This window comes from Anomaloglossus baeobatrachus, chromosome 6 (assembly GCF_048569485.1).
Source record: "Anomaloglossus baeobatrachus isolate aAnoBae1 chromosome 6, aAnoBae1.hap1, whole genome shotgun sequence".
NCBI lineage: Eukaryota > Metazoa > Chordata > Amphibia > Anura > Aromobatidae > Anomaloglossus > Anomaloglossus baeobatrachus.
In genome coordinates this window covers 331,994,311-332,282,668 of record NC_134358.1, presented here as the reverse complement: position 1 = coordinate 332,282,668, position 288,358 = coordinate 331,994,311, and the positions used below count along the sequence as shown (strand labels likewise).

The 288,358-nt window shown below is 47.5% G+C and overlaps 1 protein-coding gene across 1 annotated transcript; it reads right to left on the bottom strand.

Moving 5' to 3' along the window:
- Positions 1–101,154: 101,154 nt before the first annotated feature.
- SDHA (succinate dehydrogenase complex flavoprotein subunit A) lies at positions 101,155–232,007 on the bottom strand. The gene is made up of 15 exons (XM_075314948.1): positions 231,902–232,007; positions 223,013–223,102; positions 221,769–221,930; positions 216,679–216,822; positions 182,684–182,848; positions 181,596–181,744; positions 165,518–165,642; positions 156,419–156,587; positions 147,783–147,978; positions 146,737–146,908; positions 146,358–146,476; positions 134,333–134,444; positions 132,011–132,141; positions 127,377–127,487; positions 101,155–103,442 (listed from the first exon to the last, which is right to left on the bottom strand). The coding sequence occupies exons 1-15, from the start codon at positions 231,968–231,970 to the stop codon at positions 103,356–103,358; spliced, it is 2,001 nt and encodes a 666-aa protein (XP_075171063.1). The 5' UTR covers positions 231,971–232,007; the 3' UTR covers positions 101,155–103,355.
- Positions 232,008–288,358: the final 56,351 nt, after the last annotated feature.

Genomic DNA, 288,358 nt, shown 5'->3' with positions numbered 1-288,358 from the left:
AAATAATAATCATTACATGTCAGGAGGCTAAGTTATATGCAGACTAGGCATAAATGTTTCCGCCCATAAAGACAATCTCAATTTGTATCTCAAAAAGTTCTTTTCTTTCAATGCAAAACTATACTCATATGAATTATGTGATGATATCCATTCAATAATCTCTATTATGGAAGGTGCCTCTACCTGTCTCCATTTTGAAGCAATAAGATGTTTTACCACGTGTAGAATATGGCAAATTATGAGTCTGCATGGGTCTTTAAACTCTTCTATACCAATTAACAATAGTGCCAGTTGGGGGGAGAGAATAAAACTCTGTGATGTAACGTTATGTATTAGATCACATACATCTTCCCACATCTTTTTTAAAGCTGGACAACTCCATAAAAATATGCAAAATTGACCCATTTTCTCCACACTCTCTCCAGCACAAAGGAGAGTTAGATACGGACATTTTGTGTAGCTTTTGAGGAGTAAAATACCAGCGTGAAAGCACCTTAAAGTAAGTTTCTTGCAACGTGGCGCAGGAAGTGTTGGATAACGTTAAATTTAATGATTTTTGCCACTGTTCCAATTGAAAAGTCTGACCAAAATCTTTCTCCCAGTTCAGAATATTTGAACTTTTATCAAATTGGAGGTCTTCATTAATAATGGCATAAATGTTGCTAGTTTTCCAATATAACTTATTTTGTGGGTTAAATAAAATATCCAACAAATCTACTGGTAGTGAAAAGGTTAACTTTTTGTTTTTATTTAAGTACTGGTTAAGGAGTGTCTAATTTGCCAGTTCATTTAAAGGGAGATTAAATTTATGACAAATTGTCTGGAAAGGTAATAAGCTGTATATATTATACTTCCTCCATGTTGTTAAGTCTGAAGCACTATGTTTGTAGATAGAATACAGCTCACTTTATTAACTATCTTTACATTTGGTAGTGGACACATGGTTATTCTCCCCTCTTTAGGAGTCCCCTAAACAATCATTTTTGTAACATGATTATGTTTTTAAACGTAATTTTGTTTGTGAATGTTTTATAACCAATAAAATATTTATACATTTTGAATATAGTACTCCTTCTGTGTGTATTTCTCTGCACACATTCTTTAAGTCATTGAGTATGGTGGCTGCATGGAGTGGCCTCCACGCTCACCTGACCTGACCCCACTGGACTTCTTTCTGTGAGGTCACATCAAACAGCAGGTGTATGCGACCCCGCCACCAACATTGCAGGACCTACGACGACGTATCACAGATGCCTGTGCAAACGTGTCACCTACCATATTGCACAACGTGCAGCAAGATACAGTATGCTGTCCAGAGTACAGATGTGCATTGCAGCTGACGGTGGCTATTTTGAGCATCAAAGTTAAATGAGCGCCATATGCGTGAACAGCATTCAATTGTCTGGGGGGTCATGAGTTTCATATCATAGCATTTCTGTATGCAAGGTGAGTGCACCCTGACAATCCGGTGTATGAGGTACAACCTGAAGGAGAACAGACAGGTCCTTGCTGAGTCCTACATCGCAATATGCGCTGCCCCTGCGTGTCCGAAACAGATCAACTCCGGCCTCAGAGCACACCAAAAGCACCAACACCGCTGACTGGAAAGGCCATGGGCGATGAGAAGGGTAGTGGACGTCTCTTGTTGAACCTCCCAAGGTGACGCACCCACTCCCAACACCGGAGGATGGAGGAACCCAGGTTGAGCACCAACCCAAAGCCCTCGAACTGCTGTGGCCTCCTACTGAACCACCCCTGGAGGGACTTTGGAGGACCGACCGAGCGGGCCAATTCTGGAGTCACCCTTCAAGATGCATCCAAGACGAGTTAATCTGACAACAATTGATGCAACATGTGCAGAACTGCAAACAGATGATGTCCGCCATGGGACAGGAAGATTTTAACGAGTCCAGGAAGATTCCCCTTGTCAGAGAACTGGCGAATCCAAAGTGGTGGGGAATGTAGGAAAGTGCACTGTATTGGAGAGACCTGGAAGACTTAGTATACTGTGCAATTCAGTGACCGTAATCTATAGAGACCGGAAATGTAGGGTCTGGAGATTATGGACGGAGGCCCTGACATTTCTAAACTATTTCCCACAAGAATTAATGTGTTTATCTCTTGCCTCTGATAGTCTGTTATATAAGCTACTGTGTTGTCTTTCTAGTGCAGGGGTGGGGAACCTTTTTTGTGCCAGGGGCCATTTGGAAATTTCTACCAACCTTCAGGGGCCGCACAAAACTATCAAACTTGAAAATTGCCCTGCTATATTTGGTCAATTAACTCACTATGGCAGCTGGAGCTTCTACTCTTTGGTGCAGCTGTAATATTAGGCGATATTGATCTTGCTGCTTTTCACAACTGCTTTTCCAGGTATGAGTTGGCTGGGACTGCTGTATATACATCACAGGAGGGGATGGAGGCATATATATAACAGGGGAGGGTTGGGAAGAATATAGATCAATGCGGAGGCTTGGGGGCATAGACATGACTACGGAGGCTGGGAGCATAGACATCAAAAGAGATGCTGAGTGCAAATACATCACTTGGGAGTAGTATGCATCACTAGAAAAACTGCGGGACATAGACATGGTTGTGGGCATAGACATCACTGGGGTACATACATCACTGGGGGGTACATACATTACTGGGGGTATATACATCATTGATGGGGAGCACAGACATAGCTGGGGAGGCATAAACATTGCTGGGGAGGGCTGGGAGGAATATATATCACTAGGGAAGCAGCGGGGCATAGACATCACTGGGCGGCACAGACATCACTGGGGTGCACAGACATACAGTTAGGTCCAGAAATATTTGGACAGTGACACAATTTTCGCGAGTTGGGCTCTGCATGCCACCACATTGGATTTGAAATGAAACCTCTCCAACAGAATTCAAGTGCAGATTAAAACATTTAATTTGAAGGTTTGAACAAAAATATCTGATAGAAATTGTAGGAATTGTACACATTTCTTTACAAACACTCCCCATTTTAGGAGGTCAAAAGTAATTGGACAAATAAACCAAACCCAAACAAAATATTTTTATTTTCAATATTTTGTTGCGAATCCTTTGGAGGCAATCACTGCCTTAAGTCTGGAACCCATGGACATCACCAAACGCTGGGTTTCCTCCTTCTTAATGCTTTGCCAGGCCTTTACAGCCGCAGCCTTCAGGTCTTGCTTGTTTGTGGGTCTTTCCGTCTTAAGTCTGGATTTGAGCAAGTGAAATGCATGCTCAATTGGGTTAAGATCTGGTGATTGACTTGGCCATTGCAAAATGTTCCACTTTTTTGCACTCATGAACTCCTGGGTAGCTTTGGCTGTATGCTTGGGGTCATTGTCCATCTGTACTATGAAGCGCCGTCCGATCAACTTTGCGGCATTTGGCTGAATCTGGGCTGAAAGTATATCCCGGTACACTTCAGAATTCATCCGGCTACTCTTGTCTGCTGTTATGTCATCAATAAACACAAGTGACCCAGTGCCATTGAAAGCCATGCATGCCCATGCCATCACGTTGCCTCCACCATGTTTTACAGAGGATGTGGTGTGCCTTGGATCATGTGCCGTTCCCTTTCTTCTCCAAACTTTTTTCTTCCCATCATTCTGGTACAGGTTGATCTTTGTCTCATCTGTCCATAGAATACTTTTCCAGAACTGAGCTGGCTTCATGAGGTGTTTTTTCAGCAAATTTAACTCTGGCCTGTCTATTTTTGGAATTGATGAATGGTTTGCATCTAGATATGAACCCTTTGTATTTACTTTCATGGAGTCTTCTCTTTACTGTTGACTTAGAAACAGATACACCTACTTCACTGAGAGTGTTCTGGACTTCAGTTGATGTTGTGAACGGGTTCTTCTTCACCAAAGAAAGTATGCGGCGATCATCCACCACTGTTGTCATCCGTGGACTTCCAGGCCTTTTTGAGTTCCCAAGCTCACCAGTCAATTCCTTTTTTCTCAGAATGTACCCGACTATTGATTTTGCTACTCCAAGCATGTCTGCTATCTCTCTGATGGATTTTTTCTTTTTTTTCAGCCTCAGGATGTTCTGCTTCACCTCAATTGAGAGTTCCTTAGACCGCATGTTGTCTGGTCACAGCAACAGCTTCCAAATGCAAAACCACACACCTGTAATCAACCCCAGACCTTTTAACTACTTCATTGATTACAGGTTAACGGGGGAGACACCTTCAGAGTTAATTGCAGCCCTTAGAGTCCCTTGTCCAATTACTTTTGGTCCCTTGAAAAAGAGGAGGCTATGCATTACAGAGCTATGATTCCTAAACCCTTTCTCCGATTTGGATGTGAAAACTCTCACATTGCAGCTGGGAGTGTGCACTTTCAGCCCATATTATATATATAATTGTATTTCTGAACATGTTTTTGTAAACAGCTAAAATAACAAAACTTGTGTCACTGTCCAAATATTTCTGGACCTAACTGTAGCTGTGAGGCACAAACATTGCTTGGAGTAAATACATAGCTGGGGGCACAAACAATGCTGGGGGATGCCGGAGGGCCACAGACAGCCCTAGGGGCACAGAGAATGATGGGAGAGGCTGGGGCAAAGAGAACCATGGGAGAAGCTGAGGGCATAGATGGTGCTGGGGGAAGCTGGGGGCACAGAGAGCACTGGGTGCACAGAAAGCACTGGGGGAAGCTGGGGGGCAAAGAGAGCGCTGGGGACACAAACAGACCTGGGGGAGGCTGGGGACACAGGCAGACCTGGGGAAGGCTGGGGACACAGGCAGACCTGGGGAAGGCTGGGGACACAGGCAGACCTGGGGAAGGCTGGGGACACAGGCAGACCTGGGGGTGGCTGGGGACACAGGCAGACCTGGGGGAGGCTGGGGACACAGGCAGACCTGAGGGAGGCTGTAGTCACATGCAGACCTGGGGGAGGCTGCAAGCACAGGCAGACCTGGGGGAGGCAGTATGCACAGGCAGACCTGGGGAAGACTGCACACACAGGCAGACCTGGGTGAGGCTGCTTGCACAGGAAGACTTGGGGGAGGCTGCAGGCACAGGCAGACCTGTGGGAGGCTGCAGGCATAGGCAGACCTGTGGGAGGCTGCAGGCACAGGCAGACCTGTGGGAGGCTGCAGACACAGGCAGACCTGGGGGAGGCTGGGGACACAGGCAGACCCGAGGGAGGCTGTAGTCACATGCAGACCTGGGGGAGGCTGCAAGCACAGGCAGACCTGGGGGAGGCAGTATGCACAGGCAGACCTGGGGAAGGCTGCACACACAGGCAGACCTGGGTGAGGCTGCACGCACAGGAAGACTTGGGGGAGGCTGCAGGCACAGGCAGACCTGTGGGAGGCTGCAGGCACAGGCAGACCTGTGGGAGGCTGCAGGCACAGGCAGACCTGTGGGAGGCTGCAAACACAGGCAGACCTGTGGGAGGCTGCAGACACAGGCAGACCTAGGGGAGGCTGCAGGCACAGGCAGACCTAGGGGAGGCTGCAAGCACAGGCAGACCTAGGGGAGGCTGGGATCACAAAGAGTGCTGCCGCCGGGCACAGAGAGAGCGCTGGTGCCGGGCACAGAGAGAGCACTGCCACCGGGCACAGAAAGTGCACTGCCACCGGGCACAGAGAGCCGCTGCCGCCGGCCACAATATGACCTGGGGAATGATGGTGCAGTTGCTCCTCTTCTGTTGGATTGGAGCGCACCTCGCGCCTATGCCCCCTACAAAGTATGTCCTCATGCTAGCCAGTGTCAGCGTGGAGACGTAGTCCTTCAGGTATAGGATTCGCAGCGTCCAGCATTGAACGCGCTGTGCGGGGATTTAAAGGGCCAGCAGCCATCAAGATGCGGCGGCCGCCCCAGCACTGTGGTCTCCGGGAATCGGCCAGGGGGCTGCAGAAAAAGTTATTGTAGACCGCATACGGCCCTCGGGCCGGAGGTTCCCCACTCCTGTTCTAGTGTAACCAGAAATTGAACTGCTTTTCCTTGTGATAACCTTCCCTTGCCTTCTGTTTCCCTGTCAGTAAATTAATAAATTGACTTACCACTGTTCCTCTTTCTGTGTGCTGCATTTTGACCCTGCTCTTACATGTGTATAATCCCTCCTTAGAATTCTAGATAGTCCTGGCAATGAGTGAATAGGCTGTACAAGGGAAAGAGTCTGAATTTCTATAAAATTGACACAAAATGTAGTAAGAAGCCTTCTTCTCCATATCTTGCTGCGTGTATTTCCATCCATCCTTGGAATTCTTGCTATTCCTTTCACTGACTGCAAGGTTGAACTAGAGTACGCGTTTGAATCTTTTTAGAATGGACACAAAATGCAGTCACAGGCCTCCTCGCCTTCTTTGTATAATCATTCCTTGGAAGTCTACATAATCCTTGCAATGAGTGCACAAGCTGAAACAGGTTAGGAGTCTGAATCTTTTTAGAATTGACAGAAAAGGTAGTCACAGGTAGAGATGAGCGAATTTGAAGTTTGGTGTTCATACCGAAACCAGACGTTACAAAAAAAACATCGTTTTGGTTTGGAGTTTGGGTGCTTATCTTATGCTGACCACTTGAGCGAGCATCGCTGCGCTCGGGTACGCTCAATGCTCAGCCCAGTGCAAGCTGCTTGCAGTGTTTGAATGGCTTCAATTGGGGGTAAGAACAGAGTTATTGGATGTAGTGTGCACCAAACAAAAAAAAGGAAAAACCGTATCCAGCCTCCCCCGAAAATGTTCTGTTTAATGTTGGCTGCATATGTGCAGAGACCCGAGTTGCCCAATTAGTGACTTCCATTATGGATAAGACCAAGTCTGGATCCCAAAATCTAAAATCCAGCTGAACTGAACATCCAGGGGTCAGCTCATCTCTAGTCACAGGCCCTTCTCTCTTGCTGTGTATATTACAATCTGTCTTTGGAATTCTAGCTAGGCCTTGCACTAAGTGTATAGCCTATGCCTGTTTGGAGTCAGAATCTTTGTAATATTATACCAGAATTGAATCTGAGTCTCTCCTCTTCATCTCTTGCTGGCTATATTCCAGTTCCTCCCTCTACTTTTTGGCAGCCCTTATGCGGGCGTCACACGATGCGATCTATAGTGCGATCGCATGTGCGATCGTACCTGCCCCCGTCGTTTGTGCGTCATGGGCAAATTGCTGCCCATGTCGCACAAAGTCGTTTAACTCCCGTCACATGTGTTTACGTGCTGAGCAACGTCGCTGTGGGCGGCGAACATCCACTTCCTGAAGGGGGTGGGACGTTCGGTGTCACAGCAACGTCACGCAGTGGCCGGCCAATAGAAGCGGAGGGGCGGAGATGAGCGTGACGTAAACATCCCGCCCACCTTCTTCCTTCAGCATTGCCGTCGGCCGCAGGTAAGCTGCAGTATATCGTTCCCGGGGTGTCACACGGAGCGATGTGTGCTACCCCAGGTACAATGAACAACCGGTGCAAAGTAAAATAAACAATTTTTTAAAAATAAATGACAAATACACGAATACACTGTCCTCAGTGACACAAATACACTATCCTCTACTGCAGTCATAGGCGATGGGAAATACGATGAACGATGGCCTGGCCATTAAGGCTATCTTCACATGTTGCATTTTTGCTGCGTTTGTTTGGCAGCATTTTAACAATAATGAGTTTCATGCAAATTAAAAACTGATTTTACAATCCCAGCAAAAGCCATGACAATTCATAAAGCTAATGCACACAATTGTTTATTTTTCCTGACTGAAATGGAAAACTAGAATAGATCCACACATATAGGAGCAAAAACAAGGATAACATTAAAATAGATTTTATTGAAAATTATTAAAATCATTAAAAAAGAGAGAATGTACAGAAAGCGCGTATGGGAGTCCGTGCATCATACAGGGCAAACATAGATCAAACTACATACATAGGATAATTATAACCTGATACAAAAAAGTCAGTTAGGTGTAAAATATATTACATATACCAGTGTAATAAATACATAAATACACTGTTTAAATAGTAAAAAAAACAGTGCAAATATAAAAGGATAGAAAAAGCACCAGAGACTGTATACAATCCAAAAAAATAAATAATAATATATTAAGTGAATACAAATGTATAAAGGATGTATATACACCAAAGTGACTAGTGCTTTTGTAAAAAATACGCTGTGTAAATATCAATACCAATACTATGTAAATAATTATTTCAACCTGTATTCTATATTATGTCCACCCGATGGCACCAAAGTATAACAAATCAAGCATCAATGCCACAGTTCCTTATTGTACTTTGGTGCCATCTGGTGGATATTATATAGAATACAGGTTCAAATAATTATTTACATAATATTGTTATTGATATTTACACAGGGTATTTTTTTACAAAAGCACTAGTCACTTTGGTGTATATACATCCTTCATACACTTGTATTCACATAATGTATTATTATTTATTTTTTTTGGATGGTATACAGTCTCTGGTGCTTTTTCTATCCTTTTATTTTTGAACTGGATATTTTACTATTTAAACAGTGTATTTATGAATTTATTGCACTGGTATATGTAATATATTTTACACCTAACTGACTTTTTTGTATTAGGCTATAATAATTATCCTATGTATGTAGTTTGATCTATGTTTGCCCTGTATGATGCACGGTTCCCCATACGCGGTTTCTGTATATTCTCTTTTTTAATGAGTTTAATATTTTTCAATAAAATCTATTTTAATGTTATCCTTGTTTTTGCTCCTATATATGTGTGGATCTATTCTAATCTAGCATTGGTGTTAGTGTTGAGCTTGGGGAGCTTTGAGGTATAGGGAGGAATTTCTTTTCCCCTATATAAAGTGTGTCCACCCATATCCTGTCCACGACAAGTAACTCGAGAACGGCGGCAGCTATAGGCATAGACGTGGTGTCTAGGTATAGTAAAGTAACCATGCGCTACGCAATGAAACCACCTATTGCGCCACCTGTTGGAAAATAACGGAGTTAGCATTTTTATCTCGAAAACGGAACGAGATAGAGAAAAAAAGTGAATTATTAAGGTGTAGGGCATCATCAATTCAATGCGAATGGACAGCTTGCATACAGAAATGCTATGATTAGAACGTGTAAAACTCACAAGGCTGCGGACGTGAAGCGATACCTCATGGAGACCTTCCTACAAGTCATTGAGTATACAAAAATCCACAGATTTAAGACAGGGGAAGATATTTAACAAAATCATGTCTATTTATCAGTTATTTCCTCTCTATATAGTGGATAAAGTAATGTAGAATAAACTCCATTAGTACAATGACTTAAAGAATGCGTGCAGAGAAATACACACACAAGGAATACTATATTCAAAATGTATAAATATTTTATTGGTTACAAAAAATTCACAAACAAAATTACGTTTAAAAACATCATCATGTTACAAAAATGATTGTTTAGGGGACTCCTAAAGGGGAGAATAATGATGTGTCCAGTACAAAATTTAAAGATAGTTAATAAAGTGAGCCGTCTTCTATGTACAAATATAGTGCTTCAATGTGAATATTCATATGTGACTATGTCCAGCCTAAGGCCTCTTTCAGACGTACGTGCCTCCGGTACGTGTTTGGCAGTTTTCTCAAGTACCGGAGACACGTACACACGTGGACCTATGTATTCCTAATATTTTGGACACACGTAAGTATGAATGGGGTGAGGAGAGCCAGAGCCCATGGGTGGCCCCAATCATCTTGGTTAGGAAATAGGAAGGGAAGTTGCGGCTCTGTGTGGATTACAGACGACTGAATGCGGGCACTGTCCGTACCGGAACTCCTATCCCTTACCGAGAATAGAATAATCCCTATTGGCCTTAAGGAAGGCAAAATACTTCTCTTCTCTAGACCTGGCAAGTGGGTACTGGCAGGTTCCCATGGTTGAAAAAGACCGGATGAAGACCACCTTTATCCACCCATGGGGTTGTTCGAGTTTAACAGGATGCTGTATGGACTGTCCAATGCCTCAGGGACATTTCAGCACCTGATGTAGAGGTGTCTGGGTAACCTGAACTTCAAGTCAACTTTGAAATACATGGACAATACTATATTTATTCTTCCACCTTCGAGGAACATCTTAACCGGCTGAGTCAGGTGTTGGAGTGACTGCAGAGGCATGAGCTGAAGGTCAAACCCAGAAAATTCCATCTGTTCCAAAGAGAAATTGAATACCTCGAGCACACTGTGTCCAGCGTGGGGGTGTACCCAACTTCAGAAAAGGTCGATGCAGTGCAAAAATGGCTGACTCCCACGACATTGAGAGAACTTCGGGCTTTCCTGGGCCTATCCAGGTGCTACAGAGGGTTTGTTAAGGACTTTACCAATATCGTGGCACCCCTGCATGCGCTTTGCAATTGACAGTGGGGAATACCAAAAATCAGCCTCTCCAGTTGGGCCCTGAACAAAATGAACCCTTCTGAACCCTGAAAATGGCACTAACTAATGCCCCCATCCTGGCCTATGCAGACCTCACCCAGCCCTTCGTTTTGTACGCTGACAGCAGTCTCTATGGGCTGGGAGCTAGCTCAAGTTCAGGAGGGATGAGAGAGAGTCGTAGCGTATGCCAGTCGTTCCCTGCTTGACTCGGAGAAAAATCCCGACAACTATAGCTCATTCAAACTCGAGCTGCTGGCCCTGGAATGGACGATGACTGAAAAGTTTGCCGGATACCTGTCCGAAGGAGACGTTCAAGGGCGCACTAACAACAGCCCCCTCACTCACCTAGAGGATGCAAAACTGGGTGCCTTGGAACAACGCTGGGTTGCCAGAATGTCCAGGTTTTGGTATAAAATCTCCTTCCAGTTAAAAGCCGAAAACACACATGCTGATGCGTTGTCACGAATGACCCTGGCGCAACCAGCATGGGTTATTGATGAAGAGCTGAAGTGATATGAGACACCCAATGTTAAGTGCTTTGCAGCAATGCTGGTGAAGGCCCAAGAAGCTGGGGAAGAATCTCGGCCTACCCAAGTCTTGGGACGCCATAGGGTAGGAGTGGGTGTGTTGACAGCAGGCTGACCCCAAGCTGGCCAAGATACGTACCTGGGTGACTCTTAATCAATGACCCCATCGGGAGGAAAGAGAGAGCCTTTCAGTCATTGCTCTGCAACCCCTTGGTCAGTGGGAGCGTCTTGCTATGAAGAATGGGCTACTCTACTGGTGGATCCAGTTGCAGAGGTAGTTTGGGACCACCTGGCAAGTGACGATCCTGGAAGAAATAGTGTCGTGCCTGGCTAAAGAAGCTCATAAAAGGAGGGCACACTTTGGAGTGGAGAAGACTTTCCAGTGGCTGTAACGGCTGGTATATTGGCCTCAGTCACATCGAGCAGTTGAGCACATTTGCAGGACATGTTGACAATGTGAATTGACCAAGTCCCTTGAACAACGGACCCCTACACAGGTGTTGGTAACATTTGAACCCCTGGAGATACTAATGGTCGACTACCTGATGATTGGTCAATCCCTCAGCAGTTATGAATACTGTTTGGTGATGATGGACCACTTCACAAAGTTTGCGGTTGTGACACCCATGAGGGATCAGACGGCCAAGTCTGCAGCCCGGGCCATCTGCCAGGACTTCATCCGCGTGTATCAGTGCCCAGAGAGAATCCACAATTATCAAGGAGAGTGTTTTCAGGGAAAGGTGATGGAAGAACTGCATCAGCTGTACAACATCGAGAAGTCTTGCACCACTCCCTATCACCCCCAAGGTAATGGGACCTGCGAACGCTTCAATAGAACACTGCTGCAAATGTTACAAACGCTGGAAGAGTATCAGAAAGGGAAATGGACCGAGTTTCTTTCAGAACTACTGTGGGTGCACTATAATCGGGTGCACGCCACCAACGGGTATTCTCTGTATACCCTCATGCTCGGCCGTGAGGGCCGCGAGATCACCCAGATGGAACTCGGTCCAGAGGAAAATTAGCTCTGGTCGGACACATCCATGTGTTACGGGAGCATCGACATCATCTCCGGGTCCTCCAGCAGCTTGTCGAACAGAGATTCCGGGAGCTGAACCATCCTGACATGACACCGGTCCAAGAGGCACCCTTACACCTGAGGGATCGAGTGTTAGTGCGAGCCAAACGGCCACAGAGTAAACTGGACTATCGCTGGGAAGCTGTGCCCTACTGTGTGGTGAAGAGAGTGCACCCTGACAATCCGGTGTATGAGGTACAACTTGAAGGAGAAGAGACAGGCCCTAGCTGAGTCCTACATCGGAATATGCGCTACCCCTGCGTGTCCGAAACAGAGCAACCCCGGCCTCAGAGCACACCAAAAGCGCGAACACCAGTGACTGAAAAGGCCATGGGTGATGAAGAAGGATGGTGGACGTCTCTTGTTGAATCTCCCGAGGTGACACACCCACTCCCAACACAGGAGGATGGAGGAACCCAGGCTAAGCACCAACCCAAAGCCCTCGAACTGCTGAGGCTTCCTACTGAACCACCCCTGGAGGGACTTTGGAGGACTGAACGGGCCAGTGCTGGTGTCCCCCTTTTAAGATACACCCAAGACAAATTCATCTGGCAACAGTTGATGCAAAATGTGCAGAACTGCAAACAGATGATGTCCGCCATGGCACTGTGCCTCGAGAACTACCGACTCAGAGTCCAGGAAGATTCCCCTTGTCAGAGAACTGGCGAATCCAAAGTGGTGGGGAATGTAGGAAAGTGCACTGTATTGGAGAGTTTATAGCAACACATGGTCCACATGTTCTCACCAAAAAGTCATGGAGGATAGCATCCTATACAGCAGTTACTTCACTTGTATCCAATCAAGAATACCATTGATGCAAAACATCCATAAAAATATTTTTATTTATTAGCAATATATAAAACCTAACACTTGGCATAGGGCAAACAAGAAATGCAAAATTGCACCCTCCATCCTATTGGGGAGGGGCGGGTGAGGAAGCAATAAGCCTACAGTAAATATTACCAGGCAATTGCACAATTGTCATACAGTATTGTAAATAATCCTAGGGGGGCATTAACTCTCGTATAACAGGCTCACATAGAAAATATCCATAGTCAAGATGACTACATGAGGAGCACTATATAAATACCCCTCATTGGTCGTGGTGTCCGGCAACGCACCATTCAAACCATAAAAATGTGTGTAAAGAGTAGTCCATGCGCCGCAGGACATCACCACCAACCGTAGTAGGTACCTAGTCTATTTACAGCCACTTAGCTTCAGCACTACAGGGATAGTGTGTAGTTCCAGATCTTAGATATTTGGATGTCATAGACACCTATTTAACACAGTGTATATTTATGGCACACTAATTGTCGCCCACCTGCAGCGGTCGCCCCAGGGACACCACTCCACCTTCGGGGACGCCACAGGGTCTTCACCTTGGGTATATCTGGCTACAGGTATGTCAGGTTTATTTACATGGGAGTCGTGACGCCACTCACGGTTTGCAGTCAGGGTTATGGTTGACCGCCACTGCAGGTTTAACGAGCGCCTGGGGCTGATGGAGTCTGCAGTCTGGTGGTGTGGCCTCCCGTGAGTGAGGCTGGCACCAGGGGCTTGGGTGTGTAGAACAACAGGTCCCAGAATAACTCAGTCTCAGTCCGGAAAGTCTTTCAACTTGTTTTACTCACTGTTAGATGTTTTGTGAGGTACCCGGACGATGCTGAGATTAAACAAGGTGAAACCAAGAACTCCTTCAGGCCGATCTGAGGGTAACCATTAACTCACCTTCCTAGCACTTCTTGTTTCAGATAAACTCTGACTTGAAGTACTGTGGGGTCTATCCAGAGAAGTCGCTACTGCCTTTTCTCCCCTTTTTGGGCCGTTTGTCGGCAGCGTGGACCAGGTGAGATGGCTTCTGGCTCTGTCTCCTTATGGATCCCCCTGTTGCTGCTGAGGCTCGGACTCTAGTTCGTTGGTGAGGTACCTCCAGTCCCCTCACCGGCAGGTTTAGCAGCTCAATAAATGGACGTCTGCTCTAGGGACCTGTTCCCTGTGCGTGCCTAGTCACCAGCAGTCCCTGTACTCGACTTTCTTCTCCTCAGGTGTCTTTCTGACTGACCCTCTGGTAACTGTTCTCCCCCGCTAACAGCTACTACACGTGCAGGGTCTCACTTGGGTGTCCGTGTGCCTGCGTCTCCCAGCAACTGCAACACTCCACCCCCAGACTGGCTCACTCCTCCTACTTTCCTTACAGTCTCTGCAGCTTAGCTTCCAGCCTCTCCACTACACCACTTGATAAGAATTGAAAGCTAGCCTCTTAGAGGCTACCCAACTGTTACGAGGGGGACCCAGGGAAGCGTGCCAAGATGGGAAATGGACAGCTTCCGCCGGTCAAGGTCCACTGTGCGGTGTAAGGGACCGCTGCTATGGTTAGGAAAGAGTGAGCGGGTTGCTACTAGTGATCGTCTTGAATGTCACAGACGCTCTATGTACACCCATCTGCCCTAACCCATGAGGGTTGTATGGCTCGGGGCTCCTCGTTCGGTGTACTTGTTGCATGGGGACACACAGAGGTGCCTATGCACGTGTGCCAGCGGGAGTCACAGGAATATGGCACGAGGGTAGCACAGAGGTGCCCACGCACGTGTGCTTCACTAATAGGTGAGTCCGACAGAGACTCTAGGAGCTCACCTGGGACAGGAACACAGCCTGCTAAACAGAATACTGCCAGAGCAGCAAGGCAGGGGCAAGACCTGCAAACCAGGTGCTGCCTAAGCAGCAAGGGCAAAACCCACAAAAAACAATGACGTCTGTACAGTGGCGTGGCAGCACGCTGCCAGACATCCAAACATAGGACGGTTGCGTGCCGCCATGAAGGCCGGGGGAGCTTTTAAGGAGGCGTAGTTCCACCCAAGGGCGGGCGCGAGACGGACATGACGCAATCCGGATTCGTGACGTCCTGGCCCGGCCAGTCAGGATTCAGCACATCACCAGCCTCGTCATCGGGCCGTGTGATATCAGTGAGCGAATCAGAAGACGTCACGTGGGGCACATGCTCATCTTCCTGCCTCTGGGTCATAAAGGCGGGATTCTCGGTTTCACAATGTGCAGAGATAAGGGAAGTCCTGCTGCTTCCTTGAGCATCCATCCTTTGCACACTGCACTACCTCTCAGACCCTCTGTGATGCCGAGCAGGAGAGCACGTGGCAGGCAAGGGATGGGAGACTGCTTCATTCCTTGCAAAGGGAGAACCACTAGGTATCACCCTTCTGCTGTGTCTGTGAGCAGGCATCTCCTGCAGACCGCGCAGTCTCCTAGAACTTCGGCGCTGCTGAACAGAACGGCTTGTGGCAGACAAGGAATGGGAGACTACCTCATTCCTTGCAACCGGAGGGCCACGAGGTGTAACACCCAATGGTCCCATCTAATGGTGTTGGAGACCTGGTTGCTATGTGTCTGTGTCTGTGTCTACACACCTCATTCTGGCCTTTGGAGTCACCTGGAAGCACTGTCCCAGCATGGGTGCAGTGCTCAGTGGTGCCTGACCAGGTCAAGGGTGCCACATTCCCCCTTGGTTATCAACAGCACGTCCTCGGGCTGCAAAGACAAGAAAAGGATTACATGCACACTTTTCCCACACAGGGGGGGATATTTACATTTAAACATACCAGGTACCATTCCACCACCACCCACAAGTCCTGGACCCACCCACAACCTCCAGGAGGCAGGTCACTGGTCCCTTTGGTGACCAGGTGTGGGCCATCTGTATCCCAGATCTTTCCTCCAATCTTCCTCTCCTGAGGAGGGTGGTGTAGGGTAGGCCCCATAAACAGGCATACCAGCCTCCTTGGTGTTGGAGAGCAGGCCCCATAAACAGGCATGCTCCATGGGGTTGGAGAGCAGGCCCCATAAACAGGCGTGCTCTCTTGGTCTTGGAGAGCAGGCCCCATAAACAGGCATGCTCTCTGGTGGTGCAGAACCATGCCCCATAAACAGGCACACTCTGAGGGTTGGTACCACTGAGGTAACTTTTTACAATGCGAGAGTTTGTGGCTATAGCCAGTTCATAGCCTGTGGTCCATATTTAAAGTGCAAGTAACCTGGTGCTAAATAAAATAAATACTCAAACAGTTCGCGCAAAAGTCCTTGCGGGCACATTCTTAAACGTTACTAAACTTTCAGGAAACAGTTTTAAACTATACTTGTTAGACACTTTAAACTAAAATGTACTTTCTCTATACCGTATTGGGGGCTGACCAAAGTTGCTGCGGATTGACCTACGCAATACTATGCTGTCATCTGTCTGAGGTTGTGTCCTCTCACTCGGTGTATGTGTCTCAATGTGAATGATGGGTGTACTAGGTGCTGATATCTGTGCACTGTCTTCTGATTCAGCTTCACTTGGCTCTTCTAAGTTCTGAACAGGTTCTTCTTGTCCTCTAACTTCTTCTCTGGGTTGAGGGAAGGTGATCACTGGAATTACAACAGCTCCATTGTATTGAGGCCAACTTGCAGGGAAATATCCAAGCACAGTGTGGATCATCTTCTCTCTTTGTTCTTCGACTGGCGAAGAGTTGGGGACTTCCTCAGGCATTCTTAGCTGTTCAGGGCATCTCTGAAGGTGGTCTCTGGAAACCACAGCTGTCGTCTTTCCTCCATCTTTGCTAATGAGCCATGTCTTCTCACGACTAGGTGTTGACGGTAACACGGTGTAGGGTTCTGCTTCCCAGTGGTTGTCGAGTTTGTGATTTCTTTTCTTTCTCTTGAGGACCACTTCTCCAGGTATCAAAGGAGCAGCAGGTGCATTTTGATTGTAGGCTTTTTCTTGTCTCTCCCGCTGCTGGGTCAAGCTTCGCTCCACACACTCTTGTACTCTCTTGTACTGGGCCTGGCGGGTGGAATCTTAATCAGAACCTTGTAGAGGTTCTTCGGGGTTCTCAATCCCCATTTCCAGATCCACTGGCAGTCTTCCAGGTCTGGCCCTCATCAGATATGCCGGTGTGCAGTTCGTGGAACTCACGGGGACGTTGTTATACATGTCCACCAGGTTAGGCAGCTTCTCTGGCCACTGGCATCTTTCTTCCAGTGGTAGAGTTTTCAGGAGGTCGAGAACAATGTGATTCATCTTCTCGCACATGCCATTGGTCTGAGGATGGTAAGGTGTGGTACGGATCTTCTTGCAGCCATAAAGGTTACAAAACTCCTTGAACACCTCAGCTTCAAAGGCTGGGCCTTGGTCAGTGAGCAATTGGTCTGGATAACTATGTGGTCTACATAAATGGGCTTGGAAAGCTCTGGCTGCAGTCTGGCCTGTCAAGTCCTTGACTGGTACTACCACTAGGAACCTGGAGTTACTGGTCAACCATGGTAAGAGCATAGTTGTAGCCTTGTCTGCTGGGCGCCAACTTTACATGGTCCAGGGCCAATAATTCCAAGGGTTGTTTGGTTTGGATCGGCTTTAGCGGTGCTCTCTGACTGTGATGGTCTTTTCTTCTTAGATTGTAGGGGCCGCAGTCTCTACACCACTTCTCCAGGGCAGCTCTCATGCCCACCCAGTAGAATCTTTCTTTAAGTAGTGCCTCCAGTTTCTTCCAACCAAAGTGGCCTGCGCCATTGTAATAGGCTTCCAGCACCATCCGAGCATCCTTCTGTGGCACAACCACCTGCCACACCTTCTCATGCGTCTTTGGGTCAATGATGCTCCTGTAGAGTTTGTCTTGGTGGATAAATAATCGACCCCTCTCTCTCCATAGGTGCTCTGCCTCAGGCGGGGCTTCCGAATCAAGGCTGGTGCCAGGTTGAGTGATCAGCTTCTTCACCAAGCCAACCACTGGATCATTCTCCTGAGTATCCTTCCAGTTGTAGTGAGGTAGCGGATTCAGGATCACTTCTTGGTGGCTGGTGTGTGACTGCTGACATTGGTTGGCTCCATGGTGATGGAACGCTGGCAGCTCAATCTCTTCAAGGTCATCTACATCTTCAGCCTCGTCTGCTAAGTGAGGTATCCTTGACAGAGCATCTGCATTGCCATTCTTGCGGCCGGCTCGATACTTGACAGTAAAATCATAACTTGCTAGTCGGGCTACCCAACGTTGCTCCATGGCACTCAATTTAGCAGTATCCAAGTGGGTCAGGGGGTTGTTGTCCATGAAGATGGTGAATTTGGTGGCTGCCAGGTAGTGCTTGAATCACTCTGTGATAGCCCAGACCATAGCCAGGAACTCTAACTTAAATGAGCTATAATTGTCTGGGTCTCTTTCAGTAGGCCGGCGCTTCCTGCTGGCGTAAGCGATCAAACATTTCTTGCATTTCTGTACCTGTGAAAGCACTGCTCCCAACCCCACATTACTGGCATCTGTATACAGCACAAATGGTAGACTGTAATCAGGGTAGGCTAGAATCTCTTTACCCGTCAGGGCCCCTTTCATTTGTCTGAAGGAGTGTTCTTCTGCTTCTCCCCAGTGAAACGGTGGGCTGTAGATCTTTCCCTTCTTTGCTTGACCTACCACGAGCTCTTGCAAAGGCGCCGCCATCTTCGTATAGTCCTTGATGAACCTCCTGTAGTAGCCTACCAGGCCAAGGAACTGACGTACCTCTCGGACGTTGGTGGGTGTGGGCCATTTCTGGATGACAGTGACCTTCTCTGGGTCCGGTGCTACTCCTTCCGCACTGACCACATGACCTAGGTACTGGACCTTTGGCTTTAGTAAATGGAACTTGGATGGCTTCAGCTTCATCCCATATCGGGATAGTGCTTCAAAGACTTCAGCCAGGTGTTTCACGTGGTCCTCATAGGTCTTGGAGTACACGATGACGTCATCCAGGTAGAGCAAGATGGTCTCAAAGTTGAGGTGCCCCAGGCAGCACTCCATCAACCTCTGGAAGGTCCCGGGGGCATTGCCGAGTCCAAATGGCATGCTGTTGAACTCACAGAGGCCCATGGGGGTGGTAAAGGCTGTCTTTTCTCAATCTTCTTCTGCTACAGATACTTGCCAGTAGCCACTAGTGAGATCTAGGGTAGAAAAATAGTTAGAGGCCTTTAGGGCAGCGAGGGATTCCTCTATCCGTGGCAAAGGGTAGGCATCCTTGTGTGTTATCTGATTTATCCATCTATAGTCCACACACATCCTTATTGTGCCATCCTTCTTTTTCACCAGGACCATCGGAGCCGCCCAACGGCTGCAACTGTCCCTAATGACTCCTGCCTATTTCATGTCCTTCAGCATGTCCTTTGTGCGCTTGTAATGGGCTGGTGGTATAGGCCTATGTCTTTCCTTAATGGGAGGATGACTGCCTGTGGGTATGTGATGTTGCACCCCTTTGATCCTACCAAAGACTAGTGGGTTCTTACTAAAAACCTGCTCGTATTCCTGTATGACCCGGTGAACGCCTTGTTTCTGGTAGGTGGGGATAGAGTCAGTTCCCACATTGAGTTTTTGGCACCAGTCCTCTAAACTGTTTTTGGGAGGTCTCGTCCTCTGCGAAGTAAGCATGCGTCAGGGGACCTATAGGTTGTATAGCATTGTTTGGACAAGTAAACAGTTTGGCAATGGTAGTGTATCTTGGTAATCTAGCTTCCTCCTCCCCACAGTTCAGCACTCGTACGGGCACCCTCCCCTTGTGTACGTCAGCTACCCCTCTTGCTGTCAGGATTGTGGTCCAGTGTTCTGAATGAGTGGGATCTACTACAGACTGGTAATCCAGTCCTCTGAGACCTACCGCTGCCCTGCACCACAATATCATCTCGCTCCGTGGGGGTATCACAATGGGGTTAGCATCTATCACTCGTACATTACCAATTTCATCGCCAATCTGGTTTACCTGTTGCTTCCTCAGGATGACTCGGATCTCTTTTTGCAGGGCTCTCCGGTGTCCGCCCTCAACACCTTCAGCAATCTGGTGAAGCAACAACAACACTTCCCCTAGGCAATTTTCTATGACATTTGTGCCTAAAATAATTTGTGGGTTCCTTTCCCTTGCATCATTATCTACAACAATCAGTCCTTGTCCCTTCATTTCCTGCCTTCCCACCTTTATGGTTACCTCTTTGACCCCAACCTGGTCTATAGGTTGTCCATTAGCTGCATAGATGGTAAGGTCAGGGTCCGGTCGTCGGAGATCCTCGTCCCACCAAAACCTGCGATAAAGGACATACGGGATTGTCGTTACCTGGGAGCCGGTGTCCAATAATGCTAAGGTTGGGATCCCGTCCAGGGTGATGGACAGGACCGGTCGTCCACCCACATACTGATCATGGCAGTCAGCTGGGCCGGGTGTTCCTATTCCTGGGGACTGGCCCTTGGCCCCAAGTTTGGCCTGTTTAAAGGACAGACCCTTGCATAGTGGCCTGCTTCCTGGCAATGGCGGCAGATGGGTTGTCCAGACAATTTATAGCAATCGCTGCTCCTCCCTCGGGATGAGGGACCTCTTCGCCCTCGCATCCAGGGGACGTCCTTTGAGCTGTCAGCTAGCAGGATCCTATGAGGGGTTTTGGATTCTGGTGGAAGTTGCATCGCTTTCAAGATCCGGGCGACGTCCTTGCTGAGCTGTTGCACCTGGGAGGACAGGGTCTCTGTGACTCCAGCCGAGGTGATGAGTCCTTTTGCAGCTACCAAGGCTTGCGAGGAGGATTCTGCTCTGACAGTCGGGGTGCTGGTAGACCATGCTGGTTGGATGGGGTCCGTGTGAATGGGGGGTTGAAGTGCTTTCACGGCCCTGTCTTTCAGAATGGCAAAGTCCACATCACTGTGTTCCAGGGACCACAGCCTCATCTGTTTTCTATCCCCAGAGGAGTGCAGGCCCTGCAAGAACTATTCTGTCATCATCCTGTTTCCCTCCTGATCACTGACAGGGTCCACGAGCTTGAGAGCCTGCAGTGCGGCTTGCATCCTGAGGGCATAGTCTCTTATGCTATCTTGGGGCTTCTGGTGGAAGTTATAGAAGCCCATTCTCAGCTCTGCCTCTGTGCGGTTTTCAAAGGCAGCTTTCGATTTGGCAAAAATGGTTTCTAGAGAGCCCCGGTCATTACTGGTCCAGGCCTCAGCCTTTAATTCTGCTGCTCCAGTCAGTTGCCTCAGCACTACTGCGACCCTCTGCTTACCGGTCATTGCGTACATGTGCAGCAGGGTGCTGATCTTCTTTTTAAATGCAGTCAGGGTGTCTGCTTTGCCAGCGTATTGGGGCAGCCAGGTCGCCCCTGGGACGTACGGTAAGGAGATCGGCATAATCGGGGAGATTTTGGCCAGCGCAGCTGCGACCGCCGCATCGGAACAAGGCGCTGCTTCGTTCACCGCGTTGGGGCCAGGCATCGCTTGGGCTGTGTCACCCTGGCTGGGGGCATTAGTACTCATGGCGTCCATCTTCCCTCCGAGTTCCTTTTTCAGGTCACCTCCTCCTCTCGCGGGGTCAGAACGTTCCGGGGATTCTGGGACAACCACACCTCTTCGTGGGCGGTTACCTCTCTTTTGTGTGGTCTGCAGCTTCTTAAATCGCGTGCTTTTAACAGCAACAAAATGGCGGCAATTGCACAATTGTCATACAGTATTGTAAATAATCCTAGGGGGGCATTAACTCTCGTATAACAGGCTCACATAGAAAATATCCATAGTCAAGATGACTACATGAGGAGCACTCATCAGTTACAATGTCCAATCAATACGTCAGTCAATTGACACACAGGGTTAATCAAAAAATGGTTAACATATATAAATACCCCTCATTGGTCGTGGTGTCCGGCAACGCACCATTCAAACCATAAAAATGTATGTAAAGAGTAGTCCATGCGCCGCAGGACATCACCACCAACTGTAGTAGGTACGTAGTCTATTTACAGCCACTTAGCTTCAGCACTACAGGGATAGTGTGTAGTTCCAGATCTTATATATTTGGATGTCATAGACACCCATTTAACACAGTGTATATTTATGGCACACTAATGTGTCGCCCACCAGCAGCGGTCACCTCAGGTACACCACTCCACCTTCGGGGACGCCACAGGGTCTTCACCTTGGGTATATCTGGCTACAGGTATGTCAGGTTTATTTACATGGGAGTCGTGACGCCACTTACGGTTTGCGGTTAGGGTTATGGGTGACCGCCACTGCAGGTTTAACAAGCATCTAGGGCTGATTGAGTCTGCAGTCTGGTGGTGTGGCCTCCCATGAGTGAGGCTGGCCCCAGGGGCTCGGGTGTGTAGAACATCAGGTCCCAGAATAACTCAGTCTAAAGGGGGCTTTACACGCTACGACATCGCTAATGCGAACTTGTTGGGGTCACGGAATTGGTGACGCACGTCTGGCCGCATTAGCGATGCCGTTGCGTGTGACACCGATGAGCGATTTTGCATCGTTGCAAAAACGTGCAAAATCGCTCATCGGTGACATGGGGGTCCATTCTCAAAAATCGTTACTGCAGCAGTAACGAGGTTGTTCCTCGTTCCTGCGACAGCACACATTGCTCAGTGTGACACCGCAGGAACGAGGAAGCTCTCCTTACCTGCCTCCCGGCCGCTATGCGGAAGGAAGGAGGTGGGCGGGATGTTACGTCCCACTCAGATCCGCCCCTCCGCTGCTATTGGGAGGCCGCTCAGTGATGTCGCTGTGACGCCGCACGGACCGCCCCATTAGAAAGGAGGTGGTTCGCCGGTCACAGCGACGTCGCCGGGCAGGTATGTGTGATGGGTCTGGGCGATGTTGTGCGGCACGGGCAGCGATTTGCCCGTGTCGCGCAACAGATGGGGGCGGGTACCCACACTAGTGATATCGGGACTGATATCGCAGTGTGTAAAGCCCGCTTTAGTCCGGAAAGTCTTTCAACTTGTTTTACTCACTGTTAGATGTTTTGTGAGGTACCCGGGTGATGCTGAGATTAAACCAGGTGAAACCAGGAACTCCTTCAGGTCGATCTGAGGGTAACCATTAACTCGCCTTCCTAGCACTTCTTGTTTCAGATAACCCCTGACTTGAAGTACCGTGGGGTCTATCCAGGGAAGTCGCTACTGCCTTTTCTCCCCTTTTTGGCCCATTTGCCGGCAGCGTGGACCAGGTGAGATGGCTTCTGGCTCTGTCTCCTTATGGGTCCTCCTGTTGCTGCCCGGACCTCGGACTCTCGTTCATTGGTGAGGTACCTCTAGTCCCCACACCGGCAGGTTTAGCAGCTCAATAAATGGACGTCTGCTCTAGGAACCTGTTCCCTGTGCGTGCCTAGTCACCAGCAGTCCCCGTACTCGACTGCTTCTCCTCAGGTGTCTTTCTGACTGACCCTCTGGTAACTGTTCTCCCCCGCTAACAGCTACTACACGTGCAGGGTCTCACTTGGGTATCGATGTGCCTGCGTCTCCCAGCATCTGCCACACTCCACCCCCAGACTGGCTCACTCCTCCTACTTTCCTTACAGCTTCTGCAGCTTAGCTTCCAGCCTCTCCACTACACCCCTTGATAAGAATTGAAAGCTAGCCTCTTCCAGATGCTACCCAAGGGTCCCATCTAATGGTGTTAGAGACCTGGTTGCTATGTGTCTGATGTGTCTGTGTCTACACACCTCATGCTGGCCTTTGGAGTCACCTGGAAGCACTGTCCCAGCATGGGTGCAGTACTCAGTGGTGCCTGACCCGGTCAGGGGTGTCACACTAACATTAGACACGCTCCATGCATCCATGTTGCAGAGAAGCATAACATTCCCATGTGTATAATGTGACCATTCATTAATTTAGGTCCTGTATCTAGTACATATGGACCTCTCATGGTCCGCAGCCTGATATAATCAAGCTGACATACAGAAAAAGGGGGGAATATGGCCTCTCTACTACATACATGGATACAGATAATCAGCCTAAAGGGTACTTTACACGCTGCAATATCGGTACTGATATCACTAGTGCGCGTATCCGCCCCTGTCGGTTGTGCATCACGGGCAAATCGCTGCCCGTGGCGCACAACGTCGCTAACACCCATCACACATACTTACCTGCCTAGCGACGTCGCTGTTGCCGGCGAATTGCTTCCTTTCTAAGGGGGCGGTTTGTTCGACGTCACAGCGATGTCACTATGCGGCTGCCCATCTCTTTCCTTCCTCATTACCGGCGGCCGCAGGTGCGATGTTGTTCCTCATTCCTGCGGTGTTACACATAGCGATGTGTGCTGCCGCAGGAATGACAAACAACATCGCTACTGACCAGACAACAATAAATGGTAAGTGAACGACCTCTCACAGACAAAGGATTTTTGTCTCTTTTGCGATCGTTTAAGGTCGCTCATAGGTGTCACACGCTGCAATGTCGCTAACGACGCCGGATATATCGTTAGCAATGTCACAGCGTGTAAATGGTGCTTTTTGTGCGCTTAGCAAAAGATTTTTTTGTGATAATACACACAGCAAGTGACAGCGTATAAGCACAATCTGAGTGCAAACCTAGTTGAAGGCTACCACATATATAAGTGCAGATAGTAAACCAGAAAATAGGCACAGCAATTTTGTTATAGTACACAGAGCAAATAGCAGCGTATGAATACAATCTGAGTACAGACCTGGTTAGCGGCTAATGCTTCTCACACCCCACCGCGCCTCAACGCGTTTCACCTGGGCTTCATCAGGAGGCAGGTATGTTTGGGGCAGTCACGATGACCTTTTATATGTGTGTGTAATTATCCAAATCATGCAACATGTTCATGCTCATAATGGCGCAGGTGCTTCCATGAAATGAGGAAGTGTATAAAAAAGACCTCATTCCTGTTCCAGCAACGCGATGCCACAGCCACCGCGCATGCGCGAGCCCCCGCACCGCTGGCCGTACTGGAGAATGTGGAATCCTCATTCGGAATGCAGCCACGCACTGCATGTGTAGCAGCAGGTATTTACTAGAGTTGAGCGCGGTTCGCGGTTCGAGGTTCTCCAGTTCGCGGCTCGAGTGATTTTGGGGGCTGTTCTAGATCGAACTAGAACTCGAGCTTTTTGCTAAAGCTCGATAGTTCTAGATACGTTCGAGAACGGTTCTAGCAGAAAAAAGCAGGGCTTTTTATAGCTACAATGTGCAGGAGCCATCGCTGGCAGCCTGCCAGAAGCTGGTAACCAAGATAAACATCGAGTATCCAAGCAAAGCGCTTTGGTTAGTAACCCGATGTTTATCCTAGTTACGTGCAGAAAGCCCACACTTCCCCGCTCAGCTCACTCCGCCCCCTCCTGCCCGCGGCATGTACACACACACTCACACACACACACACTAACACACACGTCCCCAGCCATGCAGTCCACGACACTGACGTCCTCCTGGCACTCTGCACATATGGTCCCGCTCGGCTTACCTGCGGTGATGAAGTCCCAACCTCAGCGCTGTCACTGTCCTCCATGGCCTCCGCTTGTCACATCACCTTCTCTTGCTTCCAACCCGAGACTGACTAGCGGTGACGTCACGGGCTTCTCGCGATACTTGGCTGTGAAGGCAGCGGTCATTGAACTCAGTGACAGGTGCTGTCAGCAGTGCAGGAGATCAGTGCAGGTAATGTACCTCGCTGACACCAACACTTGTCATCCCCCTGCAGTGACCTGGGCTGACCCATTGATGTTAGCTCTGGTCACTGCACTGCTCTCCCAGCCAATGGGGAACATCCTGCTTTTCATTGACTGGGACAGTGTGGATCGTCATGGCAACCCCTTGGATTACACCAGACCTGGATTTGTTTTTCTTTCTAATAAATTGGTTAAAAAGGGAATGTATTGGGGAGTGTTTTTTCAAATAAAAATGTGTTTGTCGTATATTTTTTTTTATTACTGACTGGGTTGGTGATGTCGGGTATCTGATAGACGCCTGACCTCACCAACCCCAGGGCTTGATGCCAGGTGACATTACACATCTGGTATTAACCCCATATATTACCCCGTTTGCCACCACACCAGGGCACGGGATGAGCTGGGGCGAAGCACCAGGATTGGCGCATCTAATGGATGCGCCACTTCTGGGGCGGCTGTGGCCTGCTATTTTTAGGCTGGGGAGAGTCCAATAACGATGGACCTCCCTAGTCTGAGAATATCAGACCCCAGCTGTCTGCTTTACCTTGGCTGGTGATCCAATTTTGGGGGGACCCCTACGTGGTTTTTTTTTTAATTATTTATTTAATTTAAAATAACAGCGTGGGGTGCCCTCAGTTTTGGATTACCAGCCAAGGTGAGGCTGCCAGCTGTGGTCTGCAGGCTGCAGCCGTCTGCTTTACCAAAGCTGGCTACAAAAATAGGGGGAACCCTACGTCATTTTTTTTTTTTCATTTTTTTGGCTAAATACAAAGCCACATGAAAGGCCCCAAAAGGTGCAAAATTACAAAATGCAGGAGAGTGGGACATTATGTGTCTTTCTGCCATTATAATGACAGAAAAGACTGTTATGAAGTGTACACGCACAGGAAAATCACCAGAGCGCTCTACGCTGTGAAAAGCAGTAGAAAATGGCACTGGAGTGAACATGTGACCGCCTCATGTAGGTTTCAGCTAAGGATCCTGGGTAAATTTATGTATTTTCCCTCCTTCAGTTTTTTTGCAGTACACAAAAAAAACGGAAGGCACACGGATGACAAACAGATGACATACGGACCGTCTACGGAACGGAAACGGATGCCACACGGATGCACCCGTGAAAAAAAACGGACTGTTTTTTGCAGACCACAAAAATGGATCGGTCGTGTGAATGTAGCCTTATTCTGATCTGCCGTTTATAAACAGCAGGCAGAAATAAGTGAATAACGCCCCCCAGCGTCAAAAAATCTCCGGGGTTTCAGGGCTAGCTGAGACCCTGGAGATCATGATTCAGGACGGTTTTTCCGGTCCCCGCTCACGTGATAACAGGTATACACCGTATACCGATGATCACGTTACAGTAAATGACAGCGCCGGTAAAAAATTATTTATCTCCCATCTGGCATGAACAAACATGATCAATCTCCTCCCCGGTCCCCTCCGGTCCCCCGGTGTCGCCAAAGTGCCCCCCCTGATGCCCTCCCAGAAATCCAAGATGGCCACGCGCACAGCAGCGCACCGGCCGCATTCACCCTACTCCTCTGATTTCTGTCGCATGTGCCATGACACATGCGACAGAAAACTCCTCCCCAGGCCCTGCCAGGTCACCCCCTATTACCCCACCGGTGTTCCCCGGTGTCCCACGGTACCTGTGCAGCGTTGATCCCCCCACGACCCTCTCCTTCACAATAGACGCTGCCGCATGCACAGAGCGGCTGTCAGCTCAGCTACCTGTGTTCAGACACAGTGAGTGGTGGTTATGCATCTGTAAGCTAAATGGGCGGCACGGTGGCTCAGTGGTTAGCACTGCAGTCTTGCAGCGCTGAGGTCCTGGGTTCAATTCTCACCAAGGGCACCATCTGCAAGGAGTTTGTATGTTATCCCCGTGTTTGTGTGGGTTTCCTCCGGGTACTCCGGTTTCCTCCCACACTCCAAAGACATACAGCACTATGGAATTAATAACGCTATATAAATGAATAAATTATTATTATTACTGCAATGCCCTGCTCATGAGGTAAGGAACCTAATTGATCAGGAGAGCTATATACTACATTTCCAAATGGAGGGATTTGCTTTTATAGTTTCCCTGCTGAACGACTACCAAACATGAGAGTCCGTTATACGCCACAAGAAAACACATCTAAATAGCGAGCTCTGTTGTTAAGTATTCATTCAGCTGGATAACTGGACTTAAAGGGGTATTCCATCTCCAAGATCCTATCCCCAATATATAGTAGGTGGAATAGCAATAATATCAGCAAATACCAATATTTGGAAATGTAGAATAGTTCTCCTGATTAGGCATGCCCTTACCTCATGAGCAGGGCATTGCAGCTTTGGTAGCAACTATTACGACATGGACTCTGCTGCTGTGGACCCGGGGAGAGTGAGTGCAGATTCATTGCACCCACACTCCTCACATGAAGGGTCTGCACTCCTAGAAAATGGTGGATACGTTCCCTGAGTGTCTCCCCCCATATTCTAGATGGTCCAGAGTCGTCGTGGGACCCCTTTATTTTTTTTCTTACAATAAAATGGTGAAAGAGGAAATGTTTTGGGGACTGTTTTTTCAAATAAATTTCTTTTGTCGATTTTTTTTTTTGTTAGTACTGACAGTTTATGATGTTGGGTATCTAATAGACGCCATGACATCACAAACTGCTGGGCTTGATCTCAGGTGACTTTACAGCTAGTATCAACCCGATTTATTACCCCGTTTGCCACTGCACCAGGGCACGGGATGAGCTGGGGTGAAGCGCCAGGATTGGCGCATCTAGTGGATGCGCCACGTCTGGGGTGCCTGCGGCCTGCTATTTTTAGGCTGTGAAGGCCCAATAACTATGGACCTTCCCACCCTGAGAATACCAGACCACAGCTGTCCGCTTTACCTTGGCTGGTTATCCAATTTGGGGGGGGACCCTACTTTTTTTGTGTAATTATTAATAATATTTATAAAATAATTATAAAAAAAGAGCCTGGGGGGACCTCCACATTGGCTCCCCAACCACGGTAAAGCTGCCAGCTGTGGTTTTCAGGCTACAGCCATCTGCTTTACCCTAGCTGGCTATCAAAACTGGGGGGACCCAACGTCATTTTTTTTTGTAACTATTTTTTAAATAGAAAAAATTAATGGGCTTCCCTGTATTTTGATTGCCAACCAAGGTAACGGCAGGCAGATGGGGGTGGCAACCCATAGCTGTCTGCTTTATCTGCGCTGAGAATCAAAAATACCGCGGAGCGATACGTCATTTTTTTTAAAGATTTATTTTTACAGCACTGTGATGTCCAGCAATCAAAATACAGGGAAGCCCATTTTGTTTTTAGTTATTTAAATAAATAATTAAAAAAAATATATATGGGCTCCCGCTGCATTTTTTGTATTGCTAGCTAAGGGTAATCCAAGCAGCTACTGGCTGCTAACCCCCACTGCTTGATGTTACCTTCACTGGCAATGGAAAATCCAGGGAAGCATTTTTTATTTTTTTTGCCAAAAAACTACAAAAAAAGGACGTGAGCTTCGCCATATTTTTGTATGCTAGCCAGGTATAGCAGGCAGGTGCTGGAAGAGTTGGATACAGCGCCAGAAGATGGCGCTTATATGAAAGTGCCATTTTCTGAGGCGGCTGCAGACTGCAATTCGCAGCAGTGGGGCCCAGAAAGCTCAGGCCAACCTGTGCTGCGGATTCCAATCCCCAGCTGCCTAGTTGTACCTGGCTGGACACAAAAATGGGGCGAAGCCTACGTCATTTGTTTTCTAATTATTTCATGAAATTCATGAAATAATAAAAAAAGGGCTTCCCTTTATTTTTGGTTCCCAGCCGGGTACAAATAGGCAACTGGGGGTTGGGGGCAGCCGTACCTGCCTGCTGTACCTGGCTAGCATACAAAAATATGGCGAAGCCCACATAATTTTTTCAGGGGGCAAAAAACTTCTGCATACAGTCCTGGATGGAGTATGCTGAGCCTTGTAGTTCTGCAGCTGCTGTCTGTCTGTATGGAGAAGAGCAGGCAGCAGCTGCAGAACTACAAGGCTCAGCATACTCCATCCAGGACTGTATGCAGAAGTTTTTTGCCCACAAAAAAAAATGACGTGGGCTTCGCCATATTTTTGTATGCTAGCCAGGAACAGCAGGCAGCCACGGGCTGCCTCCAACCCCCAGTTGCCTATTTGTACCCGGCTGGGAACCAAAAATATAGGGAAGCCCGTTTTTTTTAATTATTTCACTTATTTCATGAAATAATTAAAAAACAAAAGACGTGGGCTTCGCCCCATTTTTGTGTCCAGCCGGGTACAACTAGGCAGCTGGGGATTGGAATCCACAGCACAGGTTAGCCCGAGGTTTCTGGGCGCCTCTGCTGCGAATTGCATTCCGCAGCCGCCCCAGAAAATGGCGCTCTCATAGAAGCGCCATCATCTGGCGCTGTATCCAACTCTTCCAACAGCCCTGGAGCTGGGTGGCTTGTTGGGTAATCATGAGTTAATACTGGCTTTGTTTTACTAGCCAGTATTAAGCCAGAGATTCTTAATGTCAGGCACATTTGACCCGGCCATTAAGAATCTCCAATAAAGGGTTAAAAAAAAGACACCACACAGAGAAAAAATACTTTAATAGAAATAAATACACAGACACACTTAGAGACTCCATCTTTATTACCCCCTGTCAGCCCTCCACGATCCATGGTCTTCTGTCTTTCTCGTTCAACAAATGCAGCTGTGCTCCATCACTGCTGCATGAGGGAAGACGCTGCTTCCCGTGCAGCCTTCACTCGGTGAAGGCTGCACGGGAAGCAGCATGCAGCCTTCACTCCGTGAGAGATCAGTGCTGCTGGCTGCTGGCAGTGACAGACGCGTTACCATAGCAACAGGGCTCCGATCATGTGATTCCCGGAGCCGCGGTTAGCAGTGACGTCACCGCTAACTGCGTTGCTATGGCAACGGTGATCTCCGTTAATGACCGGCTGTGTCAGCCGGTCCCTAACGGAACGGGGAGTCGACCGTGTGCTAGAGCATGTCGCCGGTACACGGCGATACACAAATGTGCACCGTGTACCGGAGAGTGCAATCACAGGTCCTACATGACGCGTCATAGTCATGTGACGAGTCTGTAGCCAATGAGATAATAGCCACGTGACTGGTCACATGGCTATTTTGACGTCACGATAGGTCCTGCATCACTGCTGGCAGTGCTGGTCACCGGGAGGATTCAGCGATCATCGGATGGAATAGCGGCAGGAGACAGAGTGCAGGAGGGATCGTGGGGACCGGTAAGTGTTATGGCAATGTTTATTAACTGTATGTGTACATTTATAATGCGTTTTTATGTGTTTGTGATTGCCTCCCATTATATCCTATTGGTTCGAGTTCGGTTCGTCGAACGTTCACCGAATGTCAGGTTTCCGGGTTTTCCAGTTCTCTTTTGAAAGAGCTTGCCCTCAGTTAACATGGAGTTTAATGTTCTGTTGCCCTACTTCCTGTCCAGCTGCTTAAAAGGCCGCCTCTAAGCCTAGTCCAGTGCCTGAGTATACTGCTTGCTGTGTGCTCCTGCTTTGCTGCTTCTACTTCCTGATTGCCTTTGGATCCTTCTGAAAGACTACCGACCGACTCTGGACCATACCCGGTTTCTTCAAGCTGTGCCCGGACTCCGTCTGCCGTCTTCGGTCAGCACTTCTGCCCGGTTCCTTCCGTTTCATAACCACTCTGGACTATCATCCCGTACGGACACTTCTGGACTTTACCGTTTGCCCCTGGTGTCCCGGCTGCTGCGCATTTAGGCCTTCCGGGGTGAGTGCCGGACAGTCCCTGTATAGGGGTTCGCTCTGGTGGTCTCCCTGGGGGAGTCCGGTGCGTGGCCCCGGGAATTCCCTCCGCTCCGTTTCGGGAATGTATTTCGTGTGTTTGTTCTGCTGTGTTTGTTCTGCTGTGTTTGTTCTGCTGTGTTTGTTCTGTTGTGTATCTACCGTGGTTACATATTATAAACATCTTGTACCAAGAACTCGTCTCTGGTTGTCATTGCCCTAACGCTATCGAAATCCTCAGAACGTACAATAGTATTACATTATACTCAGGCCAAGAGAGGATTTCGCTGGGGCAATGACTGAGACACGAGTAGATCAGCTCTTTTCCATGATTAACTCCTTACAGCAGGAGATGGAAGCGGTACAAACTAAACTTAGAGATGTGGAGGCACAGCTGGGCCATGATCACCAGGTACTGGGTCCGGCTATTCAGGATTTGCAAGTCAGAGTGGAGGCTCAGGAAGCCGTCCCCACTACATCCGTATCAGCTGCCGGTATGCCTAGGTTACCCCCTAGTATACTATTTTTTGATGTACATGCTGATTATTACCGTTCTGACCGGTCCAAAGTGTTATGTATAATCATGTTACTAACCTCACGAGCACTGGCTTGGGCTAATCCTATGATAGAGAATCGGGACATCCGTTTAAATCACCTGGATGACTTTCTGACCGCAATGGCGCAGATGTTTGATGATCCGAATCGCCGTGCTACCGCTGAATCGGCTCTCCTTTCCTTATGTCAGGGAAAGCGTTCTGTTGTTGAATACGCCACTGAGTTCAAGAGGTTAGTGGTAGACACCGATTGGGGAAACAATGCATTATTGTCTGTTTTCAGAAAAGGTTTGTCCGGTACCATCAAGGACGAGTTAGCTCGTTCCGAGTCTCCAGGGGATTTTGAACTGTTTCTCCAGCACTGTGTGCGTATTGATACCCGCTTGACGGAACGGAGACAGGAAAAATGGGCAGCTGTAAACCGTGTAAATAACTTTGCGTTTCCTTCCAGAGAACCCGCTCTCAGGACGCCACGGGAGGCAGAGGACGTTCCTATGCAAGTGGACTCTCTGCAAAAGCGAGAGACCAACGAATGTCGTGAACACCGGCTCCGTGAGCGTTTGTGTTTCTATTGCGGTCAATCGGACCATTTCTTGATCGACTGCCCGAAACGTCCAAATCGCCCAAATAAGGTATTGGCAGCCATGGCAGAGTGTGACAACACGGATGCAGAGTCCGATATCTCTGAGGCAAGTGGACACTTGGATGCGGTATTTCCCTTGACTGTAATGTCAACCTCACCGAAGGACTCAGAAGGGAAACATACCCATTGCTCGCTCCCCATTCAGATCCGATGGGAGGGACAGCTAATACCTACCTCTGCAATGATAGACTCTGGGGCAGGGGGAAATTTCATGGACTCTTCTTTTGCCAGGAAACACGGTATCCGGACTCAGCAAAGATCCTCACCGGTTACCATGGAAACGGTAGACGGATCTCCGTTAATCTCTGGACCAGTTGATCGGGAAACAGTACCGCTAGAATGCGTGATGAAGCCAGGTCAGCAGGAGACCCTTGTTTTCAAGGTAATTTCTTCTCCTCATTTTCCGATTATTTTAGGTATTCCGTGGCTACGGTCTACAAATCCAGTTATCGATTGGGAGACTAAGGAAATATCCTTCCCACCGCAGAGTGGTCCGACCATTAGTCCAACTGTTCCGGTTCCAGTAACACCGAATGCGGAGGGCACTGTACAGGTACCTGTTTTACCCCCGGTTTATAAAGACTTTGCTGATATATGCGACAAAAGAAAAGCCGATCGGCTTCCCCCGCATAGACCGTATGATTGCCCCATAGACTTACTCCCAGGGGCGGAGATCCCGTTTGGTCATGTCTACCCGTTGGCGGCACCTGAGCTAGAAGCACTCAAAGAGTACATTGATGAAAGTCTAGCCAAGGGATTTATTCGCCCGTCTACCTCACCGGCAGGGGCACCCATCTTTTTCGTGAAAAAGAAAGAGGGGACTCTGAGACCCTGTATTGACTACCGGGAACTGAATAAAATAACCATCCGGAACCGGTATCCGTTACCGTTGATTCCTGAGCTATTGGAGAGGGTCCAACAAGCAAAAATATTCACCAAATTGGATCTCCGTGGGGCATATAATCTACTTCGCATACGTCCCGGAGACGAGTGGAAGACCGCGTTCCGATGTCGGTATGGACATTTTGAGTACCTAGTGATGCCTTTTGGACTTTGTAACGCTCCCGCGGCTTTCCAACATCTAGTTAATGATATTTTTAGGGATATCATGGACCAATTCATGGTGATTTATCTGGACGATATCCTAATCTTTTCTGATTCCCTACAGGAACACCAGGAGCACGTCAAGACCGTACTTACCCGGCTGAGGGAAAACCACCTGTACATCAAACTGGAGAAATGCGAATTCCATTCCTCACAAATACAATTCTTAGGTTATGTCATCTCTCCTCAGGGACTGAACATGGAATCTGGCAAGATACAAGCAATTCTAGACTGGCCGGAACCGGGAAACATCAAAGAGGTACAACGCTTTGTCGGTTTTGCCAACTTTTACCGACGCTTTATCCGTAATTTTTCAGAGATCGTTCGTCCCATCACTCTGTTAACCAAGAAAGGACAGAAGTTTGTGTGGTCCGCCCAGGCCCAGGAAGCATTCCATCGTCTCAAGGTTTGTTTTACCTCAGCGCCAATATTGGTACATCCGAATCCCGCACTTCCCTTTATCGTGGAAGTCGACGCTTCCGACTACGCCTTAGGGGCCATCCTTTCTCAAAGGACTGGGGACAAGAGTCTCTTGCATCCGTGTGCTTTCTTTTCCCGCCGGTTGTCCCCTGCAGAAAGGAACTACGACATTGCGGACAAGGAATTGTTAGCGATTATTTCAGCTTTCAAGGAATGGAGACACCACTTACAGGGAGCCACGCAGCAAGTGATAGTACTCACAGATCACCGTAATCTGGAATTTCTTAAATCTGCCAGGTGTCTGTCTCCACGACAAGCCCGTTGGAGTTTGTTCCTTAACCAGTTCAATTTTATCGTCACATACCGTCCAGGTTCACGTAATGGGAAAGCCGATGCCTTGTCCCGAATCCATGCCGTGGACTCCGTGCCTGGAACCCCGTCTCAGACCGTGTTATCGGATGCCAATTTCGTTGGAGTAATCCAGGACCAGGACTTGTGGAAGGACATCAAGCTGGCCTATGATGGTGACGTATTTCTTGCTGCCCCCCCGAATGATGTAACTCTTGTTCTTCGGAATGGTGTGTGGTTGAGAGAACGACGCATTTATGTCCCGGAGGCCGTAAGACTTCGGGTTCTCAAGTTGGTCCATGACTCCGTGTTGGCTGGTCATAGGGGGGTACAGAAGACGCAGGAATTTCTGAGCCGTTTTTTCTGGTGGCCTACCTGTTTAAAGGATGTAAAGGACTATGTCCACTCATGTGTGGTTTGTGCCCGGTGCAAGGTCCCTCGTGTGGCTCCTACGGGACTCCTCCAACCGTTACCCGTGCCATCTCGCCCTTGGGGGTCTATCTCAATGGATTTTATTGTGGAGTTGCCAGTCTCAGGCGGTCACAATACCATTTTGGTGGTGGTGGATCGGTTGACTAAAGCTGCTCACTTCATTCCGTGTACCGGTCTTCCCTCAGCCGCAGAGACAGTGGATTTGGTTATCCAGAACGTATTCCGATTGCATGGGGTACCAGACGAGATCATCTCTGACCGGGACGTGCAGTTCACGTCTAGGTTCTGGAAGGGGTTTTGTACGGCACTCCAGATTGATGTCTGTTTGTCTTCTGCATACCATCCTCAGACGAATGGGCAAACCGAACGGACTAATCAAACCCTGGAACAATACCTTCGATGTTATGTCAGCCATCTGCAGGACGATTGGTTGAAGATGCTTCCGTTGGCGGAGTTCTCGTATAACAACACTCAGAGCAGCTCCACTAAGGTAACGCCCTTTTTTGCTAACTTGGGTTACCATCCGACTATTGTGCCTAGGTCACCGGTTGCGGTTTCGGTGCCTGCGGTGGAGGACAGATTGACAGAGCTACGACATAATCTGGAGGTTCTACAGGACACTGTGGCTACGGCTCAGGAGCGGTACAAGAGGTCGGCAGACACTCACCGGAAACCGGCACCCTTGTATAAGGTAGGAGACTCTGTATGGTTATCCACCAAAAACCTGAGATTGGGTGTCCCTTCGCAGAAGCTGGGACAAAAATTCATCGGTCCATTTAAGATCACCGGGATCGTGAGCCCTGTGGCCTGTCGGCTGCGGTTACCGCACCATCTGAAGGTACATCCGGTCTTTCATGTTTCTCTCCTCAAACCCGTTTCTCCTAATACGTTTCATGGTCGTGTCGTGCCTCCTCCTCCGCCTGTGATGGTCGACGGCGAGGAGCAGTTCGTGGTTGAGGACATTATTGACTCCCGGCTCCATCGTCGTCGGCTTCAGTATCTGGTACGTTGGCAGGGGTACGCCCCCGAGGACGATTCCTGGGAACCGGTGGGTAACATTCGGGCACCCCGGAAGATTGCTCAGTTTCATCGCCGGTACCCGGATAAGCCAGGCCCTGATCCGTCCTGAGGCCGTTTCTGGGGGGGGAGTAATGTCAGGTTTCCGGGTTTTCCAGTTCTCTTTTGAAAGAGCTTGCCCTCAGTTAACATGGAGTTTAATGTTCTGTTGCCCTACTTCCTGTCCAGCTGCTTAAAAGGCCGCCTCTAAGCCTAGTCCAGTGCCTGAGTATACTGCTTGCTGTGTGCTCCTGCTTTGCTGCTTCTACTTCCTGATTGCCTTTGGATCCTTCTGAAAGACTACCGACCGACTCTGGACCATACCCGGTTTCTTCAAGCTGTGCCCGGACTCCGTCTGCCGTCTTCGGTCAGCACTTCTGCCCGGTTCCTTCCGTTTCATAACCACTCTGGACTATCATCCCGTACGGACACTTCTGGACTTTACCGTTTGCCCCTGGTGTCCCGGCTGCTGCGCATTTAGGCCTTCCGGGGTGAGTGCCGGACAGTCCCTGTATAGGGGTTCGCTCTGGTGGTCTCCCTGGGGGAGTCCGGTGCGTGGCCCCGGGAATTCCCTCCGCTCCGTTTCGGGAAGGTATTTCGTGTGTTTGTTCTGCTGTGTTTGTTCTGCTGTGTTTGTTCTGCTGTGTTTGTTCTGCTGTGTTTGTTCTGCTGTGTTTGTTCTGCTGTGTTTGTTCTGCTGTGTTTGTTCTGCTGTGTATCTACCGTGGTTACATATTATAAACATCTTGTACCAAGAACTCGTCTCTGGTTGTCATTGCCCTAACGCTATCGAAATCCTCAGAACGTACAATAGTATTACACCGAACTGAACTCAAACGAGACCTCCGTTCGACGAACCGAACTCGAGCCGAACCTCGGCTGGTTCGCTCATCTCTAATATTTACTCTTATCCGAAACCAGTCTAATTATTATGAGTGGGCTAAATGGACACTCCAAGTTCCCCAAATGGGGTATCTAGGCCTAGACTATAAGTTACATCTCAGTACATTATTTAGACCGGATGGGGAATGAGATTGAATAAGCCGCCATGCAGGTCTATACCCAAACATTTTTATATATTTATATGCATCATAGATCACATGGGTCATATGAAAAAACAAAAAACAAAGAGAAGAAAACAAGTCAAAAAACAAAATAAAATTCAAAAAAACCATCACAATATATTTGATCTCTCCTTCTTCTTGTTTAGCAAAGCTCATTATTCTTTCCAATCCTCATATATCTGGAGGAGTAGCCAATATTTCCCACTTCAATAGTTGATTGACACCAAGCATAATTCTTCATAAGCCGATATCAGTGGACCGGAAATAAATTTTATGATATCACCTCAGAAAAGAGAATTTGGACATAAGTTAATTTATCACACCTAAGCATAAGTTACCCAGCTGTTAAAATATGCCATACCACATTAAAATCAACACCTAAAATTTATTCAGAACGTCTCCGGACAATATTTAAATCATATTTACAAGAAAGCACTTAACCCAAAGCTTTCGTTCAGACAAGCTGGGGATACAGTACCGAGGCGATAGATCCATTTGCTCTCTAATTGAGCAAGGATCTTCCCAGCATCCCCACCTCGTGAGTCAATCTTGATTTGATCAATTTCTCTCACCATTAGATGTCGGGAATCTGAATTGTAACATTCCCTAAAGTGACGGGGGATAGTTTTTAATTTCTCATCAGGGGAAGCTTCTTTTGAATTTTTTATGTCCCTAACATGCTCACCCACCCAAGTTTTTAATTCTTGGGTAGTCATGCCTATATAATATAGGCCACAGGGACACGAAGCCTGATAAATTACCGCCTTCGACATACAATTTAAGTATAGTAGATGTAAAGAATCCGGCACACTAAATAAAGTGATTTCCAAAGATGATATTTCGTTTGAATATATTTTATTGTTCTTGTGAGGATATCAAAAAAATCGTATGTGTACAAGTCCAACGTTTCGACCAAAACTTATGGTCTGTTTCAAGGACTGTGAGACAAAAACAATATGTCAAAGAAGGCAATCACATAAGGTAAAATAAAAACATACAGTTACATTAGGCACTATTTAAAATTTGTAGAAAGAAAAATAAAAATAAAATGACCCAATGGGGAAAGGAAAAACAGGGATTACAATAAGATTCTCCACAAGAACTCGCAATTTTTGTGAAGATAAATACAATATTTCATTACAATAGTACTCATACATCATATTCTCAATGAAAAGAAAAACAAAAGAAAGATAACAGAGGAAGATACTGAATAACACAAACCTCAAAGGGTTATGGTATGATGCCTATCACATGGGATATTCACTCGCATGGATTTTATATGTATCACTCTTATAGCCTAAGACCAAAAGAGGGATAAGTCAGTAATCGCATGAGTATAGTTAAATGTACAGACGGAGATGAAGTCATGTGAGTCATCAAAGGACAATATTACTATAGGGGATAAGTGTAATTACCTTAATACCCTCACATAGATGGTAGGATGACTAACGTCCTCTTATTAGATTAGATTTGCTTAAGAAGCTGTGTAACCAATGACATGGATGTTAGGCATAGGATATACGTATTTATAAGCAACATGGGTAATAAACTGAATGTTGTCATATGAAATTCAGAAATGTACGTACATGGTCGTCTAACCATCCAAGACGGGAGAAAGCAATGTTCCTCACGTCTTTTAATATGTGCAAAAAATGCAATCGTGAGCAAAAACAGCAACTAGATTGGATTAAATCCATAGGTTAACACCCCTGTAGCTCATGATCTAGAACGTGTATAAAGAGAAATTACAAAGTAAGTAGCTGTCATATTACCAAGAAACACATCAATATGATAAAGATGTCTGCATGAATAGCAGGGATAAAAGAGTTGACATGATCACCTGTAAATGGCTTGTCTATATGGCACCTAATGGAGCCTGAGAAAGGTTCAATATGGTAGGTACAGTAAGGCACCTAAATATAGATAAAATACGTTGTTATGACATGAACTAGTCAATATATCAAAAATCGGAGGTGGTATGGTGCTTACCCACAGTGTGAAATAAATGGGAAAAGTCCTGGGTATGAAGGTGGGGCCTGTTATACAAGACAATAAAGTTTGGGTTTAGTGTATAAAAATACACGTGAGGCTAAGAAGGCCTGGTCAGAGTCATACCTTGTGTCTGTCCTGGTGAACGCCGTGCCTAGAAGTGCCTGGAGGTGGCCGGTGACCTGCCGCGTGTGGGTTATATGGGCTAAAATTAATGAAGCCGCCTGTGTGTTACCTGTGCATTTCCTGTTAGGAGCAGGAGTGAGGCTTGGAGCGCATGACGCGCAGGCGCCTCCCGGGGTATCCGGAGGGCGCATGCGCGGGAGGCAGGACCAAGCGTCACAGTGGGGAAAGGTGTGTGCCCCGTGGAGCGCATACCGCGCACGCGCCGCCCGCGTCGGGCCGCGCATGCGCAGCAGGCACCCCACATGGCGTGTGCGATGGGAAGCATGAAAATAGAGCGGAGGATGAGTGCATCATGCGCAGGCCCAGCCCACTTGACACGTGGTGACTCTTTCACCCACCCCCTTTCTGTAAAGATCTTCCCCATCCATGATTTTTTCACATGCGACTCATCCTTCGTGGTATATCTGATTAAGTGCCCTTGCGGTCTCAGATATGTTGGAGAGACCACCCAGCATGTCCGAGACCGCATCAGCAAACACAAATCGACTATTCGTTGTAAACAAACCCTACTCCCTGTTCCTTACCACTTTGTCACGCACCACCATTCTGTAGCACAGCTCCGATATCAAATCATAGAGCATGTACCCCCCTTAAGACGTGGGGGCAATAGGATATAAAGGCTTAAACAAATAGAATCATATTGGATACATACCTTACAGACCCTTGAACCCAGGGGTCTGAATAGGGAATACGAGACCTTTCATTGATATACAATTCATTTTTCATCCATGTTATATCGCGGTTTACTGCTGTCCTCATTTAACCTGTTCCATTTTACAGATATATGACTTCATCCTTTAAACAGATGCTTCTCATGATCAGTAAATATTCTATCATCTGAATTTCTTATGTTATGTAAAGCTGATATATTGCCAAATGCATATCATGAACATAAGAGCAATATTACGTTTTTTCTAATTTTGTTTTCTCCTTCCCTCTTCCTCTAGGCCCATCCTACCTGATTTCACTTCTTCACGCTATGAATCACAAGCACCTGGGCATCCCTGTTCCTGATGTCTCACTAGCTGGCTGCACAAGCTCTTATAATGTTTCTTTATAAAGTTCCTTATGCATGTATTGATGGTTTACTTTTGTGCATGCGCTGCCAAGTATTTGGCGACGCATGCATGAGACTTATTCCATCCACCCTTCTACTTCTCTCCCACTTTACACCACACTATATTATACACGCCGCGGTTGAGCTGCCTTCTGCGCACGCACTGCCTGACCACCGGGCTGGGCCTGCGCATGATGCACTCATCCTCCGCTCTATTTTCATGCTTCCCATCGCACACGCCATGTGGGGTGCCTGCTGCGCATGCGCGGCCCGACGCGGGCGGCGCGTGCGCGGTATGCGCTCCACGGGGCACACACCTTTCCCCACTGTGACGCTTGGTCCTGCCTCCCGCGCATGCGCCCTCCGGATACCCCGGGAGGCGCCTGCGTGTCATGCGCTCCAAGCCTCACTCCTGCTCCTAACAGGAAATGCACAGGTAACACACAGGCGGCTTCATTAATTTTAGCCCATATAACCCACACGCGGCAGGTCACCGGCCACCTCCAGGCACTCCTAGGCACGGCGTTCACCAGGACAGACACAAGGTATGACTTTGACCAGGCCTTCTTAGCCTCACGTGTATTTTTATACACTAAACCCAAACTTTATTGTCTTGTATAACAGGCCCCACCTTCATACCCAGGACTTTTCCCATTTATTTCACACTGTGGGTAAGCACCATACCACCTCCGATTTTTGATATATTGACTAGTTCATGTCATAACAACGTATTTTATCTATATTTAGGTGCCTTACTGTACCTACCATATTGAACCTTTCTCAGGCTCCATTAGGTGCCATATAGACAAGCCATTTACAGGTGATCATGTCAACTCTTTTATCCCTGCTATTCATGCAGACATCTTTATCATATTGATGTGTTTCTTGGTAATATGACAGCTACTTACTTTGTAATCTCTCTTTATACACGTTCTAGATCATGAGCTACAGGGGTGTTAACCTATGGATTTAATCCAATCTAGTTGCTGTTTTTGCTCACGATTGCATTTTTTGCACATATTAAAAGACGTGAGGAACATTGCTTTCTCCCGTCTTGGATGGTTAGACGACCATGTACGTACATTTCTGAATTTCATATGACAACATTCAGTTTATTACCCATGTTGCTTATAAATACGTATATCCTATGCCTAACATCCATGTCATTGGTTACACAGCTTCTTAAGCAAATCTAATCTAATAAGAGGACGTTAGTCATCCTACCATCTATGTGAGGGTATTAAGGTAATTACACTTATCCCCTATAGTAATATTGTCCTTTGATGACTCACATGACTTCATCTCCGTCGGTACATTTAACTATACTCATGCGATTACTGACTTATCCCTCTTTTGGTCTTAGGCTATAAGAGTGATACATATAAAATCCATGCGAGTGAATATCCCATGTGATATGCATCATACCATAACCCTTTGAGGTTTGTGTTATTCAGCAACTTCCTCTGTTATCTTTCTTTTGTTTTTCTTTTCATTGAGAATATGATGTATGAGTACTATTGTAATGAAATATTGTATTTATCTTCACAAAAATTGCGAGTTCTTGTGGAGAATCTTATTGTAATCCCTGTTTTTCCTTTCCCCATTGGGTCATTTATTTATTTTTATTTTTATTTTTCTTTCTACAAATTTTAAATAGTGCCTAATGTAACTGTATGTTTTTATTTTACCTTATATGATTGCCTTCTTTGACATATTGTTTTTGTCTCACAGTCCTTGAAACAGACCATAAGTTTTGGTCGAAACGTTGGACTTGTACACATACGATTTTTTTGATATCCTCACAAGAACAATAAAATATATTCAAACGAAATATCATCTTTGGAAATCACTTTATTTAGTGTGCCGGATTCTTTACATCTACTGGACTTATTTTTTCCGAGCACCTTAAGCTTCTTTTTCTTAGTGAGCCAGGCATCTCTATTATATTATACAATTTAAGTATATCCTGATGTCATATTCCCTGTCACCAAAAGCAATTTTAAATGTTTTGGCCATTTGCACGTTGGCACAGGCTTTACATAGCCCACATGGGTAGAAGCCAATTACCCCTGTCTTGTTCTGATTCCCCATGGGAGGTCCATAGTGACTTCGCACTAGATGATCTTTAATATTTCTCGCCCTACGTGCTGTCATTAATGGGTACTGTGATATATTCTTACTTAAGATGGGATCTGTTGTTAGTATATTCCAGTGCTTCTTTAAAATCTCATTAATGTCTCTCCACCGATTATTATAGGTTGTTATCAATATAACCTTGCCTTTCTGCTGTTTCTTAACTTGGGGGTAATTAGAGTAGAGGAGAGATTCCCTAGTACATTTTCTTGCCCTATCAAGACCCCTTTTAATTTTTCTCTTACTATATCCCCTATGAATCAACCTCTGCGCCAGTTCTTCAGCCTGTGCAGAGAATGCCTCATCGGAGGAACAGATCCTTCAGGCCTGAAGGAATTGCGCAATGGGAATACTACCAATAGTTGCAGGGAGATGGGATGATTGCGCATATAGCAGGGCATTAGTAGCTGTAGATTTCCTGAAAATGTCCGTGGTAAGTCTCCCCTCATCGCTTGCTATAATTTTTATATCCAGAAAATCAATTTCACGGCCTACCCTGTAAGTCAAAAAGACATTAATGGAGTTGTTGTTCAGTCTATCGATAAACCCTGCTAACTCACTGGGGGTACCATCCCATAGGAACCAGATGTTGTAAAAAATATCTCATCCAGTTATTCACCTTATTTATGTCGACATCTGGTTCCGTGAGAAAGATCTCCCTTTCCCATGCTCCTAAAAATAAATTAGCATAGGCGGGGGCGCAAGCCGCCCCATGGCGGTCCCCTGTGTGGATAAAGGTGGCCCCCTTAAATGTAAAGACATTATGAGTTAACACAAACTCCAATAATATTAACAGCAACTCAACCAGTTTTTTATCCAAATTGCTAGTATTAAGGAAGTATGACGTTGCCCTGAGTCCATCATGGTGACCTATCGACGTGTAGAGACTCTCTACGTTGGTTGTCACCATCATGGTACCTGGGTCAAGTATAACACCATCCAGTCTTTTCAATGCCTCAGTGGTATCATTTATGTAAGACAGGAGGGAGGCTGCCAGGGGCTTTAGATAGAATTCAAGCATCTGGCATACCCCCTCGCAAAGGCCACCCATACCTGACACTATTGGCCGACCTGGTGGATTAAGATTATTTTTATGCAGCTTTGGTGTCAGGCATAGAGTTGGCATCTTTGGGTTTTTACTAACCAGGCAGTCGAGCAGTTTCTTAGGGATAATGCCCTTCTGAAAGGCATCATCCAAAATTCCAACTAATTCGGCCTGAAATGCCGCTAGTGGATCGACATACAGTTTTTTATAGCATGTTTTATTACCCAGCTGCCTGTTAGCCTCCCTCTCATACATCTGGTTGGGCCAAATTACGAGATTACCGCCTTTGTCGGCCGGTTTAAATTGGACATCTGTCCATCCTCTCATCTCATCAAGGGCCCGTTTTTCCTGCCAGCTGAGGTTGGAGAATCTGTTAGGTTTAAGGTTGAGCTGCTCAATATCTTTACTCACCATCTTAACAAAAATATCTAAAGCAGGGCAGAAATTCAATGATGGAAATTTCTTTGATTTAGAATATAAATGGGTGGGGAACTTACTCATGGTTGCACCAGCAGCTTCCTCAGATAAAGTTTCTAAAGCATCAAATGCTTTTTCCTCCCTTTCCATCTCTGTTGGTCCCCCTATGGAAGATTGAGCAAACATCCGTTTAAAGTGCAGCTTATGAGCAACAAGATGTACATCTTTAATTGCTGTGAACGTATCAAGCTGCATAGTGGGGGCAAAGGATAATCTTTTACTGAGCAGTTGGACCTGAGTTTTTGACAACACATGGTGGGACAGGTTTATTACCTTAAACTGGTCAGTTCTTTCATTTGTAGCTTGGTTGTTATAAATTCCAGTTTTCCTTCGTCCACCAGATCTTGTGTGTATCACACTCGTTGATGGTACTTTCTCCGACTGGTATTGTTCACTATTAGTGGTAACTGATGATATAGAACCTGATTTAGGTCTTGTTCTCTTAGTCTGGGCTGGTCTAAACTGCCACCTAAATACCTTTTTGTTTACATGGTCAGAGATGTCTCTCTGATACTTCTTCGCTTTAGTGGTGCTGATCTCCTTTTCCCACTTTTGGGTATCTTTTTCCATCATAAAATCTTTTCCTCCAGAAATGTATTGAGTGTATCCGCAGAGAATTCTTTACGTAAACTATTCTCAAGATCTATTATCTCAGTATCTAATACCAGCAGTGATGCCTTATTTTATCAATAATTCACAGGTCTGCAAAATTTTTTTTTTCCAGAGCTGTTTTGGTTATTCCACGTCATCTTTATGTTTTTGAGTGCGCTGAATCCGAAAATGACATCCGTTTTGTCATAGAACATCACGTTTTCTTACAATTTAAGTAACTATGTTAAATAAGACAATACCTCAAAATAAATGAAAATAGACTCATAAAATTTATTTTTTATTACAAATGTTTCATGAAAATCATTTTTTTAACTGCAATGAGCTCACTAACACACACTAAAATCGATTCTTCTTCCCTTTGAGGCTTCTCTTGGTAGATTTACGCTTGTGAGTAGCACTGTAATGTCTCTCTGAAGCGTCCAACAGTAGTCATTATTGTAATGCTCCTTCTTCCCTGGTATCTTCTTTCCATCTCTTTAATGTCCTTGTGGAATCGTTCACCTTGCTCTCCACTCACATCTCCCAAATTTTCAGGAAAGTTGTCAAGGTGGGAATGGAGGAAATGCACTTTCAAACTCATCAGGCAACCTAAAGCTTGAAATGCTTTCAGCATTCGTCCGACGATTTGTTTGTAGTCAGGGTCTTTGTTATTGCCTAAAAATGTCTCTACGACCTCTTTAAATGCAATCCACCCATCTTTTTGAGGATGCATCATGGTATTGATAAACTCTTGATCAGCTATAAGCCTTTTAATGTCTGGTCCGATGAACACACCTTCCTTCAATTTTGCCTCCGAGAGGGCTGGAAACTTGGCGACCAAGTATTTGAAGCATTCTCCATCTTTTGGAAGTGATTTTACGAATTTCTTCATCAATCCCAATTTGATGTGGAGAGGTGGTAGAAGAACTTTATGGGGAGGAACCAAAGTTTCTCGGAGGACATTTTTTTCACCAGCTGTGAGCACCCTCGGCTGCCAATTCTTCTTGGTCCAATGATTTTGTCGGTCTCGACTGTCCCATAGACACAGAAAACAAGAGTATTTGGTATACCCAGCTTGTTGCCCGAGCAGCATGCACAAGACTTTCAAATCCCCACATACTTGCCAACCGTGGTCTTCATATTTAAGTTTACGAAGAACCAATTCCAAGTTCTCGTAGGTTTCCTTGAGGTGTACGGAATGAACTACAGGGATGGAAGCATAAAAACCGCCGTTGTGGAGTAAAACTGCTTTGAGACTTCTTTTTGAAGAATCTATAAAAAGACGCCATTGCGCTGAATCATATTGAATTTTGAATTGACCCATCAAACCTTTGACATCGATGCAATAAATCAACTTATCTTCCTTGGCAAAGTAAGGAACAAACTCGTCTTCACGATGTCTGAACAATGAAAAAGACACTCCTGGCAACAATAAATTCTTGCTTTTGAGCCTTGAGTCAAGTAACTCAGCAGCAACTTTGGGAAGATTTAAGTCTCTTACCAAATCATTCATCTCTAGAGATCTCGATGCCATGACATTGCAACTGGAGCCTTGCTCATTTTGGGCTTCAAATCTTGAAAAATGGCCAGAGCTCTCCACTTACGCCTTGGAGATCTTGTCGTGTCCAGCTGCCAGCGTTGTCTCTGAATGTGTCTTCAGTGCTGCTGGGTGTGTGCTGACAGATAAGCGCACGCGTCTGTCCAGTGACAATGTGGACAGACTAACGTTCATCAAAATGAACAAGTCATGGATCCACAAGGAATTTACTACCCCTGTGTCATCCTGGGGAGAGTAAATGCTTGTGTATTTTGAATTTGCTTGATGCAAATCTACCTGTGAAGTGTACAACTGTGGCACAAGTGCTGCCACTGAAGGGGTGGGTGTCTGTGTGGCCCAATTTTTGGAAAAAAGGGAGACTCCGCTTGGAGTAACCCTTGCTTGCCGTGTTTCTAAAAATGATCCAAGATGAACAGATCAGGGATCAGGAAAGACTTTGCTACCCACCCCAGTGTCATCCTGGGGACGGTTAAGGATGGCGTATTTTTGAATGTGCTTGATGCAAATCTACCTGTGAAGTGTATGACTGGGGCACAAGTGTTGCCACTGAAGGGGTGTCTGTGTGGCCCAATTTTTGGAAAAAAGGGAGACTCCGCTTTGAGTCACCTTGCGGTGTTTTACATCATTTTAGAAGGGCATGCCATGCCTATATCTGTGTCTCCTCCTCTTTTTCATTGTCCAGCTCTTTTGTTTTTGCATGAGTATATGTCCTTGTCACTTTCCCATGTGTTTGTGTTGTGTTGTGAGTTGTTTGTCACCTTTTGGACACCTTTGAGGGTGTTTTCTAGGTGTTTTTATGTGTTTGTGATTGCGTACCATTGTTTCCTATGCGGTTCGAGTGGTTCGCCGAACTGGTTCGCCGAACCGAACACGAACCATACCTCGGCTCGGCGAACCGAACTCCAGCCGAACCACGACCGGTTCGCTCATCTCTACTCATTATACATTTTAACTATTGTACTTTTATAATAGTCTTTATTCAACATACATGTTCGTGTGCATATACACCTATAATATACAAATATATTTAAAACCTATATCTATTCCAAGATTTTCATATGTATGTTACCTTTTGAAAAAAAATTCTCTTTATTTCTGCATGTCCTTTACATTATTGTTTTTTCTCTTTCTATGCACTGGCTCCTTCACCTTGCACTGGCACTTTTTCTTATCTTCTCTCATGTGATATATTTCTTATATCTTCTACAGGAGGTTTTTCTAAGTCCATCCGTGTTCTAATTTGCACATTCATTTATTCATGTTATTTAGTGACGTTTGCAGTTCCTTTTTTGCCCATTTCTTAGTTTATCTCCTGATCACGTGATTTCATACATGACTAGTAATGGGCGAATCCGGACTGTAAGGCCCAAGACACACGGCATGAAAACCGGAGCAAGTGGAATGCGATAAAACATCGCATTCCACTCGGACCAATATTACTCTATGTGTAAGCATCATTGAGCGATTATTTTCTCAGCCCTAATCGGACCGAGAAAACAGTCACAGCATGTTGCGGGTGCAATGCGAGACTCTTTCTCTCTCACCCATTCAAGGCGTGAGAAACATCACACTGCACTCACATTACACTGGTGTAATGCAAGTGCAGAGCGAGAATGGCAATAGCCGGCAACGGAGGAGATAGGGAGATAAATCCCTTGCACTCCTCCTCAGCGCCGGCCCTCCCCTCCGCAGCGCTGGCCTGCTCCTCCTCAGCGCTGGCCCGCCCTTCCTCAGCACTGGCCTGCCCCTCCTCAGCGCTGGCCGCCCCTCCTCAGTGACGGTCCGCACCCCGCAGCTGTGGTCTGATTGCAAGTCAGTCGCAATGACACTCGCATGACACTCATCTCCCGCTGTGCTGCCAGTTTGAGCCGAGTGTCCCCAGTAGTCCCCGTGTGGCCACGGCGTAAAAGTTCAAAAGTACCCGAGCACCGACCCAGGGCCTGGAATTCTCAGGGAACTCTGGGTAATGATCCGGGTCCGGCAACTCATGTAACATGACTTTACTTCCAAGATTCAAATTTTTAGAATGCATATATGGACTGTTTAGAATGGTTGCATCATTATTGGGCTTATATACAGTTGAAACCAAAGGTTCACATACACTGTCTAAAAATACATATATACATGTTTTTCTCATTATCTGACATGAAATCAGAATAAACCTTTCCCGTTTTAAGTCGATTAGGAACCAAAATTATTTATATTTGCCAAATGCCAGAATAAGGAGAGAGAGAGAGAGAATGTTTAAAGGGGTGGTTCACCCATTTTTTTTATTTTCTCTATGAGCTCTACTTACCATTATAGGAGTTTTCTCCATTGGCTTGTATTTCCAGTTCTGGCACTGAGCGGCGCTATCCTGCACGCTCAGTGCCGGTCACATGACCCCCTGGAGCTGTGGCCGCTAGTATCCTCTTACGTCCCGTCAATTCCGGGCTCTCAAACAAGACTGGTACGTCACAGGATGCTGGCGCCACTCACACTGATTGACTGGGCTGTGGGCGGTGACTACCGCACGTCACAGCCCAGCATCGAGGGGAGGATCAGCTTTAGTGTGGAGCGGTGAAGGCAGAGCGTGCCACTTACCATAGGTCAGCTGTGGGAAGTATGGGCTCCAGTGTGGAGGGGTGAAGGCAGAGCGCGCCGCTTACCATCACTTAGCTGTGGGAGGTATGGGCTTCAGTGTGCAGTACAGGGGGGGTTTCTTCAGCTGAAAACCCCCCTGTCACGTAAGTATGTGATCACACTATCCACCCACTGTGCTCAGCTGTCAGGAGAGCCTGCGGTGTCGGCAGTGTGATCATGTACTCCCAACAGCAGCACAAGTGACCGGACGCTGCATGGGACCAATCTGCTCCACTCTGTCACCTGCACAACAAGTCCCAGAGTGGAGACAGTAAGTGACATGCTCTGCTCTGACACATAGTGTGCTATATGTCACTAACTTGCTCCACTCTGGGACTTGTTGTGCAGGTGACACAGGAAGGAGGGGAGGGAACAGTTTTGGTGGAGATCGGAGGGGAGGGAACAGTTTGGGTGGAGCTCAGAGTGGGTGTGAGATAGATTGCTAGTTACTGCAAAGGATTATGGAAGTTGTAGTAACTGAACCCAGGAAGTCAAGAGAGCGATTAACTCCATCAGAACTGGAGCCAGAAATGAGGATGTGCAGCTAGAGCATGATAAAAGGAAATATTGCTAAAATAATATGATAGATGTGTGTAGAGGCACATATTAGCAAGATTTATGACAAAAAAAAAATCAGTTTTGGTAACTGGACAACTTCTTTAAGGCATTTTTATTACTTTCTGCAAAGTCAAATACATACACTAAAGCGGGCTTTACACGCTACGATATCGTTAATGAATTATCGTTGGGGTCACGTTGTTTGTGACGCACATCCGGCGTCATTAACGATATCGTAGAGTGTAACAGTTATGTGCGACCTGAAATGATCGCAAAAGCGGCAAAAATCGTTTGCTGCAGAGAGGTCGTCCTAAAACAAAAAATCGTTTACCTCTCATTAGTGATGTTGTTCCTCATTCCTGCGGCAGCACACATCGCTATGTGTGACACCGCAGGAGCGAGGAACATCTCCTTACCTGCCTCCACCATCAATGTGGAAGGAAGGAGGTGGGCGGGATGTTTACGTTCCGCTCATCTCAGCCCCTCCGCTTCTATTGGACGGCTGCCGTGTGACGTCGCTGTGACGCCGCACGAACCGCCCCCTTAGAAAGGAGGCGGATCGCCGGCCAGAGCGACGTCGCCGGACAGGTAAGTCGATGTGACGGGGGTAAGTGAGGTGGTGCGCGACGGGCAGCGATTTGCCCGTGTCGCACAACCAACGGGGGCGGGTGCAATCGCTAGCGAGATCGCAGCGTGTAAAGCCCGCTTAAGAGTACTATGCCTTTAAACAATATGGGACAGCCCATATGATGGTGTCATGTCTTTGAAAATTTCTGATAGGTTTATTGACAACATCTGAGTTAATGAGAGACACACCTGTGGATATATTTTAATGCACACCTGAAATACACTGCTTCTTTGTATAGCATCATGGGAAAGTCAAAAGAAATCAGCCAAGACCTCAGGAAGAGAATTGTGGACTTACACAAGTCTGGTTTTACTGCTGGTTTTTACTGCTACATCAGCATTTTCCTGATGAAGGAGGGGTAAAATACTTTGGATTATGATATCCACCTCTTCAAGTTGTCATAAATGTTTTTACATGTATGTCTTGCTTGTGTCATTATTGTAAATAAACTTAAATTATTTTACATTATGGGTATGTATGATTTTTTTCCCTTACATCTTTTTCCTTTTCTCATAACTGGAAGTAAGGCACTGAGCTGCAGACATCATGATGTGACAACAGAGTCTCAAAAAGTCAAGGCTTCAATTTAACCCACTAACAACCGGTGCGTCCTAAGCCATATAGGTGTAATCACCTGCGGCTGCTGCGGGCAGCTGGTGGTGATTCCTGCACATGTCTGTTGATTTGTACAGCAGACATGTGTGCCTGTTAACCCCTTCAATCCCCACGGAAGTAAATGTTCACTCACCCGCTGCCATCGGAAGTCACATGACATGATCACTGTGAGCCAATGGTTGCCTTGGTAGCACAGGGTCATGTGATAACTCCTGTAGCTCATATGTCAGGGTATGACTGGCTCACAGGTCAATATAAATTTGCTCTGAAGCAAAAAGTGGCAAGATAGAGAATAGAATAAGCTTTGGGACTCACACAAGAATAAATAAAAAATAAAGAAAAAAAAGGGGGGGAGTCTTTTATAATGCTTTATTGCGGTGTTCCAAAAGAAATCAATTTTCACATGTCGTACACTTTTTCGATGCTTTGGCTTTACATTTCAGCTTTTATCAAGAAATATATGTCAGAAAGAGGTCTAGAAGAGGGAAGCAAAAGCAACCATAAATAGTAGCACACATGATAACAGCCTTTGTGCTTAGAACCATGAAAAATTCTATTGATCCAAGAAAAATCAAATGCAAGGTGCTGGATATATGCCGAAACGTGACAGACGTTATGCTGTGTCTCACTTTACCTGAGTTCACTTTTTGTGTATAGAAAAAAGAATATCTGCTAGGGTAATCAGAGAAGTCCTTCTGTGTTCTTAAGGCCACGTCTCACTAAGCAACATCGCTAGCAACATTGCTGCTGAGGCACAACTTTTGTGACGCAACAGCGATGTTGATAGCGATGTTGCTGTATGTGACATCCAGCAACAACCTGGCCCCTGCTGTGAGGTTGCTGGTTGTTGCTGAATGTCCTGGACCATTTTTTAGTTGTTGCTCTCCCGCTGTGAAGCACACATCGCTGTGTGTGACAGCGAGAGAGCAACAACTGAATGTGCAGTGAGCAGGGAGCCGGCTTCTGCGGACGCTGGTAACCAATGTAAATATTGGGTAACCAAGAAGCCCTTTCCTCGGTTACCCGATATTTACCTTCGTTACCAGCGTCCGCCGCTCTCACGCTGTCAGTGCCGGCTCCCTGCTCCCTGCACACATAGCCAGACTACACATCGGGTAATTAACCCGATATGTACTCTGGCAAGGAGTGCAGGGAGCCAGCGCTAAGCGGTGTGCGCTGGTAACCAAGGTAAATATCGGGTTGGTTACCCGATATTTACCTTAGTTACCAAGCGCAGCATCGCTTCCACGCGTTGCTTCTGGCTGGGGGCTGGTCACTGGTTGCTGGTGAGAGCTGCCTGTTTGACAGCTCACCAGCAACCCGTGTAGCGACGCTCCAGCGATCCCTGCCAGGTCAGGTTGCTGGTGGGATCGCTGGAGCGTCGCTTAATGTGACGGTACCTTTAGACTGGTAGCGTAATGAACAGAGTATAGAAGATAGTGCTCGCAGGATAGGAATCTGCCTTGCGTATATTGTGATGCCTGGCTTTCTTTGCAAAGGTCATGGAATTGCAAGCCATAACCTCTTTTAAATATAAAGTGCCCGGCTGGAACCTCCACCCCCTCCCCAGGGGGTAGGTGGAGGCCGGCATGACGTGGCTAGGGGGGATAGGGTGAAGGAGAAGAGGGGTGGGGGTCTAGGGACCGTTAGGGCAAGACTGCGGGAAAAGAAGCCATTGCTGCGGCTGCAGCTGAAGTGGTTGTCACACAAAACGGACAATCCTTTATATATAAAAAAAAAACTGTCCTTCCACCTACCATGGACGGTCTCATGGAGGAGCTGCGGGGGGCGGCCCGGCGCCATCCCTTCAGCTGGTTGGAGGAGCAGCTGCGGGCGGTGCTGGCCGGTGGCGTGGTGTCGGGTTCGTCTGCCCCAGCTAGGCCGCAGGCGCGGCCCGCTCGTTGCGGTCTGCGGTCGGGGGGGGCTCCGGGGCCGGCCGCGGAGGTCTCTCCTGTGACTAGGGGGCGGCCATGCCGCAGGTCCAGGCCTCCGGAGCGTCTCTCTCCCGCAGTTGCAGCCGGGGCGGTCCGGTGCAGTGCCTGCGGGGCCTCAGTGGCAACGGGGAAGCCCCGTTAGGGACCCTCCGGCGGTGGGGGAGGTGTCCAGCCTTGGGAGCCCCCTCCGCACCGGGAGGAATTCAAGGCCGCGGCTGAGGTCGGCGGTAGTTAGTAGGCCTCGGCCCGTTAGGGGGGAGGGGCCTACTGCTACCTGGCGTCAGGAGGACCTGGAGGATGCGGCGGGCCGCGCTGGCGATGTTCCTGTCGGGCGGCCTGGCTGGACGGCACAGGAAGCACAGGACGGACAGCGGGATCACTGGCAGGAGGTCGGCAGGCCAGGGCAGGACGGCTCTGGGTCTCAGCGGCAGCCTGGTTGTCGGGATCCAGGAGCGGCGGTGCGTGGACCACCTGGATGGGGTTCGGGTCCGACCGATCCGAGGCTACCATCGCCGATCGGACCAGTGGAGGACTTCAGGCAGGAGAGGGTCACGGCGCCAGTGACGGCTGGACGGCAGGATTCTGGATTGACGGCTGGCGGGATCACAGCTCCTGCGCAGCTTGGTGAGTACAGTTCTGTGTTTTGTTTGTCTCCTTTGGCTAATGATGTTTCAAGTAGTGTGGTGGGTCCGGCTGGGGTTGGGATGGCTCAGGGGCAGGCGGCTCCGCCGGGGTCAGTGGGGGTTGGGGAGGTTTTGTCAGACGTCAGGCAGTTGTTGGCGCGACTGGAGGGGAGCGGGAGTGTCGGAGGTTGTGCTTCAGCGTGGGTGGGATCGGGGGTCCCGAGTGTGGGGGTGGCGGCGGCGAGTACGGCAGGGGTACGACGGGGGTCCGAGCCAGTGTCGGTTTCCGTGCAGACGGAAAAAGACAAGGACAGGATTCATTTGGATGATAAGGCGAAGGGGGAGGTTTACGTGAGTTTTGAGGGGCCGCTGGGCTCGCATTTAAAGAAGGAAGTTAGGGAGAAAATTTGGAGGGATGATTATGTTGAAATCTTCTCTTTGTTACCGTTAGAGAAATTTAATTTGGACAAGCCTAAGAAAGACGACAACAAAAAAGAGGATGAGGAGAAGCGCCGGTGGCGGTTGATCCCTCAGACGTTTACAAACTGGCTGCAAGCGTTTGCAATTTTAGCCAGTGTAATAGGGGAAAAGGCGCCGGACAACTGTTCGCACCTTTTCTGCTATTTGGATTCTATAGGGGAAGCTTATAGGGTGTATGGGGGGCAGGCCTGGTTGCGGTATGACGAACAGTTTCGTCAGCGGAAAGCCATTCGGCCATCCATAAGATGGGACCAGAAGGATATTGGGCTCTGGTTGTGGGTCATGGCACCGACTCGGTATGGGCAATCCTTTCCAGGGGCGGCCGGGGCTTCTGGCCAGGCTGGGGGGCGGTATGGCCAGCAGGCCGGCGAGGGAGCTGGAGGTCAGTCGGGATCGCAAAAATCAAGGCTTTGCTGGCTCTTCAATGAGGGCCAGTGCAAGTTTGGGGAGCAGTGTAAGTTTAAACACCACTGCTCACACTGTAGTGGCACCAATCGTGGAGCGTCGAGGTGTTTCCGACATAGCAGGGTCAGAGGGGGGCCTGGTAATTCAAAAGGGGGAGACTCAAGTGAAGCTTCGAGAGATGCTCCCTTACCTAAATAGGTTTCCAAGGAGGGAGGAGGCAGAGTTGCTAGCGAGAGGTTTTCAATTCGGTTTTTGCATTCCTTCGGGAGCGGGTCCGGGCAGGGGCATTTTAAGAATTTACAGTCGGCAAGCCAGCATCCGGAGGTGGTTCGGGATAAGTTGGTAAAGGAGGTGTCATTAGGGCGTATGGCGGGGCCGTTTCGGTCCCCGCCTTTTCCGGATCTGTTGGTTTCACCGTTGGGGGTGGTGCCGAAGAAGGAGGCGAATAAGTTTCGGCTTATTCACCACTTATCTTACCCGAGGGGGGGGGGGGATCGGTGAATGATGGTATAGATCCTGAGTTATGCTCGGTGGTGTATACGTCGTTTGACGAAGCAGCGGACTGGGTGCGGCGGTGTGGACGGGGGGCCCTGATGGCTAAGACGGATATTGAATCCGCATTTCGGTTGTTGCCGGTTCATCCGGACAGTGTACGCTTGCTCGGCTGTTTTTGGGAAGGGAATTATTTTGTTGATAGATGCCTGCCCATGGGATGCTCGTTGTCCTGTTCATTGTTTGAGGCGTTTAGTTCCTTTTTGGAGTGGGTGGTTAGGGATGTTTCGGGTTTGCAGTCTGTTATTCACTATTTAGACGATTTTTTTCTGTGTTGGTCCAGGGAATTCGGGGGTTTGCCAGAGTTTGCTTGTGACGATCGAGTGGGTAGCTCAGCGTTTTGGAGTCCCTTTGGCGCCGGAGAAGACAGAGGGTCCGGGGACATGTATTTCTTTTCTTGGGATTGTTATTGACTCGGACGAGTGGGAGTTTCGGTTACCGATGGACAAGGTGGTCGTTCTCAGGGAGGAGGTAGCGAGGGCGATGAGGGTCAAAAAAGTTTCCGTGAGGGAGGTGCAATCGTTGCTGGGCAAACTCAATTTTGCGTGTCGAGTGATGCCGATGGGGCGGATTTTTTCACGGTGGCTTGCGATGGCCACTGTGGGGGTGCTAGTGCCTCACCATTTCGTGTGTCTGTCAGCCGATGTTAAGGCGGATTTGGAGGTTTGGAGACGATTTTTGGCGGACTACAACGGGCGGTCCCTGTTTATGGAGCCTCTAGTGGGTAATTCGGAGCTGGATCTATTTACCGATGCATCTGGGGGTCAGGGCTTCGGGGCTTATTTTGGAGGGGAGTGGTGTGCGGAGCGATGGCCGGAGGTTTGGCGGTCGGCGGGGCTGGTGAAGAATTTGCGATTAGCGATTAACAATATCTCGGCCAATTCCCCTCCGGTGATTAAAGTTTTGCGGAGATTAGTGCTGGCCTGTTTGTCCATCAATGCTTGTGTATCTGCGTCGCATGTGCCGGGGGTGTTGAATTCTATTGCTGATGCTCTCTCTCGTTTCCAGTGGGATCGCTTCAGGGAATTGGTGCCGGGGGCGATGGCCGTGGGATTGCAGTGCCCTCCCGAACTATGGAGGGTGGTATGAGGGCCGTTGGACATTTGATCAAAGGATCGTTGGCAGAGGTGACTGTAGGTGAGATGTAGGTGGAGGCCGGCATGACGTGGCTAGGGGGGATAGGGTGAAGGAGAAGAGGGGTGGGGGTCTAGGGACCGTTAGGGCAAGACAGCGGGAAAAGAAGCCATTGCTGCGGCTGCAGCTGAAGTGGTTGTCCTGCCCACCCTCCCCTGTTTTGTTTTGTTTTATTTTGTTTTGTTTGTTTTGGGTCATAGTGGCAGAGGTGGTGGGGGTGGGGTCCTCGAAGTTGGTGAAAATTGGATTGGGGGGTCCCAATGGAGGTGGAACCCCCCGTTAATTACTGGTTTGGGGAGTGGTCTGGTGATCATGGGGGAACATCGGCTTGGTGGGGTCGGTTCCCGTGCTTGGTGGTTTAACCCTTCCCCCTCATATTTGTTTGGTGCTGCTGAGTTGGTGGTTGCGGCTGGGAGTAATGGGGTTTAGGGGGAAGGTAGGATCAGAGTATTGGGTGATCACCAGATTGTTTGAGCTTCGAGGACCACAACCCCCTGTTTTATAAATGTTATTATAAGTTATGTTTAAATAAAAGGCTGCTGTGGCCATTTCATCCAACTATGTGTCTGTGGTCATTTCAATAAGGGGTTAAGCTATTGGGGGCGGGGGTATAGTAGCAGTATAAGGGGTCACCAGGACTCCACTATGCCAATGTCATGAGATATATTGTAATCTCCTTGTGAAAGGGAAAATGCCCAGGGGATAGAGATAAGTTTGTTTAGGCCTTTGGGAGAAGCAAGGTCCTGTCCTGCGGTGGTGGGAGACTTTTTCTAATTCTTTTATTTCTTCTTGTTTGGGTTGCCGAAGCTTATTCTATTCTCCTGTAGCTCACATGACTCGCTTCCTGTTTCCGAGTGCTGTCTGTTACAAGAGACGATAATTTCTGGTGATCTCAGCTGTGTAGCTGTGATCAACAGAAATGAATGAGAGATCAGACTGCTGATCCTTATAGTCCCCTAAGGGGAATAGTAAAATAAAAAAAAGTAAAAAAAAAAAAAAAAAGTTTTAAAAAATTGTAATAAATAAAAAAAAACCTAAAAGTGTAAATAACCCCCTTTCACTCCATTGAAAATTTAAAGGGTTAAAAAATGTAAAAATATACACACAATTGGTATCACTGCCTTCAGAAATGCCTGATCAAAATATAAAAACAATTAATCTGATTGGTAAACGACATAACGGCAAAAAACAAAAGCCAATATTAAGTTAATTGGTCACCATAAATTTTGCGCAAAATGCAATAACAGGCGATCAAAACTTTGCATCTGCGCAAAAATGTTACCATTACAAACATCAGCTCAAGACGCAAAAAATATGCTGTCAGTGAGTCATAGATCCCAAAAAATGTGAAAGCTACGGATTGTGGAAAATGGCACAAAAAATGTGCTATTTTTTGGGGACAAACTTCTAATTTTTTTTAAACCCTTAGATGAAAGTAAATGTATACATGTTTGACGTCTACGAACTCGTACCGACGTGAGACATCACATTGATACATAAGTTTTACAATATAGTGAACACAGTGAATATCCCCAAATTAATCATGCAATTGCACTTTTGTTTGCATTTTTTCAGCACTTGGAAATTTTTTGTACATTTTCCAATACACTATATGATAAATGTTATGGTTTCATTTAAAAGTACAACTTCTCATCCAAAAAAACAAGCCTTTATATGGCAAAAGTGACAGAAAAATAAAAAAGTTACAGCTCTCGGAAGAAGGGGAGCAAAAAACAAAAACGAAAAACGGAAAATCCACCAGGGGTGAAGGTGTTAAGCCTGCTTTACACGGTACCATCTATCGTGCAATTTCACGCTCGATCGGACCCGCCCCGTCGTTTGTGCGTCACGGGCAATTAGTTGGCCATGGCGCACAAAGTCGTTTAACCCCCGTCACACGCACTTACCAGCTGAGCGACGTCGCTGTGGGCGGCGAACATCCTCTTCTTGAAGGGGGAGGGATGTTCGGCGTTACAGCGACGTCACACAGCGGCCTGCCAATAGAAGCAGAGGGGCGGAGATGAGCGGGACGTAAACATCCCGCCCACCTCCTTCCTTCCGCATAGCCAGTGGGTGCCGCGGGACGGAGGTGAGCTGCTGTTCATCGTTCCCGGGGTGTTACACGGAGCGGCGTGTGCTACCCCGGGAACGATGAGCAACCGGCGCCATTTTAATTAAATGAGATTATGAAACCGAGCGACAAGTACACGACTCACGATTTGTGAGCGATACTGCGTCGCTCGGAGGTGTCACACAGACCGATGTCGCAAACGATGCCGGATGTGCGTCACAAAAACCGTGACCTCGACGATCTATCGCACGATAGATCGTCTCGTGTAAAGCACCCTTTAATCTTCACCGTATCTGCAGTTAGAGCAGTCTTCCCAAACTGTATAATTCCAGAACCACAAGTAAAGAAAAACTGCAAAAGTCATAGATCCCTACTGAGAAATATTATATTAGATGTGATGAATTCAAAATGCAACATTGTGGAACACACAGGAAAATCTATAGCTCAAGTCTTCATTCTCCAGATAACTAAGAAACAATGAATGTGGAAATAATGATGAATGACATATCCAATAATTGCACACTGTCCCAGAAATTTTTTCACTCGAAATATATTGCACATACTCATCGTATTTGATAAACTGCAATTTATCCAAAATGTCCCAATTTAATACACTGACAAAACATCTCTCAAAGTGCTAGAAAGAAATATTGAATGCAAAACCAATGCTGCTAATCAGTGACTAGAGTTCGATGGGCCCCAGTGCAAAATTTGGGCCCCCATACACTGACATGGCATCCCAGGCATGGGATAATTACACCGACACTCAGCTCTTTCTCTCAGCACCCAGGTTTCCCATACTCTGAAATCTCTCTTTCTATCAGCATCCAGCTTTCCTATGTTCTGATACCCATCTTGTCTTTGGCACCCTGCTTTCCCATGCATTGCTGTGCATCTTTCCCTCACCACGCAACTGTCCCATGCTCTGCTATATGTCTTTACCTCATCACCCAGCTCTCCCATACTCTGCTATACATCCTTACCTCAGCACCCAGCTTCCCCTTGATATCAGAGCATGGAAAAGCTGGGTGCTGAGGGAAAGAGCCTTGTTCACCCAGCTTTCCCATCCCATACTTGAATCTTTGCCCCCCCATCCTTGTATATATATATGTCACCATTCTAATACATATGATCCCCATCACACTGCACAATGTAACAATTATACTTACCTTCTCTCTGCTGCCCCAGTGTGTAATGTTCTCTTCTGATACAGTTTTTACACATGCATTCATATACCCCTACAGAGGCTGTATACTGTATGTACACTATTACAGGCATAGTATACTGTGCACAATATTACATTTACTGTATTACACACTTATATACAATACAAGCTATCTATATATATACAGTTAGGCCCAGAAATATTTGGACAGTGACACAATTTTCGCGAGTTGGGCTCTGCATGCCACCACATTGGATTTGAAATGAAACCTCTACAACAGAATTCAAGTGCAGATTGTAACGTTTAATTTGAAGGTTTGAACAAAAATATCTGATAGAAATTGTAGGAATTGTACACATTTCTTTACAAACACTCCACATTTTAGGAGGTCAAAAGTAATTGGACAAATAAACCAAACCCAAACAAAATATTTTTATTTTCAATATTTTGTTGCGAATCCTTTGGAGGCAATCACTGCCTTAAGTCTGGAACCCATGGACATCACCAAACGCTTGGTTTCCTCCTTCTTAATGCTTTGCCAGGCCTTTACAGCCGCAGCCTTCAGGTCTTGCTTGTTTGTGGGTCTTTCCGTCTTAAGTCTGGATTTGAGCAAGTGAAATGCATGCTCAATTGGGTTAAAATCTGGTGATTGACTTGGCCATTGCAGAATGTTCCACTTTTTTGCACTCATGAACTCCTGGGTAGCTTTGGCTGTATGCTTGGGGTCATTGTCCATCTGTACTATGAAGCGCCGTCCGATCAACTTTGCGGCATTTGGCTGAATCTGGGCTGAAAGTATATCCCGGTACACTTCAGAATTCATCCGGCTACTCTTGTCTGCTGTTATGTCATCAATAAACACAAGTGACCCAGTGCCATTGAAAGCCATGCATGCCCATGCCATCACGTTGCCTCCACCATGTTTTACACAGGATGTGGTGTGCCTTGGATCATGTGCCGTTCCCTTTCTTCTCCAAACTTTTTTCTTCCCATCATTCTGTTACAGGTTGATCTTGGTCTCATCTGTCCATAGAATACTTTTCCAGAACTGAGCTGGCTTCATGAGGTGTTTTTCAGCAAATTTAACTCTGGCCTGTCTATTTTTGGAATTGATGAATGGTTTGCATCTAGATGTGAACCCTTTGTATTTACTTTCATGGAGTCTTCTCTTTACTGTTGACTTAGAGACAGATACACCTACTTCACTGAGAGTGTTCTGGACTTCAGTTGATGTTGTGAATGGGTTCTTCTTCACCAAAGAAAGTATGTGGCGATCATCCACCACTGTTGTCATCCGTGGACGCCCAGGCCTTTTTGAGTTCCCAAGCTCCCCAGTCAATTCCTTTTTTCTCAGAATGTACCCGACTGTGGATTTTTCTACTCCAAGCATGTCTGCTATCTCTCTGATGGATTTTTTCTTTTTTTTCAGCCTCAGGATGTTCTGCTTCACCTCAATTGAGAGTTCCTTAGATCGCATGTTGTCTGGTCACAGCAACAGCTTCCAAATGCAAAACCACACACCTGTAATCAACCCCAGACCTTTTAACTACTTCATTGATTACAGGTTAACGAGGGAGACGCCTTCAGAGTTAATTGCAGCCCTTAGAGTCCCTTGTCCAATTACTTTTGGTCCCTTGAAAAAGAGGAGGCTATGCATTACAGAGCTATGATTCCTAAACCCTTTCTCCGATTTGGATGTGAAAACTCTCATATTGCAGCTGGGAGTGTGCACTTTCAGCCCATATTATATATATAATTGTATTTCTGAACATGTTTTTGTAAACAGCTAAAATAACAAAACTTGTGTCACTGTCCAAATATTTCTGGACCTAACTGTAATTGCCTTATTCTGTCTGTCTGTCTGTCTGTCTTGCTCCAAAATTGTGTCCTTACGGTGACAAACAGCGGATTGGCCGCTGGGCTCGCCATGCCCACCCCCCCCCACACGGATTGGCAGCTCGCCTCGGCTCCTCCCCCTGCACGGATTGGCCGCTCGCCTCGCCTCGGCTCCGGCCCCCCGCACGGATTGGCCATGTCCTTACGGTGACAAACAGCGGATTGGCCGCTGGGCTCGCCATGGCCCCGCCCCCCCACATGGATTGGCCGCTCGCCTCACCTCGGCTCCTCCCCCCGCACGGATTGGCCGCTCGCCTCGCCTCGGTTCCGACCCCCGCACAGATTGGCCATGTCCTTACGGTGACAAACAGCAGATTGGCCGCTGGGCTCGCCATGGCCCCGCCCCCCCGCACGGATTGGCCACTCGGCCTCACGGATTGGCCGCTCGCCTCGGCTCCTCCACCCGCACGGATTGGCCGCTCGCCTCAGCTCCGCCCCCCCGCACAGATTGGCCGCTCGCCCAGGCTCCGCCCCCCACACGGAATGGCCTCTCACCCCGAGGTGAGCGCATCAAGGTCCTGCAGCGGCGGAACACACACACACGCACACACATAAGAACAGACACACACACACACACATCAGATCACACTCACTCTCACACACATCTCACACACACCTCACACACACATTAGATCGCATCCACATACTCACAACATCCCGTGATATCGCTTGCTTCTCGGCGGCGATACTGTGCAGTGACCTTCCAGGACCTGCCGGAGGATCACATGGCCGGAAGCATGTGGTATCTCCGGATGTTGTGATTGTGTGAGCGTGTATGTGCGATATCGTCAGTGTGTGTGCGTGTATGCGATCGGATGTGTGTGAGTGTGTTCTGATGTGTGAGTGTGTGTGTGCGTGTATGCGATCGGATGTGTGTGAGTGTGTTCTGAAGTGTGAGTGTATGCGATCGGATCTGTGAGTGTCGGCAGAGGAGCACGGCGTGCAGCACAGCTGCTGGGACTGCAGTGGGAGAAGTGGGGCGTGTGTGTGAGTGTATGCGATCAGATGTGTGCGTGTATACTGTCTGATGTGTGACTGTGGAGCACGATGGGGGGTGCACAGCATGGGGGATGGAGCACGATGGGGAGTGCGCAGCATGGGGGATGGAGCACGATGGGGAGTGCGCAACATGGGGGATGGAGCACGATGGGGAGTGCGCAGTATGGGGGATGGAGCACGATGGGGGGTGCGCAGCATGGGGGATGGAGCACGATGGGGGGTGCACACCTGCCCCCAAAACACACACTAACAGCGCCACACACGCACTGCACAACACACCACACACACACTGGGAACCACAAACACCGCCCTACACAGACACCACGGCACACACAAATATACGCATATACCGCACAACACACACACTGCACAAAACATACCTCTCCCCAAAACACACACACACACCCCACACCCACACAAACCGCGCAACACACACACACAACGCTACAGACACACAGCGCTCCACAAACAACGCAACACACAAACACCGCTCTCACCCCCCGCCACACCCAGACAACACCCAGAACATGTACAGCGCCCTACACAAACACTTGGTAACTACACACAACAACATCTATATATATATATATATATATATATATATATATATAACAAAAATCATACACTAACTACACAATACGTAAATTCTAGAATACCCGATGCGTAGAATCGGGCCACCTTCTAGTTATATATATAATATGCTAACTTCTATACGCTATATACTACCTACGGTGACCAGAAAAATGCCCACAGGAAAATTGCCCACAGGAAAAATGCCCACATGAATATTGCCCATAGGAAAAATGCCCACAGGAAAATTGCCCACACGGAAAATTGCCCACATGGAAATTTGCCCACACGGAAATTTGCCCACATAGAAAGTTGCCCACACGGAAAATTGCCCACACGGAAAATTGCCCACATGGAAAATTGCCCACACAGAAAATTGCCAATTGCAGCATCAGAAAGTTTCAGATCTATGATATTTGAGGTGCAAGGTGAGGATGTTCACATGATATGTGAAAAATGTCCACAGAAAATTGCCAACAGACATGAATGCACATGTGAGAACATGTGTGAGGAGGGGGGGGGGGCAGGTCCAAATTTCACACTGGGGCCCAATGGACTCTAGTTACACCACTGCAAAAACATATCATACATTCCCAGCACGAACACAAGGTGGTATAAGCGACAAAGTCTCACCTCTCTGCTGTGCCTTTGGGGCTTTCAGGACCAGCTATGGCTACTTTCACAATTGCGTTGTTTGGCATCCGTCACAATGCGTTGTGTGACGCATGTGACGGATGCGTTGTAAATAGTGTGATAATAAAGGCAACAGATTCCTGTGAAATAACACGTTGCGTTAGTTTTCTTTAGTCGAGAGAGAGCCCCCATCATCACCGCACACACACAGGCACTACCGCCCCCATCATCACCGCACACATGCAGGCACTACCACCCCCATCATCACCGCACACACCCCGGCACTACCCCCCCATCATCACCGACTCCAGTGTGTCTGTAATAGTGAGTACAACAGTTTCCATGGGCCGCGCATCGCATCGCACCAACAAGCCAGCACGCATGCCCCCTCCTCAGCACCCTCGGGCCCCCAGGACCATCACCCCCTACCCACGAAGGGGTCAACACCAAGCTGCGCAACACCATCCCCGGGAGCCTAGTCAACGGCAGCGGTGGTGTCCATCCATTCACCACAACCCGTGGGTGGCGTCACGAACTTAACCCCCAAAAACAACCGCGGCCTCGGCCGTGGACCTCCCCACCGAACACCACCCCTCACATAGCGTCAGCATCCCTTCAGAGTGACGTGACCCCCGGGTCCGGGAGGAGCTCGAGCCACCCACCGATGAGCCCGGATCCGAGCGTCTCGGCAGCCGGCCAAGCCCCGGGGCGGTACATATGCTCAGTAGAATGTGATGGAATCCATCAGCGGATTCCGCTGCTTAGCGCATAGCGGCGGAATCCGCCACCATAGACGATCATTAGACACTGCCAAGGTGAGTTGTTTTAACGACACCAAAAACGCTACATGCTGCGTTCCCTCCTCCCGGTGCTCAGTCAAAATAACGACTCGGTGTCGGCCAGCGGATGAAACGCAGACACTGCGTCACAGTGCGTTGTCAATATAAGTCTATGGAGAATAGCTCAGTCCGTTAACGGACTGCGCTATTTTCCATAATGGCGGATTGCGATGAACGCAAGTGTGAAAGTACCCTATCTCTGCCAGCAGCACCCTGCTTTTGGTGGGCTCCCCTGAGATGATAATGTATTAGATGTGACCTGCAGTCACATGTAACTCAACAGATAATACAGTGATACTTTTGTGAGTACAGATAGTAGTGATTGCTCCTCTTGATCACACTGCTGCTGGTTCTGCATGTGCTGCTGTTTTGGGCTGGTGGAAGGAGTAAGGCAGAATCAGTGAGATTAGAGCAGACTGTATCTATCTATTGCTGATAATGACAGACTGCTACAAACCACAGATCTCCAGCATTTTTGCAGTTTTGCACTAGGTCAACTGTAAATCACAAGTTGATGACCTATTATGTGAACATCCTCACCTTGCACCTCAAATATCATAGATCTGAAACTTTGTAATGCTGCAATTGGCGATTTTCTGTGTGGGCAATTTTCCATGTGGGCAATTTTCCGTGTGGGCAATTTTCAGTGTGGGCAATTTTCAGTGTGGGCAATTTTCCGTGTGGGCAATTTTCCATGTGGGCAATTTTCCGTGTGGGCAATTTTCCTGTGGGCATTTTTCCTGTGGGCAATTTTCCTGTGGGCATTTTTCCTGTGGGCATTTTTCCTGTGGGCATTTTTCAGGGAACCACTACCTACATACACACTCATACACACGATATACTACCCACATACACACTGATATACACCATAGACTTCCCCACACAAACTGATATACATCATATACTGCCAACATATACACTTATATATACTATATACTGCCCACATACACACTGACATACACTATATACTACCCACATACACAGTGATATACACCATATACTACCTACATACACACTGATATACACTATATACTGCCCACATACACACTGATATACACCATATACTGCCCACATACACACTGATATACACCATATACTGCCCACATACACACTGATATATATTATATACTGCATACACATTATTACATGTACTTACCTATGCTGAAGTCAGTTTCCAAGAGCAGCGGGGCCTTCACATCCCTGCCCCATCATAGGGCAGCAGCCATGACCACTGAAGTCTCTGGTCTTCAGGAAATGGATGACACAGCACAGAGCAGTTCTGAGAGCTGAGCTGCCATGTACTCATTCCTCTCCCTCTGCTCTCAGTCCCAACTGCTTCTAGTGACAGGATGGAGGGAGAGGAAGGGGCTGCACTGACCGTTAGGTTTCCTGCAGCTCACGGTGGCAGCAGTACCACACTCCACACACAGTAGAAGATTGCGACGCTGCAAGGCCAGAGAGCCCAAGGTCACAGGCAGGAAGAGACTGGAGAGGGCGACAGCCATGCACTGCCTGGCCACTTGTATTACAACTCGTACAGGAACAGCAAAGCTCCTCTCTCACTGAGTGGAGCCGGCTGCTTCCCTGCAAGGTGGAGCAAGCCCTTAATCTGCCGGGCCCGATCGCAATCACGACCTCTGCGACCTTGGTTGTTACGCCCCTGCTGCTAATACACTAAGCACTAAGCTGTCCCTTCTTAGAATGTACAGTGCCTTGCGAAAGTATTCAGCCCCCTTGAATTTTTCAACCTTTTCCCACATTTCAGGTTTAAAAATTAAAAATTTTAAATAAAAATTTAAAAATTTTAATGTTATGGTGAAGAATCAACAAGTGGGACACAATTGTGCAGTTGAATGAAATGTATTGCTTATTTTAAACTTTTGTAAAAAAGAAAAAAACTGAAAATTGGGGCGTGCCCCTTTACTTTCAGTGCAGCAAACTCACTCCAGAAGTTCATTGAGAATCTCTGAATGATCCAATGTTGTATTAAATGACTGATGATGGCAAATATAATCCACCTGTGTGTAATCTAGTCTCCGTATAAATGCACCTGCTCTGTGATAGTCTCAGTGTTTTGTTTAAAACGCAGATAGCATCATGGAGACCAAGGAACACAACAGGCAGGTCTGTGATACTGTTGTGGAGAAGTTTAAAGCCGGATTTGGTTACAAAAAGACTTCACAGACAGGAAAAGCCTCAAATTTGCTTAAAATAATAAACTTTATTGATATATATTAAAATTCAATAGACACCCAGTAACTTTAAACACACAAGGGAATAAGTGAGGGAGGAGGAGCTAAATGTATATATGGGATACCTATAGCGCCCTATGGGATCTGGCTCCTACCTACCAACGGAGGGTGTGACGCCGTAACTGTTTTGGGCGCCCCTGTTCCACGTCGGCTTTCCCTCACTGAGCCCTAAACTAGTGAATTAAAATAGTTACACTAAAGATGGCCAAACAGTGATATAGGACTATGCTTTATATGGGTTAATCAGAAATAGATACCAAATTGATATCATCCAATCATGAGAGTCCACACCCATATACAAGAAATAGTAATATGTTGGGTCCAGAGGGAGGTGATCACCCAGTTTAAACCATCCAGTGTAACCCATGAATTATCATTCAGACAAATGTGATCATAATCCATATCACGGCCATCATCCATGGAAAACCCAAAAATAGGTTTGCCAAAAGAGCAGTGCACAGTTCAAGACCAATTGTACACATATAGATAGCGCAGTGCCTATAGGCAAACACAAAATCAAATACGGCCAAAAAACTATATAGAGATATGTATAAAGTAGATATCACTATGTGAATACACAGTGAATATGGAGGCCGACAAACATGGATAAACAAATCCCAAATGTCTGCCAAACTGACAGTGCACAGTCTGAATCAAAACAATGTACTATAAATAGTGCAGTGCCTATAGGCAGTCATAAGAGAAGATAATGGAGCCAAGATAAACATGGTGTATAGACACCCAGGGAAAAAATGATTAAGATTAATTACTTCCCTTAGCATAAACGCTCTGCAATGCCTCGACGCGTTTCCCCTTTGAGGATGTCAGGATCATCAGGAGGCTGAAAGATCACAAATATCCAAGGTGTATGGAGGAGTGATCCATGGCTGTGTGCCTCAGTGAGGGAAAGCCGACGTGGAACGGGGGCGCCCAAAACAGTTACAGCGTCACACCCTCCGTTGGTAGGTAGGAGCCAGATCCCATAGGGCGCTATAGGGATCCCATATATACATTTAGCTCCTCCTCCCTCAGTTATTCCCTTGTGTGTTTAAAGTCACTGGGTGTCTATTGAATTTTAATATATATCAATAAAGTTTATTATTTTAAGCAAATTTGAGGCTTTTCCTGTCTGTCTAATCATACTCAAATTGACATACTGCATACGTTTTTTTACAAAAAGACTTCCAAAACTTTAAACATCCCAAGGAGCACTGTGCAAGCGATCATATTGAAATGGAGGAGTATCATACCACTGCAAATCTACAAAGACCCGGCCGTCCCTCAAAAATTTAATCTCAAACATTGAGAAGACTGATCAGAGATGGAGCCAAGAGGCCCATGATCACTCTGGATGAACTGCAGAGATCTACAGCTGAGGTGGGGAGAGTCTGTCAATAGGACAACAATAAGTTGTACACTGCACAAATCTGGCCTTTATGGAAGAGTGGCAAGAAGAAAGCCATTTCTCAAAGATATCCATAAAAAGTGTCATTTAAAGTTTGCCACAAGCCACCTGGGAGAAACACAAAACATGTGGAAGAAGGTGCTCTGGTCAGATGAAACCAAAAATCGAACTTTTTAGGCACAATGAAAAACGATATGTTTGGCGTAAAAGCAACATAACTCATCACCTTGAACACACCATCCCCATTGTCAAACATGGTGGTGGCAGCATCATGGTTTGGGCCTGCTTTTCTTCAGCAGGGACAGGGAAGATGGTTAAAATTGATGGGAAAATGGATGGAGCCAAATACAGGACCATTCTTGAAGAAAACCTGTTGGAGTCTGCAAAAGACCTGAGACTGGGACGGAGATTTGTCTTTCAACAAGTCAATGATCCAAAAAATAAAGCAAAATTTACAATGGCATGGTTCACAAATAAACGTATCCAGGTGTTTGAATGGCCAAGTCAAAGTCCAGACCTGAATCCAATCGAGAATCTGTGTAAAGAGCTGAAAACTGCTGTTCACAAACGCTCTCCATCCAACCTCACTCAGCTCGAGCTGTTTGCAAAGAAAGAATGGGCAAGAATTTCAGTCTCTCGATCTGCAAAACTGATAGAGACATACTGTGATGGTGGAATATTGTGGATTGTATACCATTTTGTGTGGGTTAATGTTTGGGCATGGTTCACTGTCTTATTTGTACTGCTTCTGTATACATTGTCCCATTTGCAGGTTTAATTCCTCCCCTGCCAGCCTTTTGTTCCTAAGTCGGGAGAGGGGGGGTGAGATTCACCTAAACTCTCTGCTTACCTGAAGAATTAGTCAGTCTGTTGTGATCTTGAAGAAAGAAGATTGATCCTCTGGGAAGGAATAGCTGAGGCTGCGGCCAGCATGCCAGAGAGACTGTGAGAAAACACCATTTGCCTGGAAAAGGACTGCTGGAGGATTGTGACTGATCCCTGGGACATTTATGCCCTTACTTGATAATTTTTACCATTACTGGACAATTTTATCCTCTGTTGTGGGGATTATGTTATGGACCATTTGCTCTCTCGCTCTGTTGATATGGGAGTAGAACCCCCTGACAACTGGTGGCAGCAGCGGGATCAGCAAAGTACAGCCTAATGGAGATCCACCAACAGAGTAAGTACAGAAACTGGACTGCATCCAGTCTAAAGGAGAGAGCCGAAGATCTGGGCCTGAGCTACCAGGGACTGAGTAAAGAAGCCTTAATTGATCTACTTGTAGGTGAGAGCCAGTCCACCTCCTCCCAGATGTCTGACGGACAAACACTGGGGACGGGGATCCCTGCCCCAAAAAGCCAGTGGGTGTTGTGGTTCGAAGAAGAAATGGCAGATCTTGGCCCCGGTGTATCTCAGGAGTATAAGGAGCAGGCTGCTCGCCAAGCACAGAGGAGACAAGAAGCAATGGAGCCCGACAGAGGGAGTAATGTGAGTTGGAGTGTAAACCCAGAGATCCAGGAGCCTGTGCAGATCACCCGGGGGGACTTCAAGCCATTTGATGAGGCTTCCGGAGATATGGAAGGGTTCTTCAAGAACTTTGAGCAGCAGTGTGTCATGATGGAGGTTCCCCATTCTGGCTGGGTGCGTTTGTTAGTGGGACTCCTGAACGGAAGCCTGGCGGAGGTTTATCGCACCATTGCCTCACAGCAGAACCGGGATTACAACATTGTAAAGTGGACTATCCTGGATTACCATGCCATCACCCCAGACTCACATAGGGCACAGTTCCAAGATCTCGCATGCACCACGGGGGCATCGTTTAGGATGTATGCTCATAAGATGTCCCAGGCATGTCGGAGATGGCTGGAAGCGGAAAACGCCTTCACTGTGGAAGACGTTTTACAGGTATTTCTCACAGAACAATTTCTTTCCAAGTGTCCCTCAGAAATACGGGAATGGGTCAGAGAGCGTACGCCGTGCACCTTGGATGGAGCTGCAGCCCTGGCTGATGAGGCCTTTACTATCCGACCGCAATAGAGGGAGCTTCTGGACAATAAGACACAGCCTGCTCCTGCTCTCCGGCCCTCTCCAGTTATATCAGCCCATCCAACCAGCCACAGGCCGATGATAACCACTGCTCACAATCCTGGGCCCCAAGAGTTCCAACCACGCCCTGGGGAGATCACAGAGAGGAGATGTTATGGGTGCGGACAACCTGGGCACCTGCAATCCAGTTGTCCCACAAGGACTCTGAGGGAGCCCCATGCACCTCCATCTCGTCCAGTACATTTTGTGCATTCCATCCTGCCTGAGGAAGAGTTACCACCACCTCCACCGGAGTGTACTGCTGACTCCTGCACCATAGATGGCCCTGTTGGAGTGTATGCACTTCGGCCTTTATCACCAGGTTCTCCTACTGCCTTCTCCAGAATGCACATTAGAAGGAGTATGACGCAGAGGAGTTGTTATCGATGTGGGCAGCCTGGGCATTTGCAAAATACTTGCCCTGTTGGTCAATTGAGGAATGACTTAGCACCAAATTGACCTGTTGGTTCTCTATAGCTGAATACAAGGTTGGAAGAGTTCTCACCCCCTTCAAGTTGACTTGCCTAATGACTCAGACACTCATGGTCGGCCACTAGGGGTTTATCGGGTGCAAGCCACAGCCCCGAGTTCCTCTCACTATCAAAGTAAGCACTTAGAGGAGGTTGTGCTGGATGGACAGAGAGTCATTGGATTTTGTGACTCTGGGGCATTTCTCACAATAGCTAATCCCCGAGTGGTTCGGCCAGAGGCGATACATCATGGACCAGGGATTGTTATTGAACTGGCTGGAGGACAAAGGAGGAATATCCAAAAGGCAACTGTAGATCTGGACTTTGGCTTTGGGGTCAAGCAATGAGTGGTTGGGGTGATGAGCGACCTGCCTGCAGATATTCTCCTTGGAAATGATGTGGGAGATCTACAATGTCGATTTGTGGGTGCAAAAAACACAGTTTGAGTGAAGAAGGACACAAAGGGAAGCTTGTTCTTCCAACCCTACTGCTGTACAAGGGACTATCTACAGCTTCTTCATCCAATACAAGCGTGGCAGTCAACACCAGAACGCTGATGGACTGTCCCGGCAAGACGAACCATAGACTATCCACAGCTGAGCAACATGGACTTAAGTGAGATGTCCAGAGGTCTGTGTAGACCTCATGGCATACTCACTTATTCAGAAGGAGGGAGAGGTTGTGATGGTGGATGTTAAAAAATATACTCTTAAATATATTTTTCGTCAAATACGTAAAGGCCGCATGAAAGAAAGAACTTCCAAAGATGTGAAAAATAAATGTATTTTATCTATTTAAAAATGGTTGCCAGGGTTCAGTTACAGAAAGGAAAAAATAATATACTTTGATAGCTTATGTAAAAAAGAGTTCATTTAGTCCATACTGAACAATGGGAAGTCTTTACCCATCTCTCTTTGGCTCCTGAACGGCAATGCAGGGGATGTCTTCTCTTAGTGTGTCTTCATCTTTGCAGCCTCGAGTCTTCTCACAGCAGGCAGTGTGAAGGAGCCCCCAGTAGCCCCCTCCATCGTGTATTATATACCAGCTGCTCAGCCCATATAGGGTGTTCTAGTGGAACATAGTTGAATATAGTTCCATATTACGTAACCTTCTGGAAGCCTCGGGAAGCTTCTGGAAGGATTTATATATATCCTTCCATGCTCAGCATATATATATATTCAATATGGATATTTTAATACTTATTCCTTATAAAAACTTAATTAATAAATTATGCCCTCCAACATAAACAGAACTGTGAATTTATATGTCTTACTATAACATATTTGATAACTAGATGTATTAATTTTAAGGTTTTTACAATTCCCCCTTGAAGCGGGTAGAATAACCCCGAAATTAATTAATACATCATTAAAACAACAAATCTTCTTTCCTTATTTGGCGATAATGGATTAGTATCAATAATAATGATGAATAATAATTAATTTGCATTATTCATGTTGTAAGTTCAATAATATAATATTGTGGATTCCTGTTATGACAGGCTGTGACTGATCAATCATATAAAAATGTATATAACTATACTTCGCTAGACCTAAAAAGAAATGCAAAAACCAAATCCGGTCACCATATGATGTCCTCTGAGCTGATGTCTTCTTATCTCCGATGTAATCCGGCATAAACACAGTCTCTTAGAAATAAATCCTTTGATAAAAATGAATGGTTACCAATTCATACAGTCCCATATTGTGTTTATCATTGTTAGATCACAGTCCATAAACTTTATTTTTTATTGCAAAGTCCATAGCCAATGTTGATAAACCACAGTTCATGAGTGTAGAAGAAGAATAGCAAAAAGTCTTTGATGTCTGTGCAGTGTGATTTACACTAGTCACCTTTCATGCTGCCTGTTGTCAAATAACCCAGGAACAGATGTTAAGACGTTCTTGGTCAGCACGACAGGGGTTAACTTTAACACGTCCTTGCTCTTCTTAGTAACTTTAGGGAGGTCTTAATGCTCAGACCATGTGTCATTGTCCATCCTGGAATCATAGGACTATTATGTTTCTGAAGTGCAAACGCGGTAAGTGTATTTGGTATGTTTCACAGTCTTATTTGAGACGTTACCTTTTGGACCTTTTTGCAGAATCCCTTTTAACTTTAGGATAATTATAAAGTCTTTTTATCTTCTATAATCTTGATTGAAGACTGATTCATTCCCTAATCTAAATACCAAATATGGCAATAACTATCACTAATAAATGTCACAGCGTACCATAACTCTAATACTATAATACCATGTCATTATTATTATCGTAGAAGTATTGATATAATTGATACTCAGAATGATAAAATACTGCATAATGGTATAGACAATAGTATTCTCTTGTAATGACCTTTTTTATCATTGGTGTATTACCCTTCCAAACCCATAGGTGGCAATGTGTTGAATGTAACCAAAATATAATATAAAATATGAAACAATATAATGTGTACCTATAACATGTATCATATTATAAATATGAAAGGCAACAATGTGGCTTATTAGTTAGATCATTTGTAAAATTATAAACCAAAGCAAATAACCTTTTGAAAAAGACTGGATGATATAATCAAAACACAATAATACCCATTATAAATTATTATTGATTAAAAATATAATATATATTATTTGTAAATATAGGAAGGTAAACCTAGATGTACCTTAATCTTCCATCTTTATTACTCTAATTTAATTTATTTGATTTGTCTATTATTTATTAAATAACCTACTATAAAGAAATGTGTAACTATAAGTAATATTTCATCCATATTAATATAAAAATAATGTATTACTAGGAAATAATTGTATATATTGATGAAAAAAGTATCTTTTCTTCCAAAAAATGGAACTTTTCCCTTTTAATATGATTCATATTTAATAAAGTAATATTCTTATATTAGATATTACTGAACTAAATATTGAAGTGTTTTCTCAATTGAGATATTTAAAATCTGAAGAAAAAATAAAAATTGTAGAATTAAGATTAAAAATGTGAATATTAAAATAATAATTAATATAAAAAATAGGAATAAAAAGAAAAATGAAAATCGGAATAAAAATAAAACTTGAAATAAAAATAAGGCCTTCTATGTATATAACACCTATGTCTTTAATAATACATAACCTTAATGTTACCAGATAACCTTAATATTACCAGTATCTTATAAAATTACCAAACCTATCAATAACCAATAAAAATAATTAAGTCATGTAACCTTGCAAATAATACACTTCTCTTAGTATATAAATGCATTATGATATACTTCAAATATATTTTTTATATTCCCAATTCTTCCTTTGTACTTGAAATATTAATTATTAAAGTATCCTGTAAACACATATATTTATCAAATATAAATGTGTGTGATTGAGACCAAACCTCTCCCTTTCAATATCATGAAATATGATATTATAAAAATTAATATGTTTAGATTAAATTAAATTAAAATTTGTGTTGTATATCTTCAAGACCATATTATAAATATCACTTCCATATTTGAAAAGAAAAAATGATTACCAATCTGTGTATCAATAAAAGAAGTGACTAACACAAAAGATATAAGAAAATCAAAACGTTATAACCTTATTCTAGAATGTAACTCTTCAGAATAAACCCTTAATAATAAAAAAAACTAATATCTCTATACTAAAGACATATGTCTAAGAATTAAAATATATATCTTGTATAAATTCCTTCATTATTTATACTTATGTACTATAACTTATTTATTCTATATAGTATACATACATATCTTATAACTTCTAAGTTAAAACAAAAATTCCCCCTTTTTTTTTTCCTCTCTCTCTGGATCCAAATACTTTGACTTTAGCAGCTGCTCAAACAATCAATCATTCATTGACACATCTATGCACACAAGACTGCCATGGTCTTTAACATACACTTCTACATAGAAACTGACAAACACATATCCCTTTTTTTTTTCCAATATTCTATGCGCATTTCAAAAATTATGTTACTAATTTGAAGTACTTCTTGAAAAATACAAATTCCAATGTATTACATACTGTACATTTGACCATAGAAATATTTGATATTAGCTTTAGTAATTCAAGTCACATGCTCTAGTACGTGCAAGGAACACCATTCCAAAACAGCAAGCAGTTTTACTACATTCCAAAGCTCAGATTACATTTCTAATAACTCTAAAGAAGATGTATGTGTATTCATAAAAGAAACATTAAAATAATAGTTCTCTGGCAATTGGTACCTGAGAAAATAATTATTATTATTATTCGTGCTTTCGCGATTAATCTTACCCAATAAAATATATGTTACCTGATTGAGGACAAGAACATATGTATAAATAAAAAGTTAATACTTCATCAATCTGCTTTACTGATAAATTCTGAGGGAAATAAAAGAATAAAATTATTATCATATTCATGATAAAAATGAAACACTTTGAGTCTGTTACTTTCTCTTATTGTTTTATTTTAAATATTATTATTCATATACAGAGATCAAATTATTAATTTATAACATTAACTATCATTTGACTAAATGAAAATATGACCTTGATTTACTATCACTACCTTTAATATATATATATATATATATATATACATATATATATATATATATTCACTGTATATGAAAAATTATGATTATCAAACAGCAAAATTAATTTATCCAGAAATCCCCTTTTATCCAGCTAAAAACCAAACCTCAATTTTTGCAAGATTCGGTTTATTACAGTAATTTCCAGAAAATTGGAATTGAAATTATTTTGTAACTCAATTTTCGTCCTTAAACGAGAAAAAATATCTTTCTCTGAAAAACCACCCAGCTGTCGCTGGCTATCAAATTCTCTGGACGACCTTTTTTCTTTCACTAGTGACCAGGGGAGAGAATCTACACAAGACACCTGTTTCTGTCTTTCAGGGCTTTTAAAAATCGCTTGTCTGAGATAATCGGTATCAGATTTTGTGACAATTTTCTCTTTCATTGAAGGTGACAAGGAAAGAGGGGGGGTGTATGACTTATAATTCACATGAAGGTTCCTGCGAATTTCATACATCTTGTCACAAAAATATTTGGATCTGGGAGACACTGTTGGTTTTTCACGGAAACTCTCCCTTTTTTGTGTTGGTTTTTCAGAATTAATTAATTTCTGTTTTGATTGACTTTGGCGATTTCTAACAAAATCGATAAATGTCGTACATTCGAATAGGGACTTTTTATTTAATGCCACCGCACAGGCGGCATTGTCAAGGAAATTAAATTTCTTGATGAATAAACGTATCATTCCATCCAATCCGACATTTGGAATAACCGCCCTATACAAACGTTCAAAAACGGACATAAATGAGAACGTACTCTCATTTTGTTCAATTTGTAATTCCTTCAACATCTCATAGTTTGGATCAGATTCATTCCTTGTACAGAATATGAGATTTTTCAGCCTTATGATATCGTTATCATTTGAACAATCAAATGTCTCATTGTCAGAAAACTTTTTCAAAGCCAATTGTCTAAAGAAATGCTGAGGTAACCACATACGGAATAACTGATTCGTCTCACTATTGGTTAAACTTAACTTCTCGATGGAACTTTCAAATATCTCTGAATTTCTGCAAACATGTATTTTAGGATTATATGCGGGAATTAATTTGCATATGTCCAATAAATTTTTTCTAAGTGTAATCCCTAACTTAGCCTGTTCTATTTTTAGAAACTGATCGTCGCCATTTTCTCTCTCCACTTGTCCTTCTCTGACAGCTTTCTGCCTGTGTCCCATTCTGGCTCCTCCCCCTTCTGGCTTCTCTACGTCATTTCCTGCTTCTTTCCCAGTATGCTGAAAATGACCTTGATTACGTAGCACATGTCTACCGCCATTATCAAAATTCTGATTTGAATTACAGTCTAAATCATCTGACTGATCATTTACAACATTACAGTCAGAATTCACAATATCACTGACTGACACTCCAGGTTCTAAGCAGTCTTTGGATTTCTCTATCACTGACTCTCCTGACAATTCAGGTTGTCTATTTCCACCATTTTTACACTTTTCTACGATTAACTTGTGAAAATCATAGACTAAATGACAGACATTCCTGATTTTCTGTTTCTCTCTATTAAAAGACCTTGCACATTCTACACGTGAATTCTCAAGTTCACACTCCTCATAAAAGCGTAACCAAAGCTCCTCTACATTAGAAATATCTGAATAAGTGAACTGAAGTTTACTTTGCTTAACATATGAAGAGATAAAATCCATTTTCTTACCTGAAATGATCAGATGATCTGATGGATGATCCTGTAAGACTTGATTCACCTTGTTCAGCACGTCCAATACTTCTTATGGACTGACTTTATCTTTCTTGCTCAAAAATACGTCAAAAGTTAACTTCTGTAACTTTGTAAAGACTTTAAAGTTCATTAAAAAAACATTCATGCAATCTTGACTTATACGTATTTCCTAGGTTCTGCGTGATTTTTTATAAATTGTCGATTCCTGATCCTTTGCAGGAGATACTGGACTTCGACCCCCCTTATGCAAAGTGAAGGAACAACAAAAACGTAAAAATTTACGAATGGGTGGCTCACCAAAATGTTAAAAAATATACTCTTAAATATATTTTTCGTCAAATACGTAAAGGCCGCATGAAAGAAAGAACTTCCAAAGATGTGAAAAATAAATGTATTTTATCTATTTAAAAATGGTTGCCAGGGTTCAGTTACAGAAAGGAAAAAATAATATACTTTGATAGCTTATGTAAAAAAGAGTTCATTTAGTCCATACTGAACAATGGGAAGTCTTTACCCATCTCTCTTTGGCTCCTGAACGGCAATGCAGGGGATGTCTTCTCTTAGTGTGTCTTCATCTTTGCAGCCTCGAGTCTTCTCACAGCAGGCAGTGTGAAGGAGCCCCCAGTAGCCCCCTCCATCGTGTATTATATACCAGCTGCTCAGCCCATATAGGGTGTTCTAGTGGAACATAGTTGAATATAGTTCCATATTACGTAACCTATATATATATACACACATACTGTATATGTATATATATATATATATATATATATATATATATATATGTGTGTGACACCCTTGACTATTCAGGTCGTCACAGGGTTTTGCACAATCTGCCCTTCCCGTGCAGGACTCAAACCCCCATGGTTCTGGGAACTAGAGTTGAGCGCGGTTCGTGGTTCTCCAGTTTGCGGTTCGAGTGATTTTGGGGGCTGTTCTAGATCGAACTAGAACTCGAGCTTTTTGCTAAAGCTCGATAGTTATAGTTACGTTCGAGAACGGTTCTAGCAGCAAAAAGCCAAGCTAATTACTAGCTGGCTTTCCGCTGTAATAGTGTAAGTCACTCTGTGACTCACACTATTATGAAATTTCAGTGTATAGTGTGCGGGAACAGCGCCTTCAGATCACTGCTGCTGGGATAATGGAGATCGCCATTTTTTTTTTTCTTGTCTTCCTTCCCTAAGCGCGTGTGTGTAGTGGGGCGGGCCAGCATGTCAGCCAATCCCAGACACATACACAGCTAAGTGGACTTTTAGCCAGAGAAGCAACGGCATGTGTGATAGGATGTCCATGTCACATGTCCCTGCATTATTAAAACGGGTATCTGCCCATCAGGACGCCATTATCTGCCTTCTGCGTCTGGGTGTCAGTCACCACTGGCGTAGCTCCTGTCTCCGATACTGCTGTGTACGCTCTACACACAGCGCTATACAGAATAGGGATAGAAACAGATTTTAACAGCTACAGATAAGAGCGTCTGTGTAGCTAAGGTCAGGGACTTCCTCGCTGCATTTCCCCATTAGGAGGGATATAAAGTGAGGCTTCCTTTCCTCTACACAGACCCACAACCCTGCCACTGCACCCTCCTGCCCTTTGCACACTCCAGCTCACTGTTACTAAGCCATTATACTAGCAAACACTTAGTGGCATCTTAAAAGTGCACCACTGCATTGCACACTCAAACTTATTGTTACTAAGCCATTATACTAGCAAACACTAAGGAAACTTAGTGGCATCCTAAAAGTGGCTGTTAGACTTCCATTAGTGTCCCACTAGTGCAAATCTATTTGCAGCACCTCTGCATTGCACACTCAAGCTCATTGTTACTAAGCCATTATACTAGCAAACACTGAGGAAACTTAGTGGCATCCTAAAAGTGGCTGTTGGACTTCATTATTGTCCCACTGGTGCAAAGCTATTTGCGGCACCAGTGCATTGAACACTCAAACTCATTGTTACTAAGCCATTATACTAGCAAACACTGAGGAAACTTATTGGCATCCTAAAAGTGGCTGTTGGACTTTCATTAGTGTCCCACTAGTGCAAATCTATTTGCAGCACCTCTGCATTGCACACTGAAACTCTATTTGCAGCTGACTCGCCCACCCCAGGCCTATGGGACACCTGGTGCCGAGCCGGACTAGTCCGGGGGGGGTTGTCAGTGGTGGCTGGGCCCGACTCCGTACCCTGGTGGGGTCAATTAATATGGCTGGTGGCTTGGGGGTGATTATAGTTTATATTCGTGACGCCACATGTGGTTTGCGGCTATTAAGCCGCCGCTGCTGTATGGGGCCTCCGGGGCTGATGTAATGGCAGCTTGGATGGTCCTGCTCCCCACAGGTGGAGCGGTGCCCCGGGGCAACTGATGGTGCTTGTAAGTGTCAATGTAGTGCCGGCGGAATAACTGAGGCAACTCCAGAGGGTGCAATTTCAAAGTGTTTCCTCACAGTTCCTGGTAGGTGCACACTGGTGCCTCTGGACTGCTGAGACCCACTGTCAGGGACCTCCGCCGATCCTGGGTAGATCTGGGGGCAAAAGCCGGAACACCCCTCTATTGTGTCTCTTTCTCGGTCGTCTTCTAAGCCTCGCCTTTTATGGATGGACCTGGCTTGGCCTCCACTACAGCCTCCGGGCCGGGGGCTAGCCTAGTTGGTATTCTACCCCCTTTCCAGAGGTTCTGCTGTGGGCTGTAGCCCTGGGCGCGTGAAGCTGCCCCGGGCCTCGGTTTTTTGCCTTTGGATCTGACTTCGCGTCCTCCAGCTTCTAGGGACTGTCCCCTGTATGCGACCTGATCCCTCCACCTGTTGACTTCGTGGAACAGGCCACCAGCCTGAAAGCTGTCTGTGGCCCTGGAATCCCTTCTGTTCTACTTGGTGTCACCTGGACCTACTGGGTCCCAGGATCTTAACCAGGAAGCGTCACTTTCTTCTTCTTGCTCCTGACTGACTAGAGCTCTTTCCTACTGTCTCACCTTCTCCTCTGCCTCCCGCAGACCTCCTCAAACTCCTTCCTTCTCTCTCTTCTCTCTACTCAAATCTGACCTTCCTTACTACTCTGCTCTCGGGTGTCTCCTCCCACCCCCCAGTTGCTAAGCTACCACCCTATGGGAGCAGGGATGGGTCTTACGGCGCCTCCCAGCATGCAGCATGGGAGGGTTGTTGCCACTGTCCTTGTTCCCTGTGTGTACCTAACAATGGTGTAGTGCAAATTTGCCTGTGGACCGGCGTTCACCCCTTTCCTTACCCAGGATGGGACATCACACCGCTGGATGGGGTGCAATATTCCTGTGGTGACGGAACCTCAGGGGCGCCACACTCCCCCACAGCGAATCCCAGCACGTCCTCAGGCTGAAAAACAACAAGAAATGTGGAAGAAATTGCAAAAGACATTTTTGTATGCATATAAAACTTTAAAACTTTTAAACTTTTCTTCCCTTTATGGGAGGCACATATTCTTGAATGTTGCATAAAATAAAACAATAAAACTTTAAAGTCTTTGGTACCTTCCCACCAGAATTCTGGTAGGGGGCACAACAGGTGCAACTTTATACATTTTGACTACAACAAGTCCAGTAGCCTGGTAGTCTGTTTAACTTTTAAACTTAGGGGGTTTGAAAAATGTACCAGCCACTAAGTCCAGTGGCCTAGTTAGAACATGACATTTAAATAAACACATATGACAGGGGACCACATTCCAGTCTAGTGGCCCGGTACACAAACAAGGGGGGACATTTTCAAAAAGAACAAAGGGGCAGAATATTCAGGATGGGTGACATCTTCAAAAAGAACAAGGGCAGCACAAAAGGGAAAATCTTCAGAAATGACGAGGGGCAGACAGGGTCTATTTACAGTTCAGTTTCTTCTTTACTTTTCTATTTGCGGGGGTAGATGCGGGGATCCCATTCCGGCATTGCTCCAGGCAACAGATAGGCTGAGGAGATCATAGTTTGGGTCTCCTGGGTGTTGGTGGCTAGCCTGCTGCAGGGTGCTGCGGCCTGGGGTTGAACAGGACCGCTTGCTGGTGTGGTGCTGCTGACGGAGGCGGTACTGCACGCTGGCATTGTCCGGCGCCACTCTGGCTCTTCTGGGGCTGCCTCCTCCCGCAAAATATGGACACTCATGGCGTACCAGCCACGGCTCCCCATCAGGCTTGTGTATTCCACCAGGTCGCCAGGCTTGACGACGCGCCCTGGGTGGCCTCTGGTCAGGTGTTCTTCAATATCGCGGTGGGCAGCAAACACGTCTTTGCCCAGGCCGGGCTCTCGGATAAAGCCCCAGCCTCCTTCCTGTCTGAAATCAATGATCTGGCCCCTTCTGACTGGGCCCTGGGGTCCTTTGCGGGCCTGCCGGATTTTTGCTTTTGAGGCCAGGTTGGACGCCTCCACGGCCCTCCGCTTCTCCTCCCAGAGCTCCCGTTCCCACTGCAATTGCTCCAGCTGGCGGGCGCAGGCGATCTCAGTTGCAAGAGGGGTCGCGGCAGGGCGCAGGGGACGGACCAGTCCAAGGTCGCGGACCGGAGCGGCATCCCAGTTCACCCCAGGTGAGCGTGCATCTAGCAGGTCGGTAGGAGGGCTTGGTAAGGGGCCCACTAGGCTATCTGGGCCCGCGGTGCTCAGGGCGTCTTCGCTCCCAGCGTCTGCTGCACTCTCTCCGGCCACGGAGCTATCGGCGGGGGTCTCCTGCAAGCCTGCAGGAGAGCTCAGTGGTGTCACTTCGTAGCACCAGGGACTTGGGCAGGCAGGGGCAACATGCGGCTTACCCAGGTCAAGTACCGCGGCCTGTTCTCGGTGGCCCACGACTTCTGCTGCCGCCTGGTTCTGCTCGGCACTCGCCCTCCGCTCTGCATCCTCCACCCGCCGTCCCACTTCAGCCTGCAGGGCGCTCAACCTCCGGGTGAGGAGCTCGACTTCCTCTCTCAGGAAATTTAGTCCAGGTTCCAGCCTCTGGGTCGCCGGGGCGTCTGGCTGCAGCTTCTCCGCCATGCTGCTTGCCGGGGGACCGTTCACTGCTGGACTGCTCGGGTGCTCGACCACGCCACTCGGCTGCACCCTTTCCCCTTTTGCAGGCGGGCCCGGGGGCTGCACCAGCGCTTGGCGCCAGACTGGCACCCAGCCCATCACAGCCGTCACCGCTCCGCTCACGATCCAGTACATCTTCTTGGCCTGCTGGTCTGGCATTTAGACTTGTTCTGCCAGCCGGCCAGCTTTTCTAGGCGCCATTTCTCTCTCCTCTGCTCTGCATAGCGGGCACTGATTCGTGCTCTTTCTGGTAAGACCCAGGGGGTGGGGCTTCTTTTTGCGCCCTTTCTTCAGGCACGCCCCCCTTCTTCCCGCGCTTTGCAAGCTGTAATGGCGGCGGTTCTCACAGTAAAACAGTCTGTTAAGCACAATTCACATATACAGTTCTTTCCAAAGGCGCACAGTACCCGGTGGGTTCCGGGCACGGTATTCTGTTCGTGACGCCAAAGTTGACTCGCCCACCCAAGGCTATGGGACACCTGGTGCCGAGCCGGACTAGTCCGGGGGGGTTGTCAGTGGTGGCTGGGCCCGACTCCGTACCCTGGTGGGGTCAATTAATATGGCTAGTGGCTTGGGGGTGATTATAGTTTATATTCGTGACGCCACCTGTGGTTTGCGACTATTAAGCCGTCGCTGCTGTATGGGGCCTCCGAGGCTGATGTAATGGCAGCTTGGATGGTCCTGCTCCCCACAGGTGGAGCGGTGCCCCGGGGCAACTGATGGTGCTTCTAAGTGTCAATGTAGTGCCGGCAGAATAACTGAGGCAACTCCAGAGGGTGCAATTTCAAGGTGTTTACTCACAGTTCCTGGTAGGTGCACACTGGTGCCTCTGGACTGCTGAGACCCACTGTCAGGGACCTCCATCGATCCTGGGTAGATCTGGGGGCAAAAGCCGGTACACCCCTCTATTGTGTCTCTTTCTCGGTCGTCTTCTAAGCCTCGCCTTTTATGGATGGACCTGGCTTGGCCTCCACTACAGCCTCCGGGCCGGGGGCTAGCCTAGTTGGTATTCTACCCCCTTTCCAGAGGTTCTGCTGTGGGCTGTAGCCCTGGGCGCGTACAGCTACCCTGGGCCTCGGTTTTTTGCCTTTGGATCTAACTTCGCGTCCTATACCTTCTAGGGACCGTCCCCTGTATGCGGCCTGATCCCTCCACCTGTTGACTTCGTGGAACAGGCCACCAGCCTGAAAGCTGTCTGTGGCCCTGGAATCCCTTCTGTTCTACTTGGTGTCAACTGGACCTACTGGGTCCCAGGATCTTCACCAGGAAGCGTCGCTTTCTTCTTCTTGCTCCTGACTAACTAGTGCTTTTTCCTACTGTCTCTCCTTCTCCTCTGCCTCCCGCAGACCTCCTCACACTCCTTCCTTCTCTCTCTTCTCTCTACTCAATTCTGACCTTTCTTACTACTCTGCTCTCGGGTGGCTCCTCCCACCCCCCAGTTGCTAAGCTACCACCCTATGGGAGCCTGGATGGGTCTTACGGCCCCTCCCAGCATGCGGCATGGGAGGGTTGCTGCCACTGTCCCTGGTCCCTGTGTGTACCTAACAATGGTGTAGTGCAAATTTGCCTGTGGACCGGCGTTCACCCCTTTCCTTACCCAGGATGGGACATCACACCGCTGGATGGGGTGCAATGTTCCTGTGGCGACGGAAGCCTCAGGGGCGCCACACAGCACCTCTGCATTGCACACTCAAGCTCATTGTTACTAAGCCATTATACTAGCAAACACTGAGTAAACTTAGTGGCATCCTAAAAGTGGCTGTTGGACTTCCATTCGTGTCCCACTAGTGCAAATCTATTTGCAGCACCTCTGCATTGCACACTGAAACTCATCGTTACTAAGCCATTCTAATAGCAAACTATGCTGCCAGTTTAAGGGCCGTAGTTTCATTGTCAGGGATAGTTATTGTTGTTTATTCTGCTGTTAATAAAGCTAGATCACCGCTGCAATCTACACCACCTCTCAATTTTTACTACCACATTTTAAGTGCACAATCTTGTCGCAATCAAAATGAGTGGCAAAATGACATATGCTGGTGGAAAGGGGAAGAGGCGTGTTAGAAAAGGAAAAAAAGGGTTTGTCCGTGGGGAAGGTGGCAAAGCTCCATTAACATCTGCTGAAGATAGACCATCTTCCAGCAAAATTAAGATGTCTACTTCTTACCGTGGACAATCCGATGTTCTCCCTTTTTTACAGACACGAACAACTGGAACAAAGGTAGATGATGGCCAAAAAAAGAAAATGCTTGAATGGATCTCAAGTGGTCCAACAAGTGCCCTCTCCGCCACCTCAACTACCGCATCCAAAAAACACCAGTCCTCTGAGTTGTCATCCCAATCGCACTTGCTTTCTCCCAGCTCTGAAGTCTCCATCCGCCCTGCACAGTATGGTGGAACTGAGATGGCTGAGTCTGCAGAGCTGTTCAGTCACACTATAGCCTGGGAATCAGAGGTCTGCTCCCAAGCTACAGCGAGTACAGACCAGGAAATGGTCTGCAGTGATGCCCAGAACCTTTGTGACTCTGATTCAGGCCGTGAAGACTAAGTTTCTGAGCATAATGTTGACCCTTATTCACAAACTGTAACACCTGTTGTTATAGACAATGAGGAACATACTGATGACGATGAGACGCAGATACCAGATTGGGATGACAACTTAAATATTGGTTCACGTCAGGAAGAGGCTCAGTCTGAGGGGGAGGGGAGTGCAAACACAACGCTTGATGAGGAAGTTCTTGAGCCCACCTACTGTCAACCCACAGTCAGGCACTCGAGGAGGTCAACAGAGGCAGTGGAGGAGGATGCTACTGACGACGAAGTTACCTTGCGCCTTCCTGGACAGAGGAGTAGTACTGGTAGCACGTCTACAACTGCATCCTCAGCCACCACTCTGCCTCTGAGCACTAGTCGGGGGGCTCAGCAGGTCGCATGCCCTCTAAGCCTTGCCTAGCCTGGACCTTTTTTGACATAGCAAAAGATCGCCCAAATCATGTGATATGTAAAATTTGTCGTGATTCTGTTAGTAGAGGGCAAAACCTCAGCAGTTTGACAACTTCTTCCATGAATCGTCACATGAATAAATATCATATGTCCCAGTGGGAAGCTCACCGTGCTGCAATGCGGTGTAGCGGAGCGAACCATCCACCGCCTGCCCCTTCAAGTGCATCCGCGCGCTCTTCATCTTCTAGGACTGTGGGGACAGCTGTCACACCTGGTTTTCCACGCACAACTTCCACCACTGTAACCGCAACAGGCAGTTTGCTTGGTAGGTCGTCAGTTTGTTTGGAAGGGGAAACAAGTGCGTGTGTACAGCTCTCTCAGACATCGATAGCATCAATGTTGGATGAAGGCAACATCATGCCTGTGCTACACCAGCATGTCGCACACAACATCACCGCTTCCTTCAGAAACTCAGAGTGTGAACGGGTGCATTTCACCACCGATACTTGGACCAGTAAGCATGGACAGGGACGTTACATGTCGCTGACTGGGCACTGGGTAACTATGGTGATAGATGGTGAAGGGTCTGCTGCACAAGTCTTGCTGTCCTCATGACTTGTGTGTCAATCCTCTGTCTGTCCAAGTTCCGCCACTGCTTTTGCCTCCTCCACCTCGTCTGGGTCCTCCACCCCAAGCCTGCCTGGTCAAGCCACCAGCGTTGTAACTGTGCACAAGGAATCACGCACCCCTCATTACTATGCTGGCAGCAGAGCGCAACGGCATCAGGCGGTCTTTAGCTTGAAATGTCTTGGAAATAAGCACACACAACACAGCGGCTTAGTTGTGGGCAGCTCTGGAGACTGAGTTTAATAAATGGTTGTCTCCACTCAACCTGCAGCCTGGTAAGGCCGTGTGCGACAATGCTTCAAACCTGGGTGCGGCCCTTCGCCTGGGCAAGGTGACACACGTGCCTTTTATGGCTCACGTGTTGAACCTTGTTGTCCAGCAATTTTTAACACTCTATCCCAGCCTAGATGGCCTTCTGAACAGGGCACGAAAACTGTCTGCTCACATCCGCCGTTCAACCACCGCTGCTGAGCGACTTGCATCGCTCCAGAAGTCTTTCAGCCTGCCGGTACATCGCCTGAAATGCGATGTGCCGACACGCTGGAATTCGACTCTCCACATGTTACAGCGACTGTGGCAGCACCGTCGAGCCCTGGTGCAATACGTCATGATGTATAGCCTGGGCCAACGAGATGCAGAGGTGGGGCAGATCACCCTAATGGAGTGGTCTCAGATCAAGGACCTATGCACCCTTCTGCACAGTTTCGACATGGCGACGAATATGTTTAGCGCTTACAATGCCATTATAGCATGAAAATTCCAGTCATTTACATGCTGGAGCACACGCTAAACACTATTCGGAGTCAGGGGGTGGGACAACAGGAAGGGGAGGAACTACAGGAGGATTCATATGCACAAGAGACAACAACATCACCAAGGTCCAGACGTTCATCATCATCAATGCGGCAGGCATGGGACCATGGGGGACAGGGATCAACAAGGGCGCATGGTAGCAGGCGAAATGTTGAGGAAGGTGCAGGAGAACATGAAGAAATGGAGGACGAACTGTCCATGGACATGGAAGACTCAGCGGATGAGGGAGACCTTGGTCAAATTTCAGTTGAAAGAGGTTGGGGGGAGATGTCAGAGGAAGAAAGAACGGTTAGCACCTCTATGCCAAAAACACAGCGTGGACTTGGTCCGCATGGCTGCGCAAGACACATTAGCGCCTTCTTGCTGCACTACCTCCAACATGACCCTCGTATTGTCAAAATTAGAAGTGATGATGACTACTGGCTTGCCACACTATTAGATCCCTGGTACAAGTCCAAATTTTGTGACATAATTCCAGCCATAGAAAGGGACGCAGGTATGCAGGAGTATCAGCAAAAGCTGTTACTCGATCTTAGCTCGGCTTTTCCACCAAACAGCCGTGGTGCAGGGAGTGAATCTCCCAGTTGTAACTTGACAAACATGGGACGGTCTCGTCATCTTCAACAGTCTACCCGTACCAGCAGCACCGTATCTGGTGCTGGTAACAGCAATTTTATTGAATCTTTTCATATTTTTTTTAGACCATCCTTTGCAAGGCCACCAGAGACAAGTCTGACACATAGTCAACGGCTGGAGAGGATGATACAGGATTATCTCCAAATGAACATTGATGCCATGACTTTGCAAATCGAGCCTTGCTCATTTTGGGCTTCAAATCTTGAAAAATGGCCAGAGCTCTCCACTTATGCCTTGGAGAATTTGGCGTGTCCAGCTGCCAGCGTTGTCTCTGAACGTGTCTTCAGTGCTGCTGGGTGTGTGCTGACATATAAGCGCACGCGTCTGTCCAGTGACAATGTGGACAGACTAACGTTCATCAAAATGAACAAGTCATGGATCCACAAGGAATTTACTACCCCTGTGTCATCCTGGAGAGAGTAAATGCTTGTGGATTTTGAATGTGCTTGATGCAAATCTACCTCTGAAGTGTACAACTGGGACACAAGTGCTGCCACTGAAGGGGTGTGTGTGTGTGTGGCCCAATTTTTGGAAAAAAGGGAGACTCCGCTTGGAGTAACCCTTGCTTACATTGTTTTTAAAAATGATCCAAGATGAACAGAGCTGGGATCAGGAAAGACTTAGCTACCCACCCCGGTGTCATCCTGGGGATGGTTAAGTATGGCATATTTTTGAATGTGCTTGATGCAAATCTACCTGTGAGGTGTATAACTGGGGCACAAGTGCTGCCACTGAAGTGGTGGGTGTGTGTGTGGCCCAATTTTTGGAAAAAAGGGAGACTCCGCTTGGAGTAACCCTGGCTTGCTGTGTTTTTTAAAAGGAGCCAAGATGAACAAGTCATGGTTCAGCAAAGACTTTGCTACCTACCCCGGTGTCATCCTGGGGACGGTTAAGTATGGCGTATTTTTGAATGTGCTTGATGCAAATCTACCTGTGAAGTGTACAACTGGGGCACCAGTGCTGCCACTGAAGGGGTGGGTGTCTGTGTGGACCAATTTTTGAAAAAAAGGGAGACTCCGCTTGGAGTAACCCTGGCTTGCTGTGTTTTTTAAAAGGAGCCAAGATGAACAAGTCATGGTTCAGCAAAGACTTTGCTACCTACCCCGGTGTCATCCTGGGGACGGTTAAGTATGGCGTATTTTTGAATGTGCTTGATGCAAATCTACCTGTGAAGTGTACAACTGGGGCACCAGTGCTGCCACTGAAGGGGTGGGTGTCTGTGTGGACCAATTTTTGAAAAAAAGGGAGACTCCGCTTGGAGTAACCCTTGCTTGTTGTGTTTTTTAAAAGGAGCCAAGATGAACAAGTCATGGTTCAGCAAAGACTTTGCTACCTACCCTGGTGTCATCCTGGGGACGGTTAAGTATGGCGTATTTTTGAATGTGCTTGATGCAAATCTACCTGTGAAGTGTACAACTGGGGCACAGGTGCTGCCACTGAAGGGGTGGGTGTGTGTGTGGCCCAATTTTTGGAAAAAAGGGAGACTCCGCTTGGAGTAACCTTGCGGTGTTTTACATGATTTTAGAAGGGCATGCCATGCCTATATCTGTGTCTCATCCTCTTTTCCTTGTAATGCTGTTTTGTTTTCGCATGAGAATTTGTTCTTGTCACTTTCCCATGTGTTTGTGTTGTGTTGTGAGTTGTTTGTCACCTTTTGGACACCTTTGAGGGTGTTTTCTAGGTGTTTTTATGTGTTTGTGATTGCCTCCCATTGTTTCCTATGCGGTTCGAGTGGTTCACCGAACCGAACTCGAACGAGACCGGTTCGCTCATCTCTACTGGGCACCCAACCTGTAGTGCTGCATCCACCAGCATTCACAAATCCTAGATATATCTGCAGGAATAGGGCTGCCCACCTAGGAGTCAGGCAGGGAGGTGGGAGGTGTCAAGGAGAGTCGAGTAGGAACCCTCGAGCTATGAGGAGCTCTGAGGATGCTGGGAGTTGTAGCTCCCTGGGGAGAAGCAGACTAGGTCGCAGACGGTGGTCTGGACCTAGAGGAGTCGGACCCCCGGTCGCAGGGGATTGAGGCTAGGTGCCTGGAACCCGTCAAGGAGGACGGTCAGCAGCCTGGTCCTTTCACTAGTTCGGGACCGAAGGCATGTCGGGGTACACGGACCCTAGGTTGGGGAGAAGCTTCAGGAGACCCGGCAAATAACCTGCGGAGGACAGGGCCTTTATGGACTGTTCCCACCAAGCTCAGAGATTGGGGGCACTAGCGCAACTAGGGTATAGGGCTTTCCTAGCAAGCGGCCCACTGAAATCGCAAGCGTGAGCTCCTGAGAGCAGGCTCCTTCACTAAGCCACAGTGGGGAGCGGGGCCCAGAAAGCTCCAAGCTACCAGGCCACTACGGACAATCTAAAATGGTGCCAGGAGAGAGGTTACAGACCACCAGGCAGTGCTGCAGTGGACGGGACCCGGACGAGCTTCCCTGGAGAGGCAACGGCAGTCAGAGACTTGGTTTACCCTGTTGTCAGCGTCTGCTTCATTGCTGAGTGAGTACCCGACTGACCCCTGCACTGCGTCCCCACATCACCATCCAGAGTCCCGGGGCTTACCCCTACCCGTGGAGGGTAACGACATCTTGCTGCCCCACTCCATCACCCCGGGAACTCTCAACAGCAGCGGCGGTACTCCCAATTACCGTACATCACGGGTGGCGTCACGAGCAATCACCACCCGCGGATCTGAGCGGTTCGGTCTGCTGCAGGGGCGGCACATATACATTAATGTGTGTGTGTATATATATATATGTAGCTATACACACTAATATATATATATATATATATATGCAACAATGACATCACCAACAATAGAAAATAGAAAACACCTAAAATGGTGAACAGTGACAGTAAATATAATATGAGAACACACCAAACCCAAAAGAACAATAAAACAAACAATAATCTGCGCAATGACCAAGACATGCTGTGGAAATAGCACAAGCTGCTGGTGAATTAGGGGCAGAAGCAGTCCCAGTGCCACGCATATCACCACAAAAGTGTCTTTCTCGAGCAGGGCCGCCATCAGGGCATTACTACTGTGCCTGGTGTAGGGGGCCCGGTGAAGAGAGGGGGCCCGGCCAGGCCCGAAGGTAAATACTTATCTTTATTAAGCCCCCGGCAGAATGGGCCCCTTCACTTCACCAGGCCCCAGTCACAGAAGCAGCAGAGGGGCCCTGCAGTGTCCCTTCACTACCACACATGACTAATTTGCAGGCGAAGGGGCGGCGCATGCAAATTAGCCATGTGCTCTAGTGAAGGCAGGGTGATTGGAACAGAGCAGGGCGCGGATGCGTCATCGCTGGGCCGTGCAGCAGGGTGGTGAGGTCATCACTCTGAGACCTCATTACACTCCTGCAACAGCGGCTGAGGTGGTGAGGAGGCGGCAGCCAGCGGGTACAGGGAAGTGCTGTGAGCCAAAGACGATCACCGGTGGGCCCGCAGATCTCTGCTGGGGGGGACGCTGTTCTCTGCCCAGGCCCGCTGATCTCTGCTGGGGGGATGCTGATCTCTGCTGGCGGGAACCGCTGATCTCTGATGGGGGTGGGGTGCTGATCTCTGCCCAGGTCATCTGATCTCTGCTGGGGGGGCACTGATCTCTACCCGGGCCCTCTGATCTCTGCTGGGGGGCCGCTGATCTCTTCCCGGGCCCTCTGATCTCTGCTGGGGGGGGCGCTGATCTCTGTCCGGGCCCTCTTATCTCTGCTGGAGGGGGGGGAGCTGATCTCTGCCCGGGCCCTCATATCTCTGTTGGGGGGGGGCGCTGATCTCTGCCCGGGCCCTCTGATCTCTGCTGGGGGGAGGCGCTGATCTCTGCCCAGGCCCTCTGATCTCTGCTGTGGGGGGGCGCTGATCTCTGTTCGCGCCCTCTGATCTCTGCTGGGGGGGCCGCTGATCTTTGCCCGGGCCCGCTGATCTCTGCTGGGGGGGAAGCTGATCTCTGCCCATGGCTGTCCGCCGACCGCAGGCCCTGTCTTGCTTCAACTAGATCATGGGTGGGGAACCTCCCTCTGCTCTGTGAGCCTCCTGCCTCCCTCTGCTGTGAGCCTCTTGCCTCCCTCTGCTGTGAGCCTCCTGCCTCACTTTGTTGTGAGCCTCCTGCCTCCCTTTGCTGTGAGCCTCCTGCCACTCTTTGCTGAGAGCCTCCTGCCTCCCTTTGCTGAGAGCTTCCTGCCTCCCTCTGCTGTGAGCCTCCTGCCTCCCTCTGCTGTGAGCCTCCTGCCTCTCTGCTGTGAGCCTCCTGCCTCTCTGCTGTGAGCCTCCTGCCTCTCTGTTGTGAGCCTCCTGCCTCTCTGCTGTGGGCCTCCTGCCTCTCTGCTGTGAGCCTCCTGCCACTCTCGCAGTGCTGTGTGCCACCCTCCAGTGCTGTCTGTGCTCCCTCAGTCCTGTTCATGTCCTCCAGTCCTGTTTGTGCCCCTCTAGTGTTGTCCATGCCACCACCATTGTTGTGTGTGCCTAGCAGTACTGTCCGAGCCCCAGCCCCTCCTATGATGTATATGAGTCAACCATCAGGGTTTTCGATAGGGGGGGTACTCTGGTGCCGGGACTACGGCTACATTACTCTCGATGGGGTTATCACAGGTGGTCGGTCCCGGCTTCGTGCCCTGGGCGCTCACTCTGCGGGTGTGGAATGGGGTACAGGGATGATTTTGGGGATATATGTGACGCCACCTGTGGTGTCTGGTAAACTGGATACACCAGCGCTGCCCGCGGCCGACCTCTGAGGCGATGGTGACGGCAGCTTAAGATCTCTCAGCTCCCCACAGGTGGAGCTATTTTACCTCAGGGTGGCGGGTCGCTGACCAGGAGGGAAGCGACCAAGCGGTGATGGTTGCCTTCTTCTCTGACGTCGCAGGGTCCTGTTGAGCGGCGGAGAGACGACACACCGAGTCCACATCAGCTTAAACAAGTCCTTTTTACTGGCATCTGGTTTGTTTTGCACAGTACACAGCAGGAACAGTTCGGTTACCAGAAGGCCAATGGTCATAAATTTCGGAGGAGATTTAATGACAGAGTCTCTCTCTGAGGTAACCTTTCTATGTCTCTTTCTCGGTCCCTGCTCTGAGGGCTCTGTGACTCCCTCTTTAACCCACTCAGTCTCGTCACTGGTTTTCCCAGGGGTCTGATGCTGCACGATTTCTTTATCCCACAACAGCGTCGTGAACTCGGCTTGGGGTTAGTAGTCAGACTCTTGATGGGTACCGGGCCTCCTCTTATTTAGGATCCCAGGTTAACGGTCAATGGTTTTGGGGATAAACTGGACAAACCTCCTCGGTCCCGTTATACCGGTGTCGACCTGAACTCTTCAGCCGGCTCTCGCCAGACCTAAAGTGTCCCCTTTCCGTCTGTGTTACCCCTTTTCCTGTGTCTTTCTTTTCTTTTGGGGTACCCTCGCTCAGGACGTCGGGTCTATGTTATTTCTAGCCCTTCTTTCAGTCATCAATTTACTCTTGTGTCACTCCTTTTTGACTGACTGTTAACTGACTAACTGTCATCCCGTCGTTCTGGCAACCACGTCGCGTCTCACGCTCAGCTAGGCTCCACCCCCCTATGGACCTACTATATAAACAGTCCCAGGAATATGAAGGTAGGGGCTGCTGAGTCAATGTTACTCAATCTAATATAAGACTCTGCATTTCTTCTCTTTCACCTGTGACCAAAGAGCACTGCACCTTGCTGTTAAGGTGCTGTATTCCCCTGTAGTGCCTACCCACAGTTTATGATACGAATTGGTACTCTTCCTCTGCGTACATCCACCACCCCTCTGGCTGTCAGCAGCGTAGGTCTGTGCTCTGAGTATACTGGTTCTAGAACTGCCTGGTATTCCTTTCCTCTAAGACCAATAGCTGCTCGACACCAGATCATCATTTCACTTTTAGGTGGTAACATAATAGGAAATTAGTTTGTAACCCGTACACTGCCAATTTCCCCTCCATACAGATTTACCTGTTGTCTGTGTGTCAGGACTGGAATCTCACGATGTAGCACTCTCCTCTGTCCATGATCAGCAGTCACAGCAATCTGTCGGAGCAAAAACAATACTTCCCCAAGGCAGTTTTCAATTACATTTGTTCCAAGTACCATGGAGGGGCATTTGTTGTTAGGGTCGTCTTCTACCACACATAATCCTTGGTCTTTTAACTCTACTCTCCCCAGTTTTAATGTGACTTCCCTAAACCCAACCTGGTTTAGTGGTAGTCCATTGGCTGCTAGTATATGACCCCAGTCCCTCCTGCTGTGATGTGTGAATATGTCCCCAGCCCCTCCTGTGATATATACATATGCGCTCAGCCCCTCCTGCGATGTATGTGCGTTCAGCATCTCCTACATGATGTATACGATTTACCAATCTGTTGACTGTGCTCCAAACCGAGACAAACTTGGAAAAGCAGTTGTGAGAAGCAACATGATCAATATCACCGAACACCACAGCCTCACCAAAGAGAAGCAGCTCCAGCCACCACAGTAAAGGTTAATTAATCAATTAACCAAATATATTAGGGTAATTTTCAAGCTGATAATTTTTTGCGGCCCCCGAAGGGTGGTAGAAATTTCCAAGTGGCCCCTGGCAGAAAAATTGTTCCCCACCGCTGGTCTAGATGCACGGGAGGGTGCTGAAAAGCATCACGGCTCACTGTTTAGAGAAGACGACGTGCGACGTGGGAGGCGGGGAGGGTGAACAAAATGTTTTTGTTTTATTTTTGCAGCAGACAAATATGCCAGGAGGCCCCCAGGGTGGGACACATATACCGGGAGGAGGACATATTCACCAGGAGGGGCAGAAACAAGGCTGGAAATATATACCCGCACGTGCCCAGGAGGGGGATAAATAGTAATAATAATTGCTATATATTATAATATATATATATATATATATATATATATACTAGAAGGTGGCCCGATTCTACGCATCGGGTATTCTAGAATTTACGTATTGTGTAGTTCATGTATGATTTTTGTTATATATATATATATATATATATATATATATATATATACTAGAAGGTGGCCCGATTCTACGCATCGGGTATTCTAGAATTTACGTATTGTGTAGTTCATGTATGATTTTTGTTATATATATATATATATAGAGATGTTGTTGTGTGTAGTTACCAAGTGTTTGTGTAGGCGCTGTACATGTTCTGGGTGTTGTCTGGGTGTGGCGGGGGGTGAGAGCGGTGTTGTATGTGTGTTGCGTGTGTTGCGTTGTTTGTGGAGCGCTGTGTGTCTGTAGCGTTGTGTGTGTGTGTGTGTGGTGTGTTTTGGGGGGAGGTATGTTTTGTGCAATGTGTGTGTTGTGCGGTATGTGCGTATATTTGTGTGTGCCGCGGTGTTTGTGTGTTGGGTGTTGTGTGTGTGCAGCGTTGTCTGTGTGTGTGGGTGTCTGTGTAGGGCAGTTGTTTGTGGTTCCCAGTGTGTGTGTGTGTGTGTGTGGTGTTTTGTGCAGTGCGCGCGCGTGTGTGTGTGTGTGTGTGTGTGTGTGTGTGTGCATCAGCCTCTCTTCTCTCAGCCTACCTCTCCCAGCCTCCCTCCTCCCAGCCTCCCTCAGCATCAGCCTCCCTCTCCCAGCCTCCCCAAGCATCAGCCTCCACCAGCATCAGCCTCTCTCCTTCCAGCCTCCCCAGCATCAGCCTCCGCCAGCATCAGCCTCTCTCCTTCCAGCCTGCTCCAGCATCAGCCTCCCTCTCCCAGCCTTCCCCAGGATCAGCCTCTCTCCTCCCAGCCTCCGTCCTCCCAGCCTTCCCCAGCATCAGCTTTCCCCTCCCAGCCTCCCTCAGCATCAGCCTTCCCCAGCATCAGCCTCTCTCCTCCCAGCCTCAGCCTCTCTCCTTCCAGCCTCCCCCAGCATCAGCCTCTCTCCTTCCAGCTTCCCTCAGCATCAGCCTCCCCTTCCCAGCCTTCCCCAGGATCAGCCTCTCTCCTCCCAGCCTCCTTCCTCCCAGCCTCCCCCTCCCAGCCTCCCTCAGCATCAGCCTTCCGCTCCCAGTCTCCCCCAGCATCAGCCTCCCCATGCATCAGCCTCCACCAGCATCAGCCTCTCTCCTTCCAGCCTCCCCCAGCATCAGCCTCCCCTTCCCAGCCTTCCCCAGGATCAAATAATAATGAATGAACGAAAAAAGTCTTCAGCTCACCTGCTGCCCGGACTGCTCAGCCTTGCGGGTGCCAGGATCCCACGGTCTATCCTGACCGGTAGCAGAGATGTGGGAAGGAGAGGGAAAGGGAGTGATCCAGCACAATTCCTCCTTGGTTTAAAACATTAGGATCTTTATTGAAACTTCTTTAAAAACATGGTGAAGACCGAAAATAAACTTGCATAGTAAAGGCGCAATTCATGAGGGCTTTACGCGTTTCGGACTGAAAATAAAACCAACTAGTCCTTAGTCATAAGTGTCTCATGAATCCAAAGAAGCTACTGAAATAGACTTACTCCTTCCCACTTCCCCAGGATCAGCCTCTCTCCTCCCAGCCTCCTTCCTCCCAGCCTCCCCCTCCCAGCCTCCCTCAGCATCAGCCTTCCGCTCCCAGTCTCCCCCAGCATCAGCCTCCCCAAGCATCAGCCTCCACCAGCATCAGCCTCTCTCCTTCCAGCCTCCCCCAGCATCAGCCTCTCTCCTTCCAGCCTCCCTCAGCATCAGCCTCCCGTTCCCAGCCTTCCCCAGGATCAGCCTCTCTCCTCCCAGCCTCCTTCCTCCCAGCCTCCCTCAGCATCAGCCTTCCCCTCCCAGTCTCCCCCAGCATCAGCCTCCCCAAGCATCAGCCTCCACCAGCATTAGCCTCCACCAGCATTAGCCTCTCTCCTTCAAGCCTCCCCCAACATCAGCCTCCCCAAGCATCAGCCTCCACCAGCATCAGCCTCCCTCGTCCCAGCCTCCCCCAGCATCAGCCTCTCTCCTCCCAGCCTTCCCCATGATCAGCCTCTCTGCTCCCAGCCTCCTCCAGCACGCCGTGCTCCTCTGCCGACACTCACACACCCGATCGCATCCACTCACACACACCCGATCGCATCCACTCACACACACCCGATCGCATCCACTCACACACACCCGATCGCATACACTCACACACACAGACACTGACGATATCGCACATACGCGCTTATACTCACAACATCCGGAGGTATCACATGCTTCTGGCCATGTGATCCTCCTGCAGGTCCTGGAAGCTAACAGCACAGTACCGCCGCCGAGAAGCAAGCGATATCCCAGGATGTTGTGAGTATGTGGATGCGATGTGATGTGTGTGTGACAGTGAGTGTGATCTGATTTGTGTGTGTGTATGTGTGTGCTGTTTGTTATGTGTGTGTGCTGTTATGTGTCTGTATTTTCCGCCGCTGCAGGACCTTGATGTGTGGATGCGATGTGATGTGTGTGTGAGGTGTGTGTGAGAGTGAGTGTGAGCCGGTGTACACTGGTAACTATGATACACATCGGGTAACTAAGGGACCTTAGTTACCCGATGTGTATAATGGTTACCAGCTTTCACGGCCTCCGTCAAGATCATAGCATCGCAAGGTTATGTCTGGCGCTGCCGGGATCCTGACGGAGCCGGTGTAGAAGCAAGCGATATCCCAGCATGTTGTGATGTGTGAGGTGTGTGTGAGAGTGAGTGTGATCTGATGTGTGTGTGTACTCACCTGGGAGTCGCGGCTCCGTGTCAGTTGGGCCAGAGCGAGCGTGCATTGCGTGAGGGGGGCGGGGCCTGCAGAGAGCCGGGGCGAGAGGCCAATCCGTGTGGGGGGGCGGGGCCATGGCGAGCCCAGCGGCCAATCAGCTTTGTGTCACCGTAAGGACACAATTTCGGAGCATGACAGACAGACAGACAGACAGACAGAATAAGGCAATTATATATATAGATACACACACACAAGGAGGCCCCCGTTATGTGACATCTATACCAGGATCAAGACATATACACCATGAGTGGCCCGGGAAGGGGTCATATATACCAGAAGGACATATATGTGTGTATATATATTTATATATTACATGTTTTTCAAAGAGTGGCAGTGGGACTGTAGGAGGTTTGATGGATGGGGCGGAGCTGGGGTGGAGCTTGGGCGGGGTCCCAAGTGGCCCCAAAAATTTTGCCAGTATGGGGCCCTGAAATTCCTAGTGGCGGCCCTGTTCTTGACGGTTAAAATACTCATGTCTTGGTCATTGCGCAGGTTATTGTTTGTTTTAATGTTTTTTTTCTAGTTCCTTTGGCTCTATCTTCAGTTACAGCCATGTGTGCCTAGTGCTATTCTGTCTTACACACTACGCATTTGTCATCTATGGTTTGAACCTTACTATAGCGCGGTTTGGGTTTTATTCCAGCCTTCACTGCTAATTGGGGAGTATGGCAGGTTTTACCTGATTCAGCGTAGCGATTTCTAGGGTTTGGTGTGTTCTCATAATACATTTACTGTCACTGTTCTGCATTGTAGGTTTTTCTATTTTCTATTATGTAGCATGCTGGAAGTTTATTAATTTTTCCAGCTGTTATTCTGGTGATGTCCTTGTTGCATTTTTATAGGGAGTGTTGAGACTATTAGCAGTCTATACATGTGTTTTGTAAATGTTTTTAAATTGTCTGGTACAATTTTTGTATTTTTTGACTGTTGTAATAAAATTTGTTATATGCACTACTTATATGGTGAGCCCTCGTTTTTGGCACAACCTTTTCCTGCCAGCCTCATTGTTATTGTGCTGAGGTGATCCCTGGGGTGAACGTCGTTGCGTGTGACACCTACGAGTGACCGCTAACTATCAAATACATACCAGATCGTTGACACGTCGTTCATTTTTAAAATATCGTTGCTCGTGCTGCACGAAGATTGTTCGTCATTCCTGAGGCAGCACACATCGCTACGTGTGACACCCCAGGAACGACGAACAACACCGTACCTGCGTCCTCCGGCAACGAGGTGGGAGTGACGTTCATGCGGCTGCTCTCCCTAGTTAGCGATGTCACTGCGTGTAAAGTGGCCTTAAGTGTCTTGTTTATTCCTGTATATTTGTATGTTTGTTTTTTTTCAGATATTGTTTTTTGGACTACGATGGACTTCCTGGACTATGGCAGAGCTGCCGAGATGTGCTTTAGTTTTTAAGAAAATGGTAAACAAGGAAAATTTCAGGGAGTGCATATTGAAACATTTATTTTTGTAATTTTTTTTTTTCTACTGGGTTAATAAAGGGGGTGTCTGAAAGACCTCTCTCCATTAATAAACCAGGGCTTGATGTCAGCTGATATCATGAAAATTCCAAAAACAGACTGGCACAGAAGGAGAGAGGGCCCTGCCCGTGAGGGCTCAGTCACAGGGGATGGGTGAGTATACAGTAGATGAGGACAGAGCTGGTTGCGCAGTGGTGTACCGATCTGAGGATTATTGTTGTAGGCTTGTCAGAAGAGGTGGGTCTTCAGGTTCCTTTTGAAGCTTTCCACGGTAGGTGAGAGTCTGATATGCTGAGGTAGAGCGCTCCAGAGTATGGGGAGCCGCAGGAGAAATATAGTATGCTATTGTTCGAAGAGGAGATAAGAGAGGAGTACAGAAGGAGATGTGAGGATCTGAGGTTGTGTGCAGGTAGGTACTGGGAGACTAGGTCCCAGATGTATGGCGGAGACAGGTTGTAGATGGGTTTGTATGTCATGTTAGTACTTTGAACTGAGATCTTTGGGCAATGGATAGCCAGTGAAGGGATTGGCAGAGTGGTGAGGCCAGGGAATAGCGAGGGGAGAGGTAGATTAATAGGGCTGCAGAGTTTAGGATAGATTGGAGGGGTGCAAGTGTGTTCGAAGGGAGACCACAGAGCAGTAGATTGCAGTAGTCATGTTGGGAGATTATGAGGGCATGCACTAGTGTTTTTGTGATTCTGCATTGAGTATGTGTCAAACGCGGCTGGATGCAAGCGTTGTGGGACCTACGTGAATTACGCCGGAGCTGTGTGTTTGGGGGAGTTAATAAAGTGGTGAAAGAGGGGGCTTTTTTGTGTTTTGTTTAAAATAAAGGATTTTTCGGTGTGTGTGTTTATTCACTTTACTTGCAGGTTAATCATGGAAGCTGTCTCATAGACGCTGCCATGATTAAGCTAGGACTTAGTGGCAGCGCATAGCTGCCATTAACTCGTTATTACCCCGACTGCCACCGCATCATGGCAATCGGAAAGAGCCCGTAACACGCCAGGACTGTCGCATAATGGATGCAACATTCTCGGGGCAGCGGCGGGCTGATAGTCTTGGCTGCGGGAGGGGGTGGGATTAACCATGGCCCTCGCCCTCCCCAGCCTGAGAATACCAGGTCGCCGCTGTGCGTTTACCTTGGCTAGACAGTAAAAATACTGTTTTTGTTTTTTATTTTTAATATGTACATTTGATTTCTATGTGTATTATATATGTCTGTGTGTGATATGTGTGTGTGTATTCTATATGTGTGTGTGAGTGTGATATGTGTGTGTTTACTCTCTGCTCAGCTTCCTCTTCCTGTCATAATGACATCACTTCCCTGCCAAACGCAGGGCAGGGATGAACATTATGTCCTGAAAAAGCGAAATAACGCAGGCATAACGCAGGAAAACGCAATGAAACGCACATAATTTGCTACCTGCGCTATTTCATGATTACATTACAGTCAATGGAGTGAAATAACGCAGTTGGCTGCAGAAAAGAAGTGACATGCTCATTCTTTTTCTCAAGAAAATCAACAAAGAAATTTCTTGAGAAAAAAAAACAGCAATTTTTTTTCCATAGGTTTTGCTGAGGAATGTCTGCAGAAAGGTTACAACCATTTTCTCCAGAAATTTCTGCAGCAAAAACGTGGGTCAAAACGCGGGTAAAAACGCAGTGTGCGCACAGGGCCTTATACTTTATGTATAACTACCTTGGTTTGTGTGTCCTCTTTACATTCCCCTGATGAAGCCGATAAGCGTGGAGCACAGTTCTTGGACTTACCTCTCCCCATAGGATCGACCCTGTGTGTATGACTCTGTGCATCACCCCTACATGGGCCACCATTTGTTCTCCTTATACTCAATTGTGTTTCCTATATGGTTATTATTGTATTGGACTTGTCTTTTTGTCTAAATACCCTTGTCTTGCCCTTCGGGACTTTACATATATCATTGGGTGAGATTCCTACATGCCGTGCTATTGTTTGACAAATTTATATATTTTGATGCATTCTGTCTTTAGCACTGGCTATTGCGCTACAGTATAGTTGTCAGTATTTTATTACCATGGGGGCTATGTGTCTTTTTGCTATGTGTTAGATGGTTTTAACTTTTTCTAAATTGGATATGCTATAAAGGTTTTGTTTTATTATATTCTATAGGGTGTGCCTTTTTTCCCCATGCAATTTCCAGATACCTGAAGGTGCCTCATTCATCTGTACAAACAATTATATGCAAGTACAAACAAGATGGGACTGTCCAGCCATCATACCGCTTAGGAAGGAGACTGGTTCTGTGCACCAGAGATGAACGTGCTTTGGTCAGACATGTGCATATCAATCCAAGAACAAAAGCAAAAAGACCTTGTGAAGATGCTTGTGGAAGCTAGTAAGATTTTGTCATTATCCACAGTGAAACGAGTACTAGATCAACATTGGTTGAAAGGGCATTCTGCCACGAAGAAGCCATTAGTCGAATAAAAACATGAAAAATCCTGGATAATGTTTGCAAATGCACACAGGAACAAATACCTTAATTTTTGGAGACGTCCTGTGGTCTGACGAAAGCAAAACTGAACGGTTTGGCCATAATGACCATCGTTATGTTTGGAGAAAAAAAAGAGAGAAGTTTTGAAGACTAAGAACACCATCCAAACTGTGAAACACGGGTGTGGCAGCAACATCTTGTTGGGTTGTTTTGCTGCAGGAGGGACTGGTGCACTTTACAAAATAGTTGGCATCATGAGGATAGAAAAATCTGTAGCAATACTGAAGCAAAATCTCAAGACATCAGTTCCCTTTAAAGCTTAGGCAGAAATAGTCTTCCAAATGAACAATCACCCGAAGCATAGTGCCAAACTGGTTACAAAGTGGCTTAAGGATAACAAAGATAATATTTTGGAGTGACCATCACAAAACCCTGATCTCAATCCTATTGAAAATGTATGGGCAAAGCTGAAAAGGCAGGTGCGAGCAAGGCGACCTACAAACATGGCTCAGTCACACCAGTTCTGTCAGGAGGAATGGGCCTAAATTCCTACCAACTATTGTAAGAAGCTTGTGGAAAGATATCCAAAACGTTTGACCCAAGTCATACAGTTTAAGGGCAATGGCACGAAATACTAATAAAATGTATGTAAAGTTTTGACTTTGCAGAAAGTAATAAAAATGCCTTAATACATTCTCTCATTATTCTGGCATTTGGCAAATATAAATAATTTTGGTTCCTAATTGACCTAAGATTTCTCCTGATTTCATGTCAGATAGTGAGAAAAAAATGCATATATGTGTCTTTTTAAATAGTGCATGTAAACTTCTGGTTTCAACTGTAGTTGCAACAAAGGAATACCTTTTTGGCATGTTTAACCGACAACTAATATAGAGGTAAAATATAATCCCCTAAATCAATATAGCGCTAACTGGATCAAGTATTTATCTGTCCATACAAGGTTAAAATTAACAACTCATTCACCTCCTCCATCCCACCCGGTAGCAATATTTTCAATTTCTGATAAAGCTGATAGTAACGTAAAAAAAAATTTATACCAGAAAAAGTCATTAGCCAAGAAGGGTCAAGTAGCAAATGCACTCGCAGGATGCAGCCGGCCCCCTATGATAAAAGGTGGGGGTAACAGGTACAGAATGCCAATGAGACAACCACTCACAGCCTACCAACTCACGGAGGGCGTGGTTGCTGGTATTAAACCTTTATCATAGGGGGGCCGGGTGCATCCTGCGAGTACATTTGCCACTTTGACCTGTGTTGGCTGGTGGCTTTTTTTTCTGGTGAGTTTTTTTTTTATTATTTTTTTTCTGAATTTATGTCCTTTTCGGTGAATTATTTTAAATATAGTCTAGGATGGTCATCATTCAGTAATCATTGAAACACATACCATCGGCTGCAGAGCGGTAGGTACATTTATTTCCAACTGTATAACATGTTAGATAAACTCTTAATCAATATAACACTATTCGCAGTAATATTTTACGTAGACTGGGAATATTCCTTGAACTTAGCAGCACAGGGTTGGAAGTCAACAAGCTGTAAACTACTTTTTAATTATTAAACGTAATACGAAAAAAACCTTATGCCTGTTCCACACAAGCCTATTTTCTAAAAAGAGTAGAACACGGACCTGTAAAATGAATGAATCCGTAATACGGAGAAGCTGTTAAAAACTGAACACACATAAGGCCTCCTTCATGCTTCCCTGTTTCAGGTACATTTGGTGTCTTTTTTCACATATGCCAGACACATTCACACGCATACTAATTAAAGTCAATAGAGATCTTCACACCACTGTGTTTTCATGTGGACCATCCATGTGATCCACACGGAGAAATGTCAGTTTTTTTCCCAACAACACATTCCAGAAAAAAAATGGAGGATACTAAAATGAATGGTTTTCTTGGTGTAAAAGATGTGCAAAGCTTGCAAATTTATATATAAATGATAGAGAAAGAGAGAATAAATAGATAATCTTGTACAGCTATTTAGCAGAATTAATACAAAATTGAAAGAAAAAAAAAATGATGTGGAGTTCCCCTATTTTTCCGTAACTAGTACAAGTACAGCAGCAGCTGCAGGCCGCAACCTTCAGCTGTGGGCTGGGCTGTACCTTGGCTGGTTTTTAAAAAAGGAGTCACCACAGGTCACTACCATGATTCTCACATAGCACAGTGAGTGAGGCTGCAGTAACTGCTATCCCAGCCAATGGGGATCATTCTGTTCTTCATTCCTTTGGACACTGAGTCTTGGAAAGTCTTGGGACCTCACTATGAATTACGGCGGACCTGGATTAGAGATTTTGAAGGGAAGTAAATTTGTGAATGAGGGTGTCTCTTGTCTCTTGCTTTACTAATTTTCTTTTTTTTATATGTTTTTCAGGGTTGATTTTGGGGAACATCATGTGACCTTGAAATGGATAACGGCGGACCTTTTTTTTTGCTACAATTTTAAATAAATTGGTTAACAAGGGAGGTAGTTGCGGGGTGTTTGCTAAAAGCCCACCCATTAAAAATAGCAGGGCTTGATGTCCATTCATATCTGACATCAACCCCATGTATTAACCAGTTTGCCACCACAGCAGGGCAACGGGAGGAGCTGAGGACAGCACCAGGTTTGGCGCAGCTAATAGATGCGCCACTTCCAGGGGCTACTATTTTTAAGCTGGGAAGGGCCAAATAACCATGTCCCTTTCCACCCTGATATCGGCCCCCCAGTTGTCTGCTAACCCTTGGCTGGTTTAGAAAAAATGGGAGTGGGAACCCTATGCCATTTTTTAAAACTATATTTTATAATAATTAAAAAAAATTAGCGTGGGATCCCTTCTATTTTTCAAAGTCAGCCAAGGTACAGCTGACAGCTGAGGGTTGCAGACCGCAGCTGCTATTCTACCTGTGCTGGCTATGAAAATTAAGGTGAAGCACATGTCAATTTTTTCCTGAAATTATTTATTAACTCTATCTGTTCAAGCTGGCTAGCTTTTTCTCTATCATTTTATCTATCCATCTCGCTATCTATACTTTTTTGGGATTTTCACATCTTTTACATATAAAAAAAAGCCCATTAATTTCAGTATCATGTGTTTTTTCCCGTTACTGGTCACACGGATGTTACACACGCACACATGGACAGCACACACATAGCCACATGGATGTATAAAATGGACCGTGTGACACATTTTTCATCTACAAAAGGAATGAGAATAGAGCATGCTGCAGAAAAGAAAAAAAAAGTGCACATTTTAAGCAGCAGTGTGATGACCCCTTTAGTGTAACATAGGCTCTGTAAAACACACGCTTATGTGAAAGGCGTACATTGATAGGATGAGGGTGTACCAAAATAAAAAACCAAAAAAAAAAAAAAAAGAAGAAAACTTTGAATAATTTGTTAAGGTAGAGTAAAAACTAAAATATAAAGCACCATCAAGCATTGTGTAGTAATCAGGACATGCAGGTTTCAAAATAAAGTTAACTTTAATAGCCAGGAATTAGGAAAATGGCAGACGGCGGGGAATTTTGCTTAATCACTGTATTGTCAGAAATCAATTATACACAACAAAATAGAGTTCACTGTCGCTGAGGAAAGCGTGTGAAATTTAGTAGGATCGGATGGCAGGAGGGACTGAAGCACAGTCTTGTTCATCCAGGGTTGAGTCAATTACTGGTCTGTATTTTAAAGTGACCTAGAAAAAAAGAAAAAAAAAAAGTTGAACAAGCAAAGTAATCATGTTAGGAGACATGGAAAAAAACATTTGAAGCAAAGCTGTTATACAGTAGCCTCTAGGATATCATTTGTTTTCTATAGTGTTACGTTTTTAGCAAATTAGAAGCATTTCTGTTTAAGGAAACACTATAGACAATGAAGGTTTTCTGTCTGACAAAGCCAAATTTGTGTGGGTATTGAGATATAGGTAGATATATATACATACATACATACATACATACATACATACATTATATATACTGTGTTTTTCCAAAAATAAGACCTCCCCCAAAAACAAGCTCTAGCAGAGGTGTGTGTGTGTGTGGCTGTGTGTCAGCGATCTACTGCGTGTCAGCGATCTGCTGCGTGTCAGCGATCTGCTGCGTGTCAGCGATCTGCTGCGTGTCCGCCAGTGGCAGGGTAGGACAGCGTTCAGCACCTACCGGAGATTACAGGGAGGACCTGGGAGCCACGCACACGCCCGGGTCTGGTAAGTATGAGTCTCCTGGGAAGTGGGGGGTCTGCTTTTTTGAGGGGTAAACTTACCCCCCAACCGTGTTTCTCCAAGAATAAGACCTCCAAAAATAAGCCATAGTGCTTTTTTTGGGGAGCAAAAAAAAAAAGTATAAGACAGTGTCTTATTTCATGAAAAACACAGTGTGAATATACAGTGCCTTGCGAAAGTATTCAACCCTCTTGAATTTTTCAGCCTTTTCCCCCCATTTCAGGTTTCAAACATAAAGATTTAAAATTTTATGGTGAAGAATCAACAAGTGGGACACAATTGTGAAGTTTAACGAAATGTATTGCTTATTTTAAACTTTAATAATAATTAATAAACTGAAAATTGGGGCGTGCAATTTATTAGTCACCTTTAGGTTAATACTTTGTAGCACCACCTTTTGCTGCGATTACAGCTGCAAGTCGCTTGGGGTATGTGTTTATCAGTTTTGCACATCGAGAGTCTGAAATTCTTGCCCATTCTTCCTTTGCAAACAGCTCGAGCTGAGTGAGGTTGGATGGAGAGCGTTTGTGAACAGCAGTTTTCAGCTCTCTCCACAGATTCTCGATTGGATTCAGGTCTAGACTTTGACTTGGCCATTCTAACACCTGGATACGTTTATTTGTGAACCATTCCATTGTAGATTTTGCTTTATGTTTTGGATTATTGTATTGTTGGAAGACAAATCTCTGGTCTTTTTCAGACTCCAAAAGGTTTTCTTCAAGAATGGTCCTGTATTTGGCTCCATCCATCTTCCCATCAACTTTAACCATCTTCCCTGTCCCTGCTGAAGAAAAGCAGGCCCAAACCATGATGCTGCCACCACCATGTTTGACAGTGGGGTTGGTGTGTTCAGGGTGATGAGCTGTGTTGCTTTTACGCCAACCATATCGTTTAGCATTGTGCCCAAAAAGTTTGATTTTAGTTTCATCTGACCAGAACACCTTCTTCCACATGTGTGGTGTGTCTCCCAGGTGGCTAATGGCAAACTTTAAACGACACTTTTTATGGATATCTTTGAGAAATGTCTTTCTTCTTGCCACTCTTCCATAAAGGCCAGATTTGTGCAGCATACGACTGATTGTTGTCCTATGGACAGACTCTCCAAGGTAGTTTACATGCTGCAACATCGCTACCGATATATCGTCGGGGTCACGTCGTTAGTGACGCACATCCGGCGCCGGTGGCGACATCACAGCGTGTGACACCAAGGAGCGACAATCAACGATCGCAAAATCGTTCAAAAACAGTGATCGTTGACACGTCGTTCCTTTCCTTCGTTGCTGGGACAGGTACAGTGTTGTTCGTTGTTCCTGTGGCATCACACACCGCTATGTGTGACACCGCAGAAACGACGAACATCTCCTTACCTGCGTCCACCGTCAATGAGGAAGGAAGGAGGTGGGCGGGATGTTAAGTCCCGCTCATCTCCGCCCCTCCGCTTCTATTGGCCGGCCGCTTAGTGACGCCGGCGTGACGTTGCTATGACGCCAAACGCACATCCCCCTTGAAGGAGGGATTGTTCGGCGGTCACAGCGACGTCTCTGACAAGGTATGTGCGCGTGACGCTGCCGTAGCGATAATGTTGCTACGGAAGCGAGCACCAATTGTCGCACGGACGGCGGCGGGTGCTATCGCGCTCGACATCACTAGCAATCGCTAGAGCGATATCGCAACGTGTAAAGCACCCTTCCCACCTCAGCAGAAGATCTCTGCAGTTCATCTAGCAGAGTGATCATAGGCCTCTTGGCTGTATATCTGATCAGTCTTCTCCTTGTTTGAGATTAAATTTTTGAGGGACAGCCAGGTCTTGGTAGATTTGCAGTGGTATGATACTCCTTCCATTTCAATATGATCGCTTGCACAGTGATTCTTGAGATGTTCAAAGTTGTGGAAATCTTTTTGTATCCAAATCCGGCTTTAAACTTCTCCACAACAGTATCACGGACCTGCCTGTTGTGTTCCTTGGTCTTCATGATACCATCTGTGCTTTAAACAGAACACTGAGGCTATCACAGAGCAGGTACATTTATACGGAGACTTGATTACACACAGGTGGATTATATTTAGCATCATCAGTCATTTAGGACAACATTGGATCATTCAGAGATCCTCAATGAATTTCTGGAGTGAGTTTGCTGCACTGAAAGTAAAGGAGACGAATAATATTGTACGCGCCACTTTTCAGTTTATTATCTATATATATAATTGCCTTATTCTGTCGGTCTGTCTTGCTCCAAAATTCTGTCGTTACCATGACAAGCGTCTCACTGGCCGCTCCGCCCCCCCGCACGGATTGGCCGCTCGCCCAGGCTTCGCCCCCCACACGGATTGGCCTCTCGCCCCGGCCCCCTGCACGCATTGGCAACTCGGCCACGCCCCGCCCCCCTCACGCATTGCACGCTCGCTCTGGCCTCGCCCCCCGCACGCATTCCCCGAACCGACACGGAGCCCCGACTCCTAGGTGAGTGCTGTACCCCCCCCCGGGAGCCCACACCAGCGTACGCCGGCAACCCAGCCGACACATACCCTCGCATTGCTGGGGTTGCCGGCATACACTGGTGTGGGCTCCCGTGCGTGCGGGGAGCGGGGTACGCTGGTAACCATGGTACACATTGGGTAATATTGTGTAGCATGGTTACCAGCGTATGCCGGCTCCCTGCCCATTCACATCGTTGGTCTCCCGCTGTCACACGCTGATGCGTGCTGCACAGCAGGATACCAACAAGTGACCCAGCACTGTCTCTTTGAATACTTACCTGATGTGTACCATGCTTACTAGCATACCCAGACTCCCGGCACACGTACACTGATAACAATGATACACATCAGGCAACTATGGAAACCGCTTTGCATAGTTGCCCCCTCTCCTCACACCCCAGGACTACTCCTCCTATTATCCTCCTTTCTCCCCAGGACTACTCCTCCTATTATCCTGCTCTCCCCACAGGACTACTACTCCTATTATTCTTCTCCCCCCCCCAGGAATACTCCTCCTATTATCCTCCTCTCCTTCCAGGACTACTACTCCTATTATTATTCTCCCCCCCCAGGAATACTCCTCCTATTATCCTCCTCTCCCCCAGGACTACTCCTCCTATTATTATTCCCCCCCCCCCAGGAATACTCCTCCTATTATCCTCCTCTCCCCCCAGGAATACTCCTCCTATTAGACTCCTCACCCCCAGGACTACTCCTCCTATTATCCTGCTCTCCCCCCAGGACTACTCCCCCTATTATCCTCCTCTCCTTCCAGGACTACTCCTCCTATTATCCTCCTCTCCCCGCAGGACTACTCCTCCTATTATACTTCTCCCCCCCAGGACTACTCCTCCAATTAGACTCCTCACCTCCAGGACTACTCCTCCTATTATCCTCCTCCCCCCCCAGGACTATTCCTCCTATTATCCTGCTCTCCCCCCAGGACTACTCTTCCTATTATCCTCCTCTCCCCCCCAGGACTACTCCTCCTATTATTCTTCTCCCCCCCATGACTACTCCTCCTATTATCCTGCTCTCCCCCCAAGACTACTCCTCCTATTATCCTCCTCTCCTTCCAGGACTACTCGTCCTATTATTCTTCCCCCCCCAGGAATACTCCTCCTATTATACTCCCCCAGGGCTACTCCTCCTATTATACTTCTCCCCCCCAGGACTACTCCTCCTATTATCCTCCTCTCCCTCCAGGACTACTCCTCCTATTAGACTCCTCACCCCCAGGACTCCTCCTCCTATTATCCTCCTCTCCCTCCAGGACTACTCCTCCTATTAGACTCCTCACCCCCAGGACTACTCCTCCTATTATCCTGCTCTCCCCCCAAGACTACTCCTCCTATTATCCTCCTCTCCTTCCAGGACTACTCGTCCTATTATTCTTCTCCCCCCCCAGGAATACTCCTCCTATTATACTCCCCCAGGGCTACTCCTCCTATTATACTTTCCCCCCCCCAGGACTACTCCTCCTATTATCCTCCTCTCCACCCAGGACTACTCCTCCTATTATCCTGCTCTCCCCCCAGGACTACTCCTCCTATTATCCTCCTCTCCCTCCAGGACTACTCCTCCTATTATCCTCCTCTCCACCCAGGACTACTCCTCCTATTATCCTGCTCTCCCCCCAGGACTACTCCTCCTATTATCCTCCTCTCCTTGCAGGACTACTCCTCCTATTAGACTCCTCACCCCCAGGACTCCTCCTCCTATTAGCCTCCTCTCCCCCCAGGACTACTACTCCTCCTATTATCCTGCTCTTCCCCCAGGACTACTCCTCCTATTATCCTGCTCTCCCCCCAGGACTACTCCTCCTATTATCCTCCTCTCCCCCCAGGACTACTCCTCCTATTATTCTTCTCCCCCCCAGGACTACTCCTCCTATTATCCTGCTCTCCCCCCAGGACTACTCCTCCTATTATCCTCCTCTCCTTCCAGGACTACTCGTCCTATTATTCTTCTCCCCCCCCAGGAATACTCCTCCTATTATACTCCCCCAGGGCTACTCCTCCTATTATACTTCCCCCCCCCCAGGACTACTCCTCCTATTAAACTCCTCTCCCCCCAGGACTTCTCCTATTATCCTGCTCTCCCCCAGGACTCCTCCTCCTATTATCCTGCTCTCCCCCAGGACTCCTCCTCCTATTATCCTGCTCTCCCCCAGGACTACTCCTCCTATTATACTCCTCTCCCCCAGGACTACTCCTCCTATTATACTACTCTCCCCCAGGACTACTCCTCCTATTATACTACTCTCCCCCAGGACTACTCCACCTATTATCCTCCTCACCTCCAGGACTACTCCCACTATTTTACTCCTCTCACCCAGGACTCCTCCTCCTATTATCCTGCTCTCCCCCAGGACTACTCCTCCTATTATACTCCTCTCCCCCAGGACTACTCCTCCTGTTATACTCCTCTCCCCCAGGACTACTCCTCATATTATCCTCCTCTCCCCCAGGACTACTCCCCCTATTATTCTCCTCTCCCCCCAGGACTATTCCTCCTATTATCCTCCTCTCCCCCCAGGACTATTCCTACTATTATACTCCTCTCCCTCTAGGACTACTCCTCCAACACACACACACACACTGCACAAAACATACTGCCCCCCAAAACACACACACACCCACACAAACCGTGCAACACATACAGCACCACACACACACACACACACACACACAAACGCTGCAGACACACAGCGCTCTACAAACAACGCAACACACAAACAACACCACTCTCACACACCCCCACCCAGACAACACCCAGAACATTTACAGCGCACTACACAAATACTTGGCAACTACAGACAACATCTAATATATAACAAAAATCATACAGTAACTACACAATAAATTCTAGAATACCCGATGCGTTAGAATCGGGTCACCTTCTAGTTCTCTATAAAAGTTTAAAATAAGCAATACATTTTGTTCAACTTCGATTGTGTCCTACTTATTGTTCATTCTTCAGCATAAAATTAAAATCTTTTATCTTTATGTTTGAAGCCTGAAATGTGGGAAAATGTTGAAAAATTCAAGGGGGCCGAATACTTTTGCAAGGCACTGTATGTATGTATGTATGTACGTACGTATGCATGCATGCATGCATGCATGAACGTACGTACGTAATGTGAGGTAGCGGCGTTGCTTGGGCAAAAACGTGAGGCAGCAGCGTGTTCACACCAACAGTCTATTTATTGTTGCAGCATAAATAGATCAAATTTCCCACAAACAAAGTCTCTTCCGGATCACAGCCGGTGCATATAAAGAAATCCTTGGTATAAAAAGGTCTTGTTACCTTAGGACCCTGTTAACCGCAGGGGTCTTGTTAAGGTTCTCCTAGGCTCACACTCTTGGCCTGTGTTCACTCCACACAGAGCCAGCTCAGCTCACACAGCATGTGTTAGCTTCATCAAGCCTGGCTCTCAACTGAGACACACCCTGATGTGCTCTGCAACATTTAAACTAAAATCATGGACATGAGGATTGCTACAAAACCTCGACTGAGAGGAAGGATCTGTCTCCCTGTTACCCTTTGTGCTATACTCCTCGTAATAGCTATAGCAAACTCAGAGGGTTTCCAGACACATTCTGGGGGACACATAGCGGTCTTCAAATATTACCCCTGTCACTGCCTCACATATCCCCCCCTCAGTTCAAACGGGCGGGGTTGAACATACGCCAACATACAGGGGGCCCTGGAGAGGGCATCCGCATTGCCCTGCAACCTACCAGCCCGATGTTCCACAGAAAAGTGAAAGTTCTGCAAGGAGAGAAACTACCTGGTGACTCTAGCATTTCTCTCCTTGGCATTCCTCATCCAGACCAAAGGGGTGTGGTCTGTCACCAGGCGAAAGTGTCGCCCCAGCAGGTAGTAGCGTAGGGATTCCAGAGCCCATTTTATGGCCAGGCACTCCTTCTCCACTATGCTATAGTTCTTCTCTGCCGGGGTGAGTTTTCTACTCAAATAGGTGATCGGGTGCTCTTCTCCATCTACCTCCTGGGACAGAACTGCTCCCAGACCCACCTCAGAGGCATCTGCCTGTACTATAAACTTCTTTTGAAAAAGTCAGGGTTGGCAAGGACAGGCTGACCACATAGGACTACCTTTAGCGCCTCAAGGGCCTCCTCTGCTTGTGTATTCCAGTGGACCATGACCGACTTCTTCCCTTTTAAGAGATCGGTCAAAAGGCGCAGACCTTCCAGCAAAATTGGGTATGAATCGTCGGTAATACCCCATTATACCCAGAAAGGCTCTTACCTGTTTTGTGGTAAGGGGACGAGGCCAGTTTTGAATGGCTTCGATTTTGTTTACTTGTGGCTTGATAAACCCTTGGCCTATCACATACCCCAAGTAACGGGCTTCTTTGAGACCCATAGCACATTTGTGTGGATTCGCCGTCAGACCAGCAGCTCTGAGCGAATCCACTACCGCTTGTACCTGAGATAGGAGGGTGCTCCAGTCACTGCTATAGATGATGATGTCATCCAAATATGCGGAGGCATACGGTTGATGGGGTTCTTACACTATGTCCATTAATCTCTGAAACGTGGCCGGAGCCCCATGTAAACCAAATGGCAAGACGACCGTGATAGAGCCCCCCTGGCGTGACAAAAGCGGTCTTTTCTTTTGCCGCCTCTGTCAGCGGCACCTGCCAGTAACCATTAGTGAGATCGAGAGTCGTGAAGTACTGGGCCCGTCCCAGTCTCTCTATCAGCTCGTCGACCCTGGGCATGGGATACATATCAAATTTCGAAACCTCATTTAACTTTTGGAAGTCATTACAGAATCTTAAAGAACCGTCTGGTTTCAGGATCAGCACAATGGGACTGGCCCATTCGCTCGTGGATTTTTCAATAATCCCTAGTTGGAGCATCTTTTTTACCTCCTCCGCAATGGCTTGCCTACGAGCCTCTGGTACCCGGTATGGCCTCAGGCGCACCCTTACTTGAGGCTCGGTGACAATATCATGGTGGATTACGGTTGTTCGGCCAGGTAGGCTTGAGAACACATCCGTATTCCGCTGTACTAAACTCCGAGACTCCCGTCTCTGCTGTTTTGAGAGAGAATCCCCTATCTTTACTCCCAATTCATCATCAGGGGACTCCTCCTTTGTTGTTGTCAAGTCACCTGAAAAGGTTAGGTCCAACGTTACGTCAGCCACCATACATTCTCTGTCTTTCCACGCCTTCAGCAGGTTTACATGGTATATTTGCTCTGGTTTTCTTCTACCTGGCTGATACACCTTATAGTTTACTTCCCCTACTTTCTCCCGGATCTCATAGGGACCTTGCCATTTGGCTAAGAACTTACTTTCTGCGGTAGGTATTAGGACTAAAACACGATCCCCCGGTTTAAAAGACCTGACGGAGGCCTTTCTATTATACTGAGTACTTTGGGCCGCCTGAGCATCCAGCAAATACTCTTTAACAATGGGCATTACTGCCGTGATATGATCCTGCATACCCATAACGTATTCCACCGTGCTTTTGTGAGGAGTGGGCTCCTGTTCCCAAGTTTCCTTAATATCCATCAGTCCCCGCGGATGTCTGCCATACAGTAACTCAAATGGCGAGAACCCGGTGGAAGATTGTGGGACCTCGCGGATAGCGAACATTAAATAGGGTGTAGCGGGGTGGGGGTCCCCCAGGACGACAAAGAGGCAGTGACCCAAATAGTCCGATCCAATCAGCTTTATTGTCCTCGCTGTACAGGTAAAGTCACCCGAAACACAGCCGGGTTATGCACCGTCCGAACGGGTCCCCGTCACACAGGCACCCTTTGCCGTAGGAGACGGTCTTACGATGTCCCGTTCGGCTGTTCCAGGAGGGTCCGCAGACTTATAATCGCTCCACGCAGGCCTGGAGCTTTTCCAGGCTTCCTGCTCTGCAGCTTACAGAGCAGACTCTATTACAAGCTCATAGTGGAAGTTTAACCACTTTCCCCACTCTCTGGCACCTGCTAGCAGACACCTCTAGCTGAGGTTCCTTCTCGGCCCCAGGGCCCTCTTCAGGCCACTGGGTCTGTGTCTCCTCCAGGAGAGGTTCGGCCCTACAGCCCTGGTCTGGCTGCACTCACCTCAGTCTCGACTCAGACTAAATATCGGAGTCCTGTGCTCAGCCTCCACACAGGTTGCTCCATCCAGAGCTCTCGGCTCTGCTCTCACTCTCTAGAACACACACTGCCAGTCTCCTAAATCAAGCTGGCCACACCCACAGGTGGAGGTCTGTGATTCTCAGCCCTGCACAGCACCCTGGGATTATTAAAGGGATCCTGACCCTTATATGTAGCAAGAAGCCTTTGTGGACTACAAGTCCCATAGCAACCTCTTCCGTTTAGATATCGCAGGTACCTTTTCCACTGTGACATATAGCGACCATTTACCACATTGGTGGTCGCTACCTCACACGGGCAATAACATGTCCCAATCTTTCCCCTCTTTGGAGACCACTTTTTTCAACATAGCCTTCAGAGTTTTATTAAAACGTTCCACTAGACCATCGGTCTGGGGATGGTACACTGACGTGCGCAGCTGCTTGATCTGGAGGAGTTTGCACAGTTCCTTCGTAATTTTAGACATAAAGGGAGTGCCCTGATCGGTCAGGATTTCTTTGGGTAACCCCACACGACAGAACATAGCAAACAACTCCCGAGCAATAAGCTTCGCCTAGGTGTGACGCAGTGGAACAGCCTCCGGATAACGCGTCGCGTAATCCATCACTACCAGGATGTGCTGGTGACCACGGGCTGATTTTACAATGGGTCCGATCAGATCCATAGCAATCCGCTCAAAAGGCACCTCTATAATGGGTAAAGGTATCAGAGGACGGTGCGGGGGTGCGGTCAACTGACAAACGGGGCAGGACTCACAGAACCTCTTAATTTCTGCACCGACTCCTGCCCAGTAAAACCGCTGAAACATGCGTTCCCGCGTTTTCTCTTCACCTAGGTGCCCACTCATTAGATGATTATGAGCTAATTCTAAGGCCTGACGGCGGTACGGCTGAGGGACCACCAACTGTTTCACTATTTCCCCCCGGATTTTATCAACCCGATAGAGCAACTCTCGCTTTAGAGCCATGTAGGGAGTGTCCAGCTTGGCCCCAGGCCGCTGGGGTACCACATCAATTACCTGTACATTTCCACGTCCAGGAGCCAATGTGGGGTCCCGGAGCTGAGCTGTTCCAAAATTATCTGGAGACACGTTCAACTCCGGGATTGCCTCGGGTGGCTCAAGTTCTCCTGCTATTACCTCTAGGGGGAACCTGGCAGGGTTACACTCTGTCCCTATACTGGTGACCCCTATGGCAGTATCCCTGAGTCGGGATCGTCCGGCTCAGGGCCTGGTTCAATCATACACCTCGGAGGGCTAGGTTGCCTCCCACATAATGTCCAGAACAGGGGCAAGTCTCTTCCCAAAATAACATCATATGGAAGTCTTTTCATCACCCCCACGTCATGTTGAACCTCTCCACATGAGGTAGCAACGGTGACCCTTTCCATAGGGTTTTCACGTAGGTCTCCATGAATACAAAGTACCCCTACTTTATGTCCCGTGGGGTTTTTCCCCAGAGACCAAGGAGGCATGTACAAGAGTCACTACACTTCCTGAGTCCAACAAAGCCTCAGCTGTATAGCCATTAACATGTACTTTGCAGAGATGGGGCTCCTCCCCCATAGTAACAGTGCTTACGGCACCATCAGTACGGTCATACATTGATTCCCGGCGAGCGTACCGGCAGTCCATGGCAGTACGCTGGAGGGCAGCCAGTCCAGACTAAGGTCAGCCGGAGTCCCGGTTCCCCAAAGTCGGACACCCGAAACAGGGACACCTCTGCTGTTATGTGCTGGCGGTGCCATCAGCTCGGACATGTGATGGCACAGTGCCCAATCACATCAGAACTGATGTGAGTGGGCACTGTGCCATCACATGTCCGAGCTGATGGCACCGCCAGCACATAACAGCAGAGGTGTCCCTGTTTCGGGTGTCCGACTTTGGGGAACCGGGTCTCCGGCTGACCTTAGTCTGGGGTTTACTCTCTGCTAGGGCTAAAGACGGGGCAGCACCCGAGGAGGGATGGGAGTCTTTCACCAACTGTGAAGGGGGCGTATCCCTACGGAGTGCCCGCCGTGAAGCAGAGTCCCGGACCAACTCCTGGGTAGCTGTGTAGCGTTCCACCAAATTCACTAGTTGGTCTAGGGTACCGGGATCCCCCTGTCCCACCCATGTCCCGTTGAATGGGGGCTGGCAAAGTCCGCACAAACCGTTCAATCACCACCCGCTCGATCATCTGTCCGGGGTTCAAAGTCACCGGCTGGAGCCATTTTTTCACAAGGTCCAGAAAAACATGGGCCTGTGAACGTGCAGGTTTTCCCTCCTCAAAGGACCACTGATTCACTCGCTGGGCCCGGAGATAAGTGTTAACCCCCATTTGTGCAAGGATCTCACCTTTCAGTGTGCCATAGTCCTTGGCATCCTCCTTGCTGAGATCCACGTAGGCTTTTTGGGGTTCACCTACCAAGAACGGGGCCACGACATCAGTCCAACGGTCGATAGACAAAACTTCTCTTGCTCAGCGGTCCTCTCAAACACGGAGAGATAGGCTTCTGGGTTATCCTCTGCACTCATCTTCGTAAGTACCGCCCTTACTCTGTCCTGGGCCACAGGAAGGACTGAATGACCTGGAGTTACCACTGGGAGAACGTCTGTTTGTTTCCTGTTGCTGAACTAACGCCCGCTGGAGCTGGACATTGGTTTGTTGCTGCTGAGCATTAGCCTGTTGCTGTTGTGCACTGGTTTGTGCAAAAGCCTGCTGTAGCTGAGCACTAGACTGGGCCAGCTGCTTTATAAGATCCTCCATGGTGACTGCTCAGTTAAACTGTAACTTTGCAGGCTTGATCATAAACATGTGGAAACTGGGTTGTTGCCCCTAGCAACCAGGCTGCAATGCCTGCAAGCCTCGTGGACTCACCGATCCACCGCAAACAGTCAGTAAAAAAAAAAAATTCTTTTTTTTTTTCTTTTCCAGGGAAGTACATCTTAGGCCATTGCCCTTAGCAACCAGGCTGCCATGCCCGCATTCTCCACCATAATGTGAGGTAGCGGCGTTGCTTGGGCAAAAACGTGAGGCAGCAGCGTGTTCACACCAACAGTCTATTTATTGTTGCAGCATAAATAGATCAAATTTCCCACAATCAAAGTCTCTTCCGGATCACAGCCGGTGCATATAGACAAATCCTTGGTATAAAAAGTCTTGTTAGCTTAGGACCTCGTTAACCGCAGGGGTCTTGTTAAGGTTCTCCTAGGCTCACACTCTTGGCCTGTGTTCACTCCACACAGAACCAGCTCAGCTCACACAGCATGTGTTAGCTTCATCAATTCTGGCTCTCAACTGGAGACACACCCTGATGTGCTCTGCAACATTTAAACTAAAATCATGGACATGAGGATTGCTACAAAACCTGGACTGAGAGCTAGAGCGATATCGCAACGTGTAAAGCACCTTTCCCACCTCAGCAGTAGATCTCTGCAGTTCATCTAGCAGAGTGATCATAGGCCTCTTGGCTGTATATCTGATCAGTCTTCTCCTTGTTTGAGATTACATTTTTGAGGGACAGCCAGGTCTTGGTAGATTTGCAGTGGTATGATACTCCTTCCATTTCAATATGATCGCTTGCACAGTGATTCTTGAGATGTTCAAAGTTGTGGAAATCTTTTTGTAACCAAATCCGGCTTTAAACTTCTCCACAACAGTATCACGGACCTGCCTGTTGTGTTCCTTGGTCTTCATGATACCATCTGTGCTTTAAACAGAACACTGAGGCTATCACAGAGCAGGTGCATTTATACGGAGACTTGATTACACACAGGTGGATTATATTTAGCATCATCAGTCATTTAGGACAACATTGGATCATTCAGAGATCCTCAATGAACTTCTGGAGTGAGTTTGCTGCACTGAAAGTAAAGGAGACGAATAATATTGTACGCGCCACTTTTCAGTTTATTATTCTCTATAAAAGTTTAAAATAAGCAATAACTTTTGTTCAACTTCACGATTGTGTCCTACTTGTTGTTCATTCTTCCCCATAAAAAAGGGAATTTTGTTTACTTACCGTAAATTCCTTTTCTTCTAGCTCCTATTGGGAGACCCAGACAATTGGGTGTATAGCTTCTGCCTCCGGAGGCCACACAAAGTATTACACTTTTAAAAAAGTGTAACCCCTCCCCTCTGCCTATACACCCTCCCGTGGATCACGGGCTCCTCAGTTTTGGTGAAAAAGCAGGAAGGAGAAAACTTATAAATTGGTCTAGGGTGAATTCAATCCGAAGGATGTTCGGAGAACTGAAGACCATGAACCATAAGAACAAATCAACATCAACAACATGTGTACACAAAAGAACAACCAGCCCGAAGGGCACAGGGGTGGGTGCTGGGTCTCCCAATAGGAGCTAGAAGAAAAGGAATTTACGGTAAGTAAACAAAATTCCCTTTTTCTTTGTCGCTCCATTGGGAGACCCAGACAATTGGGACGTCCAAGAGCAGTCCCTGGGTGGGTAAAAGAATACCTCAATAAAAGGAGCCGAGAACGGCCCCCTCTTACAGGTGGGCAACTGCCGCCTGGAGGACTCGCCTACCTAGACTGGCGTCTGCCGAAGCATAGGCATGCACTTGATAGTGCTTCGTGAAAGTGTGCAGACTAGACCACGTAGCTGCCTGACACACCTGCTGAGCAGTCGCCCGGTGCCGCAAAGCCCAGGACGCACCTACGACTCTGGTAGAATGGGCTTTCAACCCTGAAGGAAGTGGAAGCCCAGAAGAACGGTAGGCCTCGAGAATCGGTTCCTTGATCCACCGAGCCAAGGTTGACTTGGAGGCCTGAGAGCCCTTACGCTGGCCAGCGACAAGGACAAAGAGCGCGTCTGAACGGCGCAGGGGCGCCGTGCGAGACACGTAGAACCGGAGTGCTCTCACTAGATCCAAAGAGTGCAAATCCTTTTCACACTGGTGAATTGGATTAGGGCAAAAGGAAGGCAAGGAGATATCCTGATTTAGATGAAAAGGGGATACCACCTTAGGGAGAAATTCCGGGACAGGACGCAGAACCACCTTATCCTGGTGAAAAACCAGGAAGGGGGCTTTGGATGACAGCGCTGCAAGCTCAGATACTCTCCGAAGTGATGTGACCGCCACCAGGAAGGCCACCTTCTGAGAAAGACGGGAGAGAGAGACATCCCGCAGCGGCTCAAAAGGCGGCTTTTGAAGAGCCGTCAGAACCCTGTTAAGATCCCAAGGTTCCAACGGACGTTTGTAAAGTGGGACCATGTGGCAAACCCCCTGCAGGAACGTGCGGACCTGCGGATGCCTGGCTAGACGCTTTTGAAAAAACACGGAGAGCGCCGACACTTGGCCCTTGAGAGAGCCGAGGGACAAACCCTTGTCCATTCCAGATTGAAGGAATGAAAGAAAAGTGGGTAAGGCAAACGGCCATGGAGGAAAACCGTTATCAGTGCACCAGGATAGGAAGATTTGCCATGACCTGTAATAGATCTTGGCGGACGTTGGCTTCCTGGCTTGTCTCATGGTGGCAATGACATCCTGAGATAACCCTGAAGACGCTAGGAGCCAGGACTCAATGGCCACACAGTCAGGTTGAGGGCCACAGAATTCAGATGGAAAAACGGCTCTTGTGACAGCAAGTCTGGGCGGTCTGGAAGCGCCCACGGTTGACCCACCGTGAGATGCCACAGATCCGGATACCACGACCGCCTCGGCCAGTCTGGAGCGACGAGAATGGCGCGACGGCAGTCGGACCGGATCTTGCGTATTACTCTGGGCAGCATCGCCAGAGGGGGAAACACATATGGCAGTCGAAACTGCGACCAATCCTCGACTAGAGCGTCCGCTGCCAGAGCTCTGTGATCCTGAGACCGTGCCATGAAGGCCGGGACCTTGTTGTTGTGTCGTGACGCCATGAGATCGACGTCCGGCGTTCCCCAGCGGCGACAGATCTCTCGAAACACGTCTGGGTGAAGAGACCATTCCCCCGCGTCCATGCCCTGACGACTGAGAAAATCTGCTTCCCAGTTTTCCACGCCCGGGATGTGAACTGCGGAGATGGTGGAGCCTGTGACTTCCACCCACTGCAGAATCCGCCCGACTTCCTGGAAGGCTTGACGACTGCGAGTGCCGCCTCGGTGGTTGATGTAGGCGACGGCAGTGGCGTTGTCCGACTGGATTCGGATCTGCCTGCCCTCCAGCCACCGATGGAAAGCCAATAGGGCTAGATATACTGCCCTTATCTCCAGAATATTGATCTGAATGGACGATTCTATTGGAGTCCAGGTTCCTTGAGCCCTATGGTGTAGAAAAACCGCTCCCCAACCTGATAGGCTCGCGTCCGTGGTGACCACGGCCCAGGTTGGGGGGAGGAAGGATTTTCCCTGAGACAGAGATGTGGGTAGGAGCCACCACTGAAGTGATGTTTTGGTTACAAGTGAAAGAGAGATGTTCTTGTCGAGGGAAGCCGAACTCGTCCCATTTGCGAAGAATGTCCCATTGGAGTGGCCGTAGATGGAATTGCGCGAACGGCACTGCCTCCATAGCTGCAACCATCTTCCCCAGGAAGTGCATGAGGCGCCTTAAGGGGTGTGACTGACTCCGAAGAAGTGACTGTGAGATCGTCCAAGTATGGGATCACCGAGTGGCCCTGAGAGTGCAGGACCGCCACGACGGATGCCATGACTTTGGTGAAGACCCGTGGGGCTGTCGCCAGGCCGAAGGGCAATGCGACGAACTGGAGGTGTTCGTCCCCGATGGCGAAACGCAGGAAACGTTGATGTTCGGGTGCGATCGGCACATGGAGATAAGCATCCTTGATGTCGATCGATGCTAGGAAGTCTCCTTGTGACATCGAGGCGATGAGCGAGCGGAGAGATTCCATCCGAAACCGTCTGGTTCTCACATGTCTGTTGAGTAGCTTGAGGTCCAGAACGGGACGGAATGACCCGTCCTTTTTTGGCACCACGAACAAGTTGGAGTAAAATCCGCGACCACGTTCCTGAAGGGGAACGGGAATCACAACTCCTTCCATCTTTAGAGCGTCCACCGCATGAAAAAGTGCGTCGGCCTGTGCGGGGGGTGGGGAGGTTCTGAAAAAACGAGCCGTAGGTCGAGAGCTGAACTCTATCCTGTAACCATGAGACAGAATGTCTCTCACCCATCGGTCTTGAACGTGTGGCCACCAGGCGTCGCCAAAGCGGGAGAGCCTGCCACCGACCGAGGATGTGGCTAGACGAGGCCGAGAGTCATGAGGAGGCCGTCTTGGAGGCAGTGCCTCCTGCGGCCTTTTGGGGGCGTGACTTGGACCGCCACGCATAGGAGTTCCTCTGGCCTTTCTCCGGCCGGTTGGACGAAGAGGACTGGGGCTTGGCGAAGGGACGAAAGGACCGAAACCTCGATTGGATTTTTCTCTGCTGAGGTCTCTTAGGTTTGGACTGGGGTAAGGAGGAGTCCTTTCCCGAGGATTCCTTAATAATCTCATCCAACCGTTCGCCAAACAAACGTTCGCCTTAAAAAGGCAAACCAGTTAAGAACCTTTTGGAAGCAGAGTCTGCTTTCCATTCGCGCAGCCACATGGCCCTGCGGACTGCCACGGAGTTAGCGGATGCCACACCCATACGGCTAGCAGAGTCCAGGACGGCGTTCATGGCGTAGGACGAAAATGCTGATGCCCGAGAGGTCAAGGAAGACACATGCGGAGCAGAATTCCGCGTGACAGCATTAATCTCAGTCAGACATGCCGAGATTGCTTGGAGAGCCCACACAGCCGCAAAGGCCGGGGCAAAAGACGCGCCCGTGGCCTCATAAATAGACTTCACCAAGAGCTCTATCTGTCTGTCAGTGGCATCCTTCAGGGATGAGCCATCGGCAACAGACACAACGGACCTAGCAGCCAATCTAGAGACTGGCGGATCCACCTTGGGTGAGTGTGCCCAGCCCTTAACGACTTCAGATGGAAAGGGATAACGCGTGTCAGAGTGCCTTTTAGCAAAACACTTGTCCGGGACCACTCTGGGCTTCTGGACAGCGTCCCTGAAATTAGAGTGATCAAAGAACGTATTGCTCGTACGTTTGGGGAATCGAAATTGGTGTTTCTCCTGCTGAGAAGCAGACTCCTCTACAGGTGGAGGCGGGGGAGAGAGATCCAACACCTGGTTGATGGACGAAATAAGATCATTTACTAAGGCGTCCCCCTCAGGGGTATCAAGGTTGAGGGCGAAGTCAGGGTCAGAGCCCTGAGCTCTCACGTCCGCCTCATCATCCTGAGAGTCCTCAAGCTGAGATCCAGAACAGCGTGAGGAGGCCGGGGAAGAGTCCCAGCGAGGCCGCTTAGCCGGTCTGGGACTGCGATCCGGGCAGGAGTCCTCCGCCTGGGACCTAGGGGCTATCCTGGGAGCGCACTGCGGCGCGGACCGAGAAGGCCCTGGAGGAGACAAACTAACAGGGGCCGGGGCCTGTGAAGAGCCCGGTCTGGACTGCAATGCCTCAAGGAGCTTAGATGACCATTTGTCCATAGAGACTGTGCAATGGATTGAGAAAGTGACAGAGAGTTTCTCCGCGAAAGAGTCCAATGACGGTGCCTCTGTCCCTGCAGCCTGCTCAGGAGGAGCAGGGGGATCTACATGAGCCGAGGGGCCCACAAGTGCCCTAGGCTCCGGCTGAGCAAGCGTGGCAGGAGTCGTGCATTGATCACAGTGAGGGTAGGTGGATCCCGCAGGCAACATAGCCCCACAAGAGGTACAGGCTGCGAAAAAAAACTGTGCCTTAGGGGTTTTGCTCCTTGTGGACGACATGCTGTAAGCAATAAGTGTCCCTTAGGAGAGCGACCACTGAGGGTATATGGGAAAGGGTTATACAGCCGTTCCGAAAATAAATTTTATATATATATATATATATATATATATATATATATATATATATATATATATATATATATTATATATATATATTATATATATATATATATATATATATATATATATATATATATATATATATATATATATATATATATATATATATATATATATATATATATAACCACGGCACCCTAGGGGAACCAGCACCGGGTGACCGGTGTGGCTTACCAACCGCTGGTGTCCTCCAGATTCCCTGTCGTGGGTTCCCCGGAGCTGTAGAGCTGTGCAGCTGCAGCATGCACCGGCAGAATGCCAAACATGGCCGCCGGAGCTCTCAAGGGGGGAGTGGAGCCATGGGCGGCGCCGGCAAAAGGCGGGAATCTGGAGGCCCCATAGTGGTCAATGAGAGGGGAGGGGAGACATGCAAAGATGCTCCAGCCCTCTGTCGGTAATCCCGCCCTTACCCCTGACAAGCAGGCCCGGGATTTTTCGCGACTAGGCCGCGATGAAGCCAGGGACTAAATTTAAGGTCGTGCCCGACAAGCAGGCACGGCCGGCGCAAAAGTCCGATGAAAAAACAACGGACGGCGCTACTGGGGAGAAAGGCGACCTCTCTCCCCGTACCGTCCCCCCATGGGGACGCAGAGTAACTTGAAGGTGCAGGGCCCGGTCCCTGGGGATGAAAACGCTCCGGTCCAGCAGGTTCCACCAGGGGCTGCGGATGGAGCACGGTCTCAGCAGGTGAATGACCGGTGAGGCTCCCACTTCTCCCAGAGCCGCATAAGGGATGGTGAAGGAGACGGCATGTGGCTCCAGCCTTTGTACCCGCAATGGGTACCTCAACCTTAACAACACCGCCGACATAGTGGGGTGAGAAGGGAGCATGCCGGGGACCCCATAGGGCAGGGGTCTCAAACACGCGGCCCGCATGCGGCCCCTGAGGCTGTTTGTTGCGGCCCGCAGACCCCGTGACAATCGCGGCTCTATGCTGAGGGTTGGCGCCGGCAGGAACTTGCATTTGAATCCATCTGCGGTGCCGCGCAAGGAGCTGTCAGTTCTATCCCAGTTGCTGCCGCTGTCTGCCAATCAGATGCAAGGAGGTGACGTCATACAGGACGTCACTTCCTTGCATCTGATTGGCAGGCAGCAGCCATTGGTCCAGACACAGCTCCTCTGCGCTGCACCGCAAATGGATTCAAATGCAGTGAAGTTTCCGACCCTCAGCACAGAGCCGCGATAAGCAGGTAAGGTACAAGCTGAAGATCAGGACCCGCTGCGTGCTGGACACAGCGCGTCCTGATCGGCGGGGCCGCAAGTCTGCTCCTTAGGAGACCGCAGCTGCCCGTGCCTGCGATCAGGGGTTCGGGCCGCTGCGGTCTCCTCGCTGTGCTCTGCCTAGGGAGGACGCTTCAGAAGCCGCAGCATAAATTCACATGCTGCGGCCTCTGGAAGCCACACCGCAGTTCCGTTTTCACTGCGGGCCGTACACGCACAGTGGGCATGGGATTTTTAGAAATCCCATGCCCACTGTGCTTTTACCATACATAGCAGGGTTTTGGACGCAGCTGAAGCATGCTGCATCCAAAACTCTGCAAGTACTGATCGTGGGCACACAGGGAACGGAGGAAAGGTGAGGAGATTTTTTTTTTTTGTTTGCGTATTACTAAAGGATGGGCAGAATACTACAGGGATGGCCACAATACTACAGGGATGGCCACAATACTACAGGGATGGGCTGAATACTACAGGGATGGCCACAATACTACAGGGATGGGCTGAATACTACAGGGATGGGCTGAATACTACAGGGATGGGCTGAATACTACAGGGATGGGCTGAATACTACAGGGATGGGCTGAATACTACAGGGATGGGCTGAATACTACAGGGATGGGCTGAATACTACAGGGATGGGCTGAATACTACAGGGATGGGCTGAATACTACAGGGATGGGCTGAATACTACAGGGATGGGCTGAATACTACAGGGATGGGCTGAATACTACAGGGATGGCCACAATACTACAGGGATGGGCTGAATACTACAGGGATGGGCTGAATACTACAGGGATGGGCTGAATACTACAGGGATGGGCTGAATACTACAGGGATGGGCTGAATACTACAGGGATGGGCTGAATACTACAGGGATGGGCTGAATACTACAGGGATGGGCTGAATACTACAGGGATGGCCACAATACTACAGGGATGGGCTGAATACTACAGGGATGGCCACAATACTACAGGGATGGGCTGAATACTACAGGGATGGGCAAAATACTACAGGGTGGGCTGAATACTACAGGGATGGGCAGAATACTACAGGGATGGCCACAATACTACAGGAATTGGCAGAATACTACAGAGCACAATACTACAAGGATGAGCACAATACTACAAGGATTGGAACAATATTACTGGGCACAATACCAGGGCTGTGGAGTCGGAGTCGGAGTCGTGGAGTCGGAGTCGGAGTCGGAGCTCATTTTGGTGGAGTCGGAGTCGGAGTCGGTATAAAATGCACCGACTCCGACTCCTAAAATATATAATAAATTGGGGACAGGAGTGCAATGCAGAATGTGCTGAATATTTTACTAAATAATAACATTTAGTATAATGCTTATATTTAAGTGAAAAATTTATTGTAGTACAATGTGAACATCAGACATTTAATTGTTTTTATGATACAATAATCAAGATATTTGGATAGAACATAAAATATTTATTGGAATACAACTTTAGAACACAAAAAACTAATAAATTGTAAATATGTAAAATATATATATATATATATATATATATATATATATATATATATATATATATATATATATATATATATATATATATATATATATATACAGTGTATATACACACACAAGATATATATGTAATCTACTGTATATTACATAGTGTATTACATACTTACAATTTATTACAGTTTTTTGTGTTCTAAAGTTGTATTCCAATAAATATATTTTATGTTCTATCCAAATATCTTGATTATTGTATCATAAAAATTATTAAATGTCTGATGTTCACATACACATATTCATGTACTACAATAAATTTTTCACCTAACTATAAGCAATATATGTAGGAGTCGGAGTCGGAGTCGGAGCCGGAGTCGGAGTCGGTGCAAGAGAATTTGAGGAGTCGGAGTCGGAGTCGAAGGTTTGGCTTACCGACTCCACAGCCCTGCACAATACTACAGGGCACAAGGATGGGCACTATACTACTGGGCACAATACCACAAGGATGAGCACCTTACTACAGGGCACACGGATGGGCACAATACTACAAGATTTTGGCTAAGATTACTATATGATGCTGCTAATTGTAAAACAATTACAAGAAGGTGATAAAATGTAAAAAAAAAAAAATCCTAAAGCATGACTTTTTTTATTGACATTAAAAATGCTTTTCTGTATATAAACTTAACAAAAAAAGTACACGTTTGTTATAATAAACAAGCGAAAAATGTTTACAAAAGTGATCCAAGATGTATAGAAAAAAAAACATGGATTCATTAAAAATGTTCACTTTGTCCTGCAAATAATGCGGCCCCCCTCATTTTTTTTTTTCTATATGCGACCCATACACCCAGCTGAGTTTGAGACCCCTGCCATAGGGGAACCTCTTTTCTTCCATCCATCATACTATGTATGAGAAATCTTTTTTTTTTTTTTTTTTTCTATGAGTGGATGTGTGCCTCCTTCTACACAAAGCATAAAACTGAGGAGCCCGTGATCCACGGGAGGGTGTATAGGCAGAGGGGAGGGGTTACACTTTTTTAAAAGTGTAATACTTTGTGTGGCCTCCGGAGGCAGAAGCTATACACCCAATTGTCTGGGTCTCCCAATGGAGCGACAAAGAAATTTAAATTTTTTATCTTTATGTTTGAAGCCTGAAATGTAGGAAAATATTGAAAAATTCAAGGGGGCCGAATACTTTCGCAAGGCACTGTATGTATGTATGTATGTATGTATGTATGTATGTATGTATGTATGTATGTACGTATGTATGCACGTATGTATGCATGCATGCATGCATGCATGTACGTACGTACGTAATGTCTTGGGCAAAAACGTGAGGCAGCAGCGTGTTCACACCAACAGTCTATTTATTGTTGCAGCATAAATAGATCAAATTTCCCACAATCAAAGTCTCTTCGGGATCACAACCGGTGCATATAAACAAATCCTTGGTATAAAAAGGTCTTGTTACCTTAGGACCCCGTTAACCGCAGGGGTCTTGTTAAGGTTCTCCTAGGCTCACACTCTTGGCCTGTGTTCACTCCACACAGAGCCAGCTCAGCTCACACAGCATGTGAGAGCATGCAGCCTCTCAACTGAGACACACCCTGATGTGCTCTGCAACATTTAAACTAAAATCATGGACATGAGGATTGCTACAAAACCTGGACTGAGAGGAAGGATCTGTCTCCCTGTTACCCTTTGTGCTATACTCCTCGTAATAGCTATAGCAAACTCAGAGGGTTTCCAGACACATTCTGGGGGATACATAGCGGTCTTCAAATATTACCCCTGTCACTGCCTCACAGTACACACACACACACACAGTCTAGAGGTGGCATTGACATTCATTTCTCAACAGATGTTGGTAAACCACATTAATTACGTTGTGTGTAATAATGAGAAATGATACAGGGGGAAAGTGTTGTAATGTACTGGCACGAGGAAATCTCAAAAGATCTCCCACGCATGCACACTACAACACTTTGATATTCCCTCAGCAGAGCAGATGAAGGTGCGCAAGCGTGGGAGTGCAATGGAGGCCTCTGTGTTGATGACGTAGGACGCGTCATGCACACGGGGCTGGGCAGGAGTACGGGAATCGCACAAGATGAAGGTGGCGCCAGACCAAGAGCAGTGACACCCATCAACCGGACTGTCCCCTAGGTGAGTGTTACAATGGTGTTTTTTACGTTATACAGCGGCCTGGGCTCTTATATACAGGATTCTAGAATGCTATATACAAGGGCTCACTGGTGGTGGCCACAGCTCATAAGGGAAAAACCTGGTGACATGTTCCCTTTAAATACATTTCAGTAAGCATGTTGAATACTCATTCCCTAATTCTCATTATTACCCATCACTTTATAGACATCTATGGTTTGATTTCTTGCTTGTGTTTATTGGATGGTTTGTTATCGACATGTGGCGAGAATTCATGTCAATAGCACCTTTAGAAATATATTTACTTAGAAAATTCATGATTCAATACTTATTTCACCTGTTGTAACTACATAAATATCTCACACACACACACACACACACACACACACACACACACACACACACACACACACACACCTCACCAAAAGGTGTATATGACCCCTAAAAAAGTAAGATTTTAATGAATATCTTATTGAAAATAAAAGAATAATTTCCTATATTTTCCAACATGACAATGATCCAAAACAATGTTGGATTTCTAAAGAACAGGGTGAAAGTGATTCAGTGGCCGTGGCCAAGTATGTTGTTCTGAAGACACAAGTTGAGCATCATTTCACATCCAGCCTCTAAATGAGGTAGTTCTTGAATAATGACGCAAGATAGATGTTGTAATATACCGCCAGTTTCTTCATTCCTTGCCTAAAAGACTTGGAGCTGTACTTAAAATTCATGGATGTCATACAAACTACTAGTTGTAGAAGTTTTTCATGTGGGATGTATTAATTTTTCCAACAAATGAGTAAAACTGAATTCTGTAATGAAGTTATATTTTACTTTTATGTTATGCATCTGGTCAAAATTTTAGAAATTGTTCTAGTGTTTAGCGAGATATCAAATCAAATTTTACATTGGTTGAAGAAAAAGAAAAGAAGGTGCCAACTAGGCCCCCACTACATGCATATGGGCATGAATTGACAATGCAACAGTCATAAGAAAGTTGCTAGAGTTGTAATACTGTCAAATATAATTTACAGAAGATCTTATTGCATTTCTTGAGTAGTGCAAGTCAAATTACCTTGCCCTTCTGATCAACAAATGAGAGTGTATGTTTTCTCCAATGTTCTTCAATAGGTTTCTTTTGTTGTCCTTGCAGTGGCTTAGAGAAATCATATTCATCAATTCTGACCTACAGAAAACAAACCGATAAAAGACCTAATCCATCAGTCATTCTAATCATTTTTAAAATCCAATACTGCTCCACCACTGAACAATGGCCTAGTCAGTCTTAAAATGTAAGGAGTTTGGCCAGTTTTACTGAACATTAACAATTGTGTTGGGGACATGATTTTCTGACACTAATATATAAGTATTATGAGGACTCCTCTTGTACTTGTTAGTGCAGCTTTCTGTAGACTGAGTGTTATCCTGTGCAAAAAATGGCAGCTAATGGAGGAGCATGTGACCAGACCTGTCCATCAGCCTCCTCCAGTTGAAAAACACTGTCCATAGCTAAGCGTTTTTTTAATTGGAGGATAGGCCAAATGCCCCATTCTCCATCAGTGGCCATTTTGAGAACAAGAGCTCAGTGCAGTCAGTGAAGAAGGCTGCACTTCACATACGAAGAGAACCTGTCATGCTAGGTATCTAGAAAATCACATCCAAATCACAATTGTTAACATGAAGATAAAAGTGGCCAATTTCTTTACAAAGCAAAAAGTACACCAATGGTTGCAGGATTAATAAAGTCAATAAGATATGTAAAGTGTCAATTCTTTTTACTGAGCAAACAGTTTGCAGTATTATGTACAAATCTTACAAATGGTAGGCTAATGCTGAGCTGTAAAGATGGTCAAACACCTTAGATATAATCCTTGGCTGATGGGGCATCAATTTTTAATTGGGAAAGTAGATCCACTGATGCTGAACAACTATGGCGAAGGTTTATCTTCAATGGTAACAATGGATCAGGGCACGAAGAAATCCAACATGATCGATCCCCTACCAAACATTGGCAGTTGGAGAAGTGTTTGGACACTCATACACATTAGATGGTCAGCCATTCCAAGAAAAGTTCCGACATACACAGTACAATACACACAGCTGGGACAAATACCTGACAATTTCATACATCACTCATACAATAATATGAGATCTACTTCACACATACGTCATGGACAACATCAATATGAAACTGTTAAAAAAAAGGCCATCATAATCTGTTTAATAATGTCACTGAGGCATTTATCACCCATATATAGGCTAAATTGTCATCGGTTTAGCTAGTAAGTCATGAAAAGCCATTCTATGAAATATCCGTTAAACAGATGCTTGTGATGGATGCCATACAGTGGTATCAGCCACTTATATACTAGTCGAGTATCCATTACAGAGATACCTCGTTTTAAATACTGTAGTCTACTTTCTACTACTATACATAAGCCCGTTGCCTTCCTTGTCTGTGCACAGGTCATGATGGAAAAAGGGTTGGGAGCCTGAAAAGGAACACACCTTGGCACTGAACAACTAACAGCACCACTCCAGTGTGTTATTTATTGTACCTGCAGGGAGTTTGCTTTAAATGCAAACTCCCTGCCTTCCATCTGAAATGCACCTTGTGACGGATTCACCCGTTATCACAGATGCTCCGTCGGGCTTTGGTGATTTGTGACCTACCAGCACGCTCAATTGTTTCATGGCAATCTTCAATACTTCTCTATGGTAGCCTTGTTCAGGCCTCATTCTGGCTCTCATGGAGAGTGATTCAGAGATTGTGATTTACCTACTGTCACAAGATGGAGCCATGGGATCAGAGTGGTGTCCGTAAGGCTACTTTCACACTTGCGTTGTTTGGCATGCGTCACAATGCGTTGTGTGATGCATGTGACGGATGCGTTGTAAATAGTGTGATAATAAAGGCAACGGATTCCTGTGAAATAACAGGTTGCGTTAGTTTTCTTTAGCCAAGAGAGAGAGCGATCCCCCATCAACACCTCACACACTGGCACTACCGCCCCCATCATCACCGCACACACCCCGGCACTACCGCCCCCATCATCACCGCACACACCCAGGCACTACCGTCCCCATCATCACCACACACACCTCGGCACTACCGCCCCCATCATCACCGCATACACCACGGCACTACCGCCCCCCCATCATCACCGCACACACTGGCACTACCGCCCCCATCATCACCGCACACACCGGCACTACCGCCCCCATCATCACCGCCCACACGCAGGCATTACCACCCCCATCATCACTGCACACACCAGCATTACCTCAGTCACATCCCCGCTGACAGCGCGATTCACTTCAGTTGCTGCGTGGAGCTGACAGAGCGGTCATGGTCTGTGGCCACTCCTGTCAGCTTCATGTAGCAGAGCTGAAAGAGTCGTGGGACCTCTGTGGATTACGTCGGACCTGGAGGGGTATTTGGGGATTTTAGTAAAGTGGTGAAAGAGGGTGTTTTTTTGTCTTTTATTCCAAATAAAGGATTTTTTCAGGTGTATGTGTTTATTTACTTTCACTTACAGGTTAATCATGGGAGGGTGTCTCAGACGCCTGCCATAATTAACCTAAGACTTCGTGGCAGCTATGGGCTGCCATTAACTCCTTATTACCCCGATTGCCACCGCACCAGGGCAATTCGGGATGAGCCGGGTAGAGTCCCGAGACTGTTGCATCTAATGGATGCGACCATTCCGGGCGGCTGCAGGCTGATATTTTTGGGCTGGGGGTCTCCCCATCACGTGGGGCTCCCCATCCTGAGATTACCAGCCTTCAGCAGTGTGGCTTTACCTTGGCTGGTATCAAAATTAGGGGTGGACCGGTTTTTTTTTTAATTATTTATTGTACTGCACGATATAGACCTGCCCACCGGCGGCTGTGATTGGTTGCAGTAAGACAGCTGTTACTCAGCGTGGGGGTGAGTCTGACTGCAACCAATCACAGGCGCCGGTGGGCGGGGGAAGCATTGAATACGAGATGGAATAATGAGCTGCCGTCATTTTCAAAAGAGGAGAAGCCGCCAGAGCAGTGTGACAGGTGTGCAGCGCTGCGCCCGTGATCGGTGAGTATGAGAGAGGGGGTGAGAGGGAGAGATTTTAAACGATTTAGATCGTTCTGCTGGACATGCTGAGCATGCTCAGTAGAACGTGACAGAATCCTTCAGCGTATTCCGCCGCTTAGCGCATTGCGGCGGAATCCGCCACCATAGACAATCATTAGACACCTTGGCGGATTCCAACGGAATGCGTCAAGGTGCGTTGTTTCAACGACACCAAAAATGCTACATGCTGCGTTCACTCCGCACGGCGCTCAGTCAAAATAACGATTCAGCGTCGGCCAGCGGTTGCAACGCAGACACTTGCGTCACAGTGCGTTGTCAATACATGTCTCTGGATTGTGATGAACGCAAGTGTGAAAGCACCCTAAACTGTGAGGCCAACAGAAGGTGAGTATATGACAGTGGGCTTAGATTTAGGCCCTGTGCACACTAGAAAAAGGATTTTTCTCAAGAAGCTTGAAAGTCTGAAAATTAGCGCACTTGCGTTAAAAAAACGCACCAATAATGCATGCACTTTTACCGCATTTTTGACACATTTTTGATGCATTTTTTCCGCAGGTTGGTCCCTGCATTTATTTACCATTATCTATGGCAAAAAAACATCGGTACCTGTAGAAAAGTGACATGCTCTCTCTTTTTCTAAAGAAATTCTGCAGAAAGAATGTTGAGAAAAAAACGCAGTGTGCGCACAGCTATTTTTTTTCCATAGGTTTTGCTGGGGAATGTCTGCAGAAAGGTTACAACCATTTTCTCAAGAAATTTCTGCAGCAAAAAACACAAAAAAAAAAACGCGGGTAAAAATGCAGTGTGTGCACAGGGCCTTAAAACGCTACACCAGTGCTTTAAAAAAAAAAAAAAAAAAAGCAAAAAAACACTGGAGTGGTGCTTTATATGAGGCTGCAGTAGATTGACAGCAGGATTTAACATCAGTGATCAGAGCTCAGCCATACACCAGCACCAGATATGTACTATTTATGTACGGAACATGTTGGGGGGGGGAGATTTAAATAAGCTAGTCAGCTAGCACTGTTCACACTGCATTGTTGAGTGCTCCAACACAGGGAACACTCATCTGCCAAACACAAACTTGATTGAAATAGAAGGGATCAACATGGATGCTAATAAATCAAATAGGCGTTATTAAAACTAGATCATTCATTGGACATGTATTAATGAATGAATATATATATATATATATATATATGCTAATTGTAATAGGAAAAACTCAACAATCAGTTGATTATTTTTTAGTGATGCAGAAAGTATAACTAGAGTTAACTAGAGTTGAGCGGATCGGTTATAATCCGGGTCCGACGGATCCGGATCGGGTTGCCGCCAAAGTCCGGATCCGAGGTTATGTAAATGAATTGGGAGTCGGATCCGGGACGAGAGAGTGAGAGTGAGAGTGAGAAAGAAAAAAAAAAGAAAAACAAAAAAAAACGGATCCGGATCGTGCACCCCGAATCCCGGGTAGTGGTCGGACTCTGATCGGACCCTCGAACCGTGTGGATCCGGATTATTCAGATCCGGGTCCGCTCAACACTAAGTATAACTAATAATTTACATGAAAGTCAGGATTATTTAATCTAAGAAACATTCAAGAAAGCGGGTTTACATCCATCTCACATCAATCTTACCTTATAGTCCTCTCTGGCATGAGCACCACGACTTTCTTTACGTGCTTCAGCCCCATAAATAGTCTGAAGTGCATTGAGCATTAAGTTTTGTAATTCAAGTGACTCCACCAAATCACTGTTCCAAACTATTCCTAAAAGTAACGATTAAAAAAAAAAATGATTATATTTCTTTTCATTCTCATACAAGAGCAAATTCCAGCTGCTCATTAGAAACAGGAGCGGAGGGTGACGGGGTGGCCAAATGATACATGGCAAAGCATGTGGTTGCAGTCTTCAAATTGATTATTGTAAATAACGATGCTTGAATACAGCTAATGGATGCATGGTTTTGCTTAGTGTCCATGACCTTACGCCACTTAAAAGAACAAAAAAATGTGGATTGCCTTAATAGTGTTTTCACATTTCACACATGAAAACCAGATCTTATAAATGAATGGAGTTTCACTTTCAAAAGAAAAAATATGAATGGACAATAGAGCTAAACCTTCTGTAAATATGTTGCAACGTCGCAGCAAATTTGAGTGGAATTCTAAAAAGGTACAGATTTTAATATGTGAACATACACCTGATGGTATAACTTTTTGGTTTTTTTTTTACTTTAACACCTTCAGCCCCGGGGCACCTTCCGTTTTTGCGTTTTTGTTTTTTGCTCCCCTTCTTCCGAGAGCCGTAACTTTTTTTATTTTTCCGTCAATCTTGCCATATGAGGGCTTGTTTTTTTGCGGGACAAGTTGTACTTTTAAATAAAACCATAAGTTTTACCATATGGTGTACTGGAAAGCAGCAAAAAAATTCCAAGTGTGGAAAAATTGCAAAAAAAGTGTGATGGCACAATAGTTTTTGGGATGTTTTATTCACGGTGTTCACTATATGGTAAAACTGATGTGTGGGTATGATGCCTGTGTGGGTTCGTAGACACCAAACATGTATAGGTTTACTTGTATCTAAGGGGTTAAAAAAAATTCACAAGTTTGTCCAATAAAAGTGGCGCGCGTTTTGCGCCATTTTCCGAAACACGTAGCATTCTTATTTTTTGGGATCTATGGCTCAGTGACAGCTTATTTTTTGCGTCTCGAGCTGATGTTTCTAATGGTAGCATTTTTGCGCAGATGCTATGTTTTGATCGCCTGTTATTGCATTTTGCGTAAAACTTGCGGCGACCAAAAAACGTAATTTTGGCGTTTGGAATTTTTTTGCCACTACGTCGTTTACCAATCAGATTAATTGATTTTATATTTTGATAGATCGGGCATTTCTGAACGCGGCGATACCAAATGTGTATATTTATTTATTTTTTAACCCTTTAATTTTCAATGGGGGGAAAGGGGGATGATTTGAACTTTTAGGTTTTGGTTTTTTTTTAATTTTTTAAAACTTTTTTTTTACTTTTTTTATTTTATTTTACTAGTCCCCCTAGGGGCCTATAGCGATCAGCAATCCGATTGCTGATCGCTATCTGCTGATTACAGCTATACCGCTGTAAACAGCAGAAATAGTCACTTTCTTTTTTCCTCTGCTCCGTGCCGAGGAAGAATGAAAGTGAAACTTCATAGCAGCAGGCGTCATCACATGACCCTGTGCTACGATGGCAACCACCGAACGTCACGTGATCACTCACGTGACGTCCGGAGGGGGCGGCGGTAAGTAAAAAACATGGCCGCGCGCATATAGATCTCGCTGCCAGAGTTTGGCAGCGAGATCTAAGGGGTTAATGTTCCGGGTGGAATGCGATTCCACTCGGAACATGTAGGCACACATGTCAGCTGTTGAAAACAGCTGATGTGTGCCGATCCACGCCGCCTGCCCGCGGCAGGGGGCGGGGCTTACCGGGACACGATCCATGACGGAAAGATCCGTCCATGGTCGTGAAGGGGTTAATTGGATGGTTACCATCTTTCAATTCAAGCAATGGCTTCCGGTCATTAGTACATCCACAAAATTTTAAGGATTTGGAGGTTTGCTTTTCAGGTCCTACACCCACTAGACGACTGTTTCCCAAACTCCAGTGCCTACAGCCCCCCCAACAGATCATGTTCTCAGAATTTCCTAAGTATTGCACAGGTGAGAGAACCTGCAACAATTTCTGATGCCTTTATAATAATTCCAACACCTGTGTAAATACTACGGAGAACCACGAAAACGATCTGTTGGGGGACCGTGAGCACCGTACTTTGGAAAATCCTTCACTAGGCCAAAAACTAAAATCTTGTACAGTCTACGTTGCGCCTTTTGCCTAGTCAGTGACTTACAGAAGAAACAGAAATATTGGTACTGAAATGATGTAAAACCAAATACCCCCAAAATAATACCAGACTGCATTACCTCTGTCATATGTTTTGATGTCATCCATGCAAGCGTTGACTGCACTCAGCTTTTCACACCCTTCCTGTAGTACAGAACCGGTCCGGAATACAGCAGCATGAGCCTGCATGGTCTGAAGCCAAAAATTATTATGAGCTCTTAAACCAATACTTCATTTCTCTACAATTCTATGACACTATATAAACAAGAAATGAACAGCCAAAAGGAAACAGAAAAAAGAATTTTGTTTAGTTACCGTAAATTCTTTTTCTTATAGTTCCGACATGGGAGACCCAGACCATGGGTGTACAGCTTCTGCCTCCGGAGGACACACAAAGTACTACACTAAAAAGTGTAACTCCTCCCTCCGAGCATATACACCCCCTGGATGACCACATCTAGCCAGTTTAGTGCAAAAGCTGAAGGAGGACATCCACCCACAAGTAGAGATAGAGTAAAACCCGGAATAACCGGAACCTCTGTCTACAACAACAGCCGGTGAAAACACACGGAACAAGAACTGCCAACAGGCAACAGGGAGGGTGCTGGGTCTCCCATGTCGGAACTATAAGAAAAAGAATTTACGGTAAGTAAACAAAATTCTCTTTTTCTTCATCGTTCCTTATGGGAGACCCAGACCATGGGACGTCTCAAAGCAGTCCATGGGTGGGAAATAAACAGAAACTGAGAAGTAGGCAAAACCTAACTTCACAAATGGGCGACAGCCGCCTGAAGGATGCGTCTGCCCAAGCTCGCATCTGCCGAAGCATGAGCATGCACTTGGTAGTGCTTCGAAAAGGTATGCAGACTAGACCAAGTGGCAGCCTGACAGACCTGCTGAGCCGTAGCCTGGTGCCTGAAAGCCCAAGAAGCACCGACAGCTCTGGTCGAGTGCGCCTTAATCCCCGGCAGGGGGGGGCACCTGAGAACATTGGTAGGCATCGGATATGGCCGACCTAATCCAACGAGCTAGGGTCGGTTTAGAAGCCGAGAGACCCTTGCGCTGACCTGTGGTCAGCACAAAAAGAGAGGTGCACCGCCTAAGGGCAGCGGTGCGTGACACATAGATCCGGAGCGCCCGCACCAAATCTAAAGTATGCAACGCTTTCTCAAAGCGATGCACAGGGGCCGGACAAAGGGAAGGCAATGAAATGTCCTGGTTAAGGTGGAAAGGAGACACCACCTTAGGGAGAAAGTCCGGAGTCGGACGGAGAACCACCTTGTCTTTGTGAAAAACCAAAAAGGGTGACTCCGAAGAGAGCGCAGCCAAATCAGAGACTCTCCTGAGAGAAGTTATGGCCACCAGAAAGACCACTTTCTGTGAAAGACGAAACAAAGAAACCTCCCTAAGAGGCTCAAAGGGGGTTTTCTGTAAAGCCGTGAGGACCAGATTGAGGTCCCAGGGATCCAGAGGCCGCCGGTAAGGCGGAATGATGTGAGATGCGCCCTGCATGAAGGTGCGCACCTGGGCCAGTCGGGCGATACGCCGCTGGAACAACACTGACAGAGCCGAGACCTGTCCCTTGAGGGAATTGAGGGATAGTCCTAGCTGCAGACCGGACTGTAGAAAGGACAGGATGGTCGGCAAGGAAAACGGCCAAGGAGCATGGCCGGAAGAGCGACACCAGGACAGGAAAATTCTCCAAGTCCTGTGGTAAATCCTGGCCGAGGAAGACTTCCGAGCCTGAGTCATAGTGGAGATGACCTCGGAAGGAATGCCTGAAGCCGTCAGGATCCAGGACTCAAGAGCCACGCCGTCAATCTGAGAGCCGCAGAATTCTGGCGGAAAAACGGACCTTGTGAGAGAAGGTCTGGGCGGTCCGGGAGATGCCACGGCACCTCTACGGACAGACGGAGCAGGTCTGGGTACCAAGCTCGCCTGGGCCAGTCTGGAGCAATGATTATGACCCGACGGCCCTCCATTCTGATCTTGCGCAGGACTCTGGGCAAGAGAGCTAGAGGGGGAAACACGTAGGCCAGACGGAACTGGGACCAATCCTGAACCAGCGCGTCCGCCGCCAAGGCCTGAGGATCGTGGGAGCGAGCCACGTAAACCGGGACCTTGTTGTTGTGCCGGGATGCCATTAGATCCACTTCCGGAGTGCCCCACTTGCGGCAGATTGACCGGAACACTGCCGGATGCAGGGCCCACTCGCCGCTGTCCACGGTTTGACGGCTGAGATAATCTGCCTCCCAGTTTTCTACGCCTGGGATGTGGCCTGCGGATATGGTGGACTTGGAGTCCTCCGTCCATTGAAGGATGCGTTGAGCCTCCAACATTGCCAGGCGGCTGCGTGTCCCGCCCTGGTGATTGATGTAGGCAACTGCTGTCGCGTTGTCTGACTGGACTCGAATGTGCTTGCCCGCCAACAGGTGGTGAAAGGCTACGAGAGCTAGGAGCACAGCTCTGATTTCCAGCACATTGATCGAGAGGGCTGATTCGGACGGAGTCCAAGTGCCCTGTGCTCGGTGGTGGAGAAACACTGCTCCCCAGCCGGATAGACTGGCGTCCGTGGTGAGAATCACCCAGGACGGGGCCAGAAAGGAGCTGATGCATGGTCAGCAGAGTCCGGGACAGCTGTCCCATGGAGTCGGCAAAGGACTGGGAGATAGCTTTAGAAAACGATGCTACCCAAGCCGGGGGTTCAGCCACCGGGGCCGGAGCAGCCGGAGGGACCCCTGGGGAGACTCCAAGCTGAAGCACCACCATGTTAGAGCAGGCATCACAATGTGGATATGTGCTCGGTTCAGGCAGTATGAGCTGACATGCAGTGCATATAGAGTAAAGCCTTGCAGCCTTGCTCCTAGTGAGAGACATGCTGCTGAGGTGGAGGCTCTGCAGTAAAGAACACACTTCAGAATGACCCCCAGAGAGCGTATAATAAAGTCCACAACCAGAGGTTGTGGCTTACCAGCCCGTTTTGTGTGCCCTCCGGATTCCACAGCTTGGACCCCCAGACAGATGCAGAGCTGCAGCAGCCAGCGCCGATCAGTGTGTAAACGCTGATAAAATGGCGCCGGAATGAGGAGGGGGGGCGGGGTTTAGTCCAAGAGCAGGAACCGGAGGGCCAAGGGGATATACAGGGGAGGAAAACATCTCCTCCGAGAGGAGTGTCCTCCCCTCTGCTGAATGGTCGTTGGGCAGCGCCGCACTGTCCCCCTGCATTACTGACATGCAGGGGCAGTGAAAACGAAACTAGGCCGCAGCCGAAGCCGGGGCCTAAATTTTCTCATGCGGCCGACGAGCAGGCACCCTCGGCACGGTTCTCAGGAGAAAACCAGAGAACCGGCCGGAAATCACAGCACAGTGACATAACACACTCTCCCCACAATAAATGCACAAGGGACCCTTCAATAACGTCTCAATACTTAGCTTATGAGACGCAGGGCCAGGTCCCTGAGGGGTGAGCGCTCCGTCCGGCAGGGTCCTGAAAGGGCTGCGGATGGAGACCGGTCTCCTGCAAAGCAGAGAGAACCGTGATGGCTCCCACTTCAAGCCAGAGCCCGAGGGATGGTGAAGGAGCGCGGCATGTAAGGCTCCAGCCTTGTAAATCAACCTTAACAGCACCGCCGACACAGTGGGGTGAGAAGGGACATGCCGGGAGTCCAGCTTGGACACGCTTTTCTTCCAACTCTTTGAAATCAAAAATCAGATGAGAATGCATGTGTGTGTGACCTCCTGAACACAAAGCATTGAACTGGCTAGATGTGGTCATCCAGGGGGTGTATATGCTCGGAGGGAGGAGCTACACTTTTTAGTGTAGTACTTTGTGTGTCCTCCGGAGGGAGAAGCTATACACCCATGGTCTGGGTCTCCCATAAGGAACGATGAAGAAAAACACTTTAAATGGTTTATATATTGTATAATAAATGTGAATTCTCAAGTTTGAAAGAACGTCTATCAATCAAGAGGATGGGAAATAACTTTCCGTTCAAATGGTGACCCCTAGCAATCCCAGAATCCAGGGCCCCACCTGCATAGATTGGTAGTTGATCATGCATACCGAAACTCCATTCAAAGAGTTTATCGTGGACCTTTTTTTTTTATTATATAAAATGGGCCTAAGCACTAACAGGCAGGTAGTTGCCAACAATCTGCCTATGATGCCCATCACCGATCTCTGCCAGCACAGAGGAGTCACAGATCACTCCTGCTGACAATTCAGCGGCTTCTGCAGAGGTCATGTTGAGAGACAAGTGGCTTCTTTTCCACTTTGCTCTGTTGACGGGGTGAGACTGCTGATGCCATACTGAAGACAGCTGACTCCCTGCTACATAACTATGGGAAGCCGGCTGTCAATCAGCATGAAGCCAGCAGCCCAGAAGAAGAGCTGCTCTGTTGACATGGAGCAGCTGAATCGCCAGCAATGACAAATAAGTGACCACTCTGAGCTGGCACCAGGTACAACAGGCAGGTTTTGTCTATTAGCAACTACCTGGCCTGTTAGTTTTTAGTCACATAGTAAAAAATAATCCGGAATAACCTTCAAAGGGAGCACTGGAGATTGCTGCCAAACACACAGACTGATCAGCTCGGACACAGGATCGTCCCTGCATCATTACACGAGAACAACGTTACGATAGGTCGAAACGAATTCTGTGTCGCATCTCCCCATATCCCCACCTGTCTATCACTTGTCAGTACCCATTTGCATGAAAACTTTGAAGAGTGCGGTGAATTGTGTAATTGAATACTACTAGGGACTCTACATCAAATCTACCAGCACCTCTAATCCAGTTGTGTGCACACTAATTAATCTTGACTCTTAAAATGTATAATTGAGACATTTTAATGTTCACTTAAGGAGAGACATAAAATTTGGGATTCCGAGATCTCCTCCCAATTAATAGTGGGAACAGCAGCTCCCATTTCTTTCATCTTCCGTGAAGCAGAACCAATACCTATTGATCGCATGTATATGTACAGGGCTGATATCAGACCCTGCGGACCTTTTAACTTTAGAATACCTATCAATGGGAAGGTAGATATGGTCACCAATACATCTTGTGAATGCAAGAGCAGACCTTAATTGAAATTCTCATTAGCATATAACCCAATGGTATCCATCCGATCAGCTATAGATATGCCTTTAATAGTGGCGTGTAGAGTATTCTAATTGCTTCGGCTATTGAAGCCTTAGCTAACAAAGCGGGGGAGAGGGGACAGCCCTGATGAGTTCTTCTTTCAAGCGAGAAGGATGCAGATGTAAAGCCATTCGCCATTACCTTAGCTTTATGGGCTACATATAATATACATATCCATTTTTTAAATTTTGGGCCAACACCCAATTTTTTGAAGACATGCAGCCAGAAATGGCCATTCTACTGAACCAAATGCCTTCATGGCGTCAAGTGAAGCTAATGTCCAGCTGTTCTCAGACTGTAGTGAACTGCATTAGCTACCGATTGCACTGTTCTGATATTTATAGAAGTACTCTTGCCTGGCATACACCCAGTTTGGTTTGGATGTAAAAAATCTAGGATCACTTTATTGAGTCTCATAGCTAGAATCTTCGTAGAGACTTCATAACCAACATTTACTAAAGAAATAGGTTGATAAGATCCACAATCCATAGGATCACTCCCTTCTTTTAATAATACAATAATATTAGCTTCATTAAAGGAAGTATTAAACACTCACCCTGGGACACTTGCAAATAAAAAAAAAAAAAACTCTAGAAGGTTGGGAGTTAAAATCTTCTCATAACTAACATATCATTCCAGTGGGAGCCCATCTGGGCCTGGTGCTTTACCGGAGGCCATGTCACCCAGGGCCATGCTAATTTCCTCTAGAGTGCTATCTGCATCTAAAAAGGTTTGTGGACTCTCACTTAGAGTAAAGGTCCAGTCACACTAAACAACATCGCTAGCAACATCGCTGCTAACGAACAACTTTTGTGACGTAACAGCGATGTTGCTAGTGATGTTGCTTTGAGTGACATCCAGCAACAACCTGGCCCCTGCTGTGAGGTCGTTGGTTGTTGCTGAATGTCCTGGGCCATTTTTTAGTTGTTGCTCTCCCGCTGTGAACTTGAAGCACACATCGCTGTGTGTGACAGCGACAGGGCAACAACTAAATGTGCAGGCAGCAGGAGCCGGCTTCTGCGGACTCTGGTAACCACAGTAAACATCGGGTAACCAAGAAGCCCTTACCTTGGTTACCCGATATTTACCTTCGTTACCAGCCTCCGCCGCTCTCAGCTGCCAGTGCCGGCTCCTGCTCTGTGCACATGTAGCTCCAGTACACATCGGGTAATTAACCCCATGTGTACTGTAGCTACTGTAGCTAGGAGAGCAGGGAGCCAGCGCTAAGCAGTGTGCGCGGCTCCCTGCTCTCTGCACATGTAGCTGCAGTACACATCGGGTAATTAACCCCATGTGTACTGTAGCTAGGAGAGCAGGGAGCCAGCGCTAAGCGGTGTGCGCTGGTAACCAAGGTAAATATCGGGTTGGTTACCCGATATTTACCTTAGTTACCAAGCGCAGCATCACTTCCACGCGGCGCTGCAGGCTGGGGGCTGGTCACTGGTTGCTGGTGAGCTCACCAGCAACTCGTGTAGCCACGCTCCAGCGATCCCTGCCAGGTCAGGTTGCTGGTGGGATCGCTGGAGCGTCGCAGTGTGACATCTCACCAGCAACCTCCTAGCAACTTACCAGCGATCCCTATCAGGTTGGATCGTTGTTGGGATCGCTGGTAAGTTGTTTAGTGTGACTGGGCCTTAAGGATTGTAAATCTGATAAGAATGTAAGGCAATCATCTATCTTAAGCCCTTAATGACCACAGGATGTACTGGTACATCCTAAGCCATCAAGGGGTAATCACCTCCGACGGCTACAGGCAGTCGGTGGTGATCCCCACACATGTCTGTTGATTTGTACAGCAGACATGTGTGGCTCGCAGGCGCAGGTGGATCTACGATCCATCCATGCCTATTAACCCCTTCAATCCTCGCCGCAGTAAATGTTCTCTCACCCGCTGCCATCGGAAGTCACGTGACATGATAACGTGGAGCCGATGTTGCCATGGTAGCACAGGGTCATAATATGACTCCTGTAGCTCTCATGAATCACTTCCTGTAACAGCTGGCCGAGTGCTGGCTGTTATGAGACTTGAGCATTTCTAGTGACCTCAGCTGTGTAGCTATGATCAACAGGAATGAATGAGCAATCAGACTGCTGGTCCTTATAGTCCCCTAGGGGGACTATTAAAATAAAAGAAAATAAAAGTAAAAGAAAATAAAAAGACCTAAAAGGTTCAAATCACCCCCTTTCGCCCCATTAAAATCAAAGGGTAAAAAAAAAAAAATAAATAAATAAATACACACATTTGGTATCGCTGTGTTCAGAAAAGTCAAATCTATCAAAATATAAAATCAATTAATCTGACCGGTAAAAGGTGTAGCAGAAAAAAAAAATTCCAAACGCCAAAATTATGTTTTTTGGTCTTCGCAAATTTTCCGCAAAATGCAAAAACAGGCGATCAAAACGTAGCATCTGTGCAAAATTGCTACCATTAAAATAGTCAGCTCGAGAAGCAAAAAATAAGCCATCACTGAGCCATAGATCTCGAAAAATGAGAATGCCACTTTTTTTTTGACAAACTTGATTTTTTTTTCAAACCACTTAGATAAAAGTAACCCTATATATGTTTAGTGTCTACGGACGCGTACCGACCTGAGGCATTACACTGACACATCAGTTTTACCATATAGTGAACAAGTGAATAAAATATTCCAAAAACAATCATGCAATCGCACTTTTTTTGCAATTTTTCCGCACTTTGATTTTTTTTGCCATTTTCTAGTACACTATATGGTACAACTTATAGCTTCATTTAAATGTACAACTTGTCCCACAAAAAAAAAAAAGCCCTCATATGGCAAGATTGAAGGAAAAATAACAACGTTACGGCTCTCGGAAGAAGAGGAGGAAAAAAAAACACGAAAAACTGAAAATGGCCGGTGGTGAGGGGGGTTAAAAATCAATGCTAGGAACAGCCTAGGAGGGGCTCCTGGAGGTGGGGGTTTAGCTGGGTCTCTATGGGCCCTCTCGACCGCAAACATAGGAGAGAATTAGTCCATCAAATTAGATTTAAGCCAGGTAACAATAAATTGTTCAGGATGTTGACCTTCAGCTCTTTCAGGTAAACCTATTACCTAAATATTATTGTGGCAAAATCTGTTTTAAAGCTCATCCATTTCTTTACGCCATGCGTCGGCTGACCCAGCCACCTTGTTTAGTTTGGTCGCCATACGTTAAAGTTGTCCTCCAAGAATGACATTCAGAGATACGACCACTTAGTGCCTGTATATCTTGATGTAAAAATCCCACGTCCCTCCGTACCTCCCTGATTTTTCCCGTCATTGATCACTTACAAACTGAGATGGCCTGTAGTAACTGCTCTGAGACTTGGCATATGGTTAGGTTTTCCTGTCCTTCCTCCATCTCATCCTCAGACATTTGCCCTATCTGGTGCTCCAGGGTCTTTGTGGAAGAAGCACCACCCCTTAATGTTCAGGTGTCCTCTGTTTGGTTTATTTTGCTGCAGTAAAGCCTTTATTCCTGCTCATCCCAACATAAACTTAAGTGTAACTTGGAGGAGAATATATGGTAGAGTCTACAGATTATCTATCAAGACCACACCACCCCACAGCGCCTCTTCTACATTCTGTCTGCGTATGGTACGTGGCTAGGGTTTGCGTACTTCAGTGTGTCATGTGTGCAAAGGTATAATTGCATAAGACATGACTACTCAGAGCCAATAACCCTGTGTCCAGAAAATGGCACCTATTCCCTTTATGAGGGATAATTCCTCAGCCATGTCCACCTTCAAGGAGCGTTTTGTCCAGAGGAGGTCAGGGCAGGGATAAAACCCTCAGGTTGGTGTTCAGTATAGCAGGCGTTCCATTCCAAACACTATAACTATGCCCGAGTTCTGTATTGTTTAGTATAGCAGGTACGTAAGCGGAACTGCCTAGCGTATGCAGGTTGCGGCAGTGTGGAGCCCGCATCACTGCCTCTGAGAAAATGGTGCCAGCTCACCCAATGGGGAAGTGGTGGTCAACTATCACAGTGCCTTTGTCCTTAACTCCTACCATCTGAATGCATGGGGACCTTTATTTTATTTCCAGATTACAATGCCTTACTTCCCTGGCTGGGATCCATTCAGGGGACTTATATTGCAGGAGTTACTCAGATGAAGGTCTGCAGTAGCAGAGTCAGTCTAGGACCAAGTGACTATCTTGCAGCAGGGCAGCTCCTGGTCACTAATGAAAATAGATAGTTGGCTAGCTGCTGAGAGGTCAGCTCCAGGATACAGGAGTAGGGCTGACAGGGGGTTAAACAGCTTGGGAGATTAACGCCGGAGGTACCCGTTTACCCCTTATTCATTCCGTAGCGCCAGGATAAAGCCCCAAGCCAGTGCTGTTCCCCAACATGTGTACAGCCAGGACACCACAATGCATAGCAGGTCAGTAGTTCAATACAGACACCCCTTTGCTGCCCAGGTAAAACCTCACTCCCCCAGGTGATGTCTTGGTAAAGGGGGAGGCCAGGGAGATGAAAAATTGGCAGGATGGCAATCAGGATAATCGGAGCTCCTCTCATCACAAGAGCATAGCCCCACCCACCTTTATAAAAGGATTTTATACAGATTTCTATAAGACAGAATCTTGTGTTTTCGGATTTAACTTGACAAAAGGGATCTGCACGTGGACCCCAATGTAAAATCTTCTTTGCTGGGTCTTTAATGCTATTGGTTCTCGTATGGGCCAAAAGAACTTTTTTGGGCCTCCTGGACTCCAGGGCCTAGATGTTACTATTACAACAACTACAGCCACTAGATCTACGCTCATGATCTTATGGGATAAAGTGCCACTTCCTAAGAATGGCTGGCATCGACAGCAAAGGACATCTGAACTTTGTTTATGCTTATAATATAGCCCAACTCACTAAAAGATCTGTTGTGACCCCAATTTCATGTACACATTCTGTCTAAACGTGATACGCCCATAAGCACCCTTTTCTGGTTTATTTCCACTATGCTGTCTACTAATCTCTTCAAGGAATCGCAGGTAGCGCAGCTCCCCGAGGAAGGTCACGAAACGTGCGCGTCGGAGCACGCCACGTCGGGTAGTTAACACATATGGGTAAGGGTTTCACATTTATTACGGCTTTATAACTTTAAACTCAGCTGGTAATTTGCCTTGTTGCTGAACACATACTAAGCTGTTGAATGTGAAACTGAGCACATCGCTCATTATGTCTATTTACTGTCAGCAGGTCTGCCTTGCATTCCTTATCTTTACTGTATAATTTAATTAGACTCACCCCCTGGGCTCACGGTTTTGGCGATCTGCCCTGTGGTATTACATCTATCAGCTGTTGTTTGTGAAACTGAGCTTATCGCTCTTTTATGTTCACTAACAGTGGGTCTGCTACTTTGCATTCCTTTATTGTACAGTTAAACTAGATTTATCCTCCGGGCTCACAGCTTTGGTTTGGCATCAGCCTTAAGCATCGCTGTTTTCCTGCAGGTGGATCTAGTTTAACTCCTCACTGTCTGACACAGATCACTCAGTATGTTTATTTACTATAGGCAGGTCTGCTTTGCATTCCTTATCTTTAACTAGATTCACTCCCTGGGCTCACGGCTTTGGCAATCTGCCCTGTGGTATCACATTTATCAGTTGTTGATAGTGAAATGGAGCTTTTCACTCATTTATGCTTACTAAAGGCCCCGTCACACTAAGCAACATCGCTAGCAACATCGCTGGTAACGAACAACTTTTGTGACGTTGCTAGCGATGTTGCTGTGTGTGACATCCAGCAACAACCTGGCCCCTGCTGTGAGGTCGTTGGTTGTTGCTGAATGTCCTGGGCCATTTTTTAGTTGTTGCTGTCCTGCTGTGAAGCACACATCGCTGTGTGTGACAGCGAGACAGCAACAACTAATGTGCAGTGAGCAGGAGCCGGCTTCTGCTGAGGCTGGTAACTAATGTAAACATCGGGTAACCAAGAAGCCCTGTCCTTGGTTACCCGATATTTACCTTTGATACCAGCCTCCTCCGCTCTCACTGCCTGTGCTGCCGGCTCCAGCTCTGTGCACATTTAGCTGCAGCACACATCAGGCAATTAACCCGATGTGTGCTGTAACTAGGAGAGCAAGGAGCCAGCGCTAAGCATTGTGCGCTGCTCCCTGCTCTGTGCACATTTAGCTGCAGCACACATCGGGTTAATTAACCTGATGTGTGCTGTAACTAGGAGACTGGGGGCTTGTCACTGGTTGCTGGTGAGCTCACCAGCAACTCGTGTAGCCACGCTCCAGCGATCCCTGCCAGGTCAGGTTGCTGGTGGGATCGCTAGAGCGTCGCAGTGTGACAGCTCACCAGCAACCTCTTAGCAACTTACCAGCGATCCCTATCGTTGTTGGGATCGCTGGTAAGTTGCTTAGTGTGACTGGACCTTAACAGTGGGTCTGCTATTTTGCATATCTTTACTGCACAGCTAAACTAGATTCATCCTCCGGGCTTACAGCTTTGTTTTTGCATCAGCCTTAAGCATGGCTGTTTTCCTGCAGGTGGATCTAGTTTAACTCCTCACTGTCTGACACACTCGGACATTGGGGTGTTTTTCTATGGCTATTATAACATCTCCTTATATACAGTTACCTTGCTGATACCTTTATTCAGCTGTTTTCCCAATGTGTACTACCCGATTTTTTATGGTTCCTGGTATTTTCCTGACATTAACCTGATTGTTTCATAAAAATGTATATATAAAGACAAACTTTTTTCCTCTTATGCCTGTAATTGTATACTAATAAAATTTCATTGGATTATTTGCAAGAGGTTGTTATACTGTGCATTATTTTTGATTAATCGATATCCTCACTAGTAGAAACCCCTGTTCTCTCTTGTTTTCCTCTCTTCAAGGAATGCAGCTCAAGGAAATGAAGCTTTTTACTTTTACAAGCCCATCCACAGAAATAAATAGAGAGCATAAAGTTACAATCATAAATGATCAAATCAACAGTGTTCAGTAATACCTTCTGCATGTTAATTCTTAACTCTGAAGTTCTTGTGCTTCCACTGGCAAACCGCAATCTATCCAGATTTGCAACAGACTCCTCTCCTGCATTAGCTTTGATAGATGTTAGCGTCTCTCCTAGAAATCATGAATGGCAATTATATTTAAAGTCATTTTAGGGTGGACAAAATATTATTTGTTAATCCAGTAGAAAGGTGAATTAATGTCATTATATACGGCGATGCACAAATTATTAACAAATTATGTGAAAAAAAAAATGTTTGACTTCACTTACTTTAAATAGATGCAATGTATGTTTTGCAATCAATTTTTAAGAGAGTGAAGTAATTTCTGGAAACAAAATGTAAACTAAATACCAATAAAAAGCAAAGGCATACCTGGCTTAGAGGACTCTGCTATGCTAAGAGCACAGGCACGACCAAACACAACCAAATCTAGGAGGGAGTTTGCACCAAGTCGGTTAGCACCATGTACAGAGGCTGAAGCTGCCTCACCACATGCGTACAGTCCTGGAACTACTTTGTCTTTACCGTTCTCATGGATAATCACCTGCAAGAAGAAATTTTATTTCCATATTAATACCAAATACATGTCTAACATACGTACTTGCAAGTTACGTTTTGATTTCCAAGATATGGGCTTTAAAATCCACCACATCTCATTTTAGAACAGTGAAGAGCATTATGTCTGACAAACTTAAAGGGAACCTGTCACCTAAAATATGCGTTCTGACTTATCAGCAGACGCATGCTTGCCCTAATTACACCTCTCTACCCATCCCTGTGTTATAAAATTGTATAATATGAAGTAACAAAAAACAATTTATTACCTTCAAATTTCCTATGTAAATAGCAGGGAATATGGTCACAGGAGCGGCGCCTTGCCCTGCATACTTTCCGTGGTATCATGCCCCTGTGGGCGTGATATCATGGAGTCACGTGAGTAACATCACCGTCGCTCATTCTATCCTGCGCACGTTTACGCTTACTATTGCGGCAGGCATCTCTTCCGGGTTCTCCTTGTCAGTTTCAGACACGCACTGCGCATGCGCAGTGTGCGTCTGAAGCCGGCGTGTGAAAACCCGGAAACGAAGCCTGCCACAATGCACTCAGGATAGAATGAGCGACGGTGACGTTGCTCATGTGACTCCATGGTATCACGCCCACAGGGGCGTGATACCACAGAAAGTATGCAGGGCAAGTCGCCGCCCCTGTGACCATATTCCCTGCTATTTACATAGGAAATATGAAGGTAATAAAACGTTTTTTAATACTTTCATATTATACAATTGTATAACACAGGGATGGGTAGACAGGTGTAATTAGGGCACATATGTGTCTGCTGATAGGTCAGAACGCATATTCTAGGTGACATGATTCCTTTAAGAAGAGAACACAAAGTGGATCACTTGCAATGAGCTTACTTGTCCTTTGAAATTAGTTGGGATGCCTCCCATGTTATAATGGACCGTGGGCAGGACAGGTATAGGCTCCTTCGTGACATCAACACCGGCAAAGATCATTGCAGTCTCAGAAATTCCTGGGAGACGAGTAGCCAATTGCTGAGGTGGAAGATGGTGAAGCTGGAGGTAGACATGGTCTTTATCCAGCCCGCAACCTCTGTAAAGAAAGACAAGGTTTGTGGAAGAAATAAAATGTATAAAGTAGCCTGGAATGAAGACTTTCCAACAGCAAAACCACCAAAAATCATATTTGCTTGCAAGTAACCACATAAAAGGGTTTTTTTTTGTTGCAGTAAACTTCTGTCCCGCTTTGTCCAATGCTGCAGCCAATAAGTGAGCCTAGTGGCTCATTCCGTCAACTTTGGCAGACCCGCTGATGCTCATCTATTAGCTGCAGCATTGTCGACAGGAAATCATTGGTGCAGACAATAACAGGCACCGGGAGCAACAGCAAAGGTTGAGTGCATAATTTGATTGTATAGAGAGAAAAAAAAAAAAATTACGGAGTGGCAGGGGTTTACCAAAATCCCTTTCAGAACCAGGTGATTGCAGGTTTTCAATGCAATTTTTATTTCATTCTCCACAATCTAAGATTTGACTTTAATTGAAGTAAAGAGATGGTGGCTCCTGTTTCTGCATGATAAACTGCAGTTTTCATAGGTACTACTTCAGGGTACGCATACATGTAACAACTATTTAAACAATACTTTTCTAGTTAATTCGCTGAGCTGATAGAGGGAGCACCCAGCCTCTACCAAGAATGATTTTTGATCGCAGTCGTTTTGAGTTTTATTTTAGCATACGTTTGCCACAGTCTTGTGGGTGCACTAGGCAGTATCCAAGAGGTCACTCAATAGTATTGAGGACCAGCCAGCGACACTTCAAATTTATTCATGTTGTTAACTGGTTAATCCAAATATCTGTCTTCTTCAAAAAACATACCACAAAAAATTCAGAAAGCAGTGTTTTACCTTGGCTGCTCTTTTGCCTACATGACATGGAAATGGACAGATTGTTGGCAGGATATTTTTTTATTATTTGAGATATGTAAAAAAAAGCACAGAGTAAAACCATCAATAATCAATAAGAGGATAACTTACAGATTCCTGGGGGTCTGACTGCTGTGACCCCAACTAATTCGAACAATAGGGCTCTGAATAATCCAATCTGGATGAAGCAAAAGTTGAGTTTGCACACTGCCACGCCATTCATTCTCTATGAGACCTTCAGAAAGGCCGGGGCCACACGGGGCACTAGTGCGATCCTCGCATGACACTCAGCTCCCGTTGGCAGCACAGCAGGAGCCAAGTGTCATGCGAGTGTCCCTGCGACTGAGGTCTGACTGTGCGAGCGGACCTCAGCTGCTGGGGGCGGGCCGGCTCTGAGGAGGGGCGGGCCAGCGCTGCAGAGGGGAGGGATTTCTCTCCCTCTCCTCCGTAGCCGGCTATTGCGATTCTCGCTCTGCATGCGCGGTACACCGGTGTACCGCGAGTGCAGTGCGATTTTTCTCTCGCCCCTGTGAGACTGTGACCGGGGTTATCTATGACGGCCGGTATGTCTCGCCCCGGTTGTGCTCACTCCATGATGGAAAGTAGATCCACTCCAGGGTTAATGCTGTTTCCTTACAGGCTGAAGGAAGGGTTAAATGGAAACAGGAACGAGGGCAGGTGTGCCGGGTGTGGGGGAGTGAACAGAACTCCCTGAGCTCTCTGCTGGAGAGGCACATGTATTTTGTTATGGACTTTTGTTTGGACATTAAAACCGTGTGCTGTGAACCTTAATGCCTGGATCCCGTGTCTTCTGCTGCGCAGCCGACCGTGCTACCTCACATATGGTGGAGAATCGGCGGGCATTACAGCCGGTGAGGTGTAGCATCCATCCCTGGTGACCCAGTAGCACATGTCCTGGATTCGAGCGGCTATACTACAGCCCAAACCCGGCGACGCCATGGAGGACATACTAAGGCAGCAGCAACAGACTAATGCACAGCTACAAGAGGCTAATGCACAGCAGCAACAGACCAATGCACACCTGCTCCGGGCGTTGGAACGTCAGCAGCAATCCTTGCAAATGCAGGAAAAAAGGCACCAAGAACAGATGGTTCTCCTGGCCAAGTCGATCCGTGCCGGACCGGCAGCAACAACCCCGGGACCGGGTGACGACGGCAGCGTCCGGAAAGCGGTGAGACAAGCGTTACAAAAGATGACCCCGGGTGATGATGTGGAAGCGTTCCTGGCGGTGTTTGAGCGGGTGGCCGAGCGGGAAAAGCTGCCGACCCCCCAGTGGGCTGAGGTATTGTCGCCCTATCTGACGGGGGAACCCCAAAAAGCGTACCTGGACCTCTGTACCGAGGACGCCATTGACTATGTGACCCTGAAAGCCGAAATACTGGCTCGGTTGGGGGTGAATACCTATGTACGGGCTCAGCGGGTAAATCAGTGGTTCTATGAGGAAGCCAAACCCGTACGCTCCCAGGCCTATGACTTGTTGCATCTTGTAAAAAAGTGGTTGCAGCCTGACACTCTGAGCCCGGCGCAAATGGTGGAAAGGGTAGTAGTGGATCGTTTGGTGCGCACTTTACCCGTCACCGTTCAACGGTGGGTCGGACAGGGTGACCCGAGTATCCTGGACCAATTAGTGTCCCTGGTAGAGCGGCATGTGGCTACGCAGGACTTGATACGGGACACTGAGACTTTGCGTACCGCCCGTCGGTCCGGCCCCTCCAAGCCTAGGGCCAAGGACCCACCGCTGACAACGGTGCAGGAGTCCCCTACCGTCCCGTCTGAGGCCGCCATTCCTGAGGTCCGGAAGGTTCTGTACCCTAAACGACAACCCGTCAAGGGGGTTTCCGTCCCCATTAGATGTTGGCGGTGCCAGCGGGTGGGACATATGGAAGCCCAGTGTCCACTCACCACGGAGCCCATGGATTGTGGGGTTACCCGGCGGGGTTCAATGTATGCTCAGGTGGTGTGTACCGCTGACCTGGTCTCCCCAGAGACGGAGCCCCACTTGTGCCAAATACAGGTGAATGGATGTCCGGTTACAGGATTGTTGGATTCCGGAAGCTTAGTGACCCTTGTGCGATCCACCTTGAGGGCTAAAGTAAAGGCCACAGGACGTACCGTGGGGGTGGTTTGCATACATGGGGACCGCCGCGACTATCCCACGGGAATTGTCACCATCACAGCACCTTGCGGTCAGGTGCAACATGAGGTAGGACTTCTTAACACTCCTCCTTATGACGTGATCCTAGAAAGGGATCTGCCCTATTTTTGGACTTTATGGAGGGGACCCCCTAGGTCCCCTCAGATATTGGTCAGTCCGGGACCTGAGCCCTACAATCCTGAATCCGGGACACCTGCCGTAGGGGTCACCATGATAGGGACAGAGTGTGAACCCGATAGGTCACCCCTAGAGGTATTGGCAGGAGAGGCTGAGATGGTCGAGCCCATCCCGGAGTTGGAGGCGTCCCCGGATACGTTTGGGACAGCCCAACTCCAGGACCCTACGTTAATACATGCCCGGAGTCGGGTGACAGTAGTTGACGGGGTGGCATAGCTGCCCGGTGCCCAGGTAAGGTACCCCCATTTCGCTCTTAAGCAAGATTTACTCTACCGGGTAGATGAAATACGGGGCGTGGGGGTAGAACAGTTGGTGGTGCCCCAGCCGCATCGCCGGCGGGTCCTCGACTTGGCTCATAAACACCTGATGAGTGGCCACCTAGGGGTCAAGAAAACGCAGGAGCGAATATTGCAAAGGTTCTATTGGCCCGGGGTCTTTGGGAGGTAAAACGGTTCTGCGAAACCTGCCCGGAGTGTCAGCTTACCGCACCCCTGACCCATTTTCGCAGTCCGTTGGTACCGTTACCCATTATAGAAGTCCCTTTTGAACGGATAGGGATGGATCTGGTGGGGCCCCTCGTAAAGTCCGCTCGAGGGCACCAACACATCCTAGTGATCGTTGACTATGCCACCCGGTATCCCGAGGCGATACCTCTCAGACATACTGCAGCAAAGCTTATAGCTCGGGAGTTGTTTGCTGTGTTCTGCCGGGTGGGGTTGCCCAAGGAGATCCTTACGGATCAGGGGACCCCATTCATGTCTAAAGTGACCAAAGAGCTATGCCGGCTACTCCAGATCAAGCAGTTGCGTACGTCTGTGTATCATCCTCAAACGGACGGTTTAGTCGAGTGTTTCAATAAAACCCTGAAAACCATGCTCAAAAGGGTGATTTCAAAAGATGGGAAAGACTGGGATATGATGCTTCCCTATTTGATGTTTGCCATACGAGAGGTGCCACAGGCATCCACGGGGTTTTCGCCTTTTGAATTGTTATACGGGCGACATCCCCGGGGATTGTTGGACCTGGCAAAGGAAACATGGGAGCAAGAGCCCACCCCCCATAAAAGTGTGATTGAACACATTTTGGGTATGCAGAACCGCATAAGCGCGGTCATGCCAATTGTGAAGGAGCATTTACAGGAGGCTCAGGCCGCGCAAAGCGGCCGCTACAATAGACAAGCCACCGTGCGGACCTTTAAACCCGGGGATCGGGTGTTGGTATTAATCCCCACGGCGGAGAGTAAATTCCTGGCTCAGTGGCAAGGCCCCTACGAGATAAAGGAAAGAGTAGGGGTGGTTAACTATAAAGTATTGCAGCCCGGTAGACGGAAACCTGAACAAATATACCATGTCAACCTATTAAAACCTTGGCAGGAACGGGAAAGCCTGATGGCTGTTTTTTCCCCACCTCCCTCCTCTTCGGGTCGTTCACATCCGGCTCCAGCGACCTCCGGAGAGGACGAACCGGAAGTAAGGATTGGAGAAACCCTCACCAAGCAACAGAGGCGAGAGGCCAGACGGTTGGTTCAGCAGAACCCCGATGTCTTCTCCGAGCTGCCCGGTAGGACCAGTCTGATACGACATGATATTGTCACCGAGCCCCACCTGAAGGTACGCCTGAAGTCATACCGGGTACCGGAGGCTCGACGACAAGCCATATCGGAGGAAGTAAAGACAATGTTACGCCTGGGGGTCATCGAAAAATCCCGGAGTGAATAGGCTAGTCCGATTGTCCTAATACTAAAACCCGATGGCTCCTTAAGGTTCTGCAATGACTTTAGGAGATTGAACGAAATATCCAAGTTCGATCTCTACCCCATGCCACGGGTGGATGAGCTGATTGATAGGCTGGGACAGGCGCGATATTTTACCACGCTCGACCTGACCAAGGGGTACTGGCAGGTGCCACTAACGGAGTCCGCCAAGGAGAAAACCGCTTTTGTTACGCCGGAGGGTCTCTTCCACTATGTTGTCTTGCCTTTTGGGTTACATTGCGCTCCGGCCACGTTCCAGAGGTTGATGGACTTAGTGCTGGAACCCCACCAGGCGTATGCATCAGCGTACCTGGATGACATCATTATTTACAGCTCCGATTGGCAGACCCACTTGGAACAGGTACAAGCAGTGGTGGACGCGATTCGAACAGCCGGATTGACAGCCAATCCCAAGAAATGTGCATTGGGACTCACGGAAGCCCGCTACTTGGGCTACGTGATAGGCCAAGGAGTGATTAAGCCCCAAATTAACAAGGTTGAGGCGATCCAGAAGTGGCCTAGACCCCTGACCACGAAGCAGGTTAGGGCCTTCCTGGGTATCGTGGGGTACTACAGGAGGTTTGTAAAGGATTTTGCGGGACTATCAGCCCCCTTGACGGACCTTCTCAAAGGCAAGAAGTCCGTCATGGTGCGCTGGACTCCGCAGGCCGAGGATTCCTTCCGGGCCCTGAAGGAGGTCCTGTGCGGACAGCCCGTTCTTGTACACCCTGATTTCCGGAAGGAGTTCATAGTACAGACTGACGCCTCAGAAGTCGGCCTGGGGGCAGTGCTGTCTCAGGTGGTTCAGGGGGAGGAACACCCCATCACCTTCTTGAGTAGGAAGCTCACCCCTCCCGAGCGGAATTATAGCGTAGTGGAGAAGGAGTGCCTGGCGATCAAGTGGGCCTTGGAGTCCCTACGCTATTACCTGCTGGGACGGCAGTTTCGCTTGGTGACAGATCACTCTCCACTGGTCTGGATGAGGTCCGCCAAGGAACGGAATGCCCGGGTTACCCGGTGGTTCCTTTCTCTGCAGAACTTCCGGTTTACGGTTGAACATAGGGCCGGTGGGTTACAGGGCAACGCCGATGCCTTGTCCCGCGGCCAGTGTTTGATGGCAGGAGTTCAACCCCGCTCGCTTGAACTGAAGGGGGGGGGGTATGTGAGACTGTGACCGGGGTTATCTATGACGGCCGGTATGTCTCGCCCCGGTTGTGCTCACTCCATGATGGAAAGTAGATCCACTCCAGGGTTAATGCTGTTTCCTTACAGGCTGAAGGAAGGGTTAAATGGAAACAGGAACGAGGGCAGGTGTGCCGGGTGTGGGGGAGTGAACAGAACTCCCTGAGCTCTCTGCTGGAGAGGCACATGTATATTGTTGTGGACTTTTGTTTGGACATTAAAACCGTGTGCTGTGAACCTTAATGCCTGGATCCCGTGTCTTCTGCTGCGCAGCCGACCGTGCTACCTCACACCCCATAGACTTGAATGGGTGCGAGAGAAAGAGTCTCACATTACAATCGCAGCATACTGCGATTGTTTTCTCGGTCCGATTAAGGCTGAGAAAATAATCGCTCATGTGCACTGACACACAGGCTAAAATTGGTCCGAGTGGAATGCGATGTTTTATCGCACTTCACTCACACCGTTTTTCTCGCTGTATGGCTTAGGCCAAATAGTCGAGGCAGCGCTGAGCAGGTCTTTTGGTACTCACATTAACTACCCTTCACCCCCAGGCGATTTTCCTGGGGTTTTTTTGCTTCCCTTCTTCCGAGAGAGGTTAACTTTTTATTTTTCTGTCAATCTTGCCATATAAGGGCTTATTTTTTGCGGGATGAGTTTTACCATATAGTGTACTGGAAAATAGTAAAAAAATTCCAAGTGCAGAAAACTTGCAAAAAAAAGTGTGATCGCACAATTGTTTTTGGGATATTTTATTCACCATTTTCACTATATGGTAAAACTGATGTGTCAATGTAATCCCTCAGGTCTGTACGAGTTCGCAGACAAACACTTTTTACGCCATTTTCCGAAACCCAAAGAGTTTTCATTTTTTTGAGATCTGGGGCTCAGTGACTGCTTATTTTTTGTCTCGAGCTGACGTTTTTAACGGTACCATTTTTATGCGCAGATGCTACGTTTTGATTGCCTCTTATTGCATTTTGCGCAAAATCTGCGGCGACCAAAAAAAAAGTAAATTTTGCATTTAGAATTTTTTGCCACTACGCCGTGTACTCATCAAATTAATTGATTTTCTAGTTTGATAGTTATTTCTGAACACGTGTGTATATTTTTCATTTTTTTTTAACCTTTTAATTTTCAAAAAAGGGGGTGATTTGAACTTTTAGGTTTTGTTATTTTATTTTTAATTTAAAAAACTTTTTTTTTATTTTACTAGTCCCCCTAAGGGACTATAAGGATCAGCAGTCTGATCACTTGTTCATTTCTGTAGATCAAAGCTGCATCGCTCTGATCTGCAGAAACACTGCTCTTCTCACACACAGCGCTCTGCCGACAGTAAAAGGAAGTGACTTATGATAGCTACAGGAGTCATCACATGACCCTGTGCTACCATGACAACCATCGGCTCCACCTGATCAGGTCACGTGACGTCTGATTACTGTGGGTGAGTGCATGCTTACCACTGCGAGCATGTACATCAGGCTGCCACATTTTGACAACCTGATATAAAATGTTAACAGGCGCGGGTGGATTGCTGATCCACTCATGTCTGGGAGGCACACACAACAGCTGTTCAAATCAGCTGACATGTGTGGGGATTACCCTGACACGATCCATGACGTATCCAGTACGTCATGTGTACTGAAGAGGTTAAAAATAAATGTAGCAGACGTGTGCATGCTCAATCTCACTTCATTGGCATTTTTTTGGCATCAGTGGGGGTCTCAGAGGTCAGGAAGTTATCACCTATCTTATGGATATGGGATAACTTCCAAGCTTGATAAAACCAATGAGTGGAGATGCCCGTAAAGACTTCTCACAGGACAAAAGTAGCCAGTTTTTGCTCCTATTTTCTTCTGGCTGATTTTATGGTGACTGGGATATAAGAGGATGAGATATATGGGGGTGGGGGACTAAATCCACCATACAATTCCAAAGATTTGGGTAGGGTTTTCTAGGGGAGAATGTCTTCTATACTGCTCTGCATTATTACCCCTTGTAACCATATGGCAGATTTAAATTTAAAAACCAATGCAGACACATAATAGAATACTTAAGAGGAGCAGGTAGAATAAAAGATCTAAAACTGGTCCGCTAACACATTTGAGATAAAAGATTTGTCTTACAACAGGTTAATTCACTCCACGGGTGGCACACTCAAGGCCTTCGCTCTTTCTTTTTGGGTTACTGTAAGTAACCTTAGGTCATTTATTTGTACCAACACGCTTGACATTAACTTAAAAAGTAAAACATTTAAGGAAAAAATAAGTAATACGTTAATTTTGCTTTCATAGATTCTTGTTTTAGAAGGAAGACCAACCTTCCCTCACGAATCTCAATGGTCATGGACCGAGATACTACATCACGAGATGCGAGGTCTTTAGCCACCGGTGCATATCTTTCCATAAACCTTTCACCTTCACTGTTAATAAGAATTCCTCCCTCACCACGGCATCCTTCAGTAATCAAACAACCGGCTCCATAAATACCTGCAAGTTGGTAAAACAAAATAAGAAAAAAAAAAAAAGGTTAAGCCACTTAATTTTCCATTGTAAATACAAACAGTAGTTAGATCCATACTGCTCAAAACCACGGAAGCATGAAGCAGAACCTAGCTGGGTAATTGCACCCAGGTATGTTTTATTCTAAAATGATGCTGCATTCCACAAAAAATAATTTGGAAAGCCATCTGGGGACCACAGAGAAAGACCTTAAAAGTCTGTCACCAGCCTTCTTCTCATTACAGTTGATTTACAGGTTCCTCCAATGTGTATACATAGAGAGTGGAGCTGAGCGGATCCGGACTGTAAAAGTCCAGATCCGCGCGGTTTCAAAAAGATGCCCGGGTGCTGGACCCAGGTCCAGGATTCTGGGTCCACGATCCAGATCCAGCACTGGGGAAATAAATTGAAAAATAAAGAAAACAAGGATTAAATGACAGTTTCATACTTACGAGACTCGGTGTCATGGTGGCAAACTGCTTCCGGGTCACGCATTCACTTCCTGTACTGCGCAGCTTTCCGTGCTTTCCCCACCCACCGGCCGTCCTGTCGTCTTGATTGGTTGCAGCCTGTGACAGCGTCCACCTGCAGTCATCGCTCATTGCAGCTCAGATATAGGCAGCTATACTCACAGCCAGCGATCGTTCACTATGGCCGCTGGCTGTGAGATGTAGCAGAGCTGGATGCGTCATCGTGGGACCTTGTGTGGATTACACAGGACCTGGAGGGGTGTGTTGGGGATCAATAAAGTGGTGAAGGAGGGTGTGTTTTTGTATTTTTTTTTCCAAAAAAAGGATTTTTCTCTGTGTTTGTATTTATTTACTCAAAAAAGTAATAGTTCTGGCACACTAAGAGGAATGAGGACATGAACATTTTTTTTCTTGAATGCAGAATCAATTTTATTAGTGCAAAAAACAAGACTAATTCATCCAACGTTTCGACCGTCTTAGTCGTTATCAAGGATAGAATTATCTACCAAAGAAAATCATAGAAAATACATCAATACATGATATTACAAAACATATACAAAAGAATTCCTTCACAGTAAGCATCATAAAATGGCTGATGCCATGAACAAACAAATCATCTTATGTAGCACATGATTCCTGGTGATATATGAAAAAAGCGTTACAATGTATGCATGCCCTATTGGGCTAAAAAAATGCATGATGTTAATATGAGTACAGCAAGCATAAACCCACCTATATCATAATGGGAGAATGTACGTTCAATAGAAAATGATCATCACCATTAGGTATGAGAGATCAGGAGGTTACGATCCTATGTCTAAAAAAGGGAATAAATGATATGTGACACATCACAAGACTAGAAAACTAATAAAACACACTCTTTTCCGTATATGGCGTCCAGTGAGCAAACGGATAAAAATGTCTATACCTCTTGCACTGGTCTATGGTAACTAGCAAAACCAAGCTGGAGGCAATCTATGGTTATAGTTGTTTCTAGATGGGGATTAACATGGATATAAACATTACTCAGGTGTACAGTACAGTGGACCATATGATGAAAGAGGTAACGTGTAGGAACATATAGCATATACGAGATAGGCATACTACCTGGAATAATGCGTATTAATTGATAGTAGAAAAAGGGAAATAATAGGATTCCCTCACTGAAAAGTTCTCAGTTACCTCCAAGATATGCATATGCTGCAAGTAACATGTACAAGAAAGGAGATTCATACAAAGACAAGTAACACCAATATGAGATACATTTGTACAGGTCTATACCTCTTGTACTGGTCTATGGTAACCGAAAAACAGAGCTGAAGGCAATCTATAATCGTAGTTGTGTCTAAAAGGAGATCAACATGGATATAAATATCACACAGGTGTACATCAAATAGCATGACAGGGAGGGTAACATATAAGCAAGTATACGAGATAGACATACTACCTGGAATACAGTGTAATAATTGATAGCAGAACAATAATATGCCACCACCACACGGTATGTGTTATCTACTTTCCCTCCACCCCACGCCTGACAGGTTACCACTGATTGTGTCCTTTATCTCCCCCTAGAATCTTTTCACCTTACTGCCTGACAGTTTACTTATTTTGTCCAGTGAATTTCTCCAGGTATGTGCTTCCTTTAGTGCCATGTCACTGGGTCTTTCCCGTTCTCTGTATATGATTCTTGATTGAATGGCTTATACAAGGTTTCCTTATTTAGTCCCACAGGGACATATATCCCTCTGTTTATGGTAACCGCTCCTTATGGCTTCCCCCTGATTGCCACATAAAGGTAATATAGATTAATGGCTCAGCGTATCCCTGTACAAATGTACCTTATACTGGTGTTACTTGCCTTTGTATGAATCTCCTTTCCTGTATATGTCACTTTCAGTATTTGCATGTCTTGGAAGTAACTGAGAACCAGTCAGTGAGGGAATCTTATTGTTCTGCTATCAATTATTACACTGTATTCCAGGTAGTATGTCTATCTCGTATACTTGCTTATATGTTACCCTCCCTGTCATGCTATTTGATGTACACCTGTGTGATATTTATATCCATGTTGATCTCCTTTTAGACACAACTACGATTATAGATTGCCTTCAGCTCTGTTTTTCGGTTACCATAGACCAGTACAAGAGGTATAGACCTGTACAAATGTATCTCATATTGGTGTTACTTGTCCTTGTATGAATCTCCTTTCTTGTACATGTTACTTGCAGCATATGCATATCTTGGAGGTAACTGAGAACTATTCAGTGAGGGAATCCTATTATTTCCCTTTTTCTACTATCAATTAATACGCATTATTCCAGGTAGTATGCCTATCTCGTATATGCTATATGTTCCTACACGTTACCTCTTTCATCATATGGTCCACTGTACTGTACACCTGAGTGATGTTTATATCCATGTTAATCCCCATCTAGAAACAACTATAACCATAGATTGCCTCCAGCTTGGTTTTGCTCGTTAGCATAGACCAGTGCAAGAGGTATAGACATTTTTATCCGTTTGCTCACTGGACGCCATATACGGAAAAGAGTGTGTTTTATTAGTTTTCTAGTCTTGTGATGTGTCACATATCATTTATTCCCTTTTTTAGACATAGGATCGTAACCTCCTGATCTCTCATACCTAATGGTGATGATCATTTTCTATTGAACGTACATTCTCCCATTATGATATAGGTGGGTTTATGCTTGCTGTACTCATATTATTAACATCATGCATTTTTTAGCCCAATAGGTCATGCATACATTGTAACGCTTTTTTCATATATCACCAGGAATCATGTGCTACATAAGATGATTTGTTTGTTCATGGCATCAGCCATTTTATGATGCTTACTGTGAAGGAATTCTTTTGTATATGTTTTGTAATATCATGTATTGATGTATTTTCTAGGATTTTCTTTGGTAGATAATTCTATCCTTGATAACGACTAAGACGGTCGAAACGTTGGATGAATTAGTCTTGTTTTTTGCACTAATAAAATTGATTCTGCATTCAAGAAAAAAAATGTTCATGTCCTCATTCCTCTTAGTGTGCCAGAACTATTACTTTTTTGATTGACTCCTATTTTTTCTGGGCACCTATTTTATACACAGTGAGCCAGACATATTCACTTACTATGTATTTATTTACTGTCACTTATACATTAGTGATACAGGTATCTCAGACGTCTGTGCCATCACTAACCTAGGGTTTAGTAGCAGCTTTGTGCTGTTATTAACCCCTGCTATTACCCCGATTGCCACCGCACCAGGGCAATTCGGGAAGAGCCGGTAAAGCACCGGGATTGTCACATCTAATGGATGCAGCAATACCGGGCGTCTGCAGGCTGAGAATACCAGCCCCAAGCTGGCTTTATCTTGGCTGGGTATCAAAATCAGGGCGGACCACACATCGTTTTTTTTAATTATTTATTTAAAATTTTAAAAAAAGCCGCATGCGTTTTCTCTTAGACCTGAGTCACACTTGCGAGGGACTCGCACAAATCTGACATCTCATCACCGGCACAGCCAAGAACACTTCTGACAGGAATGTGCATGTGTTTCTAGATACATGCATGCTCAAGTTCACAGAACAGCAGGCCGTGCCGGCTGATGTCAAGCCAGACTCTCACGAGACTGACATTGCATCACCGGCACAGCCGTGCACACTTCTGACAGGAGCGGGCTGCATGCGTTTCTGTCTACATGCACGCTCACCATACTGACCCGCAGACACTTGCACTGCTTTCCCTGCCCACAGGCCGTCCTGGCGCCTGTGATTCGTTGCAGTCAGCTGACACACTGACACTCAGGGTGGGGAAGCGTTTAACGGCAACCAATTACATGCGCTGGTGGGCAAGCAAAACAGTGAATATTGAATTGTCGGCTCCGGAAAGGAAAAGCGTGACCCTGAAGGAGTGTGCCGCCATGAAACAACCTCTGTAAGTATACTGCGCGCGCTCCTAACCCCTATCCCTTCCACCAACGTTTTTAATCTCCGGATTTTGGTCCCCCATTGACTTATATGGCACTGGATTCCGCAGCGGCTCGGGTTTTGTTTTTTTTGTTAATTGAGCAGTGATCCGTCGGTCCCGGTATTTTGCCAGTCCGAACAGCTCTAATAGAGAGACCTATTAATCAACTGGAGTTGGCAGAGGCGAAGCCAGCTTGTGGCTGCCCCGGTCTAAATCCCTATAGTCCCTGGCTGATGTCTAAAACAATCACACAGCTAGGGTCTTATGCATGTTACATTTGTTCAAGCAGCATAAATCTAATGACAGGTTTCCTTTCATATAAATCCATCTTTCTAAATATAGGTAGCTGAAAAACTGGAATTGATAAAAAGCTAAAACTAATGTTTTTCACAAATGTTTAAAGAGAAACTGTCATTTTAATTTTTATTTCATTAATTAATAGTACACAAGATATATCACAAAGTTGCTTATTTTCCTATCAAACAAATTTGCTTATTTCTTTGCCAGAATTGATAATTATTAAAATTCTTCATTCTGGAGGCAAAATCTATATTCAGTAAAGTCTTTCCCATTACTGAGATAGGAGATGACCATTGTTACTGATGAGATTCTATGATGATGGGAGGAGGGAGGAGCTAGATAAAGAGGGAGGAGCTAGAGGCAGAACTCTACCCTCTTCGATCTACATAGAATCTCATCAGTAACAACTGACTGGGATCATGCCAGGAGCATCATCTCAGAAGCTTGTATAAGTGTAAAATGTACAGTTATAATCCATTGCAATGAAGATGCATTGCAATGGATAAGTGATCAAAAAAAAAAAAAAAAATTTTGGAAAAGAAAAAAAAAAATCAATCAAAATTCACAAACAAAAAATATCATCCTAAATTTACCACTAACATGAAGTACAATATGTCACGAAAAAATTCTCAGAATCCCTGGGATCTGTTGAAACGTTCCAGAGTTAAGTGACACTGGTCAGAAATCTCTTTTCATGGGGCAACACTGTAGATATGACACATTGATACGATGTAGTCAGTGTACAGCTTGTATAACAGTGTAAATTTGGTGCCCTCTAAATTCAACACACAGCCATCAATGCATAAACCACGGGCAACAAGAAAGTGCATCCCTAAGTAAAAATTGCCAAATTGTGCTCAAAGTGTCAATAGTTTATATGTCCACTGTTATTTTCATGTACTGCCTTAACTCTCTTGGGCATGGAGTTCACAGGAGCCACTAGTATCCTCTTACACTCCTCCATGACAACATCACAGAGCTGTTGGATGTTAAGAGGCCTTGCGCACCTCCACCTTCCGTTTGAGGATGCCCCAATGATGCTCAATAGGGTTCAGTTCCGGCGACTTGCTTGGCCAGTCCAGGCCCTTGTCCCTCAGTTTCTTTAACAAGCCAGTGGTAGTCTTGGAGGTGTGTTTGGGATTATGTTGGAATACTGCCCTGCAGCCCAGTTTCTGAAAAGAGGGAACCATGCTATGTTTCAGTATGTCACAATACATGCTGCCATTCATGGTTCCCTCAATGCACTGTTGCTCCCCACAGCCAGCAGCATTTATGTAGCCCCAAAACCCTGACATTCCCACCACCATGCTTGACTGTAGGGAAGACACACTTGTCTTTGTGCTCCTCACCTGAATGTCGCCACACGTTTGACACTATCTTAATTAAATAAGTTCATCTTGGTCTTATCAGACCACAGGACATGGTTCCAGTAATCCATGTGATTAGTCTGCTTGTCTTCTGCAAACTGTTTGCGAGATTTCTTGCGCATAATCTTTAGAAGAGGCTTCTGTCTGGGATGACAGCCATGCAGACCAATTTGATGTAGTGTGCGGTGTAGGATCTGAGCACTGACAGGTTGAGCCCCAATCTTTAACCTCTGCAGAAACGCAGGATTCACTTATACATCTATTTTGTCAAGACAACCTCTGGATAGGGCACTTAGTACATGCAGTAAACTTCTTTAGTCAACCATGGTGAGGCCTATTTTGAGTGGAATCTTTCTTGTTAAACCGCTGAATAGTCTTGGCCACCGTGCTGCAGCTCAGATTCAGGGTGTTGGGAATCTTGTTATAGCCTAGGCCATCTGTATGTAGAGCAACAATTCTTTTTTTCAGATCCTTAAATAATTCCTTGTCATGAGATGCAATGTTGAACTTCCAGTGACCAGTAAGAGAGTGTGTGAGCAATACCACCAAATGTAACACATCTGTTCCCATTTCACACATGAGACCATGTAACAGTAATGAGTCACATGACACCAGGGAGGAAAAATGTCTAATTGGGGACAATTTGGTCATTTTCTCTTAAGGGTGCACTCATTTTTGTTGCCCGTGGTTTTGACATCAATGGCTGTGTGATGAGTTATTTAGCGGGCACACCATATTTACACTTTTGTACAAGTTGTACACGGACTACTTTACATTGCATCAAAGTGTCAGATCGTCAGTGTTGTACCATGAAAAGATCATAAAATATTAATTAAAAATAAATAAAATTAGGGGTGTACTCACTTTTGTTATTCAAACTGGAAAAGGAAATGCCAACAGTGTATCAGAAGGAAAATGGTGAACAGCCTGTAGATTTTCCCTAATCAGGGTTTAGACAGACAGTCACTGTCTCTTAACCCCTTTCACCCTGGCCGATTTTCCATTTTTTGTTCCATTTCTTCCAAAAGCCGTAACTTTTTTATTTTACCGTCACTCTTGCCATATGAGGGTTTGTTTTTAGCGGAACGAGTTGTGCTTTTAAATGAAACCATAAGTTTTAAATATAGTGTACTGGTTAGTGTAAAGGGTTAAAGAAAAATAAATCAGAGGTTTGTCCAAAAAAAGTGGCGCACTTTTTGCGCCATTTTTCGTGACCCGTAGTGTTCTCATTTTTCAGGATCTATGGCTCAGTGACTGCTTATTTTTTGCGTCACAAGCTGGCGTTTTGAATGGTACCATTTTTGTGCAGATGCTACGTTTTGATCACCTATTATTACGTTATTTTGCGCAAAATTTGTGGAGACCAAAAAACATCATTTTGGCGTTTGGAATTTTTTTGTCGCTACGCCGTTTACCAATCAGATTAACTGATTTTATATTTTGATCAGGCACTTCTGAACGTGGCAATACCAAACGTGTGTATATTTTTTATTTCTTTAACCCTTTTTCAATGGGACGAATGGGGGGTGATTTGAACGGTTAGGTTTTTTTTTTTTTTTAAACTTTTACATTTTACTAGTTGCCCTAGGTGGACTATAAGGATCAGCAGTCTGATCGCTCATTTATTTCTGTTGATCACAGATAAAAAGCTGTGATCACCAGAAATACTCACCTCTTGTCACGGGCAGCACTCAGCCGGGTGAAACAGGAAGTGACTCATGCTAGCTACAGGGGTCACCACATGACCCTGTGCTAGCATGACAACCATCGGCTCACAGTGATCATGTCACAGCGCCGCCAATGGAGCCGGGTAAGTGAAGATTTACCGCGGCAGCGATTTAAATCACGATGTCACATTTTGACATCATGGTTTAAGGGGTTAACAAGCACAGATGGATCACGGATCCACTTGTGCCTGCAAGGCATACATGTCAGCTGTTCAAATCAGCTGACACGTGCGTGGATCGCCAGTAGCTGCCCGCAGCAGCTGCCGTTGATTACACTACCACCGCTTAGGACATACCAGCATGGCGCGTGGTCGTTAAGGGGTTAAGGAGTTTTAAATATGCATAACTGAGATTAGGTCCCCAAATTATGTTTTTCAGAAGGATCATCTCAAAAGTGGACATATTATAGACCTTAGAAATAAATTTCTGCCTGTTAGAAGTGATTAATCACATAGGCCCCAATTCATCAACGCTTTTATGTGAGAAAAGAGGCATTAAAAGCATTGAAAAGACGCAAATGTTTTGCTCAACTGAAACTCGTTCAAAAATGTTGCAACTTTTGGTGTTTTCACAAGAGTTATCACCACAATTTCATCCAGCTCTACCAAATGAGCTGGGGTGGGTCAGGGGTACAATACCACAGCAGGTCTAAATCATGACAAGTTTTGCCACTACTTAAGCCAGAAATGTTACTCCAGTAACTGATGCACGAAGGCCCACATTGCTTGTAAGATGCTCCTGATTCTTTAAGGAGTGCGCCTCTTAATGAATCAGGAAACTTAATCCTCCACGCCACCACATCAAACCAGACCTGAATTTTGCCAGTCTTGATGAATCGGGGCCATAAAGTTTATAAAATACTGGAACAAAACGTCAAGTCTTGACTGCCAGTTGCTTTATAGTTTTTTTTATTTATCTACCTAGGTCTAAACCTGACAGATTTTTTTAAGTTATAATCCACTGTACAGACACAAAGTTTGATACCTTACCTGCGAAAAATTAACATACAGTAGTTAGCAAACTAAGAAGTGCTTAAAAAGTTTTCCTAAAATAATAATAAAAATAGAGACTATACCTGTGGGATGAAACTGTACAAACTCCAAGTCTTGGCAGGGTAGCCCGGCCCGTGTCACCATGGCATTGCCATCACCAGTGCATGTGTGTGCGGAGGTACAGCTAAAAAAAGTCCGGCCGTAACCACTAGGAGATAAGACAGTAAAACAAAATATATATATTTAAAAAGACATTTACACTTTTTTTCCTAAACCATATTTGAATATATTATGTCCATTAGTTATCAAGCCTCAGAAAGTGCTCATAAGCTGATCAAAAAAGGCAGCCGAGATGGAATAAAACAAATGGTGTCAAAAACAGCTGCACACACAGCAAAGTTCAGAGCAAACAGGACTAAACAGCAGAACAGAGAAAGATGAAAACCACCATAACACAAGGGAACCTCCTTGATAAGAGTCTCCAACTACAAGCTTGGTTTTCTAGTTCTTCAATTAAGGCTATGTACGCACGCTGCAGTTTTGTATTGTCACCCAAAAAGGCACCGTGTGCCAGAAAAACACATCTTGTGCAGAAAACGCAATAAAAAAAACGCATGTGTTTTTTGCAAGTTTTTGTCCCAGTAAAATCAATGGCTGGAAGGAATAAGAACGCAGGACAAAGACCTACAAATAATTGACATGTTGCTTCATTTTTCTGCAACCAAAACTGCAGAAAAAATAAAAAAAAAAAAGAAGCAATGTGTGCAAAGCATTTCTGAATTCTCAGACTTTGCTGAGAAAAAGAAAGACATGCAGTTTTGGACAACAAACTGCACCAAAAAATGCAGAGTGCGCACACAGCCTAAAGGGTTAAAGGTTTAGCAGCAATTTCTCATTTTTCCATCAACTTTACAAAACCTATGATTAAGTCTCCTTCATGACTGATGTTCCTGCCTTTGATGCAGGCTCACACGCTCAGCCCGCATTTGATGGCGGGTTTAATCAATCATCAAGTGCCTCTGTCGCGGGCGGAGGAGGGGACGCTGCGCTCTCCCACTGCTTGGGTCCGGCTGCCGCTGCTGCTGCTGATCGGTGGTGGCTCGAGCGGTGGGCCGGATCCCGGGGACTCGAGCGGCGCTCCTCGCCCGTGAGTGAAAAGGGGATGATTGGTTGTGGGGGTTTTGATTATGGATATTGTCCGTGACGCCACCCAAGGTTGTGGTGATTTTGGTGACACCACCGCTGCTCTGAACGGGGATCCCGGGAGCGGTGACAGGGAGCAGCTGAGTTGTTATTTCTCCCCTCCGTGGGTAGGGGGTTGGTTGTCCTGGGGCCCGGTGATGGGGTAGGTAGGGATGATGGCAGGCGGGTTGCGGGGCCTGGTGAGGTGCAGGGTCGCAGGGGCAGCGCTGTGCCGTACGGCACGGGGGTACTCACTCAGTCTGAGATGATGACACAGTTCTCGGTAAAACACACGGCTGGATGGACGGGTCCCCCAGACGGCTGCGGTTCTTTCTTCCCCGTAGGTTAGTGATGACTGTCTCTCCCTGCACCTATGTTCTATGTTGATTCCGAGGGGTTCCCACCGGTAACCCGCTCCCCGACTTGGATGTGGGCCGGAGGAGCCCCTTTTGCCCGCAGGCGCTGGCCCTGGGAAACTGTTGCCCTTGGCGGTGGCGGTGTCTCCCCTTCACGGTTGGATGGTTGCCTTCTGTCGGGACTTGACTGTTTGGAAACCCCGGAGGTCCCCTTCACTAACGGATTCGGCAAATTCACAGCGACTCCTAGCCTTGCCGGGGTCCGAAAAGCCCCTGCCAATGGTGCTGGCTTCTCCTTGTGTACCGGTCCCGGTACCGCCGGGCCACCGCCCGTCCACGGTCCTTACGGCAAACTCCGATAGGCCACTCCTGCAGACGGTCACCACCGTCTGCCAACCTTGCTGCTCCGTCCGGGCCACACACCCGGACTCACTTCAGTCTGCCCCCTTGCCACTTCACTACTCCTCACTTTCCCTCCTTCCACTTTCACTGTCCAAACTCAACTCTTCTCTCCTTCACTTCCCTAGCTTAACTGAACTTCCTTTTCCTGCCTCCAGGACTGTGAACTCCTCGGTGGGCGGAGACCAACCGCTTGGCTCCGCCCCCTGGTGTGGACATCAGCCCCTGGAGGAAGGCAACAAGGGTTTTGTGTCTGGCTTAGATGTGCCTAACCGGGGTGTAGGGTGTGGTGGTGTAGTTACCTGTGGCCCCTGGCTTGTCCAGGGCGCCACACCTCCAACAGCTGCGGGTGGATTAGAGATCCACACGTGACTTAAGCAGTTAAATGCCGCTGTCAATCACTGATGGTAGCGTTTAACATGTGCAGACAGGAAGCACTTAATTGCATTCCGCCCAGCAGAGCGTTCATCACATGCCGATGGGTTGTCATGACAGCCGGCGGTCTGCTGAAGACCCCCATGCCTATCACTATGATCCTCCAGTTAACGGTGGCCCGTGGTTGGCGTTGATAGGTAATTGTTGAAGCACTGTTCTGTATATCATAGGTGATAGCAGACTTGAAGCTGCAATCAGCCTGAGGGGGACTATGAAATACAGTGAAAAGTATAAAAAAAGAACACAAACAATTCACAGCAGTTGGTATTTTTGCCCCGCTTTTAGTACAATACATGACAGACTGAATGGTGTTATTCAACAGTACAACTTGTCCAGCAACCTACAAACCCTCATATGGCTATACTGACGGAAAAAAAGTTATAACTCGTGGAGGAAATATGGAATTTAAAAAAAATATAAATAAATAAAAAAAAAAAAAAAAAAAAAAAAAAAAAATCGGTAAATTACCCAGCAGTGAGAGGATTCACGCAAACTACAAGTTAAAAAAAAAAATCACTAAAATGATGCCTTAACCTCATTTTTCATTTTCATAAGTTGAAAAAACGAAAATGGACACCACAAATTCACAAGGATACCAAATATAAAAATATTAATTTACTATAAATATAAAAATAAGTAAAGGGATACCAATTATGTGGTCGCAAACTACTGTTTGGGCACACGGCAGGGCTCGGAAGGGATGGATCACCATATGATTACGGCAGCGCCATTCTAGCTTGAATAGATTGACAATGTGATGTCGCATTTGCAGAGGACCCAAGATGGCAAAATAGCAGAAAAGCACCACAAGTGACCACATTTTTGAAACTACACCCCTTGAGGAATAACCTTTTTTAGCTGACTTGTCGGTCTTGAACCCACTAGTGCTTCACAAGAATATATTAATACTGGGCTATGAAAACAATGTTTTTTCCACAAAAATGTTTATTTAGCCACAAATTTCTCATTTTCACAAGGGTTTACAGGCAAAAAGAGACCCCATACATTATTGTGTAACTTCTGAGCACAGGGATAACCATGTGTGGTTGGAAACTACTGTTTGGGCACAAAGCAGAGCTCGGAAAGCACCAGTATTTGTCTTTTGGAATGCAATTTTTGCTACAACAGATTGTAGATACCATTTCAGATTAGAATAGTTCCTAAGATGCCAAAACGAAACTCCCACAAATATCCCTATTTTAGAAACTACACAATTTGAGGAATTTGTCTAGGGTTGTAGTGTTAATTTTAAACTCACAGGTGATTCACAAAAGATTTATTACAGAGCTGTGACAATGAAAAATTACATTTTCCACACTAAAATGTTGTTTCAGCCCCAAGTTTTTTAATATTGAAAATGGATAATTGGAGAAAATAAAACAAATAATTTGTTATGCAACTTCTCCAGAGTACGTTGATGCCCCATACGTGGTCAGAAACCACTTTTCAACCGCAGCTTACAACTCAGCAGGGATACAGTGCCATATTGGGGGGTGCAGATTTTGGTGGGATGGTTTGTGGATGCCATGTCACATTGGCAAAGCTCCCGAAGTGCCAGAACAGCAGAACTCCCTATAAATGACCCCATTTTACAAACTACACATAATTAATTAATATAGAGGTGTAGTGATCATATTGACATCACAGGTGTTTCCCAGAATTGAATACTATTGAGTAGTGAAAAAAATTACATTTAAAATGTTGTTTCTTTGTCGCTCCATTGGGAGACCCAGACAATTGGGTGTATAGCTATTGCCTCTGGAGGCCACACAAAGTATTACACTTAAAAGTGTAAGGCCCCTCCCCTTCTGGCTATACACCCCCAGTGGGATCACTGGCTCACCAGTTTTGTGCTTTGTGCGAAGGAGGCAACACATCCACGCATAGCTCCACTTTTTAGTCAGCAGCAGCTGCTGACTATGTCGGATGGAAGAAAAGAGGACACATATAGTGTCCCCAGCATGCTCCCTTCTCACCCCACTGTATGTCGGAGGTGTTTGTAAGGTTGAGGTACCCATTGCGGGTACGGCGGCAGGAGCCCACATGCTGATTCCTTCCCCATCCCTTTTTACAGGGCTCTGGGTGAAGTGGGATTTACCGGTCTCCAGGCACTGAGACCGTGCTCCATCTACAGCCCCTGGAGAAGATGCTGGATGGAGCGGAGTACATCAGGGACATGGCCCTGCTTCCTCAAGGTACTCTGTGTCCCCGTGCATTTGGCGCTCACACCGCAGCATGCTGGGTGTTGTAGTGCGCCGGGGGACATCAGCGCTGCGGCGCCTGTGCCATAGCCTCATTCAGCTTAGCTGAAGCAGGCACACTTATGGGACTCGGCCGCGCCGGCCGCTGGGACTGCGGCACGGCTGGCACTTGTAGTGCGCCGGGGACTTCAGCGCGGCCTGCGCTTTTACGGCGGCCGCGCTGATAACTACAGTCCCCGGCTTTTGCGGCCTGCTTCCGTTCGTTCCCGCCCCCAGACCTGCCAGTCAGGAGAGGGGCGGGACGCTGCCCACGTCTAGGACTCGGGCGCGCCGGCCGCTGGAACAGCGGCGCGGCTGGCACTTGTAGTGCGCCGGGGACTTCAGCGCGGCCCGCGCTTTTACGGCGGCCGCGCTGATAACTCGAGTCCCCGGCTTTTGCGGCCTGCTTTAGTTCGTTCCCGCCCCCAGACCTGCCAGTCAGGAGAGGGGCGGGACGCTGGCCACTTCTAGGGCGGTCGCGCCGGCCGCTGGGACTGCGGCGCGGCTGGCACTTGTGGTGCGCCGGGGACTTCAGCGCGGCCCGCGCTTTTACGGCGGCCGCGCTGTTAACTCGAGTCCCTGGCTTCTGGGCCTAGTCTCCCTTCGTTACCGCCCACAGCCCTGACAGTCAGGGTAGGGGCGTGACGCTGCAAGAGCAGAGCTGAGAGCTGGAGTATGTTTTGCATACTCCACCCCTCTCACTGTGTGCAATTCCCGCACTTTCTCAGGCACGCCCACGGCTTCCTTCTCTACAAGGACACCGGCAGCCATTAGTGTCAGTTTCTGTACGATACAGAGACAAGTGTGGAAGACCCTGGCATTCTGATAGTCACACAATCGCTGTAACAGGCGTTAAGCAGCACCTGTGGTGCTAACCCCACTAGTGCAGAAGTGCACTTATAGATATGCTTGTACTATATACATTGCACTGTTTGGTCGCACGTTGTATATACCCTCCTGGATTATGCGGAGGAGTTATCAGCATATTCTCTGTGTAAAACAAAGGTGCAGAACCACATGTTTTTCTATACAGCTGGTACAGCATGTACGGCTATACGGCCGGCAGGTACATAGACTCCCATTGTATGCACTAATGGCCAGGGGATGAGGACGGTGTCTGCAGTATTTACTGACAGTTTTTCTGAGACTATGGCTATGATACTAGAAGCCTAGCAGTCCGGACATGTCTCTCACAATATGGGCACTGTTGAATCATTGATCCATGGCCCCCCTCAGTGTGAATAACTAACAGCTCCGGGAATGTCACACGCATCCCAGAGTCACGGCTCTGCACGGACGTCAGTCCCAGACAGCCTAAGTGGGCTCGCTATGAGCGGCCTCGGTTTCATCAGGGTCCTAACAGAAGGACTCGCTGTGTAATGAGGCGGAAGTAGCGGCTCAGGATTCTGATCCTGAGACCGCCCTCAATCTGGATACACCTGATTGTGACGCCATAGTAAATAATCTTATAGCGTCCATCTATAGAATGTGGGTTATTTCTCACAACTCCTCCAGTGGAGGAGTCAGCTTCACGTATTTTTCTGGACCACTCTGCCTTCAGAGAGGCAGTCCAGGAACACCACGCTTATCCAGATATGCGCTTCTCCAAACGGCTTAGGATACACGCTATCCCTGTCCCCTGACTTGGTCAAGGACTGGACCCAATGTCCAGAGCGGCATCCTCCAATCTCCAGGCTTGTAGCTAGATCCATAGTTGCAGTGGGAGATGGAACTGCAAACTCAAAGATGCCACTGACAGACAGATGGATCTCTGGTCGAAAGCCATCTATGAGGCTGTCGGCGCACCGTTGCTCCGGCATTCTCTCCCTTGGGGCACTCCAAGCTATTTCAGCTTGTCTTACACAGATTGACACGGTTACACGTACATCTGTGCCGCAGGTGGCATCCTTAACCTCTCAAATGTCTGCATTTGTTTCTTACGCGATTCAGGTTGTCCAGGACTCTGCGAACCGTGCGGCGGTAGCCTCCGCTACTCCGTGTTTTTAAGCAGAGCCTGGTCTGCTCGTTAAGTGAATGGAAGGCAGATTCTGCTTCCAAAAAAGGTTGCCTAACCAGTTGCCTTTTTCTGCTGACCGACTGTTTGGTGAGCGTTGGATGTAACCATCAAACAGTCCAGGGGTAAGGATTCATCCTTTCCTCAGCCCGGACACAACAAACCCCAACAGAGCAAGAGGCAGTCGGGGTTTTCGGCCTTTTCGAGGCTCGGGCAGGTCCCATTTTTCCTCGTCCAAGGTGGACTCAAAAGGATCAGAGGAGCTAAGATTCTTAGCGGGCTCAGTCTCGCCCAAAAAAGCGACAGTCGGAAAACCCGCTTCCAAGGCGGCTTCCTCATGACTTGCGGCCTCGGTCCGTAGCAGGCTCTCCCGCCTTGGCGATATTTAGCTGCCATAGGTCAATGACCATTGAGTGTGAGACATTCTGTCTCACGGGTACAGGATAGAGCTCACTTCTCGTCCTCCAACTCGATTCTTCAGAATTTCTCCACCTCCCGGCCGGGCCGCTGCTCTTCTGCAAACAGGGTGCACTCTATAGGCAGAAAGAGTGATGACCCCCGTTCCTCTTCAGGAACAAGGTCACGGTTTTTACCCCAAATTCTTTGCGGTACCTATAACAACGGGCCGTTCCGTCCCGTTCTGGATCTAAAAATGCTCAGCAAGCTCGTGGACACCAGGCGGTTCCGGATGGAATCCCTCCGCCATGTCATCGCCTCAAGGTCCCAAGGATATTTCCTAGCATCATTAGGCATCAAGGATGCTTATCCACACGTGCCGATTGATCCAGAGCACTAGCGTTTCTACGCTTCGTTATAGGAGACGAACACCCTCTGTTCGTAGCTCTACCTTCCGGCTAGCGACAGTCCAACTGGTCTTCGCCAAGGCCAGGGCAGCAGTAGTCACAGTCCTGCACTCTCAGGGTCACTCTGTGGTCCCGTATTTAGACGATCTACTTGTCAAGGCACTCTCTTAGGAAACATGCCAACACTGCCCGAACGTTGCGCTGGAGACTCTCTAGAGTTTTGGGTGGATCATCAACTTTTTAAAGTCAGATCCGACCCCGACCCTATCGATAACATATCTAGGCATAGAGTTTCTTACTCTCTCAGCGATAGTGAAGCTGCCGCTAGACAAACAGCATTCACTACGGGCTGCAAGCTCTTCTTTAAGAACCAGTCGCACACATTGACACGCCTCATGCACTTCCTACGTAAGATGGTAGCAATGGAGGCAGTTCCTTTCGCGCAGTTTTACTGCGTCCACTACAATGGGACATTCTCCGCCAATGGGACGAGGAGTCGACGTCCCTCAACAGAGTCGTCGTTCTTCTCAGGCGGCCAAGGAATCTCTACGGTGGTGGCTTCTTCTCACCTCTTGGTCAAAAAGAAGGTCCTTCCTATCCCCGTCTGGGCGATAGTTACGACAGACGCGAGTCTATCAGGGTGGGGAGCAGTTTTTCTCCACTACAGCGCTCAGGGTACGTGGACTCAGCAAGAGTCCACTCTTCAGATCAATGTTCTTGAACACAGAGCAGTGTATCTTGCCCTACAATCCTTCCAACAGCGGCTGAAAAGCAAGCATATCCGACTTCAGTCGGACAGCTCCACAGCGGTGGCATACATCAACCACCAAGGAAGAACGCGCAACCGGCAAGCCTTCCAGGAAGTCCGGCAGGTTCTGATGTGGGTGGAAGACACGGCATCCACCATATCCACAATTCATCCCAAGTGTGGAAACTAGGAAGCTGACTTCCTAAGTCGCTGAGGTGTGGCCGAAAGAGTATGGTCTCCTCACCCGGACGGGTTTCAGGAGATCTGGCGCCGCTGACAGAAGCCGGACGTCGATCTAATGGCGTCACGGCACAACAACAATGTGCCAGCTTCATGGCACGGTTTCACAATCATCGAGCTCTGGCGGCAAACGCCTTAGTTCAGCATTGGTCGCAGTTCCAGCTACCTTAGGTGCCACCTCTGGCATTGTTGCCCAGAGTACTGCGCTAGATCAAGACCGACTGCGGCCGCACCATCCTCGTCGCTACAAATTGGCCGAGGATGTGTGGTACTCGGTTTTGTGGTGCCTCACGGTAGGCTAACCGGGGGCACTACCAGACCAATCAGACTGGCTGTCTCAAGGGCCATTCTTCCATTTGGATTCTACGGCCCTCAACCGGATGGTGTGGCATTGAGTCCTGGAACCTAGTGTCCTCAGGATTACCTCAGGACGTGGTTGCCACCATGAGACAGGCTAGCATACCAACGTCCGCCAAGATTGACCACAGGACGTGGAAGATGTTCTTATCTCGGTGCTCGGCGCAGGGTGTTTCTCCCTGGCCGGTTGCATCGTCTATGTTTCCTTCCTTCCTGCAATCTAGGTAGGAAAATGGGTTGTCGCTCAGTTCCCTTTAGGGACAAGTCTCAGCGCTATCTGTATTTTTTCAGAAACGACGACTTCCTCAGGTACGCACGTTCCTACGGGGAGTTTGTCTTCTCAGCACTCCGTACAAGCGGCCGTTAGAGCCCTGAGATCTGAACAAGGTTCTAATTGCTCTCCAGATGCCGCCTTTCGAGCCTTTGAAGGATGTCTCCCTTCCCGTTTTTCACGGGAAGTGGCCTTCTAGTAACGGTCTCGTCTCTTAGGAGAGTTTCCGAGCTAGCAACGCTCTCATACAAACTCCCTTCCTGGTCCTTCACCAGGACAGGGTAGTTCTGCGTCCGGTTCCGGAATTTCTCCCTAAGGTGGTATCCCATTTTCATATCAATCAGGATATCACCTCACCTTCTTTGTGTCCTCGTCCAGTCCATCAATTTCAGAAAGATTTGCATCTGTTGGTTCTGGTGAGAGCACTCAGGTTCTACTTCCCGCATGGCGCTCCTGCGCCACCCGGATGCACTCTTTGTCCTTGTCGCTGGTCGGCGTAAACAGTCGCAAGCTTCCAGATCCACCCTTGCTCGGGGGCTCGAGGCACCAATTCTTGAAACCTACAGTTCTACTGGGCTTCTGGTTCTCTCAAGGCCGAAGGCCCATTCTACCAGAGCCGTGGGTGCATCCTGGGCATTACGGCACCAGGCTACGGCTCAGCAGGTGTGTCAGGCACCCACCTGGTCGAGTCTACTTACTTTTACCAAGCATTATCAGATGCATACCTACGCTTCGGCAGACGCCAGCCTAGGTAGATAAGTCATTCAGGCGGCGGTTGGCCACCTGTTGGAGAGGGCCGTTTGACGGCCCTATCATGAGGTATTCTTTTACCCACCCAGGGATTGCTTTTGGACATCCCAATTGTCTGGGTCTCCCAATGGAGCGACAAAGAAGAAGGGAATTTTGTTTACTTACCGTAAATTCCTTTTCTTCTAGCTCCAATTGGGAGACCCAGCACCCGCCCTGTTTTCTCGGGGTTTTTCTGTTTTTTCGGGTACACATGTTGTTCATGTGGTATGGTTCAGTTCTCCGATGTTTCCTCGGATTGAATTGGTCTTTAAATCAGTTATTGGCTTTCCTCCTTCTTGCTTTGGCACTAAAACTGGTGAGCCAGTGATCCCACTGGGGGTGTATAGCCAGAAGGGGAGGGGCCTTACACTTTTAAGTGTAATACTTTGTGTGGCCTCCAGAGGCAATAGCTATACACCCAATTGTCTGGGTCTCCCAATTGGAGCTAGAAGAAAAGGAATTTACGGTAAGTAAACAAAATTCCCTTCTTTAGATCTAGATTTTACATTTTCACAAGGAAAAATGAGTAAAAACGGCCTCATAATGTATTCCATAATTTCTCCTGAAAATAGCTGTACAGCACTGTTTGGCCATGTGGCAAGATTTGGGTGGGAAGGAGCGCTATTTGACTTTTGGAGCACAGATTTTTCTACAATAGTTTGTAGACTCCATTTTCAGAGGTACAAAGTGCCAGAACAGCAGAATCCCCACAGGAATTCTTCTATAGCTGTAGTTTCAGTTTAATTTCATGGGCCTTTTCTAAAGCTGGTGTCGCACACAGCGACAACGACAACGACGTCGCTGCTATGTCACCATTTTCTGTGACGTTGCAGCGACGTCCCGTCGCTGTCGCTGTGTGTGACATCCAGCAACGACCTGGCCCCTGCTGTGAGGTCGCCGGTCGTTGCTGAATGTCCAGCTTCATTTTTTGGTCGTCACTCTCCCGCTGTGACACACACATCGCTGTGTGTGACAGCGAGAGAGCGACGAAATGAAGCGAGCAGGGAGCAGGAGCCGGCGTCTGGCAGCTGCGGTAAGCTGTAACCAGCGTAAACATCGGGTAACCAAGGGAAGACCTTTCCCTGGTTACCCGATATTTACCTTCGTTACCAGCCTCCGCCCTTGCTGCCAGTGCCGGCTCCTGCTCTGTGCACATGTGGCTGCAGTACACATCGGGTAATTAACCCGATGTATACTGTAGCAAGGAGAGCAAGGAGCCAGCGCTAAGCATTGTGCGCGGCTCCCTGCTCTCTGCACTGTGACATATAGCTGCAGTACACATCGGGTTAATTAACCCGATGTGTACTGTACCTAGGAGAGCAAGGAGCCAGCGCTAAGCGCGGCTCCCTGCTCTCTGCACATGTAGCACAGCGACGTTATGATCGCTGCTGCGTCGCTGTGTTTGACAGCTAAGCAGCGATCATAACAGCGACTTACAAGGTCGCTGATACGTCACAGAAAATGGTGACGTAACAGCGACGTCGTTGTCGCTGTCGCTTAGTGTGAATCCAGCTTAACAAGAAGCACACTGTGGACATCACAGTGCGGAAAATTGCAAACATGCCAATGTAGTGCCCAATACATTGCAGTGCCTGAAACATTGTGCTCAGCTTGAGCTGTTAGAATAACGCACCCTGTAAATTAAGTGCTCTCGACTCACTACAGCAATGCCAAACATATGGGCGCTAACTGTGGTTTAGGCACACTGTGGGTCTCAGAATGGGGGGGGGGTGAGAGACCATTTGGAATTGGGAGCGCAGATGTCGCTAGATTTCTTTCAGAGGAAGCAATGCTGCTTTTCCAGAGTTTTTTATCCTTCCAGTATAGTTGAATCTTCCTACATTTCCAGTGAGGACTTGTTTTTTTTATGCATTGAGTTGAAGCTCTTGTTGGTGCGATATTGGGGTACATAACATATTCGATGAATTTTGGAGGCTCAGTTCACATTTATCCTCTTTCTCTACGCTGAGCACTTACATCAGTTTCCATTTAAATATCCAGAAAGAATTCCAACAGGTCAACACTATAATGAGGCAGCCAGTTACACTGAAATCCAGGTGGCCTCTGTTCGCTGATGTCCAACTTTTCGGAACTGCACAAAAACTGGTTGACTACGCTTCTGTGCACACTTAAAAAGACGGACACCGCTGGTGTGAAACCATCTGCCACATTACCGAATCTTCCATTTTGGGTTTTGTCAGAATCATTTTTTTTTTTTTTTGAGATTCAGACAGATACCCTGATGTAAGTACAGGGCACAGGATAAATGTGAAATCAGCCTTAAGGCAATCTTTGGGAGACAGAATGAACTAATTGACAGCAGTTCAACAACTGCTTTTATTTGTTATGCCGGTCACCATGTAGTATAAAAATAAGACTTTCTTGGTTCTCTGGTCAGTACACACTACAGCAATAACAGATTTATATAAGGTTTTGGGGGTTGTTTTGTGAATCTCACATTAAAAAAAAAAAAAAAAATCACTCCTCCCCCCCCCCCCCCCACGTCCTGCGATTGCTATTGATCCGGGCATCTAGAAGAGAAGACAGCCGAGGGCTTGCTTACACAGAGATAACACCATAGGGGCTTCACCCATCACAATTAGCACCACAATCCCAGAGCCTAAAGCCTGCTTTACACGCTGCAATGTATCTCACAATGTGTCGGCAGGGTCACGTCATAAGTGACGCACATCCGGCATCATAAGGTACATTGCAGTGTGTGACAGGTACGTGCTATTGCGATTGAACGTTAAAACGTTCATCGCATACACATCGTACTTTCTCTAGAATTGCACGTCAGATTGTTCATCGTACCCGGGGTAGCACACATCGCAGTGTGTGACACCCCAGGAACGCTGAACAGATTTTACCAGCGTCCTGCGGCTCCCGGCCCACAATGCGGAAGGAAGGAGTTGGGCGGGATGTTTACGTCCCGCTCATCTCCGCCCCTCCGCTTCTATTGGCCGGCTGCCGCGTGACGTCGCTGTGACGCCGAGCGTCCCTCTCACTCCAGGAAGTGGACGTTCGCCGCCCACATCGAGGTCGTATGGAAGGTAAGTATGTGTGACGGGGGTTAATCGTTTGTGTTTGTGTTCAACAAATTGAACGTGCCACACATACGATGGGGGCGTTGCAAATCGCATACGATATCGTATGCAAAATTGCAACATGTAAAGCAGGCTTTAGGCTATGTGCGCACACTGCGTTTTTTTACGCTGCGTTTGTGCGTTTTTGGCCGCTAAAAATGCACGAAAACGTATAAAACCGCACCCGTAGCAAAAACGCACCGGTAAAAACGCATGCGTTTTTACTGCATTTTGGTGCGTTTTTGGCTGTGTTTTTCCAATGCATTGTATGGGGGAAAAATGCAGAAAAACGCAGGAGAGAATTGACATGTCCATTTTTTTAAGCTCAAAAACGCAGCTAAAAAAAAAAAAAAAAAAGTTGTGTGCGGACAGCAAAATTGAAAACTCAGACTTTGCTGGGGAAGCAAAGTTATGCAGTTTAGAGCCCAAAGACGCACCCAAAAAATGCCGTGAAAAACGCACTGTGCGCACATAGCCTAAGGCCGATGCTTGCGATGCCGAGTGCGATAGTACCCACCCCCGTCGCAGCAGCGATATCTTGTTATTGCTGCGGCAGTGAACATTATTGCTACGGCAGCTTCACGTGCACTCACCTGCCCTGCGACGTCGCTCTGGCCGGCGAACCGCCTCCTTACTAAGGGGGCGGGTTGTGCGGCGTCACAGCGACGTCACACGGCAGGCAGCCAATAGGAGCGGAGGGGCGGAGATGAACGGGACGTAAACATCCCGCCCACCTGCTTCCTTCCGCATTGCAGTCGGGACGCTGGTAAGGTGAGGTTCCTCGCTCCTGCGGCTTCACACACAGCGTTGTGTGCTGCCGCAGGACCGAGGAACAACATCGTACCGTCGCTGCTGCTAAATTATGGAAATGTCGGACCCTACACCGATGATACGATAACGACGCTTTTCCGCCAGTTAAATCGTATGTAAAAAACTTTGCACACTACGATATAGACAGCGACGCCGGATGTGCGTCACTTTCGATTTGACCCCACCGACATCGCACCTGCGATGTCGTAGTGTGCAAAGTACCCCTAAGCCTCCATGACCACCCACCTTAAGCTACACACAACGTATATTTACTCTCTGAGTATATTTACTGTCTGTGTTAGTGAAGAGGTTAATAAATACATTTTTTGCTCCTTTAGTAAACTAAGATATTTAAGTTAAAAAAAAATATCTATTTATACACGTAGATTTCCTTCATTTACTTACAACAAGCTATTTTAGGTTACTTTTCAAAAAAAAGTTGTCATGTGTGTACATAGGGAATAACAGTAAGTTTCTAGTCATCCTTTGACTTATGACTAGTTTGTCCTTTTTGCAGACTGTAAATTTCAGTTATCAATGAGCTGGTGAGCTGAGACTAGCTGCTATATTGAAAAATCATACATTTTATTTAATCATAATGGTTTATAATACACATGAAAAGGGTACGTTGGAAAGTTTTCACAGGTGAAAAGAATTCCCACGGAGTACAGCTGGTATATTGGTAATATCAATACAAAGACTAACCATATTTAGCACGGGGCAAACATCTAAAACCTCTATAGAGAGATCAACAGAAAATAAATCAATATATTGCATAAAGTGCTTGCGTTAGATCCAGAGGTGAATGTTTATTCAAAGACCAACAGCTAGCTTATTATATAAAAATTCAATGCAAATGCTCTACCTAGTGATATAACTATGCAGCATACATAAAAAGATGAGAAGTTTGGAGGGTCTCAAGAAGACATCCCTGATAAGTTATAGGCACTGCATTGATATATCAGCATATGATCAGAAGTGTATGTATGCCAGCATATAAACAGTAGTATGTACCAGGGACAATTCCAACACATGTTTTGCTGTCTTTCTCAGGCGGGGGGGGGGGTGTGAAACGCTCGTTGGGAGTGTCCCTGGTAAGTACTCTTGTTCATATTGATTTATTGTATGTTCAAATGTACTTCTTCTGCATTCAATCTGTAGGTATAGTATATATCATAACTGCACTAGGACGTATTCTCATGTTTTTTTGGTATTCTAAATAGCTGCTATATCTCACATACAGTACAAAGAAACATGAGGGATTCCTGGTCTCCCATCTATGTAGTCTAGAGAGCAGTTGCAATGAGAACACTAAAGCAGTGCTGAGCACTGTATGCTACAGCTCTGTGGGCAAGCTAACACACTATAAAGCAGAAGTGGGTGAAGGTCAAGGGCCTGTGAGCATGGGGAGTATAGAGCACCTCTGCTGTAACCTGGAGACAGCTTATACTATGAAATGTTCAGGTATCCCCAGGTCATAACAGCCATTTAAGCACACAGAAAGGCTATATGCGCACGCTGCTTTTTTTTTGTTCACAAACTGAAGCCAAAACTGCACGTTGTCAGAGAGCCTGGAAATGTCACAACAAATGCTTGTAATTGTAGGTGCGTTTTTGCTGCGTTTTTCACAACATGCATTTTTGCTGCGTTTTTGTGACAAATGTTGACAAAAACGCAGGAAGAATGAACATGCTTTTTTTTTGTCACAAACGTTTGACAAAACGCTGACAAACTGCAATATGCGCAGCAAATCTGACTTCTCATAGACTTTGCTGGGAAGTCAACTGTTCTGACAACAAAACTGCAGCAAAAAACGCAGAGTGTGCATGTAGCCAAAGAGTGGATAGAAGTGTAAGCAGCCTCTCCTTACCTCAGTACTTGACATTTCCAGTATTCCATCAGAAAGACAAGAAGAGCAATCAGCACCTATGCCATCTCCAGTATTAGACTAGAAGATCCATTCTGAGCACATTTTCCTACACATAAAGGGAGAGGGCCGAGGTTCCAACTGACAATGCTCACAGTCACCTATCTATCCTATTATACTGCTAGATCAGGTTTCTACCATTGTAACAAGACGGCAGCGATTTTGATGTACCATAGTGTTTAAATGAGATCAAATGAGTAACTGAAAGACATTTAGTAATTTATTTAAAATTTTAATTTGTTTCTATTCATAAAGAACCCCTTTAAACTCTATAGCAGCACAGTAGCTGAGAAGATAGCATTGCGGCTGTGAAGAGTTGGGGTTCTAGATCTGAATCTGACCAAGGACAACATTTGTATTGAGTTTTATATTTTCCCTCATGTTTATTTCACTCCACATACAAAAATATAAAACACTGGCTTCATATGAAATTTTGGAAAAATAAGAGCCATTCCAAAGCCCTCAAGATGCTTGTCATTATCAGGAATAAATAACATATATTACCCTGTAGCTATAACTGTGTTCTTAGCCTTGAATCGATGTATGGATCCATCTTCCATACACAACGCAATAACACCACAACATTCTCCGTTTTCCATTAGGAGATCCAGTGCAAAATATTCTACGAAATAGCTGGTGTCATATCGGAGAGACTGCAGAAATAAAAACACATTACATGTAAACAAACAAGAATATCACCACAGAAAACATCAGAAACTAAAACCTTCAGTCCCAACACATGTTTTCACTCATTAGCACTGCAGCTAGTTTTGATTTTAACCCCTTTACGACAGAGCAATTTTCTGTTTTTCCTCCCTTTCTTTCAAGAGCTGTAATTTTTTCTCTTTTGTTCTGTGCACATAGCCATAGGACAGCTTCTTTTTTGTGGGATGAGTTGTACTTTTGAATTACCTCATTAATTTCATCATGTGATTCACTGGAATGCAAGTAAAAAATAAAAGTCATCATCTGCCAGCAATGATGCAGGCTCAGCTCCTGAGCTTCCCTCAAAGAACGGGAGCAGACACATTATGTTCCAATACATCATGTGTCACTAAAGTGTTAACACGGACTCATCACTGATGTGTGTCACTGATCAGATCCCAGCTGCCACAAGATGCACACTCAAAAGGTGGTGCAAATTATTAAAAAAAAAAAAAAAAAGTTATAGCCATAAATTAAGCATAGCTATCTGGGATACCGCTCTGGGTAGGACGAATCAAACTATCTACTAACATATGTGGTGCAAATATTGGTTAAATTAGGAAAAAACACTGCAGCTCTCCAGTCAGAACTGACCAGCACTTGCATCATTGATGGATAATGAGAAGAGATGGGACAATTGATTGGTAGGACCCCATTTAAGCAGGTAGGTCACAGTATTCCATTAGTGCTGGATGGGAGACCTGCAGATTGCTGCTAAACTGACAGCATTCTTGGCTTCACTTTTTATAGCTTGGCTGTTCAGGCTATTCTCATCTAATCTCATTCATTCTCCCATTCTCCATAATGCATAAAGGATATTCATTTTGTTTGTCCTATGTTGGGAAGTGGTAAAAAAAAAAAAAGGGAAGACTAAGACCTTGACTTACCCTTCCATACAAAGTGTGTAGCAATGAATGTCCGGTTCTATCTGCTACACAGCAGCAGCGATGAGCCTGCCCTCCTTTACCATACTTTAGGCTTTGCCCTCCAAAAGCTCGCTGGTAGATCTTCCCTTGGTCTGTTCTGCTGAAAGGCATTCCATAGTTTTCAAGCTATCAAGAAGGAAACAGAGGTTTTTTTCATTATATGCTTTTATTTTAAACAGTTAAAGTATATTAAGAAACTACAAGATGAAATACACATCACATTACAGCATATGAGGGAGGCAATCCTACAATGTAATCACTAGGATTGACAGGTATACAGAGAAGATACTAACATTATATCCCCATATCATATGCAGTATGCAAACGTTTTGTACAATTAGTGTGTACATGAAGCAGATCTAAGTACAAACAATTCTAACAATAATACAATGCGGGGGAGGCGGGGGGGGGGTGGGGGGGAAAATCAACTGCTTGTACTGTGAGTTTGTCCAATTCCACCCAGGGCCGGGGACCCAAGAAATGGGCTTCAAATTAGGCTACTTTCACACATCAGTTTTTTTCCCATCAGGCACAATCCGGAAAAAGACTGATAAAACGGATCCGGCGCCGGATCAGTTTTATCCCCATTGATTTGTATTAGTGCCGGATTGTGCCTGATGGCCTTGCGTTGCATCCGGCTTTTACCGGATCCGTCGTAATTGACTAATGCGGCGGCTGGATGAAACGTCTCTTGTAACGTTTTTTGTCTCTGACAAAAAGCCTCTTTGCGCCGGGTGCGAAGCTGTGCAGCATGGTGCATAATGAAAGTCTATGCACGCCGAATCCGGTGGCATGCATCAAATGCCGGAAGCATGTACCGGTTCGGTTTTTACTTCTGAGTATGCCCAGAAGTGATTCTCTGGCCTAAGAAAATCGATGCGAGTGGAGTGTGATAAAACATCGCATTCCACTCGGACCAATTCTAGCCTGTGTGTCAGCGCACATGAGCGATTATTTTCTCAGTCCTAATCGGACCGAGAAAACAATTGCAGCATGCTGCGGGTGCAATGCGAGTCTCTTTTCTCTTGCCCCCATTCAAGTGAATGGTGCGAGAGAAAAATCACACTGCACTCGCGATACACCGATGTACCGTGCGTTCAGAGCAAGAATTGCAATAGCCGGCTACGGGGGAGAGAGGGAGATAAATCCCTCCCTCCCCTCCTCTGTGCTGGCCCGCCCCTCCTGAGAGCCTGGCCGCCCCCCGCAACTGTGGTCCGCTCGCACGGTCGGACCGCAGACGCAGGGATACTAGCATGACACTTGGCTCCTGCAGTGCTGCCAGCGCGGGCCAAGTGTGAAGCGAGCATGGCAGTAGTGCCCCGTGTGGCCCCGGCCCCAGCCTCTCTCTCACACTCACTCACTGACTGACTGACTGACTCTCACCCACTCACCGATCACCGGCGCGGCGCTGCACAGCTGTCACACTGCTGGCGGCTTCTCCTGATTTGAAAATGCCGGCCGCCCATTATTCAATCTCGTATTCACTGATTTCCCTGCCCACCGGCGCCTATGATTAGTTGCAGTCAGACACGCCCCCAATCTGGGCAGTGACAGTGACAGCTGTCTCACTGCAACCAATCACAGCCGCCGGTGGGCGGGTCTATATCTTGCAGTAAAATAAATTAAAAAAACCGCGTGCGGTCCCCCTCAATTTTGATACCAGCCAAGATAAAGCCACACGGCTGAAGACTGGTATTCTCAGGATGGGAAGCCCCACGTTATGGGGAGCCCCCCAGCCTAACACTATCAGCCAGCAGCCGCCCGGAATTGCCGCAATCCATCCTGGATTCCGCCGGACATGGAGGGCTTTTTGGGGCTTATTAAATTGGTGAACCAGGGAATGTGTTTTTTTTTTTTCTAATAAAGGATTTTTCGGGTGTGTTCATTTACTGTAATTTACAGATTAATCATGGAAGGAATCTCGGGGAGACGCCTGACATGATTAATCTAGGACTTATTGGCAGCTATGGGCTGCCAATAACTCCTTATTACCCCGATTTGCCAACGCACCAGGGCAAATCGGGAAGAGCCGGGTACTGTCCCAGAACAGTCGCATCTAATGTAAGCGGCCATTCTAGGCGGCTGCTGGCTGATATTGTTAGGCTGGGGGGCTCCCCATAACGTGGAGCTCCCCATCCTGAGAATACCAGCCTTCAGCCGTATGGCTTTATCTGGCTGGTATTAAAATTGGGGGGGGGGACCGCACGCCATTTTTTTTAATTATTTATTTATTTCTATACTCCATAGTGACACGCCCACCGGCTGCTGTGATTGGGTGCAGTGAGACACCTGTCACTCAGCGTGGGGGCGTGTCTCACTGCAACCAATCATAGGCGCCGGTGGGCGGGGAAAGCAGGGAATACAAGATTGTTTAATGAGCTGCCGGCTTTTTCAAATTAGAAAAAGCCGCCGGAGCAGTGTGAACGCCGTGCAGCGCCGGTGATCGGGGATCGGTAAGTATGAGAGGGGGGGGACACTTCAGTCACTCGGGGGATTAGCGGTCACCGGTGAATCCTACACAGGTGACCGCTAATCAGTACACGGCACACAGACAGAGCCGCGGCATGACAATGAAGTCGGGTGAAGTTTACCCGAGTTCATTCTCATCCCGCTACTCTGTCTTCCGACATGTAGTAAACGACATTTTGCATCACACACGGACATTCCACACGGACAACAGAAACACGTCAGTTAAGTTTCACACGCACATTTCACACGCACATACGGCTAGCATACGGGATAAATACGCAGGCCACACATACCATAAAAACGGACCTAAAAACGGAAAACGGACGCGAAAAACGGCCCGTTTTACACGGACGTGGTTTTCACGGATGTGTGTTTTAGGCCTGAGACGGATCCGTTGCAAACCGGGTTGTGCCTGATTGCAAAAAACTGATGTGTGAAAGTAGCCTTACACAGTGACACGGAAATGCAAACTAGGCAGTCAAGTGTGACTCATACTATGTTCTCCATATTTTAACATACCTATCATGGCAGACAGCGTCAATAAATCATTTTCTTAAAGACAAGGAAAAGATTCGCTACAGTTTTCTATTCAGAATTAGTGTATGTTCTATGGGGCAACCAATGCCTTGCCACCCACTTCCAAGCAATAAACTAGAATTCAATTAGAAATAGCCTGTCAGACATTGCTAAACACTGTTCAGGGTGAATAAACAAAAGGCAGGTCCTGGAAATCTCTGACAGGCATCTCCACAATGTCATGTAGACATACAGTATAACCACCTGGGCCCAGTATCCTCTAAGGCAGACCTGGGCAAGGGGCGGCCCGCGGGCCACATCCGGCCCGCCTACTCTCTGTGACCGGCCCATCTGGTTCAGGGCGACCTTGCTGGCCGATCACTGATGAGGGCAATCTGACCTGTTGTCCGGAGCACCAGGCTCCGGGAGGCCCGTGGTCAGATTGCGCTCATCACAAGCTGCGTGACGGGAAGGGAACAGAGGACAGATCCTGCAGCGCCACACAGTGTAGGCAGCGGAAGGCAGGAATCTGTCCTCTGTTCCCTGCCCGACACTTTTCTCTGTGACACACGCGCGCCCTGATCTCATTAGTACGGGGCGCGTGTGTCATTTGAAAAGTTCCCGCCCGGCAGGAGAAGAAGCTGCAGCGGAGGGGGCCCGTACGGAGAGAAGCAGCGGCGGGGGCTCATACGAATACAGCATCGGCGCAGCCTGGCCATGTGAAAGAGAAGCTGCTCAGCAGGGGGCTCGTACGGAGGTGCCTGAGGAGGAACAATAAGAAGAGAGAGGCGAGTGGTTACTAGTAACCTGCGGAGACAATGGGGGGCGGGCGGGGGGGAACGGGGGTAACTTGACAAATATTTGGGGTGTAGTGGTGTAGTATATGGGAATGTAGTTTTACAGGTGTGGTATATGGGGGGGTGTAGTGGTGTAGTATATAGTGATGTAGTTTTATAGGGGTGTAGTATAATACAGGTGTATATAGGGGTGTAGTATAATACAGGTGTATATAGGGGTGTAGTATAATACAGGTATATATAGGGGTGTAGTATAATACAGGTGTATATAGGGGTGTAGTATAATATACAGGTGTATATAGGGGTGTAGTGGTGTAGTATAATACAGGTGTAGTATATAGGGGTGTAGTATAATACAGGTGTATATAGGGGTTTAGTGGTGTAGGATAATACAGGTGTATATAGGGGTGTAGTATAATACAGGTGTAGTATATAGGGGTGTAGTGGTGTAGGTTATCACAGGTGTAGTATATAGTAATGTAGTATATCACAGGTGTATATATGGGTGTAGTGATGATTTGGTATATAGTGGTACAGTATATAGAGGTGGGTGTAGTATATTACAGGTGTAGTACGCGACGGGTGTAGTGATATAGTATATGGGGATTGTGTGTGTGTGTGTGTGTGTGTATGTGTATGTATACATTGTGTGTATGTGTATATATGTGTATGTATATATATATATATGTGTATGTATGTATGTATGTATGTATGTATGTATGTATGTATGTATGTATGTATGTATGTATGTATGTATGTATATATATATATATATATATATATATATATATATATATATATATATATATATATATATATATATATATATATATATATATATATATATATATATATATATATATATATATATATATATATACACACATACATACATACATACATGTATAGAACTGAGTTAATTATATTAGTCCAGCCCTCTAAAACCATCCCAATTTCTCATGCGGCCCCATGGGAAAATTAATTGCCCACCCCTGCTCTAAGGACACCTTTGCAGGAGGTAAAAAATAAACAAAAAAAAAACAAAAACAAAATAAGACACTCTCCTAAGTTCATATGACATTTGTGGCAGATATTAAAGGGCTGGGTGTGCACGCTCTTTTATAATAGCTAGTAGACCAACTTTTGGGTCCCCACAGTGAGCTTCTATTGTTCTGATAGGAGGCCTGGGCCTTAGCGGCATTTTGCACACTACGACATCGCAAGCCGATGCTTGCGATGCCAAGCGCGATAGTCCCCGCCCCCGTCGCAGCTGCGATATCATAGTGATAGCTGGTGTAGCGAACATTATCGCTACGCCAGCTTCACATGCACTCACCTGCCCTGCGACGTCGCTCTGGCCGGCGACCCGCCTCCTTATTAAGGGGGCGGGTCGTGCGGCGTCATAGCGACGTCACACGGTAGGCGGCCAAAAGAAGCGGAGGGGCGGAGATGAGTGGGACGTAAACATCCCGCCCACCTCCTTCCTTCCGCATAGCTGGCGTGAGCCGCAGGACGCAGGTAAAAGATGTTCCTCGCTCCTACGGCTTCACACACAGCGATGTGTGATGCCGCTGGAATGAGGAACAACATCGTAACATCGGTCATTTCCAAATTATGGAAATGACCGACGCTACACCGATGATACGATTACGACGATTTTGCGCTCGTTAATCGTATCAAAAAGGCTTTACACACTACGATATCGCCTGCGACGCCGGATGTGCGTCACTTTCAATTTGACCCCACCGACATCGCACCTGCGATGTCGTAGTGTGCAAAGTGCCCCTTACTCCCCATCATGTGTTGCATGTTCATGGAACGGCCTAATATTTTCAGCCAGTAGAGCACACACATACAATATGCGTCTGACTGCTGGGGGGGGGGGGGCATTAGCTCCTAGGTCAGAGTAATATCCTGTAGGACAGGAGGAGCATTCAGGACATGGGCTGCTGGATTTGTAGGAAACTAAAAAGTTAATTATTCGGAAGGGTGAGCTCATTCTTCAGGGCCTGGAAGATTTTAAAGACCCCAGCCATATAGACCTGACTAGGCTAGACAAAATCCATCCTCTCGCATAAAAGGTTCCCAAATAAATAAAGTACAAATGTAATATAGACCCACAAGTCACTTAACTGGTTAATATGAGCTGCACTACCCCACAACCTTCCTTAACCCCCTTCTCTGCCCGCCAACCCAGCAGCATTCACATGTTATTATTAAATTCCCTGCTAAACCAGCCCTGTATAATGTTATTCAATTAACTGAATGTTTTAAAAAAAGTATTTACAAGCTCTGCTTTTTCTATGCCAATTAGGGCATAGACTAATCGACGGGGCGATAGTTCCCCAGACTAGTCGGCCCTCTCCATGTTATCACGCTACTGCTGCAATAATTGGTTTGCTTAACAAAGAAATTCTGCACAAACTGTCAGAACCCATCTCAGGGAAGCTAATCTGCATGCTTGTCATCCTCATCGGGGTCTTCACCTGACTGCAATTTGTCGTTGTAATCGACTCAAGTGGGTAATTGCTCATATTTTTTGCGTCCGCCACGTTGCATATGTTCTCTTCACAGAAGAATCCTGGTTTTCAATGTACAGGACAAATGGCACTCTGCGTGTTTGGCATATGGGTGAGTGGTCTGCTGATGTAATGTTAAAAATCGAGTGCACCATGGTGGCGGTGGGGTTCTGGTATGGGCAGGCGTATGATATAGACAATGAACACAGGTGCATTTTATTGATGTTATTTTGAATGCACAAAGATACAGTGATGAGATCCTGAGGCCCACTGTTGTGCAATTCATCCATGACAATCACCTCATGTTGCAGAATGATAATGCACGGCCCAGGCCCCATGCTGCAAGGTTCTGTACACAACTCCTGGAAGCTGAAAACATCACAGTTCTTGCATAGCCAGCATGCTCACCGGACATGTAATCCATTAAGCACATTTGGGATGCTCTGGATTAGCGTCTATAACAGCATGTTCAAGTTCCTGCCAATATCCAGAAACGCTGGAAAACCATTGAAGAGGAGTGGACCAATATTCCGCAAGGAAAGCAAACTCTATGCGAAGGAGATATGTGGCAATGCGTATGCAAATGGTGCTCACACCAGACACTGACTGGTTTTCTGATCCTACGAACCCCCCAATACTGTAAGGCTGGGGCCACACGGGGCACTACTGCGATGCTCGCATGAGACTCGGCTCGTGCTGGCAGCACAGCAGGAGCCGAGTGTCATACGAGTGTGCCTACATCTGAGGTCCGATCATGTGAGCAGACCTCAGCTGCAGGGGGCAGGCTGGCTCTCAGGAGGGGAAGGAGGGATTTCTCTCCCTCTCTCCTGCGTAGTTGGCTATTGCCATTCTCGCACTGCACTGGCAGTACACCGGTGTACCGCGAGTGCAGTGCGATTTTTCTCTCGCCCCATTCACTTCGCATGCTGCGATTGTTTTCTCGGTCCGATTAGGGATGAGAAAATAATCGCTCATGTGTGCTGACACACAGGCTAGAATTGGTCCCAGGGGAATGCGATGTTTTATCGCACTCCACTCGCACCGATTTTCTCGCCGTGTGGCTTAGGCCTAAGACTGCATATTTTAGAGTGGCCTCTTATTGTGGCCAGTGTAAGGCACCCCTGTGCAATAATCATGATGTCTAATCCACCTCTGGATATGCCACACCTGTGACGTGGATGGATTATCTCTGCAAAGGAGGAGACGTGCTGACTACCTCAGATTAGGGCAAATTTCTGAACAATATTTGAGAGAAAAAGGCCTTTTATGTACATAGAAAAGTCTTAGATGTTTGAGATTAGTTTTAGCTCCCATTTTTCATGAGCTAAAGTGGTGTGTTTAATATTTTTGTTCAGTGTATACAGTACAGACCAAAAGTTTGGCCACACCTTCTCATCTCTAGAACAACTGTTAAGAGGAGACTTTGTGCAGCAGGCCTTCATGGTAAAATAGCTGCTAGGAAACCACTGCTAAGGACAGGCAACAAGCAGAAGAGACTTGTTTGAGTTAAAGAGCACAAAGAATGGACATTACACCAGTGGAAACCTGTGCTTTGGTCTGATGAGTCCAAATTTAAGATCTTTGGATCCAACCACCGTATCTTTGTAGAAAAGGTGAACGGATGGACTCTACATGCCTGGTTCCCACCGTGAAGCATGGAGGAAGAGGTGTGATGGTGTGGGGGTGCTTTGCTGGTGACACTGTTGGGGATTTATTTAAAATTGAAGGCATACAGTAACAGCATCTTGCAGCGGCGTGCTATTCCATCCAGTTTGCATTTAGTTGGACCATCATTTATTTTTCAACAGGACAAATGACCCCAAACACACCTCCAGGCTGTGTAAGGGCTATTTGACTAAGAAGGAGAGTGATGGGGTGCTACGCCAGATGACCTGGTCTCCACAGTCACCAGACCTGGACCCAATCGAGATGGTTTGGGGTGAGCTGGACCACAGAGTGAAGGCAAAGGGGGCCAACAAGTGCTAAGCATCTCAGGGAACTCCTTCAAGACTGTTGGAAAACCATTTCTGGTGACTACCTCTTGAACCTCATCAAGAGAATGCCAAGAGTGTGCAAAGTAGTAATGAAAGCAAAAGGTGGCTACTTTGAGAAACCTAGAATACAGGACATATTTTCAGTTGTTTCACACGAAGTATTTCATTCCACATGTTTTAATTCATAGTTTTGATATCTTCAATCTGAAATCTACAATTTTCAGAGTCATGAAAATAAAGAAAACTCATTGAATGAGAAGGTGTGTCCAAACTTTTGGTCTGTACTGTATGTATTCTTATACTTTGTCTTTAGCTATGCCATCATGTATTTAATTTTAAGCACCTGCTAACATACGTTTCCCGTCGCCACGACAGCGCCACCAGAGCAATAGGTAAAAGGGCGGGACCTCTCTACTGCATCAGTTCAGTTTCCTGTCCCAGGATGGGAGACCCAGAAGTGCTGTGGCGCTGCCACAGTGAAGGACAGCTTTAGGTTGGGGTCCTTTGTTTTTAATCCGGGGCCTCCGCTTCTTTTTTTTTCCCTTTTTTGAGCCTAAGCGGCTCCTCCGGTGGCAATTGTTCACCGGTTACCGGGTCTGTGTCCTGCAGGGGTGAGAACCCTGGCATGGGTATACGCCGGTCACATACCGAGTCTGTGACCTGCAGGGGTGAGAACCCCGGCAGTGGTATAACGCCGGTCACATACCAGGTCTGTGTCCTGCTGGGTGAGAATCCCGGCAGTTGAATACGCTGGTACTATATGCCAGGTTTGTGTCCTGCTGGGCCGAGAACCCCTGCAGTAGTATATGGCAGTCACATACCGGGTCTGTGTCCTGCCGGGGTGAGAATCCCGGCAGTCGAATACGCCGGTACCACGGGGGCAGTTTAGGGGCCTTAAGTTTTTCAGACCATGGACCTCAGCCCCCCTTTTTTCCTTTTCCTTCGGGTCTGTGTCTTGCCCTAACATCCTCGGGATGTTTCGGGGCAATTGATATGCCGGTCTCTCCCACAGAGTCTGTGTCCTGTTGGGACAGAAGCTCCTGCAGTTGATACGCCGGTCTAGCATGGTACCGGGTCTGTGTCCTGCAGTGGGGGCAGCCCCTGCAATGGATACGCCAGTCTAAACATGCTACCGGGTCTGTGTCCTGCTTGGGGCCTTAGGGGTCTCAGGCAGTTGTACACACCGGTTTACAGTTCCAAACGTCAGAGGCTGTATTCTGCGGGTCACTCCCGATAGTGGATACAGTGGTCTCTGAGCCGGGTCTGTGTCCCGCAGAGGGTAGGTGCGGCTGCGATTGTACACGCCGGTCTCTTACCGGAGGATCCTGGTCTCCTGGTGTGGAAGACACTGAGTGTCCTCAGCGGTGCTGCTCAGTTCCGGGTTCCTGACAGGATGTGATGTCAGACCGGAAGCAGTCACTGTGCATGCGCAGAGACTGGCAAGATGGCGCTGCCCAACGCGGATGCAGTGGCAGTATCGAAGCCCATGAAGTTTAACCAAGTCGTGATTATTGGGTGGCAGTGTGTAGTTGCTTCTGGTTGACTCTGGGCTTTCCGTGGGGAAGAATCGGGAGCTCTCTCAGCAGCAGCTAGCGCCATCCAAACGGAGAGTGAGGAGTCCTCAGTCTACCTCTTGAACCCGAAATGTGCCTCAGGTGGTAAGTGCACCTTATGAGTGATTTTCCTTACTCGGTTACTCTCTGTGTAATAGCTGGGCCTCTGAGCAGATTAGCCTGCACGCCCAATGCTGACCTGGGCTTCCTACACTTTTGGTTGCCTTCAGATCCAGACCTGGTGAGGTTAAGAAGTAAAATTCTGCCGCTGGCGGAGGTTGCTGTCCCAGGTTATGTTGGGTCTGACAGAATCTCAGACTGTGTCTTTCTATTGAACTGCTCCTTGTCTGGAAGGATGTACAGTGCCTACAAGTAGTATTCAACCCCCTGCATATTTAACAGGTTTACACATTCGAAATTAACTTGGCATTGTGACATTTGGACTGTAGATCAGCCTGGAAGTGTGAAATGCACTGCAGCAAAAAAGAATGTTATTTCTTTTTTAATTTTTTTTTTTTAAATTGTGAAAAGTTTATTAAGAGGGTCATTTATTATTCAACCCCTCAAACCACCAAAATTCTGTTTGGTTCTTCTAAAATATTAAGAAGTATTTCAGGCACAAAGAACAATGAGCTTCACATGTTTGGATTAATTATCTCTTTTTCCAGCCTTTTCTGACTAATTAAGAGCCTCCCCAAACTTGTGAACAGCCCTCATACTTGGTCAACATGGGAAAGACAAAGGAGCATTCCAAGGCCATCAGAGACAAGATCGTGGAGGGTCACAAGGCTGGCAAGGGGTACAAAACCCTTTCCAAAGAGTTGGGCCTACCTGTCTCCACTGTTGGGAGCATTATCCGGAAGTGGAAGGCTTATGGAACTACTGTTAGCCTTCCACGGCCTGGACAGCCTTTGAAAGTTTCCTCCCGTGCCGAGGCCAGGCTTGTCCGAAGAGTCAAGGCTAACCCAAGGACAACAAGGAAGGAGCTACGGGAAGATCTCATGGCAGTGGGGACATTGGTTTCAGACAATACCATAAGTAACGTACTCCACCGCAATGGTCTCCGTTCCAGACGAGCCCGTAAGGTACCTTTACTTTCAAAGCGTCATGTCAAGGCTCGTCTACAGTTTGCTCATGATCACTTGGAGGACTCTGAGACAGACTGGTTCAAGGTTCTCTGGTCTGATGAGACCAAGATCGAGATCTTTGGTGCCAAACACACACGTGACGTTTGGAGACTGGATGGCACTGCATATGACCCCAAGAATAGCATCCCTACAGTCAAGCATGGTGGTGGCAGCATCATGCTGTGGGGCTGTTTCTCAGCCAAGGGGCCTGGCCATCTGGTCCGCATCCATGGGAAGATGGATAGCACGGCCTACCTGGAGATTTTGGCCAAGAACCTCCGCTCCTCCATCAAGGATCTTAAGATGGGTCGTCATTTCATCTTCCGACAAGACAACGACCCAAAGCACACAGCCAAGAAAACCAAGGCCTGGTTCAAGAGGGAAAAAATCAAGGTGTTGCAGTGGCCTAGTCAGTCTCCTGACCTTAACCCAAATTGAAAACTTGTGGAAGGAGCTCAAGATTAAAGTCCACATGAGACACCCAAAGAACCTAGATAACTTGGAGAAGATCTGCATGGAGGAGTGGGCCAAGATAACTCCAGAGACCTGTGCCGGCCTGATCAGGTCTTATAAAAGACGATTATTAGCTGTAATTGCAAACAAGGGTTATTCCACAAAATATTAAACCTAGGGGTTGAATAATAATTGACCCACACTTTTATGTTGAAAATTTATTAAAATTTAACTGAGCAACATAACTTGTTGGTTTGTAAGATTTATGCATCTGTTAATAAATCCTGCTCTTGTTTGAAGTTTGCAGGCTGTAACTTATTCGCTTCTTATCAAACCTGCTAAATCTGCAGGGGGTTGAATACTACTTGTAGGCACTGTATGTGGTGGCTTCTCACATTAATTTGGGGATGGAAGCTGCCATCCAACTGAGACTCGTGCTAGATTAATTGTTTCAGGCGGGACTGATCTGACATTAGGGCTCAGGTTCTATTGTGGTAGGTTCTCCGGAGCCCACAGTTGCATTGTTTCCAAGGATAGTCTGGGGGTCCTTCACTTCTCCAGCCTCGGGGCTCTAGCCACACGCCCCACAGCGGCCCTGTCCGCTCGGCTCTGCCCACACACTCCTCTTGCACGGGCGTGAAATTCCTTATAAAAAAAAAAAAGGGGGATTGTTGGGGCATTACTTTATTGCGGCTTGGTCTCACTGCCTCTCAGCTCGCCCCTGGCTGTTGACCTCACTGGCGTGCCCATGGGTTGGTGCCTCCGGCCTTGTGCTCCCGAGCTTGTGCCTGCAGGATAGTGCCTCTTACATCCGGCCTGGTGCCTCGCGCCCCTGGGCTTGGGCCTCGCGCCCCTGGGCTTGGGCCTTGCACCTCGTACCTCAGGGCTTGTGCCTCTGGACTTATATCTCGTGCCTCTGGGCCTAGGGCCTCTGGGCTTGTACCTGGTACTTCTGTACTGGTATATTGGGCCTCTGCGCTTGTGCCTGGCGCCTCTGGGCTTTGGGCCTGGCGCCTCTGGGCTTTGGGCCTGGCGCCGCCTGAGTTGTACTGGGCGCCTCTGAGCTGACGCCTTTGGTGGCTTCGCGATTTAAAAAAAATATATCATCTGACCAGAAGTTATTGGTCGGCATTCCATTGGCACTACCGGGTTTGGCTAGTATTACGACTGTTGCCAGCGCGCTCGGCAAGGGAGACTCACTAGGGAGTCATTCGCTCACGGGGGGGTGGAGTCCCTTAGCATTTCGGGGTTCTTCCATTTTCGGGGAACAGTGCGCTATTGAGAAAGCTCTTCACGCTTATCCTCTACTAGCAGGTCGCCATGTACGGATTCTGTAGGGTAGCTCTGTCCTACATTATTCACCAGGAGGGTTCACGGTCAACCGCCCTAAGGATGCTTGCACACAATATATTCTCCCCTGCTCCGGTCCACTTATTGTCACTTACAGCTCTGTAGGAGAGTGGGTCCTCATAAAAGGTCTTCAGGAACATAATACACCTTGGGGGCCCCAGTGTTGGATTTGTTTGCTACCAGGACCAGTAAGGAAGTGACCGGGTTTTGCTCCCTAAAACCCAATGACTGGCCTTAGGCGGGGGTTGCCTTTCATTGCCCATGGTCTTTGGGTCTCCTCTACACCTCCCCTTCCCTACTCTGAGTTCCGGCGGTGTTGAGGAAAGTTAGTGAGGATGGGGCTCGTCTCTTCCTCATCGTCCCCTCCTGGCCTAGGAGACCTTGGTTTTATTGGCTCAGGAGGCTGGCAGTAGCAGACCCCTGCCGGAGAATCCAGATCTTCTCTTCCAGTGCCATCGTCTTCATCCTCAGGTTTTAGACCTCCATCAGACGGCCTGAATTTTGAGAGGCGATTGTTAGAGGATCAGAGTTTTTCTTTAAACTTGTTCCACTGTTTTAGTAGGGGAACTTTTTACCCTCAGGTATTATTACAGTGATGGCTGAAGATTATGTTCTCTACAGGTAGTGGCACCAGGGGGGGCCTGTTCAGACGATTCTGGAGTTTTATGCGTAATCTGGAAATGGGATTGTCAGTCAGTACCTTTATGGGGCAGGTGTCAGTCTTGGGGCACTGTACAGTTGCAACTTGGAAGAAGATAGAAGGGTTACGAGTTTCATTCTGTCACTGGCATACCCCTGTTCCTTGTTTAAATTCCCTCCGGGATCTTAATTGGTATTAGATGATCTTATGGGGCATCCTTTGAGCCCATTGCCCACTCCTCTGTTCGGTTCCTTCCTCTCAAGGTGGTTCTCCTCATTGCCTTTACCTCGACTGGGAGGGTTGGTGACCTTCAGGCCCTCTCAATCGTCCCTTTATATACTCAGATTAGGGACGATAGGGTCATACGACGTACAGTCCTTGCCATTTTGCCTCAGGTGGCATGGATTTCCCACCATTCGCAGGAGATCATCCTACCATCCTGTCTATATCCTCAAACCGAAGGCGGAGAATTTTCATTCCTAAATGTTGAGGTCACGGCACCCTGGAGGAAAAGTCAGGCACTGTTTGCTTCCAGGGTTCAAGGAAGGGCTGTTCAGCATCAAAGGGGTCTATCACTAGATGGGTCAAGGAGGCTATTAAGAAGAGTCTGTAGCTCAGGGTAGACCAGTTCCACTGGGGTTTACGGCACACTCTCCCAGGTCTGTCTCCACCACCTGGGCTGCAAGTGCGTACGTGCCTCTTGATACACTTGGCAGAGCAGCCACTTGGGCTTCTCCGACCTCCTTCTTTAAGCACTACCGGCTATATCTTTCAGCCATGTCTGATATGACTTCGGTAGAAGAGTTCTACAGGCTGTGGTCCCTCCCTAATGGTGTTATCTTTCAAATCTCTCTGGTGGTGCTGTCATGGTGACGGGAAAAAAAAAGGGAATTTTGTTTACTTACCGTAAATTCCTTTTCTTCTAGCTCCTATTGGGAGACCCAGACAATTGGGTGTATAGCTTCTGCCTCCGGAGGCCACACAAAGTATTACACTTTAAAAAGTGTAACCCCTCCCCTCTGCCTATACACCCTCCCGTGCATCACAGGCTCCTCAGTTTTATGCTTTGTGTGGAAGGAGGCACACATCCACTCATCATCTCATTTTAGTTATATCGGTTGGAAGAAAAGTGGGCCCACACGGGGCCCCCGGCATGTTCCCTTCTCACCCCACTATGGACCACGGGCTCCTCAGTTTTGGTGCAAAAGCAGGAAGGAGAAAACTTATAAATTGGTCTAGGGTAAATTCAATCCGAAGGATGCTCGGAGAACTGAAGACCATGAACCAAAAGAACAATTCAACATGAACAACATGTGTACACAAAAGAACAACTAGCCCAAAGGGCACAGGGGCGGGTGCTGGGTCTCCCAATAGGAGCTAGAAGAAAAGGAATTTACGGTAAGTAAACAAAATTCCCTTTTTCTTTGTCGCTGCATTGGGAGACCCAGACAATTGGGACGTCCAAGAGCAGTCCCTGGGTGGGTAAAAGAATACCTCAATAAAAAGAGCCGAAAACGGCCCCCTCTTACAGGTGGGCAACCGCCGCCTGAAGGACTCGCCTACCTAGACTGGCGTCTGCCGAAGCATAGGTATGCACTTGATAGTGTTTCGTGAAAGCGTGCAGACTAGACCACGTAGCTGCCTGACACACCTGCTGAGCCGTAGCCCGGTGCCGAAATGCCCAGGAAGCACCTAGTGCTCTGGTAGAGTGGGCTTTCAGCCCTGAAGGGAGCGGAAGCCCCGAAGAACGGTAGGCCTCGAGAATCGGTTCCTTGATCCACCTAGCCAAGGTTGACTTGGAGGCCTGAGAGCCCTTACGCTGGCCAGCGACAAGGACAAAGAGCGCATCTGAACGGCGCAGGGGCGCCGTGCGAGACACGTAGAACCGGAGTGCTCTCACTAGATCCAAAGAGTGCAAATCCTTTTCACACTGGTGAATTGGATTAGGGCAAAAGGAAGGCAAGGAGATATCCTGATTTAGATGAAAAGGGGATACCACCTTAGGGAGAAATTCCGGGACAGGACGCAGAACCACCAAAACCATCCTGGTGGAAAACCAGGAAGGGAGCTTTGCATGACAGCGCTGCAAGCTCAGACACTCTCCGAAGTGACGTGACTGCCACCAGGAAGGCCACCTTCTGAGAAAGACGGGAGAGAGAGACATCCCGCAGCGGCTCAAAAGGCGGCTTTTGAAGAGCCGTCAGAACTCTGTTAAGATCCCAGGGTTCCAACGGACGTTTGTAAGGTGGAACCATGTGGCAAACCCCCTGCAGGAACGTGCGGACCTGCGGAAGCCTGGCTAGACGCTTTTGAAAAAACACGGAGAGCGCTGATACTTGGCCCTTGAAAGAGCCGAGGGACAAACCCTTGTCCATTCCAGATTGAAGGAATGAAAGAAAAGTGGGTAAGGCAAACGGCCATGGAGGAAAACCGTTATCAGTGCACCAGGATAGGAAGATTTGCCAAGACCTGTAATAGATCTTGGCGGACGTTGGCTTCCTGGCTTGTCTCATGGTGGCAATGACATCCTGAGATAACCCTGAAGACGCTAGGATCCAGGACTCAATGGCCACACAGTCAGGTTGAGGGCCACAGAATTCAGATGGAAAAACGGCCTTGTGACAGCAAGTCTGGGCGGTCTGGAAGTGCCCACGGTTGACCCACCGTGAGATGCCACAGATCCGGATACCACGACCGCCTCGGCCAGTCTAGAGCGACGAGAATGGCGCGACGGCAGTCGGACCGGATCTTGCGTAGTACTCTGGGCAGCATCGCCAGAGGGGGAAACACATAAGGCAGTCGAAACTGCGACCAATCCTGGACTAACGCGTCCGCCGCCAGAGCTCTGTGATCCTGAGACCGTGCTATGAAAACCGGGACCTTGTTGTTGTGCCGTGACGCCATGAGATCGACGTCCGGCGTTCCCCAGCGGCGACAGATCTCTCGAAACACGTCTGGGTGCAGAGACCATTCCCCCGCGTCCATGCCCTGACGACTGAGAAAATCTGCTTCCCTGTTTTCTACGCCCGGGATGTGAACTGCGGAGATGGTGGAGCCTGTGTCTTCCACCCACTGCAAAATCCGCCGGACTTCCTGGAAGGCTTGACGACTGCGAGTGCCGCCTTGGTGGTTGATGTAGGCGACGGCAGTGGCGTTGTCCGACTGGATACGGATCTGCCTGCCCTCCAGCCACCGATGGAAAGCCAATAGGGCTAGATATACTGCCCTTATCTCCAGGATATTGATCTGAAGGGACGATTCTATCGGAGTCCAGGTTCCTTGAGCCCTGTGGTGGAGAAAAACCGCTCCCCAACCTGACAGGCTCGCGTCCGTGGTGACCACAGCCCAGGTTGGGGGTAGGAAGGATTTTCCCCGCGACAGAGATGTGGGTAGGAGCCACCACTGAAGTGACGTTTTGGTTGCAAGAGAAAGAGAGACGTCCTTGTCGAGGGAAGCCGCACTCTTGTCCCATTTGCGGAGAATGTCCCATTGGAGTGGCCGTAGATGAAATTGCGCGAACGGCACTGCCTCCATAGCTGCCACCATCTTCCCCAGGAAGTGCATGAGGCGCCTTAAGGGGTGTGACTGACTCCGAAGAAGTGATTGCACCCCTGCCTGCAGAGAAAGCTGTTTGTCCCGTGGTAGCTTGACTACCGCTGGCTGTGTATGAAACTCCATCCCGAGGTAAGTCAGTGATTGGGTCGGTGTCAACTTGGATTTCGGGAAGTTGATGATCCACCCGAACTGCTGGAGACTCGCCAGAGCGACGGTAAGGCTTTGTTGACACGCCACCCGAGAAGGGGACCTGACTAGGAGATAGTCTAAGTAGGGGATCACCGAGTGGCCCTGAGAGTGCAGGACCGCCACGACGGATGCCATGACTTTGGTGAAAACCCGTGGGGCTGTTGCCAGGCCGAAAGGCAATGCCACGAACTGAAGGTGTTCGTCCCCGATGGCGAAACGCAAGAAACGTTGATGTTCGGGTGCGATCGGCACATGGAGATAAGCATCCTTGATGTCGATCGATGCTAGTAAGTCTCCTTGTGACATCGAGGCGATGACCGAGCGGAGAGATTCCATCCGAAACCGTCTGGTTCTCACATGTCTGTTGAGTAGCTTGAGGTCCAGAACGGGACGGAATGATCCGTCCTTTTTTGGCACCACGAACAAGTTGGAGTAAAAGCCGCGACCACGTTCCTGAAGGGGAACGGGGATCACAACTCCTTCTGTCTTCAGAGCGTCCACTGCTTGAAAAAGTGCGTCGGCCTGAGCGGGGGGCGGAGAGGTTCTGAAGAAACGAGCCGCAGGACGAGAGCTGAACTCTATCCTGTAACCATGAGACAGAATGTCTCTCACCCATCGGTCTTGAACATGTGGCCACCAGGCGTCGCCAAAGCGGGAGAGCCTGCCACCGACCGAGGATGCGGCTAGGGGAGGCCGAGAGTCATGAGGAGGCCGTCTTGGAGGCAGTGCCTCCTGCGGCCTTTTGGGGGCGTGACTTGGACCGCCACGCATAGCAGTTCCTCTGGCCTTTCTCCGGCCTGTTGGACGAAGAGGATTGGGGCTTGGCGGAGGGACGAAAGGACCGAAACCTCGATTGGATTTTTCGTTGCTGAGGTTTCTTAGGTTTGGACTGGGGTAAGGAGGATTCCTTTCCCTTGGATTCCTTAATAATCTCATCCAATCGTTCGCCAAATAAACGGTCGCCAGAAAAAGGCAAACCAGTTAAGAACCTTTTGGAAGCAGAGTCTGCTTTCCATTCGCGCAGCCACATGGCCCTGCGGACTGCCACGGAGTTAGCAGATGCTACAGCCGTACGGCTAGTGGAGTCCAGGACGGCGTTCATGGCGTAGGACGAAAAAGCTGATGCCTGAGAGGTCAAAGACGAAACATGCGGAGCAGAATTCCGTGTGACAGCATTAATCTCAGCCAGACAAGCAGAGATTGCTTGGAGAGCCCACACGGCTGCAAAGGCTGGGGCGAAAGACGCGCCCGTGGCCTCATAGATGGACTTCACCAAGAGCTCTATCTGTCTGTCAGTGGCATCCTTCAGGGATGAGCCATCTGCAACAGACACAACGGACCTAGCAGCCAATCTGGAGACTGGAGGATCCACCTTGGGAGAGTGAGCCCAACCCTTAACGACTTCAGATGGAAAGGGATAACGCGTGTCAGTATGCCATTTAGCAAAGCGCTTGTCCGGGACCGCTCTGGGCTTCTGGACAGCATCCCTGAAGTTAGAGTGATCAAAAAACGTATTGCGCGTACGTTTGGGGAACCGAAACTGGTGTTTCTCCTGCTGAGAAGCCGACTCCTCTACGGGAGGAGGCCGGGGAGAGAGATCCAACACCTGGTTGATGGACGAGATAAGATCATTTACTAAGGCGTCCCCCTCAGGTGTATCAAGGTTAAGGGCGAAGTCAGGGTCAGAGCCCTGAGCTCCCATGTCCGCCTCGTCTTCCTGAGAGTCCTCAAGCTGGGATCCCGAGCAGTGTGACGAAGTCGGGGAAGAGTCCCAGCGAGACCGCTTAGCCGGTCGGGGGCTGCGGTCCGGGCAGGAGTCCTCCGCCTGAGACCTAGGGGTCAACCTGGGAGCGCGCTGCGGCGCGGACCGAGAGGGGCCTGGAGGAGACAAGCTAACAGGGGCCGGGGCCTGTGAAAGGTCCGGTCTGGACTGCAATGCCTCAAGGAGCTTAGAAGACCATTTGTCCATAGACTGTGCAATGGATTGAGAAAGAGACAGAGTTTCTCAGCGAAAGAGGCCAACACCGGTGACTCTGTCCCTGCAGCCTGCTCAGGGGGAGTAGGGGGGTCTACCTGAGCCAAAGGGCCCACCAGTGCCCGAGGCTCCGGCTGAGCAAGCGTGGCAGGAGTAGAGCATTGCTAAAAGTGGGGGTACGCGAATCCCGCAGGCAACATAGCCCCATAAGAGGTACAGGCAGCGAAAAAAACCTGTGCCTTAGTAGCTTTGCTTCTTGTGGACGACATCCTGTTGTCTCCTAGGAGAGTGACCACTGAGAGTATATGGGGAAAGGGTATACGGACTGACCGAACAGATATATATATCTATTATATCTAGAGATAGAGATATATATATATAGATAGATAGATAGATATATATATATATAGATAGATAGATAGATATATATATAGAGATATATATATATATATATATATATATATATATATATATATATATATATATATATATATATATATATATATATATATATATATATATATATATATATATATATATATATATCTCTATTCCGGCACCCTAGGGGGGCCAGCTCCGGGTGACCGGTGTGGCTTACCGACCGCTAACGAGCGGAGTGTGTCCTCCAGATTCCCTGTCTTGGATCCCCCGGAGCTGCTGAGCTGCGTTCACTGAGAAGCATCCACCGGCAGAATGCCAGAAAATGGCCGCCGGAGCTCTCAGGGGAGGAGTGGGGCCGAGGGCGGCGCCAGCAAAGAGCGGGAATCTGGGGTCCCCACAGTGGTCAGTGAGGGGGGAGGAAGACATGCAGGATGCTCCAGCCCTCACATCCGACGTCATGTCGGTAATCCCGCCCTTACCCCTGACAGGCAGGCCCAGGGGCGGGATTTTCGCGACTAGGCCGCAGTGAAGCCGGGGACTAAATTTGAGGCCGCGCCCGACAAGCAGGCACGGTCGACGCGGAAGTCCACCGGCCTCCTCAGTTTTACAACTACCGCGGCTTCCGGGAAGAAGGTGCGCTCTCTGTACGATCCCCGATGGGGACACAGAGTACCTTTAAGTAGCAGGGCCCGGTCCCTGGGGTTGAAGAGGCTCCGGTCCGGCAGATTCCACCAGGGGCTGCGGATGGAGCACGGTCCCAGCAAATGGATGACCGCTCAGGATCCCACTTCTCCCAGAGCCGCATAAGGGATGGTGAAGGAGACGGCATGTGGCTCCAGCCTCTGTACCCGCAATGGGTACCTCAACCTTAACAACACCGCCGACATAGTGGGGTGAGAAGGGAACATGCCGGGGACCCCATCGGGGTCCTCTTTTCTTCCAACCGACATAACTAAGTCTGAGAATGCATGAGTGGATGTGTGCCTCCTTCCACACAAAGCATAAAACTGAGGAGCCCGTGGTCCACGGGAGGGTGTATAGGCAGAGGGGAGGGGTTACACTTTTTAAAGTGTAATACTTTGTGTGGCCTCCGGAGGCAGAAGCTATACACCCAATTGTCTGCGTCTCCCAATGGAGCGACAAAGAAATCATAATTACTTACCGGTAATGGTTTTTTCCAGAGCCACGACAGCGCCACTGCTTCCCACCTCATTTACTTTTCCCTCACAGATTTGACTTTCACGGTTAGTGGGTGTGTTCATTGCTGTTGGATTAACCTTTTGTTTTTTCTGGTACTCCTCTCTGTGCTCTGTAACCTAACTGATGCGGTAGAAAAGTGCCGCCCTTTCATTTTAGTGGGTTTCCTGTCCAAATGAAGGGGCAGTCCTATCTCTCTGGTGGCGCTGTCTTTGGAAAAAAACATTACCGGTAAGTAATTATGATTTTTTACTTCATATTTCATGTCTGTAGTTTGCTTATTTGTTATACTTACAATTGTCCCTTTATGTATATATTCATAGGAAATAGATTTTTTTTGTCATCCACTATATAGGATGTTTACATTATAACTTTCTTTACACTTGAGATCAAAATTAGAGAACAACACACAATTTCCTAAATGTTAATGTCATTGTGTAGTCCAATGTGATTATATCCTAACATGAGTAAACTCGCAGTATTTTAAGCTTATTTCATAAATTGACTTTATTCTTCAGCACATAATAAAAATGTAAATGAGATAAGTGAAAAAGAACACTGATCAAAATTAGAGAACACTTTCAGATACCTACAAGTTATTGGCGTTAGTCTGGCACCTGGTGCTAATTTCCTTAATTATCTGACAAACCCTATGTAAGGCCAGAATCACACTTGCTAGTGCCTCGCGTGTAACTCGCGCGAGTCTCTCATGGTAGAACCCGGTCTGGCCGCACACTCCCCTGACAGGAGCGGGTCGGTTGCATGTATCACTATGCAGCTCAGACGCTCCTGTATGCATAGTGTGCGGCCATGTCGGGTTCTACCATGAGAGACTGACGCGAGGCACTAGCAAGTGTGATTCTGGCCTAACTGACAAACCCTAACTTTCCAGTTTTCACTGACTTTGCAGCAGGTTGTCCAGATGAAGGCCAAAAAGGTGACCCTATCAGCCATAGCAAAAGAATTTGGTCATTCCAAGTCTGTGCTTTCGAGAATATATTGCATCTTTACAGCATCAGAAACTCTTTCAAGTCCCCAAAGAAGGCTGGTCTCGCTCAAAAGAGAACTGTAAGAGTGGACAGGATAATGTGGAGAGTCTCAATGGGTAATCATTTCAACACTACAGCTGGAATTGCTCAGCAGTTCAGCACTGAACAGGGTAAAGATCTGTCTCCTCATACAGTGTCACAACATTTAAGAACATTTTGACCGAAAGCCCACTCTGCAGTGTCCTCTCATTAGCAGAAATAATCAAAAGGCTAGACTCACCTTTGGTGAGGAGTATGTTGTGTGGACAGAGGAGAAGTGGTCAGCAGGTCATTTTAGTGATGAATGCAAGTTTAATTTATTTGCGTCTGATGGGAAACATGTTCGTTGACAAAATGGGGAAAGACTGAGCCCAAAGTGTGTTAAGAAGTCAGTGAAAGGCCATGGAGGAAGTGTCATGGTTTGGGGAATGTTTTCTGCAGCAGGAGTTGGACCTATCATACAGCTACATGGCAGAGTGAATGCAAGTGTGTATCAGAACCTTCTTCTATAACACGTGGTTCCTTACTTGCGTTCATCAATCAATCAAATCAATCAATCAGCCACCAATTTCCATGCAGGACAATGCCCCATGTCACACAGCAAGACGGGAAAAATAGCTGTTCCTTGAAACAGAAAACATTGAAACAATGAAATGGCCAGCCCAGAGTCCTGATCTAAACCGAATAGAAAATCTCTCGAAAATCCTTGGTGACAAAGTTTAGCCAAGAAACCCACAACAGTCAGAAAACTGTGGAAGAGACTGGAAGAAAAGTGGACCAAAAATCACACCAGAGCAGTGTGAGAGACTAGTGATGTCCTGTGGCCGCAGATGTGCTGAAGTCATTTACAGCAAAGGTCTGTACACTTCCTACTGATTGGTGACTGTTGTTACCTTCAGAAAATGTACTTATCTGTCTCTGTGCTACAGTATTGCTGTTCTCTAATTATGATCATCACATTTTGGGCAAATTAAAGGTTTTATGTTGATAAACTTTGTTTTTTTTTGTAAAACACTGTTCTAGTGGCATGGTGTACCTCTTACAAAAAACCTTCAACTGTTGATCAATGAAATGACATTATTTCAGAAAAAAGCAAGTGATCATACATTGTTCACTAATTTTGATCTCCAGTGTATATATAGTGCCCATACATTTTTGATACCAAATATTATGTATGCTGGTTTTCTCTATTGATACTGCCTCTTTTCAATTATTTATTCATTTTTAAACATTTTCTTATTTAAGTGATAAAGATTTCTATAAGCTTTACTCAGGTTTGCTGAAAGCTGTTATCTGTGAATTAGATGTATACATGGATGGTGGACAAAAAAAAAACAGTACATAGTAATATTGCTAGTAGGCATATACAGTGGAACCTTGGTTAACGAGGACAATCCGTTCTGGGAGTGTGCTTGTTAACCAAATTACTCGTTCAGCAAAGCAAGATTTCCCATAGGAGATCATTGCAATGCAAACAATTCTTCCACAACTTGTTAAATCTCCCATCCTGGTCCCCTATTGTGCCATTCCACACACGTTCAAACACACGCAAACATACACGCACAAACACAGATTATGCTCACCTTACCTTCTGTTCCCTCGCCGCTGTCCTGGAACTTTCAGTTCACCCGTACAAGACGTGTATCGGGTAACCAAGGCGACCGATGCCAGACCTTCCGCACTCAGCGCACTGACGTCAAGGGCAGAAGCCGCTTGCCTCTGATTGGCCAGGGCGCTGCCTTTAAGTAGCGCCTGACAGGGAAAGTTCCTCCCTCGTCGCGATGGTTATCGGATACACATCCTGTGGAGGGAGGACCTTCCCCTGTCAGCTGCTACTCAAAGGCAGCACGCTGGCCAATCATAGGCAAGTGGCTCTTGCCTTTGACGTCAGCGCGCTCGGAGCGGAAGGTCCGGCATTGGTCGCCTTGGTCACCCGATACATCCAAGTTACAGGAAACCGGCGAGGGAACGGAAGGTAAGGTGAGCATAATATGTGTGTGTGCGTGCGTGCGGTTTGTTTGTGTGTGTGTGTGTTTGTGTGGATTGCAAGAGCGGGTTAGAGCGTGCTGAATGTAAGGAACCGGAAGTGTGTGCGGTGAGTATTTTGCTCGTACAGAAAGGCTCTCTCGTAAACAGAGTTACAAATTTACAGAAAGCTTTGCTCGTTAGGCGAAATACTCGCTAACTGGGGCACTCCTTAAGCGAGGTTCCACTGTACTTTTGCTTATTTTGCTTGCACCATGGGTCACAACTTATTTCCTCAATGGGTATGTGTAGACAGAACAAGTCACTTCAGATTTCATTACATAAAGTTGTAATTTGTCTCACGTTTCCCCCTCTGCACTGCAAACAGTAAAATCCACAGTATATTTTGACACACTGGTTTTCAAGTCTGCAGTGTCTGTCAATTTCTGCTGTAGTGAAATATGTTTACTTACATCAGGCGCGGCATTGAATCTGTGTACACACACGTGGAACAAGTGCGCTCGTTTGTGTGGCAAAACCCATGATTTTGTTTTGATGGGAGATACTGATATGGGGATTGGTAAAGACTCCCCTGATGAGTGAAGGTGATGACGAAACGCGTCGGGAGTAACCTTATTGACCCACACATGGTGCGATAACAGGAGGAAGCATACCCTGATCCGCAGAGAGATCGTTCCATTCATCTAAACAGGATTATGGTGGCGACTAGGAAGGAGAGTTGGTCATACATGAATATCCCTGGGATAGGAATCATCTGATGAATCAAACTGGGTGAGATCTTTCCATATTTCTGTAAGGCTAGTTTCACACTTGCGTTGGACGAGATCCGTAGCATTGCGTTGTGTGACGCATGCAACGGATGCGTTGCATATAGTGGCACAATGGATGCTATGGATCGTACAAAATAACGCAATCCGTTATAGGTTTTTTTCCTTGACTTTACACATCTGGGCATGCGCAGTTGTGTAAAGACGGATGCGTTAACGGAATCCGTGAAATGACGCATTCTAACAGAATCCGCCACCATAGGAGTCCATTATAAACACAACGGACGCCAAACTGATTCCTGCAGGTTGCGGTTTTTTTGACACTCCGCCAAGCGCAGAAAAACGCTACATGCAGCATTCCATCCGCCCGACGCAGCGTCAAAACAACGACGCTGCGTCGTCCAGCGGATGCAACGCAGACACTTGCGTTACAGTGCGTCGTCCATATAAGTCTATGGAGAATAGCGCAGTGCGTTAACTGACTGCACTATTCTCCATAGTGACGGAATGCGCTGAACGAAAGTGTGAAAGCAGCCTAAAATGACCCGTCTCAGCTTGAAAATGATGTTTTAGTGGTGTGAATTGACTTGGATCTCACTGTGTTTGCAAGCAATCCCGGTTTTTCCCTGTTAGTTTGAGGGTTGATTTCCCTCACGGGTAAGTACGGGAATTTAGTACCATTATGAATATAGCTATTTCACAGGGTAATTTGTCTGTTCTATATGTAGCACACATATGCTGGGTCTTTCTGTCCTTGCTGTGATTCAGCATGTGTGTTCTTTTTATGTTCATGCTTTTATGTGACTTTGTCACTTTTATTCTTTCACAATAATAAAGAAGGGAATTTTGTTTACTTACCGTAAATTCCTTTTCTTCTAGCTCCTATTGGGAGACCCAGACAATTGGGTGTATAGCTTCTGCCTCCGGAGGCCACACAAAGTATTACACTTTAAAAAGTGTAACCCCTCCCCTCTGCCTATACACCCTCCCGTGCATCACGGGCTCCTCAGTTTTGGTGCAAAAGCAGGAAGGAGGAAACTTATAAATTGGTCTAAGGTAAATTCAATCCGAAGGATGTTCGGAGAACTGAAAACCATGAACCAAAAGAACAATTCAACATGAACAACATGTGTACACAAAAGAACAACAGCCCGAAGGGAACAGGGGCGGGTGCTGGGTCTCTCAATAGGAGCTAGAAGAAAAGGAATTTACGGTAAGTAAACAAAATTCCCTTCTTCTTTGTCGCTCCATTGGGAGACCCAGACAATTGGGACGTCCAAAAGCAGTCCCTGGGTGGGTAAAAGAATACCTCATAAAAAGAGCAGAAAAACGACCCCCTCTTACAGGTGGGCAACAGCCGCCTGAAGGACTCCCCTACCTAGACTGGCGTCTGCCGAATCATAGGTATGCACCTGATAGTGTTTCGTGAAAGTGTGCAGACTAGACCAGGTAGCTGCCTGACACACCTGCTGAGCCGTAGCCCGGTGCCGCAGTGCCCAGGACGCACCCACGGCTCTGGTAGAATGGGCTTTCAACCCTGAAGGAAGTGGAAGCCCAGAAGAACGGTAGGATTCAAGAATCGGTTCCTTGATCCATCGAGCCAAGGTTGACTTGGAAGCCTGCGAACCCTTACGCTGGCCAGCGACAAGGACAAAGAGCGCATCTGAACGGCGCAGGGGCGCCGTGCGAGACACGTAGAGCCGGAGTGCTCTCACTAAATCTAACGAGTGCAAATCCTTTTCACATTGGTGAACTGGATGAGGGCAAAATGAAGGTAAGGAGATATCCTGATTGAGATGAAACGGGGATACCCCCTTAGGGAGAAACTCCGGGACCGGACGTAGAACCACCTTATCCTGGTGAAAAACCAGGAAGGGGGCTTTGCATGACAGCGCTGCCAGCTCCGACACTCTACGGAGCGATGTAACTGCCACTAGAAAAGCCACCTTCTGCGAAAGACGTGATAAAGAGACCTCCCGCAGCGGCTCGAAAGGTGGTTTCTGAAGAGTCGTTAGCACCCTGTTGAGGTCCCAGGGTTCCAGCGGACGCTTGTAAGGTGGGACTATGTGGCAAACTCCCTGCAGGAACGTGCGGACCTGCGGAAGCCTGGCTAGACGCTTTTGAAAAAATACGGAAAGCGCCGATACTTGTCCCTTGAGAGAGCCGAGAGACAAACCCTTGTCCATTCCGGATTGAAAGAAAAGTGGGTAAGGCAAAGGGCCAGGGAGTAAAACCCTTGTCAGAGCACCAGGATAAGAAGATCCTCCAAGACCTGTGATAGATCTTGGCGGACGTTGGTTTCCTGGCCTGTCTCATAGTGGCAATGACATCTTGAGATAACCCTGAGGACGCTAGGAGCCAGGACTCAATGGCCACACAGTCAGGTTGAGGGCCGCAGAATTCAGATGGAAAAACGGCCCTTGAGACAGCAAGTCTGGGCGGTCTGGGAGCGCCCACGGTTGACCCACCGTGAGATGCCACAGATCCGGGTACCACGACCACCTCGGCCAATCTGGAGCGACGAGAATGGCGCGACGACAGTCGGACCTGATTTTGCGCAGCACTCTGGGGAGCATCGCCAGAGGAGGAAACAGATAGGGAAGTCGAAACTGCGACCAATCCTGAACTAATGCGTCCGTCGCCAGAGCTCTGTGATCTTGAGACCGGGCCATGAATGCCGGGACTTTGTTGTTGTGCCGTGACGCCATGAGATCGACGTCCGGCGTTCCCCAGCGGCGACAGATCTCTCGAAACACGTCTGGGTGAAGAGACCATTCCCCCGCGTCCATGCCCTGTCGGCTGAGAAAATCTGCTTCCCAGTTTTCTACGCCCGGGATGTGGACTGCGGAGATGGTGGAAGCTGTGGCTTCCACCCACTGCAGAATTCGTCGGACTTCCTGGAAGGCTTGACGACTGCGAGTGCCGCCTTGGTGGTTGATGTAAGCGACGGCCGTGGCGTTGTCCGACTGGATTCGGATCTGCCTGCCCTCCAGCCACCGATGAAAAGGCCAATAGGGCTAGATACACTGCCCTTATCTCCAGAATATTGATCTGAAGGGATGACTATCGGAGTCCAGGTTCCCTGAGCCCTGTGGTGGAGAAAAACCGCCTCCCACCCTGACAGGCTCGCGTCCGTCGTGACCACAGCCCAGGTGGGGGGGTAGGAAGGATTTCCCCTGCGACAGAGAGTTGGGAAGGAGCCACCACTGAAGTGACATCTTGGTTGCAAGGGAAAGAGAGACGTTCCTGTCGAGTGAAGTCGACCCCCTGTCCCATTTTCGGAGAATGTCCCACTGGAGTGGCCGCAGATGGAATTGCGCGAAGGGCACTGCCTCCATCGCTGCCACCATCTTCCCCAGGAAGTGCATGAGGCGCCTCAAGGGGTGTGACTGACCCCGAAGAAGAGATTGCACCCCTGCCTGCAGAGAAAGCTGTTTGTCCAGCGGTAGCATGACTACCGCTGACTGAGTATGAAACTCCATCCCAAGGTACGTCAGTGATTGGGTCGGTGTCAACTTGGATTTTGGAAAGTTGATGATCCATCCGAACGGCTGGAGAGTTGCCAGAGCGACGGAAAGGCTGTTTTGACACACCAACTGAGAGGGTGCCCTGACCAGAAGATCGTCTAAGTAGGGAATCACCTGTCCCTGAGAGTGTAGGACCGCCACAACAGATGCCATGACCTTGGTGAACACCCGTGGGGCTGTCGCCAGGCCGAAAGGCAATGCCACGAACTGAAGGTGTTCGTCCCTGATGGCGAAGCGCAAAAAGCGTTGATGTTCGGGTGCAATCGGCACATAGAGATAAGCATCCTTGATGTCGATCGATGCTAGGAAGTCTCCTTGTGACATTGAAGCGATGACAGAGCGGAGAGATTCCATCCGAAACCGTCTGGTGCTCACATGTCTGTTGAGTAGTTTGAGGTCCAGAACGGGACGGAACGAGCCGTCCTTCTTTGGCACCACAAACAAGTTGGAGTAAAAGCCGCGACCATGTTCCTGGAGGGGAACAGGGATCACAACTCCTTCTGTTTTCAGAGCGTTCACCGCCTGAAAAAGTGCATCGGCTCGCTCGGGGGGCGGAGATGTTCTGAAGAAACGAGTCGGAGGACGAGAGCTGAACTCTATCCTGTAACCGTGAGACAGAATGTCTCTCACCCATCGGTCTTGAACATGTGGCCACCAGGCGTCGCAAAAGCGGGAGAGCCTGCCACCGACCGAGGATGTTGTTTGGGGATGCAGAGAGTCATGAGGAGGCCGCCTTGGAAGCAGTGCCTCCTGCGGCCTTTTGGGGGCGTGACTTAGCCCGCCACGCATAGGAGTTCCTCTGGCCTTTTTCCGGCCTGCTGGACGAAGAGGATTGGGGCTTGGCGGAGGAACGAAATGACCGAAACCTCAATTGTATCTGTCGTTGCGGAGGTCTCTTTGGTTTGGACTGGGGTAAGGAGGAGTCCTTTCCCTTAGATTTCTTAATAATCTCATCCAATCGTTCGCCAAACAATCGGTCAGCAGCAAACGGCAAACCGGTTAAGAACCTATTGGAAGCCGAATCTGCCTTCCATTCGCGCAGCCACATGGCCCTGCGGACTGCCACAGAGTTAGCAGATGCCACCGCTGTACGGCTAGCAGAGTCTAAAACTGCGTTCATGGCGTAGGAAGAAAAAACTGACGCCTGGGAAGTCAAAGACGTAACCTGCGGAGCAGAATTACGTGTAACCGCATTAATCTCAGCCAGACAAGCTGAGATAGCTTGTAGTGCCCACACGGCTGCAAAGGCCGGGGCAAAAGACGCGCCCGTGGCTTCATAGATGGATTTCATCAGGAGCTCTATCTGCCTGTCAGTGGCATCCTTTAGCGATGATCCATCTGCAACCGATACCACAGATCTAGCCGCCAATCTAGAGACTGGGGGATCCACCTTGGGACATTGAGCCCAACCCTTAACAACGTCAGAAGGGAAGGGGTAGCGTGTGTCAGTAAGGCGCTTAGTAAAGCGCTTGTCCGGAACCACTCTGGGCTTCTGGACAGCATCTCTGAAGTTAGAGTGATCGAAAAACGCACTCCGTGTACGTTTAGGGAACCGAAACTGGTGTTTCTCCTGCTGAGAAGTCGACTCCTCTACAGGTGGCGGTGGGGGAGAGATATCTAACACCTGGTTGATGGACGAGATAAGATCATTTACTATGGCGTCCCCTTCAGGTGTATCAAGATTGAGGGCAACGTCAGTGTCAGAGCCCTGAGCTGCGACGTCCGCCTCGTCCTCCAGAGAGTCCTCACGCTGGGAACCTGAGCGTGAACAAGTCGGGGAGGATTCCCAGCGTGCCCGCTTAGCCGGTCTGGGACTGTGGTCCGGGCCGGAGTCCTCCACGTGAGACCTAGGGCCCCCCCTGGGAACGTGCTGCGGCGCGGGCAGAGAGGGGCCTGGGGGTGAAGATCCAACAGGGCCCGGGGCCTGTGTAGGGACCGGTCTGGACTGCAAAGCTTCAAGCAGCTTGGCAGACCATTTGTCCATAGACCGAGCCATGGATTGTGAGAGTGACTCAGAGTTTTTCAGCAAAAACTGCAAACTCTGTCCCTGCCGCCTGGACAGGGGGAGCAAGGGATTCTACCTGAGCCGAGGGGCCCACTAGTGACCGAGGCTCCGGTTGTGGAAGCAAAACAGGGGTTGAGCATTGCTCACAGTGAGGGTAGGTGGAACCCGCAGGTAACTTAGCCGCACAAGAGGTATAGGTCGCAAAATAACCCTGTGTCTTGGCACCCTTGCTCCTTGTGGACGACATGCTGTTGTCTCCCAGGAGAGTGATCACTGAGGGTATATGGGAAGGGTATACAGCCCGACCGAACAGAAATATATAAATATATATAGTATCTATTCCGGCACCCTAAGGGGACCAGCACCGGGTGACCGGTGTGGCTTACCGACCGCTAAAAAGCGGAGTGTGTGTCCTCCAGATTCCCTGCCTTAGGTCTCCCAGCGTTGCAGAGCTCTTTCCAGGAAATCTTCCACAGGCAGAATGCCAAAGAAATTGCTGCCGGAGCTCTCAGGGGAGGAGAGGAGCCGTGAGCGGCGTTAGAAAAGTGCGGGAATCTGGAGTCCCCACAGTGATCAGTGAGGGGGGGGAGGAACATACAGGATGCCCTGGCCCTCACAGCCGACGTCAGGTCGGCAGTCCCGCCCTTATCCCTGATAGACAGGCCCGGGGGCGGGAGTTTTGCTACTAGGCCGCAATTGAAGCCGGGGACTAAATTTAATACCGCGGCCGACAAACAGGCGCGGTCGGCGCGGAAGTCCGCCGGCCGACACAAATAAGCAGCTGCTGCAGCGTCCGGGATAAAGGCGCTCCATGCACATCCCCCATGGGGGTACAGAGTACCTTAGTGATGCAGGGCCCGGTCCCTGAGGATATACAAACTCCTGTCCGACAGATTCCCCCAGGGGCTGCGGAGGGAGCACGGTCCCAGTGACTGGATGACCGCTCAGGATCCCACTTCTTCCCAGAGCCGCTAAGGGATGGTGAAGGAGACGGCATGAGGCTCCTGCCTTTGTACCCGCAATGGGTACCTCAACCTTAACAGCACCGCCGACATAGTGGGGTGAGTAGGGAACATGCCGGGGGCCCCGTGTGGGCCCACTTTTCTTCCAACCGATATAACTAAAATGAGATGATGAGTGGATGTGTGCCTCCTTCCACACAAAGCATAAAACTGAGGAGCCTGTGATGCACGGGAGGGTGTATAGGCAGAGGGGAGGGGTTACACTTTTTAAAGTGTAATACTTTGTGTGGCCTCCGGAGGCAGAAGCTATACACCCAATTGTCTGGGTCTCCCAATGGAGCGACAAAGAAAGTTAAGTTTTAGGAGTTGTTCCTCCATACTCTGGACTTTGTATATCTCCTTGAGACTTTTTTTTTGCTAATTAATATATTTGATGGTGGGTCTATAACTTACTGGTATCCAGCTTACAATTCTGTTCTAAAGGTGAGCAATGGCGGGCTTTCTATCCACCGAACTTGACACCAAGCAGTGGACAAATGAGGCTAGAGATGTTTTTCAGAAAAAAACCTTGTTTTAAAAAAGTATACACCGTCCTTAAATGGGGCCTTTAAAGATCTCAGTAAAATTTCTAAAGACAGAAAAACTTCCTGGTGGGAGGTGCAGTCACTCGAGTCCTATATTAAAGACAGTATCTTACCTAGACACCTGAGAATCACTATGCAGCTGGGATTTAGATAGAAGAATGCAGAGTTTCTAACAAAGTGGGAGAGAGGCGACTGAGAGCTCTTTAAAATTCATGAAATTACTTTTGGAGGAGGAAAAGAAAAACTTGTCTACCCTCGAAACGTCTCTTAAAGATCAGATCGAGATTACTAGAAAAATTTCGGGGGAAACGGACTATAGTAATAAAGAATTGATCTTCAAGGGGCGATTGAAAAATTTCAATACCACTTGAAAGAAAAGAAACAAATTCTATGTCTGAGATTTACAAAACTTTAAAGATAATAGAGCATATGTATTTACTTACAATAGGGCCCCAAAAAATAGTGAGACGGATATATCTTCTACTGAGGGGGAGATGTCGGACTCCGAAAATAGAGGCAATGGCTTTAGGCAGAAACAACACTTACATCAGATAAGCAGCACACCATTCTCCGTATCTTGAGTAAAAGACATTTTTCATATGCAATTTAAAGGGAACCTGTCACCATGAAAATGCAGTCCAATCTGCTGGCACCATGTTATAGAGCACGGGGGAGCCGAGTAGATCGCTATACAGATTTGTAAAAAATGATTCATTATAACCCTCTATTTTAATAATTTAGGCTATGTGCGCACTGGGAAATGGAATTTTCTTGAGAAAATTCCGCATGCTCTCAAAGATTACCGCACCCACGGTAAAAAACCGCGGCAAACCGCACCCGAAAACCGCACGCGGTTTGCTGCGGTTTTACCGCGGTATTGCGGCATGTGGGTTGGGATGTGCTTTATTGCATTCAATGCAATAAAGCACATTGAAGAAAAAAAAAAAAGTCATTTAATTCTGAGATAGTAGATAGAAGAATAGATAGAGGGATAGATAGATAGATAGATAGATAGATAGATGACAGATCGCTACATTTCCCACGGTCGGCAGTGAGTTCACATTACCGGCCGTGGGAAATGACCGGTAATTACCTCTGCTGTCTGCTGCATTCATTCAGCGCTGTGTCTGTGACAGTCGCGGCTGGATGTAACCAGCGCCGGAGCTGTGGATTATGCTGGAGCTGTGGATTACGTTGGCGCTTTCTTTCGGGAGGGGTTAATAAAAGGGTGAACGAGGCTTGTTTGTTTTATTTAAAATAAAGGATTTTTCTGTGTCTGTTTTTTCACTTTACTTACGGGTTGATCATGTCAGCTGTCACATAGACGCTGCCATGATCAAGCCTGGAGTTAATGGCTTTGATCCACCACCATTAACCCCTTGTATTACCTTGCTGCCACTGCTACACGGCAGCAAGAAGAGCCGAGGACACGCCGGTGCTGCCGCATAATGCATGAGACAGTGCCGGGGCAGCTGCGGCTGATATTCTCGGCTGCGGGAGGGGGAGTGAGGCAGGGGACATTATCCCTGCCCCTCTCCCTCCCCAGCCTGAGAATACCGGGCCGCCGCTGTGTGCTTACCTCGGCTGGAAGGTGAATATACAGCGGAGCCCACGTGCTTTGTTTTCTATATTTCCGTTTGCTTTCTATGTGTGTTCTATGTCTGTGATGTCTGTGTGTGTGTGATCTGTGTGTTTACTCTCTGCACGGCTTCCTCTTCCTGTAATGACATCACTTCCCTGCAAAACCGCAGACAGGCGATGTACATTACCGGAGGTAAACCGCGAAATCCCGCAGGATATAACGCAGGAAAACGCAGTGAACCGCACAGAATTTGCTGCCTGCGTTATTCCCTGCGGGATTTCACGATTAACATTGGAGTCAATGGAGTGAAATCCCGCAGCGACGTGCGGAAAGAAGTGACATGCAATTGTTTTTGCTGTGGGAATCCCGCAGCAAAACATGCAGCTGTCAAATTCCGCCTCGTGCGCACAGGATTTTTTTGCCCATAGGTTTTGCTGGTGATTCACTGCAGAGATGTTATGAACATTTTCTGCAGCGAAACATGCAGCAAAACCGCAAAAAATCCGCGGCAAAATCCGGTAAGTGCGCACATAGCCTTAATCCTCTGCTCTTTCTGGACTGAAAGAAAAAAAAAAACAAAAAAAAAACAAAAACAAAAAACACAAAACTAGCAGAGGTTTAAGTGATGAAAATACATAATCTTTTCTCACAAAGCTATACATACAATCTACTCTCTCCCTGCTCTATAACATGGTGCCAGCAGGTTGGACTGCAATTCCACTTCTTTCCTATATAAATTGCTTTGCCTTATATAATCAAATAAAAAAAGGTGGACTATAATTCTGAGGACCAGTACTTACCTCAATAACGGAAGCTGGTGCTTGTTCTGTCATGTAATGGATGGCATCTTGATCACCCAACCAATCAGAGCCTTTCACTGTGTCATAAAAGTGCCACCTCCAATCATCATCTTCCATGTTACCCAATGCTGCATTGATACCACCCTAAATAACACAGTAAGTTAAAATGATCAGAACTAAAAACCATAATAAATCTGTATACTGTGGATCAGAGTCCTAAATTTACTTGTAATAAAAAATATGCAAATAAATTAAACTATGATCAATAACTTAAATACATAATATATATATATATATATATATATATATATATATATATATATATATATATATATATATATATCTATACATAAAATTGCCTTATTCTGTCTGTCTGTCTGTCTGTCATGCTCCGAAATTGTGTCCTTACGGTGACACAAAGCTGATTGGCCGCTGGGCTCGCCATGGCCCCGCCCCCCCACACGGATTGGCCTCTCGCCCCGGCTCTCTGCAGGCCCCGCCCCCCTCACGCAATGCACGCTCGCTCTGGCCCAACTGACACGGAGCTCCGATTCCCAGGTGAGTACACACACACACACACACATCAGATCACACTCACTCTCACACACACCTCACACATCACAACATCCTGGGATATCGCTTGCTTCTACACCGGCTCCGTCAGGATCCCAGCAGCGCCAGACATAACCTTGCGATGCTGGGATCTTGACGGAGGCCGTGAAAGCTGGTAACCATTATACACATCGGGTAACTAAAGTCCCTTAGTTACCCGATGTGTATCATAGTTACCAGTGTACACCGGCTCCGTCAGGATCCCTGCAGCGCCAGACATAACCTTGCGATGCTGGGATCTTGACGGAGGCCGTGAAAGCTGGTAACCATTATACACATCGGGTAACTAAGGTCCCTTAGTTACCCGATGTGTATCATAGTTACCAGTGTACACCGGCTCACACTCACTCTCATACACACCTCACACACACACATCACATCGCATCCACACATCAAGGTCCTGCAGCGGCGGAAAATACACACACATAACAGCACACACAGACACACACACAAATCAGATCACACTCACTCTCACACACACATCACATCGCATCCACATACTCACAACATCCTGGGATATCGCTTGCTTCTCGGCGGCGATACTGTGCTGTGAGCTTCCAGGACCTGCCGGAGGATCACATGGCCAGAAGCATGTGGTATCTCCGGATGTTGTGAGTATGAGCGCGTATGTGCAATATCGTCAGTGTGTGTGTGTGTGTGAGTGTATGCGATCGGGTGTGTGTGAGTGTATGCGATCGGATCTGTGAGTGTCGGCAGAGGAGCATGGCGTGCTGGAGGATGCTGGAGACAGAGAGGCTGATGCTGGAGACAGAGAGGCTGATGCTGGAGACAGAGAGGCTGATGCTGGAGACAGAGAGGCTGATGCTGGAGACAGAGAGGCTGATGCTGGAGACAGAGAGGCTGATGCTGGGGACAGAGAGGCTGATGCTGGGGACAGAGAGGCTGATGCTGCGGGTAGAGAGGCTGATGCTGGCGCAGCATGGCGGATGGAGAACGTTTGGGAGTGCGCAGCATGGGGGATGGAGCACGTTTGGGAGTGCGCAGCATGGCGGATGGAGCACGTTTGGGAGTGCACAGCATGGCGGATGGAGCACGTTTGGGAGTGCGCAGCATGGCGGATGGAGCACGTTTGGGAGTGCGCAGCATGGCGGATGGAGCACGTTTGGGAATGCGCAGCATGGCGGATGGAGCACGTTTGGGAGTGCGCAGCATGGGGAATGCAGCACGATGGGGAGTGCGGAGTATGGCGGATGGAGCACGTTTGGGAGTGCACAGCATGGCGGATGGACCACGATGGGGAGTGCGCAGCATGGCGGATGGAGCACGTTTGGGAGTGCGCAGCATGGGGGATGGAGCACGATGGGGAGTGCGCAGCATGGCGAATGGAGCAAGTTTGGGAGTGCGCAGCATGGCGAATGGCGCACGTTTGGGAGTGCGCAGGATGGGAGATGGAGCACGATGGGGGGTGCGCAGCATGGGAGATGGAGCACGATGGGGAGTACGCAGCATGGGAGATGGAGCACGATGGGGAGTACGCAGCATGGGAGATGGAGCACGATGGGGAGTGCGCAGCATGGGAGATGGAGCACGATGGGGAGTGCGCAGCATGGGGGATGGAGCACGATGGGGAGTGCGCTGCATGGGGGATGGAGCACGATGGGGAGTGCGCTGCATGGGGGATGGAGCACGATGGGGAGTGCACACCTCCCCCCAACACACACACGCGCGCGCGCACTGCACAACACACCACACACACACACACTGGGATCCACAAACAACTGCCCTACACAGACACCCACACACACAGACAACGCTGCACACACAAATATACGCACATACCGCACAACACACACATTGCACAAAACATACCTCCCCCCAAAACACACCACACACACACAAACCGCGCAACACACACACAACGCTACAGACACACAGCGCTCCACAAACAACGCAACACACAAACAACACCGCTCTCACCCCCCATCACACCCAGACAACAACATCCAGAACATGTACAGCGCCCTACACTTGGTAACTACACACAACAACATCTATATCTATCTATCTATCTATATATATATATATATATATAACAAAAATCATACATGAACTACACAATACGTAAATTCTGGAATACCCGATGCGTAGAATCGGGCCACCTTCTAGTATATATATATATATATATATATATATATATAAATTGCCTTATTCTGTCTGTCTGTCTGGCTCCAAAATTGTGTCCTTACGGTGACACAAAGCTGATTGGCCGCTGGGCTCGCCACGGCCCCGCACGGATTGGCCGCTCGCCCAGGCTCCGCCCCCCCCACGGATTGACCTCTCGCCCCGGCACCCTGCACGCATTGGCAACTCGGCCACGCCCCGCCCCCCTCACGCAATGCACGCTCGCTCTGGCCCTGCCCCCCGCACGCATTCCCCGAACCGACACGGAGCCACGACTCCCAGGTGAGTACTGTACCCCCGGGAGCCCACATCAGCGTACGCCGCCAACCCAGCCGACACATACCCTCGCATTGCTGGGGTTGCCGCCGTATGCTGGTGTGGGCTCCCGTGTGAGCGGGGGACGGGATACGCTGGTAACCATGGTAGAATAGTTACCAGCGCATCAAGGTCCTGCAGCGGCGGAACATACACACGCACACACATAACAACACACACACATCAGATCATACTCACTCTCACACACACATCACATCGCATCCACACACTCGCAACATCCTGGGATATCGCTTGCTTCTCGGCGGCGATACTGTGGAGTGACCTTCCAGGACCTGCCGGAGGATCACATGGCCAGAAGCATGTGGTATCTCCGGATGTTGTGAGTGTGAGCGCGTATGTGCGATATCGTCAGTGTGTGTGTGTGTGAGTGTATGCGATCGGATGTGTGTGAGTGTGTTCTGATGTGTGAGTGTGTGTGTGTGTGTGTGTGTGTGTGTGTGTGAGTGTATGCGATCGGATCTGTGAGTGTCGGCAGAGGAGCACGGCGTGCTAGCGGAGGCTGGGAGGAGAGAGGCTGATCCTGGGGAAGGCTGGGAGGGGGAGGCTGATGCTGGGGTAGGCTGATACTGGGGGAGGCTGATGCTGGGGGAGGCTGATGCTGGGGGAGGCTGAGAGGAGAGAGGCTGATGCTGGGGGAGGCTGGGAGGAGAGAGGCTGATGCTGGGGGAGGCTGGGAGGAGAGAGGCTGATGCTGGGGGAGGCTGGGAGGAGAGAGGCTGATGCTGGGGTAGGCTGATGCTGGGGTAGGCTGATGCTGGGGTAGGCTGATGCTGGGGTAGGCTGATGCTGGGGTAGGCTGATGCTGGGGTAGGCTGATGCTGGGGTAGGCTGATGCTGGGGTAGGCTGATGCTGGGGTAGGCCGATGCTGGGGTAGGCCGATGCTGGGGTAGGCCGATGCTGGGGTAGGCCGATGCTGGGGTAGGCCGATGCTGGGGTAGGCTGATGCTGGGGTAGGCTGGGAGGGTGTAGGCTGATGCTGGGGGAGGCTGAGAGGAGAGAGGCTGATGCTGGGGGAGGCTGGGAGGAGAGAGGCTGATGCTGGGGGAGGCTGGGAGGAGAGAGGCTGATGCTGGGGGAGGCTGGGAGGGGGAGGCTGATGCTGGGGTAGGCTGATGCTGGGGTAGGCTGATGCTGGGGTAGGCTGATGCTGGGGTAGGCTGATGCTGGGGTAGGCTGGGAGGGGGGGGGAGGCTGATGCTGGAGGAGGCTGGGAGGAGAGAGGCTGATGCTGGGGGAGGCTGACAGCAGGAACAGACACCAGGCTGACAGAACAGGCTGCCAAGGGGGCAGGTCTAAAATGAGTGCATGCAGCTGGGAGCGGTGATCGCGGCGTGACATCTGTAGTCCACTGTCACTCAGGCTGCAGATCACCCCTCCTTGCCGTATATCACCTCGGACCTCCAATCCCGGCCGGCAGCACAGTATATGGGGGCACGGAATACAGTGGGACATGGCTTACAGTGGGGCGCTGGATGCAGTGGGGCACTATGCCAGCTGTCCTTAGTGACACTTTACACGTATTAGGATCACTTTGCGGTCACCAATAAAATGGCTCCACACTATGATCCTAAACTTCATTCTCTCTTATCCTTTTGGAAACACCCAGATTGGGAGGGGGAAGTGTGACATCACACACAGGAGAGCAGATTCTCCCCACTTTTACTGCAGTTGTAATGTGAGCTAGTTCTACAGTAGCTCTACAGCAGGGTTTCAGCAGCTGCTCCCCCTAGTGTTTAAATGTGGAAAATAAACTTAATTTTTTTTTTATATTTTGTTCAATTAAAAACAAATAATATTTAAACAAAACATTAAAACATTAATACTTTACAGTTTTTAAAACATTTTTTTTATGACACCTTCCTTTTCAAGGTCTGACTTTTTACATACTTTCTACATGAGGAGTTACCATTCAAGCTAAAATTAAAAACTACTGAAATTACCATTTTCTGTCTGTTACAATAAGCAAATAAAATGAGAAGGAACACTCAGAAGCACGGACCTGTGCAGCCACTGTGTGAGATCTAGTAGGAAACAACTTTGTGACACATGCTGTATTGAAGCCTGCTTCAGATAAACCAAACGCTGCTCGTAATCCTGCACCACCAGCGCCCACCACAACTGCATCAAACTCATGGTCCACTACTGGGTACTGTGTTGAAACCTGGAAAATAAAAAATTGTTAATGAAATTATGGAGAATACAAATTTAAGGTAAAAATACAGCTTTTAAGGCCCGTTACACACAACGATATATCACTGGGGTCACGGATTCCGTGACGCACATCCGGCATCGTTAGCGACGTCGTTGTGTGTAACAGCTCCGAGCGAAAGTTAGAGATCAAAAATACTCACCTTATCGTTGATAGTTGACACGTCGTTCATTTTCATAAAATCGTTGCTGTTGCAGGACGCTGGTTGTTCGTCGTTCCTGCGGCAGCACACATCGCTACATGTGACACCGCAGGAACGAGGAACATCACCGTACCTGCAGCCACCCACAATGAGGAAGGAGGTGGGCGGGATGTTACAGCCGCTCATCTCCGCCCCTCTGCTTCTATTGGGCGGCCGCTTAGTGACGCCGCACGAACCGCCCCCTTAGAAAGGAGGCGGTTCGCCGACCATAGCGACGTCGCTAGGCAGGTAAGTCCCATGTGACGGGTCCTAACGATGTTGTGCGCCACCGGCAGCGATTTGCCCGTGACGCACAACCGACGGGGGCGGGTGCTTTCACCAGCGACATCGCTAGCGATGTCGCTACGTGAAAAGCCCCCTTAACATTCACAAATATACATTTGAATGGAAATTTAAGTCTCTGCAAACTCTAAGAGCCCAATATACATGGAAACTTGCTGCTGCACTTTTTGGGTAGTTTTCTACTGCTGTCAAAAAACTGATTTTATTTCTAGGTACTAAAAAAGTAAAAACAATGTTAAATACATGCACATCAGTCACTAGACTCAGAGAATGGTAACACTGCCAGTGCCACCGCTATGCAGGTAAGCCTTTATAGGGGACACCGCACTGAGACCCCTTTCTTCTTAGGATTTAGGGTGCTAGAGGTCAGACCCCATACATCACAAAGAGATTACATATTTCTGAGCAACATTCTGAACCACCTTTAGCAGTTTCTAAATTTCACATCATCATACTAATCAGAAAAAACATATATACCTTGACACAACTGTGTAGTCACGTTCACCACATAACATTTAAAAGAAAATATTTCATGGAAAGCAAACCTTACCGAATCAGACACTTTCGCAGATGCATTCTTCTTGCCATAAACATTAAAGTGGAAAGTTCTAGTAAATGCAGGGGACACTGCTGCCCATTTCTAGAACAGACAATAAAAGTTCATTATATAAAAATAATTTTACACCACAAAAAATACACATTAAAAATAAATAATTTGCAAACTTAAAATAAAAAATAATGAAATTATTATCTTCTATTCCAACTGTTCATCATTAAAGGTTTGCTCTCATGTTCCTTTCTACAAGAATGCACGGCTCCCCAACCTATGGGCTTTGTGCTTGCTAGTGGGGTGGTGAAAGTTTGGAGCAGCGACATGGTTGTGCCAAAAACGTGCACTCTCCCAGGCTGCTAGCAGAGACAGCTTTCCTCGGCAGCATGGGAGAAGCACGGGGCACTGAAGATGGCCAGATCCAGCCAGCTTCACAATACTGCTTGCAAGCTGTATGGCATCTGTGTACCTGTATCATAACATAAAGCTTGCCAGCACATGCTACTTGTCATATAGACTCCGAAGGCACCAGTAATCTTGTCAACAAGTGGTAAACTACAGAATTAATTGATTTATTTATTTTTTAGGAAGTAAACTGCAAAGTTGATGGATTTTCAATCAGTTTGGATTTTACCCATTTATAAAGAGACATTTATTACGGGTTGATTTTCAAATATGACAGAACTGCTTGTGCTATAGAAAGAATGAACAACCGTGAGGAGAGCCATAGAAGTGTTCCAGGAGGATGTGTACACTTGGGTGTAATTAGCATCAAGACTATGCTATAAATCTACTGTTAGGGGTACTTCTCACATAGCGAGATCGCTGCTGAGTCACGGTTTTTGTGACGCACCAATGACCTCATTAGCGATCTCGCTGTGTGTGACACTGAGCAGCGATCTGGCCCCTGCTGTGAAATCGCTGCTCGTTACACACTGTTCTGGTTCATTTTTTGGACGTTGCTCTCCCGCTGTGAAGCACACATCACTGTGTTTGACAGCGAGAGAGCAACTATCTGAATATGCAGGGAGCAGGAGCCGGCTTCTGACAGCCTGCGGTAAGCTGTAACCAAGGTAATTATCGGGTAACCAAGCAAAGGGCTTTGCTTGGTTACCCGATATTTACCTTAGTTACCAAGCGCAGCGTCACTTGTCGCTGGTGAGATCTGCCTGATTCACAGCTCACCAGCGACCATGTAGCGACGCACCAGCGATCCTGACCAGGTCTGATCGCTGGTGGGATCCCTGGACCATCGCTAAAGTGTGACAGTACCCTTAGTCTTAACAACTGGGATTGTGAAGAAAGGACCCAGCAGGGAACTACACTTGAACGATGGTAAACCCCATCAGAGAGGAAACTGAGCTGAAACAAAAAATAAATAAATCGCAGAAGGATGCAACTGTCAGCGAGTCTTGCATCACACGCACCCATACAAGTCTAGCTACAGTAGCTTGGACAGCTGTTTTTTTTAAATATCTTTTGGTATTAGAAAAAAGAAAAAAAAAAAAAAAAGGACGTGGGGTTCCATCCATAACAAGCTAAGGTACAGCTGTCTGCTGTACCTTAGCTGGGTATGAAAAACAAAGGGGATGCCACGTTTTGTGTTAGCTTGTTTGTTTGTTTGTTTGTTTTTTTATATAACAGATGTCAGGTTTCCTTTATTTTTCTAAAACCAGCCAAGGTACAGCAGACAACTGGGGGCTGCTATTATTTGGGAAGGGCCATGGTTATTTGCCCCTTTCCAGCCTAACAATAGTAACCCGTAGCCGCCCCAGAAGTGGTGCATACATTAAATGCGCCAATTCTGGCCTGGATCCGGCTTTTCCTGTTGCCCTGGTGCGGTGGCAATTGGGGTAATAAGGAGTTAATGGCAGCCCACAGCTGCCATTAAGACCTAGATTAGTAATGGCAGGCGTCTATGAGACACTCCCCCATCACTAATCTGTAAGTGAAAATAATAAAACACAAACACCCAAAAAATCCTTTATTTGTAATAAAAGACAAAAAGCCACCCTCTTTCACCACTTTATTAACCCCAAAAACACCCCTGCAGGTCCAACGTAATCCACAAGAGGTCCCACGACGCTTTCAGCACTGTTACATCTGAAGCTCACAGTGAGCGCCATAAAACATGACTGCCCGCTGTGAGCGCCATGTAGCGACTGAAATGAGCCGCCCAATCAGTGGTGATGTCAATCAGGTGATTTGCAGTCACAGGTGGAGAACTCCAGCTGTGGCCGCGGCTAACCTGAGTGACGTCACCAGAGCGATGTAGCAGAGCTGGCATGGCTCTGCCTGTCACTCTGTATAGACGCTGTCTGTTCAGCTTGATGAAGCAGAGCTGACAATGCTCTACCTGTGGACTAAGTCGGGCTACGGATTTTTATTTATAATAAAGATGGAGTCTCTAACTGGGTTTTTTGTGTTTTATTTCTAATAAAATAATGTTTTCTATGTGTTGTGGTTTTTTTTACTGTTTACTAGAAATTCATGGTGGCCATGTCTAATTTGGCATGACACTATGAATTTTGGGCTTAGTACCATCTGAGAATACAAAGCTGGTATTAACCCCTTTATCACCCAGCATGCTACCACCATCAGGGCCGCTGGACAAGCTGGGTAAAGCACCTGGAAATGACGCTAAGAAACAATGAGCCATTTCCAGGGGCGGCAGTGGGCTGCAGAGAATCCCAGCCCCTAGCTGCCTGGTTTCACCTGGCAGGCAATCAAAATACGGCGGGAACCCACGCATTTTTTTTTTTAAATTACTTTTTAAATAATTAAAAACAAATTAATGGGCTTCCTGTATTTTGATTGCCAGCCAAGGTAAAGCCAGGCAAAATGGGGGTGGCAGCTCGTATCCGTCCACTTTATCTGCGACAGTAATTGTAAAGCGCGGGGTTAAATTTTCCCGTCAACACACAGTCTATGACGTTCCCTGAGTCACATGGGGTGTCTGTGCAAACTTTTGTGATTGTAATTGAGACGGTGCGGATTCCTTTAGCGGACATACATACATACACACTACGTTTTTGCCATCGTTGATAGTCGCTCCTCTAAAGGGTACTTTACACACAGCGATATTGCAAACGATATATCGTCGGGGTCATGGTGTTCATGACGCACATACGGCGCCGTTAGCGATATCATTGTGTGACTAAAAGGAGCGACGATCAACGATCGCAAAACGTCAAAAATCGATGATCGTTGACACGTCGCTCCTTTTCATAATATCGTTGGTGGTGCATGCCGCTGGTTGTTCGTCGTTCCTGCGGCATCACACATCGCTATGTGTGACACCGCAAGAACGACGAACATCTCCTTACCTGCGTCCACCGGCAATGAGGAAGGAAGGAGGTGAGCGGCATGTTCCGGCAGCTCATCTCCGCCCCTCCTCTGCTATTGGGCAGCCACTTAGTGACGCCGAATGAACTGCCCCCTAAAAGAAGAAGTTGTTCGGTGTCTCCAGCGACATCGCTAAGCAGGTATGTGCGTGCGACGCTGCCGTAGCGATATTGTTCGCTACGGCAGCGATCACCCCATGACGAAACAGCGACGTGGGCAGGTGCTATCGCGCACGACATCGCTAGCGATGTCGCAGCGTGTAAAGCACTCTTTAGTCACACACAACGATATCGCTAACGGCGCCGGATGTGCGTCACGAACACCGTGACCCCGACAATATATCGTTAGTGATATTGTTGTGTGTAAAGTACCCTTTACTGCCATTTTAAAACAGCGGTAAGGAAGAAGTACCCTTAGGCTATGTGCGCACTAGGCCGTTTTACCCGCGGATTTACCCGCGGTTTTGCTGCGGAAATTTCATGAGAAATCTTTGAAATCTTTCTGCAGACATTTCCCAGCAAAACCTATGGAAAAAAAATAGCTGTGCGCACGCTGCGTTTTTTTCTCAAGAAAATTCTTTGTGAAGATTTTCTTGAGAAAATGAGCATGTCACTTCTTTTCCGCAGGTACCTGCGGAATACCCCCGGAATTTCACTCCATTCACTGTAATGTAATCGCGAAATTCCGGGGGTATACCGCAGGTAGCAAATAATGTGAGGTATACCCCCGGTATAGCCGCGATTTACCTGCGGTAATGCTCATCGCTGCCTGTGGTTTTCCAGAAAGTGATGTCATTATGACATAAGAGGAAGCGGAGCAGAGTAAACACACACGTCACACTCCCTGGACGCCGCAAAAAAGCACTTCCGTGTGACGTCCGGCGGGTGCCCGTGCAGTCTGTGTCCCGCTCCTGCCCCGCCATTGCACGCACAGCAGTATCAGTGTCTGCCCGCAGTGTCAGCAGCTTGTCACCCTGCAGCGCAGGCAGACACTGACACACAGCAGTGCGTGCAGCCGCGGTGATGCCGAGCGCTGCTGTCAGGAGGTGAGATGAGATCATTACCTGCTGTGACGATCTCCTGCCTCCTGACGTCACCGCGGTCACTGCTGTCTATGCCCGTCTCGCGAGCGGCCCGAGACTGTCACTAGCGGTGACGTCACGGGCTCTCGCGATACTGCTGACAACGAGGCGGGCATAGAAGTCAGTGACAGCGCTGACGTCAGCAGTACAGGAGATTATCACAGCAGTTAATGATCTCATCTATCCTCCTGACAGCAGCGCTCGGCATCCCCTGCAGTGACCTTGGCTATTGATGTTAGCTCAGGTCACTGCATTGCCCTCCCAGCCAATGGGGAACATTCTGTTCTTCATGGACTGGGACAGTGACTATGGTATGGATCGCCGTGGGACGCCCCCCCCTTATTGGATTACGCCGGACGTGGAATTGATTGTTCTTATCAATAAATTGGTGAAAGAGGGAATGTAGGGAGTGTTTTTTTCAAATAAAACTTTTTTTGTTGTCTATTTTATACTTCTTACTGACTGGGTTAGTGATGTCAGGTATCTGATACGATCACTAACCCCAGGGCTTGATGCCAGGTGACATTACACATCTGGCATCAACCCCATATATTACCTCGTTTGCCACCGCACCAGGGCAACGGGATGAGTTGGGACAAAGCGCGAGGATTGGCACATCTAATGGATGCGCCATTTCTGGGGCGGCTGCAGCCTGCTATTTTTAGGCTGGGGAGTGTCGAATAACAGTGGACCTCCCTAGTCTGAGAATATCAGACCCCAGCTGTCCGCTTTACCTTGGCTGGTAATCCAATTTGGGGGGACCCTACGTTTTTTGTTTTAAATTATTTATTTAATGTAAAATAACATCGTGGGGTGCCCTCTGTTTTGGATTACCAGCCAAGGTGAAGCTGCCAGCTGTGGTTTGCAGGCTGCAGTCGTCTGCTTTATCCTAGCTAGCTACAAAAATAGGGGGAACCCCACGTCATTTTTTTTTTAATTAGTTATTTTTTGGCTAAATACAAGGCTAGGCACCCTTTAGTGCCACATGAAAGTCACTAAAGGGTGCCAGCTTAGAATATGCAGGGGGGTGGGACATTATATAGGTTTTTCTCATCTATCTATCTTTCCCTCCATCCATTATCTGTCTATCGATTATCTGTCTATTATCTATATTATTTATTTCTGTTCAGCATAAAAAAACCGCAGGGACCAACCTGCGGAAAAAACGCGGCAAAATCGCAGCAAAAACCCATGCGTTTTTCCCGTGGATTTGGTGCGTTTTTTTACCGCAGGTGCGGTAATCTTCAACTCCCAGAAGTTTCTCAAGAAATTTTCTTGAGAAAAATCACTTTTCTAGTGCGCACATAGTCTTAATTGCCACCACTTTAAAACATATTGCGGGGTTAAAGGCATACAAGTGTCCTACAGACATCTAAGCATACAGACGCTGCTCCTCACATTAGCACAGAATCACCTCAGTTCCTTTTCTGAACTGGAGCTAGTTATAACTACAGAATAACTGGGATAGTAAAAATGTCTAAAATATTTGAGGTTGTAGCCTGAATGGAATTAACCACTTGCCACTTTGTCCTGGTCACATGGTGCACATCTATTCTAATTAAACAAGCCTTTCTCACACATCCGGTTTTTGCTCTGCGGCACAATACGGCGCTCTGCAGAAAAACCGCAACCGTTTTTTTTTTACGCCGGTTGCGGGTTTTTTTGCATAGACTTACATTAGTGCCGTATTGTGCCGCAGGGGCTTGCGTTCGGTCCGTTTTTTGCCGCATGCGGCAGATTTAGCCGATGCCGCGGCCGGATAGAACGTTCCCTGCAACGTTTTTTGCTCCGGCAAAAAAAAAAACGCATCGCGCCACATCCGGCCGCTGTGGCGCATTTTTCAATGCATGCCTAAGGACGCCGGATGCGGCAAAAACGCATCCGGTCACCGCATGCGGTTTTTTCCACTGTGCATGCTCAGTAGCGTGCCGCAACCGGAAAAAAACGGACGGCCCGCATGTAAAAACTTATGCAAAGGATGCGGTGTTTTCGCCGCATCCGTTGCATAGGTTTCACAGCCGGATTGAGCCGCACTGCTCAAACCGGATGTGTGAAAGTAGCCTAATGGAAACAATCAAAACCAACTCAAAGTATGAACAATGCCTATTTTTATAAGGAGGTTTTGATTTTTCAGGCTTGTGTTAGGTGGGTTGATTTAGTAGTACCTGTATCAAATCTTTCAATCATAGAGAATTAAACAACATCATAGGAAATGTGCAACTTCTTCAAGAATAGAGAAAAAGGAGAGAGAATCAGCTCACCCATGAAGTGCCTTGTACGAGAAGACGCCAAAATATGGTAAAGTAGCAGAACCAGCACTACTCCCAGGCATAAATATCAGGAAGCTTTATTCAATTTGGTAAAATCCAAAGACAGATAAACAATATACATAGATACAGAGCATGGATAGGAGTAAAGACAACGCGTTTCTGACCCGTGTGGTCCTTAATCACTGCCTGACAGAAGCGATTAGATAGTACAGGCTTCAAGACCCCCAAGGAGACTAGTAAAATCAATAAAAAAAAAGGTTTTAAAAATATGAAAAAATTAAACACAAAAGTTCAAATCACCCCCCTTTTACCCCATTGAAAAAAAATATATATACAGTGGAACCTCGGTTTACGAGTAACTTGGTGTGCGAGTATTTGGCTATACGAGCAAAGCTTGCTGTAAATTTTAACTCGGTTCACGAGCAATCTTTGCTTTACAAGCAAATACTCGCCGCACACACTTCCGGTTCCAGACTTTCACCGCACTCTGACCTGCTCTTGTAGTCTGCAAAAACACGCACGCACACATTATGCTCACCGTACCTTCCATTGCCGGCCTCCCAATTCTTGTAGTTTGTCGGTACAGGATGTGTAGCGGGTAACCATCGCGACGATGGAGGAACTTCTGCTGTCAGCCGCTACTCAAAGGCAGCGAGCTGACCAATGAGAGGCAAGAGGCTCATGCCTTTGACGTCAGCGCTCTGGCAGCGGAAGCTCCGGCATCAGCGGACTACAAGAACCGGGAGGCTGGCAATGTAACGGAAGGTAAGGTGAGCATAATATATGTGTGTTTGTGCATGTGTGGAATGGCACAATAGGGGACCAGGATGGGACATTGAACAAGTTGTGGAATGAATTGTCTGAGCTTGCATTATTTCCTATGGGAAATCTTGCTTTGCTAGACGAGTAACTTGGTTTACAAGCACAGTCTCAGAATGGATTGTTCTCGTAAACCAAGGTTCCAATGTATTTGGTATCGCTCAGTTCAGAAACACCCGAACAAAATATAAAATAAATTTATCTTATAGGTAAAGTGCATAGTGAGAAAAAAATAAAACCATCAGATTAGATTTTTTTTCTCACTTTTGCATTTTTTCACTAGTGCTTTTTTTGCACTACTGCAATAAAATGCAATAACAGGCGATCAAAACATTTTATCTACCCAAAAATTGTATAATTAAAATCTCCAGCTCAAGTCACAGACACAAGAAAAAAAAAAAAAAAAAAAAGAAGTCATCACTGAGCCCCCGAACCCGAAAAATGAGAAAGCTACGGGTCTCGGAAAATGGTGACAAAAGCCGTTTTATTTTTACAAACTTCTGAATTTTTTTTCACCACATTGATAAAAGTAAAACTATACATGTTTGGTGTCTACGAACTCACACTGACCTGCGGAATCACACTGCCAGGCCAGTCATACCATATGGTGAACAGGGGAAATACATGCAGAACACAATTGTGGAATTGCACTTTTCTTACAATTTCAGCGCACTTGGATTTTTTTTCGTTTTATAGTACAGTATGGGACTGAGTGAATGGTGTCATTCAAAAGTACAACGTGTCCCGCAATAAACAAGCCCTCATATGGCTATATTGGCGGAAAATAAAGTCACTGATCTGAGAAGGGAGGAAAAACTGAAATAAACTGGTGGTGAAGGGGTTAACTACTGCTCTCTGAAGACAGCTCCACAGCAGGGGAAGCCTGGGTGACTGAACAGCTCAGCCTGACTGGACACTGCCTGAAAACGTAACCCTTCACATGCTGATCACACGAGTGTAAGCCTGCATTCCATGCAGGACAGTCAGTGTGCTGCACATCACACGGACACTGCAGAGACCTGCATTACCACATGGACAGCCAGTGTGCTGCACATCACACGGACACTGCAGAGGCCTGCATTACCACATGGACAGCCATGGGCAGAGGACAAAGTTGTCACCCATTGCCCTTTCAGAAAGCACAAAGGTGACACACCGCGCCGACTCGTGACCACGTCTTCAACCAACCACTGCACTGAAAAGGTATGTCAGCTGTCCGGCCAGCCAATGAAACGTCCGGGAGGCTGAACTGCAGCCCGCCCCCTCCAGTGCCTGCGCCACGCAACAAGCCCCGGCCGGCACCACGTACAATGCGATAACAACACATGGTCCCTGCCCTGCGCCCCGCAGTTGTTCTACAGTGCCGCAGCTCACCTTGCTGCCCGTCCCTAACGGCAAGCTCCTTCCCAAGAGCCGCGAAGCTGCCGCACTCAGTGCCGCCATGTTACCGCCGGCTGCTCTCGTCTTTGGTAGCACCGCCCTTTGTCACAAAACTTTATTAGAACCAGCAGACAATGACATAATGACATGCGCGAGAATTACAAACCGCTTTAGAGCGCTCTGAAGAATGCCAGTATAGCTGGTATGAGTATGAGCAGCCATATACTGTACCCAATACAATCCTGAGGTATCTAGAATATATGGACACCGTGTAGGTGTCGCGGCCGGAGGGGACGTGCTCGGGTCCGGGGCTGCTGCTGCTCGGTGGCTCGAGCGGTGGGCTGGACCCGGGGACTCGAGCAGCGCTCCTCACCCGTGAGTGAAAAGGGATGGTTTGTTTCGGAGATAGTTCGTGACGCCACCCACGGGTCGTGGTGATAATGGGCACCACCGCTGCTGGTGACGGGGATCCCGGGAGCGATGGTACGGAGCAGCTAGGATGTTGTCCCCTCCGTGGGTAGGGGTTGGTGTTCCCGGGGCCCGAGTGATGATACGCGGAGGCTGGGTTGCAGGGGCAGCGCGGCGTGGTGCCGGATGGCACTGTTGTACTCACTCAGACAGAAAGTCACAAAGTCTCTGGTGAACCAAACGTCCAGATGAACGGGTCCCGCAGCCGGCTGCAGTGTTGGTGTGCTCTCCCCGGACGGCTGATGGTGGCTGTCTTTCCCTGCACCTTGTTAGAATGTTCTGACTCCTGTGGTTGCCCACCGGTAGTCCGCTCCCCGGTGTATTGGTACTGTAGGAGCCCTTTTGCCCGCAGGCACTGGCCCTTGGATCTCTAGCCTGTGGCGGTGGCTGTATATCCTCACGGTGTGGACTGTTGCCTTCTAGCGGGACTTGTGTGTTAGGAAACCCCTGGGGTTCCGGTCACTCTCGGATTTGACCGTTGTCAGCGGCTCCAAGCCTGGTCTGGATCCGATGGCCCTGCTTGTGTGCTTAACTTCACTCCGCTCCCCGGTTCGGTACCGGTGGGCCACCGCCCAACCCCGGCCTACGGTTCCGCAGAGATCCGTCAACTCCTGCAGACGGCCACCACCGTCTGCCAACCTTGCTGTCAGTCTCTGGGCTCCAACCCAGACACACGCAGACGTTTTACTCCTCTCACTTTCACCTCCTAAACGAAAACTGTCTCTTTTCCTGCCTCCAGGCCTGTGAACTCGGTGGGTGGGGCCAACCACCTGGCTCCGCCCCACCTGGTGTGGACATCAGACCCTGGAGGGAGGCAACAAGGGTTTTTGTCTGACTGTTGTATCTGTCTAAGGTGGGGGGTGTGTATGTTGTTATGTCTGTGACTACCTGGCTAGTCCAGGGCGTCACATAGGCTCCCTCAGCAGCCATATACTGTACCCAGTACAATCCTGAGGTATCTAGAATATATGGACACCGTGTAGGCTCCCCCAGCAGCCCATATACCATACCCAGTACAATCCTGAGGTATCTAGAATATAGGGACACCGTGTAGGCTCCCCCAGCAGCCCATATACTCTGACCAGTACAATCCTGAGGTATCTAGACTATATAGACACCGTGTAGGCTCCCCCAGCAGCCCATATACTCTGACCAGTACAATCCTGAGGTATCTAGACTATATAGACACCGTGTAGGCTCCCCCAGCAGCCCATATACCATACCCAGTACAATCCTGAGGTATCTAGAATATAGGCATACCGCCCAACTTTTCAAGAAAGGAAAGAGGTACAAAGTATGCGGCGCGCGCAGTGGCAAATTTTGACCACACCCCTAGCCACACCCATTTGGCAGTAAGGGTCATTCAGCAGATGTCCCGGACTGTTCATTCATATTCATAGCAGTCAGAATTTTTTTATATTTCTATGTGTCACTATATGACATGTTGCTTATTTGTGCCTATAAGGCCGTGTTCACATGTTGCATAAATTCTGTTTCTTTTTGTTTCTCTCTGCACCAAACTACACAATAACTATCTTCTCTGTTTTTTCCATTTTTGCTGCATTTTTTCTGCCTTTCCTCCATTATTTAATGTGTTTTTGGTTCAGATGTGAATCTGCGTTTTTAAGTGTTTTTACTGTACTGAGAAGCTTTTTCCTGCATTTTTTTGAAGCTCCACATAGAAACCTCCAGAGAAAATAACCCCTGAAAACCGCAGAATTTCGTCTTTTCATGGAATTACATCCACTTTACTTGGACAATTAAACACAGCAGAATAAATGTGCAAAAAAACAGCAGAAAAAAATGCAGCATTTACACTACATGGGAATATGGACTAATTGTCCAAGCAAAGTGGATGAGATGTCATGAAATCTCCGCTCCTGGTGCGTGGAAAGACGCCACTGAACTGTGCGGATTTGGTGTTTCTTTCTTTATCAGCTTCAGGATTCACATCAGCAACAAACATGTATCAAATAAGAGAACAGTGCATAAAAAATACCGCAAACGCAATAATCAGAGAGGATTGTTATTGCACTCATGGTGCGGACAGCGGCAGAACAAATGCAGCATTTACGCTGTGTGAACACAGCCTCAGTGATACATTTTTATTACATTTTTTATGGATTTTAATAAAGAAAAATAATAAATTGCGCCATTTTTTTCCCGCCATTTACGGATCCCCATAAATAATCTTATCGCTGTGTTGTTCAGGTCATTACGATTACAAGGACACCAAATATGTCCATGTTATTTGCTGATTTGTGATGTTTATTATTTTATAAAAAGTGTAATAAAATTACATTCTATTTTTTTTATTATTTTTTAGTAATTTTATTAGAAGAAAAAAAAATCCTCTTTTCCTCTCTCTCTAGAATACAGGAGATAGAGACACTGCTCTGAACAATGGAGCTGTGTCTTGTGTAATCTGCTGTGTAAGAGGCTGCATTGTAGGTTCATTTATGTAAAATCCTCCCTCTGACATCATCAATCCTAGTGGCTCATCAGCTAGAGCAGCTAGGAAAGCTAGGAGGCTGCTGGACACAAGTTTTGAACGTTGCTGGTTTGAATCCAAGGTGGTGAATATAAAAAAAAAATTGTATTTGTATTTTTTTCATCATTTCTTTATAGTGGTTTTATGGGAACAAATGAATCTGACTCCTTCACCTACATTGAGATACAGTATTTATCTATCGATCGATCTGTCTATCTATCCCTCTATCTATCTATGATTCTATCTATCTATAATTCTATCTATCTATGTATGATTCTATCTATCTATCTATCTATCTATGATTCTATCTATCTAGGATTCTATCTATCTATGATTCTATCTATCTATCTATCTATCTAGGATTCTATCTATCTATCCCTCTGTCTATCTCTGATTCTATCTAGCTACAGTATCATGTATGTATCTGTCTATTATCTGTCATGTATCTATATATCCCTCTATCATCCATCCCTCTATCATCCATCCATCCCACTATCATCCATTCATCCCTCTATCATCCATCCCTCCCTCTATCCCTCCATTCATCCCTCTATCATCCATCCATCCCTCCCTCTATCCCTCCATTCATCCCTCTATCATCCATCCATCCCTCCCTCTATCCCTCCATTCATCCCTCCATTCATCCATCCATCTTTGCAGCTGAATAATCTGCTTCTGGTGTCTCACCTGCAGTATAGAGGTCAAGATAACAAAATCTTCCTATTTGTTTCAATACAGGCAGTAGCTCAGTTGTAGAGCTGCTGCCTTTGAAACAATGAACTCACAGTTCCATTGGTTCGAGTCCTGGCCGCCCCAAAAATCCAGAGCCGATGATAATTTAATTTATTCACTACACTGAGGGGAGGAGCCGGGACATCAGCTGTGAGCCGTGGGGCTGCGGGAAACACCTCTAAAATCGTGGCAGTCCCGCAGAATCCAAGACGGTTAAGAGGTATGTATAGGGATACCGTGTAGGCTCCCTCAGCAGCTATATACTGTACCCAGTACAATCCTGAGGTATCTAGAATATAGGGACACCGTGTAGGCTCCCTCAGCAGCCATATACTCTGACCAGTACAATCCTGAGGTATCTAGAATATAGGGACACTGTGTAGGCTCCCCCAGCAGCCCATATACTGTACCCAGTACAATCCTGAGGTATCTAGAATATTGGGACACCGTGTAGACTCCCCCAGAAGCCCATGTACTCTGACCAGTACAATCCTGAGGTATCTAGAATATATGGACACCGTGTAGGCTCCCCCAGCAGCCATATAGTGTACCCAGTACAATCCTGAGGTATCTAGAATATAGGGACACCGTGTAGGCTCCCCCAGCAGCCATATACTGTACCCAGTACAATCCTGAGGTATCCAGAATATAGAGACACCGTGTAGGCTCCCCCAGCAGCCCATATACTCTAGCCAGTACAATCCTGAGGTATCTAGACTATATGGACACCGTGTAGGCTCCCCCAGCAGCCATATACTTTACCCAGTACAATCCTGAGGTATCGAGAATATAGGAACACTGTGTAGGCTCCCCCAGCAGCCATATACTGTACCCAGTACAATCCTGAGGTATCTAGAATATATGGACATAGTGTAGGCTCCCCCAGCAGCCATATACTGTACCCAGTACAATCCTGAAGTATCTAGACTATATGGACACCGTGTAGGCTCCCCCAGCAGCCATATACTGTACCCAGTACAATCCTGAGGTATCTAGAATATAGAGACACCGTGTAGGCTCCCCCAGCAGCCCATATACTCTAGCCAGTACAATCCTGAGGTATCTAGACTATATGGACACCGTGTAGGCTCCCCCAGCAGCCATATACTTTACCCAGTACAATCCTGAGGTAGCTAGAATATAGGAACACTGTGTAGGCTCCCCCAGCAGCCATATACTGTACCCAGTACAATCCTGAGGTATCTAGACTATATAGACACCGTGTAGACTCCACCAGAAGCCATGTACTTTGACCAGTACAATCCTGAGGTATCTAGAATATATGGACACCGTGTAGGCTCCCCCAGCAGCCATATAGTGTACCCAGTACAATCCTGAGGTATCTAGAATATAGGGACACCGTGTAGGCTCCCCCAGCAGCCATATACTGTACCCAGTACAATCCTGAGGTATTTAGAATATATGAACACCGTGTAGGCTCTCCCAGCAGCCCATATACTCTAGCCAGTACAATCCTGAAGTATCTAGACTATATGGACACCGTGTAGGCTCCCCCAGCAGCCATATACTTTACCCAGTACAATCCTGAGGTATCTAGAATATAGGAACACTGTGTAGGCTCCCTCAGCAGCCATATACTGTACCCAGTACAATCCTGAGGTATCTAGACTATATAGACACCGTGTAGGCTCCCCCTGCAGCCATATAGTGTACCCAGTACAATCCTTAGGTATCTAGAAAATATGGACACCGTGTAGGCTCCCCCAGCAGCCATATAGTGTACCCATTACAATCCTGAGGTATCTAGAATATAGGGACACCGTGTAGGCTCCCCCAGCAGCCCATATACTCTGACCAGTACAATGAAGAAAAAACAAAAAGCCAGCACTAAATGTGCACTTCAGCACTAAACATTCCAAACTGTACTTATTATAAAAAAAATTTGAGATTTTTGGCAAAAAATTGCAATTTCTTGAGCTGCCTCGCCACGTCACGGCAAATCTCATTTGAGGCAGTCCTACACTAAAATATTTTTATAAAATGTGCCATACGGCCTCACATATGAATAGTAGAACTGCTCTTAGCAGCACTCACCTGGTCTATTTCAATCCCGTACCCATGACTGAGTCATGGCTGTGGGCGGGACAGGTCCAAGCAAATGCTGCATGAAGTAAATAGCCTGTGGACAAGGCCTGATGACTTAATGTGAACAGTCACCAACCGCCAAAATCTAGACAGATGGAATACATCCCAAATTGGGGTGCATAGCAAGGTGGAGGTCAACCACCGACCAATTCAATGAAGAAAAAACAAAAAGCCAGCACTAAATGTGCACTTCAGCACTAAACATTCCAAACTGTACTTATTATAAAAAAAAATTTGAGATTTTTGGCAAAAAATTGCAATTTCTTGAGCTGCCTCGCCACGTCACGGCAAATCTCATTTGAGGCAGTCCTACACTAAAATATTTTTATAAAATGTGCCATACGGCCTCACATATGAATAGTAGAACTGCTCTTAGCAGCACTCACCTGGTCTATTTCAATCCCGTACCCATGACTGAGTCATGGCTGTGGGCGGGACAGGTCCAAGCAAATGCTGCATGAAGTAAATAGCCTGTGGACAAGGCCTGATGACTTAATGTGAACAGTCACCAACCGCCAAAATCTAGACAGATGGAATACATCCCAAATTGGGGTGCATAGCAAGGTGGAGGTCAACCACCGACCAATTCAATGAAGAAAAAACAAAAAGCCAGCACTAAATGTGCACTTCAGCACTAAACATTCCAAACTGTACTTATTATAAAAAAAATTTGAGATTTTTGGCAAAAAATTGCAATTTCTTGAGCTGCCTCGCCACGTCACGGCAAATCTCATTTGAGGCAGTCCTACACTAAAATATTTTTATAAAATGTGCCATACGGCCTCACATATGAATAGTAGAACTGCTCTTAGCAGCACTCACCTGGTCTATTTCAATCCCGTACCCATGACTGAGTCATGGCTGTGGGCGGGACAGGTCCAAGCAAATGCTGCATGAAGTAAATAGCCTGTGGACAAGGCCTGATGACTTAATGTGAACAGTCACCAACCGCCAAAATCTAGACAGATGGAATACATCCCAAATTGGGGTGCATAGCAAGGTGGAGGTCAACCACCGACCAATTCAATGAAGAAAAAACAAAAAGCCAGCACTAAATGTGCACTTCAGCACTAAACATTCCAAACTGTACTTATTATAAAAAAAATTTGAGATTTTTGGCAAAAAATTGCAATTTCTTGAGCTGCCTCGCCACGTCACGGCAAATCTCATTTGAGGCAGTCCTACACTAAAATATTTTTATAAAATATGCCATACGGCCTCACATATGAATAGTAGAACTGCTCTTAGCAGCACTCACCTGGTCTATTTCAATCCCGTACCCATGACTGAGTCATGGCTGTGGGCGGGACAGGTCCAAGCAAATGCTGCATGAAGTAAATAGCCTGTGGACAAGGCCTGATGACTTAATGTGAACAGTCACCAACCGCCAAAATCTAGACAGATGGAATACATCCCAAATTGGGGTGCATAGCAAGGTGGAGGTCAACCACCGACCAATTCAATGAAGAAAAAACAAAAAGCCAGCACTAAATGTGCACTTCAGCACTAAACATTCCAAACTGTACTTATTATAAAAAAAATTTGAGATTTTTGGCAAAAAATTGCAATTTCTTGAGCTGCCTCGCCACGTCACGGCAAATCTCATTTGAGGCAGTCCTACACTAAAATATTTTTATAAAATGTGCCATACGGCCTCACATATGAATAGTAGAACTGCTCTTAGCAGCACTCACCTGGTCTATTTCAATCCCGTACCCATGACTGAGTCATGGCTGTGGGCGGGACAGGTCCAAGCAAATGCTGCATGAAGTAAATAGCCTGTGGACAAGGCCTGATGACTTAATGTGAACAGTCACCAACCGCCAAAATCTAGACAGATGGAATACATCCCAAATTGGGGTGCATAGCAAGGTGGAGGTCAACCACCGACCAATTCAATGAAGAAAAAACAAAAAGCCAGCACTAAATGTGCACTTCAGCACTAAACATTCCAAACTGTACTTATTATAAAAAAAAATTTGAGATTTTTGGCAAAAAATTGCAATTTCTTGAGCTGCCTCGCCACGTCACGGCAAATCTCATTTGAGGCAGTCCTACACTAAAATATTTTTATAAAATGTGCCATACGGCCTCACATATGAATAGTAGAACTGCTCTTAGCAGCACTCACCTGGTCTATTTCAATCCCGTACCCATGACTGAGTCATGGCTGTGGGCGGGACAGGTCCAAGCAAATGCTGCATGAAGTAAATAGCCTGTGGACAAGGCCTGATGACTTAATGTGAACAGTCACCAACCGCCAAAATCTAGACAGATGGAATACATCCCAAATTGGGGTGCATAGCAAGGTGGAGGTCAACCACCGACCAATTCAATGAAGAAAAAACAAAAAGCCAGCACTAAATGTGCACTTCAGCACTAAACATTCCAAACTGTACTTATTATAAAAAAAAAAAAAATTTGAGATTTTTGGCAAAAAATTGCAATTTCTTGAGCTGCCTCGCCACGTCACGGCAAATCTCATTTGAGGCAGTCCTACACTAAAATATTTTTATAAAATGTGCCATACGGCCTCACATATGAATAGTAGAACTGCTCTTAGCAGCACTCACCTGGTCTATTTCAATCCCGTACCCATGACTGAGTCATGGCTGTGGGCGGGACAGGTCCAAGCAAATGCTGCATGAAGTCATGGGTACGGGACTGCAATAGACCAGGTGAGTGCTGCTGAGAGCAGTTCTGCTATTTATATGTGAGGCCGCATGGCACATTTTATAAAAATATTTTAGTGTAGGACTGCTTCAAATGAGATTTGCCGTGACGTGGCGAAGCAGCTCAAGAAATTGCAATTTTTTGCCAAAAATCTCAAAAAAAAAAAAAAAAAAAAAAAATTTTTATAATGCAGTTTGGAATATTTGATGCCTTAGTGCACATTGGTGCTGGCTCTTTGTTGTTTCTTTGTTGAATTGGTCGGTGGTTGACCTCCACCTTGCTATGCACCCCAATTTGGGATGTATTCCATCTGTATAGATTTTGGCGTTTGGTGACTGTTCACATTGGGTCATCAGGCTTTGTCCACAGGCTATATATATACTTCATGCAGCATTTGCTTGGACCTGTCCCGCCCACAGCCATGACTCAGTCATGGGTACGGGACTGCAATAGACCAGGTGAGTGCTGCTGAGAGCAGTTCTGCTATTTATATGTGAGGCCGCATGGCACATTTTATAAAAATATTTTAGTGTAGGACTGCTTCAAATGAGATTTGCCGTGACGTGGCGAAGCAGCTCAAGAAATTGCAATTTTTTGCCAAAAATCTCAAAAAAAAAAAAAAATTTTTATAATGCAGTTTGGAATATTTGATGCCTTAGTGCACATTGGTGCTGGCTCTTTGTTGTTTCTTTGTTGAATTGGTCGGTGGTTGACCTCCACCTTGCTATGCACCCCAATTTGGGATGTATTCCATCTGTATAGATTTTGGCGTTTGGTGACTGTTCACATTGGGTCATCAGGCTTTGTCCACAGGCTATATATATACTTCATGCAGCATTTGCTTGGACCTGTCCCGCCCACAGCCATGACTCAGTCATGGGTACGGGACTGCAATAGACCAGGTGAGTGCTGCTGAGAGCAGTTCTGCTATTTATATGTGAGGCCGCATGGCACATTTTATAAAAATATTTTAGTGTAGGACTGCTTCAAATGAGATTTGCCGTGACGTGGCGAAGCAGCTCAAGAAATTGCAATTTTTTGCCAAAAATCTCAAAAAAAAAAAATTTTTATAATGCAGTTTGGAATATTTGATGCCTTAGTGCACATTGGTGCTGGCTCTTTGTTGTTTCTCTGTTGAATTGGTCGGTGGTTGACCTCCACCTTGCTATGCACCCCAATTTGGGATGTATTCCATCTGTATAGATTTTGGCGTTTGGTGACTGTTCACATTGGGTCATCAGGCTTTGTCCACAGGCTATATATATACTTCATGCAGCATTTGCTTGGACCTGTCCCGCCCACAGCCATGACTCAGTCATGGGTACGGGACTGCAATAGACCAGGTGAGTGCTGCTGAGAGCAGTTCTGCTATTTATATGTGAGGCCGCATGGCACATTTTATAAAAATATTTTAGTGTAGGACTGCTTCAAATGAGATTTGCCGTGACGTGGCGAAGCAGCTCAAGAAATTGCAATTTTTTGCCAAAAATCTCAAAAAAAAAAATTTTTATAATGCAGTTTGGAATATTTGATGCCTTAGTGCACATTGGTGCTGGCTCTTTGTTGTTTCTTTGTTGAATTGGTCGGTGGTTGACCTCCACCTTGCTATGCACCCCAATTTGGGATGTATTCCATCTGTATAGATTTTGGCGTTTGGTGACTGTTCACATTGGGTCATCAGGCTTTGTCCACAGGCTATATATATACTTCATGCAGCATTTGCTTGGACCTGTCCCGCCCACAGCCATGACTCAGTCATGGGTACGGGACTGCAATAGACCAGGTGAGTGCTGCTGAGAGCAGTTCTGCTATTTATATGTGAGGCCGCATGGCACATTTTATAAAAATATTTTAGTGTAGGACTGCTTCAAATGAGATTTGCCGTGACGTGGCGAAGCAGCTCAAGAAATTGCAATTTTTTGCCAAAAATCTCAAAAAAAAAAAAAAATTTTTATAATGCAGTTTGGAATATTTGATGCCTTAGTGCACATTGGTGCTGGCTCTTTGTTGTTTCTTTGTTGAATTGGTCGGTGGTTGACCTCCACCTTGCTATGCACCCCAATTTGGGATGTATTCCATCTGTATAGATTTTGGCGTTTGGTGACTGTTCACATTGGGTCATCAGGCTTTGTCCACAGGCTATATATATACTTCATGCAGCATTTGCTTGGACCTGTCCCGCCCACAGCCATGACTCAGTCATGGGTACGGGACTGCAATAGACCAGGTGAGTGCTGCTGAGAGCAGTTCTGCTATTTATATGTGAGGCCGCATGGCACATTTTATAAAAATATTTTAGTGTAGGACTGCTTCAAATGAGATTTGCCGTGACGTGGCGAAGCAGCTCAAGAAATTGCAATTTTTTGCCAAAAATCTCAAAAAAAAAAATTTTTATAATGCAGTTTGGAATATTTGATGCCTTAGTGCACATTGGTGCTGGCTCTTTGTTGTTTCTGACCAGTACAATCCTGAGGTATCTAGAATATAGGGACACCGTGTAGGCTCCCCCAGCAGCCATATACTGTACCCAGTTCAATCCTTAGGTATCTAGAAAATAGGGACATCGTGTAGGCTTCCCCAGCTTCTTAGCCTTCTTCGGCTGACCCACTAGGAGATCTTGAAGGGGCGCTGCTATTTTCGTGAAACCATCAATGAACCTTCGGTATTAGCCCACCAGTCCAAGGAACTGCCGCACCTCCTTTACCGTGGTGGGTCTTGGCCAGTCCTTGATTACTGTGACTTTCTCTGGATCAGGTTCCACACCTTCTGCGCTGACTACATGACCCAGGTACTGTACCTTTGGCTTCAAGAGGTGACATTTGGACGGCTTTATCTTCAGGCCATACCCGGACAAGGACTCAAACACTTCTGCCAAGTGTCTCAGGTGGTCTTCATAGGTCTTCGAGTAGACTATGACGTCATCCAGGTACAATAGCACTGATTCAAAGTTGTAATAGCCCATACAGCACTTCATCAATCTTTGAAATGTCCCTGGGGCGTTGCAGAGCCCGAATGGCATACAGTTGAACTCGCAGAGGCCCATTGGTATCGTGAATGCAGTCTTCTCCTTGTCCGCCTCTGCCACGGGAACCTGCCAGTACCCACTGGTGAGATCCAAGGTGGAGAAATAGTTAGCTGATTTTAAAGCTGCTAATGACTCTTCTATTCTGGGTAGTGGATACGCATCTTTATGTGTAATGCGGTTAATTTGCCTGTAATCAACGCACATTCTCATTGTGCCATCTTTTTTCTTTACGAGCACTAGTGGAGCTGCCCAGGGGCTACAACTATCTCTGATCACCCCAGCCTCCTTCATTTCCCGTAACATCTCTTTGGCACGCTGATATTGAGCTGGGGGTATATGGCGGTATCTCTCTTTAATGGGATGATGGTCACCAGTGGGGATTTGATGTTTAACCCCTTTTACCTGCCCAAAGTCTAGAGGGTGTTTGCTGAAGACCCGCTCGTATTCCTGCACCACCCGGTAAACCCCATGCTTTTGGTGTGAAGGGGTGGAGTCAGTGCCCACATGCAATTTCTGACACCAGTACCCCAGCTGTCCCCTGAAGCCATTGTCTTTCGCCTGGTCGGACGGGATCAAGGGTTCCATTGCCCTGATGACATTGTTACTGACTGTGTACAACTTAGCTACAGTGGCGTACCGGGGCAATTTGGCTTCCTCCTTCTCACAATTCAGGACGCGGACGGGTACTCTTCCCTTGCGGACGTCTGCTATCCCCCTTGCTATCAGGACTCCAGGCCTACTGTCTGAATATACAGGTTCTACCAGGGCTTGGTAATCTTGACCCTTGATGTCATCTGGACTGGAAGCCAACTCGATTCTCTCAGGCGATGGGGTCACTTGTAGAGACTGCACTGTTTTGGCAAGGGCAGCCACAGTCTTGGTCAGTTCTTGGACCTGCTGTCTGAGCTCTGCAGCGGGATCCTTACCCAGGGTCTGCGCCTCAGCCCATGCAGTGGCTCGGGTTGCAGGCACTTCCTCTGGGTATGTGATGGCAAGAGGCCGGAGGGGTACTGTGTCATTTGGTGTAGATTCTCTCAGTACCCGGATGGCCTGGTCCTTAAACTTGGCAAACTTCGGGGCAGGGTTCTGCAGGACCAGGATACGCAGCTGTGTCCTGTGAGCATCTGACAGGAGCCCCTCTATAAACTGCTCAGTCAATAGTTTGTCTTCATCACGTACACTCTCTGGGTCCACTTGTCTAACTGTTTTTAGGACCTCCTGCAAGTTTAAGGCATAGTCCCGTATGCTGTCTTTAGCCCTTTGTTTGCACCCAAAGAATTTCATTTTTATTTGTGCTGAAGTGCGGGTGTCAAAAGTACTCTTCAACTTGGCCAGTATCTGGGTTCTGTCCCTTTATCAGTGTCAGGCCAGGACTTCACTTCACGCTGGGCTGCGCCAGTTAACTGTTCTATTATTATGCCCACTTTCTGGCTCTCAATTAGAGGATACACTTTAAACAAGCTATGCAGCCTTTCTCTGAAGTCGCTCAGGATATGTGACTCCCCGGAGTAGTGCGGTAGCCAGTCTGCTCCTGGGAGATATGGCATCATGAGCGGCATTACGGGCGCTGCGGCGGGAGCTGGGGCGACGGCGACTGGGATCACATTGGTCGGTGCTGCTGCGGCTTGGGCTATGGCAGCCCTCTGTTCTCCCTACGATTCGGACATCTTCCTTCCTCCTTAGTGGACCTTACCAGGCTCCGCTCCCTTTTCAAACTCTCCTCTGAGTCGCGCGGGGTTAATGAACCTCCGCTCTGATGGTGCGCTCTTTTTCGGGCACGCCCCCTTTCCTCCTGCGCTCAGTGAGGCTAATGGCGGCGGCAGTTTTTACAGTACAACAGTCTTTAAATACAGTTTTGCAAGGCGCACAGTACCCGGTGGGACCGGGCACGAAATCCTACGCCAAGGTTGACTCCCCACCCCAGGGCTATGGGACACCCGGTGCCGGGCCGGACTAGTCCGGGGGTCGTCAGTGGTGGCGGGGCCCAACCCTGTGATTCTGGTGGGGTCAACTAATATGGCTTCAGTGGAGGTGATTATTAAAGTTTATATTCGTGACGCCACCTGTGGTTTGCTGCTATTAAGCCGCCGCTGCTGTATGGAGCGTCTGGGGCTGGTGGAATGGCAGCTTAGATGGTCCTGCTCCCCACAGGTGGAGCGGTGCCCCAGGGCCACAGTTGGTCTTTGTTACAGTTTATGGTGCTGGGAAAGGGTGCAGGGCTACTCATTACGGTGAAAAGAACCGACACAAACAACAGTCTCTTTACCTTCTTTTCTTTTACTTGGCAAAACAGTCCAGTCCTGGGAGACCGTCACAGATGGTGAATGGGATCGGGTCGGCCTGGAAGTAACTAGGGTGATCTTCTTAGCCAGTCGAGTATTGAGACCTACTCCCTGTTCTTCCTTCACTTCTACAGGACCCTGCACTTTGAGTTTAGCAACGGCCCTCTTGCTGCTGGGACCCGGGGTTTGTCCCTCTCTCCTAGGATAGGCTGTGCAGGCCCCCTCTGATGCTTCCCTGCTGAGGTCCACACCGGGTCCTGATGATGCAGCTGTACCTTCTGTTTGTTTTGGGGGCTAGGAGACTTGCAGTCCTCCTGCCCTTTGGATTCAGATACCAGGAAAGGGTTTTCCACCCTGGCAACCACAGACTCTGATGTCTAATTCTACTGTGCCTCTAAATCAGCTCTTGCTCTCCTTGGTTGAGCTAGCCTAGCTCTAACCCCAACTCACAAGACTGCACTACTTTACATTCTCTCTCTCCAAACTTCCCTAACAGACTAACTAACTCTTTCCCCAGGTCAGACTTAAGGAAGTGCTCCCTGGAACTCCAGATTTAGAGCTCCCTCTGCTAGCCTGAGAGAGAAACAGTTTTGGATGTTGGTACCTGCTGGCCAATGGACCCCCCCAATTAACTCCAGGCTCAGCGTTAACACTTTGGAGGGGCAATGCTGTTGTGGCAACCAGATCCTATGGAAACTCATAGGCAGCACAGTCTATTAGATAAAGGAATTGAATGGACACATACATAGTCCATGGGCCTCGGCTGAAAGTCGAACCAACAAGCTCTCGTAGCCCATGCAAAGAGCCCACCACTACACCAACAATGGGAAGTGGGAAATGTGTTTTACAGTAATTCACATAATCCTAGTGACTGCGCACACAACACGGCCAAACATAAGCAAAAGATAGTGCCTGGCCTATCACCCCAATGGAAACTCATAGGCAGCACAGTCCATTAGACCAGTCAATTGAATGGAGCCACACAAAATCCATGGGCCTTGCCTGCGAGTCGAACCCACAACCTCTCGTAGCCCAAGCAAAGAGCCTACCACTGCACCAACAATGGGAAGTGGGAAACTGGCTCTACCTTAATTCATATAAAAACAAAAAAAATGGCAACAGGTATTTCACCCCTATGATGGAATTTGTTCTGGTATGCCTTATGGCTTTTTATGCCTGTGTTCTTGTCCTTTAGCAATATGCAAACAGGAAACCATACTACATGTTTAGTTTGAAAATTATACCTATTTAATTACTGCTATACCCATGTTGGGGACAGTTAATTAGAATGTAATATTTATTAATATTCTTATATAACTCATTGGTTCTCTGCTTGCAACCCATCTGCTGGGTCTTGTGGTGCCTCGGCAGTTTTTTCATTACTTTCCGTTGCTCATATTGTTTTTACCTTGATCTTTAATAAAAACTCTATTTTTTCATTGTATTGTCTTTTGGCTACATTTTTCCTGGGTTCGCTTAATTCACATAATCCTAGTGCCTGCGCACACAACACGGCCAAACAAAAGTAAAATCCAGTGTCTGGCCTATCACTCCAATGGAAACTCATGGGCAGTACAATCCATTGGATCAGGTAATTGAATGGAGCCATACAAAGTCCATGAACCCACAACCTCTCATAGTCCAAGCAAAGAGCCCACCACTACACCAACAATGGGATATAGGAAGCCTCCTCTACATTAATTCACATAATCCTACTGACTGCGCACACAACACGGCCAAACAAAAGCAAAAGACAGTGCCTAGCCTAATACTCCAATGGAAACTCATAGGCAGCATAGTCCATTGGACCAGGTAAGTGAACAGAGCCATATATGTCCTAGGCTTTGCTTAAGAGGTGAACCCACAACCTCTCGAAGCCAAGCAAAGAGCCTACCACCACACCAACAATGTGAAGTGAAAGCTGACTCTACATTAATTCACATAATCCTAGTGACTGCACACACAACACGGCCAAAAAAAAAGCAAAAGACAGTGTCTAGACTAATGCTCTAATGGAAACTCATTGGAAGCACAGCACATTAGACCAATCAATTGAATGGATCCATACAAAGTCCATGGGCCTTGCCTGAGAGCCGAACCCACAACCTCTACATAGCCCTAGCAAAAAGCCTTCCACTACACCAACAATGGAAAGTGGGAATCTGACTCTACATTAATTCACATAACCCTAGTGACTGCGCAAACAACATGGCCAAACAAAAGCAAAATACAGTGCCTGGCCTATCACTCCAATGGAAACTCATAGGCAGCACAGTCCATTAGACCAGTCAATTGAATGGAGCCACACAATATCCATGGGCCTTGCCTGCGAGTCGAACCCACAACCTCACGTAGCCAAAGAAGAGAGCCTACCACTACATTGCCTGATCCAACGGACTGTACTGCCTATGAGTTTCTGTCGGAGTAATAGGCTAGGCACTGTATTTTGCTTTTGTTTGGCTGCGCTGTGTGAGAGAGTCGAATCCACAACCTCCTGTAGCCCAAGCAAAGAGCCAACCACTACACCAACAATGGGAATTGGGAAACTGCCTCTACATTAATTCACATAATCCTAGTCACTGCGAACACAACATGGCCAAACAAAAGCAAAAGTCAGTGCCTGGCCTATCACTGTAATGGAAACTCATAGGAGCACAGTCCATTGGACCAGGCAATTGAATGGAGCCATACAAAGTCCATGGCCCTTGTCTGAGAGTTGACCCCACAACCTCTAGTAGCCAAAGAAAAGAGCCTACCACTACATTGCCGGGTCCAATGGACTGTGCTGCCTATGAGTTTCCATTGGAGTAAAAGACTAGGCACTGTTTTTTGCTTTTGTTTGGCCATGTTGTGTGAGAGAGTCAAATCCACATTTTCTCATAGCCCAAGCAAAGAGCCTACCACTACACCAACAATGGGAAGTGGGAAATTAACTCTATATTAATTCACATAATACTAGTGACTGCACACACAACACTGCCAAACAAAAGCAAAAGACAGTACAAGCCTATTACGCCAATGGAAACTCATAGGCAGCTCAGTCCTTTTGACCAGTTAATTGAATGGAGCCATACAAAGTCCATAGGACTTGTCTTAGAGTTGAATCCACAACCTCTCGTAGCCAAAGCAAAGAGCCCACCACTACACCAACAATGGGATATAGGAAACTACCTCTACATTAATTCACATAATCCTAGTGACTGCGCACACAACACGGCCAAACAAAAGCAAAAGACAGTGCCTGGCCTTTCACTCCATTGGAAACTCATAGGCAGCACAGTCCATTGGACCATGTAATTGAACGGAGCCATAAACGTCCTAGGCTTTGCCTAAGAGTCGAACCCAGAACCTCTCATAGCCCAAGCAAAGAGCCTACCACTACACCAACAATGGGAAGTGGGAAACTGCCATTACTACATTAATTCACATAATCTTAGTGACTGCACACACAACACGGCCAAGCAAAAGCAAAAGACAGTGCCTAGCCTATTACTCTAATGGACCAAGAAAGAAAAAAGATACTGCATATATCGGGAAGCACACCCTAAAATCATGTAAATAAATAGGATTTTATTGAATTGCAAAGGGGATTAAAACACAATTAAAAACATACAGCCCGCACCTGGGTATCGCCATAAATCACAATAACGTACAGGGAATGTGCACTGCAGTCAACCAAATGTGCAAAACATTGTGAATCGCAACATCCCAAAAATCATGTGGTACTGTTGAAGTAAGGGTCACCAATTCATCTATTGTATCAGGCCATAGTACAAGTTTCTCTAAAGTAAGGAGTTAACACACATCTCCATTATGGGAGAGAGTAGATGAAAGAAATAGCCCTAGACACATTCTAATACAGACCAATGGTGGACTTAGCTGAATATAGCTACTTCAAACAGTGGAGACCCTGGGATACGCCGCCGCTAGGCTTCACCAGTGACAAGTAGTGGTATTACTCTAATGGTATCTCATGGGAAACACAGTCTATTAGACCAGGCAATTGAATGGAGCTATACAAAGTCTATGGGCCTTGCCAGAGAGACAAACCCACAACCTCTTGTAGTCCAAACAAAGAGCCTACCACTACACCAACAACAGGAAGTGGGAACCTAATTCTACATTAATTCACATAATCCTAGTGACTGTGCACACAACACGGCCAAACAAAAGTAAAAGACGGTGCCTGGCCTATCACTCCAATGGAAATTCATAGGCAGCACAGTCCATTGGACCAGGCAATTAAATGGAGCCATAAAAAGTCCATGGGCTTTGTCTGAGAGTTAACCCCACAACTTCTCAAAGCCAAAGAAAAAAAACCTACCACTACATTGCCTGGTCCAATAGACTGTGTTGCCTATGAATTTCCATTGGATTAATAAGCTAGGCACTGTCTTTTGCTTTTGTTTGGCCATGTTGTGTGAGAGAGTAGAATCCACATTTTCTCATTGCCCAAGTGAAAAGCCTACCACTACACCAATAATGGGAAGTGGGAAATAGACTCTACATTAATTCACATAATCCTAGTGACTGCGCACACAACAGAGCCAAACAAAAGCAAAAGACAGTGCATAGCCTATTACTCCAATGGAAACTCATAGGCAGCACAGTCCATTGGACCAGGCAATTGAACGGTGCCATACAAAGTCTATGGGACTTGCCTGATAGTCAAACCCACAACCTCATGTCATCCAAGAAAAGAGCCTACCACTACACCAACAACGGGAAGTGGGAAACTGACTCTACATTAATTCAAAAAATCCTAGTGACTGCGCACACAACACGGCCAAACAAAAGTAAAAGACAGTGCCTGGCCTATCACTCCAATGTAAACAAATAGGAAGCACAGTCCACTGGACGAGGTAATTAAATGGAGCCATACAAAGTCTATGGGCCTTGCCTGAAAGTCAAACTCACAACGTCTTGTAGCCCATTAAAGAGCCCACCACTACACCAACAATTGAAAGTGGGAAACTATCTCTACTTTAATTCATATAATCCTTGTGACTGCGCACACAACACAGCCAAACAAAAGCAAAAGACAGTGCCTGGCCTATCACTCCAATAGAAACTCTTCAGCAGCACAGTCTTTTGGACCAGGTAATTAAACGGAGCCATATAAAGTCCATGGGATTTGCATAAGAGACGTACCCACAACCTTTCGTAGCCCAAACAAAGAGCCTACCACTACACCAACAATGTAGTCTACCACTACACTGCCTGGTCTAATGGACTGTGCTGCCTTTGCGTTTCCATTGTAGGAATAGGCAAGGCACTGTCTTTTGCTTTTGTTTGGCTATGTTGTGTAAGAGAGTCGAATCCACAACCTCTCTTAGCCCAAGCAAAGAGCCTACCACTACATCAACAATGGTAAGTGGGAAACTGACTCTACATTAATTCACATAATCCTAGTGACTGCGCACACAACACGGCCAAACAAAAGCAAAAGTCAGTGTCTGGCCTATCACTCCGATGGAAACTCTTAAGCAGCATAGTCCATTGGACCAGGCAATTAAATAAAGCCATACAAAGTCCATGGGCCTTGTCTGAGAGTTAAACCTACAACCGCTTGTAGCCCAAGCAAAGAGCCTATGACTACACCAACAACGCAAAGTGGGAAACTGACTCTACCTTAATTCACATAATCCTAGTGACTGCGCACACAAAACGGCCAAACGAAAGCAAAAGACAGTGCCTGGCCTATTACTCCAATGGAAAAACATGGGCAGCACAGTCCATTGTAACAGGTAATTGAAAGGAGCCATAAAAAGTGCATGGGTCTTGCCTAAACGTTGAACCCACAAATTTTACGTAGCCCAAGCAAACAGCCTACCACTACACCAACAATTGTAAGTGGGAAACTGACTCTACCCTAATTCACATAATCCTAGTGACTCGGCACAAAACACGGCCAAAGAAAAGCAAAAGATAGTGCCTTGCCGATCACTCCAATGGAAGCTCACAGGAAGCACAGTCCATTGGACCATGCAATATAACACAGCCATACAAAGTCCATGGGCCTTGCATGAGAGTCGAACCCACAACCTCTTGTAGCCCAAGCAATTAGCCTACCACTACACCAACACTGAGAAGTGGGAAACTGACTCTACATTAATTCACATAATCCTACTGACTATGCACACAACATGTCCAAACAAAAGCAAAAGACAGTGCCTGGCCTACCACTCCAATAGAAACTCATGGGAAAGACAGTCCATTGGACCAGGCAATTGAATGCAGCCATATAAAGTCCATGGGCCTAGCCTGAGAGTCAAACCCACAACCTCTCGTAGCCCAAGCAAAGAGCCTACCACAAAACCAACAATGAGAAGTGGGAAACTGACTCTACATTAATTCACATAATCCTAGTGACTGCGCACACAACATGGCCAAACAAAAGCAAAAGACAGTGCCTGGCCTATCACTCCAACGGAAACTCATTGGCAACACAGTCCATTAGACCAGGCAATTAAATTTTGCCATACAGAATCCACGGGACTTGCTGGACAGCCATACCTACAACCTCTCGTAGCCAAAGCAAAGAGCCTACCACTACACCAACATGAAGAAGTGGGAAACTGACTCTACATTAATTCACATAATCCTAGTGACTTCGCACACAACATGGCCAAACAAAAGCAAAAGACAGTGCCTGGCCTATCTCTCCAATGAAAACTCTCAGAAAACAAAGTCCAATGGACAAGGGAATTGAATGCAGCCATAAGAAGTCCATGGGCAATGCCTGAGAGTCAAACCCACAACCTTTCGTAGCCAAGCAAAGAGCCTACCACTACACCAACACGGAGAAGTGGGAAACTGACTCTACATTAATTCACATAATCCTAGTGACTGCGCACACAACATGGCCAAACAACAGCAAAAGACAAAGCCTTGCCTATCAGTCCAATGAAAACTCATAGACAACACAGTCCATTGGACCAGGTAATTGAATGCAGCCATACAAAGTCCATAGGCATTGCCAGAAAATCGAACCCACAACTTCTCGTAGCCTAAGCAAAGATCCAACCACTACACCAACAATAGGAAGTGGGAAACAGATTCTACATTAATTCACATAATCCTAGTGACTGCGCACACAACATGGCCAAACAAAAGCAAAAGACAGTGCCTGGCCTACCACACCAATAGAAACTCATAGGAAACACAATCCACTGGACCAGGAAAATGAATGCAGCCATTCAAAGTCCATGGGCTTTGCCTGAGAGTTGAACCCACAACCTCTCGTAGGCTAAGCAAAGAGCAGACCACTACACCAACACGGAGAAGTGGGACACTGACTCTAAATTAATTCACATAATCCTAGTGACTGCGCACACAACATTGCCAAACAAAAGCAAAACATAGTGCCTGGCCTATCACTCCAATGGAAACTCATTGGCAACTCAGTGTTTTGGACCAGACAATTGAATGCAGCTATACAAAGTCCATGGGCCTTGCCTGAGAGTCGAACACACAACCTCTTTTAGCCCAAGCAAAGAGCCTACCACTACACCAACAATGGGAGGTGAAAAACTGATTCTTCATTAATTCACATAATTCTAGTGACTGCGCACACAACATGGCCAAACAAAAGCAAAAGACAGTGCATGGCCTATCACTCATATGGAAACATAGACCGTTGGACGAGGAAATTGAATGCAGCCATACAAAGTCCATGGGCCTAGCCTGAGAGTCAAACCCACAAACTCTTGTAGCCCAAGCAAAGAGCCTACCACTACACCAATAATTGGAAGTGGGAAACTGCCTCTACATTAAGTCACATAATCCTAGTGACTGCGCACACAACATGGCCAAACAAAAGCAAAAGACAGTGCCTGGCCTACCACTCCAATGGAAACTCATGGGCAGCACAGTCCATTGTAACAGGTAATTGAAAGGAGCCATACAAAGTGCATGGGTCTTGCCTAAAAGTTGAACCCACAACATTTACATAGCCCAAGCAAACAGCCTACCACTACACCAACAATTGGAAGTGGGAAACTGACTCTACCCTAATTCACATAATCCTAGTGACTCCGCACAAAACACGGCCAAACAAAAGCAAAAGATAGTGCCTTGCCGATCACTCCAATGGAAGCTCACAGAAAGCACAGTCAATTGGACCATGCAATATAATGCAGCCATACAAAGTCCATGGGCCTTTCATGAGAGTCGAACCCACAACCTCTTGTAGCCCAAGCAATTAGCCTACCGCTACATCAACACTGAGAAGTGGGAAACTGACTCTACATTAATTCACATAATCCTAGTGACTGTGCACACAACATGGCCAAACAAAAGCAAAAGACAGTGCCTGGCCTACCACTCCAATGGAAACTCATGGGAAAGACAGTCCATTGGACCAGGTAATTAATTTTTGCCATACAAAATCCACGGGACTTGCTGGACAGTCATACCTACAACCTCTCGTAGCCAAAGCAAAGAGCCTACCACTACACCAACACGAAGAAGTGAGAAACTGACTCTACATTATTTCACAGAATCCTAGTGACTGTGCACACAACATGGCCAAACAAAAGCAAAAGACAGTGCCTGGCCTATCTCTCCAATGAAAACTCTCAGAAAACAAAGTCCAATGGACAAGGCAATTGAATGCAGATATAAAAAGTCCATGGGCAATGCCTGAGAGTCAAACCCACAACCTCTCGTAGCCAAGCAAAGAGCCTACCACTACACCAACACGGAGAAGTGGGAAACTGACTCTACATTAATTCACATAATCCTAGTGACTGCGCACACAACATGGCCAAACACAGTACCTGGCCTACCACTCCAATGGAAACTCATAGGAAACACAGTCCGTTGGACCAGGCAATTGAATTAAGCCATACAAAGTCCATGGGCCTTGCCTGAGAGTCCAACCCATAACCTCTCGTGGCCCAAGCAAAAAGGCTCCCACTACACCAACACGAAGCAGTGCTAAACCGACTCTATATTAAGTCACATAATCCTAGTGATTGCGCACACAGCATGGCCAAACAAAAGCAAAAGACAGTGCCTGGCCTACCACCCCAACGGAAACTCAGTCCATTGGACCAGGCAATTGAATGCAGCCATACAAAGCCCATGGGCCTAGCCTGAGAGTGAAACCCACAACCTTACGTAACCCAAGCAAGGAGCCTACCACTACACCAACAAAGGGAAGTGGGAAACTGACTCTACATTAATTCACATAATCCTAGTGACTGCACACACAAAATGGCCAAACAAAAGCAAAACACAGTGCCTGGCCTATTACTCCAATGGAAACTCATTGGCAACATAGTCTTTTGGACCAGACAATTGAATGCAGCTATCCAAAGTCCATGGGCTTTGCCTGAGAGTCGAACCCACAACCTCTTCTAGCCCAAGCAAGAGCCTACCACAACACCAACAATGGGAGGTGGAAAACTGATTCTTCATTAATTCACATAATTCTAGTGACTGCGCACACAACATGGCCAAAGACAGTGCATGGCCTATCACTCCAACGGAAACATAGACCATTGGACAAGGAAATTGAATGCTGCCATACAAAGCCCATGGGCCTAGCCTGAGAGTCAAACCCACAAACTCTTGTAGCCCAAGCAAAGAGCCTACCACTACACAAATAATGGGAAGTGGGAAACTGTCTCTACATTAAGTCACATAATCCTAGTGACTGCGCACACAACATGTCCAAACAACAGTTCCTTGCCTATCATTCCAATGGAAACTCATAGACAACACAGTCCTTTGAACCAGGAAATTGAATGCAGCCATCCAAAGTCCATAGGCATTGCCAGAAAGTCAAACCCACAACTTCTCGTAGCCTAAGCAAATATCCAACCACTACACCAACAATAGGAAGTGGGAAACGGATTCTACATTAATTCACATAATCCTAGTGACTGCGCACACAACATGGCCAAACAAAAGCAAAAGACAGTGCCTGGCCTACCACACCAATAGAAACTCACCGGGCACGAAATCCTACGCCAAGGTTGACTCCCCACCCCAGGGCTATGGGACACCCGGTGCCGGGCCGGACTAGTCCGGGGGTCGTCAGTGGTGGCGGGGCCCAACCCTGTGATTCTGGCGGGGTCAACTAATATGGCTTCAGTGGAGGTGATTATTAAAGTTTATATTTGTGACGCCACCTGTGGTTTGCTGCTATTAAGCCGCCGCTGCTGTATGGAGCCTCCGGGGCTGGTGGAATGGCAGCTTAGATGGTCCTGCTCCCCACAGGTGGAGCGGTGCCCCAGGGCCACAGTTGGTCTTTGTTACAGTTTATGGTGCTGGGAAACGGTGCAGGGCTACTCATTACGGTGAAAAGAACCGACACAAACAACAGTCTCTTTACCTTCTTTTCTTTTACTTGGCAAAACAGTCCAGTCCTGGGAGACCGTCACAGGTGATGAATGGGATCGGGTCGGCCTGGAAGTAACTAGGGTGATCTTCTTAGCCAGTCGAGTATTGAGACCTACTCCCTGTTCTTCCTTCACTTCTACAGGACCCTGCGCTTTGAGTTTAGCAACGGCCCTCTTGCTGCTGGGACCCGGGGTTTGTCCCTCTCTCCTAGGATAGGCTGTGCAGGCCCCCTCTGATGCTTCCCTGCTGAGGTCCACACCGGGTCCTGATAATGCAGCTGTACCTTCTGTTTGTTTTGGGGGCTAGGAGACTTGCAGTGCTCCTGCCCTTTGGATTCAGATACCAGGAAAGGGTTTTACACCCTGGCAACCACAGACTCTGATGTCTAATTCTACTGTGCCTCTAAATCAGCTCTTGCTCTCCTTGGTTGAGCTAGCCTAGCTCTAACCCCAACTCACAAGACTGCACTACTTTACATTCTCTCTCTCCAAACTTCCCTAACAGACTAACTAACTCTTTCCCCAGGTCAGACTTAAGGAAGTGCTCCCTGGAACTCCAGATTTAGAGCTCCCTCTGCTAGCCTGAGAGAGAAACAGTTTTGGATGTTGGTACCTGCTGGCCAATGGACCCCCCCAATTAACTCCAGGCTCAGCGTTAACACTTTGGAGGGGCAATGCTGTTGTGGCAACCAGACCCTATGGAAACTCATAGGCAGCACAGTCTATTAGAAAAAGGAATTGAATGGACACATACATAGTCCATGGGCCTCGGCTGAAAGTCGAACCAACAAGCTCTCGTAGCCCATGCAAAGAGCCTACCACTACACCAACAATGGGAAGTGGGAAATGTGTTTTGCATTAATTCACATAATCCTAGTGACTGCGCACACAACACGGCCAAACATAAGCAAAAGATAGTGCCTGGCCTATCACCCCAATGGAACCTCATAGGCAGCACAGTCCATTAGACCAGTCAATTGAATGGAGCCACACAAAATCCTTGGGCCTTGCCTGCGAGTCGAACCCACAACCTCTCGTAGCCCAAGCAAAGAGCCTACCACTGCACCAACAATGGGAAGTGGGAAACTGGCTCTACCTTAATTCATATAAAAACAAAAAAAATGGCGACAGGTATTTCACCCCTATGATGGAATTTTTTCTGGTATGCCTTATGGCTTTTTATGCCTGTGTTCTTGTCCTTTAGCAATATGCAAACAAGAAACCATACTACATGTTTAGTTTGAAAATTATACCTATTTAATTACTGCTATACCCATGTTGGGGACAGTTAATTAGAATGTAATATTTATTAATATTCTTATATAACTCATTGGTTCTCTGCTTGCAACCCATCTGCTGGGTCTTGTGGTGCCTCGGCAGTTTTTTCATTACTTTCCGTTGCTCATATTGTTTTTACCTTGATCTTTAATAAAAACTCTATTTTTTCATTGTATTGTCTTTTGGCTACATTTTTCCTGGTTTCGCTTAATTCACATAATCCTAGTGCCTGCGCACACAACACGGCCAAACAAAAGTAAAATCCAGTGTCTGGCCTATCACTCCAATGGAAACTCATGGGCAGTACAATCCATTGGATCTGGTAATTGAATGGAGCCAAAGTCCATGGTCCTTACCTGAGAGTTGAACCCACAACCTCTAAAAGTCCAAGCAAAGAGCACACCACTACACCAACAATGGGATATAGGAAACCTCCTCTACATTAATTCACATAATCCTACTGACTGCGCACACAACACGGCCAAACAAAAGCAAAAGACAGTGACTGGACTACCACTCCAATAGAAACTCATGGGAAAGACAGTCCATTGGACCAGGCAATTGAATGCAGCCATATAAAGTCCATGGGCGTTGCCTGAGAGTCGAACCCACAACCTCTCGTAGCCCGAGCAAAAAAGGCTCCCACGACACCAACACGGAGCAGTGCGAAGCTGACTCTTTATTAAGTCACATAATCCTAGTGATTGCGCACACAGCATGGCCAAACAAATGCAAAAGACAGTGCCTGGCCTACCACTCCAATTGAAACTCATAAGAAAGACAGTCCATTGGACCAGGAAATTGAATGCAGCCATACAAAATCCATGGGCCTTGCCTGAGAGTCAAACCCACAACCGCTCATAGCCCAAGCAAAGAGCATACCACTACACCAACACGGAGAAGTGGGAAACTGCCTCTACATTAATTCACATAATCCTAGTGACTGCGCACACAACATGGCCAAACAAAAGCAAAAGAAAGTGCCTTGCCTACCACACCAATGGAAGCTCACAGGAAACATAGTCAATTGGACCATGCAATATAATGCAGCCATACAAAGTCCATGGGCCTTGCATGAGAGTAGAACCCACAACCTCGCATAGCCCCAGCAAATAGCCTACCACTACACCAACATTGAGAAGTGGGAAACTGACTCTACATTAATTCACATAATCCTAGTAACTGCTCACACAACATGGCCAAACAAAAGCAAAACACAGTGCCTGGACTATCGCTCCAATGTAAACTCATTGGCAACACAGTCTTTTGGACCAGACAATTGAATGCAGCTATACAAAAAACAAGGGCCTTGCCTGATAGTCGAACCCACAACCTCTCGCAGCCCAAGGAAAGAGCCTACGACTACAACAACACAGACAATTGGGAAACGAACTCTACATTAATTCACATAATCCTAGTGACTGCGCACACAACATTGCCAAACAAAAGCAAAAGACAGTGCCTGGCCTACCACTCCAATGGAAACTCATGGGAAAGACAGTCCATTGAACAAGGAAATTGTATGCAGACATACAAAGTCCATGGGCCTAGCCTGAGAGTCAACCCCCACAACCCCTCGTAGCCCAAGCAAAGAGCCTACCACTTCAACAATAATGGGAAGTGGGAACCTGAATCTACATTAAGTCACATAATCCTAGTGACTGCGCACAAAACATGTCCAAACAACAGCAAAAGACAGTGCCTTGCCTATCACTCCAATGGAAACTCATAGACAAAACAGTCCATTGGACCAGGAAATTGAATGCAGCCATACAAAGTCCATGGGCCTTGCCTGAAAGTCGAACCCACAACCGCTTGTAGCCCAAGCAAAGATTCTTTCACTACACCAACAATAGGAAGTGGGAAACTGACTCTACATTAATTCACATAATCCTAGTGACTGCGCACACAACATGGCCAAACAAAAGCAAAACACAGTGCCTGACCTATCACTCCAATGGAAACTCATTGGCAACCCAGTCTTTTGGACCTGACAATTGAATGCAGCTATACAAAGTCCATGGGCCTTGCCTGAGAGTTGAACTCACAACCTCTTAGTAGCCCAAGCAAATTGCCTACCACTACACCAACACTGAGAAGTGGGAAACTGACTCTACATTCATTCACATAATCCTAGTGACTGCACACAACATGGCCAAACAAAAGCAAAACACAGTGCCTGGCCTATCACTCCAATGGAAACTCATTGGCAACTCAGTGTTTTGGACCTGACAATTGAATGCAGCTATACAAAGTCCATGGGCCTTGCCTGAGAGTCGTACCCACAACCTCTCGTAACCCAAGCAAAGAGCCAACCACTACACCAACACGGAGAAGTGGGAAACTGACTCTACATTAATTCACATAAGCCTAGTGACTGCGCACACAACATGGCCAAACACATTGCCTGGCCTACCACTCCAATAGAAGCACAGTCCATTGGACCAGGCAATTGAATGCAACCATACAAAGTCCATGGGCCTTGCCTGAGAATCGAACCCACAACTTCTCATAGCCCAAGCGAAAAGGCTCCCTCTACACCAACACAGAGCAGTGTGAAACTGACTCTATATTAAGTCACATAATCCTAGTGATTGCGCACACAAAATGGCCAAAAAAAAAAAGCAAAAGACAGTGCCTGGCCTACCACTACAATGGAAACTCATAGAAAAGACAGTCCATTGGACCAGGCAATTGAATGCAGCCATACAAAGTCCATGGGCCTAGTCTGAGAGTCAAACCCACAACCCCTATTAGCAAAAGCAAAGAGCCTACCACTACACCAACAATGGGAAGCAGGAAACTGACTCTACATTAATTCACATAATCCTAGTGACTGCGCACACAAAATGGCCAAACAAAAGCAAAAGACAGTGACTGGAATATTACTCCAATGGAAACTCATAGGCAACACAGTCCATTGGACCAGGCAATTGAATGCAGCCATACAAAGTCTATGGGCCTTGCCTGAGAGTCAAACCCACAACCTCTTGTAGCCCAAACAAAGAGCCTACCACTACAAAAACAATGAGAGGTGAAAAACTCATTCTTCATTAATTCACATAATTCTAGTGACTGCGCACACAACATGGCCAAACAAAAGCAAAAGACAGTGCCTAGCCTATCACTCCAATGGAAACTCACACCATTGGACCGGGTAATTGTATGCAGCCATACAAAGTCCATGGGCCTTGCCTGAGAGTTGAACCCACAACCTCTCGTTGTCCAAGCAAAGAGCCTACCACTATACCAACACAGAGAAGTGGGAAACTGACTTTACATTAATTCACATAATCCTAGTGACTGCGCACACAACATGGCCAAACAAAAGCAAAAGACAGTGCCTGGCCTAGCACTCCAATGGAAACTCATATAAAACACAATTCATAGGACCAGGCAAATGAATGCAGCCATACAAAGTCCATAAGCCTTGCCTTTGAGTCAAACCCACAACCTCTCATAGCCCAAGCAAAGAGCCTACCACTTCACCAATAATGAAAAGTGGCAAACTACCTCTACATTAATTCACATAATCCTAGTGACTGTGCACACAACATGGACAAACAAAAGCAAAAGACAGTGCCTGGCCTACCACTCCAATAGAAACACAATCCACTGGACCAGGCAATTGAATGCAACCATACAAAGTGCATGGGCTTTGCCTGAGAGTCAAACCCACAACCTCTCATAGCCCAAGCAAAGAGCCTACCAATACACCAAGACAGAGAAGTGGGGAACTGGCTCTACATTAATTCCCATAATCCTAGTGACTGCGCACAGAACATGGCCAAACAAAAGCAAAAGACAGTGTCTGGCCTATAATTCCAATGGAAACTCATAGGAAACACAGTCCATTAGACCAGACAATTGAATGCAGCCATTCAAATTGTCTGGGGGCCTTGCATGAGAGTTGAACACACAACCTCTCGCAGCCCAAGCAAAGAGCCTACCACAACACCAACAATGGGAAGTGGGAAAGTGATTTTACATTAATTCACATAATCCTAGTGACTGCGCACACAACATGGCCAAACAAAAGCAAAAGACGGTGCCTTGCCTATCTCTCCAATGGAAACTCATAGACAACACACTCCATTAGACCAGGTAATTGAATGCAGCCATTCAAAGTCCATAGGCATTGCCTGATAGTCGAACCCACAACCTCTCGTAACCCAAGCAAAGAGCCTACCACTACACCAACACAGAAAATTGGGAAACTGACTCTACATTAATTCACATAATCCTAGTGACTGCGCACACAACATGGCCAAACAAAAGCAAAAAACAGTGCCTGGCATATCACTCCAATAGAAACTTATAGGAAACAAAATCCATTGGACCAGGCAACTGAATGCAGCCATACAAAGTCCATGGGCCTTGCCTGAGAGTCGAACCCACAACCTCTCGTAGCCCAAGCAAAGAGCCTACCACTACACCACTAATGGATAGTGGTAAACTGACTCTTCATTAAGTCACATAATCCTAGCGACTGCTCACACAACATGGCCAAACAACAGCAAAAGACAGTGCCTTGCCTATCACTCCAATGGAAACACAGACCATTGGACCAGGCAATTGATTGCAGCTATGCAAAGTCCACGGGCCTTGCCTGAGAGTCAAACCCACAACCTCTCATAGCCCAAGAAAAAAAAGATCCCACTACACCAACACTCTATATTAAGTCACATAATCCTAGTGACTGCACACACAGAATGGCCAAACAAAAGCAAACGACAGTGCCTGGCCTATCACTCCAATAAAAACTCATGTGAAAGACAGTCCATTGGACCAGGCAATTGAATGCAGCCATACAAAGTCCATGGGCCTAGCCTGAAAGTCAAACCCACAACCTCTCGTAGCCCAAGCAAAGAGCCTACTGTGGCGCCCTAGACAAGCTAGGTTGTCACAGAACAACACCAACACACCCCACACCCTGGTTAGGCACACCAAAGCCAAACAAAAACCCTTGTTGCCTTCCTCCAGGGGCTGATGTTCACACCAGGGGGTGGAGCCAGGCGGTTGGTCTCCGCCCACCGAGGAGTACACAGTCCTGGAGGTGGGAAAACAGATCAGTTGGAGATTAGTTCAGGAGTTAGAGGAGTGAGGAGTAAAGTGGCAAGTGAGCAACTGACTGACGGCGTCCGGGTGTGTGGCCCGGACGGTACAGCAAGGTTGGCAGACGGTGGTGACCGTCTGCAGGAGAGGCTGATTGGAGCAGACCGAAAGGATCGTGGACAGGCGGTGGCCCAGCGGTACCGAACCGGCGAGCAAAGAGAAGCCAGCACCATCCGGCAGGGCTTACGGACCCCGACAAGGCTAGGAGTCGCTGTGGAATTTGTCAAATCCGTTAGCGAAGGGAACCTCCTGGGTTTCCCAGCAGCCAAGTCCCGATAGAAGGCAACAGTCCAACCGTTAGAGGGAAACACAGCCACCGCCAAGGCTACAGTTCCCAGGGTCAGAGCCTGCGGGCAAAAGGGGCTCCTTCAGCACATATCCAAGCTGGGGAGCAGGTTACTGGTGGGAACCCATTGGATCCGTCTACACTACACAGGTGCAGGGAAAGGCAGTCACCATCAACCTGCCGGGAGGAGAAACGCAGCAGCCGTCTGTGGGACCCGTCCATCCAGCCGGAGACTTTGTGTTCATCATTGGCTGAGTAAGTACCACCGTGCCGTGCGGCACAGCGCTGCCCCCGCGGCCCTGCACCTCACCAGGCCCCGCAACCCACCTGTTATCCCCACCTACCCATCACCGGGCCCCAGGACAACCAACCCCCTACCCACGGAGGGGAGAACCAACATCCAAGCTGCTCCCTGTCATCGCTCCCGGGATCCCCGTCCAGAGCAGCGGTGGTGTTACAATCTCACCACAACCGTGGGTGGCGTCACAGACAATCAAATCCCCAAAACCAATCCCCTTTTCACTCACGGGCGAGGAGCGCCACTCGAGGCCCCGGGATCCGAACCGCCGCTCGAGTCACCACCGAGCAGCGAGCAAGCAGGCCGTAGCCGAGCAGGGGGCGAGCGCGGCGCGCCCTCCTCCGCCCGCGACACTACCACTACACCAATAATAAGAAGTGGGAAACTGACTCTACATTAAGTCACATAATCCTAGTGACTGCGCACACAACATGTCCAAACAACAGCAAAAGACAGTGCCTTGCCTATCACTCCAATGGAAACTCATAGACAACACAGTCCATTGAACCAGGAAATTAAAAGCAGCTATACAAAGTCCATAGGCATTGCCTAAGAGTCGAACCCACAAGCTCTCTTAGCCCAAGCAAAGAGCCTACCAATACACCAACAATAGGAAGTGGGAAACTGACTCTAGATTAATTCACATAATCCTAGTGACTGCGCACACAACATGGCCAAACAAAAGCAAAATATAGTGCCTGGCATATCACTCCAATGCAAACTCATAGGCAACACAGTTTTTGGCCGGGCAATTGAATGCAGCTATACAAAGTCCATGGGCCTTGCCTGATAGTCAAACCCACAACCTCTCGTAGCCCAAGTAAAGAGCGTACCACTACACCAACACGTAGAAGTAAGAAACTGCCTTTATATTAATTCACATAATCCTAGTGATTGCGCACACAACATGGCCAAACAAAAGCAAAAGACAGTGCCTGGCCTAGCACTCCAATAGAAACTCACAGGAAACAAAATCCACTGGACCAGGCAATTGGATGCAAGCATACAAAGTCCATGGGCTTTGCCTAAGAGTCGAACCCACAACCTCTCATAGTCCAAGCAAAGAGCCTACCACCACACCAACAATAGGAAGTGGGAAACTGACTCTACATTAATTCACATAATCCTAGTGACTGTGCACACAACATGGCCAAGCAAAAGCAAAAGACAGTGCCTGGCCAATCACTCCAATGGAAACTCATTAGTAACACAGTCCATTGGACCAGGAAATTAAATGCAGCCATACAAAGTCCATGGGCCTTGCCGGAGAGTCAAACCCACAAGCTCTCGTAGCCTAAACAAAGAGCCTACCACTACACAAGAAATGGGAAGTGGGAAACTGACTCTACATTAATTCACATAATTCTAGTGACTGCGCACACAACATGGCCAAACAAAAGCAAAAGACAGTGCATAGAAACTCATGGGAAACACAGTTCATTGAACCAGGCAATTGAATGCAGCCTTACAAAGTCCATGGGCATTGCCTAAGAGATAAACCCACAACCTCTCGTAGCCCAAGCAAAGAGCCTACTACTACACCAACACAGAGAAGTGGGAATCTGACTTTACATTAATTCACATAATCCTAGTGACTGCGCACACAACATGGCCAAACAAAAGCAAAAGACAGTGCCTGGCCTATTACTCCAATGGAAACTCATAGGAAACACAGTCCATTGGAGCAGGCAATTGAGTGCAGCCATAAAACGTCCATGGGCCCTGCCTGAGAGTCGAACCCACAACCACTTGTAGCACAAGCAAAGAGCCTACCACTACACCAACAATAGGAAGTGGAACACTGATTCTTCATTAATTCACATAATTCTAGTGACTGCGCACACAACATGGCCAAACAAAAGCAAAAGACATTGCCTGGCCTATAACTCCAATGGAAACTCATAGGCAACACAGTCCATTGGACCAGGCAATTGAAAACAGCCATACAAAGTCCATGGGCCTTGCCTGAGAGTCAAACCCACAACCTCTCATAGCCAAAGCAAAGAGCCTACCACTACACCAATAATGGGAAGTGGGAAACTGAGTCTACACTAAATCACATGATCCTAGTGACTGCGCACACAACATGTCCAAACAAAAGCAAAAGACATTGCCTGGCCTATAACTCCAATGGAAACTCATAGGCAACACAGTCCATTGGACCAGGCAATTGTATGCAGCCATACAAAGTCCATGGGCCTTGCCTTAGAGTCGAACCCACAACCTCTCGTAACCCAAGCAAAAAAGGCTTCCACTACATCAACATGGAGCAGTGGGAAACTGACTCTATATTAAGTCACATAATCCTAGTGACTGCGCACATAACATGGCCAAGCAAAAGACAGTGCCTGACCTATCACTGCAATGGAAACTCATAGGCAACATAGTCCATTGGACCAGGAAATTGAATAGATCCATACAAAGTCCAAGTGCCTTGCTTGAGAGTCAAACTCACAACCTCTCAAAGTCCAAGAAAAGAGCCTACCACTACACGAACAAGGGGAAATGTGAAACTGATTCTACATTAATTCATATAATCCTAGTGACTGCGCACACAACACTGCCAAACAAAAGTAAAAGACTGTGCCTGGCCTATGACTCCAATTGAAACTCATAGTCAGCAGAGTCCATTGGACCAGGTATTTGAATGAAGCCATACAAAGTCCAAGGGCCTTGGCTTGAGAGTTGAACCCACAACTTCTTGTAGCCCAAGAAAAGAACCTACACCTACCCCAACAACAAGCAGTAGGAAAACACCTCTACATTAATTCATATAATCCTAGTGACTTTGCACATAACACAGCCAAACACAAGCAAAAGACAGTGCCTGGCCTATCACTCCAATGGAAACTCATAGGCAGCACAGTCAATTGTACCAAGCAATTGAAAAGAGCCATACAAAGTCCATGGGCCTTGTCTGAGAGTCAAACCTACAACCTCTCGTAGCCCAAGCAAAGAGCCTATGTCGCGGGCGGGAAGGACGCCGACGCTGCTGCGCTCTCGCTAACGCTCGGGTCCGGCGCAGCTGCTGCTAGGTGGCTCGAGCGGCGCTCCTCGCCAGTGAGTGAAAGGAAATGGCACGGATGTACTCACTCAGCAAGAAAGGTATAAAGTCCTCGGTAAACCAATCGGCTGGATGGACGGGTCCTGCAGCCGGCTGCAGTGTCTCTCCCCGGACAGGTGATGGCGGCTGTCTTTCCCTGCACCTTGATGTACTCCTTTGACTACTGTGGATCCCCAACGGTAGTCCGCTCCCCAGTGTATGGGTATCGGAGGAGCACATTTGCCTGCAGGCGCTGGCCCTTGGGTCTCTAGCCTTAGCTGTATACCCTCACAGTGTGGGCGGTTGCCTTCAATCGGGACTTTTGCTGTTATGAAACCCCTGGGGTTCCAGTCACATTCAGATCTGACTATTGTCGGCGGCTCTAAGCCTGGTCAGGGTCCGATGGCCCTGCCTGTGTGTGCTGGCTTCACTTCGCTCCCCGGTCGGTACCGGCGGGCCGTCGCCGGTCCTACGGTTCCACGGTGCTCCACCACTCCTACAGACGGCCACCACCATCTGCCAACCTTGCTGTCAGTGCCTGGGCCACAAACACAGACACCCAAGTGTTTACTCCTCTCACTTCCACCTCCTGGACTAAACTGTCACTTTTCCCGCCTCCAGGCCTGTGAACTCCTCGGTGGGTGGGGCCAACCGCTTGGCTCCGCCCCACCTGGTGTGGACATCAGACACTGGAGGGAGGCAACAAGGGTTTTGTGTTTGGCTGGTGTCCCTGTCTGATGGGGGTGGGGTGTTTATGTGTGACGACCTGGCTAGGCCAGGGCACCACACCTACCACTACACCAACAATGGTAAGTGGGAAACCGACTCTACATTAATTCACATAATCCTAGTGACTGCGCACACAACACGGCCAAACAACAGCAAAAGACAGTTCCTAGTCTATTACGCCATTGGAAACTCATAGGCAGCACAGTCTATTGGACCAGGCAATTGAATGGAGCCATACAATGTCCATGGATCATGCATGAGAGACAAACGCACAACCTCTCGTTGCTCAAGCAAAGAGCCTACCACTACACCAACAATGGGAAGAGGGAAACTGACTCTACATTAATTCACATAATTCTAGTGACTGCGCACACAACACGGCCAAACAAAAGCAAAAGGCAGTGCCTAGCCTATTACTCAAATGGAAACTCAAAGGCAGCACAGTCCATTGGACAAGGCAACTGAATGCAGCCGTACAAAGTCTATGGGCTTTGCCTGAGAGTCAAACCCACAACTTCTCGTATCTCCAAGCAAAGAGCCTATCATTACACCAACAATGGGAAGTTAGAAATGGTCTCCACATTAATTTACATAATCCTAGTGACTGCGCACACAACACGGCCAAACAAAAGCAAAAGACAGTGACTAGCCTATTACTCCAATGGAAACTCACAGGCAGCACAGTACATTAGACCAGGCAATTGATTGGAACAACACAAAGTCCATGGGCCTTGCCTGAAAGTCAAACCCACAACTACTCGTAGCCCAAGCAAAGAGCCTATCATTACACGACCAATATGAAGTGGGGAAACTGCCTCTACATTAATTCACATAATCCTAGTGACTGCGCACACAACACGGCCAAACAAAAGTAAAAGACAGTGCCTGGCCTATCACTCCAATGGAAACTCATAGGCAGCACAGCCCATTGGACCAGGCAATTGAATGGAGCCATACAAAGTCCATGGGCCTTGCATGAGAGTCAAACCCACAACCTCTCATAACCCAAGCTAAATGCCTACAACTACACCAACAATGGGAAGTGGGAAATGCCCTCTACATTAATTCACATAGTCCAAGTGACTGCGCATACAACACGGCCAAGCAAAACACAGTGCCTAGCCTATTACTCAAATGGAAACGCATAGGCAGCACAGTCCATCGGACAAGGCAATTGAATGTGTAATTTGCCGCACCGCCTTGTGAGAAGCCGGGCCTACTACCTCAGAGGATGTTCAGGTCACGATGGCTCCAGCAAATCCCTAGGTTAGGTGGCAAATTATAAAGAGAAAAATAACAGAGATAGGAGACTATGAGTTGTGGTGATATCTGCCAGGTATAAGGCCGCTGAAGGAAGACAGACACCAAGGATTCTGTAAAAACGTAAATGAGGAACTTTACTTAAATCTTGTAGCCAAACTTTAGTCAATCAAAGTTGTTTTTCCATTTCCAATAGACAGTCATTTCATAGCAATAAATAAAGAGATCTCTTACACAGTGGACTAGTTCAAGCGTTTTTCCTATCCCGGCTTTGGGAGGATGGATGTCACTATCAATTGGATTAACTGCGTTTTTCAGTACTCTGTGGTTGCAGAAACGGGGCGCTCTGAATAGGGTGATAATTACACTCCCCATATATCTCAATGGAGGCCTCTCTTTTTTCTGCTGCATCACAGCAATTCAACCGCATCTAATCGATTTCTCTTTTTAACAGCCTCCTCAAGCTCCACCCCCAACAGCCACTTCCTTGCTTTCAAATCAATTGCAATACCAAAGCAAGGCAGTAGAGGACAGCGCAACGCTAAATAATTTACCTCCTCCCAAGGTGGGGAATAGGTGTCACAAATGTAATCACATAGATAATACAGAACACACATTAGTAGTGGCTTTTCTGGTCACAACATATACCCCCTGTCACGCTTCCCGGTCCCCTGGTCCCGCTCTCCGGTCCCCATGGCCCGCTCCCCGCTCCCCGGCGGCGTCCCCTGCTCACCACTCCGGTCCCGGCCTCCTCTTCCCCGCCTGCGGCCTCCATGCGTCCAGCTCCCCGCTCCCGGCGCTCCTCTGCGACGTGGGACTCCAAGCCGGGCACCCCTGCTTCCTCTGCACCGCTCCCTGGACTGGCTTCTGGTACTCGGGCCTCGCGCATGCGCATTAGGGCGCGCGCGCGGTCATTGACCCTTTCTTAAAGGGCCAGCACCTAGAAACAGGAAATTGCATAGACAGGTACAGGGTATATTAAGATTCACTTTCCTGGTGGGCGGGGCCTGTTCTACGTGTTTAGCAAGCTAGTGTTCAGGTCCCCGTATTGCTTTGCCCTGTGCTTTGCCTTGTATTAACCCTGTCCTGTCTCGTAGAGCCTGTCCTGCCACGCCAGCCGCTCCGAACCAAGTCCATCCCTGGACCCTGACGGTGACTTCGGCGGATGTCCCACCACCTCTGCAGCTCCGCCAGTCTCCAGTCCCTGGCTCCGTTCGGTGACCCGTTCCATCGCTCAGCAGGTTCCGGATCCCGCCTGACCCTACAACCCGGCCTCGGACCCTGAGCTTCGTCACCCGGGCTACCGTCCTGAACTTCGTGTGCTCAGCGCCATCCACTTTTCCTGCTCCTCTACGGACTGTCCAGCTACCTATAGTGCTTCGGCTGCCGTGCATCAGGACCCTCTGGCGGGGTGACCGGCCTGGCTGCCTCCTCAGGGGAAATCGGTGTACGGTCCAGTGCTTCCACCACCCGGTCGTAACAGCTAGAACAGGCCATGGATCCCGCCGAAGCACTAGCGGCCTTGCAGCAGGAACTCGTACGCCAGCGCGAGACCCAGACCCGCATGCTGACCTTCATGTCTTCTGTGGATACCCGCCTGAACACGCTACAAGCAACGGCCACATCCTTGGCATCTCAGGTTTCCACTGTACAATCCACGGCCACAGCTCCCGTGGCAGCCTCCTCGGATGCTTCCAAACTTCGTTTGGCCTCAGCACCCCGGTACGCCGGAGATCCCAAGACCTGCAGGGGATTCATCAATCAATACTCTCTCCATTTCAAGCTGCTGCCGCACCTTTTTGCCTCTGACCAAGCCAAGGTCGCGTTCATGATGTCCCATCTAGAGGAAGAGGCACTGGCCTGGATGAACCCCTTGTGGGAGAAGGAGGATCCGGTAACCACCAGCATCCAGGAATTCCTGCAGGCATTTCGTGGCACCTTTGACGAGCCCGGACGCGCCTCCGCGTCTGCCTCATCCCTCCTCCGGCTACGTCAGGGGACTCTGACGGTGGGCCAATATGCCATTCGTTTTCGCACCTTGGCTTCGGAACTCGGGTGGAACAATGAGGCCCTAACCGCTGCCTTCTGGGAGGGACTCTCGGATCGTATTAAAGATGAGCTGGCTTGTCGTGACGTGCCGTCCACCCTGGATGCCCTGATTGTCCTAGCGACTCGAGTGGATCTTCGCTTTCAGGAACGATCCAAAGAAGTGTCCCGCGACGGCACTCCTCCCCACCACAGAAGTCCGTCGCTCCCCAGTTGGCGTCACCTGGCGCGTCTACCTTCGAGCCCATGCAGATTGACCGCCTGAGGCAGTCGGAGCAACGCCGAGCAGAACGACTAGCAAAGGGTCTCTGCTTCTACTGCGGTGATGGCACACACCTGCTACGCTCTTGTCCCGAGAAGCCGGGAAACTCCAAAGCCTAGGCTTGGTAGGAGAGGCCACCCTAGGTGCTGGGACTCTCTCAGACTCCGTTACCTGGACTATTCAAATCACTACAGAAGAGACCCGGTTCACGGCAGAGGCGTATCTCGATTCCGGAGCAGCAGGCAACTTCATCCAGCAGGCCACGGTGGATAAGTACCAGGTGCCTGTCCTCCCGCTAGAAAAACCGCTGGTGATCGCCTCTGTAGATGGGAGACCCCTCTCTGACACCTTCTCACTGATCACCAAGCCTGTGGAAGTACGGATCGGTGCTCTGCACACCGAGAAGATCACCTTCTATGTCCTCCCGCGCATGTCTCATCAGATCCTGCTGGGACTCCCATGGTTACGGACACACGAACCATCGGTCAGCTGGAGTACAGGTGAAATCACCCGATGGGGCTCCTCGTGTCACGAGAGATGTCTGAAATCCATCCAGCCCGTCCGACGCCCCCCGGTTCCAGAGTCTCTACCAGGACTGCCTTCTGCCTACTGGTCCTTCACGGACGTGTTTGATAAAAAGGAGTCAGAGGTACTACCACCTCATCGTCCCTACGACCGTGCCATCGAGTTACTGCCAGGAACTACGCCTCCTCGAGGACGGATATACCCCTTGTCCCCTGCTGAAACACGAGCTATGCCTGCCTATATCACCGAGAGCCTGGCTAAGGGGTTCATTCGGAGGTCCTCGTCCCCTGCCGGAGCAGGGTTTTTCTTCGTCAAGAAGAAGGAAGGTGATCTGCGCCCTTGCATTGACTACCGGGGATTAAACCAGATCACCGTAAAAAACAAATACCCTCTGCCGCTTATCCCCGAACTATTCGATCGGCTCCGAGGAGCCCGTGTATTCACCAAGTTGGACCTCCGTGGGGCCTATAACCTGGTTCGCATTCGCTCTGGAGACGAATGGAAAACCGCATTCAACACTCGGGATGGGCACTACGAGTATTGTGTCATGCCCTTTGGTCTGTGTAATGCTCCATCAGTCTTCCAAGAACTGGTGAAAGACGTGTTCAGAGATCTCCTCTATGTCTGTGTCATGGTGTATCTGGACGACATCGTGGTCTTCTCTCCGGATCTACAAACCCACCAAGAGAACGTGCAGCTAGTTCTCCAGAGGCTTAGAGAGAATCGTCTGTACGCCAAGTACGAGAAATGCATCTTTGAAAAGTCGTCTCTTCCCTTCCTGGGTTATGTAATCTCGGACACTGGCCTGCAGATGGACCCAGAGAAAGTGTCTGCCATCATCAACTGGCCTCATCCTTCCGGACTGAAGGCTATCCAACGCTTTCTCGGCTTTGCGAACTACTACCGTCAATTCATCCCGCATTTCTCTGCCTTGACTGCACCTCTCTCTGCCTTGACTAAGAAAGGAGCTAATCCTAAGGACTGGTTCCCAGCGGCCGATGCCGCGTTCTGCTCCTTGAAACAGGCGTTTGCTTCTTCCCCGGTTCTCCATCGCCCTGAATTGAACCGACAGTTCACCTTAGAGGTGGATGCCTCCTCCTCAGGACCTGGGGCAGTGTTGATGCAGAACTCCCCCTCCGGAAAGATGGTCACTTGTGGATTCTTCTCCAAGAGCTTCTCGGCACCCGAACGCAACTACACCATTGGGGATCGGGAGCTACTGGCCGTGAAGCTGGCCTTGGAGGAATGGCGCTACCACTTGGAGGGAGCTGTATACCCTGTAATCATATACACGGACCACAAGAATCTGGAGTACCTGCGGTCTGCCCAAAGACTGAACCCACGACAAGCCCGCTGGTCCTTGTTTTTTGCTCGATTTGATTTCCAACTCCATTTTCAGCCTGTGGATAAGAACGTGCGGGCAGACGCTCTGTCCAGATCCTTCGTGCCCGTGGAGTTGGAGGAGGAGACATACCAGCCCATCATCAACCCCAGTAAAGTCATTCCAGTGACTCCTGTCACTCTAACTCAGATACCCCCTGGGAAAACCTATGTCTCAGATACTGACAGACAGAGAGTCCTGCACTGGGGCCATGCTTCTAAGATCGCCGGCCATGCTGGTCAGAAGAAGACTTGGAGTACGATTGTCCGTCACTACTGGTGGCCGTCCCTCCGTAAAGACGTCGCAACCTTCATCTCAGCCTGTCCATCCTGTGCCCGGAACAAGACACCCAAGCACCTACCCTATGGACGTCTTCTGCCTTTGCCCATTCCTTCCGTTCCGTGGCAACATATCGCAATGGACTTCATTACGGACTTACCCTTATCCTCCGGACATACGGTCATATGGGTTGTGGTGGATCGCTTCTCAAAGATGGCCCACTTCGTTCCCATGGCAGGGCTGCCCTCTGCCCAGGAGCTAGCTGACTCCTTCATACAGCACATATTCTGATTGCATGGCTTCCCCGCACACATTGTGTCTGACAGAGGAACTCAGTTTACCTCGCGCTTCTGGAGGGCTCTCTGCAAACATCTGGGAGTGTCCTTGGACTTTTCTTCGGCCTACCATCCTCAGTCGAATGGCCAAGTGGAACGGGTCAATCAGATCCTGACCTCCTTCCTGCGCCACTACGTCAACATCCATCATGACGATTGGTCTACGCTCCTACCTTGGGCTGAATTCTCCCATAACCAGCACATCAGTGAGTCCACCTCCAGCTCTCCCTTTCAGATCGTTTACGGACTGCAGCCTTCTGTCCCGTTGCCAGTATCCTCGGCTTCCGACGTCCCCGCAGCAGATGCTCTGGTTCGGGACTTTTCAGCTATATGGAACTCTGTCAAGTCGTCCCTAGAACGTGCTTCATTGCGGATGAAGAGACACGCGGACAAGAGGCGCCTGGATCCCCCGTGTTTCTCCCCAGGTGATCTGGTCTGGCTTGCATCCAGATATGTCCGATTGAAGTTACCCTCGTACAAGTTGGGCCCTCGCTACATCGGGCCGTTTAAGATCATCAGCAAGATCAATGCAGTCTCCTACAAGCTGCAGCTCCCGGCCACGATGCGGATACCCAACTCCTTCCATGTCTCCTTACTCAAGCCTGTTGTCCTTGGTCCCTTCTCCGCTGAGGTCGGTACTGCTCCCCCTCCAATTTTTCCGGAAATTCCGGAAAAGATGAACTTTGGGATCTTCTGGACTTAGGGAAGGGTTCATACTCAAATAACTCATCTGCAGGCGGTGAATCAGGATAGAGGTATTCAGACTTACAAAGTTTCAGTCTATTCCTATGAACAACCTTGGGTTCTTGGGTATCTTTCTGGATACAATAAATGTCATTCCCTGGGTATGGAATTCCTCGGATGATGTAAGGCTGTCTCTCCCATTGTGTATCTAGTTTTCCTGTACGATGATCGTTTCTCAACCAGATCCTATCACCAACATGCAAAGGTGTAGTTTTTGCTTGTTTATCAAAATTATGTTGCTGTCTGTTGCGAATTTGTTCCATACGGAGATCTACGATTTCTTGTGCTTCCACCAGGCGTCATTGATGGTCACTCACCCAACCAGTAGCAGGCAGAGGATTAATTTCATCTGAGACGATCACATCTAGAGCAAGTCAGCTGGTAGTTTTCCTTGCATCCAAACAGATAATATGGGGTATAACCCGTAGAACATTGCGTGGTGTTGTTATATATATAGATGAGCTCTGGGAGTAATGTTGGCCAGTCAGATTTTCTGTGAGCTGGAATAGTTCTTAGCAAATTCAGGATGGTTTGATTCATCTTCTCGCAAAGCCTGTTACACTGCGGGTGGTATGCTGTAGTTCTGAGCTTCTGACAGTTGTAGAACGTGCACATTTCTTGGAAGAGTTATGATTCAAAGGCTGAGCCTCGATCGGTCAAAATCTTCTCTGGGCACCCATAAGGTAGCAAGAAGGATTTCCAGAGGATAGCAGCGGTAGTTTTAGCAGTAAGATCTTTCACAGGGACGGCCACTACAAATTTGGTGAAGTGATCAATGATGGTTAGGACATAGCTATGTCCGGTTCTGCTGGACTCTACTTTCAGATGATCAATGGCTACCATTTCTAATGGACGTCGACTCACAATTGGATGCAGTGGTGCTTTCTGATCAGCTTTCATTTTTTTCCTAGTTACACAAGTGTGACATTCCTGGCACCATTTTTCAATGTCTCCCCTCATGCCAATCCAATAGAATCGATGACAGACTGTGGCCTCTGTCTTCTGCACTCCAAAGTGACCAGAGTGATCATGATAGGCAGTGAGAACCATGTCTACATCTCTCCTTGGGATCACAATTAGATGGAGACGACTACCTGTGATGGGATCCATGCTACTACGGTACAGCAATCTTTTCTTCACAAAGAACCTTTTTCGTTGTCTCCACAGACGAATAAGTTCAGGGTCAGCATCATCTCTGCGAATTCTCCTGGGAGGTTTTCCTGTTATCAGGAATTCTGAAATTTCAGCAATAACTCTACTTTCAGTCTGTACTTGTATCCATCTAGTTTCATCTAGTAGGGGTTCTGAACTAGCTCCTTGTGAGTAGGAGTCAGTCGTTTCCTGCAAAAAGGCACTGGCCACCTTTTGTTGAGCAAATCGAGCATAGAAGTTCGGCATTTCCACTTCTTCCCAGTGATCTTCATCTGGCAAGGGATCTGAAGTGTCTGGTAATCAGGATAAAGCATCGGCATTTTCATTGGACTTCCCAGCACGATACTTGATGACAAAGTCATAGTTAGCAAGTCTTGACGCCCATCTCTGCTCCAAAGCTCCCAGTCTAGCTGTGCTTAAATGAGCAAGAGGATTGTTGTCAGTGTAGGTGATAAATGGAGAAGCAGCTAGATAGTCCTTGAACCGCTCTGTAACGGCCCACACGAGAGCGAGAAACTCTAGTTTAACCCCTTCACCCCCGGCCACTAAAACACCCTAATGACCGGGCCATTTTTTGCAATTCTGACCAGTGTCACTTTGACAGGTTATAACTCTGGAACGCTTCAACGGATCCTAGCGATTCTGAGATTGTTTTTTCGTGACATATTGTACTTCATGTCAGTGGTAAATTTAGGCCGATATTTTTTGCGTTTATTTGTGAAAATTTAGGAAATTTTGCGAAAATTTTGAAAATTTCGCAATTTTCAAACTTTGAAAATTTATGCCCATAAATCTGAGAGATATGTCACACAAAATAGTTACTAAATAACATTTCCCACTTGTCTACTTTACATCAGCGCAATTTTCGAAACAAATTTTTTTTTCGTTAGGAAGTTAGAACGGGTCATCAGCAATTTCTCATTTTTCCAACAAAATTTACAAAATAATTTTTTTTAGGGACCACATCACATTTGAAGTGACTTTGAGAGACCTAGGTGACAGAAAATACCCAAAAGTGACCCCATTCTAAAAACTGCACCCCTCACACTGCTCAAAACCACATCCAATAAGTTTATTAACCCTTTAGGTGCTTCACAGGACCCAAAGCAATGTGGAAGGAAAAAATGAAAATTTTACTTTTTAACACAAAAATGTTACTTTAGCCATGAAATTTTAATTTTTACAAGGGAGAAAAGAGAAAGTGCACAATACAATTTATTGTGCATGTTCTCCTGAGTACGCTGATACCCATATGTGGTAAAAATCAATTGTTTGGGTGCACGGCAGAGCTCGGAAGGGAAGGAGCGCCATTTGAATTTTTGAGTGCAAAATTAGCTGCACTCATTAGCGGACGCCATGTCGGGTTTGAAGACCCCCTGAGGTGCCTAAACAATGGAGCTCCCCCACAAGTGACCCCATTTTGGAAACTAGAGCCCTCAAATAATTTTTCTAGATGTTTGGTGAGCACTTTGAACACCTGGGGGCTTCACAGAAGTTTATAGCATTGAGCTGTGAAAAGAATTTTTTTTTTTTTTACCACAAAATGGTTGCTTCAACTAGGTAGCTTTTTTTTCACAAGGCTATCAGGAAAAAATGCACCATAAAATGTATTGTGCATTTTCTCCTGAGTACGCAGATACCTCATATGTGGTGGAAAGTAATTGTTTGGGCGCATAGCGGGGCTCAGAAGAGAAGGAGCGCCATTTGACAGCAAAATTGGTTGGAATCATTAGCGGACGCCATGTCACGTTTGGAGACCCCCTATGGTGCCTAAACAGTGGAGCTCCCCCACAAGTGACCCCATTTTGGAAACTAGAGCCCTCAAATACTTTTTCTAGATGTTTGGTGAGCACTTTGAACACCTGGGGGCTTCACAGAAGTTTATAGCGTTGAGCCGTGAAAAGAAAAAAAAATGTTTTACCACATAACGGTTGCTTCAACTAGGTAGCTTTTTTTTCACAAGGGTAACAGGAAAAAATGCACCATAAAATGTATTGTGCATTTTCTCCTGAGTACGCAGATACCTCATATGTGGTGGAAATCAAATGTTTGGACACACGGCAGTGCTCGGAAGGCAAGGAGCGCCATTTGAATTTTTGAGTGCAAAATTATCTGCACCTGTTAGCGGACGCCATGTCGGGTTTGAAGACCCCCTGAGGTGCTAAACAATGGAGCTCCCCCACAAGTGACCCCATTTTGGAAACTAGAGCCCTCAAAAAATTTTTCTAGATGTTTGGTGAGCACTTTGAACACCTGGGGGCTTCACAGAAGTTTATAGCGTTGAGCTGTGAAAAGAATTTTTTTTTTTTTTACCACAAAACGGTTGCTTCAACTAGGTAGCTTTTTTTTCACAAGGCTATCAGGAAAAAATGCACCATAAAATGTATTGTGCATTTTCTCCTGAGTACGCAGATACCTCATATGTGGTGGAAAGTAATTGTTTGGGCGCATAGCGGGGCTCAGAAGAGAAGGAGCGCCATTTGACAGCAAAATTGGTTGGAATCATTAGCGGACGCCATGTCACGTTTGGAGACCCCCTATGGTGCCTAAACAGTGGAGCTCCCCCACAAGTGACCCCATTTTGGAAACTAGAGCCCTCAAATAATTTTTCTAGATGTTTAGTGAGCACTTTGAACACCTGGGGCTTCACAGAAATTTATAGCGTTGAGCTGTGAAAAGAATTTTTTTTTTTTTACCACAAAACGGTTGCTTCAACTAGGTAGCTTTTTTTTCACAAGGCTATCAGGAAAAAATGCACCATAAAATAGATTGTGCATTTTCTCTTGAGTACGCAGATACCTCATATGTGGTGGAAAGTAATTGTTTGGGCGCATGGCGGGGCTCAGAAGAGAAGGAGCGCCATTTGACAGCAAAATTGGTTGGAATCATTAGCGGACGCCATGTCACGTTTGGAGACCCCCTATGGTGCCTAAACAGTGGAGCTCCCCCAAAAGTGACCCCATTTTGGAACTAGACCCTCAAATAATTTTTCTAGATGTTTGGTGAGCACTTTGAACACCTGGGGGCTTCACAGAAGTTTATAACGTTGAGCTGTGAAAAGAAAAAAAATTTTTTTTACCACAAAACGATTGATTCAACTAGGTAGCTTTTTTTTTCACAAGGCTATCAGGAAAAAATGCACCATAAAACGTATTGTGAAATTTTTCCTGAGTACGTAGATAGCTCACATGTGGTGGAAAGTAATTGTTTGGGCAAATGGCGGGGCTCAGAAGAGAAGGAGCGCCATTTGACTTTTCAAACGCACAGACGCAGTGCACTGATCGGCTGCTGCAGGACGCACGGTCGGATGCGATACAAAAAGCGTCGGGGATACGTAAAAAAAAAAGTCACGCCAAAAATTGACCATGGATGCAGATACGTTATGTGCATCCCTGATCAGCGCTTGGTGGGATGCACGGACGGATGCGATACAAAAAGCGTCGCAGATACGGAAAAAAGTCACGCCAAAAATTGAGCAGGGATGCCGATCCGTTATGTGCATCCCTGATTAGCGCTCGTCGCGACGCACGGACGGATGGGATACAAAAAGCGTTGCGGATACGGAAAAAAGTCACGCCAAAAATTGAGCAGGGATGCAGATCCGTTATCTGCATCCCTGATCAGCGCTTGGCGGGACGCACGGATGGATGTGATACAAAAAGCATCGGGGATACGAAAAAAAAGTCCCGCCAAAAATTGAGCAGGGATGCAGATACGTTATCTGCATCCCTGATCAGCGCTTGGCGGGACGCACGGACGGATGCCATACAAAAAGCGTCGGGGATACGGAAAAAAAAAAGTCACGCCAAAAATTGAGCAGGGATGCAGATCCGTTATCTGCATCCCTGATCAACGCTTGGCGGGACGCACGGACGGATGCGATACAAAAAGCGTCGGGGATGCGGAAAAAAAGTCCCGACAAAAATTTAGCAGGGATGCAGATACGTTATCTGCATCCCTGATCAGCGCTTGGCGGGACGCACGGTCGGATGCCATACAAAAAGCGTCGGGGATACGGAAGAAAAAAAAGTCACGCCAAAAATTGAGCAGGGATGCAGATACGTTATCTGCATCCCTGATCAGCGCTCAGCGGGACGCATGGACGGATGAGGTGTAAAAATGGACAGGGGATACAGAAAAAAAAAAAAAGTTATACTCACAGTACCCAGAGGATCACTGACCAGAAGAGCTGCAGGAGGAACAGATGGCAGAGAGATGGACAGCTTTACAGGAGCAGCAGGCAGATCAGCAGAATGCCCAGGAAGGACCCAGCGATGGAGGCAGATGTGATCGGGCCGGTGAAGACAGGTAAGAGGACGTCGGGGGAAAGCAGAGGGGGAGAGCAGAGGGGGAGAGAGGGGGGGAGAGCAGAGGGGGAGAGGGGGGGAGAGCAGAGGGGGAGTGGGGAGAGCAGAGGGGGAGACCGGAGAGGGAGCTGCAGAAGCAGAATAGAGATAATGGGGGAGGCAGTCAGATCGCGGGGGGAGCAGATCGGGATGTCGGGGGGGAGCAGATCGGAATGTCGGGGGGCAGATCGCAGGGGGGCACGGGCAGGGGCTATCACGGGAGCGCACAGGGGCACCACGGGAGCGCGCACGGGCTGCAAAGGGAGCACAGTACTCACGTGCAGCAGGAGCGGTGACCTCAGCTACGGCTGCGGCGGCGGCGGCAGCAGCAGCGGTGGCGTGGTACCACAAGTACCAGCCACTGCACGCTGCAGACATGTTGGGGGAGGGCTCGCAGGCCAGCACAGACCTGGGGAGGGCGGCCACCGGCAGATCAGACCGCCCCACTGCACACTGATTGGAGCGATTGCGCGTCATAGCACGATCGCTCCAATCAGTGCTGCAGGGGCTGGGGGCGACATGTTTGAGGTCCACCTATGATATGCTGCAGCAGCTGCGGCATCTCATAGCTGGATCTCACAGTATCGCACTAATTCGGGCATTATTTTTGCCGAAATTAGTGCGAACGATGTGGTTGGCGGTTCAGATTTGAACAGCCAATCACATCGATCGTCGATAGGGGGTGGCGATGCCGCCCCCCCTGGGGTCAAGCAAAGGTCCCCTGCTGTAAGAAACAGCAGGGGACATCATTTGAAAGCCGTTGCTATGGCCACGGCAATCAAATGAAGTTTAGGCAGTAAAATTACGTCCCTGGTCGTTAAGTCACGTTAAAATAGGACGTAATTTTACTGCCCGCGGTCGTGAAGGAGTTAAAAGAACTGTAATTTTGATCATTACGTTCTGCTCCTTTAAGAGATATCCTAGCAAAAGCGATTACCCCTTCTTTTCCTTCTTGCTTCTGGCTTAGGACTGCTCCTAGCCCCTTTAGGCAGGCGTCGGTATAAAGACGAAAAGGCTTGCTGTAATCTGGATAAGCTAAAATAGGTGGAGTGGTAAGCTTCTTTTTGAGCTGTTGAAAGGCAACTTCTTGCTCTTCTGTCCAGTGGTTGACAATGGATTTCTTTCCTTCCTTTTGTGGATGACCACGTAAAAGCTCTTGCAGTGGTGCAGCAATTTGGGCATAGTTAGGTATAAAGCATCTATAGTAGCCTGTAAAACCTAAGAAACTTTGGACTTCTTTCAGGGTAGTGGGTGTGGGCCAATCCCTGACCACGGCAGTTTTGTTTGGATCAGGTCTTACTCCTTCAGCACTCACGACATGTCCTAAGTAGCATACTTGGGTCTGTAATAAGTGACACTTTGAGGGTTTGACTTTGAGGCCGTGTTTAATGAGAATCTGGAGAACTTCTGCCAGGTGCTGTAAGTGGTCATCATAAGATTTGGAGTAGACAATGACATCGTCCAGATAAAGCAAAACAGTCTCAAAATTTTTGTGGCTGAAACAACGTTCCATTAGCCTTTGAAAAGTTCCTGGGGCATTACAGAGTCCGAAAGGCATGTCATTAAACTCAAAGAGGCCCATTGGGGAGGTAAACGCTGTTTTCTCACGATCTTCCTCAGACATAGTCACTTGCCAGTATCCACATGTTAAATCTAAGGTGGAGAAATATGCAGCAGACCCTAGAGCTGTTAGTGATTCTTCAATGCGCAGTAATGGGTATGCATCTTTATGGGTAATGCTATTTATCTTGCGATAGTCCACGCAGAATCGGATACTGCCGTCTTTTTTCTTCACCAAAACTACAGGTGTAGCCCAGGGGTTGTGGCTTTCTCGGATTACTCCAGCATCTTTCATTTCTTGGATCATTTTTTTTACAGGCTGATACAAGGCCGGTGGAATAGGTCTGTACCGCTCTTTAATGGGAGGATGAGAACTAGTGGGGATGGTATGCGTTATCTCTCGTACTTTACCATAATCCATAGGATGTTTACTAAAGGCTTGGTGGAATTCTTGAACAAGCTTCAGTACTTCTTCAATTTGTTTAGGTGGGGTGATCACCTCTCCTACATGTATGTCAGACCACCACGGAGTTTCCAGAGCTTCATTGTTTTCTTCCAATACTTGAGTCGCCTGTTGGACTTCTTTTCGAGTGGGGCTCACTACATCCTGATAGGAAATTATGGATAATTGAGCTACAGGATAGTACCTTCTCAGTTCCACTGCAGTGTCACCTAGGTTTAGCATACGAATTGGTACCCTTCCTGCAGATACAGTAACGAGACTCCTTGCGGTCATAAGCGTAGGATGTTCTGCCATGGGTAAGGATTCTACTAGGGCATGATAGTCTTGTCCTTGGATCCCTGGTCGAGCATGACACCACAGCATAGTTTCAGTGTTGGGTTGCAAAATGACAGGACGTACATCGCAGATGCGGGCACGGCAGATTTCACCTCGAGGATTACTGAACTGCTGCTGTGCTGACAACACTTTGATAGTTCTCTGCAATACTTTTTGCTGTGCTTGTGATGCCGTAGGTACAGATTTGTGAAGAGCCTCTAACATTTCACCATAGCAGTTGCGCAGGACATTCATACCTAGGATTACAGAGGTATCTGGTCTTTCTGGGACATTTATAACCAGAACTCCCTCTTGTGGAAGCTGGGTTTCTCCTGCACAAATAGTGGGTTCCCAATACCCTGTTATTGGTACAGACTGTCCATTAGTGGCTATGACATCTAACCACTGATCTGGAGGCTGCATAAGGAGGTTAGGGTCCCAATGTCTTTCAAAGGTGTCCTTGGCTATTGTGGTGACGTGAGAGCCAGTGTCTAACAGTGCTGTAAATGGGACTCCATTGATGCGAATGGTCACTTCTGGATGAGGTCCTACATATTTGGAAAACCAAGTAACATTTTCGGGACCTATTGTCTTTCCTCCCGAGGGGCGGTCCTCTGCCTTGAGGATTGCTCTTTTAAACGCCAACATTGACGTTCCAAATGTCCAGCGCAATGACAATGTCTGCAGATTGGCTTACCCTGCTTGTCAAAACGGTCAGTAGATCGTCTCCCAGATGGGGTCTGATATTCTTGGGTAAGGCGGTTAGTAGGGAGTCCCATTTGCGTTCTGAGAGCAGATTCTAGTAGTGGAACCTCTAGTCTTTCTATTTTCTTGCAGACCTCAGCTAGTCCGCTAGCTAACTCGGCCATTTGTTTCTGTAATTCCATCATAGTATTAGCATTTGGAGCCTTCGTTTGGGCGGCTCGCGATAGCGGAGCGCTACCACTTGGACACTTAGGCAAAGATTGAACTGATGTATCACTAGCAAAGGTGGATAGCTCAAGTTTTTTAGTCGATGGGCGAAATTCTCTTCCTAAAATCTGAATAGCTAGTTCTTTGAATTCCTGGAAGGAACTATCTGCATGCTGGAGAGCTAACATTTTTAGTTGACTGCGTAGGGTTTCTGTGGCAGACCCTTCAATAAACTGCTCTTTCAGTACTTCATCTGCAATCCTAGCTTCCTGGGGCTCTACGTGTACGATGGCCCTCCAAACTTCTTGCAAGGATAAAGCATAGTCTCGTAAAGACTCATTAACTTCTTGTTTTTTGTTAAAGAAACGCATTTTTAACTCAGATGCAGAGCAGACCTCAAATATGCTTTCTAACCGCTCCAGGATTTGTTCTACAGTCTTTTTCTGAGCTCTGGGCCAGGACTTGATTTCTCTCAAAGGTGCACACTGAAGTTGACCACTCAGGATTTCTACTTTTTGTTCATTTGTCATCGGGTACAGGCGAAAAATAGCAGTAATTTTTTCTCTAAAGTCTCGTAATGTATTTGTTTCCCCATTATAATGTGGCATCCAGGGAGCTCCCAAATAATAAGGCATGGTGAAAGGCATAAATGCAGTGGAGGCTTTATCAGAACTGCTGTTGCAAAGGGTCTCATTCTCGTCTGCCATTGTGAATTTCACTTGTTCACTGCCAATATACAGGTGTGTATAGTTTTTTTAACTCACCGTTAAGCGTATTTTCACATATGATGACCGTAGTGAATCCTCATCTGGTGTACAGCAGTACATGCAGGCACATAAGATTCATCCTGTTTGTGATGCCACTTGTAATTTGCGGCACCGCCTTGTGAGAAGCCGGGCCTACTACCTCAGAGGATGTTCAGGTCACGGTGGCTCCGATGGCTCCAGCAAATCCCTAGGTTAGGTGGCAAATTATAAAAAGAAAAATAACAGAGATAGGAGACTATGAGTTGTGGTGATATCTGCCAGGTATAAGGCCGCTGAAGGAAGACAGACACCAAGGATTCTGTAAAAACGTAAATGAGGAACTTTACTTAAATCTTGTAGCCAAACTTTAGTCAATCAAAGTTGTTTTTTCATTTCCAATAGACAGTCATTTCATAGCAATAAATAAAGAGATCTCTTACACAGTGGACTAGTTCAAGCGTTTTTCCTATCCCGGCTTTGGGAGGATGGATGTCACTATCAATTGGATTAACTGCGTTTTTCAGTACTCTGTGGTTGCAGAAACGGGGCGCTCTGAATAGGGTGATAATTACACTCCCCATATATCTCAATGGAGGTCTCTCTTTTTTCTGCTGCATCACAGCAACTCAACCGCATCTAATCGATTTCTCTTTTTAACTGCCTCCTCAAGCTCCGCCCCCAACAGCCACTTCCTTGCTTTCAAATCAATTGCAATACCAAAGCAAGGCAGTAGAGGGCAGCGCAACGCTAAATAATTTACCTCCTCCCAAGGTGGGGAATGGGTGTCACAAATGTAATCACATAGATAATACAGAACACACATTAGTAGTGGCTTTTCTGGTGACTACAAATGCAGCCATACAAAGTCCATGGGCCTCGCCTGAGAGTCGAACACACAACCTCTCGTAGCCCAGTAAAGAGCCTTCCACTACACCAACAATTGGAAGGGGGAAGCTAGCTTTACAATAATTCACATAATCCTAGTGACTGCTCACACAACACGGACAAACAAAAGCAAAATTCAGTTTCTAGCCAATTACTCTGATGGAAACTAATAGGAAGCACTGTCAATTAGACCAGGTAATTAAATTGAGCCATACAAAGTCCATGGGCCTTGCCTGAGAAGCGAACCCACAACCTCTCATAGCCCAAGCAGAGAGCCTACCCCTACACCAACAATGGGAAGGGGGAACCGTACTCTACATTAAATCTTATAATCCTAGTGACTGCGCACACAACACGGCCAAACAAAAGCAAAAGACTGTGCCTGGCCTATTATTCCAATGGAAACTCATAGGAAGAACAATCCATTGGACCAGGAAATTGAATGAAGCCATATAAAGTCCATGGGCCTTGCCTGAAAGTTGAACCCACAACTTCTCGTAGCCCAAGCAAAGAGCCTACCACTACACCAACAATGGGAAGTAGGAAATGGGCTTTACATTAATTCACATAATCCTAGTGACTGCGCACACAACACGGCCAAACAAAAGCAAAACAGAATGCCTAGTCTATTACTCCAATGGAAAGTCATGAGCAGCACAGTCCATTGGACCATGCAATTGAATGGAGCCATACAAAGTCCATGGGCCTTGCCTGAGAGTCAACCCCACAACCTCGCGTAGCCTAAGCAAAGAGCCTACCACTACACCGACAATGGAAAGTGGTAAGCTGACACTACATTAATTCACATAATCCTAATGACTGCATACACAACATTGCCAAACAAAAGCAAAAGACAGTGAATAGCCTATTACTCCAATTGAACTCATAGCCAGCACAGTCCATTGGACCAGATAATTGAACGGAGCCATACAAAGTCCATGGGCCTTGCCTGAAAGTCGAACCCACAACCTCTCGTAGCCCAAGAAAAGAGCCTACCACTACGCCAACAATGGGAAGTAGAAAACCACCTCTACATTAAATCACATAATCCTAGTGACTGCACACACAACACGGCCAAACAAAAGCAAAAGACCGTGAATAACCTATTATTCCAATGGAAAATCATAGGCAGCACAGTACATTGGACCATGCAATTGAATGGAGCCACACAAAGTCCGTGGGCCTTGACTGAGAGTCGAACCCACGACCTCTCGTAGCCCAAGCAAAAAGCCTACCACTACACCAACAATGGGAAGTTGAAAACTGATTCTACATTAATTCACATAATCCTAGTGACAGCGCACACAACTGTGGTGCCCTGGACTAGCCAGGTCGTCACAGGTACTGCAACAACACACCCCGAGATAGGCACAGCAGTCACACAAATCCTTGTTGCCTTCCTCCAGGGGTTGATGTCCATACCAGGTGGGGTGGAGCCACGGTGGTTGGCCCCACCCACTGAGGAGTTCACAGTCCTGGAGGCGGGAGAGGAAGTCAGAGTAGAGCAGAGAACAGATAGGGAGAGTGAAGGAGAAGGAGGGAAGTAGCAGTGGAGGAGCGATCTGACCGTGTCCGGGTACGTGGCCCAGGAACCCAGAGCAAGGTTGGCAGACGGTGGTAGCTGTCTGCAGGAGAGGCCGATCGACGTGGAACCGTAGGGCCGGGGACGGGCGGCGGCCCGCCGGTACTGAACCGGGGAGAGAAGAGAAGCCAGCACAAACCGGCAGGGCCTACGGACCCCGACCAGGCTTGGAGTCACCGTTAAACCGGTCAAATCCGTTAGCGACCGGAACCTCCGGGGTTTCTTAGCAGCAAAGACCCGATAGAAGGCAACCGTCCAAACCGAGAAAGGGAAATACAGCTACCGCCACAGCTAGAATTCCCAGGGCCAGAGCCTGCGGGCAAAAGGGGCTCCTCCGGACCATATCCAAGCTGGGGAGCGGGTTACCAGTGGCAAGCCATCGGGACCGAAGATACACAACAGGTGCAGGGAAAGGCAGCCACCACCAACCGTCCGGGAGTAACCACCGCATCCGGCTGCGGGACCCGTCCATCCAGCTGTTTGTTTTACAGGAGACTCTGTATCCATTCTTGGCTGAGTGATTACCACCGTGCCATCTGGCACCGCGCTGCCCCCGCGACCCTGCACCTCACCAACCCTGCCTCCCCCGTCACACCTCACCGGGCCCCGGGACCACCAAATCCCCCTACCCACGGAGGGGAAAGAAACATCTCGGCTGCTTCCCATCATCGCTCCCGGGATCCCTGTCCAGAGCAGCGGTGGTGCCCCAACCTCACCACACACCGTGGGTGGCGTCACGGACCAACTTCCCAAACCCCCAAACCACCCCTTTCACTCACGGGCGAGGAGCGCCGCTCGAGTCCCCGGATCTGGCCCACCGCTCGAGCCACAGGGCAGCAAGCAGCAGCAGCGCCGGACCCGAGCGTTAGCGAGAGCGCAGCGGCGGCAGCCTCCTCCCCGCCCGCGACAACTTGGCGTCACGAACAGGATCTTACCGTTCTACCGGCTGGTAGAAGTGCGCCTTGTGTCCCGCCGGCGGTGTCCGGCCGAAAAATTTCAGAAGCTGCCATCTTGGGCGCGAAGATTTTCCCGCTCGAGCGTCTTCTCGAGCAGTGGAGGCGCGAAGGCCGAAGCTCCGCCCCTGAAGAGGAGGTGCTGAGAAAGGACCAAGGGGGCGGAAACAAGATGTCTGCGTCCGACGAGGCCGCTGAAGGAGCGGCAGTCGCAGCCGCAGCGTCGCCCACGAATGGGAACGGGCCTGGCCGTGCTCCGGCCGCACGAGCAGGGGAGGTCGCGGCCCCCGCCATTGCTCAGGTGATGCCGTTCTCCTTGCCCTATGTGCCCGGAGCTACCTGGTTGCTGCGGTACGACGAGAAACCTGATGCTTTACAGGTCTTCCGGAAGAAGCTTAACCCAGTCCTAGAATTGTACCCCCTGACCGATAGGCAGCGTGCAGCGGTGGTGCTGGGGCAGCTAACCGGCGCGGCTGAGCAGGAGGCGGAGACCTGGGCTGAGGGGTACCAGTCCTCTGTGGCCACCATCTTTGAGAAGCTGCAGATTGCCTTCGAGACCCGCACCGAAGCCGAGCTGCGGATGCAGTTTTATTAATGCCGACAGCGGCCTACAGATAATATCAGAGACTATGCCTTGCGCCTGCAAACCGCCCTCCGCACACTGAAGCGGGTGGATACCATTAATGATGCGGACAGTAACAAAATGTTAGTCGAGCAGTTCGTACAGGGGATGGGATCCCCGGAGGACCGCAAGCAGCTACGGCTGTGGGCCCTAGAACACCCCAACGTGAACTTCGCCGTGCTGAAAGAACGGGCCATCAAAGCTTTGCAACCCCCAGCATCTGACGTACCTGAAGCGGCCCCATGGCCAGCTGAGACGGCTCCCATCGTGGTGGCCCCTTCTCTCCCCGCCCCCTCGGCGCCTGCAACCCCTGGCGGAATGATGGAGGAGCTGGCTGCCCAGGTCCGTGGCATGGATGGGAACCTCGCCAAGATCCTCGCCGCACTCCAGCCTCCGACAAGATCCCAGCCCCCGGGGAGGATGCAGCTCGCCGACAGCCCGGAGGACATCCCCTGGATGCAGCGGAGAAGGGCCAATGACTCACGGTATGGACCTCCAATTTGTTACAGGTGCAGCAAGCCCGGCCACTACTCCCGACGGTGTCCGTTAAACGAGCAACCCCTGGGGCCACGGGCCAATCCTCAGGAGTAGAACCCAGTGGCCCCCCTGACTGGCGGGACCGGTACATTGGGGCCCGGCCCATCATCCCCCTGGCCGTGGACGGCGTCCCGCTGATGGCACTCCTGGTCACTGGATCCCAGGTAACTACGATACCCTACACACTGTATCAGCGGTATTGGGGAATTGATGAACTTGCCCCTCCAGACAGTAGCATGACACTGATCGCAGCCGATGGACTCCCCTTGACCCAAGTGGGGTACAAACAAGTGGCCATGACCGTAGTACGGGCTGAACTAGTGAATGATTGTGATAATGAATGAGCCCAGAGATCATAACCCGAAGGTAGTGCTAGGGACTAATGTGATGGAGCACTGCATGAATGGGGTGTTGACCCTACTGCGGCAGCTAGCCGCCACAGCAGCGGGAGGCCGATAGAGGGCTGTGCAGCGTGAGATACGGGCCTTGATGTATCGGCAGCAAGTGAATTCAACAGGAGGGGAGATTGAAGGAGTGAGAGTGATGGATGCGGCCCCTTTGATTGTGCCTCCCAGGAGCGAGATGTTGATTTGGTGTAGAGCAGCGGTAGGTCCCCAGGGACGAAACTACCCCGCCATGGTGGAGCCCATGCCCTCTGAACACTGGCCCAC

Excerpts from the sequence above, each read along its gene's own strand:
- SDHA (XM_075314948.1), bottom strand. The coding sequence starts at position 231,970 with ATGGCGGCACTGAGTGCGGCAGCTTCGCGGCTCTTGGGAAGGAGCTTG. Across the intron at positions 216,823-221,768 it reads CTCACACAGTGGCTGCACAG|GGTGGTATCAATGCAGCATT; the intron begins GTCCGTGCTTCT and ends TGTGTTATTTAG. Across the intron at positions 134,445-146,357 it reads TAAGAATTAACATGCAGAAG|ACCATGCAGGCTCATGCTGC; the intron begins GTATTACTGAAC and ends TTTTGGCTTCAG.